Source organism: Podarcis vaucheri, assembly GCF_965113315.1.
Source record: "Podarcis vaucheri genome assembly, chromosome: 14".
In the NCBI taxonomy this organism is placed as follows: Eukaryota; Metazoa; Chordata; class Lepidosauria; order Squamata; family Lacertidae; genus Podarcis; species Podarcis vaucheri.
Genome location: NC_138752.1, coordinates 40,778,593 through 41,061,483, shown reverse-complemented (window position 1 = coordinate 41,061,483; position 282,891 = coordinate 40,778,593). Strand labels below are relative to the sequence as shown.

Below are 282,891 nucleotides of genomic sequence, written 5' to 3'. Positions count from 1 at the left end.
ATTTATCCAGCTGGGAAAACCTGTGGGAACAACTCCCACAATACCCCCCATAAGGGGCCAGTTTGCTTCTACTTGGAAAGGCGCTAAGGAGTCCTTCCCCACCCCCACCCCCCCACTCCGGAATCCCCCTCCAAAAACCCGTTAAACGGTTTCTGCTGCGGGACGTCAAAGGAACAACGCGACGTCTCTCCTCACGCGCCCGAAGTCACGACGAGCAGAAGGAGGGAGCTGATTGGTCCAAATTCAAAGGCGAACGGGCAGAGGGCGCTGGTTAGGGGAGTGAGATGGTCCTTATCCAATGGAAAGCGTCGGGGAGGCGGGATGGGCGGGGCCGCCGAGCTCATAAAAGGGGAAGGAGGGCGAGGCGGCGAAGGGTTCTTGCTCGCGAGGCCGACGGGGAGGCAGAAAGGAGGTGTTGCTTCGGGAGGGGGCGTGGCCTGGAAGGCTAGGCGGAGGAGGCGGGGCTTAAGCCGTGACGGTTTGCGAGGGGTGGGAGAGAAGGAGTCTGCCGAAAGCAGCTGTCTGGGCCACACAAAATGGCGGAGGGCGACAATAGGAGCACCAACCAGCTGGTGGGTGAGCGCTGAGGCGAAGCACATTGGGTGCGGGGGGGGGGGGCGAGTTGAGGCCCTCACTTCCCTCAAGAAGTGGGAAGGAAGGAAGCGGGGGTGCTTCCTTGGGCTGTGTCCTGCGAGGAGCATCTGCGGAGGGGCGCTTGTTTTTACGCAGGAAGAGGGAGGGGCTGACTCTTCTGTCTCCATGCACGTCTTGCGAGGCTGCCATAGCGGCCTCTTCACCCCCACCCCCAGCCCCGCCATTCCTATTCTGCGTTATTTTAAAGTGGGGGTTGGGTGGGTGGGAGGTTTGCGCCATTTGTGCAACTCTTTCTTTGAGGGGTGGAGGTTGCGAACTGCTTCATAGAGTAGAGGGGGCTGCAAGGGGCGAAGTGAGGAAACTTCGAAAGTGTAACAGGCACACCAAAGAATCTTATGGCGCTCTTCAAGACTTAGGTTTACTGCAATGCAGGCGGTTGGGCTGGATGACCCTCGGGCCCCTTCCGACGCCCCAATTCTGCGATTCTAAGACCCGCAGATTTTTGATGGCAGAAGCTTTTGTGGACTGAAGGCTGCTTCGTCGGATGCACGAAGTGGTTGTTTGATGGTGTGTTCTTTCACACACACGTTGTTACCTATCAGTATGTGCATATTTGTATTAACGCTCACCTGTGTGTAAATAGATATGTGTGTGTGTTTATATATATATATACATACACATACGGATGGATAATAACATTTTGTGCGTTTGATTAATGGGGTTTTAGCCTGTGAAGCTTCTGCCACCATAAGCCTTAAAGGTGCCCCAAGGTTGTTTGTGTGTTGGCTGTATGAAACTGTCCTTCTGGAACTTAAATAACACCCCACGGTCTAGTCATGTTTACTCAGATTGAAGGCCTGAGTAAATTGGGTTTATTCCAAGGTAAATATGTCACCTCAAATTTCTCCTTTTGAGAGCTGTGGAAGGATCCAAAATCAGGAGAGAACCCATTATATTTTGCTGATGCACAAGGTTTTAGAAGCTGGCAGAGGCAGCAGTAGTGTTTTGTACGAACGTGGGATCAGAATTGCAGAGCTGAAAGGCAAAATAGCCTTCTTACAAATGGGTAGGGGTGGAGGCTTTTCTTCCCACCAAATAATACATTAAAAAATATTCTAGGCAAGCCATCTTGAAAAAGATCAGGTTTCATTTTCCGGTTTCTCCAGTAGGACTCTGCTATGTCATCTTCCTTTGTAGTATTAGAGACACACCTGGCCAGCCTGCTTATGCTAATAGGAGCAGAAATAAGCAGGGTGCTTTGTTTAGGCTGTCAAAGGAGCTGCAGCGCTTCAGGGATAGGTGGTTGAAAGTCAGGTGCACAGCACTGAGCATTATGGTTGATGAACAGAGGAGCGCAGATACTGTGTGTGCATTTTCTTTGAGTTTGAAATGCAGATCATTTGTATCCACAGTGTTATCTGCTACATTTTTCACTATGCCATATGCTTAGTATACCCTGCTTTTTGAGTTGAAGACACTGCACTTGAGTCTCCCCCTGTTTTATAATGGCCCTATGCAGCCACTGAGGCTGTGTGCGCATAGATGGCCCAATATAACTTGAGTGAACTTGATGGGAAGGAGAGATTTTAACCCAGGCAGAACAACAGTTTAGTTTGTCTTGTGACTGAATCATTTCAAAGACATGAGTTAAGTAAGTGTGTGTGTGTGTGTGTGTGTGTGTGTGTGTGTGTGTGTGATGGAATATTCACAGATCTAAGCTTCAAGGGAAGAAAGAAATGTTTAGAAACAAAATTTATTGGCTAGAACTCCCTATATCTTGCTGATCTAGAAGGCCATGTTAGGAAATGGACAGAAATTGAAGAACAGAAATTAGAATTCAAAATAAGGAAGCATTAAACATGCTAGACTAGGAGGAGTTTTATACAGTGTGTAGACCTCAGTGGCAGGTCTCTCCCGCCCCCCTTCATGGTTCATTATGAAAGTTTCACCTACGTACTATTCACAAATCTTCAGTTTATGGTCCTGGGCTGAGACAGCAACCAGTACAAAACACAGCTGTGTAGGATGTCCAAAGTAACAGTTATTCAGAGTTAATTAAAATTTTGGTAAATCCAATTTTGCACACAGAACCTTGCATAACATTTAACACTGTTAGGATAATAAATAATGTAAAAACAGTTTAATTTCAAATATATATTGCTTGCAAAAAAAAGAAATTAAATATTTTGTTTATATTGAGTTACTTTCTCATGCTGCCCAAGTTCAAGATCACAAGATTTGGGTTCTCCATAAGCCAGATAAATTTTATCCAAATATCCAAGCTGGAATCAGAACAAGTCTCAAAATAAGGTCCTGGAGCACAGTTTTCACAGAATGGTGCCATAACAATAAATGGCAGGTAGAATAGCTCTTTGTTATGAAAAATCCTAACTACTGGATTTAGAGTTATCATTGTGGTTCTAGAAGAGGCTCCCGCTTGAGGAATGTGGGAAAGACAATTTCTGCCAATTTCCCCTTTCCCCTCTGACCTTAAGGAATCCCCAAACCTCTAGAGCAGCTTTTCATTGGCTGCAGGAGGGAGGAAGAATTGGTGTAAATTGCATCCACAACCCTTTTGCTCTAGCCAGAGCGTCCTGTTCTGCTCATGGGAACTCTGGATTGAAGTTTCAGTATGTAGAAATATATCCTAGGAATATGGCACTGTTCTCCTAGTTGGGAGTAACCAGATATTTTGTTGCATGATAGACATAAAGCTTCAAATTAAAAGGACCAGTTAAGAGGATGCAGACATAAAAAACTGAGTTATATTCTGTAAAGCAAAGTAAGGATAAAGCTGTTATATTGTCTAACATAAGATAGCCTACATGTCCAATGAAGCATATGCATTGTGTAAGCATTTTTCTGCCTGGGGCAATTACATATGTTAAAATGCTTTTATTCACAGGCTGCAGAGACAGCTAGCTTGGAAGAGCAGTTGCAAGGATGGGGTGAAGTGATTCTGGTGACAGACAAAATCCTTCGTTGGGAAAAACCATGGTTTCCACCTGCTATGATTGCTGTAGTTTCCTTCATCTTTCTGTAAGTTATTGGAGAGAATGTTACAAAAAATCATAATGCTAAAGACAGTTAAGCTAGTAGTTACTTTCCTGAAATTCTCAGTACTGCTCTGCTGTATAAAAAGTACATGGGAAGTTTTATGCAGCTGGAAAAACAATGCTGCTATAAACAAATCAAATATATGTTCAAATTTGGGGGCATTCCTAGTCATTTTATTTCATAGAAGGGCCTATTAATTGGAAATGATAGGAAAGAGCAACAACTTTTTATTCCTTCCAAACTTCCATTTTCTCTCTCCTTCCAACCTGCTCTCCCATTGGTGATTATGCCATTGCAGAAACTAAATTGAGGCATTATTTCTCAACCACTGGCTATGTTGGCTGGGGCTGATGGGAGTTGGGTACTTCAAAATAAAATTTGGAGGCTGCTTCTTCTCCACACCTCCTTTAATCACATTGTTAAATGTTTTGCCGCTAGATAACAACATTTTTCTTGCCCCAACAGGATGATCTACTACTTGGACCCATCTGTTCTTTCAGGTGTTTCTTGCTTTGTTATGCTGCTTTGTTTGGCTGACTACCTTGTACCTGCTCTTGCTCCTAGAATTTTTGGCTCCAGTAAATGGTATGTTGTTTGACAGTCCCTTAAGTATAACATTTAGCAAGAATAGAATTGAACCAACATATATTCAGTGTTAACTATGTGCATCAGTCCTGAACAAAAATCCTTCTACCTAGTGTTCTGACATAACTAGTGTTGTTCTACTACCTAGAGCAGGCATAGGCAAACTCGGCCCTCCAGATGTTTTGGGACTACAGTTCCCATCATCCCTGACCACTGGTCCTTTTAGCTAGGGATGATGAGAGTTGTAGTCCCAAAACATCTGGAGGACCGTTTGCCTATGCCTGACCTAGAGCAACAATATCTGTGTATACTAAAGGCTCGGTTGTCTCTTTTTTCTGTTTGATACCTTTGCTTGTATAATTATGTTTAGACTGCAAGGTCATTGAGGCAGGAACCTATCTTTTCCTCCTGTTCCCGCCCCCCTTATGTTACTCTCTACAGCACCATGCACATTGATAGTAGACTAAAAACAGAGCTGTAGCCTTTAAACAACTGGCTGTCATGGATTCTTGGGGTGTAAATATATATAAAGATGTTGCCATCTAACTGAAAGTTTTGAGACAGCTGAAGAACCTCTTTGCTGGAAATGGTGATTTGCTGAATAGGACACAGATTTGCAGTTAATGGTAAATTCTTCATAATATCTGGTCATTCAGAACACATGTCAACTGCAAATTAATGCAAGTTTTAGTCCATTAAAATATATATGATCTTCTCATTCTTGGATAGTAGAGAATCAAAGAAATATATATTGTACATATATGAACGGGACATTAAAATGGCATCAAATTTTGAACTGGGTGGCGGGAGGTCGAGATGATAATGGTTGCTCATGTGCAGTTTCTAAAGTGGAGGCAAGACCATAATATCAAGAGTTTTGTTCAAAATAATTTCTTTAAAGGACTACTGAACAACAGCAGCGGTTCCATGAAATTTGTAGCAACCTGGTAAAAACACGGCGTGGAATTGTTGGTTGGTGGAAACGTCTTTTCACATTTAAGGAGGAAAAGCCTAAAATGGTAATATATGTGCTTCTCTGAAAATGTTTCATCCTTATTGCAAATTGGATGTTGCTTTATAAATCCATTCTGCCTTACATATACAAAAACAAATGCTTTTGGTGACTGGCATGTATATTTGTTTTTTAAATGAAAATCCCTTTTTCTTACCTAAAATGCTTTAGTAAGTGCACACACCATCTGATCAGAGCTTTTTATGGTATCTTGATTTGAGTATTTTACTCTCCCCCACTCCCCCACTTTTGTTTCAGGCACTTTTTGGTTGTTGTTTTTTGCTTCATAGTCTCTAGGACAGTTATTGTAGTGGTATGCAAATATATTCCTGTCTGCAATGTATAACATCGTCCTAATGCATCCAGCAAGCCAATAACAATATAAGCTAAGCTCCTAAAACCTACTTGCTTGAAATAAATTTCCACTGAAGTGAATGAGATATACTGCTAAGTGTGTTTGTTTGTTTGTTCACTCATTCACTCATTCAGAATCCATGCTAAATCAATAATGCTGCTTTTAATAGCAGCAGGGAAAGTTCTTAGAGAGGTAACTATCATGCCTTCATAACTTACTTTTAAGGACTGCTACCATTCTTATTTCTCTTCTAGTACTTCATGACAATGCTCTGTTCCTTAGCTGTGATTGCTTGGATAGGACAGCAAGTTCATAACCTCTTCCTTACCTACCTTATTGGTAAGTGGTGCAGAATAATATATTGCTGTGTTTTTCCATAATAGAGAATGGGGGAGATATTTGTAGTTGGGATGCCTGTAATGAAGCGATTGCAACATAAATTTGATGAGTCGGTATGGGGGATGAATTTGCAAATGAACATAGCTGGTGATAACTTCTTCTTTACTCTCCCCTAGTGAGCTGCTTCTTGTTGTTTCCTGGGTTAAACAAGCACGGAATAATTTCAAAATATGCTGGAATGGCAAAAAGGGAGGTCAACAAACTCCTGAAGCAAAAGGAGAAGAAAAACGAATGAAACATTGCTTGCTAATTCACTCTATAGTATAATTGTGTTCTGGGAACAATTCAACGAATTATTGTGTGTTTAATAGTATAGAAGTGCTTATTTCAGTCATCGCTTTTTGATTTTAAATAAGGGCCCTTCTTACGCTGTTTAAACAGGAACTGTATGGTCCCTCAGTCACACACTAATAGTCTTCTAACACGGACAGTTATTCTTACAGTAAGTGTGACTAGCAACTTCAATACTGTAATAAGACTGATCAATAACAACTGGTGGTGGTGAACTGGGTAACATTTTCCATTCCTCTTGAGCATTTTAAGGACCCTCTTGGACTGTCTAGATTTACTTCAAAATGCCCTCTAGATTAAATTGCTAAACGTACAATGTTGTAGGTGACAGGTGATTTGAATAAACAAAGCTCCTAAACTCTGAATCCCAGTTGTAGTTGTAGCTCTGCAATGCAACTTAATTGCACTGAAACTGAATGAAAAACTTAAGTCAGGATGCACAGACAGTCAACTTCATTGCTTCTATTATTTAAATAGCTCTAGTTTTGGTGTTGTGAAACATGTCTGTAGTTTTTTAAAAATATGGTCTTATATAAAATCATGTTGAAAATACGTGATGCGTCTGTCTTGCCAACAAGTCTCTGGAGTTATTTGTGTTTTCTTAATGCTATTTTGTTTTTACTACACATTTCTTAAGTAAAAGTTTGTAACCTGTTAAAATGATAGGCATCTTAAATTTCTGTTTAACAGGCAAATTTCTGTCTTAATTGTAAATTGATGAACAGTGTTATCTTACGTTTGAAAATATAGACTTGAGAAATCTTGAAACTTTGTTTCATTATTATCTTTTTTGACAAAATGAGATCTGCTGCTTACATTACTGCCTTACAGATGGTAGCTGCTTTTCATTCTAAGTTCCCAACCTTTCAGTTTTCTCTGAAACACTGTACGTAATTCAGTAAACATTTTTTGTAAATGTGTCTCAAATGGACAAAGTTTTTAAGTTGCTCTTGTGATATATTGCCTATAGTGAAGCCCGAAAGGCCATAACTGTGTTGGCAGCATTGGCAGCAAGGGATAGAAAGTCTTCTAACTAGAACTAACACAAATATTATTTTTATCATCACTCTCTTACTAATTGGCTCGCAACAATAAAAAGCAGTCTTTCTCTCTTCACGCACATCTAACATTTTTGAATGCTAGGGGTGGGGTGTGGCTCATTTTTTACTACCATACTAGTATGTAACATGGTGCAGATAACTTATCTGCATAAGGACACTAGGGTGGCGTTCAACACTTAAACATGCCTATGTTTGGATCTCTTGTGACAAACGAATGAAAAACCATTTTTGGACTCATTAGAGCAACCTCATAAGATCTCTGCCTTAGGAGAAGAAACAAAGCCTCTTACTAAGGCTAGTGAAAAGAGAAATCCCTGAAGCAGGCTTTCTTCAGCAGGTGAAAGGAGCAACATTACCTATTACTGCTCCTTGGGTTGAAACATTTCGGTATGCCAACTTAGTTATCATTGTAGGAAGGCTGCTGCTGAGGCCTTTAGGTTTCCCTCAAGTTTTCCTCCACTCTGTTGTATAATGTCATCCTTTCGGTGTTGGTAAAACAGTCTGTTTAGGAAATGCCTCATGCCTCAAATTTGTGAGGCCGAAAATATTTCCACATCTGCTTGAGACTTCCTTTTATCCCTTCCTAAGAAATTGGTTTGGCACCTTCTGAGGATTTTCCTTGGTAATATCTATACAACATTATAGGGCCTAGCAAGCTGGGGACTCTCAGGCCAACAGGCTGAATGCTATCTCCCTGGACTTTGAACCCGCCCCCAGCCACACCCTCTCCCCTGGCACTGCTTCATACCCCAATTATTTTTGCCTGTCTCAAATGTGTCACTGAACTTTCATAATGCCTCTTCCTTCTCTAGATGGAAGATGGAGAATTGTGAGTGCATAGAAACTACTGTACAGTACAAAGGTAAACTTTGGTTGTTGATTTTTGCAAGCCCCTCTTAGGAGACTTTATGCCTAAAGGGCTGCATATAGATACTGTTAACATTTACATTTGTTCCTGTGTTCATTTCTGCCTTCAGAAGGTTGCCCAGAAAGGAATACAGCCCTCTGGCCGAAAAAGATTCCCCATGCTAGGCCTAACTGGAGACAGACAGAGGAGCTGTCTGGATGGGGAGCCCTTCGTGCTTCTTAAATAAAGGACTTAGAACATGTCACGTTTTCCATTGCACTCGAATAATTGCAGAGCTCTTGCTGGAACCTGCCCTCACTTCTTGGGTGGCGGCAGTGGGTGGGGCGCTACCCCACGGATTCTGCCACCTGAGGCGGTTGCTTCAGCCTGCTTCTGGGTGGTACCAAAACTCGGGGCACAGCACCAGATCTGCCTCATTGCCCTCAAGAAGGCAACATTAAACATGTAAGAGGCAGGTTCAAATCATTGATGAAACTAACCAGGCAACCTGGTCTGTGTTACCCTAGTCTAGTCCAGTTTTCTTCAACCTTAGGTCTCCAGACGTCCTTGGACTACAACTCCCATCATCCCCAGCCAGCTTATCCAATAGTCAAGGGCGGCGGGCCTTGTACTCCCATCAAAATACAGTGGTACCTTGGGTTACATACGCTTCAGGTTACATATGCTTCAGGTTACAGACTCCGCTAACCCAGAAATAGATGAGAACAGAAATGGTGCTCCTGCGGCGTGGCAGCAGCAGGAGGCCCCATTAGCTAAAGTGGGGCTTCAGGTTAAGAACAGTTTCAGGTTAAGAACGGACCTCCGGAACGAATTAAGTACTTAACCCGAGGTACCACTGTACGGTACCTGAGGAACCCAAGGTTGGGGGACTCTGCCATAGCTGTCAACGTTTCCCTTTTTTAAAGGGAATTTCCCTTATTCCGAATAGGATTCCTCGCAAGAAAAGGGAAAAGTTGACAGCTATGGACTCTGCCCTAGCCTATCTCACTTAAGGGGGCTGTGAGAGTAAAATGGAGGAAAGGGAAAATCCCTATATGGTACCTTGGAGCAACTCGCGTGTGTGTGGCCTGGAGGAAACGGGATAAAACGTGTAGTGTGCATCTACAGTAGAATGAATTCATGCGACGGAGTCCTGCCGCACAGGGACAGAAACAGGCTGAGCACCTACAAAACCGTCGCCTGGCCTCGCCCCTTTTCCGGAAGCGTTCTTGGTTGCTACTGGATACCAAAACCGAAAGGGCGGCTGGGAGTCCGCTCTCTGCCAACTCCTGCCGAGCTGTTTGAAGACGCCTCCTTGCCTTCAGGCCACAGAGATAGGAAAATGTAGTGTCGGCAACTTCCGGGTAGCTGCCGTTGAGAAATCTTGGCGGAAGTCCTCTTTCCGACTCATATAATCACCCATGTAAAATTTATCGAGAGATCAAGCCTGGATCCAGCGGTCCGTTGAACACAGAAGCCTTGCGCCTCATTGACTTGCATGCAGACGTGTTGCACTTTAAAATGTTTTCTGCTTCCAAAATTTTATTTTAAAGAATCCCCTCAAATGTGGCATGCATAGGTTTGCGGATTCTTTCCGTTTCTGAGTGGAGAAGCTGCTGCCAATTTTTTTTAAAAAATCCTGGAAAAACCAGCTCAAAGACATTCTGAACACTGCAGCTATCTACTCAAAGCGACGTCCCAGTGATTTCAACAGGTTTGCTCCCAAAGGAGTACGCAGAAGATCGCATCCTAAAAGATCAGAAAATTGAGCCCATTGTGTCGATTCAGCCTTAATACAAGATATCTCTACATTTTGTTCTCTAGGGTCCACAGCGTAGCCGTTGACGAGCACTGGCTGAGCGTAAATCTCCCCGAGGCATTTTAACCCGGGAACAAGGTGATCTCGCGAGAGAAACCCCCCGCCACTTCCTTGTTATCCTGCCGCCTCGATTTCCCATAACACCCCGCGCTCGCTCGGCCGCCTTCCTTTTTCCGCCATATTGCTGCACTGGTGAGTAGCGGCCGATGGCCGTTCCTGGGTGGCATCCGTCGTATATCGAACCCATCCTGTCTCCTTGGGCCGCTGTCGACCCGGTTCCTGGAAGCTGGGGCTCCGCTCGACCTGCGCAGCTTATTTGGAGATGACCGCGCTTCTCCTGGGCCTCGCGGCAGCCGCCTAAACGGAGCGGGGGGGGGGTAGAGCGGTTGGGAGAGGAATGCCTTGGTCTGGGGCTTTGCGTGGAGGAAGGGCTGGGCTGGCGGGCTGTGCCTGACTGGGGAGGCCTTGACCAGCAGGCAGGCAGAAGGTGCCTTGCTGGACGAAGAACGCCGGGCACAGCTGCGTGTTCACGCGTTCGGGCTGCAACTTACTTTACATGCGTGTAAGCCCCAGGGCACGTAGTGGAGCTTCCATGTGCCCCTCGTGGTTGCATTTTAGGTCCTCGTGAGACATGGGCGCCTGCAGCAGCTTGGGCGGGGGTGGCTTGCAGGCTGCTGCTATATAGCTCGCCGACATGGGTGGCATTAAGCTCCGGGTCGCCCTTTAAAATCCCGGGATCGCTGGATGCTTCACTGGGGCAGCAAAGTTTGGGGCCCTCCGCTTCTCATGCATTCCAGTTCCTGGAGCGGGTAGTTTGGCTTACCAAGTGTTTACAATATAACTCCTTCCTTTTGGGGATTGTTGGCTTCGGGAAAGTATTGCACTCACGAGCTAATGTTAAAACTTGTAAGCGGTGGGGGGGGCACACAGAAGCCCATCTCTTGTGGCATTCTTACTGCAAATACATCAGAGCTGCTTGCTGTGTTAATAATTCAAAGAGTTGCTGTGTAAGTCTTGCTTGATCACACCAAAGTTGTGAAGTCCAGTGCCCTGTTTCTCAGAGATGCTTCTGGGATGGTCTTGAGCAGGTCTTGAGGGCAATGGGCCTCCCTCACTTTGACTCCCCAGCAACTGGCATTCAGTAGTGCCCCTGAACATTGTTGCTCCTTGTCCTTAACATGAATATATGACTTCGTTCAAGGTGTCAAAATATGATAATTGTTTTAACCCAAATTAAGGAATCCTGGCAATGTCTGTGTTTTTCTGGCTAAGGAATATAATTCTTCGGGGCTTTGCTTGGACTTAGAACCCCAGAGGCAGTATAAGACTTCTTTTCTGAAAATACAAAGTATAATATATGTGTCCCTTTGAGTACAAAGGGACTCTCCTCTTCACCCCCATGTAGTCATGGCAACTACATGTTAAAGGTCTTTCTAGGGGGAAATGTGACTTAAAAACGAATAATAACACAGACTTTGAAGATATGTCCAATCTAGTCTCTGTGTCTTGATGCAGGGTAGCTTAATGTAGTCCCAATGAGTGCCTGATAATTGCGCACAAAAAGCTATTACAGTCTCCCAAAACCATCTTGTTTCATGCATAAGCAGCTCTTAAATTTTGAAGTGCTTGTGTGTGCTGCACTGGGGGACATGTGTGTATGAACAGCACTGGGCAAATACTCTCCTGATTGCAACTCCTAAGTAAGAATATCCTTCAGAGCATCCAACCTGGGCAGTTTTTAAGAATTAGAGGCAATTAATCCTTTTTGTGTTTAAACTTCTACTGTACCAGATGTAACTGTGTAAGCATTTGAGCTTAGTACCTTGTGAACTTGTTTGCAAGGCTGCGCTGAATCTACACTTTTTATGATTTTGGGTTGTTAGAGCTCTTTGAAAAGAAGTCAACAGTTAGTTATTTTTTTCTGGAAATACCCACAGTGTAGTGCCCTTGCAATTCAGTACTTGCTACTTATTCACTGTGACAGTCACCCCTTTCTGTAGGCAGTTACTAAGGCTATTATATCAACTTACTACCCTTATCCAAAACTTAAGAGCAGAATTGCTCTTAACTTGCTTTGTCCTAGGAATGAAAGCTTGTAGCTTTAACTGGCTAGTGAACTAAATAATTTATTTGCAGTTGCAGTGCACATCGTAACAGCAGATAATACATGCCATTTGTTTAGAAAGTGTTTTGATTACTCTTTTAATTAGCTCCCTATGTTTTGTGCTGCTTCCAACATCCCGATGCAATCCAGTGAGCCACCATTTGAAGAAAGAAAACTGATACATGTTAGCAATTGGGCTTATCATTTAAATTTGTGTATTTTATCCATGCAGGCATCATGGTGCGCATGAACGTTCTGGCAGATGCTCTGAAAAGCATCAACAATGCTGAGAAACGTGGAAAACGTCAAGTACTCATCAGACCATGCTCGAAAGTTATCGTCCGGTTCTTAACTGTGATGATGAAGCATGGTAAGTCCACAGAATATACGTAAAACAGTCCAGGAAAGATTCAGATTTTTGGCCTTTTAAACTCCAGTGTTACCTTGGCTGGGAAAGATGCCAGTGAATATATTATATTCAAAGTTAGATGTGGGTATAGGTTGAACTGGGCTTAATTACTTAAAAGTTCTGTTTGAAGATGACTGTGGTTGAAGCAGCATACTTGGGGTTGGGGGCAATGAAAATGGTCAGCTCACCATAAGCCAAGTAACTTGCTCCTTCAAACTGTACAGTGCAAGTAGTATTTTAAATTATTTCTCACACCTGTGCTTCGTCCTTCCTCCAGAGGGTTCAGGGACCATCCATTTTTGTTCTCATCGTTAGCTGATTGTTTAGCCAAGAAGGCACTGTCCTTAGATGTACATACTTTGTAAAACAAAACAAGCAGCAATACAGTGGTACCTCGTGTTAACGTACCACCCCCCTTACGAATGCTGCGGGTTATGCACTCCGCTAACCCAGAAATAGATGCCCCTTGTTGTAACCTTTGCTCCGGGATGTGAGCGGAAGTTGTGCTCTGGCAGAAGCGGGAGGTGCCATTAGTTTTGCATTTGCAAATTGAATCACTTTGAATGCCACAGGTTGTGTGAAATAGTAACTTGCCAAATGCAAGCCAAGTCTCCATGGCACAGCAAGGATTTGAATCCCTGCATTCCTAGTTCTAGTCAAATAGTATCTGCTATGCCACACTGGCTCATATATCCCACCCTCATAGTCAAGCAGTTCAGTTAACGGGGAGGAATGGGTTGCTTTAGTTCTATTTCAATGGTCCAAAGGTTTGAATATGCTGAGTGCTTTTCTTTGGTTCACAGGTTACATAGGTGAATTTGAGATCATTGACGATCACAGAGCTGGGAAGATTGTCGTTAATCTCACAGGCAGACTCAACAAGGTAAGACCTGACTTCCATTTAAGCCCCACTGGACTTAATGCCAGAATTACATCTTGGAAGATACACTTGTTAGCTGCATCAAAGTTCACCTCACTTCACAGGAAAATTCACCCTTTGTGGGCTGGAATAAAGGGAAGGTGGGTTATGTATTTAGGCAAAAATTCCTTTAGTCCTAGGGCCAGTTCAGACAATGTGTTTTGTTCCTATAATTGTATGCCTGACCAAATGGGAACTTTTGGTATAAGCAAATGGCTTTAAGAGGTCCTTGATGGGAATGGCTTGAAAAGAAGCAGCTGTGAATCCTGGAGGTTTAAGGAATATCATTTAAAGGTCCTCTGGTCCTTTGAATGTTCTACAACAGCCGCTGTGCTGGTTCACTTGAGTTGACAACATTGTGCCTTAAAACTGGCAAATCGGAAGACATCTACTCTGCTTGTCTTAAAAACCCTTGGAGAACAGCCTTTAGCGTGCCACCTAAGTGGCTGTCATCAATGGATCCCCTTCTTTCTCCTTGACCTCTTTGAAATCAGTCTTGGGAAGCCTCTTCTGATCAACCTATGGTTCCTGGTTCACTTTCTGGCATCTCTGGGTGCAGTTGGCAAGGGCTCCTTGCCTGAAACTATAGAGAGCTGGTTCTAGTCAGTGAAGGGACTTTTGAACTCCTTGAACCCACACATCTGATTAGGCAGATTCTTATTTTACTATTTATATAATTTTGTTTCTAACTTGATTTCTACGTTATTGAATTGAGATGTGCATTTATACATTCACATGATTCTTGGGTTTTTATTTTCTCAGTTTTTAGTTTTTCCTGAGATTGGAGTTTATTTTCTTCTTCTTACCTAGCATTGCTTGGACAAATGTTAATAGGCCCAGAATGAAAATAGCTGGTAAACTGATATATTCAGATCTGTTAGGGCATAGCAGCTTACAGCTGCACCTTTGGAATGGTTTGTATTTATATTTTCTTCTCCATGCCACTTTTAGATACCAAATTTTAAATGTGTGTGTTGTGTTCTGAATGTTGCAAGTTTTAAGAGTATTGTTACAGGGCTGCATATATTGTTATACTCTTAAAAGAGTATTGTGATAGTTTTTCAAACATGTTTTTTCTTTGTGTTCAAAATATTTGACTTGATTGTTAGTTACAGGCTGATATTACAAATTCAGGATGAAACTATATAACTATTCATACCCAAGTTCTGAATCATTTCTTACTGAAAAGTTTAAGTTAGCAGTGCTGGCTCATAGGAGACATTACAAAACCATGGTTAGAACAGAATATCACAAAATTGTGTGTGTGCTTTTGAGGCCTCCAGAGCCGGTCTTCTTTCCTGTTGAAATAAATGATTTCAAATTTCTTATTAGAAGTAATAAGAAAAATGGCGGTAGCTGTTTGGTTTCATTTAGAAAATTCACAAGACCTTCATTGGGACCAACAGAAAAATCACAAAATAAAGCAGAAATGGAGTAGCCATGTGCCAGCAACATTTTCCTCTTCCCACCACCTCCTTTTTTGCTTTCTTTAACATCTTGTCAGAGGAAAAATTTGGTCCCACAGAACTCAAAAGCGCACCATTTTTGTGACTTGTCAGTTGGTCCTAATGCAAGCACAACACTACTTCAATAATCAGGTGGAAAGCTATAGTGGGGCAGGAGAGCTGAAAATAATGACAATATTCACATCTGGCAACCAATGTGCCCCTCTGGTTTCAGATAGTACATGAGTAGACAAGTCGAAAAAGCCTGGGAAACAAATTTTCACAGTCCTCTAGCGGCTATGGTGGCTCATTTACCATAAGTAATGTATTTAGTGTTAACTCTGGAAGTGTATACATGGTACCTCAGGTTATGAACTTAATCCGTTCTGGAAGTCCATTCTTAACCCGAAACTGTTCTTAACCTGAGGTTATGCTAATGGGGCCTTGTGCTGCCGGTGCGCGATTGCCATTTTCATCCTGGGGCAAAGTTCTCAACCCGAGGTACTAATTCCGGGTTAGTGGAGTTTGTAACCCGAAGCGTTTGTAACCTGAGGTACAACTGTACTCTATTCTGACCAAAGTAAGCCTCATAGGATGCGGCTGTCTGGCCCTTGCTGCTAGTACAGCAGCCGAACATCTCCCTTCCATCCTCCCCAAATTGGCAGTGGGGAGGAGGCAAAATCACTTCTTAGCTGCCGGGAGAATCCTCACCCACCTCTGCTGCTTCAAAAGTTGGGAAGAAGGCTAGTTGCTTGTCACACTCCACAGAAGGCAATTTGCATATAATACGCAACCCTAGTGTAGTTGAAGACTGGCATGCACCTCTGCCTCTTGGCAGAAAAGTTGGCATTTCTGTCGGCCCTGTCAAAGCAGCATAATGCCAAGGTTTCTGTTGTGCCCTGCGGCTTGTGACAAAACCAGTGTTTGCATTTGACACGTGCTTGTTCAGCTCCTGTACGTTGGTGTGAGGCAGCGCTTCAATTTATTTATTTTGTTATCTGTATTTATAGCCCACCCTTCGCCAAATGGTCGCTGGGTGGGCTGCAAAATATAACAATTAAGAACAGTGTGTAATTAAAATTGTAAAATAAAACACAGTTATCAGAATAACAAAAGTAGCACAGAACTGCAGCACACAGCAGAGTAGGAGGAGGGAAGATACGCACTCATCCAAAGGCCTAGGTAAAGAAATGTATCTCAGCCTATCATCAAAACGCATTGTTCTGTGAACCGCCCTGAGACCTTCAGCTATAGGGCGGTATATAAATTTAATTGATGATGATGATGGTGATAATATTCAGTGATGGCACAATATGGGCTTCAGAAGGGAGGTCATTTCACTAGCTGGGGGCCACCACAGAGAAGAGCCTCTCTTGCCGCCATCTATGCTGCCTTCCATCATGTAACTTAGATGTGTTCTAGGCAGGGTTCCCAGTTTGTCTCCCATTCAGACCCTGCTTAACTCAAGCAAGATGGTTTCATCCTGTGCCTAACTGACAGTGCCATCTGGATCCTGTTCAGGATTGTATGAACTGGCTATAAATCACAGTCCCTGAACCCACAAACATTTCTTGTTGTTCCCAGGCACTTTTCCATGGTTCCACTTCCTGTTGAATTGGGTAGCACAGCTGTGTTCCATCTATCAAATTTATTGAAAATATTTTAATGCCACATCCTTCAGTTCAATAACTTCTGAACTTTGCAAGTAATACGTTAGAAAGATGGTTAAGTCTTTTCCCCTTTGTTTGGCTTGATAGTGTGGTGTGATCAGCCCCAGATTTGATGTCCAACTGAAGGATTTGGAAAAGTGGCAGAACAACCTGCTACCTTCACGTCAGTTTGGGTAAGTATCAGCTTTGTAGAACTGGGTTGCCAAAGCTTGTGATTAGGGCTGCTTCATTGCTTTGAGTTTTACCTTAGCTATTGCTCCTTGGTGCTAGATTCATACTGCAAGATAAGCGCATGCCGAATAGCATTGAGTCTATTCAACATTTTGGATCAAAAGCCAGAACTACTACTACTAGTACTTAAGCTGCTAACTGGCACATTAGCTTTTGCTTTGGGTAGAATCAGTGGGTTGTATGCAACTAATTGTGCAAGGTTCCCCTCACTCATCTCCCCCATAGCAGCTCTGGGAGTTTCCCCTAACTCTCTGAAGCAGATTTGTTGTTAGGAAAGAGGGAGAAGTTCCTTTGTGCTCATGTAAGTTGTTTTGCATGCACGATGATCTAGCTGGATTCAAACCAGTATGGCAATGGTCACATATGACTCTAATCCGTATACGTGTTAAGCAGTTTTACATTTAGTTTTTGTGGTAGTACATTTTTCTAATGTGCTGCCTGTTAAAGATGAGGTTAAATTCTTCTTTCTGCTTTTGCAAATGGGTAAGAAATCAAGCATAAAGCATAACGGGTATTTTCCTCACCCTTTTAATAGGTACATTGTGCTGACAACTTCAGCTGGCATCATGGACCACGAGGAAGCTAGGCGAAAACACACAGGAGGAAAAATCCTGGGATTCTTTTTCTAAACTTGTAAAAAGAGGCAAACTAATAAATTGTTCAAATAGACTCTTTTCAGCTTGCATGTTAAAGTCAATCCTTGTTCCATCGCCCTAGTGTATAATGCTATTCAGGTAATAGTATATTTTACATTGTTGTGTAAAGTGAGCAACAGCCTCAGGTGTGGGCACCTTTGCTGGCTCAGGTTATCTTCTCAATCTTGCTGTTTTATATTGGATAAACTGAACACATATGTCTATGCACACGTATATCTATGCACCAGAAATTAACAGAAGAGTAGTCTACAATGCAGAAGTAAGTGTGAGACTTGGTTTCTATAAGTTTGGGGCAATTGCTAGTCTTAATCCATCAACAGCAGTTACAAGAGAGCAGGATGTTACTAGTAAGGAGCGGAGAACAAAAGCACATCAGTAGTCAGTATTGTATGCTGAGCAGTTGCTTATGTGCACTGGCAAATGGTTGTCTGTATGGACAGACATTGGCATTAATGCAGTGCTCAAAAGATTAGTGCTTTGACCAGATGTATAAAGGACAGGACAGACAGGCTAAAGTAATGAGAACCACATATCTTGAGAGCATTTCACACAGTGATCTGTTGTGCAGACTGTAGGTTTATGGGATGCATATGTGAATCTTGTGGCTTTTGCATATTTTGCTTCCACCGTCAGATAGTGGGAGAGACGCTTAAAATTCCCTGTTCATGCTTACAGAAGTTTCAAAACGGATAAAAGAATTTAAATAAGGAACTTAATATATTTTAAATAAGAAACCAACTCTTTAAATCTGAAAGTGCAGGAGAGTTTCTCCAGTTTAGTGGCTGCCACAGAGAATGCCTTGCCCCATGTAGGTTGGATGCAGTCTCACTAATCAATAACTTCGGAAGTGCTGTGTTGTGGTGGATAACGAAATTAAGCAAATCTTCCCTTTGTGTTGTATAGAGGCAAATTCATTAAGTCTTAAAAGTAATCCTATAGGGGTTTTCTGAATAGCTGACAGCCATTCAGACAACTAGCCTTTTCTTTGCTTTGGACATTTGCAGCGCCCCGTTTTGCAGGGAGCCTTATTTGTATATTCATGATCAGCAGTGAAGACACTGTGTGCTTGCAGAACGTTGGTAAACTGAAGTCATCCTCCACCCTTTTCCCCATTTGTGCCCATTTTTTAAAAGGGTTGGATTTTGTTGGCCAGCCAAGGACTCCCAGATCTCATTCATTTGATGCATCCATATCACAGGACTTCATGTTTATCCGCCTCTAATGAATATGGAAAGAATTGTGCGGTTGGCCAATTTTACAGTAGAGTTGCCAGTCATGCCTATTATTGTTCCTTATCGCACTCCCTCTGCCTCTCCTATGTTGGAACGCAGCCCGCTACCTTCAGAGTATCTTCTTGCCCTTGAGTCTTCAAGCTTTTGGAAAGCCTCTGGCTGACTGCCCATCCTCCTGGTCCCACTCTCTCTTTCTGACTCCTAAAAACACCCAACTGATTATCCTCCAGAATTTCTTGCTTTGCATCTAGGAGCAAAAAAACGGAGTTCCACCTTAAACAGTGAACAAATGGATTATGGTGCAGTCATTTGGGAACTAAGGCCCAGTCCATCAGATGCACAAAGCCTTTTATGGTTTTAATTCTGCGTTTTGCACTTCCCTGAAGCATTTTATTGTAGTATTTGTGTCACTTAGAAGGCAATTGATATCAGTTTTGTTAGAGATGCTTATTAGTACTGTCTTCATTACTGGGAAGATAGAGAGGCTATCAAAATTGAAATGATGTTAACATAAGAAGAGACCTGCTGGATGAGGGCAATGGCCCATTTAGTCCAGCATCCTGTTGCTGCAATGGCCAACCTGATTTGTGTAGGAAACTCACAAGATGGACCTGAGCAGAAGAATTCTACTGCAGTTTAGAGCAACTGTGGCTCCTAGAAGCTGTCAGTGTGTGACAGCAGCCACGGACCACAAAACAGCTTCAAATGGATGGCTAAACCAGGTGACGGTAGCCGATGGGTCTCAGTCCTTCCATGCGTTAGGGACTTCCCTTGCATGTGAAGGCAGACTGATGGATTGAGCAGATGAGACGAATGGTGGACCCAATGGTCAAAAAGGCAGTTTCTGCACATGCTGTAGAGGGAAGTGAGGGGCAGTTGGGGCTTTGTCAACCTGGGAAGAAGAAGGAGAAGAAAGCACTGTTCCTAAAGCCTTTAAGCTGTACTGATTTTTGAGAAAGCCTTCAGCAGTAAACCCTGAAGAAAAATCTCCATGCTGCCTTGTGGGACATCTTTGGGAGAAGATGCTTGTTGCTTGGTCCCAACCTTCCGTCCGTGACACAAAAGGAAAATGGTTTGGAAGGGAGGAGGGAATAAGCAAAACTCAGCCATATAATATTTAAGTGCACAATTGAACAAAAACATTGTCAGATTAATCTGGAAACGGGAGGAGCTAACCTTTGGGTGCACACATTCAAAAATGACAGACTAATTTGCCTGTCCCTACACTGAATCGCTAATAAATTTCCTTTCTCAAATATATACTTCATGTGAGCTTTTAATTAAATGGCTGTACTCCATTTTGATTAGACTTGTCCAGAGAGATAAATCATTCAACAAAGTACCCTGAAAGAGTTTGCTCATTTGCCCTGGAATTCTGTACCTACTACAGGAAATCCCTGTCTGCCCCCCTCCTCCTTTAAAATAATTCTCTTAATTGAACTCGTGACTGTTAAATTACTGGTGACTGAAGACATATGGCCCATAATTTAAGTTTTCTTCATGCTTGCATCAGTAATAGGACTGGTGTGCCATACTTCATGGAATTCTTGTGTTGAAAATGCATAAAATGGAAAACAAAGGAGTTAATATGTGCCTTCTACTCAGAAGCAAGTCCCATAGAGCGCAACAGGCCTCTCTGTTATGCACCCTTATTTAGGGTTGTGCAGTTTTAAGAACTAAACACGGAACCTTTCCTGGAGTTCAGATGAGGTTTGGCATATCCATTTTGTCTTTGGCACAGTTTAATCTCTGCCTCTGTTCCTCATTTAAGCAAGGCACAGGAACGAGCAAAGGAAAGGCAATATGCAAATATTGCTGGCATCAAAAATGTCTTGAAAATGCTATCTTGCAAATGAGCACGGTTTGGAAATTGACATCAAGTTAGGTGCAGCGAGCCTATGGCTATTTCTGAGTCCTCTTGGATGGAGCTGAGGACTGGCAATAGCAAATACACTTCTTGAAACACAGTACAAAGGGAAAAGGAGATGTGCTATCTCCTATTCCAAATGGCGGAAATGGTAGAGGAATGGATCTAAAACCCAAATGAATTTGCATTTTCCTCCCTTCTACATTTCAACAAGCATGGATATTGAAATTCAGCTCTTTATTTTTCTTCAGTTGTACTGGAACGACCAAAATTCTGATCAGCATCCCCCAAAATGACTGAAAATCAAAGTTGTTTGCAGATGAGGGCTGATCCATGAGTCATTGTCTGCCAGTCCATAGAGACTCCACCACAGCCCAGGTTGGGTGGGATGCTTCAGGGACCAAATATGGCGCCAGTCCCTGGCACATTGGTTTTTTTTTTTTTTTAAATGCCAGTCCACCACATCAAGTAGCTTGAGAAACAATGGCTAAAATATGACACATGGGTCAGGATTTAAAAAATGATTGAAAAATAACGTGCAGGTCAGGATCCTGAAAAATAACTGAAAATGTGGCATGCGAGCTAGGATTCTAGAAAAAAATTTGACCTGTAGGTGAGGATTCCCCAAAACGGCTCAAAACAACAATCACAGGATAGGATCACAGTTACCAAAAAAATGATCAAGAAGACAGGCAAAAACCACCTGAGTGCGTTTTGAGGGAGCTTAAGCCACAGATCATTTTATCAGATCCTGACTTGGAAAAACTTGTGGTTTTTCAACTTTTTGATCTGTGAGTCCTCATGAATTTCAGCGACTCATCTAGCAGGTGGAGGAGGCTGGAGAGAAAACCAGAATTAGTTGGCAGCTCTTCTTACTGGCTTTGGATCCAACTGATTTTGGTCTCCCTGCCTTCTGGACCACCAGCCCGAAAGGGACCAACTATCATTCATCTTAATCTCGTACTTCTGAAGGTGCCACGAGACTTGTGTTGCTTTTTGGATTGGGTACTTTGATTCGAACCTGACGCTCCTCTATACCAGCTCCCTCTTGCACCAGTCAGCCATCAAGTGCGTTAGGTGAGCTGGGTTTCTGGTAAGATGGCAGATATGTAAGAAGTGAGCTCCCTGCTCTAAACTTCTAAGGATCCCCTAGCCAGCAACCACTTGGTCTTTCTTGTGGGGTGGAAAGAGACAAGACTAGGTTGGCTGCCCTAAATGCAGTGGAGAAGAGTAGAAAAAGAATCTATGTTTAAAATCTTCCTCTTGTCAGTGGCGGACCTACATTTTGGGGGCCCTGAATTTCAGAACTGTCACCGGGCCCCTTTGCAACCAGCATCAAGGTCTGGGTAGCCACTGATACCTTTTTCAATGAGGTAGTTCCGTGACAGATCACCACACCTTTACAACATCTGTGTTACTGACTCTCAAGCTTGGGGATGGTTGAAATGTATACAACAAAAAATTAATCACAGGATTCAAATTTGCTCTACTAGACCCAACATTTTACAGCAATGTGGATTAAATTCGTTTGTGGGGCTGCTCTGGGATTAGGGGCCTTGAAGCTTAAGATTCATTAGTTTCATAGTAGATCATCCCCGACTCCCATACATTTTTTAAATTTACAGTTCTATAACAGTGACAATTTGTGGCTGGAGGAGAGGGAGGCTGGCTTAGGATCTTTGACATGAGGCTTCAGAGTGGAGCAGGGAGTTCCCCTATCTCACCTCTACCTCAGTACCCTAATATGGGCTTAACTTTTTGTGGCAGCCACCAGCAGCCCTATTTATTCCCTGCCATTTGAAAATCATGTTCCTGTACTTGGTACTTGAAAGACAGTGATCTCAGCCTCAAAAAGAAGGATGAAATGAAGAGACTTGTCAGTTTGATTGATATGGGAGTAATCTGTGTGGAAGTTTCCATTTCAGCAGAGGGCACTCTTGGCATATATAATACATCCAAGGCAAGCAAAGACATCATCTTCCCTACCAGAGGTGACCTCAGAAGACTTCCCAGCTGCTTCCCTGGATTCAGCAATGTTGTGTCTTTGAATCAAACCCACCATTCAATGGAAAGAGCAACAAAGTAATGCTACTGCAAAATTAGAATTCAAATATTGAAATCTCAGGGTTCCCATGGTCTGCCTGGTGTTGGGTCTCTAGATCACACTCGGTTATCATTCCCTTAATTACACATGTACGAGTGTACTTACATTATTCTTATTATTTTATCAACAGCTTCCTATGAAATATCTCAATTAACAACAACAATACCAGGAATATAAAAATGTTCACATTTTAAAAAATCAATTACACCAATTTCCATCTGCTGGAAAACTCAGACTTGCTCTGAAGCTTGCAAGCTACCTTCAGTCTTTGACAATGTCATGATAGACCAAACAATGAATGTGTGAATCAATGCAGGAGAGATACCTGTCAATGTTGCATGAATGTTGTCATTGTGTATGTATGTATCAATCTTTTGTTGCTTTTGTCAGAAGCAAGGAGTAATTTTCATGGGGGTGTTTTGGGGGGTTCCTGCCCTAAATATTTTTGTGCGTTTCTACAGAACTTTGCTCCCCCCCCCAACACTGCCAATATCTCCATCTTCTTCATGGGTTGTGCCATTTTGGCAACACAAGAAATGGCACTCAGATTGGACATTAGAAATAGAGGGAATATTCGTTTCTGCATCATCTTCCTTGTGTTCCATTTTTGTGCTGTTAGTTGCTTTGAGTTCCCATAGGAGGAGGAGGAGGAGGAGGAGGAGGAGGAGAAGAAGAAGAAGAAGAAGAAGAAGAAGAAGAAGAAGAAGAAGAAGAAGAAGAAGATCTCTCCTCTCCTCCTTTGCAGCACACAAACAGCACACAAACTCGGAGCACCCAGCAACTCCAAACATACCTGGTAGTGCAAAATTGTCTGGCTATGTGTGTTATTGCTTGATATAAACAAGGAGTAGGGACTCTGTGTCCTGCTAGATCAGGCATCCCCAACCTTCGGCCTTCCAGATGTTTTTGACTACAATTCCCACCATCCCTAACCACTAGTCCTGTTAGCTAGCGATCATGGGAGTTGTAGGCCAAAATATCTGGAGAGTCGCAGGTTGGGGGTGCCTGTGCTAGATCTTATTGGACTCCAACTCACAGCCTTGACCATTAGGCATGCTGGCAGGAGTGAGAGCTGGAGTCCGACAACATCTGGAGGGCCACAAACACTAGATACAGAGGGAAGGGAAGGCTTGGCTTATCTTTATCAAGGGAGGACTTGGGCAATCTTTTGTAGTATGGTGCCCTGTGCGAGGCCAAAATTTGGCGCCCCAAAGTGGCTCTTCCCGGTTATGGACCTTCTCAGTTTTGTGCCCCCTTGGCTCAGCTCCCTGTGGGGGGGGGGGAAAGCTCTTTCACCACCCTAAATCTGGCACTGACTCCATCATGGGCCGAGCGAGGCTCATTCTCTTGCCTTGGACGTCCTCAGTCAAAATGGTTCCTTAGTAAATTGAGGGGGGAGGGGATCCAAAGGATGAGGACAGAAAATGTCGCCTGAATAATCCTGGCACCACAGCGACATAGTCAGTGAATGAGGGAGTCTCAGATCCAGCCCTGCCCCATGATATTCTAGTTTTCTAGTGAGGAGGGAGGGTTATTTTCCACACTGGCCCCCTAACCTATAACAATATATAGACATGTTTTTAGTTGCATATATACAGTGGTACCTCGGATTAAGAACTTAATTCATTCCGGAGGTCTGTTCTTAACCCGAAACTGTTCTTAACCTGAAGACCACTTTAGCTAATGGGTCCTCCCACTGCCGCCGCCGCCGCCCGATTTCTGTTCTCATCCTGAAGCAAAGTTCTTAAACTTGAGGTACTTTTTCTGGGTCAGCGGAGTCTGCAACCTGAAGCGTCTGTAACCTGAAGCGTCTAACCCAAGGTACCACTGTATGTATATACAGTGGTACCTTGGGTTACATACGCAGTGTCTTAAAATGGTTTTATATATGTAATTGTTCTGTGTATGTTTCTATTGAACTGTAAATCACCTCAAGATGCCTCATACATTTAATTATACACGCACACCGTCTGTCTCATCTGCCTTTACTCTAACCAGAACTTGGGTAGTAAAGATATTTACTACTAAGCCCTTTAGGAAGATTGGGTTTTATCCAGTGCTATTTTTCTAGAAAAAGAGATGCTGGAACTCAACATGAATGCCTCCCTTGTTCTCTTATACAGTAATGGCAATGGTGCCCACCTGAGAGGTGTCGGAACTGAGTTCCAGCGAGTTCCGGCTGGGGTGGGTGTGGAAAGCCCTGGTTGTATCTGATTTAATTCTACTCAGAGTAGCTCGACTGGAACTTAACTGATCTAAATTAGTCATAATTTAAATGAGTGTATAGTCTTCTAGAATTTAGTTGAATACAATGCCAGTCTGTTTGCCCATATTGAAATGTTCAAGATGGTGGAAACATCCTAAGAGGGACACATTGTGGATTGTGCAGTTAGAAGAGGCAAAGTGACCATTGATGGCAGTAGCTTTCGTCTCTTAGAAAGTAATAATATCACTCCATGCAACAATAATGCCATTTTCATCAAAACACTGGGTTTCCCTTGAAGCATCCCCCCCCAATTCAGTGCCTTGCACCCCCCTCTCCCCCCATCTGCTTCTAATACAGGCTCAATTAATTATCAGTAGCATTGCTGAGATGAAGCAGTCATAACTTCCTAACTCTCTTTTTATTCATGTAGAGGGCTTAACTGCAAGCATTGCACAAATCAAATGCTGCCCAGATTTTTGAACAGCTATAACTCAATGTGAAGCTTTTATAGAACTGCAAATAGTTAAAAGAGAGGGAGTTAAGCAAATTCACATGGCTATAAAGTGGAAAACACTCTGAAAGACAGACAGTCCCCTCCCACTTTTTAGTTCATGCACTCACCACCACGCAGGGTACCTGAATCAACAGATATCCAAAATCAATGCAGGAAAAAAATTCATTCACAATTCACAAATTCATATGTATGATTATATATATACACACACATATAGGGTGGGGTAGTATGTCTGGGGGGGGCATGCTCCTGCTTGGGTAGTTTGCCCTCTTTTGGTCCCTACCCTGCACTCAGCTCTCACCTGGGGCTCCTAGAAGCTGTCAGCGTGTGACACAAGCCACAGTCCAGGAATGGCTTTGATTGGCTGGCTAAACCAGGTGAGGGTAGCTGATGGGTCTCAAACCGTCGCTGAGTTAAGGACTTCACCTGCATGCAAAGACAGACTCCAGCAGATTGAGCGGACAAGATCAATAGTGGATCCAATGGTTTTTGTACATGCTGTGGAAGTGAGGGGCAGATGGGGCTTGTCAGCCTGGGAAGGTAACCCATCTAGGAGGAGCAAAATTATTGTCTGGGCAGCCCAGGACCTCCATACACACTGCCCAAGCTTGAGCCCTGGAGAAGTCATGTTGGTGCTGCTAATGCAACGGTTTGACTTCACTCCTGGAGGTGAACTCCATTGTCACTTGAGACAGATGGATACCAGCAACAATGTGTGTGAGTGTGTGTGATCACTTATGACAAAGCTCAAAACTTACTTCTACTTAATAAAAACTGCTTGGAACAATTTTTTTTTCTGTTCCAGCAGAAAAATAATAGTTAAAAGGCCCTTTTGCCAAAGCACATGGCAAGGAGTCTGATGCTCCGGTCAGGCTTTGATCTCCTGAGCAAGCTCATTTCAAAAGTTCAAAATAATATTTGGAGGGTGGGAGGAGGAGCATGCAACCCTCAGACCACCTCACTGGTACTTTAAAGTGTGTTTCAAACCCTCGGATCACCTCATAACGGACTGCCAGATTGGATCTGGCAAGTCCACTTTGAGATCCAAGTAGGGCAGGCTGCTCTTCCATTCCTCGGGGTGATGGCATGTTTGGCAGGACGGTGAACACACTGAGAGTAGGATGCTTGGCTATGCAGGAGACAGGCCTGGCCACCAGCTTCAAGAGAGGATTAGACACATTCATGGAGGACACAGCTATCAATGGCTACTAGCCACCATAGCTGTGCCCTACCTTTTCTGTCAGAGGCATTATGGCCCTGAAAAGCAGTTTCTGGGAATCACAGGTGGGCAGAGTGCTGAGTCCAGCTTACAGGCTTCTCAGAGGCATCTGCTGGCCGCTGTGAGAATACTATGCTGGACTAGATGGGGCTTTGGCCTGATCCAGGAGGCCCGCCTTATGTCCTTAACTGGCCTCTAGCCAGAGGGTAAATGTTACTAGATCTATATTCTGGTCAGTGCCCTTCAGATGCTGCCAAAGGAAGATCAAGAGCTTGACCTTTGGACTCACTGAAGTAAACGACAAAAGCCCCCATTGATTTTCCCCCCAGCAGCCAAGGCTCCTCATCTTGGAGAACAACATGTCAAGATGAAAAGCATTTATCCTTCTTGCATGTCTAATTTGTTCTTTGGAACATTATGCCTTTCTTCGTATCTTGGGTTTATTTTTACCCTTTTGGTTCAGAAGACACCAATTATATATAAAAAAAATCTTTTGAAAGCCCTTTTTCTTTAGCACGAGTTTCCTTTATTCTTTGCAAACAAGGGAGATGTTACATGCTTCAGATGGGATGAATCCTCTTTGTATCAAAGGCCAGAATGACTTCATTGAAGGAGACAATATGCCAGTGAGCTGGTCTGCAGGGGGCTCCTTGTATCTGGTTGGTGGCCTCTAGCAGTAACACTTTGACAGGGCCAGTTCCAGGTGTGAGAGGGCTCTAGATTAAGCCCCCTCTGCTGGTTACTGTCCTCTCCTGTGGACCCAGAGAAGCTTGCCTGGTGGTGGGAAGTGGCTGCCCCATCCACTAGGGGTGGCTGTGTCTAGGTGTCATTAAATGAGAAGGTCTGTTAGACAAGCTTTGTAGGTTTCCACCATGGAGCATCTGCTGATGCCCACACCAGCAGGGACCGTGCTGTTGATCCCGCAAAACCGTCTGCCCCTCTTCTTACTCCTTTCTCTGCTTTTCCTTTATGTTTTCTTGCCCATGAACAAGGAGCAGAAGTCTATGCTTGCTTCTCTTCGCTGTAATTCCACGACCCCCCAATCTCTGAGCAGCGAGAGACTCCACGGGTCCCAAGCACTTATCCAGGGTTCATTTTCCTTGGAAAGGTCAATGGAGACCAGTGGCACGCAGTGAAATTTTTCATGGGGAACAGTTAGAGCCAGAAGTGCCAGCTTGTAAGGGCAGTGGGAGGGAACGTCACATACAGGAGCATCACGCCTCCCTCCCTAAGCCAGGCAGAAGCTTCCTGGGCTTTGGGAAGGAGGCACCAGGCTTTAATACTTTAATACTCTAATTTAGTGAGCTAGGCTAGTCCCCCTAGTCCACTGACCGCACACCACTGATGTATCTTTAGGATACATGGTTTTATTTACCCATTTATACAACCTGAACACAGGATGGAGGGGCTCACAGCATGAACACCCCAGAACATATTGCTTCTTAGTTATGGACCATTGGTCCACAGTCCCTGAAGGAGGAACTCAAATTGAAATAACACTTTTATTATATATCTACTTAGGGCTGCTGTCCTTTATTGGGATTCTGTAATTTTTGAGAGCATGCGAGTGTAGGTTGGTTGAGGTCTTGATGTGGATCTTGAATGAATTTAAGCATGCTCAGTGAAATGCTGTGTTCTGAAGTTTGATGTGTTACATATATGGATTTTTATGTTTTCCATATGGTATTTAATTGCCTTTTCTTTGTAAACTGCTTTGTGGGTTTTTTGTTTTTAAAAATGAATGAATGGGTGAAGCATCCGTCCACCTGCTTGCTCTCCAGACGTTGTTGACTTCCAGCTCTCATCAGCCCCAATCAGGATATTCAGTGATTAGATTTGCCAGGTCAGGAGCATCCCAAACCCTCAGATTTCAGAGCCCTAACCTGAGACCCAGGGGCAGCCCCTGGTGATGTCATAGGGGCGGGTCCTGGAGATGGAGGTTAATTGGAAGGAGGGGGGAGCAGAGGAGGGCAGACCCTTGTCCCCAGAGTGCCCATGCTACAGTTTGTAGCTGAAGCTTGTCAGCTGCATGCGCACTCTTCATAATATTAAATATATATATATTATTAAAGGCAGTCTTTTCTATCTTGTGATTCTGGTCCTCTACTTGCTCCCTGGAGAGGTCGAAGCAAACTCGAAGGCTTCAGACCTGGAAGAGGTCTGGCAACCTTATCAATGGCAGAGACAATTTTTTTTGGGGGGGACTGGTGGATACACTGATGTCAGACCCTGTTCAAGACTGTGTTCCAGAACCACTTATATTTTCTTCACTTTCCTTTTCAACACTTGTTGCACTTTCTTCTGGAGGGGAGCTTCAAACTTTGGTACCGCCTTTGCTCTTGCTTATTTGCTAGAGCAATCAGTGCGATTATTTCTTTTGCTTCCAGGTCAGCTGATGACCACAGCTCCCCTGTTCATCCCAGTGTGCGGTGACAGGAGAGCCCTGGGTCAAGCAATGAGCCATAAAACATCTCGTTCTAATTCACTGTGGTTGTAATACAGTGATCTGCATGCTGCCAGTCATCCACCATATTGATGAGATTAGCTGGTAATTAAAAACTCAGCCAAGCCACGGAGAAGGGGGAATGACTCAATTAGCAGAATGTCACTGAATCTAATTTACTTTGCTTACCACAGATTTGATTCTCTAACGAATTAGAAGAGAAGTGTGGGACACCTTCAGAGGAAAATCTACAAGATTGCAGGATTTAAAATTAGTTAATGTTCTTTTTCTTTACTACATATAATGGGATTTTGATATCGAATACGTATTAAATCACAGTAGTGTTGTTGTTGTTGCTACTCGTCCTTCAGCAGCAGGTCCAAGGGAGGCTGACAGCAATTTAAAATCCAGCATTCATTCATTTATTTATTTCATAAAATTTATATGCCACATGACTGCAAATAAAAACTCAAAGCAATTTACAAAAAGAACAGAAGAGTTAAAAACAGCAATTTAAAACATTCAAATAATTAAAACCAGCTCTAAACTAAAAATAGATTAAAACACATGTCAGCATTCTGGCTAGGCTGGTCTAAATAAAATTGTATTTAGCAGGCACTGAAAGGAGTACAGTGAAGTTGGTGCCTGGCTGATATCAATATGCAGGAAGTTCCAAAGTATGAGTGCTGCCACATAAAATGTACATTTCTTAAGAGTGCTATGTGGCACGTGTAACAGTGCCAGTTCCATAGATTGGAAACTACCCTCTGTATACCTTCCAAGTGCCTCAGGAAAAATGGAACATCCCATTTTTTTGATGGCGGTCATCTTGGTGGCCATTTTGGGTGCAGCGATCTTGCTCTCTCTTGCGAGGTGTGGGTCGTGTGAGTTGCCCAGGAGCATGTCCTGGAAGGCAGGCCTCCAAGTTTTGTGTAGGAAAAAGTTGGAAAGGAGGCCTCTGCTGATCTTAAACACCTAAGAGGGTCTGTAGGGAAGATGGCAGTATAGACAGAAAAGGTGAAGCGTACAACGCTGTTCCTACAATAACTGTCAATCATGCGCAGTAATGAGAAGGCAGGCATACAGCTGGTTTTTCTCTGTGGTTTCAACCTTTACCATCTGTGTGTCAAATTCCAAAGGTGGGTGGCATCAGAGGCAAATGACAGGGGTTTTCATGGGCCAGGAGTTGGCTTCACATGTTGAGCAGCAGCCTGAAGGAGCAGGAGGCAGAGTGACTCCACCTGCGGGTGATCAGCCTTCTTGCTCCTGATGAGAACCAGCTGGCTCCAGCCTCCTTAAGCAGAGTTCCCAGCCTCAGTCAGTTGCTGGAAACAACATTTGTCGTTCCTGGACAGACCTTGCTGTTTCTTGCGACCTTGGACTCTTGGCTTTCTTGACCTCTGGACCATCTGTCTACGTGAACTGAGATACTCCTGACCTTAGGACTGGACTGAAACTTGCATTTGGACTCTGCCCCCAGGCAAGTACCCCCCTGAGACTTGGCTGGTTAGCTGGCCTCGCCCACCCCTGAGCTCTGCCGTGACTGAGCAGCGTGGGACTACAACAGAGGTGGGTGCCATCTGTCTACAATAGATGGGTGTGAATGGGGTGTGTGGTCGTGTGACTGTGTGTAGAATCCAGCCTACTGCACAAAAGTAGAATTTACATTTGTTTCCACCTACTTTTGCTTATGGTCCCACCTGCCTCTGGCATGTGGCCCCCAGAAGGTTCACCCAGAAGGCAATTTGGCCCTCAGGAAGAAAAAGGGTCCCTCCCCCTGGTGTAAGCTGACAGCCAAGTACATGTATGTCCACACACATCCCTTACACTCCCACACACAGGACCAACGCCACTTTTGCCTCCTCCAACAAATGGCACACTTGCGCAGACAATTTGGGCAGCGTTCGTTATTGCTGGTTACAACAACAGTGTTCTCTCCCAGGCATGTTGCTTGCTTCCATTGCGCTCCGAGTCTTTTGGCTATGCAATGGAAGTTTTGAAAGCATTAAGAAAATTACCATGGTGATTTTTTTCAGAGATAAGAGAGAAGAATGTAGCAAAAATGTTATCGCTGCTCAAGAGTTGTGACAGCAAAGTCAGGCTGAATACAGGCAATTTTCTCGACAAAGTAGGTCGCAAAAAATAATCTGTTATTGCTGAGCCTTTGGCGTGCGAGGGGGTGGCGAAGGAAGCTTGGATAGGCTGGGATGGGGAGTCAGTGCAGGAAGAGAAAGCTGTGCTTGATCGCCAAGCGAGAGACCGTCAAGAGAGACTCTGGTGAGCTGCAAGGAAGCATATTTAATTCCCTGATAGACAATGAGGATTGTTTCCCGAGCGTGATGGATGCACTGCCCCACCAACCTCGGTTTGCCCTTAGCCAGACCTGCCTTCTCGACCTATCAGGAGCATAGCCCCAGCTGTCGGCTTCCTCTACTATAGACTCAGGCTGCCTACAAATGATAAAGCGCATTCAAAGCACACTCTTTCCTTCAAATAACAATGTAAACTCCCCACAGAGTTAGTTTCCAGCAAGCCTTAACAAATTACAGTACCTAGAATTCTTGGAGGGCAGAATGTGCTTCAAGGGTGCTTTAAAGGGGCAGCATGTACAGACCCTTAGTGTTGCTTTCCTAGAACTCAACAGGGAGGAAGATGGGGTCAACATTAGAATGAGTTGGCTTTGTTTGTCATTGGCTCTGGCGCCACCTGCTATTGGCATCCCTGATCTTGCATCTCAGTGGGTACCAGCCACCATTGCTGATCACCCATGGACGACTTCTTTCTTCCATGAGCTCTCATCACTGTAGAATTTAATAGTGTCATTCTGTCTATTGCTTGGTGACACAGGTGCACCTAGCAAACATAAGATATCTTGACAGACAGGAAGCAGGCCACACACTCAAATTTCTGTTGTAGACAGCCTCTTTCTGCGACCCATGCTTTTGGGGTGGTCCTTGGCTAAGGGGCTGGGCAATTTCTACAGCCTTGCACACTTTTGTTCTTGGATCCTCACCTACCTAAAGTGTGTGTGGCTTCTGTTGCAACAAAATAAAAAAAAATCTGTGTAGCTTTCACTGGATCCTGCATCAGTTCATTTTTCTCTGACCAATAATGAATTTGGGGGACTCTGGGAGTTGGGTTGTTAAATTTTATGGTCACAGACACCCTCACTGAAGATGGGTGCTAGGTAACATGGCAGATTGTATGGGTGTCTTAATAGATAATACTCTACCCAATACTAATGCAGGAAAGACCTGGGATTAACCATTTGTGGTAATGTTTGTTTACACAACAACAATGTATTGTAATTCTGTGAAGGCTGTCCAGTGTCCACTCATTCCCCACCCAGAGGGTCACAGTATGCGGATGAATTGCTGAAACCAAACTATATTGTGTTAGGTTTCCTTAATATTGATGTGGTCAATGGTGCTACGCAGAGGTGTGTGTTTGTAATTATAACCTGCATGGCAGCACATCTGTGAGTTCTTAACAATTTGACTAATTAGCAGGGGGGAGTTTACCTGCTGCACCGAATGCAGCGATGTGATAGGGTAATTGATTATTTTGAAAACTGTATTTAAGTTGACTAAATGCTTTGTATGGTACTGGCTGGTGTAGAGTGGTGAGGGGTTGTGAGTTGCAGCTGTTTGATTATTATTTAAAATAAGGATATGCAGAGATATTGTGGGCAAGTTTTTATTCCATCGCCCCAGTCGTTGCACAAACTTGGTTGGCGAAGAAAGTCCAACATATTGTTTATTTATTTACACTCTTTGAGGGTTTAAAGCATGATGGTTTCAGGAGTGAGGCACAACAACTTCGTTTTAAGAAGCACACTCTTTACAGAGAATTTTAAATGACACTCTTTCCCAAACTAAGTCTCAAGAAAGACTTTCCCCACCAAGAATGGCTGTTACTGTTCTTAACCAGCAATACCCATTCAGCCCCTTATCAATTTTCTTTCCCCTCATGGGATCAAACTGCACTGCCTAGCTTATCCCAACAGACCAACTCCCTCTCTTGAGGCCACTTAATCCAAACTCCAACTGCCCACATTGGCAGTTAGACTCTGAGAGTCAAATCCCTATCTGACTGTATGATACCACTTTAAATGGTCATGCTTCCTCCAAAGAATTATGTAGACTTTTTTTTTTTTTAAGGTGCTGAGAATTGTTAGGAGACCCCTATTCTGCTCCAGAGCCACAGCTCCCAGAGTGGTTTAACAATTAGTCCCAGGAAACATTGGGAATTGTATCTCTGAGGAGCAAATAGTGGTCTCCTAACTACACCCAGCGCCTATAATAAACTGCGGCTGGCTCCCATAATTCTTTGGGGGAGGGGAAGGCATGACTGCTTAAAGTGGTATCACAGAGCTTTAACTGTATGGTGTGAATGTGGCCCCACAATCTATCAAAAATGGCAAGTGTGCTTCTTGGCACCATAATCTCAGTCTTACTGGCTTTCTTCATAGCTGTACAGAAGTAGTTAAATCTGTTATTTCATGCTATTCTCTTTCAAGTCCTACTTCAATTTTCATTTTACAAGGCTCTAATGTGCCATTGTCCAGGCATTTAGATATTTTTAGTGGCGCCCAGTGAACGATAAATCTCTGGCTAATGCTGTGCAAAAGCGAGAGTTCTGGCAATGCAAGAGACGGATTCTCAGTTTGCAATGCACCAGCCTCCTTTTAATTTTATTGCTTACCTGATTTTACAACTTGAGCTGGTAAGTTTTATTTTTATGTCCCTCCCAATTAAGTAGTGTCTCTCTCTCTGTGTGTTTTCATCTCTGGAATCAATTAATCTAGAGGGCATGACCTCTTGTGTTTTAATGAACAATTTTGGAATGGCATCTGATAATATTGTATAACATTGAGCTGGTGTTCTTTAAAAGCTGTGGTGAATGTAAAGATCAATGGGAAATCTCCAACTTAGTCATATGCAGAGTAGACCCACTGAAATCAATGGTCCTCTAAACATATGGACCTAAGAAGCCCAGCTGGATCAGACCAAAGGCCCCTCTAGTCTAGTTTCTCAGTGGCAAACCAGACTATCCTTCCTGTGCTGTTGCTCCTAAATGACTAGGCTCCCGTGTGCACTATACATTTAAAGCAGGATTGTAGCACTTTAAGCAGTTGTGACTTCCCCCAAAGAATCCTGGGAACTGTAGCATGACAAGGGGTCCCTGGGGAGAGGGACTGATTGTTAAACCACCCTGGGAATTGTAGCTAAGGGTCTCCCCACAACTCATCACCCTTAACAAACTACATCTCCTAAGATTCCTCTGGGAGAAGCCATGACTGGTATGATCCGTCCCTGCCATATATAGTCATTATGAATAATGGCCATGGAAATAGCTTTCTCCTCCATGAATATGCCTGCTTCTCTTTTGAAGCCATCTGACTGATGGCCAGCAGTGCATCCTGGGACAGACACAAAAGATAGGGCTTTCCGTTGTTAAAACCAATGGAATTTCGCCTCCCTTGTCATTCCTGTTAAAACCACCACAACTTGAAATACAAAATAAAAAAGAGGGAAGCTAGACATATGGTTCACATGTTCCATTTCTTGATTTTGGAATGAGAACATTTGGAATAAGAAAAGGAACTCTGGCTTTTTTTTTGCTGCTGAAATGCTCTGTGGTGTTTTCAGCTGTCACGAAACCAAGGGTATCTTGTTCATTGGATTCAGAGAGGCCTGCTTGCTCCTCAAGGTACATGACTTGGTGAGGTGTCTGGAGGACTCCGTGGTCTGGGCCAGATGTGGCACTTTATAATATGGAACTTCAGATTTACTGACAATCGCAGGAAGCGGTGACAATGGAACTCATTTGAAACTAGTACCAAAATTAAACATGCCTTCCATGCAGCAGTGTCTCTGAAACAGATTAATGTGGAATGACCAGAGGATGCTTCTTATTCATTGATTTAACAAAAAAATCCCAGTAACAATTCTTTTTATTTTGGCGTCTGAGCTCATCAGGCAGTCTATAGTGTTCTCGATTCACTCGGCTGAAATACCAGGTCACCCTTTTGAGTTCTCTTGCCATCCTGTTTCTTGCAAAGGATGTTGTATCTCTGCTTTGTTCGACATGGTTTAAAACTTGAAAGCCTTGTTTGCTAGATTGGCTATTGAACGTAACAATAGTCCGAGAAAGCAATGTTGCCGTTTTGTTTGAACAAGACATGGCGCATGAAAAGGGAGGGGAAACATTTGAGCAATTTTCAGTCACTATATTAAGACAAGAACTTCAACAAAACTCAAGGCTGCATTGTCTTAAACAAATGCTTCTGATAGAATTAATGTTTGTGTTTCTGCGTATCCCTTTCTTGTCTTCGTTATCGTGAGATGCGCTCCCCCCCCCTTGCCGCACATCAATCTACTCTTTTTTCTCTTTCCGATTGTTCTTGTTCTCTGTTTTCAGGGGAAGGGAGAACAATCAGTTTTTGGACTCTGCTTAAAGGATTTCTTTTGTTTCTTCCAACCCACTCCAAAAATACATTAAAATAACTGACTTCAAGGTTATGAACGTATGGATGCAGTGGACGCTGGTCCATTAGGACAAATGGGGCACTGCCCCACCAACCTCAGTCTTGATCCCTCCAAGTCCCGTCCAGAGGGTAGTCCTTGCTGTTCGTTTCCTCCTCCTTTGTATCGGTTTACCCCTTGCAGAACTCATCAGGGAGCAGGATGAGGACCAAACAAGAATTAGCTGGCTCTGCCTCTCATTGGCTCTAGCGCCACCTACTGTGGGTCTCCCTTCCTTCTACCCTACCACGTCTTCATTCAGAACTCCTTATTCCTAGCATCCAAACTCACAACCACATGGAGTATTGCCAAGAAGAACGAAGTTTCCCCATCCCTGTGCTAGATGGCTTGGGACTAGCCTACCTGAAAGATCCCCACCTGTCTTTACATCCCTGCCTGAAGATCCTCTTCAGAGGCCCAGCTGTGAGCACCTCCCAGCGTTTGCTTTTTCTGCGGTGGCATCTGACTGATGGAATAATGTCTCCCCTGGCAGGGTCACATAACATCTTCTTTAGTCCAGGTAAAAATAATTTTATCGTCCCCTCTGCAAATTGTTTTATGCTACCTCTGCTGCCAAGAGGCAATTTGCTTTCTTTTATTGTTTTATTGTTGGAAACGCGTCTTTAAAACAAATTATTGGGCATGCCTAGCTTGTTCTGATTTGCAAGCATTCTTCTGCATTACCACTGGGTCACAAGACCGTTCATGACATTTTGTTTGGCATTGCTGACGTGCCATTTCAATATTTTTTTTTGGGGGGGGGGAGGCAGGCATGCTTATATTCCCATCTATCTATTTGCTGAAATAAATTGAAGTATGGCACAGAATAGAAGGCCCAATTTGTGCTAGAAATAACTGCAATTACTAATTCTGAATTAAACACATCCCTTCATGAATAATGGAGAGGCAGGCCAGAAGAAAAATCAGATAAGATCTTCAATCCATGTATTTTTAATTGCTTCATTATTAAAAGAAAATATGGTGAGGATAGCCATATCCACAGTGTGCTGCTAACACACACACACACACGAATTTTAGGCTAATTCACAAAAGGCTATCAAAAATTAATTTTTGTGTGCTGTGATCAATGAAAACGTAAGTGATTTTGTGACACTGAGACAGAATGTGCCATTTGTATGCTAATAATGAACATGACTTTTTTGTTTCATGTTGATGCCGTTGTTATTTCACTTCTTTGTAATGAATTATGGAAGCGGCTTCCTTTTAATATGCAGGTGAAAGTGAAGGGACCGATAACAGGTTGGCAAAAGAGAGCAGAAGAAGAAAAGAAAGGCTGCATGGAAAGCGATCCTCGTTTTATTTAAGGTTTTGACAGTTTTGCTAGCGGAGGGATCAACGCTTTCACTTCTTTTAAATTCTCAGGTCATTTCATGACACAGCCCTGGAATATCTGTGGTCTGTGAAATAGGTCAGGAATCCTAAGGGGATGGGCTGTAGTGTGCAGAAGGTCCCAGATTCAATCCTCAACTGGGAGAGAGCTCCATCTGAAATTTTGGGGAAGCGCTGCCAAGTCAGTGTAGACAATACTAAGTCACATGGACTTATTGGTCTGACTCAGTCTAAAGTAGGTTCCTAAATTCCACGTCAGAGCATCATGCCGTCTCCATCAGGAGGGCCACTGGTTCCCCATTGCTGATTTATTGGGATAAAATGAAAGTGTCACTGCTATATGAAAGAAGCAAAAACCGCTTATTTTGTCCGTGTTGCTAACAAGATAAATATCGCCTGATACTACTGTTACAAATGCTTTTTGAAAGAAAGGGATTGATGAATCACTCTGGGTTGTATCCAGTGCTAGTCCTATTTAGAGTAGGCCCATTAAATTTTAATGGGCACAACTAACAAGGTTTTTAAAATTTCAGTGGGTCTACTTTGAGTAGCATGGCGTGTGTCACTTTCTCACATTTGCAGGTAAGTACAGGTGGCGACCATTTTGTGCACGTCCAATTGACGCTCAATTGCAGATGTGTGTGGCTTTTTGGAGCCAGAAGAGGACAGAATGGGGGTGTAACAGGAGCAGGACGTAATGGGGGCATAAATAGGACTTAACAGGGCGGAGAGGGCTTATGCGTGCTCCACCAACGCATATGGGCACCAGGAATGGAGCCCTTGCGCAAAATTGTTGCTGCTTGTAGTTAACAAATCTGCCCAAATGTTACATTTAAATACAGATTTTTGCAGCTTTTTTCCTCTCAAAACATACATTATGCTAAGTTTTGTTTTTTTTTAGTTGAAAGCTGAGCATCTGTGGCAAAAATTGTGTGAATAACAAAGTTCTAATTCAGGAGTGAGGGGCCTCAGGCTTCTCAGGGACTTTTCTGAGGCCATGTCCACTCACTACCCAGGCTATGCCCCTGCCCCCTGCTCTTTGAGATCTTTTGCCTGGCCAGAATGTGACCTTGAACTGAGACAATGTTTCTCATGTACCTGGTTGGAGAGAGGTGTTTGTGTCAAAACCTCAGATTTATACTGTCGTATCTATCACCCCACCCACTTTTGCTTCTGGCTCCACCCAACTCAGGAATATGGCCCTCAAAAGGCACCTCATAGTGAAAGGTGGACATCAGGCTGGAAACGTTCCTCACACCTGTTTGAAATAGTTTTCAGTGAAAGTCGTCCTCAATTGGTTAATGAAATAAATGCAACACCGGAAAGAAGACTTTGGGGTATTTTGGGCTCCATCCTGCTGGAGATCTGAGGGTTCTGAAACGTCGCCAGGAAATGATAGAAGCTATTTCAAGTGGTCCTCAGCTCAACCGGATCAAATCAGCTGCTGAGGATGTCCAGCTGCAGGCTGGAGGACCTGAGATGAACTTCAAATAAACATCCAGATGCCTAGAAGCTGTTTTGTCATGCCAGGCAGCCTCCTGGTCTTTTGATACGCCTTTCTCTTGGGGACTGCAGTGTTTCCATAATACAGTAATGAAGTCCGGAAGACTTCTTCAGATGCTGGCCTCTGAAATGGACCTGTTCCTGCTGCAATCTAAATGGACAAAAGTACAGAACATCTCTGGTGTCTCACCCAGGCTAGGAGACAGATGCTGAACCCCAGGAACCACAAGGGGGAGAAGTTGCTGGAAACCCTTCTCCCCTGGTGGGAAAGGGATATTTCAATAAGAACTGCTGGACTTCTCTTGGCAAGGAGTTCCACAGAGCAAAGCCTGCCACACGAAAGGCTTTGGTCCCTAATATCAATAGCTGAAACCAACCCTGAAATCAGTGGCCGAGAGACTGTGATTGGTTTCAAAGCATTTTTAGAGCTGGGATTTTAATGATAATGTTCTAGTGATTCTCTCGCTGCCTTTGGCCGCTTTAAGAGGAAGGGCAGGATGGAAACTGAATGAATTAATAAATCACAGCGGATGCCACAGGACTGATTTACAGATCTATATAAACTAAAACCACTCAGCTTCAAAAGCATCAAGGATGGCTAAAACCTTTAATAACATGCTATGTGCATTAATTTTTTTTAAGCGAGCCCTGAAAATGACAGGCAAAGTATCAACTGTGAAAGGAAAAATCTGATGTCTTCCAACTGTTGGATAACTCTGAGTAAATTGGCTGCATGTTTCCCAAGTTTAAAGCGATGCCCTTGCTTTTAGGTCAGGAGTGGGGAACCTCAGGCCTGGGGTGTGAATGTGCCTCCAGACCCTTTATCTGGTCCCTGAAATACCTCCCTGGCCACCCCACTCCCTCATCCTGCTTTGCAGTGCTGTTGCCCGAATGGGATGTGTCCTTCGGATGTCCAACCATCATCCCCAACCAGCATGGGAGGCCAACATCTGGAAGGCCAGAGGCTCCTCCTCCTTGGATCACAACTTAGAATAGGTCCATTTGTACTGGTAGGCCCAAGCCAGAGGTTTAGGGTCAGCGCCGGATTTAAGGTGGTTCTCCCCCAAAGGATGCCAAGCTGAAGGGGTGCAAATGGAGAAGATCCATAATTGACAAGTTCCCTTTTGGGGCGCAAATTTTGGTCTCTCACGGCGCCATATTATGAAAGATTACCAATGTCCTCCCTTGATAGGGTATATATAAATGTGCTGTATGGCATACCCTCCAACTGCGCAGAAAATACTGAGATTGTCATGAAAATCCTTAAACCATCACGGCATATCATTTGTAGCGGCCCATGGCACTTCAAATGTATTCACATTTCTTCCTGCCCCGCTCTAAAAACTTTGTTATTCTTTATAATTCAGTAATCCTGGCTGAAAATAATTGCTAAGGTGACTCACAAAGGCTTAAGAAACACGCACCAAACAGCAGAGGCCATACGTTGATCTATTGTAACATTTCAAAACCCACAGCTCACTTTATTAGAGGTAAATGAAGTTCCTGCAAATTGTTCAGCAAGTTGTTTTTACATACCACTCTTCAAGGAGCTCAAGGTGGCAGACATGGTTCCCCCTTACCTTATTTTTTTCCTCCGAGAAAATATTTGAACCGAGTGGAGATTTGAACCCTGGTCTTCCAGGTCCTAGTGCAACACTCTTTCACTGGCTCTGCAAGCCGGACAGGAAGAAAAACTGAATATAAAAAAAAAAAACTTTTAAAAGAATCGATGCTTTTTCCTGCTCTAGACTAATTTTATTGGGCTTGTGTTTGTATTTGATACTGTCCTGATTTGCAGCCGAGGGCAGAGAAAATCTGTTAGCTATTTGTTCTGTCCAGTTTATGGATTTTCTTATTAGCTCTCAAAACATATGATTGATTTTTTGGTTAGTCTGAACGCGACGGCTATAGGATTAATAACGTAAGCGTTTACACAGCAATCCAAAGCGGGGAAATCTGCTGGGGGGGGGGGACACACAGATAGGCTGGCAAAACTGGGAGGAGTAGGAGCTTCTACAAGGGCAGAACTTTGGAGGAGGAAGTTGACAGGTAGAGCTGGTTGTAAGGAAGGAGGCAGGCAGGTGGAAGATGACCAAACCCTATTTGTCCCAATAGAGCAGCATCCACTGGAGCCCCACGCTCACCTAGATGGTGATGATGATAATTAATAATAATTTATTATTTGTACCCCGCCCATGTGGCTGCGTTTCCCCAGCCACTCTGGGCGGCTTCCAACAAAGACCAAAAATACACTAAACTGTCACACATTAAAAACTTCCCTGAACAGGGCTGCCTTCTGATGTCTTCTGAATGTCAGGTAGTTGATTACCTCTTTGATATCTGCTGGGAGGGCGTTCCACAGGGCGGGCGCCACTACCGAGAAGGCCCTTTGCCTGGTTCTCTGTAGCTTTGCTTCTCGCAATGAGGGAACCACCAGAAGGCCCTCGGCGCTGGACCTCAGTGTCCGGGCAGAACGATGGGGGTGGAGACGCTCCTTCAGGTATACTGGGTCGAGACTCTGAAGGTGGTGAGCCCTCCTCCGTTGAAGGTTTTAAAGCAGAGGTTGGATGGCCACCTGCCAGGGAATTTTTAGCTGCAATTCCTGCATTGCAGGGGGCTGGACTAGATGTCCCCTGGAGGTCCCTTCCAACTCTACGGTTCTGTGATTCTGTTACTATTTATCACCTCCTTGCATTCTATGAGCAGGTTGGCTCATTCCCCACTGGAATGCCGGCTTCTCTCACGCAGCCAGCTTCCGTGTCCCAGGTTTCAGCTGACAAACTTCCAAGCGTCTCGTTCCCAGACTTTTTCAAGTAATCGGAATGTCTCGAACTGTGTATAACACATTTCAGCTTTCTATCTGCCGAGGCACTTAACAATCTGATAATCCCATGAGCACGTCAGAATAAAAGGAAGCCCGTTCTTCATGCGCTGCCTAATTAACTTACGGAATTCCTTGGTGAGGGCCACTAGCTTAGATGGGTTTAAAAAAGGATTAGACAAATTCGCAGAGGATAAGCCTATCAATGACTATTAGCCGTGACAGCTAAAAATGGAAGATTGATGTGCAGCAGTGGCGCGCTTCTGTTTATCATATTTTAAGGGCAAAGGAGAGGGAATCTCTCTCATAGCAATAGCTCAGGTTGGCGATGGGGGGGCTGTAGTGAGTGGAACTTGGATGTAATCCAGGAAGACTTCTAAGCTTGAGGGCCACATTCCATTGTGAGTGACCTTCCAGGGGCCACATGCCAATGGTGGCAGGGCCAAGTAAAAAGTGGGTGGAACAAAACACACACTTTTATTTTATACCGCCTCTCCCGGTATGCCCCACGGAGAGCCTCAAGGTCCATAAATAGCAACACCCTAGTGGTCCCGGGCCCTAAGGAAGTTAGATTAGCCTCAATCAGAGCCAGGGCCTTTTCAACGCTGGCTCCGGCCTGGTGGAACGCTCTGTCTCATGAGACCAGGGCCCTGCAGGATCGGATTTCTTTCCGCAGGGCCTGTAAGACAGAGTTGTTCCACCTGGCCTTTGGCTTGGAGCCAATTTGATTCCTTCCCTCTCTTTCTTTTTTCTTTTTCCTTTCTCCTCCTGTGATGAGGCTGCATTTTAATATTTTAATGTTTCTATATTTTAATGTTGTATTTTAATCTTGTTTTTAAGTTGTATTCATTCAACTTGTTTTTATTATTGCTTGTTAGCTGCCCTGAGCCCGGCCTTGGCTGGGGAGGGCAGGGTATAAATAAAAAGTATTATTATTATTATTTTATTTACCTTTGTGCACTCTTTCTCCCACCCACCCCATGTGATCCACACACTCTTTCCCACCAGATTGGCACACTGTTCCCCTGCTCAATCTTCGTGCCCCAGCCAACCCTCCCGCTTTACCTGTGCCGGCTCTTTCTCTCCCCCCCCCCAAGCTAGTCCTTAGTTTTCTTGTAGCCTACTCTGCCTTGCCACGGCCACCGGAAGCGCTGTGCCCACTTCCGGGAATATGGTGGTGGCAGAGGTCAGCCATGGCGGCGGTGAAATCTATGGCGGAGGCTGCTGTTCTGTCTGCCCCAGAGGACATGGAGGCGATGGAAGCAGGACACCAGTCTTCAAACATAAGCTGGGGCGGCTTCCATGAATTCATGGAGCCCCACTTAATTTGTGGCATTTGAGGGGTGTGTGAGGAGGGCTCACAGAAGGTGCCTCAGAGCAGGCTTGTTGTTTGGACGCTTCCCAGCTGAATGTGATTCATTGCTTGCTGTGCTGACTTTATCATGCGTATACAATCGCTGTGGTGCAGGCAGGTCTTTGCCACTTCTTTAAGTATAAGTGTCTTTAATGCACTTCTCTAATTGCATTAGGACTTTTCAGAAGCCATTACATGAGTTAGGCCTAAATAGGCTCCCTTCCCACTCACCCCAAAGAGAATTAGTGTCAGATGAGAACTTACTAATGGGAAAGAGGCAGCCATTGATGTGCTAATTAATTCAGTGTTAAGTGCTCGTGCAAGGGACCTGGCTGAGTGCTGAGGATGAGGGGGCTGAGGAGACACGTTCAGCAAAGGAGATTGACTGGCTGTGTAATATGTGTGTGTGTATGTGTGCGTGCGTGTGTGTGTGTGTGTGTACAAAGAATGATGCACTGGGAATCTTGGGCTGGGTTTCTAATAGCAATGTTTGGCTGATTAGGAAAGTTGCATGATTCGGGCAAAGTTCAGCTTCCTTCCTTTTTTTCTTTTTTGCAAAAAAAAAGTGTGGGAAACAATTGTGTTGGCTACAACTGGTGGCTGAAACTCTCAGCTGTGTTAAAGGCCTCCTAGCTGGCCATGGATGCCAGTTCATCTCCGGACCCTATTGCTCATGTGATGCAGATAAACTATCCAGTCAAACTAAAGCAAGCATTCAAATCATAGAATTGTAGAAATGGTACCTACCATGTACAGATGCATAGTAAATCAATCTGCACCCCTCAGAGATTACTTAGGAGTAACACCCCCCTCCACCCCATTGGAGTTTGAGGTACAGTGGGGCCTTGCAAGACGAAATTAATCCGTTCCGCGAGTCTCTTCGTCTAGTGGTTTTTTCGTCTTGCGAAGCAACCCTATTAGCAGATTAGCGCTATTAGCGGTTTAGCGGCTATTAAAGGCTTAGCGGATTAGCGGCTAAAAGGCGCTTAGCGGCTTAGAAAAAGGGGGGGGAGCGGAAAAAAATCGGAACACTTGCAAGACGTTTTCGTCTTGCAAAGCAAGCCCATAGGGAAAATCGTCTTGCGAAGCAGCTCAAAAACGGAAAACCCTTTCGTCTAGCGGGTTTTCCGTCTTGTGAGGCATTCGTCTTGCGGGGCACCACTGTACAGGAGAAATGCATGTGTGCTGTTCCTTGTGAAGTGGGGGAGGAGAAGGGGGAAGTCTGCACCATAAAACTTGCCTTTCTTAGAAATACCTCTTGTTGCTCTCCTTCGTTGGGTTAAATGCTCCGACAAAGCTATTGTGGGAATGTTTAGGGTGGCAGGAGAGGATATATTGTTTATTAATAACCTTCGTAACTTGCGCCAGCAAGTTCCTTTACTTAGCAGAGTGCATTCCCCTTTACACAGTAGAAAACTAGTTGCAAACTCGTGTGAGTTTCTTAAGACAATACACAATTCCATCTGGCTTGTCCAGATTGAAGTGTGTTCTCATATTTTCCTGGTAAGACCCCTTGAATCCCTCCTAAAAGAATAAAGACACCACCATTCATAAGCAATAAAAAGAAAGTTTATTCATGATCAGAGCATGGTGTGATCCCTGAAGGCAGGCTTTAGGCTTAAAGTTAAAAACGTATAAAAACAGGTTTACCCCGTAAGGGAGATGACATGAGGGACTGCTTGACTGGCAGCCAGCAGTTCATTCCAGGAAGTTTGTGGGACGAAAGGAAGATGGAAAAGGAGAGAGAGTGGCAGCATGCCTTGGCCTTTTACCAGGTCTGGAAAGGTCACGCCCACCTACCAGTCACATGCAAGGAAGGATGCTCCAGCCAGGAGGAACAGGAAGTTTCGACTGGCTGAACCAAACATTCCCTTGCATGTCCACTCTAGCAAAACAAGGGATGTTGTATTTGACTGCTCCCAGTGGATTACATCCCACAGCTATCCCTCAGTCTTTATTGAGCCGCATTTCAAGGGGCAATTCAAAAGTGATTTCCCGCTGCTGAGCTATTGTGAGTCTAGTGACCATCAGAAAGAAGAATACAAGCTGGATTAAGCGGGCTTTCTCAGGAGATCGGGGCTATAGAAGTGTCTGGATTTAGCTGTTGACCTGCGATGGTGGAGATGGCATTGGACACTTATGAACCAGAACTTATGAAGAACGCTACATGGCCACCAGGCACACAAAAGGGAGCCAACATCCCTCAGCATCCTTAACGAACAACAGTTCCCAGAATTCCATGGGGGATGTCATGGCTGTGAAATATATGGTGTGGACAGGACCCTCATGTTTTTGCATGTGGTGACAACCCCGGGCCAATTTGTGTGAACTTCTCCCTCAGCCGAAACAAACTAAAACAAAGGGCTAAGTTAGAGAATCTTACAGGGCCTGTGGGCCGCCGCAGCCCACGGAGGAGCGGCGTGGAGAATATCACCATGGCAACCGGAATCGACAACGCTTCCATTTTAGTATTTTGAAGGAGAATAATAATTGCAGAGCTGGGCCCCCAAGAGATTCCCACCCCTCCACCCCCCTCACATTCCCTAGGTACACAGCAGCCATACCAGCCCTGGCTCCAGACACAAAGAGCAGAACTGGATTAGGAAGCCTAAGAATGTTATGTATGAAAAATGTGCCATAAAGGTGATATTCAGAAGAGAGGGAGGGAAAAACCCTCACACTGAGCCACGAATACATACGCTGGGGAGTTTGCCGACGGGCCAAATATAGCTGCATCTTCCTTGAAGAATACTTGCTTTGAGCAATAAACTGGGGGGTGGGGAACCTCAGGCCAAAGGCTCCTTGGGACTCTCTCCTGGCTGCATCCCATCCCACATCACGCTTCTCACCTGTCCCACATCACACCTGCAATGTTTTTGCCTGCCTGGAATTTGTCCTTGAACTCTGACCGTGAGTCTCGCTTGCCTGGGTGTGGGAGAGAAAGCTGTGCCCTCTTCTCTCTGTGTGGAGTCTACTGTACAGAAGACAGGATTTACAACTTGTCGTTCTCCGGCTCCCTCCACTGCTAGCTTGTGGCCCTTGGGAGGTTGCCCCGAAGGACACGCCGCCCTCGGTCTGCAAAAGGTTCCCCTCAGCTGCAGTAAACCAGCTGGTTCAGTGCTGGCTCTCTCCATGTTTTATGGAGGCTGCTCTTTATATAGAGGAAGGCACAGATGCTGCCCCCCCCTCCCCACATGTCAAGCAGGATAATGAGCTCATCGTTTCCATTTGATGCTGAAACCTGGATATTAGAAAACTGGGACATTTTTTAGGTACTTTCTCTGTATGCTTTTGAGACAGACAACTTTTTTTTATTTAAAAAAGGCATTGTAAATGTCAAGTTGCAGGAGGGTGGTTTTTCTTTAAACTTACAATTTTGTTGATTTTACTTTTTTGTGGGGAGGGGGCAGGAAACATGCTTGCAAACAGAGAAGGAGCAGAAAACAAGTGAGGATCTCATTTGCCTAAGGGTGCAGCAGTGAATTAAATTCAAACGCCTGGCATGGTCCTTCCTTCCTAGGAGTTGCATTAACTATGCCCACTAATGTATAAAATGTCAGTTCTTGCCACAAGGAAGAGAGGGAAGATGCTTTTGTGGTCATTGTGTGCAGGAAACGGTCCCTTCCCCCAATTTCTTAAAGAATAACCACACGCAAGCGGTGGACATTTGAGGTGAAGGTTGCAGCTGTTTTGAAAGGATGCGAAGCAGTTCTAGAGCAAGCGTGGCCAACGTGGTGCCCTCCGTATCTTGCAGGACTAGAAATCCCATCCTCCTTTACCATTGAAGCTGAACGATTAGCAGGTTCAGGGCAGACAAAGGAAAGTACTTTGCAGCACATAGTTAAACTATGGAACTCATTTCCACAGGAGGGAGTGAAGACACCCTCCCCCCACCTTGGATGAAGCACCACAGAACAACTGATAAAGCGGAGTAATGTGTGGACAGTCCAGTATGAATCCACCACCAATATTATTCCATCAATGACACTCTGCAGAATATACCTGGAGAGGCACTGGGCAATACCTCAACAGTCAAATCTCAAAAAGCTTTCCATGTTCTATTCAAGAGGACCAGTTGCTCTGATGGTGTTTCCTGCTTGGCAGGGGGTTGGACTCGATGGCCCTTGTGGTCTCTTCCAACTCTATGATTCTATGATTCTATGATTTATTACAAAGCCATCATACATGCAATAAAACTCTTTTATTTTAGATGGAAACTAATGGTGGAGACGTAATCGGACAATAAGGTGGAAGGGGAAGGATGGAGGTTTTTCCTTCCAAAGTCTCCAGCATAGGCATGTTGTTGTTAAATGGGGATTGTGGCAAAGGAGAGGGGAGAGTAGTTACCTCAGCTGCCACAACCTGTGGAGAAGCAGCGGTGGGGTAGCAACAAAGCTGGAAGGGATGAAGGAGGGAAGCAGACCTAGAGAGATGCAGGCAGAAGAAAAGGCTGGGGTGGACCTGAAGCTTCTGTCTGTTGTGTTGTTGTTGATTGGCTCCCTTCCCTCTTCTTCTCTTACTGTTGCCGCTGGAACCAACCCCCCCCCCCAGTTCCAGAGACAGTCGCAGGCAGAAGCTGCAGATTCACCCCAGCCTTTTTCTCTTGCCTGCATTTGTCTGTCTCATGGCTCATGGCTCTGCTCAGAAGAGTGACTAGTGGGGTGCCACAGGGTTCTGTCTTGGGCCCGGTCTTATTCAACATCTTTATCAACGACTTGGATGATGGACTCAAGGGCATCCTGATCAAATTTGCAGATGACACCAAACTGGGAGGGGTGGCTAACACCCCAGAGGACAGGATCACACTTCAAAACGACCTTGACAGATTAGAGAACTGGGCAAAAACAAACAAGATGAATTTTAACAGGGAGAAATGTAAAGTATTGCACTTGGGCAAAAAAAAATGAGAGGCACAAATACAAGATGGGGGACACCTGGCTTGAGAGCAGTACATGTGAAAAGGATCTAGGAGTCTTGGTTGACCACAAACTTGACATGAGCCAACAGTGTGACGCGGCAGCTAAAAAAGCCAATGCAATTCTGGGCTGCATCAATAGGAGTATAGCATCTAGATCAAGGGAAGTAATAGTGCCACTGTATTCTGCTCTGGTCAGACCACACCTGGAGTACTGTGTCCAGTTCTGGGCACCACAATTCAAGAAGGACACTGACAAACTGGAACGTGTCCAGAGGAGGGCAACCAAAATGGTCAAAGGCCTGGAAACGATGCCTTATGAGGAACGGCTAAGGGAGCTGGGCATGTTTAGCCTGCAGAAGAGGAGGTTAAGGGGTGATATGATAGCCATGTTCAAATATATAAAAGGATGTCACATAGAGGAGGGAGAAAGGTTGTTTTCTGCTGCTCCAGAGAAGCGGACACGGAGCAATGGATCCAAACTACAAGAAAGAAGATTCCACCTAAACATTCGGAAGAACTTCCTGACAGTAAGAGCTGTTCGACAGTGGAATTTGCTGCCAAGGAGTGTGGTGGAGTCTCCTACTTTGGAGGTCTTTAAGCAGAGGCTTGACAACCATATGTCAGGAGTGCTCTGATGGTGTTTCCTGCTTGGCAGGGGGTTGGACTCGATGGCCCTTGTGGTCTCTTCCAACTCTATGATTCTATGATTCTATGCTCTGCTCACCACTTTTTATGGAGAGAGATCTGTAGGGATGAGAGGCATCTTTTGTGGCATGCAGGCAAGGAGAAGGAGAAGGAGGACCCCCCCCCCCCGTCCTTCAGGTCCACCTTGCCTCTGGTTAGCTTGGCACAGGTCTTTTTCTCTGCAGGAACAAAATCTTTTTGGGCTTCTTTTCTGCTCTTGTGGTTGTTAACCCCTTTCTTCTTTACACTTTCATTGCCTTTATTTGTTTGTCTTGTCATCCCCCCATCTTCCTTCTCCCTTCATTGACATGGAAAGAAATGAATCTCTCAGCGCGCACCCTCCTGCACAAGTCTATGGCCCCCAGCATTCTCTAGCTTCCGGGTGCCAAGCCCCCTGACGTAGTGGCTGCTTCGCTTCATAAGTAATTGTTTGCCTACCTAGTGCCATGTGCATTCCTTCAGTATCTTCCAAATACCTGGCAGGCTCAGAGTCTTTTCTTTCCCCTAGAAAGAACCTGCTGAAACCACTTGTTGGCACTCATGACTAAAACATAACCGCTACCTTGCTGTTGTAACTCTGCGCGAGTAATGCCGGCAGATGGTTCCTCGGGAGTGCACCCTGTCAGGCCCTTAATAAGTTTATTCATCAGTCAAATGGAGAAGCAGCCAGTCTGGCCTGATCTTCCCCTGGAAAGTTCCTCCTGAGTAATACAGGGAGCGCCTGTCATCCAGCTAGTCATGCCCAGCGCATTGATTTTGTGCGCTTCTCAGAGAAGCTCAGCTGTTGTCAATAGGAGGTAATTATTATCCAAACAGCAAGGCCTCCCGGGCTGCATCAACCATATTGCAACTGTAAAAACCATGTTCTCCGACCTCCAGCTGCACCGACGTGGTGCCAATGCAGGCAGTCTGACAGCTCTGGTTTGCTGTGATCAGACAAGAGTAACTTGCACTGGTGGTGGAGGGAAGCTTTACTGTATATAGGAAGCATTCAACTAGCTGTTTGGTAGCTGACAACTACCTGAGTTCAGCTTAGTCTGGTCTGATTTATATTAGGAAAGACAACAATCTGCTTACACGCAAAGGGATCAGACCTTAGAAGAGGGGTGGGGAATGTTTACAGCCTTAAGGGCCACATTTCCTTCAGGGCAACATTCCAGGGGCCACAGGCCAGGGATGTGCCTTTCGATTCTCCATCCAGACTAGCAAGGTCTGAGGATCCCCACCCACGACTTGTGTTATATCACTTTAAGAGTCATGGCTCCCCCCCAAAAAAACAAAAAAATACTGGGAAGTGTATGTATGTTTAAGGGTGATGAGAGTTGTTAGGAGACCCTATTTCCTCAGAGAGATACAGTGCCCAATATTCCCTGGGAAGGGAATGGGGGAAATAAGCATCTCCTAACAGCTTCAGAAAGGGTGGGCTGCACAATCAGGTCCCCCATTTTGCGGCGACATCTCTACCTGCCGCCCACCTGATGTCACATATGACACCAGCTGTGAGGCAGATGGGTGTGGTTTTGGGGAAGTGGCCTCCTGAGTCAAATTGGGACCAGTGTTGCGCCAAATTTGGTCAATGGGCTGTAAGTTCCTCACCTCTCTTCTAAGTAGGCATGGATAGGGTTGTGTTTTTTCTTAATTTTGATGCTAAACAAGCCGAGAAGTTTGGAATTTGAATGACTTCTGAACAAGAGTTTCAAAGAATTTGGTTGTGGATTTAAAAAACACACACCCAACTAAGAGAGAAACCGCTTTTTACAGCCACTGTGGGACATGGAATGACTTCTGGACCGCAAAAGCAACCCATTGATCATATCTGCTTTGCTCTGTAGGGCCAACTTAGCATGCCATCTTTGCAGAGAAAATATTGGCATTACACAACAAGCTGTGGATGTATGCTAACGGGCAATGGTTCATTCAGTTCCTTAGCAACAAACCACTTTAGTAAGCAGAAAACAAAAAGCTTTTAAGTGTTTCATTTTCCTCTTTAAGGGTGGGTTTGCAGTGTCTTTACTTTTCAAAAGTCATAAATTGTGCCCATCAGTGGGTTGCTGTTTGCACCGCAGCAAATTAACAAATCCACATGGCAAGAGAAGCTTTGGTGGCATCCAAGAACAGCTACTTAGCCCAAAGGTTTAGCTATTTCTGCTTTCCATTTGTGACATTTCTCATCACAAATGGGAACTTTCATGAAAGAAGAACATGGGGATGGGTGGAGGTGTGGTTGTAGACTGAAAAAGTTCCCGTCAGTGCTGTCAGTGTGGGACTTGCCAGGGAGTAGTCCAGGGCCCCACAGAATGAGCAAAGGGGTAGACTGACTCACCATATTCTGAAGAAAGCAATGCGAAAACATATCACTATGGCTTCCCCCAAAGAATTTCAGGCGCTGAAATTAGTTAAGGGTGCTGAGCTACAGGAGACCCCTATTCTTCCAGATGCCAGCTTCCACTTGGATCAAGAACATCTGACCTGAACCCCAACAGCACCAACAGAAAGCATTGTTGTTACACTTCTTAGCAAAAGTGAAATTATCACTATAGGGGAGTTTGGAGGGATCTTATGCTCCATGTCACATGTTCCAATATTCCCGCAACGCTTTCTGTGCTGGGTTGCCAGACTGCACAGAAATATAGGAATTTCTCAGAGCTCAAGCTTTTTCACAAGTGCAAGGCCACTTTCCCCCCTTAAATTTGATATTCTTTTTTTATCCTGAGGTGGCTGCCATTTCAAATGAGGGTACGAAGCTCCATTTCCCATGCTTTTGCCCGTTTTCCCCCACCCACATTCCTGGCCATTGTCTCCCCAAAATACAATACTGTGGTTTGGCAGGGAGGGAAATCCAACCCAGGTGCCATAGCACAAAGTATCAATGCTCCCTGTCATATTAGATCACAGTTGGGGAGCCCTTTTTGCAGCCTGAGGGCCACATTTCCTTCTGGGCAATCTTCCAGGGGCCATATGCCAGTGATGGGTGGGGCCAGAGGTAAAAGTGGGCAGGGAAATTAATGCATTTATTTTTATTTAAAACGTATGTATAGTAGGCTAGTTTCTGCACATTGTTCACCAACTGGAGACATTAGAGTTCAAGGACACATTCCAGCCTGGCAGAAACACTTGGGGATGAGATGCAAGGTCGGTGGTGGGTGTCACTTGAAGGGGTGTTTGGCCTGGCCTGGGTCCTGAGGACCACATTTGGGCCTTGCATCAGAGGTTCCTCATCCCTCTTTTGGAGGAGTTCTCCTAAAAATTCACATTCCTTTAGGAAATGCCCTCCCTCTGCTTCCAGGCCTCCTGACCAGTGCTGATGCAATCTCCTTAGTAAAAAGCTAAAATCATCCTCTCTGGATTAGACAGGGATGTGGTGAGCACAGCATGGGGCAAAGCAAGGAACAGGCTCCCCTGCTGTGCCTAGAGCAGAGTTGCATTTTCTTCTGCTACTTGGAAGAGGAGGAGGAGGGGGAGCTCAATGAAACACCTTTTGGGGGCAGGCATTTGGGAGCATAATTCCACCCCCCTTCTCTGCTGGCCAAGGCTGGGTTATAAACTGCTCCTTCCAGAAGAACAGCCCAAAGCAAGGTTGGGAAACTTGTAGCCTTCCTGATGTTGTTAGGCTGTACTGCATGTCCATAGAACCACAGAATTGTAGAGTTGGGACATCTAGTCCAGCAATGAAGGAATCACAGCTGAAGAATCCTTAATGGCCTGTGCTCCAAATGGTCTTGGGGAGGTTATATGTAATCCTGTTTTCATTCTGTTCACACCTCTAAAAATTTTGGGGCAGACATGCTGCTTCGTTGGCCAATTAGTGCATGTCCTGAAACTTCTTGCTGGAATCCTGTCACTTATACAAGCAATGGCTGGGCTTTTTTTTGTTCCATTTTCTTTGAACTATAATGCCAGGGTGCCCCTCCAGACAGCAATGTGGTAATGGTGGGGAAGAATCACAGAAAAACTAACAAAACAGAATGATGTGTGGAACGGTCTAGTATAAACCCATCACTTATGCACCATTATTGCATTAATGATATGAGACAGAATGAACACCAACAGTCTTGAGGGGTCCCAAGATGTTCCCACCAGGCCATTTTGTGAAAAACAGGAACGAGGTTGGGCAACTGATTGTCTCATGGACACTGAGACAAAGAAGTCAGAAAGCTTTTTTTTGTTTGTTTTAAATCAAATAAAGCGGTTGAGCGGCAAAAAATGGTGTCCCCAATCCCTGAAAATACATTGATTTCCCCCATTTCATTCCTCTGTTCTCCACCATCTCCTGAAGTTCACTAGAAAAGTTTCCTGTGGAAACTTCCAACCCAGCTAGATTGCAAATGAATTGGTACATTTTAATTGCATTATATTTTTAGAGATATAACCTGCCCTGGGTGAAGGGCAGTTACCGAATACAAAATGATGATGGTGGTCACAGCTCCTCCTCCACTAACTGGGTCTGTTGCAGGCTGAACCCCAGGACTCGTGATCCTGCAAATGTTTTGTCCTACGCTTCCTTGTTTGTATTGATGAGCTGCACTGGACTGAACCTTTGGTCAGTGAACCTCCCTGAATAGACTATTGTCTCTACAGCTCTATGATTCTGTTAATCTCCTTTCTTGTAACTTGAATCCATTGGTTCGGGTCCTACCCTCCAGTGCAGCAGAAAACAAGCTTGTTCCATCTTCATGCAACAGCCCTTCAGATATTTGGTGATCATATCACCTCGCAGCCTCCTCTTATCCAGACTAAGCATACCCAACTCCCTCAACCATTCCTCATAAGGCTTGGTGTCCAGACCCTTTATCTTCTTGGTCACCTTTGTCTGCACTCAGATAGGTGTGTGGAACAGATTTTCATGGGTGTAAAAACCCAGGAGTAATTCTTCCAAGGTACATTTCCCATTAGTGAGAGAGATTCATACTGCCTTACCATCAACATGTTGCAAAAGGAAAACTGACGATATTTGCAAAGCCTCCTTTCTTTCTGCAAAAATGGATAATGCTGATCTCTTCTGCAAAAGGATAATGTTGCCCTGTCCCATCCTCCCCCAGGATCTTGCAGTTGTAAACATGTCCTTTCGTGGACTTGCGCAGTGTGTAAAAAGTGACAGTTGTACAGCAGCAGCAGGAGGGTGAGGGGGAAAAAAAAGGCCACAGTCATCTCAAGGTGCTTTTGTTTTTTAATACGTTGACAATAGTCAAGAGAGAAAGAATATACAACAGCTAAAATTTCCACACACACACAGTTTTAAGGCCACATTGAAAAAAAGATGAAAGAACTTAAGGCTTCTCTAAAAGGGGCAACTCATAGGATGCCATGGCATGAACACTGAGTTGGAAACAGTCCAGATAACCTGATTTACCCATAGGGAAATCTCTCAACCAACAGCCTCCCAAGCTTTTTTTAAAAAGGAGCCAGTGCCCCACACTTTTTTGCTGTTGCCATCGCTGTTTGTTAATGGCAACCAACATAAAAAAAAAACCCTACAAAGCACGCTCCATTTCTTCGTCCGGCATATTTCCCCAGCAAATCTGAAGGTGCTGTTCTTTAACAAAGCAACGCCAACCACCTCCTTCCATCAAGGGTGATTCTAATCACAAACGGAACCAAAAGACAACTCATTTTTTTATAATATACAAATACGGCACAATGAACTGTGCCGGGTAGAAGATCGCTCTGCTATCAGAGGCACCTGTACAGTATCTTGCTGTTTATTTGGCAAGTTCTAATACTTATAAGTTTTCTTTCTTTGTCTTTTTTATTTTAAATTACTAAAAGAGAGAGAGAGAGAGAGAGAGAGAGAGAGAAAGAAAGAAAGAATTTGCATAGATTGTACATTCAGCTATTTCCCCCCACTTTCCCCAAACCCTCTTTTCTTGTTTTCATTAGGTAAACACGTTTCAAAGTATTAGTGAGGTAGTACCTTTGGTAGCAAAAGAACGTAACCAAGGCAGAAGCAATTGGGCAGGAAAGTGAGAGAATGAAAACAGGTGTTTTTGGGGAGGAAACTGAAAGGATGGAGGGCCCCCCTTGCAGGATGATGGGAATTGTAGTCCAGCAATATCTGGAGGGCCACAGTTCTCCCCACCATGCCTGATTAACAGCATCTGAACTTGTCAAGAAAAACAGATGACATAAACTGCTACCGTGATACTAAGCTGGAAAATACATACATATACATTTAATGCTTCGGAATGAAGTGCAAAGGGCCACCTCTGAAGCATCAGGAATCAGGGGAGGGGGAGAAGGAGGAGAGTAAAGAATATTTTGCATTACATAAGAACTCTTACAGCTGCCTAAGGAAAGGAACATAGGAAACTGCCTTATATTGAGTTAGACAACTGGTCCATCGAGCTCAGCATTGTCTACACTGACTGGCAGTGGCTGTCCAGGGTTTCAGAGAGGTTTCACTCCCAGCTTTACCCGAAGATGCCAAGGACTGAATCTGGGACCCTCTGCGTGCAAAGCAGAGGATCTACAGCTGAGCTAAGCCCTCCCTACGCTGCTCAGTGGTATCTTGGGGTTTTGTGCTCCCTGGAAGCTCTTGAACAACCACAAAGATTCCTTGCACGAGTTCAAACGTGTTACATTCCACATGGAGGTGTTGTAGCACAAGAGCTGATGGGTAGGTGGAGTGAAAGTGGAGCGCCTGGAATGGTCTAAAGAATTTGGCTCAGATCCCTCACACGGTTACGTGCCCGTTGAGCCGCAGATCTCATTCTTCTGCAAATGTGCAAAGAGTTGCATCCACAGGGTGCTGATGTGCTAAGAATGAGCGGATGTTGCAGGCAAGCAGAACCTGGTGGACTCAGCAGTTACTTTCCCATTGGTTCAGCCTACAGATGAAGCTTTTGGGAATCCCAGTGTGGGGCTTCATCTGTGTGCTAGAAGCTCCAGGCGGTGGATCTGTTTCCACAGTCCACATAACCAGGGAGTCCAGCTCAAGATGCATCAGAGTCTACTGGGAGCAACTGTGGGGAGTGCTGCATGTTGAGTGATCTGCGCCATAGATTTAGGAAGCTGCCTTGACCTGAGACGCTCAAGGAGATTGAGGGACAGAATCCCAGCTTGGGCAGATTTGCATATGCATCGTTCGGCGCTCAGTGAGCACAACCTGAAGCAATGACCCAAGCATGGGAGATGCCTGCCAAACATCAAACGCCATTGGCTCACATCAACTCAGCACAGTCGTTTTCAAGGAAGACCACTTGGGTGCAGCTCAGAGAGTGATGAACACAGATGAATGAATAAGCCCCACAAGGCTGGATGGAAATCTGGGTTTTCCTTGTTTCAGCATGAGAATGTTGGGCTCCTGGTCTTCTGCTAGGACTCGGGACGGTTCTCCAGGAGAGAAGGTCTTCTTACAGAAGCACCTAAGCCATGGACAGGGGAATCCATGGCCCTCCAGATGTTATTGGCCTCAAACTCCCATCAGCCCTTGCCAGCAGGGACAATGGCAGAGATCATGGACCTATAGAACTGTGGTTTTCTAGGATTCTGATAGACATGGATGGGTACACTGATATGAGCAGCTGCTACCTCTGACTGGACGATTTCTGACGGAATGGGTTCCATCCTCTCTCCCCTCTTTTATCAGCAACTGGAACATCTAGGTTTTCTTTTTTTGTAGTCAGAATTCTTATTTGAGTGGAAATCAAGAATGCAGGAAAAGGGAAGGGGGAGAAATGAGATGTCTTTTTGTTTTGTTTTGTTTTTCTTAAAAAAGGCCTTTTCTTAATAAAGGCAGCTTTCGTTAGTAAGATAAGATAATCTCCAAGCTGCATAAGCAGCACCTACTAATTAGTCATTGACTAAAAATACAAATAAATACCTAAAACCGCCCTCCTATGTAGCCTCCTTTGCTGCCAGCTCTAAACATTTAATGCTCTGCCTTCATGCCAGCACAGCTGACACTGCAATTTCAAAGTCCAAAGCGAACGGTAGTAGCTTTAAACCAAACAGGATGGTGAGAGGAAAAACATTAGCAAGCCACTGGAAACTCAGAAGTTGTTTTTTTTTTACGGTCACCATTGCAGTTGTTTTAAAAGGGAATTTAACGGATTCTTGCGGCGTGCTTCTTCTGTCGCCAGGCTCTCCCAACAGGTGAGCTTACAGAACAGTGCAGGTCTGTGCAGGTCTACTCAGAAGGAAGCCCCACTAAACTAATTGGGATTGAGGCTGCTTCCAGGGTACCAGTTTACTGACCATCCAACCTCATTTGTTTGCAAAGAGATGGCTGTTTGAATGGTCATTCGTTCTGCTTTGTTTGTGAGATAGGTTAGGTGATGTGGTCTTAAAAGCCAACACTTTCCAATGCAATTTGCCATCACTTTCCTTATCTCAAGGAAGTTCAGTCTGGGGTGGGACAGGGGAAGCTGGTTTGTCACACAGGACCTTCCCGATCAATTACAACTGCACAACTTGAACTTGCCAGTATGTGACTGAATCCCACAGCAAAACAGTGGCAGCCTGGAAGTGCCCTTACGCCCAGGTATGCATGCACAGGATTGCACTAGAGTAGGCCTGAAAGTTTTACACAGGCGCAAAATGTGGGGGGGGGGGAGAGAAGAGAAAGAAACCTTTTTAGAAAAAATACATTAACTGGCTATTTGTACACAAACACACCCACTTGTATATGTAAATTGCACAACTTATGCCAAAGAGCTTAGCTAGAAATTAATTGGACTAAAATGCTATTTGAATGTTAACAGAATCTATACTTTTTCCTCAGTGTTAGGCTGCCTGGGGACCAAATGATATACTACCAGCTCCCAAAAGTGGAAAAACTGTGCTCAAGACCTGCTAAAATGTCACAGGTAAAACACATAAATGCACTCCAGGGGGCGCTGCTCTCCCTCCTATGGAAGAGCAGCTTTTAACACTAGCCCCAAAGAGTCATTTGTCCCAAACTGACCCACTGGGGTGATTGTCCCACCAGTCTCGGCCTTGATTCCCATAAGCCCATGTGCCTGTCTTCTTGCTGACAACCATTCTTGGGGGGGGGGGGGCACAGTGCTGTCATCTTCCTCCTTCTCCTTGCCCTCAGTAGAAATTTATCAGGGAGGAAGATGGGGACAAGACTAGAAATGAGTTGCCTCTGCCTTGCACTGGCGCCACCTACTGCTGGTCTTCCTGCCTTGAGCCCTACCCAGGATTCCCTCCTGCAACCTTCTAAAATCAGAATATTGGAAACTGCCTTAAACCAAGCCCACGGGTGACTGCTCTGACCGGCAGCAGCTCTTGAGGGCCTGAGGCAGAGAGACTCCTTATCCATCACCAGGTCCCTGTAGCTTCAAGATTAAGCACAGGCTGGTGGGAGTAGTTGAACTCTTTCCCTGTTATCACTATATAATAATACTACTACTACTACTAATAATTTATTATTTATACCCCACCCATCTGGCTGGGTTTCCCCAGCCACTCGGGGAGGCTCCCAACTGAATATTAAAAACACAATACAGCATTAAACATTAAAAACTTCCCTAAACAGCTGCTATTCCCCTGCCTGAAACCACTTCTTAAAAACGCTGGGGTAGAGGAAGGGGTTTCTTCCCATTGGGGCTCTCTGCAAGTGTTTTGTAGTCTGCTATGACAAATATTGAACTCTTGTGAATATCAGAGAGTTGTGGGCGTCTCTGTGTGTGTCAGACTGAAATAAATAAATAAATACATAGTTACATACATAAGAAAAGGGGGATGGGGAGCCCCAAGTCCTTGCCAGTGAAAACACGGCTTGGCATAGTGATAATGTCAACACTTTTGCTAGGCTGCTGTGGGAATGCTTTGGGAAGCGATGGCATGGGGAGTGATGGCAATTTCAGCATCTGCAACCGGCTGCCATTTTGCTACTCATTACCCATCTGTGTGTGTGTGTGTGTGTGTGTGTGTGTGTGTGTGTGTGAGATAAAATAGCCAACACACCTCAGATTGAGGCTTTAAATAATCTGTAATCTTGATACTGCACCCGCGCTAAAAACATAAGGCATGTTTTAAAAACCGGTTTCCTTCTCTCCACACCTTCCCGGGGCTTAAAATGATAGCCATTCGATGAAATTAGCTGGCGACCCTCCATACCACTTCCAGGAACTACGTGAAAACTAAATCGTACGTTTTCTTGAAGGATGCCTGGCAGTTAATCCACTTCGAAACCAGCCCAAATTTAGGAGGGCAGGTGGATAATCCTCCCCCCGTATCACAAGAGCAACCATATTAAATTCCCTTTTAAAAGCCGGTGAAGGGATGTGCATCCTGTGCTACCTCAAACGGCCGTCGGGTTTAACAGGCCCCAGCTCAGATTTTGGGTCTGGGCTGAGTGAACTCCAAGATGTCTGGCTACAGGCCTGCATGACTGGGCAGGAGGTGGGGCCTGTGCTGCAGATATCCACAGCTGACCACATGCCTCCCACCAGTTTGTCCACCCAGTTCTCCAGCTTGCTGCCCGTAAGGGCTGCATTCTTCTTTGCTTGGTCCACCTGCGCAGCATCGATGGGGATATTCAGAACCGGGTTGAGGCCTTGGAAACTCTGCTCCATGTAGGCGTTCTTCGGAGGTCCGCCGTGCAACCTCGTGGCTTCTTCTGTAAAAACAACAACAAACCGAAATCCAAAGTTGAGATGCTTCACCAATCTGACCTTCAGATCAAAACTACCGTTAGCACGCTCTGCGTAGGTCTGCCATTCAAAACCATTTCGTGGTTTAGTGTGGCGGCACCGACCCTTTGGTACTCTCTGCCTCTTGATAACGGGCAGGCACCTTCACTGTGCTCTTTCTAGATAGATAAATAGATATCTTTATTGCCATTGTCCCATACAGAACAATGAAATTGAAAAACTACATTAAACATTCTAAAACCCGTAAAAACTCTGAAACCCCATTTTAAAATACACTATACTATACTATAAAATACACTATACTATAGAGACCCCTTATGCTGCGTTTAGAACCAGAATTGCATTTGCGTAGAAACTGTTTCTCAGGCGGCTAGTCCTGGCCTTTATAACCCTGTACCTTCTTCCAGAAGGCAGAAGCTGAAAGAGATCATTTCCAGGGCGTGTACTATCCTGCACTATCTCTGCCGCTTTCTTATGGCACCTGGCAGCATAGATTTGATCTAAGGTGGGAAGAGTGCACCCAATTATTCTCTCTGCAGTCTTTACAATCCTGGATAGCATTGTTTTTTCCCTGGCCGTGCAGCTCCCAAAACACACACATGCTTTAGTGCATGCTAAAAACATTTTTGTTTAGACAAAGCTACCCAGATGTTTAGAAAGTTGGCGTGAGTTTTTAATCTATTGCTACCTTAATTTTTCGAACGTCTTAAATTACTGTTGTTAACTTTTCTTGGTGATAATTTTACTGCTTTATGTTTTTCTTTGTAAACTGCTTTGAGTTCCCTTTGATAAATCAAGCAGCATATAAATTTTATGAAATAAATAAATAAATAATTCTGTGTAAAAGTACCCATAGACCACACTTCCTAATGAAATACTGGCAGAGTGTGTAGCAATACAAAAATAGGAACGCCCCCTTCATTAAAAGCAGTACAGTGGTACCTCGGGTTAAGTACTTAATTCGTTCCGGAGGTCCGTTCTTAACCTGAAACTGTTCTTGACCCGAAGCACCACTTTAGCTTATGTGGCCTCCTGCTGCTGCCGCGCTGCCGGAGCACGGTTTCTGTTCTCATCCTGAAGCAAAGTTCTTAACCCGAGGTACTATTTCTGGGTTAGCAGAGTCTGTAACCTGAAGCGTATGTAACCCGTGGTACCACTGTACAGAGCAATCACTGGAATGGACATAGCAAGTGCCTGCTGAATCAGGCCAAGGGCATCTAGTCCAGCATCCTGTTCTCATAGTGGTTGAACAATTGCCTGTGGGAAACCAACAAGCAGGATTCAATCATGAGAGCACTCTTCCCTCCTGTGGTTTCCAGCAATTGGGATTCTGAAGCCATCCCATTTGGTGCTGCTCACTGCCTCCTGTGGCAGCAAGCGCCATAGTCTAACTTTGCACTCTGTGAAGAAGTGCTTTCTTTTCATTTGCCCTGAACTTTCTAACAACCAGCTTCATTGAGTGTCCACGGTGCTACATGAAAGGTGCTTAAAACTGCCTGTAGGAAACTAGCTCACAATTCACATATGGAAATTGGGATAGAGGTGGTTGGGGTTAAAGCCAGGAAGGGACTTGCTGAACTCTGCCAAAACATACATACCACCTCCAGGGCAAAATGCCTTCATTCAAGAAGGCCCTCTCAGACTTGGAGAACTATGCTGTGTGTTCCAGTGGGTCTGTGGGCCAGGAATGACATACTAGTGTCTACAATTCCTGCCACGTCGCCTGTGTAATTTGCAACTCGTGCCAATTATCTAAGCTCTTCCTTTTGTGCAAGGAGGCAACGGTTTGATCTTCTGTTGTAAATTGGCTAAGGCCCTTGCTTGGACACTCTTCATGGTTCTCTGAGACTTAAGTTTTATATTTTGAGGTGACCCCCCTCCCTTGCAAGCCCCCCATGGCCAACCCCGATTATTCAGTTATATTAAATACGCTGTTTCTGTCTGGCTTATTATGGCTTTGATCATACAATTCGCTTGCCAAGGCAGTCAAATTCTACCTGATTTATTCAGATGGCATGAGCTCTCACTGTAGGCACCTGCTGGATCAGACCAAGGGCTTATCTAGTCCAGCATCCTGTTCTTGGCCAACCAGATGCCTGTGAGAAGCCCACAAGCTGAATTGTCCTCACTTGCGAATCCCAGCAACTGTCATTCAGAGGCAGGCTGCCTCTGACATGTGCCATGCCCTCCATCACACTGCCCTCACTCTGAATAGGCATTCAGCCCCATTTTGACATGATCCTTGGGTGGGGTGGGGGGTGGGGAAATCACTGTGGCTGAAGAAGTTTACGGAAAATGAGCTACCCTCTCCCCATCCTTTAGTTCTGCCCTATTATTTATCCTTCATAAAAGGCAGGTCTCATTACACCGCTCTTTGAATCTAGAGGTGCGTAGCGATTTTCTGTGTGTGGCAGCCTTAGCATTGTTCACAAAATATCAGAAAAATGGCTCTTAGAGATGTCCTAATTTTTCTGTCAGTTTCACAGCATTTATCTGGCATTAGAAGTAAGTTTAAGTAATGCAAGTGGTAGCAAAGCGAAATAATGCTGAAAAAAGGAAGAAAAAAGAAAGAAAAGAAAGCTAAGAGGCTTTGTAACAATTTTTCCGCGTGCAGCATAATGTTTCTGAACTGTAAGGTCTTGGAGAGGCACACTCAAAAGCTCACACTGCGAATGCTCCTCTAAACTTCTGCTCTAATCTCAGTGTGCCTCTTGAAATCATGTATCCTTCTCCACGATATTCCAACTGTGCAGACTTCAGGTTCCCAAATGTGGCCCTTCAGACCTCTCTGTCTGGCTCTCGGGGCTCTCTCAAGGCCACATATCCTCTTGGGCCACATCTTGAACCACCCTTGCTTTGTCTCGCTCCTTTTTTCTTCTTCCCTGGCTGTGAAATGTGTCCTGAAACCCTGATAATGCCTCTTGCTTGCCTGGATGGTGCTTAGAGAGGGGTGGTGGTGTCAGGGTGCATAGAAACTATCCTAATAAAATTATTTATATGCCACCCATCTGACTGGGTTACCCAAGCTACTCTGGGCTGCTTCCAACAAATGAAAACACAGTAAGACGTAACAAACACTAAAAACCTCCCTACACAGGGCTGCAGAACAAAGGCAAAATATACACACATTGCTCTGCCTCCTTGTGCTTCTGGCCTCATCCATCACTAGCACGTAGCCTTGGGAAGATGGAAATGAAAATGGGGGTGGGACAGGAACGGAGTGTCTTGGAAGAGGGCATGACTGTCTGTTTGAACAGGAACACTTGAAACTGCAACAGGTCCCCCTTCTATACCTGTATTTTAGACGACAGCACTGCATTGGTTCCTTCGTATAATCAGTACCTAAAGCCACCCCTTGCACCTTGAGTTGCACCAGTACAATAAATAATAGAAGGGCAATGTTTCCCCCCAGTAATGAACTCCTTCCTCAAGTCAGTAGAATCTCTGTGGTCATTATCAAAGCGCTTGACTCTAACAGGCTCTTCTGCTGAAATTAAGGAAAGTTAACGGTGCTTTAACTTTGTTTGGACCACATCCTGAGTTGTACTAAGAAGCAGTCATGATGCATCAGATCAAAGGCTCATCTACTCCACCGTCTTTTTGTCCTATGGTGGCCAGCCAGATGCTTCTGGGACGCTGTAATGAGTTGCAGGGGCTCATTCGCCAGGACTTTGCCCTTTAAAGAGGCCCTGATCCCCTACCACCAAGCAGCAAGCAAGGAATGGCTTCTGAGGAATCCTTGCCTGGATTCCTGCTCTGGAAGGAGCTAGGCAGTGTCCTCCCATTTACCTGCCTGATGGGATGGGAGGTACACAGCTGCCTCAGCCCAAAGAGAAAGGACAGGAAACCTCCGCCACATCCGCACCACACATTTAAAGCAGTACAATACCACTTTAGATGGTCATGGCTTCCCCCAAAGAATTATGGGAGCTGCAGGTTGTTAAGGGTACTGAGGGTTCTTCGCAGACCCCTGCTCCCCTCACAGAATGACGATTCTCAGAATGGCTTAACTGTGAGGGGGATTGGGGCCTCCTAACAGCTCTCAGCACCCTTAACAAATTAGCACTCCCAGGATTCTTTGCGGGATGTCTTGATACTTTAAAGTGGTATCATACTCCTTTAAATGTATGGTGTGAATGTGACCCAGGAGGATGCAAACAGTCTCAGAGAAGCAGGACAGCGGAAACAGGCTGGAATAGTTAGGCCTGTGAAGCCACAGACCTGAAATAAATCCATCCTTACAGCTGCCCGGACAGGAGTCAGTGCCTTCTTTGACCCCTTAGGTGTGAGCCTATGGAAGATACGGAACGTGCTTTTGTTGACATGTCTTCCTCCTCTAGGATGCAGCACAGAAACCAACAGGCAGAATGTGTTCATCGTCTGCTATTACTCTCCAGCTGCATGCTTACTTAAACATTTATATATGCAAAATGAAGTGTTAATTGCTGCTTATCAATTTTTTAGTATGTTGCAGTGATATTGTATGTCTTATTATGCATTGTTACCATATCACTGTATTTAGACTTTGTGAACTGCTTTCAGCAGAGATTTGCTTGAGGAAAATGTGGTATGTAAATAAACTGACAATCACAAAACAACGACAATTCAGAGGCAATACGCCCCTGCCTGATCCTGGAGGTACCATGTATCCCTCATGGCTAGCAGCCATAGATAAACCTTACGTTCCATTGTATTTCCTTAATTCCCTTTTGATGCAATCTAAGTTGATGGCCACCATCATGTTACGAGAAAAATAAGAAGAGGCTTTCTGGATCTGACCCAAGCCCCATCTTAGTTAAGCACCTGTGGCCAAGCTGTAATTGCAAATAACAGTTTGGTTCGCAAAAAGGTCTTACCTTGCCTGATGCTTTGCCTGTTGGAAAATGTCAGAGGAGAGACCAGGAATTTGGTTTCCGCTACAGGGACCCAGTGATGCAGGATCTTAACAGTCCAGATTCCGGGGCGGAGAGGCAAATTCAATGGTGGCTTGTAGTGAGTAAACTCCGCGCTGGATTCTATTAGGATATCATACGTGGCGGCGATGGTGTTTGTGGGGTCCACCCAGATGACAGTAACAGTGACGTTGGGGCCCTTCCCCCACTTCTGCATGCCGATTGGCTCGTCCATGGGCCCAATGAGTCCCCCAAAGTTCCGGAATATTCTCTCCTTAGCATCCCAGTCGGTTCCAATCTGAAGGGTAAACAGAAGCACTGCACATCAGGTAACACTGAAAGAAACAACCAACTGCTTTAAAAATCAACGTATTCTGTTCTTTTTTGTAATTGTCGCATTGGATGGCTGCTACAAGGTCCTGGGTCCTGAGCTGCTCTGCTGCTCTCCATCCCACTATTGTTGGTTTTTTGGGGGGAATTATCTTCTAAGGGAGAGATAAATGGAGCTAAATGATTAACGGAGGCAGCCAGTAGCCACCCTTCCTGTGCATCTGTAATGCAATCTCTGTCTCAATGCTAGGGACCAGAGATGGGGTTCTGTGGGGTCGCAGGGAGTCAAAGACCAATTACTATTCCTGCAGCAGGGTCCTCATCTCCAGCACCCTGGGGCCACCTAATCGGCATGAAGGGGGAGCTTTTGCGCAACTGAGAAGAAGTGCTTTCACCTTTTGTGCTCACTGGAGCCAGACTGAAAGGAGGCGAGTCAGTCCCTGAGGGCTGGCTCCTAGGGTCACTCTAGAACAGGCAAGTGGCAATAGCATTGAGGTGGTGGAGCTCTTCTGTTCTGTAGCTCTAATGCTAAGCATTTAGGAATGCCGGAAACACAAGGTGAGTTTCAAGAGAATGGTGTGCAAGTTCTGTGACATACAAGGGAAACACAACTTGATTTTCCCTGAAATACTCAAAATGATTTTGTTGGCATCTGTCTGTCTCAAGAGACAATGGAGTGCACCTCTGGGGATAAAGCCAAACCGCTGCATTAACAGCACAGAAATGACCACTCTGAGGAGCAAGCCAAGACAGCATGTATGGAGGCCCTGGGCTACCCAAACAAGAAGACCCCCTTCTCATTCTTGCTCATGTGGTCCAAAGGAAAGCAGAGCAATACATTTGGCACCAGCCTGGCTGCGGGAGATGCCGGAAGAAGGCGTACAAGGCACCATCCAATTGCCTTAGGGACTCCACTCTGGATTTGTGTAGGGTTCACTCCTTAGCCTGTTCTTCTCCTGAAGATATCCCGTAAGGTGGTGGAAGTTCAGGATCAGAGTGTTGCTTCTCCTAGATGGGATGGGCTACCTTCTCAGGCTGACAAGCCCCATCTGCCCCAGTTATATGTGCATAGAAAATAGTAGATCTAGTAGAGAGCCAGTGCATTATTGCAATGCATCCCTAATTATTATTAATGCAAAATCATAGGATCATTATATAAATATAGAAAGCTGTATGGTCTCAGAAAGGGGTGTGGCTATGAGGGGGTCACAGCTGTGACATATCATGAAGGGGACCTGCACTTCTACATTTGCCACGGCATTACTTCTGAGGACCCTTCATAATTCTTGTTGGAACTAAAGCACCGATGCTTGTAATATGTTACCTGCAGGTTGCCTGCTCAGCCTGACACCACCTGGAACAGCTTCAACTGATTTTTTTTAAACGCCCAGTAGGTGGTGGCAGGAATGAAGGGAAGAATCACAGAACAACAAGTTTCTATATAGAACTACACTGATTTACCACAAACATTTAACAGACTACGTTTTCTTAGCTGTTCTCTCCCCATCACCCCAATGTTTCAGCTATGACTGAGATAGCTGTAATCGTTTGCTACTATCCAAGGGGCAACAGGGACACAAGTAACTGCAATTAAATGTGGCACGCACCAGTTGCTGAAAGTATTTGTAATCAGCAAACTATGAACCCCCCAGGTCACACACACAAGGAGGAAGAAGGTGGAAGAAGGTACAGAAGTCACAAAACCAAAGAGACGGTGCCTCCACTGGTGACAAAAGCAGATTCTTGGGCCTTCAGATCATCACTCAGGTCTCTCTGCAAGCACCACTGAGCCACTGGTTGGTGATCCTTGCAGAGAGCAGCGTGTGGAGATTTGAAGCCCCGACTATCAGCTGATTGTTGGGGCTTCAAAGTGCTGGGGCAAAAATGGGTCACCGGTTGTCATTGTGATGGTGGATGATTGGCAGGTTGGCAGCCTTACCCACCCATTTAATGTGGCCCTCAGGGGGTGGGAAAGATAAGGATCTGGCCTGCTGGTATACAGCATAGAAACAGAAAGCAAAGTTGGAGGTGACAACCCTATTGTGTTTATTTTATCTGAGTATCTCCAAGACCTGGAAGAATTTCCTCCCCTGTCCCAGCCAGAAAGAATAAAAGGAACAGATTCTCAGAATGCTAAATTTAACTTCGGGAAAATCCAGGGGCTCAGGATGATCATGCTTAAGGAATCTGATCTTCGATAATTCCTGTATGAACTGACCTGATTGGCACCTCCTGGAGGAATGTGCAGATTGGGACCCAGTTACTCACTAGCTTTTGACTTCCCCCATGCAGTTCACGTAAGTGCGGCTCTGCTGGATCAGGCCAGTGGTCTACCTAGTCCAGCATCTTGTCCACAAGATACCTATGGGAAGTCTACAAGCAAGACTTGAGCGCAACAGGACTCTGTCCTCCTGCAGCTTCCAGCAAGTGGCATTCAGAAGCATTACTGCCTCCAACTTGGTCTCTCTCCTGCTGAGATGCAAGAGTTGCATTCTCCACCCCAGCTGGTCAGGACTAGGACCTGTCCTATCAAACATGCATTTCCTGCAATAAAGGTAGCTTTCATATTTTTCTAAACTCAGTCTCAGTGTGATTGCAACAGGGATTCTGCATCAAGTTCACTTCTGCTGAGCGTTTAAACTCCCAAATTCACCACTTTCTGTACTTGCAGACAGGCTGATCACCACTGTGTCTCATTCATCCCCTTGTACTTCTGTGCCATCAGAGAATCCACTCAGTTGCAGTTTTCCTTTGAAGAGCTGGGGGGGGAGGGGTGCTCCTTAACTCCCTACTCAGCTTTTGCATCACTTATTCCGGTCCCTGCTTGGGTTTGCACTTAAAATTTGCCCAAGATAAATTATGCCTTGATTACTAGCTTGTGTCTCATTGCTCACCACAAACGGGGACCATTAGGTCCACACAGAAGACACTAATTGCCTGCCGCCCAGTTCACTTTGTTCTCTGTGATGAATTGCAACTGCTAACGAGGCTAGAAACAAACTTTTTTCAAGTTCCGCCGATAAGGCTTAGTGCAGAAGTCCCTGAATGCCTAAATGAAACCCAAGTCCATCTTTCTCCTTCCCTTTGGACGGACGTCATCTTTCTCAAAAAACAAAAAACACAAACACAAATGAAGAGGTGATACCTACGTCATATGGAATTAACCTCCTACTGGGAAACTGCCACTCTGTGGAAGTTGTTGGACTACAACTCCCAACAGCCACAGTCAATGCCAACATGGTTGAGAATGAAGGGTCATGGGAGCTGTAGTCCAGCAACATCTGGAAGACCATAGGCTCCCGATCTCTGTGCCCCAGTGAACAAAATAGGGTTTATCTGGCTCTGTACTGTCACTACCAGGGATGGGAACGCTTTTGGGCTTGGTAGGCTGGAACCTTCTTGATCCTCACCCCTGCAGACCAACTTTGACTGGTGGGTGGGACAATCACCTGGTTGGCCAATCACCTGACATCATGATGGCATCTGATGATTGACAGATGTGTTGCCCCAACCACTAGTTGAAGTGGCTGGGTGCTTTCCAACAGCCAGCTAGTTGTCAAGCACCTGGGAGCTGCTTGCTGAGTACTGAGTATAGGGCTTGCAAAGCTGATTTCTGTAGGGTGATCAAGTTCCCATCAGCTGCAAGGCAGTGACTTCAACCCTGCTTTCTGCAGGAATCGATCATATGATTGACTGTTGCCAAGGACATGTATTGGCCTGGTCCAATTTTTAAGGCTCTGGTGCTAATGGAGGAGTATCAATTCTGACCCCTGAAAAATGAGTCCTGAGGCTACTGATCTTTGGAGAAGGCAGGTGAGCAGGCAGCAATTGTAAGCAGGAGGTGCAGCAGCAGCAGGGCCAAATGGGGGCCCCTGAGAAAGCTGTAGGTATTGGTGGTTGCTGAACAATGTTGACCACTGGTGCCAGCCCCCAATTTGAGTTCAACCAATAGGATTTTTAATAGGTTAGGTTGACGCTTGTGACTATACTGCAAGTAAAACCTAGACATACTGGTTCAGCTGTTATCTTGCATGTGCGTTACTCATTAACTTGCGAGATGCCCTCACACCAGCAAAACAACAGAAGAATTGCCAATCCCAAGAAATACAGTTGGTGCGATCATTTGTCAGGACATGAAAACGGCAATTCAATCCACCGATATCTCAATAAACAGAACAAGACCAGCATCCATCTCCTTAATAGGACATTAATGTTGCCGATTTGCCACACATGCCATTAAAAACACTGAAGCCTACCTAAGCCTCTCTCAATTGCCAAAGAAAATGCAGAATTTATAGGCCAGGACATAATGACTACGAACAAAAATTTGTTCAATTAGCTGTGTGGGCTTTAATTAAAATTTGTGATTTAGCAAGAAAAAATGATGAAATAAATAGCTTTAGGCAGCTGTGCCATTTGCAAAGAATTTGTGGCTCAGGATGAGAGCAGTTTAGCACTTGACAGAGTCGGACTGAAATCAGGGAGACTAAAATCCAACTCAGCCATCGAAGTCATTGGATGCCCTTGGGCCAGTCACTCTCCCTGACTACCTCGCAGGGTTGTTGGAAGGATAAAATGTTGGGGGTGGGAGAGAACTATGTACACAATCCTGAACAACTTGAAGGAAGGGTGGGGATTAAATGGAATCAATAAAAAACAATTTAAAGCAATTATTACAAGGAAACATCCTCTTGAAATTCCTTGGCAGGCTAAGAAAATCTGATCTTACCTGCTGAACTAAAGCTTACAGTCACTGAATTATTGAGTTGCAAGAGATCCTAAGGGTCATCAAGTCTAACCCCCTGCAGTCCAGGTTTTGTTTTTGCCCAATGTGGGCTTTACATCTCTCTTTGAATTTTTTGCACACCTGATAAGAATTTTCCAAGCAAGATTGGATTTTCTCAAGGTACAGCCTCAGAACAGCAAGAAAAGCTCTGGGACCCAGGGGAATGAATTGGTACACAACTCAGTGCAGTCAAAATAGGGGTCAAATGAAAGTGTGGAGAAGTCCATATCTGGCAGATCTGGCCTCAGTTAGGAAGTAGGAGCCATGGTAGTTTCAGAACAAAGAAAAGGAAACCGTGTTCAGTTTAAAAGACGAAGGGAGAAACAAAAGATAACAGCAATGCTTACCTCAGAGAACTGCAGCCTTCCAAAATCACTTGGTGGACTTGCAATTTTGAACACCTTTTTGGGCATCACCCATGTCTCTAAGGTCTCCAGCTTACTGGCAGCCAGATTGGTAGCATGGTGCTTGACAAGGAAACCCTGAAAATGATCAGCAAGGAAGTAGAGTTGGACGGAGAATGGGTGGCCCATTGGGTAATACCTGGAAAACATAAATGCCAATGGAGAAGACTCTGATTAGCTGCGGAACAACAGAGTTAGTGGTTTGGCAGTGGGTGAGGTTCTTACAGCTACAGTGATGTTGAGTTCATTGGAATGAAGATGTGCTGCACTACTTCTTAAACCTCTGTTTTTAAGCCTGGGTGGGGTGGGGGCTTGGCAAAGGGCACCAAGATGGGACCCCAGAGAGCAAGGACTCTCAATCCGCAGCAGTTAATTGAGAGCTATTGAGAGCTGCCATTTACTTTCACCACAACCCCTTGGGGCGATTTGGCATTTGCGGGTCCTGTGGGAAATTTAAATGGCAGCTCCCAGACTCACAAACTTTTAAAAATTGCACTGGCTGCCAGCTGGCTACTGGGCTAAGTTTAAGGTGTGGGTTGTGGTGTATAAACTCCTCTACTGTACAGCTTGGGACCAGGATACCTAAAATATCCATCTTGCCCCTTATATACTTAATCAATCACTGTGCTCTGCAGGACAGGGCCTCTTGCAGAGTCCACGCCTCATGATATACAAATCTGGCTTTTAATGCTATGGCACCCCCCTTCTGGAATTCCATCCCATTAAATATTAGACAAGTGATACCCTTGTTGTCTGGACGCGGGTGGTGCTGTGTGTTAAACCACAGAGCCTAGGACTTGCCGATCAGAAGGTCGGCAGTTCGAATCCCTGCGACGGGGTGAGCTCCCATTGCTCAGTCCCTGCTCCTGCCAACCTAGCAGTTCAAAAGCACAGTTCGAAAGTGCAAGTAGATAAATAGGTACCGCTCTGGCGGGAAGGTAACCGGCGTTTCCGTGCGCTGCTCTGGTTCTCCAGAAGCGGCTCAGTCATGCTGGCCACATGACCCGGAAGCTCTTTGCTGGCTCCCTCAGCCAGTAAAGCGAGATGAGTGCCGCAACCCCAGAGTCGGTCACGACTGGACCTAATGATCAGGAGTCCTTTTACCTTTACCTTAGCCTTGTTGTCTACATAAATAAATAAAGCTAAAACGTGCAGTCGCAATCCGTGAGTGAAAGAGAGTGAAAAGGTATTATTGGAGAGAAAGAGAAATGGAGACTGGAGATTGGCGAGAGAGAAACAGGGAGAAGCCGACTCCCTGCTCATTTTTGACTCTGTCCTGAGCCCACCAGCTTAGCTTCTTGATTCCCATTGGTTTGCAGCTGCTGACAGATTAGCCCAGAGGGAATGTAGACCTCAGCTGCATGGAGGAGAAGAGGTACTTGCCACCTGCTGTAGACTGAAGGAACTCTGAACTTACCGGCAGCTGTTTTCACCATCAGTGTGGAAGGAGGTTTCTGCTCTCCTCAGGCCCAAGCGAGCAAATGAGTGGTACATGGTCAGCATGACGTCACTGATGCTATGGATCCCGTCTGGTTCGTCATAGACATTCTCCCAGTACGATCTCAGGCCTGGAGTGCCCGATGGGTAGTTGCCATACAAGTAGTAATCCAGCTGGCCAATTATTTCTTGATTCACCACCGCTTCAAATTTGCGCGCAAAGAAGGTGGGTCTTGTGGTTTGCTGTGTCAATAAGAACAATTTTTTTACAACGTGGTTTCTGTGGATTTTTTTTGAAGAACACAAGGTTCCCACCTTACACGTCATGCTGATGCAAGAACGGATGTCAGAAAATTCCAGCAAAAAGGGACATAAAAAGTTCAGATGCAGAGAAACGGGGGGTGGGGGTCGGGAGAAAAAGCCACTGGCAAAGTGTCAACACAGTCCTGGCAGGTTGGAAGAATGAGTATCAAAAAGATGAGACCCAGTAACTTAATTGTGAACTTCTGTGTATGGGTGATTTGCTGTTTGAATACAGGGGTTGCCAACCTTTCTGGGCCAATGAGCACATTTAGAATTTTGAGAAAGTGCTGCTGGCATCATTCACAAAATGGCTGCCTTGAGCCTGGCATAACACAAATGGCTGCCATGGGTGGGTGGGTGCCATAACTTAAAATGGCTGCCATGAGGGCATGACATAAAGCTTCAGTGTAAGAGAGGCTGAGTCAGTGCAAACAGGAAATGAGCAGGGAAAGCAAATTGTCTCTTGTGTATTTTTGAGGGGATATTTACTCATACCTTTTGTGAACACCACAGGACGCACTGGTGGGTACACTGGTGTCTGTGGAAGCCATGATATGTTAACAAGTGTTTGGGAAAGTGGATGCTGGTGATAGGGGGCTCTTACATTTTTCTATAACAGGCTGAACTGGGATGCTGCTCACGATTTATGTGTTTCTCTAACACCGCTCTGTTAGACTGTAAAAGCCTTCTTTGTTTTCTGCACATTTTTTTTAATAAAGAGGGATAGAAAGTGTCAAGCTTGAAAGCACCGAGATCAGAAGGTGCAACATGCCTTCTGAAAAGTCAACACCACCCGTCAAATTTGCTTTCGAAGTGGCTCCAATTATGTTTATTCTCTCCATTTGCAGCCAAAATGCCTGGAATGCATGAAGCATTCTCACCAGGAACACAGGTTTACTTTTGGGCAGGGGGTGGGAAATCAGTGACCCTCCAGAGCTTGTTGGGCAACCCAGCTACCTGAGATGCTTAAAACTGAAAATGCCAGTGACTGAACCTGGGACCTCCTTTGTGCAAGTGGGAGCCCTCCAACCAGTGTTTGGAATGAACTAGTTTGGTTTAATGAAGTTTACTGAATGAGTTCAAAAATATCTGGACTATGCCTGAACATATAGCTCCCATAATTGCTGAGAACAGAATGTGAACTAAATTCATTTTGGGGCAGGACTTTGACCAATTTCCAGTTCATTCTCTTACATGTGTGGGGGTTTTTTTATGCTTCAGACACTTTGGGCCTTTAAGCTTCAAGATCATAATTTCTGAGGAAAAATAGAATCATAGAATGAAAAGATGAGCCAAAAAAATAATAGAATTGTAGAGTTGGAAGGGACCACGAGGGTCAGATTTAGTCCAACCCACTGAAATACAGGAATCTTTTGCCCAACCCATGACTCATGCTCTGCTGACCGAGCTATAAGTAAACAATTCACATTCCACTGTGTGCATGAGTTTTTGGATATCTTCTTAGCCTTCTTTAATTATATTTTATACTTCAGCACAGCAGCCAGTAACATTCTGCATGTTGGGGTTGTTTTTTTTTGGGGGGGGAGGGTCATTTGGTTGAATTTGAATTGAACTTGTGAACTGAACTAGCTTGCTATGTAAAGGGATGAAGGCGAACTTGCACTGGTTCCTTTCTGGACATGTTGAGCTTGAACTAGATTCTTTAAAAAAACTAACGTTCAAATCTCTAGATACACCATGGACTGAAACACCAGATGGAGCTTCTGTGGGAGGGAAGGACAACTGGTTCTAGATTCAACCCTTGGCATCATCTTTTAAAAAAGAAATGTAATAGGACCAGGCGACAGTGACCAGAACTCATGGAGAGCTGCTGTCAGGTAGAGCAGACAGTATGGGATAGAGCAGAAGCTGTCAGCCTGCTGTCCTCCAGTTAATGATGGACTCCAACTCTCACACATGAGGACGTAAGAAAAGACCTGCTGGATCCAGCCTTACGACGGTGTGACTAACAAACCTGATAAAATACCAACTTACCTGAAATCGGTGGAAATCGGCCGGCTTGAAATCATTAGGGGAGCAGCCGCACCAGTCCACAATATTCTTGTACTGGCATTTGCAACCCAGCTTGCGGTTCCAGTTTGTGATGTGCAGGTTGTTGTCCACCATTGTGTTGCAATGAGGGCTGTTTTCCAGGACGGTGTGGAAGAAAGACTGTTGGGAGATGGGGGGAAACACAAAACTCAGTGGTGCCGGTATATTAGAGTGAGAGGACACTACGGTCACATCCATCCCGTGCTTTCACGATACGGTTTCCACCAAAGAATCCTGGGAGCCATAGTTTGTTAAGGGTGTCGTCCTCACAGAGCTACCATTCCCAACACCCATAACAAATTATAGTTAAAGTGGGGGTAAAGGTAAAGGTACCCCTGCCCGTACGGGTCAGTCGTGCCCGACTCTAGGGTTGCGCGCTCATCTCGCTCAAGAGGCCGGGAGCCAGCGCCAACCAAAGACACTTCTGGGTCACGTGGCCAGTGTGATGAAGCTGCAACTGGCGAGCCAGCACCAGTGCCATACACGGAAACGCGTTTACCTTCCCACTATAAAGCGGTAGCTATTTATCTACTTGCACTTAGGGGTGTTTTCGAACTGCTAGGTGGGCAGGAGCTGGGACCGAAAGACGGGAGCTCACCCCACCGCGGGGATTCAAACCGCCGACCTTATGATCAGCAAGTCCTAGGCACTGAGGTTTTACCCACAGCGCCACCAGCGTCCTACCCGTGAGGGTAGGAATGCTTAAATGTATGCAGTCAAGCACATTAAGAGATGGTTACAAGCATATGGGCTGAAGAGATCACGTAGTGCGCTGCACTTGTTCTCAAACCATTTTTTTCTGTGGACCGCTGGTGTGTGTGTGTGTTATTACTATTTTATTTATTTGCAGCATTTATACCTCGCCCTTTTGCCAAAAATACTCTCAAGTGGTATACGAAAAGGGTATCAAGCAGTGCCGAATTTACGTATAAGCTAAACAAGCTATAGTTTAGGGCCCCACTCTCTTGGGGCCCCCCAAAAAAATAAAGGGAAAAAACCCCACTGGATGTACATTTCCAAAATATAAGATAAGTTCAACAATTACTTTGATAAAATACATATTTTGCTATGTGCAAAGGGCTTTAGATACCTATTAGGTCCATAAATTACCATATGACATATATTCAACACAAACAAAAACAGCGACAATTTGTTGTTGACAAAGGACAGCTGGGCATATAAAGGGCCCCATTACCTTCAGCAGCTTAGGGCCTCATCAAACCTAAATCCAGCCCTGGTACCAAGATTATGAAGCTCCCTCCCCAAAATAAGTTATGCCGACCCCTTTTCTCTTGAATTTTAGGAAGACAGAGGAGATTTTATTAAGCTGCTGTGTAATGCATTTTAAAATCGAACACATTGTTTTCTGTCTCTCTCTGGCTGCTGTTTTAATAATTTAATTGACGTGTTCGGTATTTTTGATTATTACAAGATCTCTCATTGTGGGTTTTTTTTGGTGTGTGTGTGTTTTGCTGTAGTGGGGAGGGGATTAACCTTGAGGAAAATTTCCCTATTAATTATTTAAAAATGACAATTCTAGAAGATAGCCCGGGAGAGTCATTGCATTTTAGATTTCTGGAACAGGAAAGTGGTTTTATAATACCAACACTGAAAAGCGCCACAGAAAGGAGCACCTGAAGGAGGAGGAGATCATATTTAATTCCGTTGTTTTGCATTTAAAGTTGCATCTCCAGTCAGGTAGGGCCAGGGACCTTTTCCCCTCAGATAAATTTCCCAATGTGGTGGTGGTGATTTCACGGTCAAAATCTCCCACCAATTAACGTGAGGAAATAGTAAAAGTAATAAAAGAAAAGACAACCACCCCAAACCAAGCCAATTCCTCTCTGTCTACTACCGCTGATTTATTTGGAAGTTGCAATGTGCCCATAGGTGAAAATGACCTCGCAGTGAAAGACCCAGTTTGCCCCTAAGGCAACAGAAGGGACGCTCTGTCTCTTGCAATTATTTCTGAAGCTGCTAAGTCTATTTGCCAATTCAAGGCAGTGAGAAATTCCAATGGGTTTCTTCTTCTGCTAATTATACCACTGCAATTTCAGGGTTTACTTAAATCCCATAGTAATGGAGACTGACAGGCCCAGCACCACCACAAGGCGCCTTCAGGCAGTTACTGGGGCCCCAGCATCTCTGTCGGAGTTTTGCCGACATTCATAACTGGGGTGGGGGGCAGAGGATCTGTTTGGTATCCCGGAGACCCCAGATTCAATCTCTGGCGTCTACAGTTAGGGTTGAGAAAAATCCCTGACTGAAGCCTTGGAGAGCCACATTCACGTTATACATTTAAAGCACTATGGCACCACTTTAATGGTTATGGCTTCACCCAAGGAATTCTGGGAGCTGGTTAGTTTTGTCAAGGGTGCTGAGAGTTGTTAGGATCACTCACAGAGTTCCCTGTTAGAAAAGACTTATTGTTATCATACTCTGGGAATTGTAGCTCTGCAGGGGAGGGGGAAGGGGTCTCCTTAAACCTCTCAGCATCTTTAGCAAACTACAGCTCCCACAATTCTTTGGTACAAGCCACAAGTGTTTAAAGCAGTATCCTTGTGGTTTAAATGTATGGAGTGAATGTGGCCTCAATTTAAGGGCAGCTTCCTATCTTCCCATGTCCAGGGAGGCTTTGTTTTTTGGGACAGTGGAGAGGATTTTTCTTCTCCCGGACCTTATGCCCCCCCCATGTTATGAGCTATAACTCCCAATTTCCTTGACAGACTGTGTGGCTGGGGCTGATGGGAGTTATAGTCCAACACATCTTCACATCAGGTTGGACAAGGCTGGGCTAGGTTAACATAAGAGTGGGCTCCCTAGTTATTTATCTTTATTATTATTTTGAAGGAGTTGGACACAAAACCTAGCCGAGGAAATCTAGTGGGTAGAAAAACTGAAACAGGATAAACATTGGGCGGTGAAAAAGCAAAAGGCCTTTACAGAACAGCGAGTTCTTTTGTAAAATATCAACTATAGGGTGATCTACAGACACACGGAATGGCATTAGTATGGTTGACCGCCTATCCCCCTGGACAAGCCCCTTGCCCCCTTTTAAAAAAATGTTAAATGACAGGCCAGTGAATATGGATTTTACGCTTGAATTGTCTAGTTAAACCCATTAAGGCATACATTGTCATTCAGGCAAAAAGCCGGGACTGAGGAGGGGAGGGGAAGAGAAACCTACCCAATTACCCACTGCCCTGTCCTTTTATACTAGCAGAGAAGGCTGTTGCAAAGATAAGCAGAATAAAAGGTTAACAGAGTTGAAAGGGAAGACGATACCTTTCGTTTCCCTTTAGGAGAAGCAGGATTAAAAGGAGAACATTTAATATATGTGTAAGCGAAAAGGAGAAAGGGGATCAGTCGTCTTCTGACTGCATTAAGGTCTAGTGGATAGAAGAAAGATGGATGTCACCTACACGCTTAATATAACTTTTGGTCACCATTACTAATGCGAATGACAGGGGAAGAAAAAAATCCAGTTAATGCAACACATAATTTATGGAATCCGCCGCCACAAGATGGTAGCATTGGACATGGGCTTTGTGACAATTTTGTCCGTCTAGTCCAGCATTCTGTTCTCATGGTAGCCACCCAGATGCCTGTGGGAAACCTGCAGGCAAGACCGGAGAACAAAGGCACTCTCCCCTCCTGTGGCTTCCAATGACTGGCATTCAGAATAATTTCAATGAAAGCAGAGCACAGTCATCATGCCCAATAGCTGTGGATAGCCTTCTCCTCCACAAATTCATCTAAACTTCTTTTAAAGGTAAAGGTAAAGGGACGCCTGACCATTTACCTTCCCGCCGAAGCAGTACCTATCTATCTACTTGCACTTTGACGTGCTTTCAAACTGCTAGGTTGGCAGGAGCAGGGACCGAGCAACGGGAGCTCACCCTGTCGTGGGGGTTCGAACCGCCAACCTTTTGATCGGCAAGTCCTAGGCTCTGTGGTTTAACCCACAGCGCCACCCGCATCCCTAAACCTCTTTTAAAGCCATCCAAATTGGCAGCCGTCCTGTAGGAGGGAGTTCCATAGTTCAACAAAGTGCTGCATGGAGAAGTACTTTCTTTTTTTGGACTCTCCCAAAATTCAGCTTCAGTGGATGTCCACGAGTTCTAGTGTTATGAAAGAGGGAGAAATACTTTCTTCTAGCCATTTCCTTCATGCCACGCATAATTCTGTAAACTGTATCATGTTGCTTCTTATTCACCCTTCCTCTTAACTGAAAACCCCATATGCCACAAGCTTTCTTAATCTCGCAGAGCTTAGGCTACCATTCCCTATCTTGTTGCCCTCTAGATGCTGTTGGGCTCAGCCAGTGTAGCCAATGATCAATCATGGTGGGAGCTGTAGCCTGCAAATATCTGGAGGGCAACAGGTTTGGCTGACTTAGGCTGTTCATTATGATAGCTAAACTGAGTCTCCCTGTTCAGTTGCTGAATGCCAGTTGCTGCGGGTCAAACATTGGCTTTAGACTTATGCAGGGCTTCTTTTCTCCTAGAAAAAGAGGTGCTGGAACTTGTTGAGCTTTTTATAGGGGGGCTGCAGCCGTGTCAAAAAGGCCTCCCGTACTCAGTTCCAACGAATTCCAGCTGAAAAAAAGGCCCTGGGCTTACGTCTGGGGGCTTCTGGTGGAATGCTAAAGGCTGGACTAGGTCATGGGTAGGCAAACTAAGTCCCAGGGGCCGGATCCGGCCCAACTGCCTTCTAAATCCGGCCCACGGATGGTCCAGGAATCAGCATGTTTTTACATGAGTAGAATGTGTCCTTTTATTTAAAATGCATCTCTGGGTTATTTGTGGGGCACAGGAATTCATTCATTTCCTCCCTTCAAAATATAGTCCAGCCCCCCACAAGGTCTGAGGGACAGTGGACTGGCTCCCTGCTGAAAAAGTTTGCTGACCCCTGGGCTAGGTGGACATTGGGTCTGATCAAGCAGGGTGATTGTAACATACTTCTTCCTCATGGAACAAAAAGAGAGCTCTGCTTGATCAGAACAAAGGCCTGTCTAGTCCAGCATCCTTCCTCCCCCCTCCCCACGGTGGCCAACCAGCTGCCTGTGAGAAGTCCAAAGCAGGACAAGAGGGCAACAGCATTCCCCCATCATTTCTCACCAGGGACTTGCGTTCAGGGGAATGCCACCTCTGACCTTGGAAGGCAGTAGACATGATGAGGAGCCACTTTGATAGCCTTGTCCTCCATGAACTCAGGAGGAACAGCCGGCAAGAATTCCGCTCCCTCCACAACATACCAATCAGGTTCCATCACCTGAGGCAGCTTCCTCACCCTGCCTAATGATAGGGCTGGCCTTGATTTTTTGAAAGGTAATGTATGTTAAAGTGGAGCAACTTCAAAGCAAGCAAGCAAGCAACCAATAACCAAAGGAAAAAGCCTTTCATAACACTGAACAGCTATAATTCAGGCATTCAGGAATTACCCCTGTGCTGTTTTTATTTTTCTGTGGTGGGACAGGGCTCTCCGCAAGTTTGCTCACCTCGGCTGGGAGTAACGTGTAGGAGTAGAACCTTTTCATCTTTGTCACCAGGTCATCGTTAGAAAAGGTGATATATTCCACAAACTTCCTGTTCAGGAGGAACCAGTCTGACCCGCCATCCACCGTTATTCCTTCCGGAATCTTCCGGTCACCAAGGCGCCACATGTGGGTATCACATTCCAGGAAAAGCCTGTCCAGCCCTTGTTTTCTAATAAACCTGGAGAGGAGGGAAAGGAAATGTTAAAAATACACGTAACAAGTAAGAAAGATAGAGACTCTTGGAACATATGTGATTATAGCAGGAGATAAAAGGCAGTGGGGGAAAGAGAAAAACAACTAAAGCAGCAGTAGGATACCCTCCACTGTGAACAATTAAAGCACGTGGCTTTGCCCAAAAAATCTTGGGAACTGTAGTTTCTTAAGGGTGCTGGGTGCTGTAACTCGGTGAGGTGTAACTACAGTTCCCAGCATTCTTTGGAGTGGGAAATGTGTTTTAAGTATATGGTGTGTACACTGACTCTCTCTCTCTCTTAAACATTGTACTAAACACCTTTGTGTACCTTCCTGGTCCCCACGAAACCCTGGTGCTTAAGCAGTTAGCATTCTTATCCTTGATTAGAATTTATTTCAAAAAGCAACAGAGCCCAGAGAAAGAAAATGGGCTGTTTTCCAAATCTAATTAATGAAAAACAAAGCCCAGACATACGAGCCTCTCTGTGCGTTTACGGCGCTTAGAGGACAAAAGGGAAGATAAGAAGTTGAGAATTTTTTATTTCATTTTATTTCCATAGATGAGCTCCTAATTCCACATTCTATTATAAAAGGGATAATGGAAATGTCTTGCAATTTTAATGGGGTGTTCTAGAATCTCCAAATACAATATTTATGCAATTCTCTGCGAAATTAAATATGCATGCATGTGAAAGTTCAGTCATTTATTTCTATTATTTGGTGATGGTGGTGGGGACGCCTCTGAAAAAAACTGTGTTTACTTTGAATATGCAATTTACATGAATTATTTTCAGGCCCTCAGAACTCTCCTCAGCCCAAGCCACACTCCTTACAGGACCTATTATTACTATTATTATTTATTAAATTGGTATACCGCCCTATACCTGCAGGTCTCAGGGCAGTTTCAACATAAAATCACAATATAAAGACACAAAATACATAATGAAAACTAAGACAACACAATACATTTTCCCCCTCCCCAACACATTTTAAAAGGACATTGGATGCCAGTCAGCCAAAGGCCTGGTTAAAGAGGGATGTTTTTGCCTAGCATCTAAAGCTGTATAATGAAGTCACACTCTAGAAAATTTTGCCTGCCTGGAATGTGTCCTTGAATTTGGATAATAATGCCTGTTGGTTGCTTGCCTGGCTGGCAGACAAGAAGAAGAGAAGAAGAGTTTGGATTTGATATCCCGCCTTTCACTCCCTTTAAGGAGTCTCAAAGCGGCTAACATTCTCCTTTCCCTTCCTCCCCCACAACAACCACTCTGTGAGGTGAGTGGGGCTGAGAGACTTCAGAGAAGTGTGACTGGCCCAAGGTCACCCAGCAGCTGCATGTGGAGGAGCGGGGAAGCGAACCCGGTTCCCCGGTTCCCCAGATTACGAGACTACCGCTCTTAACCACAAAGGGGCTGAGAATGTGTAAAAACTAGCCTATGAAATTACATTAATTGCTCCACCTACTTTTACTTCTGGCCCTGCTCACCACTGGCATGTGGCCCCTGGAAGGTGAATCAGAAGGGATTGTGGCCCTTGGCTTGGAAAAGGCTTTGCACCCCTGATTTTTTAAAAAAGTGTGTATGTGTATGTGTGTGTGTCCCTGCAGAAGCTTAGAGCCAAGATACTCTTCAGGGATTGTCCGGTTCCCAGTTCAAAGTGAGTAATATCACCCACGAGGCTAATTAATTGCTGATTGCAACTTGGCAACAACTGAAATGAAAACCTGAAATCCCACCTCTGATAAGCCCTTCCAGTGAAAGGTAAGGAACAAAGAAAACTAAATCAGCACTGTCCATTGGAGATTAAATATTCCTCTTCCAGCATTAAACATTCTAATGCTCTGCAATAAAATCTAAATGACTTCTTGAATTAAAAAGGTTGGCAGAGGGTTCGGTGTCCCCCCTCCCCCCGCTTTTCTTCCTAGCAATTAACAACCAACAGATTTGTTGGGAGTATTTACTAACAAACCATTTGTCATTGTTACTTTTTAACATATGGTTCGAATAGTCACATATTTCAACCAGCAGAGAGGCTGTATCTATGCCACAAAATGTATTTGTTTCCAATACTTTAATGGAAAAGTTTGTTGTGGTGAAGTACAAGAACATCAATGGGTTTCTTTAAAAGTAGCCAACAACAGGGGCAAATTAAGATTTTTATCATACGCTGCCTTCCAAAAAACATCTACTAGATATTTTGGAAAGTAATTTTCATCTTTGCTGTGCATTTAAATATCCCTTAAGATATTGCACCAGATTTTGCATGATGGTTCCTGAAATCAATGAGAATGTTTTCATCGATGTTGAGATACAACTGGAAGCCATTTTGAATCAAGGCAATAGACTGAACCTTTTGCAACTGCACTGAGGGGTCTGTTTTCATATAATTCTCAAGCAATTATGTGAATGGGGCTACCGGGGTATGCAAAATGCCTCAATGTCCCCCTGCAGATCTGGGCCACATCCTGGTCCCACTACTGCAATTGCACCCTCGTCTGCAATGGAATTCACACTGCCCCCATGCATTTGCCCCTAACCTTGCAGCCTGAGTTATATTACCCCAGTTTTTCAGCACACCTATTTATTTTAGCACCAATTTCAAAAAAATAAAACAAAAATCTGTTCCTTAAATAGCATAGGATAGAAAGCCAAGTGAGGGTGCTTTGCCAAAAACAAGCAGTAAAGTTTTGTTTTGTTTTGTTTTATGGCAACCCAGGTGATAAAGTGGAGAAACAGAGCAGTCACTGTAAAACATACACATTTCTAAATGCCCCTGCTTTGCACTTTAAAACAAAAACAACAACATCCTGTGCGCTAATAATATTTTATTTTGTATACAGTTCCTGCAATTATTGTTTCCCTGGTACAATAAGAAGGAATTTTGTAGCCAACATATTTCAATGAGTCCTTTGGCTAAAATTTTAAACATGTAACTTGCCTCCCCCACCCCTGGCAAAAAAACAAACAAAAAAAAAAACACCACAGAGCTGCACCCAAAACTAGTGAGACCATTAATGCTACCAGGAGCAAAGAGGTTAAAATACTTGGGCCGCAGGGATAATAAATTCTGCTTTATGTGCAGTACTTAGTAGTGCTGGGTATTAAATGGGTGATTCATTGTTACAGAAATACACAAGCGTTTACTGGATGTGCCATTCAGACCAGCATACTGATTAATTGCTCAGAAACACTCTGCTGATAACACTGAGTGCATCCTCCCTGCTGAGGAACTGCTTTCCAGCAATTGCTTGGGAGCAGAATTGAAATGCCCTGCTGCTGGTGCCATACAGCATTTCACACAGTGCGCTATTAACTCAACTTACTAAAGCACCATGACTGCCCACAATGGGTGTGCTCTACCTGCGCTGTTGGAGGCAGTGCGCTTCTGAAAACCAGTTGCTGCTGGGAAGGTGCAGGTTACACTCAGATTCTGCTTGTGACGGTCTCATAGACATCTGTTTTGGTCCCTGTGAGGACAGGGTGGTGGACCAGAACAGAATTCTTCTTGGGTTCTTAACTACCAATGCTCTTCTCTATGCCATAACTCAGGCTTCCTCAAACTCTTCCCTCCAGATGTTTTTGGCCTACAACTCTCATGATCCCTAGCTAGCAGGGCCAATGGTCAGGGAAGATGGGAAGTGGAGTCGCAAAACATCTGGAGGGCTGAGTTTGAGGAAGTCTGCCATAACTCCTCCTACCCCATCCAATGGAGGCTGCCACTCCACTCCACCACAACAGTGCCCCTGAAACCATGCCACACCATTCTCTTCTGCAAGGGAACAGCAGCTTTGGGGGAGGGGGCTTCAACTTGTGGGAACATTCTCCCTTCGCCCAACCACTTTCTGCCCACAGATGGTTCCAGAACAGCTCACCTGAACTGATGTGTTCCTGAAATCTGACTGTTCTCCATCGCAACCCCTCAAGTTTGTTACTGCTTTCTTTGTAATTAATTTGAAGCTCTTTCAGTTATTTTTTTTAAAGAGATAATTGATTCTGAATAATACATAAACTGATATGTCAGCCCTACCTATATATCACAGCACATCCTAAGATGCAATTAACTGTTTATGTATTCCAAAGGCAGAATCCCCATTAAAGACCCAGCCTATTATTCCCCAGAAGAGAGGCCAAGTGGCACATTAGCACAATTTAATATTAAATTAATGAGAAGATGAGCAGATTTAATTCATCCAAATTGCTCTTGTCCCAGCCGAGGTGAGCATCTTATGGCTTTGTGTGGAACAGTCATAATTCATGCTCTTATTTCTTCTTTTGACAGTGTTTGAGGAGCAATGATCACAAGAGTCAGAAGTGAACGGGAGGCATATCTCCATAACCCTTTCTTATTGCCTTTCTAATTTAACTCCATCGTTTGACAGGAATGCCAGCTAATGCAAAACCTGCCAGTCAAAATGAAGCAATGCGTTCCCAGTTCATTTCTGGGCCCAATTCAAGTTGCCTTCACGTTTGTGTTCAAAGCCCTAAACAACTTAGGCTACATCTGCACCAGACATTTAAAGCAGCATTTTTCACAGTTACAACTTCCCCCAAAGCATCCTGGGAACTGCAGTTTGCTAAGAGTGCTGAGAGTTATTAGGAGACTCCTATTCTCCTTGCATAACTACAATTCCTAGAGTAGTCTAAGAAACAAAACCTTTTTCCTGGGGAACTGTACGTAGCTCTGTGAAAGGAATAGGGGTCCCTCGACAACACCCTGAACTTTCTACACTTCCCAGGGTTCTTTGCAGGAAGCCAAGACTGTAGGCCCCGGTCTATGACTGGTTGCTGGCTTGTTTCTGGACCCAGTTCAAGGTGTGCTCACACAGCCCTAAGTGAGTTGATAGCCAAATGAACACCTCCGCTCCTACAAATTTTGCTGGGTGTTAAGATAGGCAGGGAGGGTCCCTCTTGGTAGTTCCACAACCATCAGATCAAGGAATGGATCTGCCGTAGACATTACACCTGGGACCATGTGGTGCACTATGGGAAAAATCTCAGGAAACCAAGCGGTGTGGGCAGACTTCAAAGCCTGCTCCAGCTTCCCACAGCCCAAACATATCTACCACAGACTGCCATGTAGGAAGGGTTATGGGAGAGAGAGAGGGGTGCAAAAGTCACTGAACATCTTCCCTCAGCTGGACTTTCCTCTGTCCAATCTCTGCAGAGCAGCATCTACCTACCAACTGCTCAGTGTGGAAAGGGTTTAGGTCACACCCACACCATAAACTTAAAGCACATGGCTTCCCTCAAAGAACCACGGGAAGTGTAGTTTACCCCTTACAGAGCTGCAGTTCCCAACACCCATAGGAAACTACAGTTCCCAGAATAATTTGGGTGAAATAATGTACTTCCAATGTATGGTGTGGATATACCCTCTGGCGAATTGTTTTGTTTTCATATAGTTACAGTGATAATATAGTGATTCTACTAATAAGTCTTAATATTACTGGAAACCCTGGAAGGATTTGTACAGTATCCTGAAACACGGAATAAACGACAACAAAATATTTTTGGTGGCCCAGTGTCACTTGCAAAGGGATTGGTACGAGACCATCCAAGTTCAGCACTATTGAGAATGATCAGTCTCTCCTTTAAAAAATATGACACAGTACTGTCCTAAGATATGGTTAAACTGTATTAGCAAGAGAGATAAAATATGTAAGCTGATTTCAGGAAACTCTTTGTAAAAAAAGAGAAACCAGATCAGAGTAGATAAACATATAATAAGCTTTTCATATTTTCGAGCAGATTGATACTCTACAAGAAAATAAAATGACAACACTGTCACTTTAGTGACAGAAAGACAGAGATCTCTCTCTCTCCCCCAGCCCACTTGATATATATGCATGAAGTGGTAAGCCTTCTCAAATCTGCCACCGTTTAACTGGAAGGTGCGAAATGGGCTTAATTTTGTGCCTGGCTTAGCTCTGGAATCTTATTTCAACGGCTTGTCTAAAATTGTAGAATAGGTGGATAATGAATGGTGCCCCTGAGCTGGGTCAGAGTGCATTTTTAAATGTCATCTCTGAGCAACCACAGGCTGTTCTTGCATGGAATGGGCAGATAACTTGGGTTTTGGGAAGATGACATCACCTTCCCACTGTCAGGAGCTACTGGGATCTGTGGTTGTCTGCCCTGCGTGGTCAGCCACTGAATTGCAAATGCCAGCTTCTCAGTGAAGGACCTTCAGGCCCTGGATGGACTCAGGCTGCCCCCTAGGACCGGAAACTCAGGCTGCTCCCCCAGGACAGGAAACAATATAAGAGGACTTCCTGTTGCAGCAGAGCCTTGTTTAAACAATGGCTCCCCGATCTGTCCCTGTATCTTTGTTTGTCCTTTGCTTCTGACTTACTCCTTGGTCCTAAATAATGGGTTGGTCTCTTGGTTTAAGGCCTCATCTCAAACTTCTACCCATGGCCCAGGCTTGACATCTAACTTTGCTCTTTTTAGGAATTAAGGCTGGGATAGACTGAGGTTGGTGGGGTAGTGCCCCATTCACTCTCATGAACCAGCCTCCACTGTGTGCACACAAATAATTTGAATGCCACCCTCAAACTCCGATCCAAGCGTTCTGTCTTGAGAATGCCTGGCTCTGCACTACCCAATACACAGATCTGTACATCTTTCATGGGAAAACTGCAGTTGAAAGTGCAGGTTTTATTGATCACACAAAGTGATCCAACTTTTACCTGGACTGCGAAAAGAAAAGAAAAGAAAAGAAAAGAAATGAGAAGTATCACCACAAATTTTTATTATTATACTGAGAGGCACAGAAAAGTCCACATTACCTTGCATTGTCTCTTCCATGGGACTTCAAGAAGTTCATGTCTCGGTATCTGGAAAGGAAGGCAACGAGCTGGTCGTTTGTCCTGTGAAATGATTGGGACAAAGAATTAAAACAGAGACTAATAGTTAGTCATACACACCAGGAACTTTACCACTGAAATGTAAGTTCAGATTTGCAAGCAGATGTTGCCTAGTCAGTGATATCAAGTGAGGCATATTCCAGCAGAGCCTCTTTGCCTCTTTCTCTTCTTGAAACAAAAATTCAGTGTATTTCCTGTATCAAATCTGAGGGTTCCCTCCTCGTAAAAGAAGATAAAATGTTACATTACTGAAAGACATCACTGACTAAATTGTAGTTTGAAAATTCAATGGCAATTTATGCAAACAGATTTTCACTTCATATTGAAGATGCTTCTCCATTCAGATTATCTATTATTTCGTATTTAAAATGTAGTTCAGTTAACCATACGTATTTTTTAAAAAACTGAATTACACCTGCCCACTCACTTTACCTAGCTCTGAACGGTCCTGACTCCAAAACTACAGCCTTGTGAAAAGCACAAGTACAAAACTGACATCAAGTGTGAAGGAAGCACACCTGTAAAATTATTCACATCCTTTCAAAGTGCTTGGAAGCAGCACCTGGGGAAAGGAGCAGCTCTAAGAAGGTTTTAAAATGAGCAGTCACTCGGGAAGAGTGTTTTGGTGCATTAAGACTGAAGGATTTATTATGGTATCTACAAAAGCTTATGCCAATAAACTTGCTAGTCTTTAAGGAGCCACCAAACACTTTTTGGGGGAGGCTTGCACTGTCGACCTGGAATTTAAAAACAAGAGAGAAAGGAACTTTTTGTGTGAAAAAGAAAAAGAAATAATGATATCTGGATCTGAGGAATGAATATAATGTTTGTTTATAGAAAGAAGCTTTGTTGGGTGTTATGTTGGATTGGACAAAGTGAATATTGTTTTTATATAGCAGGCAGATGAAGAACTGGAAGTTCTTTACTTTCTGAATCTTATTCCTCTTTCTCTTTTAACCTCTTCTATTCTATTCTGTTTATTTACTTTTTTCATTGTTCTCTCTCTTTCTTTCTCCCCCCTTTTTGTGTTTTTATAGTATCTAGATAAAAGTCTTGGTTTGGTTTTTTTTAAAGGGAAAGATATTAAACTCTATATTTTTTCCTATAAATCTTAATAACATTTATTTAAAAAGATAGAGACAGAGCGACATGCTCTTGAGAACCCTGAAGTTTGCAGAAATACAAAAAACCCTATCCCTCTTAAAGAGGCAACTCACCTCCCAACAACTCATTGAGGTTTGAGCATGCTCAGTAGTCACAGAATGTTGATGGTTAATTAGAAAAGATAAAAATGGAAAACTTGCAAAGGAAGAAGCAGAATGTTTTTCTTACAGCCTTTCTCAACCTGTGGGTCCCCAGATGGTGTTGAACTACAACTCCCATCACCCCTAGCTAGCAAGGCCAGAGCTCAGGGATGATGGGCGTTGTAGTCCAACAACATCCGGGGACCCACAGGTTGAGAAGTCTAACAAGACTACAGCATTCTGGAAGGAGGGAATGGTTAGCTAGCTTGAAACTCTTCCAGAAAACAAGGTTCCACTACCAATTAAGAGCATAAGACGAGCCTGATATATCAGGCCAGTGGCTCATTTAGTTCAGCATCCTGTTCTTGAGGTCCAACCAGATGCCTCTGGGAAACCCACAAGCAGGACCTGAGTGCAGCAGAATTTCCAGCAACTAGTATTCAAGAAGCATTATTACCCCTGAACTTGTGGGATTTTGGTTTGCAGGTTCCACTTACACCCAGCTGGACATTAAAAAGGGAAAGAGGCACATTTGCAGCGGTTTATCCACGAAAATGTGCTTTGAGTCACTCTATGCCTGTAGTCGGGAACACGGAACTTCTTTTTCAAATGCTGCAGCAATTCCTTTTGAATACGTTGCCTGTGGAGCAAAATGACTCGTACTCCAAGTTGCACAGGGAGCAAACCCAGCCAGGGAACTCTATCAACACAGTGATCCCCCTAAGTAGCCTGCATTTACAAACTCTCCAACCATCTCAAGGAACAGTTCATTATTGCCCTGATGAATAACGAACAAGTTAACCATTGACTAAGTCCAGACCAATTGGAGTATCTGTCTATCAATCAACCTAAATGGCTAGATTGCAGAAGCCTGAGACCTTCCTTTGATGCTCACTCAAGTGAGCTTTAAAAGTCTCCCGGGGTCAGAATCTGCATTTCAATTTAGCATTTGCAGGGGAAGAAACACACATTCTCTCTCCCTCTCTATCGTAAAGCCCTGCCGATTTTCACATTTGCTGCTTCACTGATTTGCCATCTTATGGGGGATGAATAGACATTTAGGGAATTTACTTAGCGATCTTTCCACATGAAAAGGCCTCAATGGCTGACATCTTAGGGTTCGTTTCTAGGCAAACACCGGCGTGCTTGGATGATCTTTTCAGAGATTATCTTTACTTTCCTACTTTAAGTTTACTCCAAGAATGAATTTAACAAGTTAACAAGTGCAATAATCATTTTTTAAAAAGAAAATGCTGAGCTCTCTTGTTTCTTGCGATCTTTTCATTGAACTGTGTTTCAATACCACAATCCTAAAACACAGCAACTATGCAAAATTCTCAGCCGTTGCCTCTACTGCCAGCGTTCCCCTGATGAAGAGCTAATTATATTTCTTTATTATTGTTATCCGTTCAATGTATTAGGCACTTGCTATGTAAAAGAGTCTTTAACTGTGACTTTTAAAAGTCTGTATCCAACTTCTACTCAAAGTAGACAGGCTCATTAATTTCTCTCCCCCCATTTCACCCCATATATATTTTAAAATAAATTTACAAACCCTTTCCCACAACCCAAAGGCATAGTCAGATGTAAACAATAATATTAAAGGTTCATACAGGAACAGAAGTGGAGAGAAACTGAAAGTTTCATCAATATGGAGGAGAATATTAATGTATTATGGAATGCGGCAAGTACAGTTTGTTCTGTAGAACCTTTGTTCATGGGGTGGACAAATGACCACCAGTCTGCCATAAAAGTCTCTTCAGTTTCCCTCCCTCTACCCACAGAAATTTATTGCATCAGTTTTTCATGAAATGCTATGTCCCAAATTATGTTATACCATTCTCGGACATCTGCTTAGATGTGCTTCTTTCCAGTTTCTAGCTATCCACTGAATATACCCAACAGGCTCATTAATGTCAACTGAAGTTTGTTATGTCCATTAATCTCAATGGGTATATTCCTGAGTTGGACTAGCATTGAATACAACTCAGTGCTAATCCTACTCAGTCCAGAGCCATTGAAATTAATGAACAAGGTCCTCTGGGCCAGTAATTGCGACAGGTCTAACCTGAGCAGGACTGAGTGGAATACAACCCATAAAGCATAATACCAAAATATAAAAAGAGCACTTACAACAAAAAACATCCCAAATCTATAGAATAAGGTAAAGGTAAAGGTACCCCTGCCCGAACGGGCCAGTCTTGACAGACTCTGGGGTTTGTGCGCCCATCTCACATCTATAGGCCGGGGGCCAGCGCTGTCCGGAGACACTTCCGGGTCACGTGGCCAGCGTGACAAAGCTGCATCTGGCGAGCCAGCGCAGCACACGGAACGCCGTTTACCTTCCCGCTGGTAAGCGGTACCTATTTATCTACTTGCACCCGGGGGTGCTTTCGAACTGCTAGGTTGGCAGGCGCTGGGACCGAGCAGCGGGAGTGCACCCCGCCGCGGGGATTCGAACCGCCAACCTTTCGATCTATAGAATAGCCCCAGTGAAAAAAGCAGGAGAAGCTGGCTGCTCCCAGAATCTGAAAGTCCCTCCCTAGAGAAGCTAGACTGGCTCCCTTCTTTGTTCTTCTTCTTCTGACAGGTGACTTCTTGTTCCAACAGGCTTTGGGAAATTGACTCTCAGAGCCTCCAAGTGTCCCTATTTTCCAGGGACAATCCCAGATTTACAGACGCCATCCTAGTTCTGATTTGATCCTGGAATATCCCACTTTTCCTTAGGATGTCCTATGGCAATCCTAGTACATCCTAACTTTCCTCCAAGAAGCTTAAGGCACACTACCAAGTCCCCTGCCCCAAACCATTAGGTAGGTTAGGCTGAAAAACACTGAGTCTGCTTCCATGGTCTTAATGCCAGTTTCTGGGAATCGCATGTAGGTAAAGTGCTGTTGTGCTCAGTCCTGCTTGCCTACTTCCCACTGGGGAATCTAATTGTTCGCTATGAGAAGTCTTCTGGCCCAATACAGCAGAGCTCTTTTTATGTTCTCAGATTATCCTCCACCAGGGCCAGGGCCTTCTCAGTGATGGCTCCAACCTGATGGAATGCTCTGTCCCATGAGACCAGGGCCCTGTAGGATTTAACTTCCTTCCGCAGTGCCTGTAAGACAGAGCAATTCTGCCTCGCTTTCAATTTGAACTTAGCCTGATCTTTTGTTTCCTTTCCTTTCCTCCCCCTCCCCTTTTTATGAAGATTACTCGCTTTGGGATCCCACAGCTAATTCTCCCCTGGTCTCCTAGCTTGCCCAAATAGGACTAATTTAGCCAGCTAGTCTTGGTGACCATCTAATGTTTATTGGATGGATTTCCCCCCAAATTGATTTTTGAATTCTGAATTTATTGTTATTCACGTTTCATACTGTATTTTATGCTGGTTTTTGTTGCATCAATTAAGTGTTTTAAATTTGTTGTTAGCCGCCCTGAGCCCAGTTTTCTGAACCGGGAAGGGCAGGGTATAAATAAAAAAATATTATTATTTTATTATTATGCTATAAACAGCAGGTGGTGGTTTCCCTGTACGAGCAACTTGAGCACAGCAGCACTCTCCCTGTCTCTGACTACCAGCAGCTGCTATTCTGAGACATAATACCTTTGGCAGTAGAGGCAGAAGATAGCCATTGTGGTCAGCAGCCATTGATATCAGGCTGCACTTGCTTGTAAAAAGGTGTACCAGTCTCTTACTACTCCAAGGAACCCACTTTGAAAACCTTGGGGGCTCTTTTTCTAAATGTATCGTTCCTCAGATGGCCAAGTTTAAGCTGAGAAAAGTTTTTGAAGATGACATTAAAAACAAAGCAAAAACCAAACATCAGGTCAAGCTTACATGACAACCCAGGGAGGACTAGGAGAGAATGTGGCAAGGGTAAGAGAAGAAAATGAGTTTAAAATTAAAACTATCTCCCGGACTTCAGCCCCAAAAATGCTGTGATATGTAAATGCTCTGTTGGAAAAAAAGGAAAACAGAGGCTCAGCCACCGATGAAAATCCTCTATTGGGGGTTTCTTCATCTAACTAGGGGTATTAGTTTTATTCAAGCTGAGAGTTCATAAAGACCTTCAATGTCTCATTATCCTTAGAAAGCAGAACTTCATTTGCTTGGAATGTTTTATGATTATATCCTAAGGAACCTTGAAATGTCTTTGGTTAATGGGTTGGGGGCAATCCCGCCTCCTAGTGCCAAGTAAGTATTTCTTAATAGGCCCAGAACCTTTTCTAAACTGAATACCACTAATAATAATGGCCTAAAACGCAAGCTCGTGCACATGCTTTTTTTACTTAGATGTTGAACTACAGCTCCCATCATCCCTGGTGGACACAGTCTGTCCCATGGAGATTGCTTCCATGGCTGGTTGACAGCAGCCTCTAGATAGATGGTGTCACCAATGCACCAGAGTCCTGCTGGATCAAATCCAAACTCTTATATAAAGGCCAAAGTCCAGTTTCCCACAGTGGTTCTTGGCTTATCTTTGTGCTATGTGAAGTATGGCTTCCTTTTACCTGTCCAGAAACTTCCACCTTTCAGCTATTTTAGATGAACCCAGTGAACATCAAGAACATTTATGGTGCCATTTTAATAGCAGCTCCTCTTCAATTCACCTCCAACCTTTGCAGGAGCAACTTGATCACTCTGAGCTCTCCAAGGTGCTGGGCCCATCATCAACTTTGCTGCCTGGAGGGTACCATCTATGGGTGGAACTGAACAGCCCTGTTCCAATTCCCAATAGCTCCGTTAACTAAGACCCCATTTGCGCTACACATTTAAACTACTCTTAGACCACTTTAAACACTTTAAACAACTACCAGACTTTTAGAAGACATCTGAAGGCAGCCCTGTTTAGGGAAGCTTTTAATGTTTAATAGGTTATCGTATTTTAGTGTTCTGTTGGAAGCCGCCCAGAGTGCTGGGAAACCCAGCCAGATGGGCGAGGTATTAATAATAATAATAATAATAATAATAATAATAATAATAATTAATAATAATAATAATGGCTTCCCCAAAAGAATTCTGGGAGCTGCGGTTTGATAAGGGTGCTGAGGAGACTCCTATTCCACTCTTATAACTCCAATTCCCAGAACAGTATAACAGTAAATCTATCATCTCAGTGAACTCTGTACAGGGAAGAGTCGTCTCCGAACAACTCTCAGCACCCTTAACACACTACGGTTCTCAGGATTCCTTGGGGGAAAGCCATGACTGCTTCAAGTGGTATGATACTGCTTTAAACGTATGGTGCGGATGTGGCCTAGAGCTGGCTTCAGTTTTAAGTCCCTGCCCCTCGATCACCTGCAAAGTGTCATTTCCCTCTTGAAATCATTGGCTTCCACACCTCACTTATTGGTGGTGGTGGTGGGCAGCAGCACTCATAGCAGGTAGTTGCAAACTGCCTGTCGTTTCAGTTGCCCTCCATGCCAACATCTATTGGGTGACTTACAGGAAATCTGAAATTGCTGGGCTGCTTCTGAGACCCTGCCACTGCTGCCAAAGAAGTCGGGCCTGTGATCAGAGGACTGGGCCTCATCTGTGTGCACTCCTGGGGTGCTTGGGCCCTGGATGCTGCTCTAGTGATGCCAACCCTGGTTTTGTTTTGTTTTTAAATGGATGACACGATGCCTCATTCCCCATATCCCAGCTTTTCATGAGTTTGAAGTGCAGTAAGAGGCAGCCCATCCTAATTTTGGGAGTGAATTTTGGCTGCAAGCCAGGATTTGCAACCCCAACATCTGTAGAACAAAGATAAGGAATCGGGAAACCCTCTCTTGGTGTGGTTTTGGGGTTTTTTTAACCGGCATGGCAATCATATAGCAAAATATATTTCTCCTTGCCTTCACAGCAGGAAAGAAGCGTCACCTTGGTGCAAAGCTGCAACGCAGGCAGATAAAATGGCATCAGAATCGCTTCTGTGTGTTCCTGCAAGAAGGAGGGGCTGGGATCTTCTGAACAGTTACGTGCTCGGTTGGGAAAGTGATCATGGGGCTGGGCGAAGCGTCGGCTGGGTGGGGAGTGCTGATAGCGACGGCCTAGGATTTTGCTCTGGCTCTTCAGTGATGGAAAGGAAAACATGTGGTGTGTATTCTGGATAAACTTGAAGTCCCAGTGGTTATTCAAAGCTTATCAGTGTTTCACCAGAGTGTTTGGCATCTTTTTAAACAGGGCAGTGAAATCTTACGATGAATGAAAACACGCTGCTTTGCGGCTGGATGTACACATCACTCTGGCACGTGGTGCTTGCTAAGGGACTGTGTGCGGAAGGGTATTGTGCGTGGAAGTCTCACCCAGCGCTACCGGGAGATGCTGGGGATAGAATCTGGAACCTTTGGTATGGAAGGAAGATGCTCTGCCACTGAGCTCCAGCTCTTCCCTGTGTGTCTGGTATAGATGAGGCATCCTGAAGGTCAGAAGCGCTGGATGAATGCTCAGAAATGAACGCCACCTGTTCTGTCTGGACTGCGGTATTAATAAGCCATGGCCTGGCCAACCTTTCCCAATTCCAAAATGAAATGAGAGAGCTGTGGACACAGGCGAGGCACCATCAACATGGTAGGATGTGCTCTGCAACTCTTTGGACTAGCTTCCTAACCTGAATACTTCCCCCTTTCCTTCATTGCTTCCTCTTCATTTCACTGACGGGAAGAAAATGTTTGCTTTAACAATAAAGGCTGGGTTTTGCCTGGGTTTCCACAGATTGTTCAGTTGATACTTTTTTGGGTGGAGGGGTGGAGGGAAGAGTTTGTTTCAATGAGATTCATTCCTGTTCTTGTGGGCCTATAGAGAAAGTGGGACCCCTTTTAATGCAGAGTCTCCCAGGTAGGGATGGAAGGATCCGTCCATTTTGGTTCTCTCACTTTTTCATTTTTAAAAAATTATAATTACTTATTAAATATGTATACAGTCGTACCTTGGAAGACAAACTGAATCCATTCCAGGAGTCCATTCGACTTCCAAAACTTTTGGAAACCAAAGCGCAGCTTCTGATTGGCTGCAGGAAGCTCCTGCAGCTAACTGGAAGCTGCGGAAGTCCCGTTGGATGTTCGGGTTCCAAAGAATGTTCGCAAACTGGAACACTCACTTCTGGGTTTGCAGCGTTCAGGATTCAAAACATCCAAGTACCAAGGTGTTTGGGATCCAAGGTACGACTGTACTGCCCTAATCCTACACGTCTCAGGGCAGTTCACAAAATAAAGTCACAATATAAAAAGACAAAATACATAATAAAAACAAAAACAACCCCAAAATCCCCCCTCCCGAATCTTAAATTCAGTTGTCCACTTTTTGCAGCCATTTATACTTTCTTTTCTTTTCTTTTTAAAAGAATCCTCATGGAAGTTAATCAGCATTTTAGTACAAATAAACACATTTTCAATATGCAGTTTTGACTAATGTACACATTTCTGCAAGCAAGATGCATTCTGCAGTGGGGGGGGGGCAGTTCTCAAGAAAAAACATGTACATGGATGGAGAAGTTGAGATTGGTGTAAGACCACAGTGGAGGCATTGGAAATGAATGGTTCTGTCTGATCTGAGTTGACAAGCATAGATGCCATGGTGAACTCCTGTTTGAGGTTGAGAAAAGCACTTTGAGCTGCAGGGGCCCAGTCGAAGATGGACTGACTTCACAACAAATCTGTCAATGAAATGACTATTGCGGCAAATTTGAGGATAAAGCACCAGTAATAATCTGTGAAGCCAGGTAAATGCTGGGCACCTTCACAACTCTTGGTGTGGACAGCCTGAACTTTTCAGGGATCAATTTTAATGACTTGGGGGTTGCAACAATCCCCCAAATTGAACTTGGGTCAGGCCAAAAGCACACTTCTCCAGCTTTGCGTAAAGTCTGTTTTCTCTGGGGTGTTGATGGACAAATGTACAGGCTGAACATGGAATTCTGGGGCATCAGAATAAATTAGTGAGGGAGGGTTAAATTAAGTGAGGGAGGGTTAAATTAGTGTTGACTAACTCATGTATGCCCAGTAAGCTTCGTGGATGAGTGGGGATTGAACCCAGATTGCCCTGTCCTAGGCTGATCCACCAACAGCTACCTGATGTTCCTTCTTTAAGGTGGTAGGTGAAAATCCATATATCAGCTTGCTAGGAGGTTAGTGAGGGGAGCAGACCAGTTAGAATAGAATTGTAGAGTGAGAAGGGACTCCAAGGGTAATCTAATCCAACTTCCTGCAATGGAGCCATCACAGCTAAACACTCCCTGACTGATGGCCATTCAACCTGTTTAAAAACCTTCAATGAAGGAAGAGTCCATCACCCTCCAAAGTACTCTATTCCACTGCTGAACAGCTCTTACCATCAGAAAGATCTTCCTAACGTTTAGTCGGAATCTCATTTCTTGTCATTTGAATTCACTGGTTTGGGTCCTACCCTCTGGAGCAGCAGAAAACAAGCTTGCTCCATCATCCAGATATCATTTCAGGTATTTGATGGCCATCATTTCACCTCTCAGTCTTCTCTTCTAGAGGCTAAATGTACCAAACTCTCTCAATTGTTCCTCATAAGGCTTGGTTTCCAGACCCTTGACCATCTTGGTTACCCTCCTCTGCACATGTTCCAGCTTGTCCATATCCTTCATAAACTGTGCTGCCCAGGACACAGGACTCCAGGTGGGGTCTGACCAAGGCAGAATAGAGCAGATTCTCATTGGCTTTGTGCCTGCAGGTTAACTCAGTAAAGCACATTCAGTCACTGAATACTGCAAACAAGGAAGAACAGCATTTGAAATGTGCATCTCTAGCCAACTGGATTCATTTCCCATTGCCATTACATTTTTTATTTTATTTTATGACAGCTAGGTTAACTAGGGAACTTTCCCCGCAAGGCATCCAATCATTTCTGAATTTTATAAAATAACTTTTCTCCCCTTCAAGGTTTTGCAAAGCTAGTGTGAAAGCTGAACAGCAGTGCTTCAATGTAAATTACAGCTTTGCTTATCACATTTAGCAAACAACTCAAGTCAACAGAGTGGTGTCAGGCAATCTGTCCACTGTGGTTTCACTGAGACAATAAACACTCATCGTTTAGTCTTGCTTTTTTCTTGTTATCAGGAGGATTAGTCAATACAGCTATTAGACACAATGGTCTTAAATTCTGGACAGAAAGTTCTGAAAAGAAGTTTGAACCAATGTTTTTTGAGAGGCGGGTTGTCAATGCCTCATCTGCCCTTTTTTTGGGGGGGGTCAACATCATGCTTTTGTGGGGACTCTCCTTTGGCAGACATTTTAATTACTCCTGGTGTTCAGAGAAGAGTGCCTTTGTTGTCAAAATATGACTTATCCTTGCACAATGGCCAAATAATGTTGACTGATTGCTGGGGTGATGCAGGACATTTAGGCTGTGCAATTTAAAACAATTGCTCCACCCAGTTTGGATCTGGCCCCACTCACCACTGGCAAGTGGCCCTTGAAGGGTAGCCTAGAAGAGAATGTGGCCCTCAGTCTGAAAAAGGTTTCCCATCTCTTTTTTGAGCAACATGGTCTTCCTGAGCTCAGGTGTGCTCCTGCATCCTTTGTTATTCTGTGGTCCTGCCTCTGTGGACCATCAATCCTGACTCACTTGTCCTTTGGATCTGGCTGCCAGCTTGCCCTACAGCTGTCGGCTCCCAACTAGGGTGAGTGAATCTGCCCATTTTGGTTTCCCATTGTTTCTCAGTCTTAGGTTTTTCACACCAGTTTGCTTTTGTAAAAAAAAAAGCACAACCCCCCCCACAACTCTTAAAAATTCATCAGCATTTTAGTGCAAACCTCTCCTAATATACACATTATTGCAAAACAACTTTCTCCCATGCAATTCATTTGTGTGTGTGTGTGTGTGTGTGTGTGTGTGTGTGTGTGTTATTTTCATTAATAGATGCATTTTTATGCACGCTGTACCCCAGCATATGCATTCTGGTAAACATTTATTTGGCACTGCAAAATTCAGAGAAGTGCAGATTGCGAAGGCTGGCTGTGTTTCTTTTCTCCTATTTGTTCCAGAAAGTGCAAATTCAGTTGACTCACCTTTAAATGCAAACTGAATAGGATTTTCCCTCCACCCCTATTCCCATCTCACCCCAGACTGCTGCCCACAGCCCAACCGTGACACTGTGAAAGAAGTGGCTTTTCTCAAAGCTGCCAGATTTAATGTCTCCCGCCTCCAGCCTCCCCACCTTCCTCCCTTTGAGGGTAGGCAGGAACAGAAAGGACAAACCAGCCTCCTTGATTCCGACCTTAGGGCACCTCTGGGTACAGTTTAAAAACAAACAAGAAGAACATTCCTTCTTACCGGGAAATTCACTACCCAGAACAGAGAGAAGCCTGTACTCTGGATAACAGCTACGAAGCAAATGCATCTTATGACAGCACAAAACAGCTCCCCTGACTTGCATATTATTTGGTTTGACCTTTCCTTAAAGACCAGCCATCAGCTCGTTTGCAGTTAAAGAGTCTATCAAGCCCATCTGGAGTACATAAAGGTGTTTTCTAAACAACCTCACCTAGCATTCTGTTGTTGTTATTATTATTATTATTATTATTATTATTATTATTATTATTATGGATCTGCAATGCAGGGAGTTTGCAATTACAGTACCCCATCAGTATCTGTTTAAATATCTTCATCAAAGAAGAGCACCCAACCTGCCAAGGCGGAATTGTTCCACTTTTGATTAGCTCTTATTTTTAGGAACATAGACCAATGCTCCATAAAGCTCGGTATTTTCTGCACTGAGTGGTAAGGGCTCTCCAGAGTATCAGAGAGGGAGTCTCTCCTAGCCCTACTGGAGTTACCACGGTTTGAATCTGGGGCCCTCTGCATGCAAACAGATGCAAACCTATGGGTCTTTTATAGGACATTTTGGCTTTGTCCCAGACGGTGACCTCAACTGCAGGACAGAATTCTAGCTCAAGTGGGAACTTGCACTAGGCGGAGAGTCAAGGGACACCCGGCCACATACTGCCAGCCCTGTTCCAGAGCCAGGTCAAGGAAAGTTTGGTCAAAGAAAGGTCAAGTCCTAGCAAGGTAATGTCCCACAAAGCAGAGGGTAAAGGCAAGGTCAAGCAAAGTGGAGGTCAAACTCCAACCTTCCCCCACTAAACACACCCAGAGTGGTTCAATAGTTAATCCCAGGGAGTTCTAGGAAAGGTAGCTCGGTGAAGGGGAAACAGGGGGTCTTCAAACAACTCTCACCACCCTTAATGAACTATGGCTCCAAGAATTCTCTGGGGGAAGCCATAATAGTTTAAAGTGGTATCACACTGCTTTAAATGTATAGTGTAGATTTGGCCTTAGTGAGTGGAACATTGAGAGATCGTCTGCTGCAGGCTCTGAGGAAGGGGCTGGCAATCTTTTTGGGCACCAGGGAAGGCTTCGGGAAGCATCTCTGTGCCCACGGGTGCCAGGCTGGCAGCCCTTGTATAAGCAATCTGGATGCCATTTCATGAACTTGGTGCTTTTGATGAATTGGCTCCTGGTTATACCATTTATTAATACCTGTCTGCACTGAAAAGTTACATCTTTTCTTATTCTAGTTTTCTATATTTCAGTACAGAAACATACAAATTCATTTTCATTTTAATGATCATTGCCCGTTCTATAATGAATTTTAAATGTTACAATGTTGTTATTATCCAAATGATTTTAAAAGAAAATTGGATTGTCAAGTTATGTTTTGAAATGAGTTGCTATTAGACTGCTTATTACTGTAATGCTGCATTGAGATGTTTGTTTTTTTTTGCTTTCGTGTTGTAAGCCACTTTGAACATAGCTGGGTAGAAAAGCATCATACATATTGAAATAACAATGCTGATACTTTAAGCTGGCCATGCCTGAACTACTGCCTTGCTTCTTGGAAGGTTGTTGAAACTATTTGGCTGTCCACCGCTGGAAACACATCACTGGGTTAGAAGAACCCTAAGTCAGATCCAGCCAAGGCAATTCTTATAACAAGGAAACCATAACTAGTTCCAAAAGGAGTGAATCACTGTACCTGATTGGGTAGTCCGCAGCACTTAGGTTAATGAAGAAATCCCACTGCCAGTCCTTCATTTCCATTAAATCCTGCATACTCTGCAAGTAGGTCGACAAAAGGCTCGCTCCTCCCCAGATCGTTGCCATGCGCCAAGAAGTAACTTTCACATTTGGATACTGGTTCACAAACTGGAGCACTTGCCGGTACAGGTAATTGGAGCGCTTTATGGTGACAGGGTGGGGTGGGGGAGCAAGAAGGAAGAGAAAATTTAATGAGAAGGCTTCTGACACATTTGAACATGCATAAACCATACAGCCATGTTCCCCATCATTATCTTCCTCCAATGTTCCTTAAATGTAGACGGAACTGGAAGAGGTAGAGAGAAGAGGCTCAGTGGAAATATTCTCCATTTTGTGTGGCAAATCATTTACTGACTCATTGCAAAGAAAAAAACCTATAGAATGCCAGACATGCTTGCTTACAAGTTAAGTCCTCTTCCCAAGGCATGTGTGTACAGGGTTGTAGCCTGAGGTAGACTTCATTTTGGGAAACTCCATCTATTTACAATATTCAGTTTTGCTTTTGTGAATGATGGGCGTCCAAGGCAATCGTCAATTCATCCTAGAATGGGCACAGGGAATCCGGGGCCTTCCACATATTTTTGGGAGTCCAGCTCTCCATCACCCCTGACCAATGGTCCCCATTTGTAGCTAGACATTAGAAATATTGCTTCAGAACATGAGGAGAAATAGGAAAATTAAAGGTATTGAAGTGGGATGTAGAGTCTATAAATTAAGGGCATTTACTGCTGACGTGGTGTCAACATTGGAACAACCATTAGAGAGCGTCCCCAAAGTGCTAGAAGAAATTAAAAGGTTTGGAGAAGTGGCAGGTTTTAAAATAAATTCAGACACAACCAAAATGTTGGTTAAAAACATGGGTGAGCAGTTGAAAAAACGTTTTAGAAATGTCTGGTTTAAAAATAGGTAAAAAAGTCAAATATTTGGGAATTCGGCTGACAGCAAGGAACCTCAACTTATCTGTAAACAATTATATTAAATTGGGGAAAGACTTGGAGACCTGGGGGAGGATGAAACTTCCCCTGCTAGGTAGAATTTCAGTTGTTAAAATGAATGTACTTCTTAAGATGCTGATTTTATTCCAATCAATTCTGATGGTAACTAATGCAAGCTGCTTCAAAGAATGGATTTTCCCTCCTAAGTTTATCCGGCAGGGGGTAAAGCCAAAAATTAAATATAAAATTTTGATAGATACAAAAGGAAAAAGAGGCTTTGCTATGCCAGACTTGCAATTGTACTATGAGACAGCTTGTTTGTGTTGCTTAAAGAAATGGATTGTATTGGATAATGCAGACATTTTAGATGTGGAAGGCCATGACTTAAAATTCAGCTGGCATGCATGTCTTTGGTATGGGAAAGCAAAAAATTATAAGAGTTTTATGAACCACATCCTCAGGAAGAATTTGTATAGAGTCTTGGAGAAATATAAAATCTGCTAGAAAGAAAAACACCTTTATGATTATTCCCTCATTGAAGCAATTGCAATTAAGAGATTTAATATGGATAGACAATGGGTAACTTACAGGGAAGTGCCGCACTTTGTAGGTGGTGAACACAGACTGAAACCTATGGAGAACTTCTAAAAAGATTCATAGATGGTATTTAACTCTGAGTAGCTTGGCTAAGATGTACAAAGCAGAATCAGATACGTGTTGGAAATGGGAGGAACTTTTTTCATATGTGTTGAACATGTAGAAAGGTAAAAAAATATCGGGAAATGACTTATAATGAGTTGAAAAGAAAAGTTTTTATTTAACTTCCCCAAAAAACCAGAGTCCTTTTTGTTGGGAATAACCCAGATAGAAATCCCCAGGTGCCAGAAAAGTTTATTTATTTATGTATGCAACAACAGCGGCCCGTGTTCTGTAAGCCAAACATGGAAAGTGAGTGAGGTTCCATGTACAGAGGATTGGCAATTTAAGATGTTAGAATATGCAGAACTTGCAGGTTTAACCCACAGACTAGGAGAGCAAGAAGAACGTATATTTAAAGAAGAGTGGAAAATATTTATTGAATACTGTACATGGAAAATAATTGTACACAGCTGAAAACGCTGGCAGCATTAAGATAAATTCAACAGAGTAAACCCTATTTGATTGATGTAAAAGTGGAAAATTGATTTGAAAGGTTATAGGAAATTATGCAGGAACGTATGACCATGGAAGGAGAAAGAAGGGAAGTCATTGGATATTTTAAAGTTTGTAAAATGTTTATGTAAAAAATTGAAAACTCTTAAAAACAAACAAAACCCAAGTTCCCTATCCGTGTTCTAGTATAATCTTTCCCATCCTTGGGTCCTTGGACTCCAACTCGCCAGCATAGCCTGTGCTCAGGGATGATGGGAGCTGTTATCAGTTTATTATTTATTAAATTTTTATGCTACCCTTCATCTGAGGATCACAGGGCAGTTTACAATATAAAAACACAAAAATACGTACCATATAACAAACAAAAACAGTACCTCCCTCACACAGTTTCAAATGCCATAGATTGTTTAATTAGCCAAAGCCCTGGGAAAAGAAAAATGTTTTTGCCTGGCACCTAAAGATGTAAGGTGTCTATGACTCTCACCAAACGAACTGTGAAAAGGACGATGAGCTGAAAGTGGAGACAACAGATGCAGCATTCCCTGTTTGTAACACAACCCCCCCCCCAATAAAAACTATTTTTTAAAATAAAAATGAAGGTACCAGGTGAGGCTCCCTGGGGAGAGCATTCCAAAGGTGGGGAGCCACCACAGAAGAGGCCTGTTCTTGTGTGGTCACCCTCCAGACCTCTCATGGAAGAGGCACACAAGGAAGCATCATAACTCAGTGCTTTACACACAGTGGTCCCAGGTTCAATCCTCAGCATCTCCCAAATATGGCAGGAAGAGTACCCTGCCTGAAATTCTGAAGAGCCACTGCCAATCAGTTCAGACAATATAGAGCTGGATGGACCACTGGGCTGACTCAGGATAAGGCAGCTTCTTGTTTTTTTGGTAAACCATGGTTTGCTTCTCCTCGTGGCTCACTGTTATGTGAAAATGGGGACCCTGAATGTTACCTACAGGAGTTTGCTGAAAGGCATCTAATAAATAATAGTAGGAATAATAATAATAATAATTAATAATAATAATAATTTGAAGTTCACACATTTCTCGGAATAGTTTCAATTAAACTGTTTTACACACAGAGAGAATTCTGAGTGGGGGTTTGTACAGAAAATAGTATTCTAACGAAAGCGACAATTGCTGTGCATGTCCAGGCATGTCACCTCAGTCAGAAATAAGCCCCACTGAGTTCAACCAGACTCACTCTCAGGTAAAGGTAAAGGGACCCCTGACCATTAGGTCCAGTCGTGGCCGACTCTGGGGTTGCGGCGCTCATCTCGCTTTATTGGCCGAGAGAGTCAGTGTACAGCTTCCGGGTCATGTAGCCAGCATGACTAAGCTGCTTCTGGTGAACCAGAGCAGCGCATGGAAATGCCGTTTACCTTCCCGCAGGAGCGGTACCTATTTATCTACTTGCACTTTGATGTGTTTTCGAACCGCTAGGTTGGCAGGAGCAGGGACCAAACAAACGGGAGCTCACCCCGTCGCGGGGATTCGAACCACCAACCTTCAGATCAGCAAGTCCTAGGCTTTGTGGTTTAAGCCACAGCGCCACCCTCCCTTTCATTCAACTGGGAGCAAGCCCCAATGAACTCAATGGGGCTTACTTCTGAGTAGACGTGCAAAGGATGCACCATTAATATTTATTTCACCTTCTTCTCCAAGTCTTATCACAGACCAAATCCATTTATTCATTGTAAACTAATGTGGAAGCATCAAGAAGAACACCCCCCCTTTTAATTCTCTTCCACCTGGTCTGGGGAGAACTGAAGCTCTTTTCAATTAGTATCTGAGCCTTTAATGGCAGGGGTGGTGATGAACCCATGGCCCTCCAGATGTTCCTGGACTTCAACTCCCATCTACCCCATCCAGCATGGTTGATGGTGAGGGTTGATGGGAGTTGTAGTCTCCCATCAGTTAGCTCATCAGTTAGCATTGTACACATACTACAGGTAGAAACGGACATGGGATACATAAAAGGGATGGATGGACACAGTGAAAAGGAGGAAAGGCTGGAGATACACATACATAAACCACGATGTATGGGGGAAACACACACAATAAGTGACATTAAAAATGGATGACGAAGGAAAAGGAGGGAGATGGGCAAAAGCAATGGAGAGGGGCAGATTGACAGGTGGCGAGACAGGCAATTTATAACCAGTGATATATTACCTTGTCAACATGAATGTAATAAAAATGGTCTTTATGGTAAATAGCCTTAAACATGCGCGTCAGCTGCCGGGAAGCTCTGCCATGAACAACCAAGACAAATGCGATCCTGACTGGGTTTGCTGGCATGTATTCTACGGAGTCCTCATCCCACTGTACATTGTGGTTGGCTTTGCCTGTTTGGAAACAAAACAGAGTCAGGGCATCTGCAGAGTGCTGTACCAGGGCGGGTGGGCTGAGGGGACGAGTTCGGATCACATTTCAGCAGGCGGAGCTCCCCCCTCCCTTCCGCCTAAGCAATCATCAGTGAGAGACATGGCCTTGGGAGGGAAGGCGCTGGTCTCACTTTCCCCAGGGTAGCAGCACTGACTATTGGCTATGTTGGCAGGAGGGCTGGTTGCAAAGGGCCTTGTCATTGAATGCAGCTTGGGTCCAGGATATGTTGAGGACTATTTGATACCTTCTATCCCTGCCTGAGGTCTTTGGGTGTCATTGTTTGTGGGACCCATGCTTTGGCCTTTATCCACTAGGAGCCACACACTTATCATTGAAGATTGTGTGGCATTCCCTCAAGGTGGAGATCAGAAACTCCCTCCCTGCTGAACTTCCCCATGCTTTGAACTTATTTCGGCAGGCGTTTAAAGTAAGTTTTCCACAGTCATTGCTACTGCTTTTGTGCTGTGGTGTCCCTCCTGCATCCCCGGTTGTGTTTGGCTTAGAAACTGTGGCATTCAGCATTACAGGCATACCTCAGGTTGAATGTGCTTCAGGTTGAGCACTTTCGGGTTGCGATCTGCGGCAACCCGGAAGTAATGAAGTGCGTTACTTCTGGGTTTCGCCGCTCGTGCATGCGCAGACGCTCAAAATGCCACCACGCGCATGCGCGGAAGCGGCAAAACGCGACCCGCAGACAGGCTGTCGCATCTTACGTTCCATTCAGGATGCGAATGGGGCTCCGGAATGGATCCAATTCGCATCCTGAGGTACCACTGTATATACATTTATTAAAATAAAGAAAAACAGGAGCTGGAATCCAACAGCAGAGGCATGTGGCTGGAACGTGTGCAGACCAAGGGTCTGGAAAACAAGCCTTATGAGGAACGGTTGAGGGAGCTGGGTATGTTCAGCCTGAATTGGAGGAGACTGTGAGGAGTCACAAGAGGCACATTGAAACATCTAAAGGTGTGTCACATGGAGGACAGAGCAAGCTTGCTTTCTTCTGATCTGGATGGTAGGACTCGAACCGATGGATTCAAGTTACAAGAAAGGAGATTCCGATCATACCTCAGGAAGAATTTTGAACACTGCTAGGAAGGTTCTTTGCTCCCCTGCTGCTCCCTCTCATGCTGCCTTTAAATGGGAAGTAAGAAAATGGGGCGGCGGGGGGGGAGGACTCCCATGAAGACCTCAGCTGAGGTCATGTAACAGAAATGTCACGGAATGTTCACAGGTATTCCAATTTCTGAGAGGAAACTGTCAGTTACTGAATGCTTAGCAGGGCGGCCGTTACAGGCGAGCAAGATCCATTAGGCTAGATGGCAAACTCCATGCCATACCTAACGGAATGTGAAGCTTTATGTTGCTAGCTGGCTAGGGAGCTGACGAGGTGTGCGCACATGGTTGGGCGAGTCTAAAATTAGGCTTAGGAAAGCAAAGATATCACTACTTCTCTCTCACAAATTCGCCACTCTCTCAGCTGTTGCAAACGGTTGCTGCTTTTGCACCAAAATCCCAGAGCTTTCCTGATATGCACAGAATAAGGATTTGGGTCAATTTTTCTCCTCCGCTGTCATCCATCTCAGGGGAGGAGTGATTTAAAGTGATCTGCAAAATATTTGTGGCTCTGTATTTTTCAAGGACCTGGTGATCTCTTTTCAAATACATATATTTGTTTCCTTTCTCTCCCCCCACCCCCATTTAGCCTTGAATTTTTCAGAGGTGATCCTCAAACCAAATTATTCCAGCATTAGGGCTATCAAAATTGAGAGTGGAATTTTCTATGCACAGATGAAAACAACAGCAACCCACAGCATTATAATTTTATTAGAGTGCCAGAAAAAGATGAATCAGACTTAAGCAGTAGCAAACATTTTCTGAGGGCACACTGGAGAGTTTGGAAATCATTAGTTGATCCCCTATTATTATTATTATTTTTGAGGGGGGAAATGATTCATTTTTAGAAAACAGACAAACTAGACAGGCAAGTAATAAATCTCTATTTATATAGCCTCAATTTCTTCAATTTATCATCCTTAGCAATCTGTTCCCAAGGGCAACACCAATAAAAACAAGAATGACAGAACTTAGTATTTCTGAATTAAGAAGGAAAAACAGTCTTACCCCACTCTGCCTTGCAAAAGAACTCAGAAGGATCGCAAAAGAGAGGAGGAAATCTCTTCATTTGGATTGGGTTTTGCCATGAACTTTGAGCTTTCACACAACGTAAAAGCTACTTCTGGAAATACTACGGAATGCAGTGCAAGTTTAATGCTCCATTTTCTGTGCTATTTGCAAATGATTTTTTTTTCTGGAAACAACACAGAAATTTGCAAAACTTGTGTTATCTTCCGTTCTATTTATGGAAGTGGATTTTAGGTCATGGGAAAGTTCATATTGTAATAAGGGAAACATCAAGAAAAGGGAATAAATTTCCATGTGAATGCAGCCTTGAACTGTATCTTTGTACAAAGTAAATGTATTAAGTAGGCACAATAAATATAAAACGTGTAAATAGATACAATATGTATGTACGTACAAACACACACACACAGAGAGACATTATTAATGAAAAAACAAACTATAAATTCAGGTAGGTAGCCGTGTTGGTCTGATGCAGTAGAAATAAATTTTTTAAAAATAAAAAATGTTCAGTAGCACCTTAGAGACCAACTAAGTTTGTTCTGGGTATAAGCTTTTGTGTGCATGCTAAAGTTTAGTAACTTATTATTAAACTGAAAACTATGGAGAAACCTGGTCTGAATAGAGATATTGGATTCTTGTCTCATTACATATGCTAAAGCTATTTTTGGTCATCTGCATACTGTGGTACCTCAGGTTAAGTACTTAATTCGTTCCAGAGATCCGTTCTTAACCTGAAACTGTTCTTAACAGGACATCAGAGACCCCTGTAATTTCTGTTCTTTCATATGAGGCATTTTAGCTTAGGAAACGTTAGAAAATATTCATGGAATGGAGGAGGATGAACCATTCTCAGAAAGATGGTTTCCGAAAAGGGGTTTTATCATGCTACTAAAATATAATATACACTGGCCAGTGTTAAGACCTTGTCTGGATATGGTGCTAAATGATGGTTTATGAAGCTCTCTTTGTTTTAACAAACCATCGTTTATTGCCCAGACCCACTTGTTTAGTGCTAGATCTGAATGAGTCTTAAAAATGAGTGATTCCATGTGACATTGAGCATGCCGTTTGGAATCACGCTAGCATTTTAAAAAAGAAGTTGGAGCCAATGAGAACTCCCCTTTCTTAGCATGGGGGGGGGGAGAGTTCAACCTCCCCTCCCTGTGTACAATATTCCCAATGAGAATTATCCTGGATTCTGTTTGTGGGCCTGATCCTTATCTTCCCCCATTCCCTGTTGGGCAAGGCTTCCCACCTCTCCATCACCTGATGTTTGCAATGACACCAGGTGACCCATTTGAAATCTACCTGCGTAGGCAAAGCAGCAGCGATCAGCTGAAGTCAGAGTGTGTTGCAAGTGGGCATAGCTTGGCAGAAACAAGTAGAAAACCACCAAGCCAAACGAACCAAAAAGAAACTTGACTACATTACAAAAAGTGGCTGTTTGATCATAAACTTTCAGTGACCAAAATGCCACTGCAGTGGTCAAATCTGGCACCCAGATCTTATGATTTGGCTTCTGTGTGTTTACGGGCAACAACATCGCAACAATAACTAAGGATGGAGGAGAATGTTTGTGTGTGAAAGCACATCTACAATACCAGAGTCAAAATATAGCCATCCTTCAGAAGGCACACCCACCTCTGAAGTTTGCAATGCAGTTCACCAGCCAGGAAAGGGTACAAAATGTGCTCAATAAATGTATATTTTAGTGAAAATAACACGCAAAGATTTTTCAGATTAGAGGAGATTGCTTTGTACACATAAAGTCATGTGTACATCAGGAGACAGTCACACTACAAAGTTGATGAATTTTCATGAGGCTTTTTCTTCTTTTAAATCACAAACTGATGTGGAAATGTGGAGAACTTTAAGGTTGGGGGAAAAATAAGAAATGGAGAGAAACCAAAATTGAGGTGTTCTCCCACCGCTAGAGACAGCATTTGCATGTCATCATGTCTGGGTGAGATTACGCTAGGAGAGTGTTTGATAGGGCTTATTCTTAGCATTTCATTTCCCAGCGCAGTGAGTCTTGGGATCAGCCTGAAAGTTTCCTGCAGTGCACAAAAGCATGTTCCCGAATCTCTCACCCAGCAGACCACTATGGGGCCCCCAACCTCTTCAAAAGATGCCTTCTTTTCACAAGCAGTGAATGTCAGGTTAATTTCAGCTTGATGCTATACAAGGGAAGCAAATCAATTCCTTTTAATGGAACAAGAAAAAGAGATCGATATAAAATTGCATTTTTCTTTCTAAATTGTTTAAAGAACAGGCAGATAATAATAGAGCTAAAACAATTGGTTGTTGAGAATCAGCAGGATGGCAATTACTCTTAATAGTTTTTTATTTATTAATATTTAGAAGCTGAGGTGTACGTTTGGGGATGACATTTAAATGATCAATAACCCCCTATGCAGCATTTACTTGTGCCACATACAATGATAACAGCATGTGCTTGGTTGAGTAAGAAAAGATCTGTACTCCCTATTAGCTCAGTCAGTAGACCATGAGGCTCTTAATCTCAGGGCTGTGGGTTCGAGCCCGATGTTGGGCAAAATATTATTGCATTGCAGGGGATTGGACTAGATCAGGCACGTCCAACTCCCAAGAGACTGTGATCTACTCCCAGTATAAAAAAACTGGCAGTGATCTACCCATTATCATTGGAGGGAAGAGGAGCGTGCGTGGGGTGGGTGGATTGCTAAGAGTTGTTGAGATCACGATCTACTGGTTGGACATGCCTGTACTAGATGATCCTCATGGCCCCTTCCAAATCTACAATTCTATGATTCCTGCCTTTTCTAAAGGCCTCGGTGGCCTTCCATAAACCGCTATGTACTATAATTTGGAATGTTTTCAACCAGCGTGGTGCAGTGGTTAGAGTGTTAGACTCAGACCTGGGAGACCAGGGTTCAAATCCCCACTCAGCTACGAAGCTCACTGGGTGACCTTGAGCCAGTCATTGCCTCTTAGCCTAACCTCCATCGTAGGGTTGTGATGGGGATTAAATGAGGAAGGGGAGAACCATGAATGCCACCTTGAGCTCCTTTGATATCTGTGCTGAAAGTTAAGACATCAAAATAGAAGTTGGTGAGTTTTGCGTTGCAATCAGGAGGCAAGCGGCTTAGCTATGTGCTGTCCCATAAAGTACAGTCATACCTTGAGTTAAATATGCTTAAGGTTGAGCATTTTCAGGTTACACTCCGCGGTGACCCAGAAGTAATGGAACGAATTACTTCCGGGTTTCGCCGCTTGCGCATGCACAGATGCTCAAAATGACATCACATGCATGCGCAGAAGCAGCGAATCGCGACCCACGCAGACGCAGGTTGCGCTCACTTCAGGATGCGAACGGGGCTCCGGAACGGGGCTCCAGAGGTACCACTGTACAACCTAGTTGGTTCTGTCCATCTTCTTCCCCCTGGATTAGCAGAAGTGCTGCAACCGGCCTGTGGGGTTTTTTTTTTAGGACCCTGCCAGGGAGTGCTATAAACCCCTGTTGACATGCTTGCTACATTACCCACACCTGCATGGAGCCTGAATTAGGCAACAGGGTGTCAGAAGTGGGACCAGATCTGCCTATTCAGGACAACATTCTATCCTTTACGTTCAAAGACTCCAGAAGGGAGTGCAGAAGGTCTCAGGTTCAATGCCCGCCATCTCCAGGTAGGGCTGGGAATGCCCCCAGTCTGAAACCCCAAAGAGCTTCTGCCAGCCAGTGTGAACAACACTGAGCTAGATGGACCAAGGGTCTGACCTGGTCTAAAGGCAAGCTTCCTATGCTCTAACATATAATGCATACTAGAATGTTTCTGCCTACTGACACATTACGCAGCTGCATTGTGTACATCACTTATCGAAGATAAATGGGTAGCAGGCATAGCAGAACGCCGTTCCTTTTGCAGATCCACACACTATTTATTTAGATTGTGCCAATAAATGATCATTATAGCTGCATTACTGGAACCACAGGGTAGGGCTAAATTCTGCAACCCTTTGTTATTTTTAATAGCACTTATTCACACAATTAGCATAATTGATTTCAACAGTACAACACAGGCGACAAAATAGCTACTCAGCTTGAGCAACAATTGCAGAAGCCATCTTACCATTATCACACCCTCCCACACACTTGCTTTCAATCACTGTTTTCACCTCTTGGGCTGAATCTTTTTTCAGACTAGCCGATATTCTGCCTCTGGGGGATTTCTAGATGATTTCTTCTGCCACTGCACTACCAGTACTTATGTCTTTTTTTATGCTGTGGTTTTCTTTTTCTTCCAGGATCCTTGCTCACCCCCACCCTCAAAGCATGGTTTTAAAGCATCTTCTAGAGTCATGGATAAGAGACAAGATATCTGCTAATCAAAGCTGAATATCTGGAAAAGACAATATTCCTTATGAACACCACCTCTGCCCTTCCCTTAAAGTTTTCACAATCCTTTATAAAATCTACGTTTGCTACAAATTGTGATTGATAGGGTTGTATTCAAGGCCTATTCAAGGTTGACCCATTAAACAGATTGGAAAAGGCCTAAAAACATTAATTTCAATGGGACTACTTTTGAGGAGGACCAGCATATCAACTTCCATTGGTTACAGCAATAAAGGGTAACACCAGCACTTTGAATTGGGCCTGGGAATGCAATTGGTCCAAATGGGGCAGCATCTGTCCAGCCTGTCTGGTTATGCACTTTGTCTGATTCTCTGCAGCAAAAAAAGGGAAACGGCAGAAATCCAGTCAACTAATGTGGAGGGTGATGTGGCTAGCCCAATTTGTGAATCTCTGATTTTCTTAATCTACACGATCTGGGGGGGCATGGAGAAAGTCTAAAACATGGGTAGGCAAACTAAAGCCTATAAAAGGATGTCACATAGAGGAGGGAGAAAGGTTGTTTTCTGCTGCTCCGGAGAAGCGGACACGGAGCAATGGATCCAAACTACAAGAAAGAAGATTCCACCTAAACATTAGGAAGAACTTCCTGACAGTAAGAGCTGTTCGACAGTGGAATTTGCTGCCAAGGAGTGTGGTGGAGTCTCCTTCTTTGGAGGTCTTTAAGCAGAGGCTTGACAACCATATGTCAGGAGTGCTCTGATGGTGTTTCCTGCTTGGCAGGGGGTTGGACTCGATGGCCCTTGTGGTCTCTTCCAACTCTATGATTCTATGATTCTATGAAAGCCTGGGGGCCGGATCCAGCCCAGTCGCCTTCTAAATCTGGCCCAGGGACGGTCCGAGAATCAGCGTGTTTTTACATGAGTAGAATGTGTGCTTTTATTTAAAATGCATCTCTGGGTTATTTGTGGGGCATAGGAATTCGTTTATATATTTTTTCAAAATATAGTCCGGCCCCCCCAAAAGATCTGAGGGACAGTATACCGGCCCCTTGCTGAAAAAGTTTGCTGACCCCTGGTCTAAATCAAAGGATAGGTAATGTGGTACCTTCCAGTTATTTTGGACCCCAGTTCCCATCACCCCAGACAGGATGGCCAATGGTTAGGGATGATGACCCTTAGGGTCCTTTTCAACACTACAATTTGATGATTCTATGGTCTCTAAACTAACCTCTTCAACCTGCATTTCACAAGTATATGGAATCTGATCAGCATGCCAGTCATTTTTGTTATTTGAATATTCTCCTGGCTACTATCCAGTCATATGCAAACTGCATTCTATATGGAACCAGAATGCACCGGCAAAGTAGCTGTTTATGCATTTTTAAATAAAAAAAAACCCAAAACATCAAAACAAAATATAATTCTCTTCATTTAGGATTTCATAGTCATAAGCAATTGCTGAAATCATTTTTGTGTTTTACAAATCAGCGCCTAATAACCAGGACGCTGGAACGCGACATGTACAAGCGAGATACAGCGATATGGAATCTAATTTACAAGGATAGCTATCTTGCCAGACCAATAATCTTAACAGCAAACTTGCTTTTTTGACATTTCTAATTATGAAGATGCTATCATCCCTCGGAGACAAATCACAATTATTTCCTTGCTTTGTTGGAGCATATGAGCCCACAGTGTTTCCCCCCCCCCTCTCCTCCATCGACTCATATGCATAAACAAATAGCACTTAAAAGTAACAGTACATTCATTACTGTGGAATTAGAATGAATTCCCTATTAAAAATACCTATCACATCACTTAACAGCTAATTAGTTCATCATAATCAACACGATCACAGTGAATACTAAATGGTTATACAAGGATCATCTATTTGGTGGATGCAGAGAGGTGCTTTTTCGATGTACTGCCTGCCCTGCGAGGGCTCCTTGGCTACGAAAAGCTCCAGCTCTGCTGAGAATATGTCTATAAATGACGCAATCTCTTGGGAAGGGCTGGTTACGTTGGCTTTTTCCCACCACCCCTTCCAGGTAGTGGTGGCTAGCACCCATTGGTACTCTTCCCAATAGGTCTTGCCCCGATGAGGCAGTTGTGAGGACTGAAGATCCCCACCTTCCCACTGCTCCTTAAGTCTCCTCCTCCCTTGCTTCCTTCCCCATCAGCCTCACTCTCATTTGTCTTGTCTCTCTTTGTTCCGCCCTCTTCATGCTTCTTCTGGGAGGAAAGCTGGTTGAAGTAAGAGGCTTCTTCAGCAGCTTGCCCCATCTCTGCCTCTTGACCCACCTCAGCTTCTGCCTCTGCTTCTGGACTGCTCTCTGCCACAGCCCTGTCCTGCTCACTAAACCCTGTTGCCTCTCCAACTTCCAACACCACCTCCACTCAAGTCGGTTCCCTCTTCTCTCTCTGACCGCTCATCGTTGTTCCACCACCAGTCCTCTGGCTCAGAGCCGGGTTCCCTTGGAGGTTCCCCAACTGGTGTTTCCCATCTCTCCTTGCATCCAGCCAGTCCATGACACAGAGCCACCACCTGACTGGTTATATAGAGAGGTCAGCAGTGGACCAGCCTCCACTAGGGGAAGAGGGAGGTATTTTTGACCTTCCAGATGCTTTTGGACTCCAATTCCCATCAGCCCCAGTTAGCACGGCCAATGGTCTGGGATGATGGGAGCTGTAGTCCAGCAACATCTGGAGGGCCACAGGTTCTGTATCTTTGCCCTACAGCTAATTATTTGGAGGCCTTCTTATAACAACCTATCCTGAGCTAAGGCCTCAATATCCCATAATTCTGAATTATTTCGATTTCTGTATCATCTAGGGTCTTTCGCAATAGCTTGTAACACACTGTATACATAACAGCAACAATCATTAAAACAATTTGCCCAGTTTAAATGGGTGGTGGTGGGGGAAACACCTGAATAAGTCTATATAAGGCATCTCTCTGCCTATATATTATATATTTATACCAGAAGCAGTTTAAGTTTATGGCCCCAGGGGGAATGGTAGCCTGTATAAGTTGTAATCACCTTTATCATTTTACTATTTCACATCTCTGCGCTGGTGTTTCAAGCTGCAAAGCAATTTTCACTTTCTGTTGGCCATTTTGCTCAAATAAACGTTTTTATACCACATGCTTCTTGCTAATTCCCTTGCACTAGCTAACGTAATATCGGCGTTTACTGGTTATTTCCCCTGCAGTAATAAGCAAGGCAAGATTTCTAAGGTAACCGCAATGCTGTTCATCTTTATTCTTTTTTAAAGTGTTGGTGGGGCACAATTGTTTTTCGGTAAAGATCTCTAAATGAGTACTTCTGTTAGCACATGTAACAGATAAGCATTGGCAGGTATGAGTTCAGAGATGTACAAGGAGATCTGGGGACACTCTGGTTCTTTCTTCTGAGGTACTGATGCAAGCATTGAGCAAGGGCCACAGCTCAGTGGGAGAGAGAATCTGCTTTGTGTGCCGAAGGTCCCAGGTTCGATCCCCAGTTAGGGCTGGGAGGGACTGCTTTCTGTATCCCTACAGAGACACTGCCAGCCAGTGTAGACAAAGCCTCACTCCGTATAAGGCTTCCCATGCCCCGGTTGGATCGAGTTGTCTTTCCTAAACTCTGCACGGATTTCCTCGCCCTTCCAGATAGAAGGAACAAAACTATGCCAACCCTCGCAGGAATGGATGTTCAGGCAGCCTGATTCAAATCTCTTCTCCTCTGCTTTGATCTCACATAATCCATTTTTAGGTTCTAATCCTTCAAAGCGCAGGTAACTGCGGGCAGTTAACCACGGCCTCTAAAGCGTCACAGATGAAATAAATTAACCGAAAAGGCAACAATATTGATGTAATATAACAAACACCATGGATGTCACCAAAAAAAGAAGTGAGAGAAAAGGGGGGGGGAGAGGATTTATCAAGGCAAAAAGCTCAAATTAGACTCAGGGAAATAATCTTTATTGATTCCATCTCTCATTTTGCTCTATTTCAGGCATATTAAAAGCCTGGTTGATCGATAACGTAACTTCCCCTCCTTCTCTTTAGGACAATGAAACAGGACAGAGCAGAATCTTCACTTTCTCGCAGGGGGCAGCAGATCCAAAGGCAAACACGGCAAAGATAGGAAGCTGTTGTTTACTGACTTCAGAGCATTAGCAGCTTAAGATGAACCCTGCAGGATCAGGCCAAAGGCCCATCCAGACCTGCATCCTGTTCTCAGAGTGGCCAACCAGAGGCCGCAATTGGAATCCCCAAAGCAAGAGCTGAGTGCAAGACCACTCCCACCCACTTGTGATTCCACATAATTAGCATTCAAAGGTATACTGCCCCCAACAGGAGAGGTGGAACACAGCAGTTGTGGCCAGTAACCATTGATAGCCCTATCCCCCATTAGTTCACCCAGTTACCAGTGTCGTCTAGGGATGGAGAACTGGATCTGGAGGTTGGGCTGGATGCAGAATAGGTCCACCCTCCTTAGGTCACCTTTGCTAGGTGAGTGGGGCTTCTCACCAGTCAATCACCTGGCACCAGGAGATTTGACTTCAAAGGAAGAATCGGGAGCTCACTCGAAGAGGGCTCAGGACTCTTGCCTTCTTAGATGGGAGCCTTAGAAAAGGTAGAAGGCAGGGACCTTCAGTACTGGCAACTGCTCCACAGGAGCAAGACCTACTGGGAAGGGTTTCTGAGACCACTACGTCGCATTGTATGTTCATTTCCTTGAATACATTTTTCGCTTCGCTGACAACAGAGATCTGCATCCTTCCTCACTGACCTGTTCAGGACTCGAGCCCTGACACTCATGAATAAGCAAGAGTCGTTTCTCTCCCTAGCAAGACTGTCAATCGGCTTTGCTTTGCTTCCCACTGGTGAAAAGGATGGTCTCAGTGCAATTTTAATCCCCCCAAATCTACTAAATTGCACCATCCTGCTTGGACTGTTTGCACCAACCACACTCTGTTGTTGTTGCTGCTGCTGCTGTTGTGCTTATTAACAGCATTCCAGCTATTTTAACATTGATCAGAGGGTTTTTTTTTTTTGCGGGTTTCTTTTTGCAGTTCCAAAAAACAACAGCAACGCAACCCACGACACACGCCGTGGATATCAATTGAAGGATACCGCAAATAAAATTGACATCAGAGCGGAGGGAGAAGAGTGGAAACGGGACCAATTTATTTCGGGTACATTGCTTGTCAGATGGAGAAATGAAACATAATTTATGGTGTGACATTTCCAACAGCAAATAGATTCTAGCATAAGCAATTAACACTGGTTCTGTTTGGCAGGCTTTGGGAGATTACTCATAGGGGGTGCGTGTGTGTGCTGAGTTACAATAGCACACACATAACAAAACAGAGCCTTTCTGTCTTCACCACCTTACATCAAAATCCCTGTAGCTAAAAGTTTATGATAAAAATATATTCCACGTATGTTAACCCTGTACTGACTCAGGACAAATGCCTGTTGCCAAGGTGGGGGTGTAACAATAGTCTGTTGCTAGGAAGGTGGGCAGGAACCAAAAGGTTTGTCCCAACTCCATGGAAAAATCCTCTCCCCAAGACATTCTCACTAACGGGGAGGAAATTTTGGAGGAGCCTTTCCTTCTTAAAGAAGACAGAAACTTGCCTCATACCATATCAGACTATTTGTCCATCCGTTTTGTCTACACTGGCCGGTTCTCCAGGGGCAGGGGAGAAGTACAATTCAGATTGCATTTAAAGGTAATTCTACCTAATCTGCATTTCCTAAAACAATACAAGAAGCAAAACACAGCCATCTCTTCAAATTCGCACTTCTCTCTGAATTTTGTAATGCCCCTCTTCCACCAAGTAAAGGGTACGAAAACACATATGCCAGGGGACAGTGTCTGTAAAAATGCATCTATTTGCAAATTAATTCTATTAAGGAAAATTGCTTTGCAAAAATTGAGTACATCAGGCACAATGCCATATAATTTTTTTTTGTATTTTAGGATAAATTCCCACTAAAACGCTGGTCAATTTTCATGAGGACTTAGGGGGGAAAAAAGTTGCAAACTGATGTGGAAATGTGGGGAAGTGAACTTTAAGACTGGAAACATGAAGAACTGAGAGAGAAACCAAAACTGAGATCTACCCATTCATAGGGGCATCTCATACTCTCATGTGTTCTGCCTAATTTGGCCCCACTTTAACCACCACCTTTGACCACTTCTGCCCTAACCTTGGCAAGTGACTCTAATATCTAAACACATCCCTGAAAGCCTTAAAAAAAGAAAGAAAGAAAAAAGCCTTTCAGGGACAGAGGATTCTTGATATCTCCAGGAGCTTACCGAATTCCTGGAAATGCTCTGATAGTTAAGAAGCGTTTTCTAAAGTTTAAATGACTGGGAAACCATCAGGGTTGACGTGCGCAATCTGGAGTACTTGGTGCAGCACTAAGCGAAAGTGGGGCTTAGCTATAGTGTGGGCATCTTCTGGAAAAGCCACCATGCTTGTTTCCATTTCTGTGAAATTCCATTGCGGTAAGGCAAGAGGCACTTGGGAACAGATGGAAGACCGAAACTTTGGTCTTGCTTGCCTGGTTGCAGTTCACTCTAAAGCAGCTCCCAATCAACAGGATTAGATGATACAAAAAATGAAAAAGAGAAAGGGGCTGAATAATCCTCTAAACATTGCATAGTCACTATATCTTTAATATGATCCCACTAATCCAATTAAGGCCCAAAGGAAACCACATCTCAAATGCCATGCTTCAATGTGATTTGCTCTGTATCTCCTAACCATTCATTAACAAGACATATTTTTAAACCAGGCTTTCCTGCCTTTCAAGCTGGTGCTTGTTGATCTGAAGTGAAGCAGGGGCCCCTCTCCCATCCTCGCCTTTCCCTTCCTTTCAAACAACCCAGTTCTCTCTGATTCTTCCCTGCCAAATATAGCTTTCTCCCAGGTTCACCTCTTTTCCTCTCCTTTCAAATTTGAACAGAGGTTGGATGGCCACATGTCAGGGATTCTTTAGTTGAGATTCCTACATTTGGACTAGATGACTCTCAGGTCCCTTTCCACTCAAAAATTCTATGTTTCTAAGTGTGGGATTATGAATTATTTGAATTATGGTGCTGGAGGAGACTCTTGAGAGTCCCACGGACTGCAAGAAGATCAAACCTCTCCATTCTTAAGGAAGTCAGCCCTGAGTGCTCACTGGAAGGACAGATCATGAAGCTGAGGCTCCAATACTTTGGCCACCTCATGAGAAGAGAAGACTCCCTGGAAAAGACCCTGATGCTGGAAAAGATTGAGGGCACAAGGAGAAGGAGACGACAGAGGACGAGATGGTTGGACAGTGTTCTCGAAGCTACTAACATGAGTCTGACCAAACTGTGGGAGGCAGTGGAGTGCCTGGCGTGCTCTGGTCCATGGGGTCACAAAGAGTTGGACACGACTAAACGACTAAACAACAGCAACAACAAGTGTGGGATGGAGGGAGATGAAAGAAAAGTGTGGAAAGTCAGTTTTTTTGTGAACATTACTCCTACCCCATACATTTTTTTGGTGTGTGCAAAAACTGAACTTCAGCAAAAATCCAGCTTCCCTTTGTGCGTCCATTGCTTTTATTCATTAGGAAAGCACAGCAAGAAATCCTGCGCTAAAAAAACAACCCACCCTTCTATTTTGGAAATAGCATTGCTCCAGGTAAGGATCTTTAAAAAAATAATATTTTCTTTTTGGTGGGGGAGAATCTACCAGAACCCTAGAAGTGTTTAGCAATACCGTAATTACATTCCTCCAGTATGCAAACCCAAAGGAACATACGGCCCTTTTACAGCAGGCAGATCTCAGTGCAACTGTGAACCCGATGTGCGCTCCTTTTTAATTACACATGTGCCTGCTGAGGACATATGATTGAGTCTAGCAAAGCTAATTCACAACCAGCATGAGAGCAGGCATTAATATTAAATATTACACCCCGGCTGGTTCTCCGGACTATCAATTATCCCCAGAGATGGGGACAAAATGGAAATTGGCAGGAGTCGATTCCTGTGCCAATGGGAAGCGATGCCGATACAAGGATAGCGCATCCTGGAAATAAAAAGGAAGTGGCCAGGCTCCTGTCTGCATTTGTTGTAAGCTACACCCCGATTCCCCCACCCTCCAGCGTGGCACCCATGGGTGCTATGACACCTGCAAACATTCAGGTTGGTGCCTCTCAAGACCCCCTGCCCCTCTATATTTTTTTAATGGCTTTAGGGTGGGGTAGGTGCCTTTTTTATAGGGTACTGCCTCCTTTTTTATATATATGTTTAATTCATTTTAAGGTCTGTGCAGATGTTTTATCTGGGTTTTTTTTGGGGGGGTGGCACTTTTAAGCACTGCTGATTTTCCTTCTGTGAAATGGGTATTTTGTGGTCCTCACAACAGATTTCAAAATGTGTTGGGGACCCCAAAGGAGCAAAATGTTCCAGGGGCAATGCTTTGCAAGGGTTTGGCTTCCTTGGAGAGGAGAGATCATAGAAAAACAGAATCACAGAATTGTAGAGTTGGAAAGGACTCCAAGAGCAGGAATCACAGCTAAAGAATCCCTCGCAGATGGCCACCCAATTCTGGTTTAGATCAGCGGTTCTCAACCTGTGGGTCCCCAGATGTTGTTGGACTACAACTCCCATCATCCCTGAGCTCTGGCCTTGCTAGCTAGGGGTGATGGGAGTTGTAGTTCAACAATATCTGGGGACCCACAGGTTGAGAAAGGCTGGTTTAGAAACTTCCAACCAGGGAGAGTCTACCAGCAGTACCAAGGAGCTCATTGCAGACTTAGAGCAATTACTTTCAAATATGCAAGCCGGGCATAGGCCAGGGGTAGGGAACTGCGTCTCTCCAGATGTTATGGGACTGCAGCTCCTATCATCCCTTAACATTGGCTATGCTGAATGGGGTTGATGGGAGCTGGAGTCTAGCAAATAGGAGGGCAATAGATTTTGCACCTCCAGCAACGATGGAGATTAATCGCTTAAGCACTCTTATCAAATCAGCAGACCCATTGCCCCACACCACATCCCCAGAGAGAGCTGCCCCAGGATATTTTCAGCCTTCCAGGGACACAGCTCATTTCTCTCTCCCTATGTCTGTCTCCCAAATTTTAAGTGCAGCTTTTCTCATACACAGACTTCACATATCAACCCCAAACCTTTAGCTAGGAGTGGGTGATGGGGAAGGTGTTCCACTTTCCCCAAATAGCTTTCCACATTCCAGAGAAGATGTGGGACTGGGAAATCACCCTCTAACAATTAGTGCCCTTAAAGAGACATCCATCACTCATCTTGGCTCAATTACCTGCAATCTTTCCAAACAAAGGATGTGGCTGGCACAAATTGCTCACTGACCACTAAGGGACATCAGACAGTCATTCTGGCCCATTAACTCCCTTTCATCCAAACCCAAGACTCATTCGCGGCAATCAGGTAAAAAGCAACATTATTCCAATGATAGTGACAATTCTGTCTCCCTCGCTCTTCACAACAAGGCTGTTGTTTACTGGAGCACCAAGGGTGCTGAGAGTCCTTCGGAGGCCCCTATTCCCCTCACAGAGTTACGATTCTCCGAGTGGCTTAACAATCAATCCCTCTCCACAGGGAACTCTGGGAATTGTAGTTCTGAGAGCAGAACAGAGGGTTTCCTAACAACTCAGCACTCTTAACAAACTACAGCTCCCAGAAGTCTTGGGTGGGATACTATGACTGTTTAAAGTGGTATCATAGTTTGGGGAAGTTTTTAATGTTATCCTAGTTTCAGGAAGCTTTTAATGTTTGGTATTATTATTATTATTATTATTATTATTATTATTATTATTATTATTATTATATCTCTTTGCTGGAGAACCCCTGATTTTGCATATGTCTTTCCTGGTCATAGCTGTCCCTTTTTTGACAGGAAACTCCTTTATCCCAGCACCATGTCCCGCTGCTGTCCCTTATTGATGATGTCCCTTAAATTTTCCGGGTTTCATGCTCGCCCGGCTTGGGAGGGAAGCAGCAGCTCGGGGTCCTCCGCTGCGCGAGAGATCGCGCGCTGGCACCGCCGTCCTGGCGCGAGGAGTTCCATCGGCCCTTCCCTGCCCAAGAGACAGGGGGGAGGGAGAGAGATTCTCATCCAGGTCTCCCGTGAGCCCGGAGGCGGCCTGAGGGAGGAGGAAGAGGAGGGGATGGGGAGGGACGCAGAAGGGTGGAGCTTCAGCGGCTGCCACAGCGCCGTAACCGCCTCATGCCAGATTGACAGCATCTGTCAATCCTACCAATGTATGTAACTCTTTACAATAGTAAAATCCCTTATTTTGGCTACTGGTCCCTTATTTTCAAATCTGTAAGTTGACAGCTATGTTCCTGGTATCTGTGAGTGCAGCATAAACAACTGCAAGTGTCTCCAGAATTTGAAACCAAGATTGATGTCCCAGTGGGTGTCAAGAGGAGAGTTTGCAAATGCCAAGGATTGGGCAGCAAAACGCCCTGCCTTACCTTGTCCCTTATTTCCATGTTGTTCAAAATGGAAGTGAAGCAAGCTCAAAAAGGGCTACCCATTTTTTTTCTTTTCTGGGCAGCAGAAGCATGTTATTAACCAACAAGCAGGCCTGCTGCACAGGGACCTTTAAATGACAGTCACATCCCTGTAGAGGTTATTAAGAATCGTAATTGTGCATTTTCAAGATCCCAGCAATAACTGCTTTAGGACGGGTGTTCAAAATGCTGAACTAATGGTTGCTTGAAGCCTGAACTTCCAGCTATGTTGAAAGTGTATACTGAGTAACAGAATATGTTCCCCATTTGCATTTCATTCCATTTAATTGAAAAAATACAGAGCAATCTATTTTTCCCTTCTGGGTAATTAAAAGAAAATAGGCTTAAAAAACAACAACCAGCAATTTCAGGTATGCAAAACTTGAGAGAGAGCGTCATTGGTTTTACACCAGAAAGTAATTTATATGTGAACTTCTGAGTTCCAGAAGACGCTGTTCTTTAATCAATCAGCTGCTTCAACAAGGAATTTAATACTGTAGTGTAAACGTTTCATAGCTCAGAATACAGATGTCGTGCCGAAAATTATGGAACTGCTGTTTTTTTAATTTAAAAAATAGACATTGTTTGGGATTTGATTGACAGTCTCTTCAGGGACAACAGAATGCAGGTGGGCATATGCACTGATCAAAACTCGCTCCAAAACTCTATGTCTGAGGAGAAGGAACAGAAGGAGGAAATGCCATTTCACACAGTGTGTAGTTTGACATATGGCGTTTCCTTCCTCAGGATGAGGTAATGGCCACCAACCAATGGCAAACGAGAGATATTTATGGAGGTATTAGAATGTATTTCTGTGCGCTGCTCTGGTTCCCCAGAAGCGGCTTAGTCATGGTGGCCACATGACCCGGAAGCTGCATGCGGACAAACGCTGGCTCCCTCGGCCTACAGAGCGAGATGAGGCGCAACCCCAGAGTTATCCGCGACTGGACCTAATGGTCAGGGGTCCCTTTACCTTTATTAGAATGTAAGAACAGTTCAAGAAGACGCTGCATCAGGCCAATGACCCTTCTAGTCCAGCATCTTGTTTTCAAGGTGGCCAGCCAGATGCCTGTGTGAAGCCCAGAAGCAGGACCCACAGTGCAACAGGATTCTCACCTCCTGTGTTTTCAACAACTGGTACTCAGAAGCATTACTGCCACTGAAGGTGGAGGCAGAACACAGCTATCAGGGCTAGCAGCCCCCAGTAATCTTCACCTCCACCAATTTGTCCACCTGTTTTAAAGCCATCCAACATGGCAGCCTCCGGGACAAGAAGTCCCACAGTTTAACTATGCACTGTGTGAAGAAGTACCTTCTTTTGTCTGTCCTGAGGATAAGACTGGCCGTGGCTATTTGCTACCCTGTGCTTCTGAAGACCAGTTGCTGAGGAACAAACTGCTTGTTAGCCAATGCCGGAAAAGGACGCTAGGCCTGGTGGGCTGATCTAGCAGAGCTCTCATCAATGTTTTTCTAGTCTAACCATCTGCCTGTGTGTTTGATTTCCGTGAGCAGAGAGGATTGGTTGAAATGTGACTGAATCCAGCAGTTCTGCCCCCCAGATTACTAGCAAGCAAGATCGACAGTGTCCATCTTGAAACAGGCAAGTAGAGCTGATGAAGAAGGCAGCCAAGCAGTAGAGTGAGCAGTGTGTTAGCATGCACTATCATTAGCATTCAAAGCCCTAAATGGTGGGAGCCCCAAATACCACCTCCTTCCCCACAGACCCTCTCGGGAGCTAAGATCCATGGAGGATGCCCTCCTGAAGCTCAGGTGGTGGTGGCCGGGGAGAGGGCATTCTCTGTGGCAGTCCCTAAGTCGCGAAACTCCCTCCCCATACTTGAAACTTGAGAGCACATTTTTAGGGCTCCCTGTATTATGTTACTTGAAAATCGGGAGTGGCAGCCACATCTCTCCTTTCCTCATGGGCCGACTTACCTTCCAGAGGGCAGAAACGAGTCACTTGCTCTGGCATCAGCTTCCCCTGCTTGTGCTGACAGTACATCTCAGCAATCTCCTGCCGACACTGCTTGGATTTGGCTCGGGAGAGCGCGGAGATGGCCTCCTTGCCCGAGATTTCGCATTTGGGGGGCTGCTCGTAGGCGAGTTCAGGGGAGCTGTTCCCATTCTTCTTCAGATGGTGCTGCCTGGCCTGGGACCTGTGGATGTCTTTCAACTGGCTGCCATTGATGCTGGTCTTTGGGGCTGGGTGGCCGTACTGCAGCACTTCATTGGAGCTTTTCCCCAGGAGCGAGTTCTCTTTCACCTTCTCCTCCTGCTCCAGCTTCCTCCGCAAACGCTCCTTCTGCTTGCTCAGGGGCTTTTTCACCAGCTCCACCTGGTGCTTCTGCTTCTGTGTCCTGGGAGCAAAGTTGCTATTGTCTATGTTTTCCAAGTCCTTGGGGACGGAGTTTTCGTTGTTGCTGTCCGTCCGCATTTTCTCCTTCGGCCGGTGGGAAAAGTAGCCGTCCTGCAGAAGCAAAGGGGGAAAACGATTATTGCTCTGAGAATTCGGGATGGTCACTGGCCTGTGTGGATCTGCAAGGTGCCTGACACTGAATCAGACCGTTGGCCCGTCTTCACATCTGCACCAGACCTTGAAAGCACATTCAATGCACATTTAAAGCACAATAGCTCCTTCCAAAGAATCATGGGAACATGAGTCATTATTTGTGAAGGGTGCTGGGAAATGTAGCAATGTATTGAGGAACATCTGGAGAGACCATGCTAGCCACCCCTGGAATATGGAACTGAATCATTTCTGTCTCTTCCATTCTGTTTTTTTAAAATCTCTTTTAAAAATGGATTTTCTTGCGCTATATAAACTCTTTAAAGTTCCTGTTGAAATATAAAGCTGCATGGAAGTTACAACTGTGTAGAACACAGAAGGGAAGGTTATGGGTTACCCATTCTTGCCTTACTGGCATTGGGAGGCTGGTCCCTACCAACTTCTGCCTTCCATCCTTACAACCAGACAGGTGGTGGTTCTGCCTCCCATTAGCTCTGGCTCCCCCTACTGTTGCTCTCCCTGCCTTCTGCCCAATGGGCACTAGCTCCCACTGCTGTTTGGTCTTCCATTTGGAGAGATGGCTTCGATTCCATCCATTTTATGGTTCCGTTCCACTGTGCTGTTCGCGACATCATTTTAAAATCTGTTTTTGTTGCAATGGTTTACGACTAGGATGGGTTTTTTGTGTGGGTGAGGGGGGATTTTACATTGAGAGCTGCTTTGGCTCCCTTTGGGTCAAAATGCGGCCTAGAACAATTGATATAAATAATAAGTAAATCGAATTCTGCTCTGGGGCACAGAGCCATTCAGCACAGCCGAATTCGGAGGAAGCATTCTGCATGTTTGCCGCCCTACATTCAAACTCTTTGCTCTCGGTAGTTTTGGGTCATTATCGCTTTGAAAAGAAAACATAATTCAAGCAGAGCAAGACAAATGTAAAAAATGTAAAGCTTATTAACATTATACCCAGAACTTCTCTACTGAACTGTCGCTCCCACTGCTGTGACAGACTAAGTATTATTCATTTGCATGATTTGTTGTCCTGTTTTCTTTATCCTCAAGCAATTGCTACAAATTGGGGTTACTTATGCTAATTGAACATGGCGGCTTCTTTCATTTTAATGAGATTATTGGGATGTTCTTGCGTTTTGTGGGGGCTGGGATCCCCCCCCAGCCCCCCGCGGATGAGAACCACAGAATCTATTTGGTAATGATACAATTAATATTAATATTAGTCGCTGTGCATGCGCAGTTGTTCATATGTTTTGGAAAGGAATGACAGAAACACAGTAGTGTTTTACGATGCCTTGCCAACGTCCTCAGCCTGATTTCTTTTCGGTTATGACATGGGTTGGGTACAGATAACATATACAGAAATTATACATATGTTGCTCAAAAAAACATACCTGCATGTACGAAAACAGAAGGGAAAAACTTGAATGATTTAGTTCAGGGGTAGCCAATAAGGCATCCTCTAGTTGTTGCTGGACTTCCACACCCATCGTCCTTGACCATGGAGGAAGATGGGAGTTGGGAGTCCAGTTGTATCTGGAGAGCAGCCACATTGGCCAGCCTTGGTTTACTGGGAACATTTCTAGACAAGTGGATAAAAACAGCTTCCAAGAAAGTAGGAAGAGCCCTGCTGGATTAGGTCACAGGCCCATCTAGCATCCTGAGTCTCTGATAGCTCAGTTGGTTAGAGTGTGGCACTGAAAATGCCAAGGTTGCAGGTTCAATCCCCATATGGGACAGCTGCATATTCTTTTGTTGCAGAGGATTGGACTAGATGATCCTCAGGGTCCCTTCCAACTCTATGATTCTATGATCTTGTTCCCACAGCGGCCAACCAGATGTCTCTTGGTAAATCCACAAGCATAATCTGCACGCAACAGCACTCTCCCCTCCACTAGTTTCTGACAACTGACATTCAGAGGCTTGCTTCCTCTGACAGTGGAGGTCAAACAAAGCCATTGAGGCTAGTGGACATTGATAGCCTTAGCCTTCAAAAAAGAACACCAGGTTTTCAGAAAATTTAACGGTTGGTGCAAGGTGGCGATTTTTATCGGAACCGCAGGATGCTCCCCAAGTTGTGATCTCAATGAAAACCCTCCCTTCCACTCTTGTGATCAGCCTTTGAAAAAACACACAACGCTCTTACTGGTGTCTTTGTTCCCACTGGGACCATTCATTCCCTGCCTACCATATTTCATTTATTGATTTAGAAAATTTAGAGACGTGCACATGCTTTCCAAGCAGTACAAACAAAACCATAGATCAAACGTGGCCGAAACCCACAAACCAATTAAAAACCATCACCATTAACAATGAAGATAAAAACTAATAGAACTTAGGAGACTAGTATACACGTGCCGTGGCTGTGCCCTGTTGAGCTCCAACCTGGCTGTTTCCCAGGCCAATAAAAAGTGGACTGAGAACACTCCATGGTTAAGCCCCCTTGAAAGACTCTTATTAATTTCCCTCTCGGCTCCCAGCTCTCAAGAATCAGCATCTGCTCATCGCTTGCTATCAGTTGCTTTCTCTAAACTGTTCCCGGTTACTCCAAAAGCAGATGTTCCTAACACACTTGACTGAGCTGAGTGAAACCGCTCGATTTAAAAAGCACGAGTGAAAAAAATGGGAAACAAGGTGAACTTAAAAAAAAAATTAAAAACAAAAAACAAAACCTGGAGATGTTTAAAAGCCTCTGCTCCTCCAAACAGATGTTTGCCTTATGCTGAAGGCCTGTTTCCCATGCCATTTGTGGGGCGGAAACGCTGCAAGCAGGTGGCTGATGTGTTAACATGGCTAAGCTCAGCCATGAAGGTCAAGAGCTGGCATTTGGCCCAGTTCCATTTCTCAGCTCAACATTGCCCCCCCCTCCCCAACCCTCCCAAACCCTTTGCTTTCTATAACTGCCCCAAGCTCCTTCAAGAAGAAGTAGGATAATATTCGACAACATAAACAGGCTGAGACTTTTTCTTATCATTATTGTTAGGGTCAATGTGCATTAGGCTTTGAAGGAGGGGTGGGAAGCATCATACTTGGGGGCCCAAATACAGTGCTCAGGACTCCCCCCCCGGCCACCCCACTCCTCAGACACTTCCTTGTCTTCCAGGCAACACACGTCACTGGGTCTGTGGTGCAGCCACTTTCGGTATACTGTGTTCTGGTTGCCTCACCTCAAAAAAGAATATGGTAGAGTTGGAAGAGGTTCAGATAAGCACAAGCAGAATGATCAAGGGGATCAGGGCCGGATTTAGGTTTGATGAGGCCCTAAGCTACTGAAGGTATTGGGGCCCTTTATATGTCCAGCTGTCTTTTGTCAACAACAAATTGTTGCTGTTTTTTTGTGTTGAATATATGTTATATGGTAATTTATGGACCTAATAGGTATCTGAAGCCATTTGCACATGTTGCCCTGCAACCAGTCCATGCAGAGCGTAGGCACCGTATATATAAAAATGAGCAAACCAGTGATATTTTAGGGAGCAGGCTAGCAAACGGGGCCCATTGCTTACATCATAGGAGTCTACACAACACAAAGCAATGTTGCTGTATGTAGGTTTTATTTTATTAGTTTTTTATCTTCTATTTTGGAAATGTACATCCAGGTTTTTTTCCTTTATTCCCCCCCCCCCCCGAGTGTGGGGCTCTAAGCTATAGCTTGTTTAGCTTATACAGCCATACCTCTTGTTACTTCTGCTTCATGCTACGTTCTTTCAGGATACGTCCTGCGGCGACCCGGAAGTACCGGAAACGGTTACTTCCGGGTTTCGCCGCTTGCGCAGACGTGCAAAATGATGTCATGCGCATGTGCAGAATCGGCAAATCACAACTCACGCAGGCACAGACGCGGGTTGTGTTCTGCCCATGTTGTGAATGGAGCTCCGGAATGGATCCCGTTTGCAACCAGAGGTATCACTGTACGTAAATCTGGCACTGAAGGGGATGGAGTGTCTGCCTTATAGGGAAAGGTTGCAGTGTTTGGGACTTTTTAGTTTAGAGGAAAGGCGAGTCAAGGTGTCAGAAGTTTTTTAAATTATGTGTGGCATGGAGAGTGTGGACAGAGTAAAGTTTTCCCCCTCCCTTCCTCTCCCTCTCTCTCCCTCCCTCCCTCCCTCTCTCTCATAATACTAGAAGAGTTTGGATTTGGATTTGATATCCCGCTTTATCACTACCCGAAGGAGTCTCAAAGCGGCTAACATTCTCCTTTCCCTTCCTCCCCCACAACAAACACTCTGTGAGGTGAGTAAGGCTGAGATACTTCAAAGAAGTGTGACTAGCCCAAGGTCACCCAGCAGCTGCATGTGGAGGAGTGGGGAATCGAACCCGGTTCACCAGATTACGAGTCCACCGCTCTTAACCACTACACCACACTGGCTCTCCTCCTTGTCATTTACAGCAACTGTTATTCACAAGCATTGCTTGCCTCTACTTGTGGAGAGCAGAGCCATCCTGGCCTGTAGCCATTGATAGCCTTCTCCCCCCATGATTCGTCCAGTCCTCTTTTAAAGCCATCCACATTAGTGGCCATCACTGCCTCCTGTGGGAAAGAGTTCCATAGTTCAATTCTGCACTACATGAAGAAGTACTGTCCTGAATCTTCCAGTATTCAGCTTCATTGGATGCCCACAAGTTCTAGTATTGAGAGCCAGTGTGGTGTAGTGGTTAAGAGCGGTAGAGTCGTAATCTGGTGAACCGGGTTTGCTTCCCCGCTCCTCCACATGCAGCTGCTGGGTGACCTTGGGCCAGTCACACTTCTCTGAAGTATCTCAGCCTTACTCACCTCACAGAGTGTTTGTTGTGGGGGAGGAAGGGAAAGGAGAATGTTAGCCGCTTTGAGACTCCTTCGGGTAGTGATAAAGTGGGATATCAAATACAAACTCCTCTTCTTCTTCTTCCATTTGGGTCCTGCTCGAGGGTTTCCTACGGCCACTGGTTGGCCACTGTGAGAATGGGATGCTGGACTAGAAGAGCCTTGAATTTCAGAAAGGTGGCACAAGGCTTGAAACGGGAGACAGACTCTGAGATAAACAAAAGATAACAGATCCAGGTGATCTCACAATTGTTTTGGAAAGCATGACATTTTAAAAAACAACAACCCACAACCCAGCCAGATCCATTTTATATTCCACCTGTTCTCTCAACATCCAGCTCTTTTCATTAAGGGGAAAACAACAACAACAAACCTCTCTCAAAAAGCTGTTCCGCATTTGAGAGAGACGTTTTCTCCATTTCAGTCATGATGAAGAAAAAATAATGAACTTTATTGGAAGAAATAGCTCATAAGCAATGAGCCTCCTTGGAAATCTAGCCAGTTGGACAGATCTGGGCAAGAGCAAAGCCAAAGACAGCAGATGGGAGAAAGAACAGATGTTAATGCAGTTTGCTCTTTCCATATGCTTTCCTCTTTTAATTTTTTTTTAAAAATTAAATTGCACTTTAACAATTGTTGGTTTCTGGAAATTCAGAGGCTTCAGACATTAACTGAGGTTTGCAATCAGACTCTTGTGTTGTTTCTTCTGCAGAGAAAAACTGTATTAATTATAAGGGGGAAACATAAGACCAAGAACTGAAGGATCAAGCCAGTAGTCCAGACGTAGCCCAGCATCCTGCTCTCAAGGTGGTCAACCCATGGAAAGCCCAGAAGAAGGACCTGTAGACAATAGCACCCTACCTGCTTATGACTCACAGAAACTGGGTCCTGCTCCCAGATCAGGCAAAAGGGCTTTCTAGTCCAGCATTCTTTTATCCCCTCGGCTAACCAGATGCCCCTGGGAAGCCCACAAGCAGAATCCGACCACAACAGCAACTCTCCCTACCTGCAGACATGTCAGCTGACTCTCAAACGTTGAAAAAAACTGGTGGACAGCAGAATGCTTCGCATCTCACCAGTCCTGCTCAGGTGTGGACTGAGAATGCGAGGCGAGAGGGGCAGAGAGACACTGGCTAGCCCTGTCCACAGCACCCTTGCTCCTGCCAGCTGGGAATTCAGACCACTGTGCATTTCTGAACATTTTAAGTAGTAGTTGTTTTTACCTGATAATTTTATTGTTTTCTTTCTTTTTGAGGTTCTATTGCAACCAAGCAGTATGTAAATCTTGATAAATAAGTAATATTTTCTAACACATTGGAGTGTTATATACATATTTTTTATTTCCCTCTTGCAGTTTATGATTTCTAAGAAACAGTTAAGATTTATGTTTTAAAGCTTTTATTTTTACGAGATACTCATCTCTCTTTTTCTCTTGTCAGCTTATCCATCAACTATAATAGGCCATTATTTCCCCCAGTGTTCTAAAATAAGCAAAGGCAGCTTATAGCCTCTAAATGTATTACTTGTTATATATGTACAATTACTTCCCAAATGAATATATTCAGCCCATTAATCCTATCCTATAGGGTCATTTCCCTAGTTCCAATACATTAATTAACAGTACAATCTGATGCATGTCTACTTAGAAAGTAAGTTTGAGTTGCATGGATACTGGGAATTCCCAGGAAACTGGGAATAGGATTGTAGCATTTCAGTGCAACCCCATGCATGGTTACTCAGAAGTAAATCTGACTGTGTTCAAAGGGACTTACTCCCAAGGAAAGTGTGCACAGGAATACAACCTTAGTCTGATTCACTGCAGCTAATCAGTTCAATTTCTAGTTCCAATAAACTCACTACATTTTATTTATTGTCCAATTCTGATTCAATATAAATCCATATGGCTCTTTTAATTCATTTCATTCCGAGCTCAATTTTAATTCAGTTTTCTAATAGCAACTGCAAGACTTCCAACACTTTTTAACATCCTGGTGTACAACCAATGTTAATTTCAATAAATTCAGTAAATCTAGTTCATTAAACCCAGCCAGTTCATTACATCTAATTCAACACAGATCGATAGAGCTCCTTTCAGTACATTTCATTCTAAAGTCAAAAATTGATTCAGTGTGCTAGGGGCATCCATTAAACTGCCTCACTCTTTGCAACTCTTAAAAGTTCAGTCTTCCTCTAGTCCAGCCTTCCCCAACTTGCTGCCCTCCAGGTATTTTGGACTGCAGCTTCTGTGAGACCCAGTCAGGTTGGCAAAGACAGGTGCAAATTCCCTCCCTTCTTGGCATCACCCATGTCTGAGCACATCAATGGTCCCTTGAGCCCACCGCAGTTTTCCACAGTGGCCAACCATATGAATGCTTGCCTCCCATCAACTGGTATCTTGAGATGCTTTGCCTCTAACCCAACAGCAGGGCTGGGGAACTTGTGGCTCTCCTTATGTGGATGGACTCCAACTCCCATCATCCTCCACCAGCACAGCCAATGGTCAGGGTTAATGAGGGTTGTAGTCTAGCAAGATCTGGAAGACAACGGGTTCCCCCATTACTGCCATGAACAGTGGTCCATACCCATCACCCCACGCATCCCACAAATGACGCTTCTAACAAAGCTGTCCAGGTGGGTTGAGCTACAACGCCTGGTCTGCGTGGTGAAGAAACTGCATGGTTTCATCACATGCAAAATTATGGATGGATCTACTTAAGCCCCAGAGATTGATAAAGACAAGGACCTGCTCCTCCCGTACTCCATTAGAACACAAGAAGACCCTGCAACCTGTTCTCACAGTGACCAGCCAAATGTCTGGGGGGGACATTGAAGAAGGATCTGAGCACAAGCGCACCCTCGCCTCTGGTATTCAGAAACATCGCTGCCTCCAGCCAGGGAGGCAGACCCTAGTCATTGTGGCTGGTAGCCACTGATAGCCTTATCCCCCATGAACTTGTCTCATCCTCTTTCAAAGCCATCCAAGTTAGTGTCCATCACTGGAGGGCCACAAGTTCCCAAGGTTCATTTAAAAACAGAACTTTAGATGAGGAAGGCCCTGATGGGAACCCACAATCTCTGACACCCCCACCCCAGATTTAGTCAAAGCATGGTCCACCAGTGTAAGGGTTGGGAGTTACTCGTGCGTAAACTGTCCCCGTTTGGAAGCTTGGTTGCATGGGTTAAACCGTCTTGACTGCACAGCCCATCTCAGCGTGGCTGCCTCAGTCGCTAGCAGAATCTGTCTGTGGGCGTTTCTTAAACCTTTGCCAGCATAAAAGCTGCTTGACACCCAATCGTCTCCGCCTCTCATTGCGCGGAAGTCTCCTGCGCAGGGAGGGCGTGGGTAGTGGAGGACCAGTGCTCTCCTCACTGACTTCCAAGGAAGAATCCCGGAGCCCTTCCACCTCCTCTGCCATTTGCTCTCCTGGATCCTTGGTGTTACGCTGATTTCCTTCCCCCTCTATCAAGCTACGTCTCCCCCTTGTGCTGGTACCTTCCCCTGCAGAATCGGAGAGCCTCTCCTTCTCCTGTTGCTCTGATGTCAGTTCCCTGACAACCAGTAATTAGCGTGGAGCGGGGAGACCAGGGTTCAAATCGCCACTCAACCATGCAGCTCACGAAGTGACCTTCAAGGCCAGTCACTTCACGCTCAGCCTAACCGACCTCAGAGGGTTGTTGTGGGGATTATATGAGGAGAGGGAGAACCATGTATGCTCACTGGAGAAAAAGGTGGGATACAAAGGCAATCCATAAAATAAAAAGAGCAACTAAGCGGGCCGCTACAGAAGGCGAGAGACAGACCCCCTCTGATGCCTCTCTAATCCAAACATCCCCCTCAACGTCTTTTGCAAACGAAACCATCTCCGCCCTTAACAAGCTAATGTGAGCAGCTGCATTTGTATCCGGTAGTTTCTCCAGACACATTTCCCGACTCCGCACCTCCTCGTGCAACTGCTTTCCACGGGCCTTTCTCTTCCAATCGCAACTGTCAGGCAGCAATTTAGCCTTTATCTAAACTCAGCCCTGGGCTGTTCCCTGAGTTGGGATTGCCAGAGAGATCTATATTGCTGAATTCTTTTGAGGTTTCTCCTCGTGTCTCTTTTCATTAAGAGGCCTGTCCGGAGCCAGGCGCGTCAGCTCTGGTTTTAGAAGCAGCAGGCCTAAAAATAATTGTGTGACAGGTCTCAAGGAGAGCTTAATGTGAAAGCTAAATTTGCTGCTGAACGGGCATTCTGATTTGGAGGCGCCAGCAAAGAGGTTTATTAAACTGAAGGTCGTCAAGGGATGCATGTTTGCTTTTACTGCCTTCCAACCAAGCGTAGATGAGACCATCAGCGCTACTTGCTACTGCACTGCACTGCTTTGTTTTAAATGTTTCTGCGTCCCAATTTTAAGATCCAAAGTCAGCATCCAAAGTCAGTCCGGTTCACCCATTGAAACTGATGGACACAACTGACGTGGATACATTCATTTCAATGGATCTACTTTGAGAACTTGGTTGGGTGCTGTCCACTGGGTAGCAGAGCAATGTGCTGCTTTGTGCTGGACTGGAGGTGCTGGTTCCCTCTGCTGACCTCTGTGGACTTTGCATGGGCTGGTGGTGGCCAGCAAAAAGCCCCCAAAATGGGGCTTTCAAGGGGTGAAGCGAAACTGGCTCAGGATCTCTTGGATCCTGAGGCCCCACAGGTGAGGCCCCATGCCACAAGATTACTGACCCATGTTGTTTCCTCCTGCACCTGTCCTCTCCATGTGAGCAAGCAGATTCACATTTCTGAGCGGTGGTGTTGGCTGGGGCCAGAGGGACAAGGGCAAGTGACTGGCTAGCGGCCGCAGCAATGAGTAAGAGATGGCACTATGGAGCCAACACCGCTCACAAGCCAAGCTACACAGCAGCAAGAAAATGGCCATAATTAGGCATCCTGCAATCCAGCATCTCTCTCCTTGGCCAAGGACACCACCACGAGTAGCTCTGCACTCCCTCTTCCACCCAGGGCAAATGCTGCCACCTCTCTTGTCCCTGTAACTTACAATCTGCTTTGGTTCAAAGGCCCCACCCTGTCAACAGAAGGGCAGGATGCACAAGGACATCTCAGAGCAAGGGATAAGGCCAAGCTTTTTAGCAGATCCCATATACTCTGACTATCCTCATTTGCCAGCAAGAAGTCCCTATTTTATTTTATTTTTAAAAATTGTCCTTGAACAATCATTGTCCCTATCCTTGCCTTAGAGGACTGCTTTGCTATATATGTTAATGTGAGCTACCAGTGTCAATAAAGAAGATTCAACACCTCTTCTCCAGGGGAGGGGATGCAGCTCTGCGGCAGATCATGTACTTGGCAGGCAGAGTTTCCAGCCCTCACCTTCTCCAGTTGTAAAAAAAAAAAGTCATTACGTAGAAAGAGCCGGGAAAAGTCTGCCTGAGACCTTGGGCGCGGCCAGCCAGAATGGACGATACTGTGGTAGATGGACCACTGGCATGACTACACACAAGACAGTTGGAGATTTAGGCTCTATGAAAAGGATAGGAAATTAGGAAGGTGCCTTATGTACCATCAGACCATTGGTCCACCTTGCTGGCTATTGCCTACGCCAACTAGGAGTGGCTCTCCAAGTAGGGATTAATATGGGATACAGAGCACATACACTACCACTGAGCTATACCTCCTTCCCTAAACAGAGGGTGCTGTCTTGCACTAAGGCAGACGTTGGATCATCTAGCCAGCTATCGCCTGCCCTCTGCTTAGCCAGTGTGATCCCTCCAGATCTTTCAGGAGGTAGTGATGGCCACCAACTTGGATGTCTTCAAAAGATGACCGGACAAGTTCATGGAGGGGGTAAAGCTATCAACTAGCCACAGTGACTATGCTTTGCTTCCACGGTTGGAGGCAACACTGCTTCTGAATGCCAATTGCTAGAAACTGCAGGAAGGGAGAGCGCTGTTGAGTTTGAGACCTGCTTGCGGGCTTCCCATTGGCCAGCTGGGTGGCCACTGTGAGAACAGGATGCTGGACTGCACGAGCCATTGGCCTGATCCAGCAGGCTCTTTTGTTCTCACGTTCTTTTCATAGCACAGCTCCCACCATCCCTGGTTGGGACTGATGGGGGCTGTAGGCCAGCAATTTCTCAGCTTGGTTTGCAAATGCCGGGAATAATCCTGGGACGTTCTGCATGCAGAGCATGTGCTTTGCTCCTGAACAGCAACCCTTCCCTGCCTTGAAAAAGGTGACTTCAAGACAGCTCTTACTGCAGGGGGATGGAGCAGGAGAGGAGAGAGAATTTGGTGCCTCACTTAATATACTTCTGATTATTACTCATTTCTCCTCCCTCCCACAGTCTCCTCTCCCTCCCCGTGTCCTTGTCTGGGTGCCATAGGCGAAAGAGGCTTTGCAAAGACGGCGACGGCAGAGAAATGTTTGCTCAAGAGCACGTTGGCTGGAATACCAATGTAACTAAGCAGCGATGCTTAACAATGTGTGCAGGGTGAGAGGAAGGGAGGAGGGTGTGCATGTGTGTGTGTGTGTGTAATAATGCTGTCATGGAAGAAATAAACAGCCAGGGATCAGCTTCTTTGGCAGCCCAGCACATTGCAATTCTGAGCATGGTAATCTCTGTGATCAGCACTTGTGATAATAAAGCTCTCTCACACACAGAGGGAAAACAAGCCATAGGATGCTATCCACTGATTTTGAAAAGAAAGGAAGAGAGGGAGAGAAAGAGGTCAGCCTTGCTTATTATTGTAGGCAGGTCTGAATTGGCTGGCCTTTATTATTTTGTATTAGCATCAAATTAGAATGTTTCTCAAACAGACTGGAACAAATCCGGCCATACCAGCGGTCCCTGATATAAACAAGGGTGGGAGAGGGAGGAAGATATCACAAGGTGAATATGGAAGCTCTAACCCCTAACTACAACCACCACAAACCACAACAATCCCCTTTCCTTGGAATGGTCAACTTCTTAGCATAATGCTGAAAACCAACATTATGGCTGCTCAGTTGCCTAGATCCACCAGCATGCTCTAGAAAAAAAATACATTTGCTATTCCTTCTTTAATGATTTGCTATCCAATTTTTATTGTTATTTTTAGTGCATCCGGGTTGTATCCAAGGCTGGGCCTCTTCAGGTTAGACCCATCAAAGTCATCTAAAAGGCCTAACTTAGATTCATTAATCTCAATGCATCTGTTTTGAGGAGGGCTAGCAACTCTGTGCATTTTTCAGCTATGAGCATTGCTGTTGGTTCTTATGTTTGATGTACATCACCCTGGTTGTTCCTGCCACACGAGGAAGGGCCATTTATAAATAAATAAAACAAGGATAGTCAATATGGTGCGCTGTGGGACTCCAGCTCCCATCACCCTGACCATTGGCCCTGCTGGCTGACAGGGGTGATGGGAGTTGGAATGCAACCAGTTTTGGTGGGGACTACTCCTGCTGTAAAACCATCATGTTGATTTTAATGAGTTTCTGGCACATTTGTAGCAAAAGTTGATGGAAAGATCCTTTTCATGAGCCCGCAGAAGCCCAATCAGCTGGCATGGCAAATCCACAAAACAATGTGGGTGGCTGGCGGGGGGGACGGGACGACATTCAGTAGATTTTGTTAAGGAATCTTTACTCATCTCTGTAAATTTTGGACGTTCTTACATAATGAATGCGCCAATAAGGGTGAGGAAATTAATTCATGTGTACTTGACTTTCTGCCCTGATGCAAAGGGTCAGGAAGCAAAATGATCTCGCGGTAATTGTCTGCAAGCAATTGAAAGGAGAAAGAGCTTCACAATCAAACCTAGAAGGGAATAGAATATTAAAATTTTTAAAAACACTTTGGAAAAGTGTCTTCTTCTTCCCCCTGATCCTTCATCCTTAAATTTCTAACCAGAATGGTGACTTCAATATTCATGGTTCTATTGTGACTGGCAGACAATCGCATAAAACAAGATGGCACCCACAATGAACCTGGTGGCAACACATATTTGCATATCTGAGAAGCCCTTGCTCACTGATCTTAGGAACATAGACAGCAGACCACTGGTCCATTGAGCTTAGTATTGTCTACCCTGGCCAGCAGCAACTCTCCAAGCACTTCTTTATTGCTTTGCCACAATGTTTATACACCATCTGACTGTAAGAAAACCTTTCAAAGTGGTTTAACAAAAAGGGCAGGGAGTCTTTCCCAGCCCTACGTGGAGAAGCCGGGTATTGAACCTGGGACCTTCTGCATGCCACTGAGCTACAGTGCTTCCTATCTTGACCACCTGATAATTGGATTTGATATCCCTGACTGGCAAACATCACACAAACCTCAACAGAGCAGTCATCAGTCACCCATGGACTATTTTAATTGTTACCACCAAGTACTGGGGCTTTTAATTACAGCCTGCAGATTACGGGCAACACAGATGAAGTAAACAAAGCAAAGCTCCTGTTTGGAAGCTTCCCATTCCCTTGTATTTACATTTAGAGAAGAATTATGTCACACACACACACACACACACACACACACACACACACTGAAAAGCATAATCTTAATTTCCCCCTTCAGATACTGATCCAGGGACCAATTATACAAGATTTTTACCAGTAGGTGAAACAACTGTCACTTTTCATTACAAAGGCAGCCGAAACAAAAGGTCCACTGGGACAGCAGAAGCACACTAGATTAAATACATATTAACTGGTGGCCTCTGCTGTCACAACACTGTCTCTCTTAGAGCTCCCTCCTCCTCCTCGGCAAACTGAAGGATGAGGTGGTCTGTAGCTCCGTAATACAGCATCCACTTCGTCCCTGGTCCAACCTCTGGTATCTCCAGGTTAGGGCTATGGAAAAGCCCAGCCTGAAATCCTGGATAGCTGCTGCCCAAACTAGTTTGTCTGATTTGTTATAAGGCCATGCAGTTTGGAAACTGCAAGAGGTGGGGGCTGGAGAAAGGCAGTCCGCACACCTTGACATCAATCCTACAGACTGATCATTGCATGCCGATTCATTTCCATGCTTAGTCAAACATTCTGGTTGTTAATCTTTAGGCACCACAGGACAATGTTACCTCATGGATCACCTCCATCTATATGGATTTACCTGAAGCCTAAGAATGGACCCATTATTAGCAAAGGTCTGGTCTGTGGGTAGCAGGGACAGGCCTTTTCAGTGTTGGCACCACGGCTATGAAATATTTTCCTCTAGAGAAGCCTCACCTCTTCCCATATGTTGATAAGCTCTGGATACTTCTTCTTCTTTAATTCCAGAAGAGCTTTTATGATCAAACCTTCCTGGTGTTATGCTGGTTAATTGGATTACAACACCCCCCCTCCCACACGCTTTTGATGTTTGATCTCTCCTTCTAAATAGCAAAGTCAGATGGGGAGTGCCAACAGATACATAATTAAAAGGGGACAGTGAGAAACAAGAGGGAGGTGTCAGCATGCTCAGGGGACCCCCCCCCCAAGGTTTGCAGAAGTATATATAAAAAAACCTTTTAACATCCCAAGGGGTGTTGGTAGAAACCTCCCCATGACCCCTGATTATTCTTTTTGGGGGAGGTCACTTGAAACCTTGGCTGTTACAACCCACTGCTTGAAATCTAGGAGGAATGTATACAAGGATACATGTATTATGGTGTGTGTGTGGGCGGGGGACTAGGTCATTCCCCTCTCTCTCCATGTCAACAGATATTCAACTTGTTTTTTGGGGTTTTTAAAAAATGCTACCCTCTCTGTATTCTTGAATTTTTAATTCCAAGAACCACAGAAGGCTAATGAAAAAAACCCCCAACAACTTTAATTTGTTTTACACTGTTGCCGAGATGATCTCAAAAACATGATTTCACAATAACCTTATGGGCCGTACCCAAGAGACTCGGAATAAGAACACACACCAGATGCACTCATGGTGCTTAAGAGATTCAGCCGAGAAGTTGGAACTTGGTGACTTTCACTGGGCTCCTTTTTCAATCGACTTGTTTCCTGCATGTGTTAACTTCCAATATCACTTAAATTTGTCGTTCTTATTGCTGAAAGAGAAATAATATAAGGGAAAGCTATACTAAATGTGACCTCAAAGTGGACAGATAATCCTTTTACGGTGTGGTCCTAGCAGTGTGCAAGATTCCCACCCCACATTTACTCATTCCATTTAGTTGCACTATTAGAACTTTCAATGGCTGGTTCATTTGCTTTACAAGTGATTCCACACTAGTTTATTCATTTTGTTATCCACATTAGATTCCCATTGCTTTCAAAGGGAGACCCAGACAGTCTTCTGGTGCCTTTAACTCCTACATTTTCCATCCGAACGGCATGAAACTGCTAAGTTTTCTACTCTTCCTTCAATGCACCAGACCTTTCCCCAGTTCAGGCACATTGGTTGGGAGTATGTCCCTGTTTTAGAGGCAATTAAATAAGACAAAGATCCCATTGGCTTCCCACTGTTTTCAGTATGACTAGTAATGCCCGTGCTTTGATACGGTGTAATACTGAGAGGCATTTTAATTTATGTTTGATTTTACGGTTTAAACTGATTTTTATTTTCTCATATTGTATCTTCATATACCACTTGAAATTTGTAGTTAAGTGATCTGTCTATCTGTCTGTCTATCTATCTATCTATCTATCTATCTCAAATTACAGTTCCCAGGATTCTTTGGAGGAAGCTATGGCTGTTAAAGGGGGTTCATAGTGTATTGTGCAGATGTGCCCTAAGTCCAAACCAGGCTAGGGGAAAAGGGGAGCCTTTACAGTATACTCTCCTAAGCCCTTAGTTCTCTTGAGCCTGCCGACACATCCCTTGTGTGCATGGATGACGCCATGTTGGCTAATTAGGATTCACACTCTGAGAATGAGTTGAGCATTGTATAGGGATTAGCAGAACAACAAAAAAAAGTGCCTAAGATGTACACGCCAAGAGTAACAGGTGAACCACAGAGGTTCGGAGTAACTGAGAACACCAGGCTGCTCTGTGTGCTTGTCAAAAACAGAGATAAGCTGCAGTCACTGCACCTAAGCCCTCCTTTCCCCATTACAAAAGAGCGCAGCCATCAGCAATGAGTTAAGGCTAAGCTAATAGCTGGCTACAGGATGCAGATCAATGTAATCTGAAGCAGAAGCCTGAGCGGTTTCAGAACGCTGGTTAAGGCACACCTGAGAGAACACAACAAGATTTGGAACAGCAGGGTGTATATTATCTAGGCTTCAAAAGACGTGTGTGGAAAACGTTATCAGGTGTGTAATTAGGGTTGCCAGGTGGCAACCCGGATATTCACTGCATCCCTTTGAAGCTACTGGTGAAGGAGGAAACACTGTCACTGCCTCGTTCCCTGCAGGTAGTTTCCTTTCGTTCATGTCCCCACTCTGTTTGCTGTAGTAAGCAGGGCTCCAGGTACATGGGTGTAGTCAGGGGGAACCCCCCCCAATTAATAAAAATCAATAAAAATACTTAACTGAGGTTCTGGCCCCCAGCATAAATCCTGGCTAGCCCGTGTCCAGGTGCGCTGTAAGTATGTTTTAAGGCAACAGGGGGACTCTGGAGCCAAATGCAGACCCACAGGCCTCTTCAGCTGCCCCTCATGACTCTCCTCAGGCCACCCCTCTGCTCATGAGTCACGCCCTTTATCACCAGCCCTGTTTGGCATTCTCATGGAGAGCTTGGTTGGCATGCATCCTTGAACAAATGCCTTTTACTTGTCTGGATGGAGGACAGAAAAGACGCCATGTGAATTTGTGCAGAGCTTAGCCTCCTATGGGACGCGGGTGGCGCTGTGGGTTAAACCACAGAGCCTAGGACTTGCCTATCAGAAGGCTGGTGGTTCCAATCCCCGCAACGCGGTGAGCTCCTGTTGTTCGGTCCCTGCTCCTGCCAACCTAGCAGTTCGAAAGCACGTCAACGTGCAAGTAGATAAATAGGTACCGCTCTGGCGGGAAGATAAACGGCGTTTCCATGCGCTGCTCTGGTTCGCCAGAAGCGGCTTAGTCATGCTGGCCACATGACCCGGAAGCTGTACGCCGGCTCCCTCGGCCAATAAAGCGAAATGAGCACCTTAACCCCAGAGTCAGTCACGACTGGACCTAATGGTCAGGGGTCCCTTTACCCTTAGCCTCCTATACAAAAGGTGAAATTTTGAATTCATTGTCCCTCCCACTTTATGCCCCTGGCCCCACCCACCCAACTTGCATGTTGCCCAGAAAGGAATGTGGGTCTCAGCTGAAAAAGGTCCCCCAACCCTGTTTTAAATCAACTAAGTGAAAATCTGCGGTGCATGGATGTGTGAAGCTCATTGGTGCCAACGGGAGCTTCCTGGGAAACTCAAAGCAACTATGCAGAAGCAGTTGTTGTTAGGACCGTGGCAGGGAGAGGGAAAACTGGACTCTCCTTCCGTACAGTCTCAAAGCTGCTCAGGCTCCCTCATTAAAGCTATTTATTAGGTGTGTGCAGTGGGATCAAGATTCAGTTTGGATCCTACTTCAGGAACAGCCTGCCTCATCCCAGAGTGTTTTGTGCACTGCCCAGTTTGACTCCAGGTCCAGTTCAGAATCTGCTTCATGAAAAACAATCTCTGTTACTTCCCCATCACTACTATGGGGAGTCAAAAGCAGCTCAAACTTCCACCCTCCCTTTTTACAGAAGTGGATGAAATTTGCAGACATTGTAACCCCTACAGAATGGTTCAAGGATGCCAAATTACAGGAAGGGAAGTGCCTCTAAATTTTGATTTTTATATTTAAAGAGGAAATATGCACAACTTGAAGGGTCTCACAGAGATCCCACTTCAGCTTGGACAAGCCCCTAAACACTCCAGGGCACATTAAAACAACTTGCAACTCAGCTTGCAACTCAGGGTTTGTACAAAAACTCCTACAAGACTCAAGTTCCCCACCTTTGCCTGATGATGGTCTTAAGATAAACACCTGGAACCCATTTAGTCTCAGCATGACGTAATGATTATTGGCTAGTGGTGATGCAGAAGCAGGATTTTTCCACTGATGGCACTTGGTATTAGGGAATGTACTCACTGCCGAAAGATGAGAGGCCACATCTGTATTGGTTTCCTGCCAGCTTTTGAAGATTCCCTTATTTTATACAGACCTTCCCTTGGCCTAAGTCTACTGCTTTACTTGCTGCGCTGTTCAAACGGCCATGTTTTATTGCAAATTTTAATTGTGCCTGCTTGTACTTTTAAGACTTGGTGGGTGCTTTTATACTTGTAAACTGCTTTAGAAGCCTATTTTGGGATTAAGCAGTATATAAAAAAACTAATCTGAAACGTGCATGCAAATTGCATTTGTATACCAAGGGTTGCATAGAACGCTTGTCCTACTCAAGAGTAGACCTATTGGAATTAATAAGCATGGCCAACTTAGGGCCATTGATTTCAGTGAGTCTACTCTTGAGTAAAACTCAGCTGGAGACCATGCATACTGTCACATGTAGTTTGGCTCATATATCTATATGAAGATGTTGAGAGCCAAACTGGAAACCTTGCCAACGCAAAGCCTGAGCAAGTATTCCGCCTGAGCTGCTATGAGTTCACTCCAGCTCTACGATTCAGAAGCATTTGCATCTCCTGAAAAGCAGCAAGCAGAGCAGAGGAAAGCGAGAGGTGGGGTGTGTGTGAGAATGGACATTTTAACTAAATAATCCTGAAGTGAAGGCAGCGGAATGCTGACGGCTCCCATTTCCCCTGATTATGTAGGTCAACTAATAGCCATCGTAATGCTCTTCATTCAAGCACATGGTCATTAAATCATACTTTAGAGAATCCAAAAGAGCTTACAATGTATCCATATGGTCCACAGCTGGTTTTATCCAGCACTAAAGCAAATGGGTAGATTGGTTGAGGGAAGGGGGAGGGGGGAGAGGAGGCCAGAGGATGTTCTCTCAGCTGACAGGATTTAATTGAGGGAAGGGAACCTGCCAACCACCGCTCTTTTGAGAGCTCCTCTGGAGGAAGGTAGAATTTGCTCATGGACGAAAGCTCTGTCAGCAGCTCATCCTCATCACTGAAAATGTTGCGATTGCCATACACCACTGATTGGCTTCATTTGGACAAGCTTTTTTTTGTTTTAATTGTGAGAACAGGATGCTGGATTAGATGGGCTCCTGGCCAGATTCTTCAGGGCTCTTCTCTTCTGAAGTGGCAATACTGTACCACTTTCAGCAACCATGGCTGCTCCCAGAGCATCCTGGGAACTGTTAAGGGTGCTGAGAAAAATGTGATTCCTTTTTCAAAAGAACCCTACAATTCCCAGAGTGGTTTAACTATCAATCCCTCTTCCCAGGGAACTCTGGGAATTGTAGCTCTGTGAGGGGAACTGTGGGGATCTCCTAACAATTCTCAGTCCCCATAACAAACTATAGGTCCCAGGATTTGTGGAGAAGCCATAACTGTTTAAAGTAGTATAATAGTGCTTTAGCTGTATATAGCAAACAGGGCTCAAGACTGCTTGAGGAATGAGGGGCTGCCATCTTGTCCTTTCCCTCACGCTGCCATCTTAATCTGGCCCTGGGTTGACTGTCTCGGTGAAAACTAGGCCAGCGTCGTCCTTTCCTTAAAGAGTGGCAGAGCTTTGCTTCCTCACAATGGAGGAAAACACAACATTTATAGACTGGAGGCTGAATGAATCCCTTGTTCCGCAGCTGCAGATTCAATGAGGTTGTGTTGTAACAGCCGGTCTCTGAATAAACCCTGTGCAGAAGGGCGACTGGACTGCCCTTGTCGGAGGTCCAAAATACAATGTGGACAAAAAACAGATTTGTGAAATACTACAGTGCAGCTTTCAGTGCCGTGTGTGTGTGTGTGTGTGTGTGTGGTTTTCCTGGAAGAAGACAGAGCTCTTCTTTATGATCAACAGGAAGTATCTTCTCTTTTTTTTATACATCTACTTGCTCAAAATTAACTAACTGCCAACCTCCAGTGCACAAACACGGCATTGCTGAACGAACGGGGAACAGAAAGAAAAGCACATTTTCCCTCCTGCCTCCAGTAAAATTTTAAAATAAAATTAAAATGAGGTGGTTATCTCAAAACTCATTGTGGTGAAACTGCAGAAAAATGATTATAGGGTAGGGGGAGTTCTTGGGCATAGGAACTGAGGATCATTCGCTGTACCCAACACCTAGTCCCAAAACTCATGAGTCATCGCAAAAGGGTTTTCTGTTGCTCTGATGTTTATATCCATGTGCAAATTTAGCAGGAAGAGAGGGGTGAGGGAGAGCAAGGCCTTTTCTGTCTTGGCCCCTCAACACAGCCAACTCCAGGTTTGAGAGGTCCCTTGTAAAAATGCACTTATTGGGGTAGGAAGAGAAAACAGTGGGCTTATTTAATCATTTATTATGGAGGATTTATACACAGATTGGTGCATAGCCCTCCCTCTGATCTGCCCCATGGCTCCAATACTGGGGGCAACTGGTCGACTTGTCCTCTCAAGAGCAAGCAAGCACCTAAAGGAGCATCACTTATCTGATCATTGTGGTAGCTTGCAGTGGCTACTAAAATTTCTTGTGATACCCTACACCAACACTATGTTTGAGATGCTGAGGAAATGGAGCGGGCTTGTTTTCTGCTGCTCCAGAGGGTTGGACCTGAGCCAATGTGTTCAAATGGAGTTTCAAAAAGCATCCTGGGAACTGTAGTTTGTTAGGGGTTCTGAGAGTTTGTCAGGAGACCACTATTCCCTTCATAGAGTTACAATTCCCACAGTTCTCTAGGGAAAGGAATTCATTGCTAAACTACCCTGGGAGTTGAAGCTCAGTGAGGGGAATTTTGTGTGTGTGTGTCATAACAACCTAAGCACCCTTAACAACCTGCATTTCCCAGGATTCTTTGGGGGAAGCCATGATGGCTAAAGTGGTACAATAGTGCTTTAAATAGATGGTGTGGATATAGGTTCAGACCCCAGCAGCCGTAAACACTCATTCTCTAGCTTCACCAAGAACGGGTGAAATAATGTGAGTAAGTGTCTCTTCCATTAATTTGCTTTGACATATCTGTATGTCATGGTTTTCATGTTAGCTGCCTGGGGAGGTTTTTAAATTTTATTTTTTTAAAATAGAGAGAGAAAAATATATATATAATGGTGACTGCAAAATATCTCACTCCTAACCAATTCCTGGAAAAAAATAAGTCATACTGTAGCTCTAATAAACTAAAACTTTCCTCAAACTATGTGAATTTATTAACTGACGGAGCCACTGTTCTCTGGAATCCCCATGGAATGAATATTGGAGACAATTAATATCCATGACGTTAGTAATGTAACGGTACTGCAGAAAAAGAACTCGAGAGAGAGAGGAGAAAAAATAACTTCTTTTTTTTGGTTTGGCTGAATCAATCTTTCTAGTTACAAACAGCCAAGACTGCCAATTATTGCTTATTACTTGTCCCCAGACATTTGATTAGGCTGCAAGAATTACTCTTAACATGAGAAATAACCTTTTTTTTGAGTTTACCTCATGAACAGAAGCTTTTGTTGGCTCATCCCAGCAAGTTTCTGCTTGAGGGAAGCTAAACTAGGGTGAACAACACTAATTAAAATGCCTCGGTGTAAAATTAGGGGTTTAAAATAAATATCAGAAACCCCTGATATGAAGAGGACTAGGAGGCTGATTTCTTCTACTACTTTTTAATAATGGAAGGCTGATAGATTTATAGGCAATTAACTAGCTGGCACTGAAAGTTTCTCGCTGCTTCACATAGGAGTTACTGCTGCCTCCCTGAGTTCCTTCTTGAAGAAGGGTGGGAGATAAATTATTAATAATAAATTGAAATAACAGCAACAATAATGATGACAGAGATTAGGAACCTGCAGCCCTGTAGATGCTGCTGGACTATGACTCCCAGAATCCCTGGGCAAGCTGGGAGTTGCCCGCAGGAAAGGAACAGAGAGCAAAAATTACGTACTTTGGCAGACCCTCCAAGTGTCCCTATTTTCCAGGGACAGTCCCAGATTTACAGAAGCTGTCCTGGTTTCCGATTTGATCCTGGAATGTCCCTCTTTTCCTTAGGACATCCCTATTTTCTTTGGAGAAATGCTTGAGAGTATGGAATAGGACCTGCTTATTTTCATTGGAGAAATGCTGGAGGGTATGGAGTTATGTGACCCCTGAGCAAAGGAGATTAGTAACTATACAACATTTAGAAGACATCTGCAGGCAGCCAGCCTTGTATAGGGATGTTTTTAAAATGTTTATGTTTTATTTATGTTGGAGGGCGCGCAGAGTGCTCAGGCAACCCAGTCAGACTGGCGGGGTATAAATAATAAAATTATTATTATTATCATTACTGAATAGGACACCCCTATTTTCATCAGAAAAATGTTGGAGGGTCTGCTTCAGGCATCTAATCCAGCATCCTGTTTTCACAGTGGACATCCTGGTGCCTGCAGGAAACCTGAAAGACAAGACTCAAGCCCATGAGCCATCTCCCCATCTGTGTTTTCAAGCAACTGGTATTCAGAAGCATGTTGCCTCTGACTGAAAGCATGGTCATTGTGGCTTGGAGCCATTGATAGCCTTCTCCTCCACGAATTTGTCCAATCCCCTTTTAAAGCCATCCAGATTGGTGGCCTTCTCTGCTTCCTGTGTGAGCAAGTTCCAAAGTTTAACGATGAGTGAAGAAATACCGTATTTACTCAAATCTAATGTTCACCTTTTTTTGCCAAATTATGATGCGAAAATTAAGGTGGGCATTAGATTTGACTACATTCTCCAGCAAATACTGTTTTTGTTGTTGGTTTCAAGGTTCTGAAATTTGAGGTGCACATTAGATTCAATGGCGCATTAGGATCGAGTAAATACGGAACTTTATCTGTGCTGCATCTTCCAACTTTCAGTTTCTCTGGAGTTATAGGGTTAAGAGAGAGGGAGAAAACTTTTTCTTTAGCTGCTTTCTCCATACCATACAATATTTTAGAAACCTCTATCATATCACTTCTTTCTTGCCTTTTCTCTAACCTAAAAAGTCCCAAATGCTATAACCTTTCCTCATAGGGGAGTTGATCCGTCCCCTTGATCGTTTTGGTACTTGACCAGTACAAAGTCACTTCCTATGTTCCTCTACTAGTACTCCTTTATATTTTATAGGCCAGTTTTAAATATATCTGAGCAGCAAGGATGGCGTAAATGGATAGGTGATCCGATAATGGAAAGCAAATGAGTTCCTTGACAGAAGAAACACAAGATATAAATGCACATAAATAAACAAGACAGCTGGGGTTATGCCACCACCATCCCTCTCCCCTTCAGTATATTAGGATAAGGCAGCAGAATACCCAGATCTAAAGTGCATCTCCTTGCTTCATCAGAGCTCTGGATAATTGGTATGCCCAACAGTTCTCTCACCGGCAGCCAGTTTTGTAACAGGTGGCCTTTTCGATCCAAGCAATCTCAGAGTGCTTAGTTTAATCTGGGGATAGGCTTAATATTTCTGTATTTTGCAAGCAATATTATCTGGAAAGGTTAAGCCTGTCAATAAATGTATATTTTAAATACAGCTTACATTTTATCCCATATGTTATAGCTACTGGAGCGAGAGGGCCATTTCAGTGCTATTTCCAAAAAAGAAACAAGCATGGGATGTTACAAATATTACAAATGTTACAAATACACAGTTTACAGTTTTACAAAGTAACAGCAGGCATTGCTACTTGTGGGAAATACAGTGGTACCTCAGGTTACAGACGCTTCAGGTTGCAGACACTTCAGGTTACAGACTCCGCTAACCCAGAAATAGTACCTCGGGTTAAGAAATTTGCTTCAGGATGAGAACAGAAATTGCGCAGCGGCAGCAGGAGGCCCCATTAGCTAAAGTGGGACCTCAGGTTAAGAACAGTTTCAGGTTAAGAACAGACCTCCAGAACTGTAAAAGTTTCTGCCCTATATGAAAACGGCCAGTGGCTCCGGTTATGGATGACTCATGCATATGCAATAATGCCACATATTATTACAGTATCAGACCTTATTGGTTGTTGCTCCTTCCCGTGGTTAGCTTCCTTTGAGCGTCTGCTTAACCAGCAAGGAAAACCATGCCTCTTTAATTCCTCTGGGCTCCCTGCTGCCAGAATGAGGCATAACTGAACTGGGTTTGACCAGATTGTTGGACGTGGAAACCCAATTCTGTCTCTCTCACCCTCCTGCCAGCTTTCCCCCTTTGCAAATGTAGTCAGCCAAAACTGTTATGATAACCCCCAAGGCTGTACTGAGCACTGTAGAAAGAGGGGTTTTTGTGTGTGTGCCTACACACAAACACAAAGCACTGATTCTTGGGAAATACAAAACATTCAACTGGTGTGTCCATGCCAGATTACTAATGCATGCACCTCCTACACACAGTGCAGAAGTCCAGGCCACGGTTGGCACAAGGGAAGCAATGATTTGGCCCCAATGTTTGCAATTATCTCGTTAAAAAGGGGGGGAAGGGTGGAATACAAAATTGTTCCTAAGCCCCACAGCTGGAAATTGCAGGGTCTCTTTTCCCCAGCTGGCACATCCTGAATGCCATTTCACATTAAAGGCACAGGAGAGGCATTCTGGGAAGACAGAGGGTCACAGCCAGAAACTGGATTAATAGACACTGCAAAAAATATGCATAAGGTTGAAGAAACTGAGTATGTTTAGCCTGGAGAAGAGAAGACGGAGTTGGTGGTGGAGGTGGGAATGACAGCATTCAAATACCCAAAGGGCTGTCCCACTCAAGAGAGCAAATACGGTTAAGACAAGTCTAAAAGCATACAAAATAGACACTCATGGCAGAGTCCCATTTAGTCAGCTGGGAACGCCTGTCGAAACAAAAATGTATTCAGCTGTTTCCGAAAAGCTCAGATAGTGGGTGCCTTGTTGTATTTCAGCAGAAATGCTATTCCACACAACAGGGGCAGCCACACTGTTCTGGGTTACTGAGGAGTGGTCTTCTGAGATCTTTGGGACTTGCAGAAGAAAATCCCCTATACAGTGGTACCTCTGGTTACATACTTAATTCGTTCCGGAGGTCCGTTCTTAACCTGAAACTGTTCTTAACCTGAAGCACCACTTTAGCTAATGGGGCCTCCTGCTGCCGCTGCACTGCACTGCCAGAGCACGGTTTCTGTTCTCATCCTGAAGCAAAGTTCTTAACCTGAAGCACTATTTCTGGGTTAGCGGAGTCTGTAACCTGAAGCGTATGTAACCTGAGGTACCACTGTACTTCCTTAATGTGCATAAGAGACAGAAAGGTGGGTTTCAGTTGGAAATTAGGAGAAACATCTCAATGATCAGCTCAGCAAAGGAAGCAATTACCTAGTGGTGTGGTGGGTTCTCCCTTGCAGGAGGTTTCAAACAGAGGCTGGACAGCCATCTGGCAGGGGTGTGCCAGCTCTGGATTTCCGGCACAGAGTAGGACATTGGACTAGCAGCCAGGGAACCTTTGGCAGTACTCTTGGATGCTCAGGTAGCTGCTGTGCCCAGAAATGCCCTCTACACAACCTCAGCTGCAGAAACCAGGTCTAGCCACTGTTGATGTATGCCAGGGATGGAGGACCCCTGGAAAGCTTAGGCTTACTGTTGGCACCAATGACAACAAACCCATTGGGATCAGCTGTGCTACAGACTTCCCCACTGAGAACTACACTGATTTGCTGTAAGCACAAATAACCCTTTGCACTGCCAGTTTCAATTCAAGCCTGCAATGCAAAGGACACTCCTCTGCAGGTGTTTGCAAAGGAAAACCTTTACGATGGGTCACCTGGCATTGCTGTGATGTCAAGTGATTCACAGGTGGGAGTCTCTGCTCACCTGTCAAAATGGCCCACAGGGGTTGGAGGAGGTGTGGCCCCTCTAAGATTACGACAATGCACCCTATGTGGGCCTGACCCCCACATAAAATAAGGCAGCACGGGCAATTTTTGGCAGGGCTCTTAAAGCAGTTGTGCAATGGGGATTCTCTGTTTAAGCCATGGCGAAGGCTGGGTTGTACTTCAGGGGAGCATCAACTGAGCTGGAGTACAGCAAATGCACTACTGCAGAGCAGAGTTGTATTTGTGGTCTGTGTCCCTTTTGTGTGGTAACTGCCCCACCACACATCTCTACAGGACAGGATTCACTGAGAGTGACCCAAAACATAATGCCAAACCATGGTTTCCCAGAATTCTCAACCAACAGGCTCAGACAAGCCATGCTTTGTGAGCATCTGCTCAAAAAGGATCTGAAGCCATGGTTTGAAGTTTGTTTGCAATCCATATTTGGGGAAATCAGTGCCAGCACCCTCAACTGACAAACCCTGGTTTGAGACATTGCTCTACCAGGGGATTATTAATCTTGGGAGATTATGAAGAAAGACAGGGCGAAAGGTAAAGAGCAGAAACTATGGATTGTATGTCTCTGTGGAACACTTGGCATGGTATGGAATCTACTGCTACTGCAAACCATGGTTTGACAATGCATTTGAACCAGCCCATTAGTGAAATTATGCCCTTCTAATGAGGCATGTAGGTGTCCCCTTCAGGCTGTTTAAATTGACAGAGAATCATAGAATTCACAGAATCATAGAGCTGGAAGGGACCCTGAGGATCATTTAGTCCAACCCCCTGCAATGCAGGAATATGCAGTTGTCCCAAGGGGGGATCGAACCTGCAACCTTGGCATTATCAGCACCATGCTCCAACCGAGTTATTTGCAAGACCTGGCTGACATGGCCAGCAGTTCCCTCCTTTGTTACCAGAATGTTGTGCAAAGCCAGATTCTGTTGCTGCATTGGATTGGTGCTGAAAGCTTCTGCTGCTCCTACATGAATTTGGATGGTGGTAAGGATGATTGGGAAGACAGGAGTGCCTGGCGTGCTCTGGTCCAGGGGGTCATGAAGAGTCGGACACGACTAAACAACAAGGATGATTGGATTTTGGGCATCCAGTTGACATTTTCTGAGCATTTCTGTTGAAAGGGGGGCAGAATGTGGGGAATTAATGCAACATGCCAATAACTTTTCACAGTTGTGTGCTATCCCTTTTGCCGGGAGAACTGACCCACTGCTTTTGCATTAGCTTTTGAGCTTTATGTATTGTTTGATAAACGGTTTAACGTTCTCCCCTTTCTGCCCTGCACAAATATGAGTAATCGTGTGCATTGGACGAGACATGAAAGCATATATTTGGGAAAGCAATTTACAGCCTTTTTACATCAATATCTTTTATATTGCACCGTTGTTTATGCATGTTAAGCGTTGCTGCCGTCCCTGGGAATTCCAAGGTGAGCTAGGTTTGTAAATCTAGCCGTCCCATTTTATGAGAGGATGTGTGCTCAAATACTTTCAAGCAATGTTAAGTGCGGCACCTTGTGCCACACACACACACAAGCATGTAAATATTGTTCATGCAACATTAGTAATATCTATTTTAAACTCTGATCCCCCAAAATGCAGTACTGTATTGCACTTGAGAGAATCATAGGATTGGAGGAAGTGTTACAGATCACCACACATTCAGATGTGGGTAATACTATATTAGTTTTCCCGATTATAATGCTAGTGCTTCTGACCCATTTTCTTATGTTCCATCCTCACTGCAGCAGCTGTCTATGGAACTGTGGCTTTTTAACCGATATACTGGAACGGCATACATGTCCTATAAACCAATAGACAGAGTGTGACACAACAATCGGTGTCATTGGACAATGTCACTTGTTGTTGTTTAGTCGTGTCCGACTCTTCGTAACCCCATGGACCAGAGCACGCCAGGCACTCCTTCCACTGCCTCCCGCAGGTTGGTCAAACTCATGCTGGTAGCTTCACGAACACTATCCAACCACCTCGTCCTCTGTCGTCCCCTTCTCCTTGTGCCCTCCATCTTTCCCAACATCAGGGTCTTTTCCAAGGAGTCTTCTCTTCTCATGAGGTGGCCAAAGTATTGGAGCCTCAGCTTCAGGATCTGTCCTTCGAGTGAGCACTCAGGGCTGATTTCCTTAAGAATGGAGAGGTTTGATCTTCTTGCAGTCCATGGGACTCTCAAGAGTCTCCTCCAGCACCATAATTCAAAAGCATCAATTCTTCGGCGATCAGCCTTCTTTATGGTCCAGCTCTCACTTCCATACATCACTACTGGGAAAACCATAGCTTTAACTATACGGACCTTTGTTGGCAAGGCGATATCTCTACTTTTTAAGATGCTGTACTACTCCATTTTTTTCTGCACATGTCTACTTCTGTTCCCCCCTGATTCCTTCAAGAAAACAGCAGGGAAGAATTCATATGCCAGTATAACACCCCAAATTTTGTCCCTCTGTTCCAGCAATTTTCTGGGTTAAGCAGCTGCAAATATGTTTTTTTCCTGGAATCAAATAACATGGAAATAAACTCCAACCATGCGCTATATTCCATTAGTTCTCCAGAAGTGGCTTTGATGTCATGTGGAAGTTCACATGCCACGCACAAATGGAGAAACTGAATAAACTGCCTTGTGAAGCAGTCCAAATCCAGCCTTCTGCTTACTTCATGAAATCCAGAACTAAAAATGCCCTTGTCCCCAGCCTCCTCTTGAAGAACTCCTGCAAGTCCTTGATTCCATCACCTAACTGAAGGGATGCCAAACTTTATGGACCAGTGGGAAGATTTCAAATTTTGAGAGAGTCCTGTGGATGCCAATCAGAAAGCAGCTGCGATGGGAGTGCGGCCTAACACAACATGGCCGCCATGGAGGGCATGTTTTCACTCAAAATTAGAGAGCAGCTTTCCCCATAATTGCATTTCCATATTAGAAAATGCTTAACCTGTGGAATTTGCCTGCCATGCAGCTGTTAAAGGCACAAGAATCAGGGCTTTTTAAAGCTGGAACTCGCCGGAACTCAGTCCCGGCATCTCTCAGGTGGGTGCCATTGCCATAATAAGAGAACAAGGGAGGTGTTCGTGGTGAATTCTGGCATCTCTTTCTCTAGAAAAATAGCACTGACAAGAACACAGTTTTCCTCCCACACCAACCCATTGCCATCCTGTATCCACTAACCTGGGAGGAAGCCCCATTAAACACAGAGACTCATTTATGAGCAGACATGTACACCATTGTACTATAAATTAACTGTACAGTACGGTGAATTCTTAATGAGTGTCTGGCTTTCAACTGCTGTTTAAGCCTCTCGGCAAAGTTTTCAAATTTGCCTTTTGGGAGGAATGGGATTCTCCACCCACCCTCACTTATCGCAAAGCAGCAATTGCAGGAAACAACTTCTAGGGACTACCTGATCTCAGTCAAAGCCACCACAGAAAAGCTGCATCCTAAGTGCGAGGGGAAAAGGAAGGGCAACCAGAAAGAGGAAAAGTGCACAAAAGAAGAGGGGGGAAAAGCAGACCTTTGGGACACCAGGGATTCCTATTGTCTGGCATCCAAACAACTCATTGGAAGTAGCTTTCCTTAGCCGAATGATCTTTGCAGTTTTTGGGGGGGCTGGGAGCAGGAGAGGAACTACACATGCAGCTCATAACAGGACTGAATAAACTTAATACCAGCCACATGTAAAATTGGCACAGCCTGAATTGAGCCTGATCCATCCATCCCTAGTGGCACGTGCAGCCAAAAGGCTCATTCCCCTCTTGGCTTATTAAGCTGATTGTCCAGACACGGTCAGTAGCAGCGCCAACGATTTTGAGTGCTCCACGAGGCTCTATTGCTCGCAATACTCAGCGTTTGGCATTTAAAAGGGTGAGGGAGAGTCACAATCCATCTTCATAGCTTAGTCACCTAATTGGCTGCTGAGAGTTGGCTGTCTCCCTGCCTTTTCTTCTCCCTTTCTACTTTCCTGCTTATGAATTGTCCAAAAGGCCCTTTAAGTGAAATTGGATAGGCTGCAAAGTGTTGGTTTCATCTGTTTTTGCGTGTGCGTTTGTTTTGTTTGCAGTTTAATCAGTATGATCCAGATGCCCGTGCGAGGAAACCGGAGCTCGATTTTTAATTATCTCTACTTTGCCTGAGTTAGGAATTCCCGGTAGTGCTGTCTGCAAAAAAGATGCCAAAACCCGCATTGTTCTTTAATTAGCTGTTGTAATTGTTTCAGCCTAATCTCCGTGATTAGCAGCAGCATTAAATACAGCAGTAAGAATAGACCTGCTCTCTTTGTGCTGCCCTGGTAAGCACACGCCTTCTCCCTTCTGGTAAGGGACATAATATAAAATCAATTAGGATGCCAACCGGCCTTTGATTGGAAAAATGATTAAGACCAGCTACCATGAAGTGCAGATGGCTTTGTGGAGTTGCTTTATGGGCACCCCTCCACCACCGGGGTGGCTTTATAGCCTTGGGATTTGTGGGCTGGAACAAGAAGGAAGCATGCAGAGGTCTCTTATGATATTTCCTTCCTCCATACAGGTTGGAGCAAAAGGCAGGGGAAGCCCACCACTGTCGAAGGCAGTCCACCTGTGAATGTGAGTAGTTGGAAACCACAGGAGAGGAGAGGGCTGTTGCATTCAGGTGCTGCTTGTGGGCTTCCCAAAGGCATCTGGTTGGTCACAGTGAGAATGGGATGCTAGACTAGATGGGATACTGACCTGACGCAAGGGACTCTTCTTAGGTTCTTAAGGTTGATGGGGAAGGGAGAGCTGGGTCACATCACTGGCCCAGCCTTTTGACTTCAGCACCACTGGAAGAGGCAACTCCATGTGATCTGGAGCCCTGATTGCACAGAGGAGGCTGCACAAATACAATTCAGACCTTCACCAAAGGATGGACCTCCAGCCAGGCATGGAGCTGGTGGATCGGATGGAGTGGTGGATACAGTCATTTGAAAAAGATGACACTAACCGATGGCTAAATATTGCACTGCACGTATGTAAAAATCTATCACACCCCCCCATCTCCTTCTTAGTCCAATATCTGCAAGTGATGAAGCAGAAGCTTGCTTACAAGAGCTTCCATTATAATAAACCAATTAGCTAAAGCCCTCGTTGACCTGAAGCGTGTGTGTTGACCCCAGAACGCCCACACTGGTGCCATCTCGTTGGAAGCTGCCAATATCCCCTTCTGAAGCTTAGGGCAGAGGTGGGTAGGCATTAGGCTTGCAGGATTCACCTTGCTACTTGCTAGAAACTGCAGATTAGGGATGGGTGGATCTGTCTATTTTCATTTCTCATTTCCCCAAACTTAATTTCAGTTCTGCACACTTCCACACCAGCTTGTGATATTTTTTTTTAAAGTTCTCATGAAATTTCATCAATATTGCCATAAGAATTTCTTCCAGAATATACAGTTGTATGCAATTTTGTCTAAAATACACATTTTAATTTTTTTTGACACAGCAATTTCCCCTAATGTAACGTATTTCCAAGCTCAGGCGCCCTATATCTGCACTTTCTGGAAACAAGCGAAGACACTTCACATTGTCTCCATATGCAGATAAAAATATATGGACAGCGGCATTAATGGAAAAGTTCACTAAACACCTGAAAGCCCTGAGGGGTAAACAAAATGCGGATGACTTTATAAAAACTTGGTATCCCTTCACTATTTTTCAATGGACAATTCTGCAGTGCGGCATCCTCAACACACAGACCTGCAGCTCTGGAACAACATCTTCCATTAAAAACACCGCTCCGTTCCCGCGTCAGGGAGAGAGATGGAGGGATTACAGGGAAATGCTATTGTAACTTGTTACGTGTATCTTCTTAGCTGTATAATTTCAAAAAAACGAAATAAAAATATTTATAGTAAAAAAGGACATTTTGTTCTAACAGGCTTTTATCAAGCTAGATAAATGGGACTTAGTCGAAAGGGTCTGCTTTGTATGGATTTAATATTATGTTAGATGTTGTTGTTTAATCTCAAGACTTCATTATGAAGTTTAAACAGCCCTCCAGTAATAAAATGAAAAGGAAAAGGAAAAGTATAAAACAACAAAACCAGAGTTCACAGCCCCAACTGCATCTTCTGCCAATTTCTGACGAGTGAAATACAGACTTCCTATGCAAACATCTTGTCATTTTTCTATCAGTAGCTGCCCCTTTGACCATATCACAGGGAGTCCTAGGGTTTGTCTTTAAATATCTGGTTCCACAAAGTAATGTTTATTCTAATTCCTAGAAAAAAGCCCTGACTTATAAAATTAAGAGTATCTCTGGATGCAGCTGAACCTATGGAGTTTGCCTCCATTTGTCGGCCATTTGTTACCTTTATGAAAGGTCTATTATGGAGATGGAAAGTCCCAATGAAATACGGCTTTATTTTTGTATTCATAGCATTTATTTTGTTCTTTTTCTGTATCGGGTCAGTTTTTGTTGTTAACATTCAATTCAGCATGTAGTCTCTTGAGAATGTACTTTATTTTATGAGGTAATGGCTGTTTTTGTGTTTTTTTAACCGCTTCTAATAATCTAATGTGTAAATTGCCTCATGACTGTTGCTTGGAAGGCAATTAAGGAAACGACAATAATCGTCGTAACAAGAGCTTAACCCCACAGCTCCTTGGGTGGAAACGGTGACTTCCACCCTCTCCAACGGCTGCAGAGAGGATGCCAGTTCTGAGGCTTTGCCTCCAATACAACAACCCCAAGCCACATGTCCTTGTGAGGCTGCGACACAAGCAACTTGCCAAAGGTCACATTAAAAAGTCGCCATTCGAAGCAGGATTTAGACGGCACCCTGGCTGGCAAGTCGAAATAAGATGATAATGCTCCCAGTTTAATATCATTCTGACAGTTTTAAAAGGTCAAACTGTGAAGAATGCTGTATGTGCTCAAACTCTTTGATTGGGATAAATGAATTTTTTTTATTTAAAAAAATGTGGTGGGCGGCCGGCGGGGGGGGGGGAGGGGGAGAAGACTTCTGCCAGTCATCAGTTTGATGCCAAAAATAAAAGGTGGCGACCTCCATTTCTTCCAGCTCTCAAGTGACACGTTTCTGGGTTTTCAAAGTCAAAAGAAAAAGGCAGCTTTGAAAGGTTACCATGAAGCCGATCTGGAGCTTACTGATAAAACTTAATTGATTTGTTGCCGCTTTATTATCAAGATTTGAGGTATCAGCTTTCTATAAAGTTATTTTCAGGTTCTACAGAAGCAGGGGCTACGTAACTTTGAAAGTTTACACGACCCACAGCTGTCCTATTAGGCTGCGTACAAACTATTCATTTGAAAAGCATGACTTCTGCCAAAGAATCCTGGGAACTGTGGTTAATCTCCCACAGAGCTATAACTCACAGTACCCTGAATAAACTACAATTCCCATGGTTCTTTGGGGCAAGTCCTGCATGCAGCCTTCTTGAGCTTTGGCCATGGTTCAAATGTTTCCTTGGCTATAAAGATTTTGCGTGGCCAGGAGGAGTCTCCCCAACCCCAGGCAACCCCCGAGTGGAATAATGACTCAAGACAACATGCTATGGGATTAAAATTGGCCACAACTTTATTAAGGTTCAGATGTAGGGAGAACTTGGCTCAGGCATTGGGCGTTTATCTTTCCCAGTCCCCAGCCGGGACTCTGGGAGACATCAGGGTTATCCAGAAGGTGTGGGGATTGGGCTGGCTCTGGAGAACATATGTTCAAGCAGAGAGCCCACCCCCCGTTTTGCCACCATCACAGGGGAGAGCAATGACAACCTCTTGGCCAATGCCTCCCCTCAAGACCCCTTTAACAGGGAACCCTGGGATCACTGCCACAAGGGGGGGTCACCGCTTTATGTCCCCCCCCTTTAGGAAGATAGTCTAAAGCAGGGGTCTGCAACCTTTAAGACAAAAAGAGCCACTTGGACCCGTTTCCGAAGAAAAAAATCCTGGGAGCCGCAAAACTCGTCATTATAAAAATAACCTTTTTGTCACTTTTTTATTATTTCTTTGTTTGACCCCTCAGAATTACTCCTCCTCATAGAAATAAACGTTAAATTAACAAGTTACCTTTTTGTGTGTGTGTGTGTGTTCTTCACTCCCCTTCAAAACAGTGACCAGCTTACATGCCCCCTTTCAATGCAGTGACCAGCGTACATGCCGCTTACAATGTAGCGGGCAGGCGGGCGGGAAGGTGACGTCGGGACAGTGCGTGACTAACACACACACCGCCCCCATGCGACGTCACAGCCAGTACAGCGCCTACCACAGTGGGGAGTGTCGGGGCGCACAATGCGCCTCCTCCCCTCGCTAGTATCCGCCCCGGAGCCGCGGCAAAGGTGTAAAAGAGCCACATGCGGCTCCGGAGCCGCGGGTTGCTGACCCCTGGTCTAAAGGATTCCGCCCAAGGCCTGAAACTGCCAAAGTTGTGATGTTTTGCTACGGGAAAGGCAATAATAATAATAATAATAATAATAATAATAATAATAATTTATTATTTGACCCCGTCCATCTGGCTGGGTTTCCCCAGCCACTCTGGGCGGCTTCCACAGAAACCAAAAAAACACTAAAATATCATACATTAAAAACTTCCCTTTTTCCTGCCAATGCAGGAAAATTCCTTTCTGACCCTTCAACAGCAACCATGATGTAGCAGCGCCTGCGTACCTGTGGAGAAGAGGCTAACCTAAGCCATGGATGGGGAACTGTGGCCCTCCAGATGTTATAACTTCTGTCATCCCTGATCCACACAGCCCACCTGTGAGTCAACTGTTGTTGGGGGTCTGCCTATGGCGCAAACTGATTCTGGTAGACTCCACCACCTGACTCCTGACAGAGGGTGCTGTGGCCCATCAGCCCCTGAACTGGATTTCTGATCCAAGATCCCTTAAGAGATCAGGAAGGGCACTCCTCCTCACTAACGTTGCAGCCTAATGCCTCTTCTGGCAATAGAACGTTGTGAAGATTGCTATAACATACCCAGCGTGCACACTGATTGGCTCCTAAGTTCCCGCACAAATTCTCAGTCTCACATGCAAATGCAAAGCATTTCCTCCCATATGGGAGACTGAGACGCTGGCTGCTCTCTCCCTCCACTGCTGGGTGGCAAAGGCCAATCCCTGGGAACATGGAATTATAAACTGATTGATGTGGTTGACTTTACTGATTATTATACTGAGTAATATTTCAAAATATAATTTATTTTACCAGATATCAGTGTCTTGATATTTATGTCTACTGTCTTATTATTATGAACAGTTTCAGTTCATTCCATTGTTCTGTGTATATTGTGGTGTAATTGTTTCACAGGCTGATGTGTTCATTGCTGTTACACGTTTGTCAGTTTTGATGAAAATTGCCTTGAGCATAATAATAAAAATGGAAAGGGAGAATATTTATGAAACTGACGTTAATAAGACTTCTGGAAGCATCAACGAGTTGGGAGTTAATACTATATCATTGTAAAATTTTCCAGTAAATCCAATTTATTAGTCTAATAGTACAAACTGCATGGTTAACTGCTGCCTTTCACTCATCCACCCACACTCCTTGCTGGCAACATATTCTAGATCAGCAATGGCTTGATAATCACTAACTCATCTGGAGAGTAGATAATGGAAGACCTAAAGGAAAGCCATCAACTGATTTGATTTTTTCTTGCATTTACTTTGAAGAACATGGGAAGCTGCCATATACATACAAACCCAGACTACTGTTCTATCTACCTCCGTACAATCTATACCTGTGTTTCCCAAACTTGGGTCTCCAGGTTTTTTTGGATTACAACTCCCATCATCCCTAGCTAGCAGGACCAGTGGTCAGGGATGATGGGAACTATAGTCCAAAATCGGCTGGATACCCAAGTTTGGGAAATCCTGGTCTACACTGATTGACAGTGGCTCTGCAGGGTTACAGACAGAGATTTTCCCAGCCCTACCAGGAGATGCTGGGACTGAACCAGGGACCTTCTGTATGCAAGTAAGATGCACCACCACTGTGCAACAACCCTTTGCCCCAAACATGGCCAACAGCAAACTAAAGCTGGTGGACAACTAGCAATGTCCCATGATGTTCTTATCCTGAAATTGCTGCTCACAAGTATTGGACATACGGATTATAAGAGGAGTTATGAAATCAGATTTCTTTTTATCCACCCTTCCTTTCCAGTCCTTTAGCACAGGGGCAGCCAGTGCCCTTCAAGTGCTGTTGGACTGCGACACCCATCATGGCATCACAGAATTGTAGAGTTGGAAGGGACCCAAACGGTCATCTTTGTGCAATGCCCTGCAATGCAGCAAAACAGCTAAACAATCCCTGTCAACCTCTGCTTAAAAACCTCCAAGGAAGGAGAGCCCACCACCTTCCAAGATAGTCCATTCCACTGTCAACAGCTCTTACCATCAGAAAGCTCTTCCTGATGTTTAGTCAGAATCACCTTTCTTGTGATTTGAATCCAGTGGTTTGGGTTCTACCCTCTGGAACAGCAGAAAACAAGCTTGCTCCATCTCCATGTGACAGCCCTTTAGGTATCTGAAGATGGCTTTCATATCACCTCTTGGTCTCCTCTTATCCAGGCTAAACATACCTAGCTCCCTCAACTGTTCCTGATAAGGTTTGGTTTCCAGACCCTTGATCTTCTTGGTTGACCTCATCTACATACATTCCAGCTTGTCAACACCCTTCTTAAAACTCTGGTGCCCAGAACTGGACTCAGGACTCCAAGTGATACTATTACTTCCCTTGATCTGGTACACAAAACCATTAGCTTTTTTTCACTGTTGCATCACTGTTGACTCATGTCAAACACTAAGACCCCGAGGTCCTTTTCACCTGAACTCCTGCCACACCAGGTGTCCCCCATCCTATATTTATGCATCGCAGCCGACCACTGCTGATGCTGCCTGGGGATGATGGGAGTTGGAGTCCAACAATATCTAGAAGGCATCATGTTTACTATTCCTGGCTTAGTACCACCATTATTCCTCAAACTTCTGCTGCCAGAGGTAATAGGGCTTTACAACCTTTCAAGAATCAGGTGCATTCAGAGCATGGACAATAGCCCTGGCTGAAAAGCTGACGTGCCAGATTCGTGAGACCAAAGGGAATTCTAACCCCCATCTTTGCTATAATGTGTGGCAAACATTTTTGGATTATATGCATCAAGAACATTGTGTTTATAACCTCCTGAGATCTCATGGCAATATGCAGGGGGGGGGGACTGGAGTGAACTGTAAGAATTTGATACAATATTTTAAAGCAAAGTGGTTGATGTGTTGTGCAATATGGTGTTTTGTGTGTGATGTGGAAAATTAATAGATTTACATTAGATAGTGCTACACGCACACAAACACACAAAAAATCAGCTGCATCGAACATTTCAAACCTGCTATGTGCTCTTCTTTTCAAAACATACACACATGGGAGTAAGTGCAATAGTTTAAGTCAGAACCTAATGCAGAGTTTGCTTGACAGACATGGGAGATTTCCTCCTCCGTACTTTCTGCTGCCAGCTTTGAACATGAGAAATATGGCTTCAGAAAAGAAGAAGAAAATGCAGCAAAAACCAAATCTTTTTGCCTCCGATGATCATCTCTCTTGATGCTCAAACTCTGGCCCTTTCACAACATGCAAAACACGATCATTTGAGTTTTGTCTCCCCGGTAAGCCCTCCTTGATCTCAGTTCCTGCTTTTGAACTGCTTTGACTCGGTCTCAGCACCGCAAGGTACAAAGACGGCGCACATGAAAAGCTGTTTCCCGGCCCCCGTAATAGATCTCAAATAAAAGAGACTAGCAAAACAGTTGGCTGAGAAGTCCCAGCTCTGAAACACACCCAGCAATTCCCCCATTTGCTCTTATCCATATGTAGAACCACACACTTAATCTCTATCTTAATTATTTAAGAACAGGTGTGCATGTGTGAGTGTATAAGCACAGTTTCTTCTGCCTGCTGGAAATATTTATGTCCTCCTGGAAAAAAAGTGTGGGGGGGGGACCACAGAGTCTTTGAAAGCCAGCTGGCATTCGCCTTGGCACTCACTTAGCAAGGAATTAATACGCATGAAGGCTGAACTACATTCGGGTTGGGGAAGGCAAATTAGAAGGGCAGATGCCAAAGACATTTTATACACGCTCTGTGGCTAAATGGAAAACCACAGGCCTCAGGCTTGGCAATTCCTGACTTTTAAAATGCTCGATGTCTACTGTGGTCAACTGTATGCATGCACACATACATGCGCACACTACCTAGCTGTGTTCAGGGAGGAACTGAGGCAGGAAAGATTTACCAGTCTTGGTGAGATTGGGTGCCATTTTGGCTCCCTTTCCCCAAACCACCACCATTAGCAATCATGTGACCAATTGGATAACTGGCATTTTTTACAGTTGCCACATGACTTTTGTTCCACGCTTCCAAGGAATCCAAGCTACAGTGTGGCAGCAGGACCTACTCTCTGGAATTCCCTGCCCATTGATCTCACTACACGCATTTTTGAACACATTTATTGGGCTGGAGAACAGCATTGGAAAATGCAAATAATTTCCTGTTTTGAAGGATGCTTGCATTGTACTGTTCCAGAAAGTGTGAATTATTAGGCAGGTTCACTGATATATTCAAATTATATTGAATTTGTCCCCCATTCCTAAGAGGCATGCTGCTCTTAAACCCCCCCTTTTTTTGGTTTCTAAAGTAGGTTTACACTGCCTTGAATCATGTTCTCAGGGTGGTTAAAAAAATATGAATAAAATGATTAACAACAACACACACACTACACCCACTGATGACAAAATAAACTGAGGTCACAAAATCACAAAAGTAGCATCGGCAGAATCACTTGGCAGAACTGAAATCACATCTAAAAAGCTTTGGAAAGGTCTTTGCCCGGTAGTAGCGCTGGTTGTTTTTACTCAATGATGAGGTAAAGTTGTGGTAGACACCACTCCCACCAGTACACTTTTAAAAAGCCATTCTATGCACAAGCTGCGACCATCCTCTTCCCTCTTCAACAGGCGGCTATGAAATAGCCACAGAAAACCACACAAGCCAAGTTCCTTTTAACAACCTCTAAAACCTACTGCCCATGGGCAAAAGGTGAAGCAGTTTAACAGCAGCTTCATTGTGGACTGTAGCTAGCACTCAGCTTCCATGAGCTGCTGCTGTGACATCACAGCAGCTAAGCCAATGGCATAAAAAGAAGATCTGTCAATAAGAGTTAAAGGTTGTAGGCAACTCAGAGAAGATCTGCTGAAATTAAGTTTGTGAAGGCCACTAATTTCAGTGGGTCTACTCTCAGTTGGATACCACCCTAAGAGATCAGGAGGCAAGGGCAGAAATACTTATTCTAGCTGCCAACGATATCAGACACACTTGAGGCAAACGGATTAAATCTGTGCCATCTCGCTGCATCCCTGTCACCAAGATAATTGTCACACACACCCCAATCAAAGAAATGAAGAAGGGAATTTAATGACACCATCACACAAAGGGCTGCAAATATATGACTCAGTCATTTATGGAAGCCTGATGAAATTGTTTTGTTGTTTATAGAGTTTGTATGGATGGTTTTATTGTTTCAGAGTTTGCTAAACTGATTTTATTATGCCTAGAGCTTGCGTGTCTGTCTTGTACTCTGTTCTCCCCACTCTTACCCACTTCAATGGCTTTATGGTGCAAAGTGGTCCAAAATTTTGTTTAATAAATAATAAATAAACTGAACATGTCTCTCACTGAATATGTGAAAGACTTCCCATCGTGGTGACCTTAAAAGCAAAGTCTGACACACGATGCATTTTTTTACACTGAAGGTGAAAATCTGAAAAGAGACACCATTGTCTTTCTTCCCAACGTGCCATCTGTCTGGGAGGATGAGCAAAGAAATAAAGAGACGATACAGAAAGTGCAGTACAAATAGGTTGCTTCACCTCCAAGGTGGGAATGACATCCTTAGAACTGACAAAATGTACACTTTTCAACAAGGCACAGTCGAGATGTAATGACAGGCGACATCCTGGCTTTGCTGGCTTTCAAAGGAAGGGCATGCCAGAACAACCCAGAATTTGAATAAAGACTTTAAGAAGAGGACATGATAATAAAGAACTAACCTGGGTTTCCAAGCCTTTGTAAGGATTGAGAGGCTGATCCTGCAAGAAGAACACAGAAGAATAAATGGATTATTTCAAAGAGGCCAATTGCAAGTAGACATACCTATTATTATTATTATTATTATTATTATTATTATTATTATTATTATTATTATTTATTAATATTCACAGTATTGGGGGGTTTTTTTTAGTCCACAAACATTACATAAGCCAATACATTATTTTTCTGCTTTGTTTTTGACATTTCCCTTTCATTGAAATTCACTAAAATTAATTATCTAATTAACTGTGTAAGTTTCGGTTGCAGCAAATAGCAAGACAAAAAAAAAGAAGGGGGAAAAAAGATTTCATTGGAAGCCGAACTGTAGCAGAATAGAAACAGTGCTGATTGCCATGAATCCAGAACAGGATGGAAATCGCTGCATCCTTACATTCCTGAGGATAAGCTGGAGCTCCTTCGGTCCCAGAACTGGGATCAAGAGCAGCTCTAAATCCCTGTCCTCTGGCTCAAGAGGAGGCTGAAAATGTTCTGGTGGTCTCCTCACTGCATAGCGTAAGGCAGTTTCCATTCAATGGTGTGATGCGGAAGGGGAGCAAGTGCCTGCCCCACCCCTTAATGTCCTCAGACATAATTTCCAGCAGGACTGAAATGTTCAGTTCCAAGTTTTTATCTCAGTCAATGTATGTCAGAAATAATCCAAGAACAAAGGGTTGTATCCAATGCTAGTAAAGTGGTACCTTGGGTTAAGTACTTAATTTGTTCCTGAGGTCTGTTCTTAACCTGAAACTGTTTTCTTAAACTGAAGCACTACTTTAGCTAATGGGGCCTCCTGCTGCCACCGCGCCACCGGAGCACGATTTCTGTTCTCATCCTGAAGCAAAGTTCTTAACCCGAGGTACTATTTCTGGGTTAGCGGAGTCTGTAACCTGAAGCGTCTGTAACCTGAAGTGTATGTAACCCGAGGTACCACTGTACTACTCTGCGTACTAGCCACTATGACCATGTTTTCCAGAACTCAAATTCTGGGAAGAAGATGGGAATTTAAGAACCCTGCCCCCTCCCCAAGTTCAATGAGATTTTTCTTTTTTAAGGAAAATAGTTGTGTGGTTTGTTTGTTTGTTTGTTTGTTAAGTACAAAAGAAACATGCACACTTCTGCAAAACATCTGTGCTTGATGGCTGCAGATATTCCTGCAGACTCGTTTTCTATTCGCACCCCTGCTTAATTGGAAAGCTTAACGAAGTGAAACCAGGTCAATGATGCTCTCTCTTTCATCCATCACGCCTGTCGGAATTAGAAGGCTTCTGTTTACAGTTGGTTCCTGCTTGTCACTTCATGGGGGGTGTGGGCTCACCCCCACTCCCTCCGAGATGAAGAATTCTAACCATCTTGGTTATTGCAACTACCTGCAAATCTACTCCTGAAGAGCCGCCGGGCAAAATAGCAACAGGTAACTGTCATGCTCCTCTTCCTCTTTACGAACCTGATGAGGCATGGCTTTATAGCTGCACGATTCCATGCTAAAAGAAACATTAATAATTCTGGGAAGCAACTTCTCTATTCATCTAGTGAGGACAGGAAGCTGATCTATCTGGGTCCTTGGTATTGTCTATGCCTATTGGCAGCAATTTTCAGACAGGAGTCTCCCCCAGCTATACAGTGGTACCTCGGGTTAAGTACTTAATTCGTTCCGGAGGTCCGTTCTTAACCTGAAACTGTTATTAACCTGAAGCACCACTTTAGCTAATGGGGCCTCCTACTGCCGCTGCACTGCCGGAGCACGATTTCTGTTCTCATCCTGAAGCAAAGTTCTTAACCTGAAGCACTATTTCTCGGTTAGCGGAGTCTGTAACCTGAAGCGTATGTAACCTGAGGTACCACTGTACTTCTTGGAGGCTGAACATGGGACATTCTGCATACAAAATCTGCGTTCTACCACTGAGCTGTGTCCTGTCCTCCAATGACCAGTGGCTGCATTCGGTACTCGGGAAGTTGCATCATACCAAGTGAGACCACTGGGCCATCTAGCTGGGAGCTGCCTAAACTGACTGTCAGCTCTGCCATGACAAGGGTTGGACAACACGCCCCCAGCAGCCCATTCTAGCTCTTTATGATTCTTTGATTGATGCATCTTGCTTAGGAAAGCTACAGGGATGCAGTGACAAAGCTGAACAGGGACATCTGCACTGCCAGGTAAGACCCAGAAGGTTAGCAGCTCAATGGCAGAACATCTGTTTTGCATGTAGAAGGTCCCAGGTTCCGTCTCTGGCGTCTCCAGGTAGGGCTGGAAGACAACCTTGCCTGAATTCCTATTAAGTCCTTGCCAGTCAAGCTACATGGAACTGAGATAAACAGGTCTGACTCAGTCTGAGGCAGCTTCTGATGCCCTCTTCTAAGGTCACTGTAATGGTTCTAGGGGTTGCTCGTGCGTAAGCTTGTCCCAACCTCTGGCTGGGTTGCCTGAGTGAACCTTTCCTGTCTGGGCAGCCACTCGCCCGTGGCTGTCTCAATCGCTGGCAGAATCCGTCAGTGGGCATTTCTTAAACTTCTTCCAGCAAAAAAGCTCTTTGACGCCAAGTCTCCTCCTACTCTCCCTGCGCGGAAGCCTTCTGCGCAAGGAGGGCGTAGGCAGCGAAGGACCCTTCCTCTCCCCACTGGTCCCCGACAAGGAGTCATGGGACCACCTCACCGATTCCCCCGTCTGCCCCCCTTCTCCACTGGAGCTATGCTGATTCTCTTCCCCAGAAGATGGGCTGCCTCTCCCACTCCCGGGACGCTCTCTGGGATCCCTTTGGAGCTTGCTCTCTCCCTCGGACACTGATGGCAGTTCCCTGACAGTCACTTTCCTGGAAGAGGGCATTGAAAGAGTTTTCGGAAGAAGCCATATCAGTATAGAGAAGGGTGGTCCTCGAGATAAGCTGGGTAGAAGGAGAAGGGGAGAAGTGAGCATCTTCCAAGCACTTCCATGCAGTGCTCTGGGAAGGCAAGAGGGTTCCCATCTCCAAGACTGCTGGTTGAATGCCAGTTGAAGTCCCAACATAAATACGGCAGTGGCCCTTACATGTTACAAGAAAAGCTACTTCAAAGAAATCACTCACATTTTGGTTACTGCCATTACCAGGACTAGTGTCGGAGCTGGCACTGCTGGCTACCTGCAGAGGGCCCATTATTGTCCCTGGATGTCTTGCCACTCAACTCCTCCATCATCTCTTAGCATGTTCCTCTCTCCAGACAAATGTGAAGAGCAGGAGTGGGGAACCTCAAGCTCTCAAAACTCCCGTCAGGCCACACCGCCTCTCCCCAAACCACTGCCCTCACAAGTCCTCCTTCACACCCTCCTTGAGTGTTTTTGCCTGGCTGGAATATGAATGTTGCTCTCTCTGGCTGGTGGTATGGACTTGGACCAGAGGGAAGGGGGGCAATAAAATGGGTAGTGAGGAGGAAATGAGCCCACTCAGGTAGGGGCTTCCAGTTTGGGCATCTTGCCCAAGGGTCCCCAAAACCTGGGTCCTGGCAATGGGCATTATGACTACTGGCCAACCATTCCATTGTCTGGCAGATGGTTGGTTAAGCTGTCCAGAATGACTTTGTTCAGGCCCTGTTAACAGCTAAGGAAGGCAACATGAAAGGAAGAGGAGGGCAAGCTCCAGGTGCACCCAAACTGTATTCCAGAGAGACAGAAAACAATTATATACTTAGTTCCTGGCACCAAACTCGTCTGTCAAAAGGAGGAATAATTAAACTATTCACTGCACTGGGTATCACCGTTACATTATTATGATAAAGTTGTCAGAAACTATTCATCGCTAATTTGATTTTGAACTCGGAGCCAAGGAAGACTTATGCTATAAGCTACACGGAACTCTGCATGGCTTCCAAAAGCAATCAAAAGCTCAACTCATGAAACAGAATTGCTGCTACTTTCTCAACACAGCCTGTCAATGAGAAAATTCTGGGCCCCTCTGAATGCTTGACATTTCTTACCCAGTTTGGGGGCCTGCTTATGGACCTGTAAATGGACTTTGACTAGGTTACCTGAAGAGCTGCCTGCATACATGGACAGCAGCTTGGGCCCCAATGCCCTCGAAGGGCCCATGGGTGGCCCCTGCCCTGGACCCTTAAAAAAGGATAATGGGAGTTGTAGTTCAACAACAGCTGGAGGGCCAAAGGTTCCTCACACCCGCTGCAGAGGTTTTTCCAGTAACATTTCCGGTTAGAAACTGATAACCTTCGCATCAAACACCAGCCCTGGACCACAGAGCTTAAGAGAATAGACCACAACAGCTTCTATTCTACAATTAAGGGTGCTATCCAATTAACAAAAGTGAAGATTTACACACACACACACACACACACACACACACACACACCAAACAGAATTTAAGCTGCTAAGAAGGAGGGAGAAAGAAAAGTCAAACATCATGGTGCCTGTAGACCATATTGTGTGGTCTCGCTCCCCAGGGTTCCACCATTACGACCTTGGCATGCAATAATGTTTCTTAAGTGTTAGCTTAACATGCTGTGAGATAATGGAATTCTAGGAGAGAGCAATGAAAATAGGTGGAAGCTAAGCTTGGGTTTGCTGCCAGAAAGTTTTGCTGTCCCGGGGAGCCTTGGAGCCTGTCCAAAACAGAACAGAGATGCAGAACTGCTGACTGAACAGAAGATATATGAGTGTGTGTGTGTGTGTGTGTGTGTGTGTGCATGCACAAATACCCTCATGCATGTGCAAATACACAGAATAACTGAAAAGATTAAACTGAAACAAAAGCAAAACACACACACCTCATATTTGAGACTCAGGTTCAAATCTCCATTCAGCCATGAAGTTCTTGGGCTGACCTTGGACCAGTTACCATACCACACTTGGCAAAAACAGTCAGCGGTGGGTCGGGATGCGATCTTGAAGACTGAGAAAAGAGCCCATGTGAAGTTGTCACCTGATATCATGGTGATATCAGGTGGGCAACCCTGCCCACCTAAGAAAAATGGCTGGTGGAGGGTGGGACAGATCTTCACCAGGTTCAATAATGTTCCCCACCCCTGATATACCTGCCTGGGGTCTCAGGCAGAGGACTTTCCTTCCCAGAACCTGCCACTTAATTCTTTCAACTGGAGATGCCATGGATTGAACCTGGAATCTTCTGCATCTGCTCTACCACTGAGCTTTGGGGGACTTTTTAATCATATAAAAGGTGAGTAAGAGAGGACACAATAAGAGTGTATGAAGACGGTAAGCGTGTGGATAAATGATGAAGAGTGTGGATAAAGTGAGCTGAGAAATATTCTTCTCTCTCTCACACAAAACTAGAACGTGAGGCCATCCAACAAAGATGAAGAACAAACAAGAATAACTACTTCACACAGCCCACAGTTAAACTGAACGGAACCCAACTCCAACAAGATGGAGTGACAGCCACCAATCTGGATGGCTTTAAAAGGGGACCAGGCAAATTCATGGGGGGACAAGGCTATGTTCTTCTACTGTTGCTGAGAATCATAAGTGAGTAGAGTGCTGCTGTGCTCAGGTGCTGTTTGTGGACTTTTCCTAGGCATCTCGTTCACCATGGTGAGAACAAGATGCTGGACTAGATTGGCCTTTGGCCTGATCCAGCAGCAGGGGTCTTCTTCTGTTACAAGCACAAGACTTGCAACGAGTCCCTGGGAAGACCGTCTCACCGCAACCACAAGATGTATAGAGTATAGACTGCAGTTATTCAGCGGTTGATAAACCACACACTGCACCTTTCTTTAGATCAGGCTTTCCCAAACTTGGGTCTCCGGCGGTTGGACTACAACTCCCATCATCTCAAGCTAGTAGGACCAGTAGTCAGGGATGATGGGAATTGTAGTCCAAAAACAGCTGGAGACCCAAGTTTGCCTCCTTCCTCCCAAATGAGACACCGGGTAAGGAAAAATACCCCCTTTTTCTCGGTAACCAAGGAATCTGAATAGAACCCTGGTCCTTCTCCTATTTGCTTCTCGCAGGAGGGCCAGGATGGGGGTTGGGAATGAAGCAGGATTTGCCAAATCCTCTGCAAAGAGGGTCTTACACGGAGACCCTCTTTTCATCCTCTCCAACCTCCCAGCACCCTCCCTCATGAATGGCAGCTGGGATATTGTTAGCAGGAGTTGCAAGAGAGGGAGAAGAAGAATGAAAGAGCTCGTTTACGTAAGCAGCCCCTTCCGCTCTCTGCTTCGGGGGTTAAACCCTGGGCAATGCCTGACTCACGTAAAGCATTCCTATTTGCCAAGCTGGCAACAGATACCACGCCTGAATATCCCATATATATATGTGCACAAACTCTCTTTTTAAGCGCACACACACACCTCTCTCCAATACACAACACCCTGACAAGAATAGCTTCTTTCTCTCCTCAGCTGGACCTGCTCCTACACAACTGAGAGCTATTTTGCGGCTGGGGAACCTGCAAATAGCCTTGGCACCCAGCGCCACACTTCCTGTCTAATGGGCAAAGAAACACCGTGTGCCGTAAGCTGATGTGTCGCCGTTTGTGCAGCTGTCAAAGCGGAAGTTATCGCATCTAGTGGGCCAAATGAGAGAGGCTGAGGTTCGGCCTGACACCCTCTTGCTTCCACCGCCGCTAAGAAACGTCCTGTTTAATCAAAGCATGGGGTTCAGAGGGGGGAAGTGGGGGCTTATTCTCACAGGCAGGAAGGCCAAACTCACAGCATTTCAAAGTACTGGGGCACCTTCCAGCACTATTGCAAAAGGAACAGCTGGTGGAAACGCACATTTGACAGGCACAATGGATGCCTTTCAAGAATGGGAAGCAATGGTGTGGGCTCCCCCTCCATCCCTTCTTCCTTTCCTTCCCTCAAAAACTTCCACTTCAACAGCTTTGTTTCCAGCAGCTTTGTTTCCAAGAGGTACTCTGTGTCAAAGACAGCCAAGCTCAGAAAAAAACAAACCTGTAGCCCGAGGCCTGTGAGACAGTCTGGGAGCAGCTGTCATAACTGCAACAGCAGGACATGTGAGAAAGCAAAGCCAAAGCTCCGGGGGGTGTCATGACACAAGGGGGCAATTCCTGGTTGAGGCCTAAGGGCCCCTTCAGACAACCTGTTGATTGAACTTTCATCCAGATCTGCTTGCAAGAAGCTTTATGCAGAGGTTAGGCCACAGCCACACCACAGGCCCTTGTGTCCCTATTTTCCAGAAACAGTCCCGGATTTACAGAAGCCATCCCGGTTTCCCGTTTGATCCCAGAATGTCCCACTTTTCCTTAGGACGCCCCTGTTTTCATTGGAGAAATGTTGCAGGGTATGGAGTTATGAGAACCCCGATCCAAGGAGATAAGTAACTATACAACCTTTAGAAGACATCTGAAGGCAGCCCTGCAGAGGATTTTTTTTTAAAAAAATGTTTAATGTTTTGTTATGTTTTTATATATGTTGGAAGCTGCCCCGACTGGCTGGGACAACCCAGTTAGATAGTAGTAATAGTAGTAGTAGTAATAATAGTAATAGTAGTTGTCGTCGTCGTAATAATAATAATAATAATAATAATTTATTTATACCCTGCCCATCTGGCTGAGTTTCCACAGCCACTCTGGGTGGCTCCCAATCGAGTGTTAAAAACGATACAGCATTAAATATTAAAGACCTCGCTAAACAGGGCTGCCTTCAGATGTCTTTTAAAAATAGGAGGATAGCTGCCTTTTCCTTGACATCTGATGGGAGGGTGTTCCACAGGGTGGGCGCCACTACAAAGAAGGCCCTTTGTCTGGTTCCCTGTAACCTCACTTCTCAGAATGAGGGAACTGCCAGAAGGCCCTCGGCGCTGGATCTCAGTGTCCAGGCTGAACTAAGGGGGTGGAGACACTCCTTCAGGTATACTGGGCCAAGGCCGTTTGGGGCTTTAAAGGTTAGCACCAACACTTTGAATTGTGCTTGGAAACGTACTGGGAGCCAATGCAGATCTCTCAGGACCGGTGTTCTATGGTCCTGGTGGCCACTCCCGTTAGATGAGTGGGATGTATGTGATTGAATCCCTCCGGCAAAATGCTGATAGTTTGGAGACAACCCAGGACAATGTTTTACAGGGAGATATCAGGTGACAACCTCTTACATAGAAATATTAAAGAAAGGGAACTCTCAAAAGCAAGCGCCGCCAGCCCCAATATGAAAACCTATGAGTAGCTCTGAGGCACGTAGGGTCCTGCTCACAGCTAGGTGCTGACTGAAACCTGTGTTTCCACTTTAAGAGGCTGCCTTACACCGAGTAGGACTAATCTATACCAGATCTTAAACTTTGCAATTGGGTTTCCACATCTGTATTTTTGAAAAGCCACATTAACAGCGCCCTGTATACGCATTCTCTCCCTCCCCACCCCCGATCTCCTCATGATTTTAAAACTGCATTACAATTCATCCCATTTAAATATCTGGAGGGCAGAGAAATTACCAATCAGATCCTGAAATAATCATCTCATCAAATAAAATAAAGGTCAAACGTCCCATTGCCCAGATGATGTAAATCATTAATCTCTAGCAGCAGTTGGGGACTGCTTTATTTCCTTCAAAGAAAGGAAGATAATGAACACTGAAGTCAATTGGAATTTCAGTGATAAAACATTAGCCCAACAATGTGGTTTCACTGAATGTGGTTTGTTGCATACATGCAAACAAAAGACGTGCTCATGTTTCCGTTGCTTGATTCCTGCTGGAGAGTCCTATGTTATATGGCTTACCCACCAAATGGCCCCTCAGTGCAGCAGAAGGAAGGCAGGTCTAGTCCTAGAAAAGGTTAGCTGATGTTTGGCAACAGCCAGGTTATCCAAATGATCAGCAGGACCCTCCGAAAACTCAAAAGACACACCAAGATGAGTCACAGAGCAGATTTTATGAGCAGTTAACATGGAATGTTGTTGTGCATGGATGTCCTTAAACCGGAGGTTATGTGGGAAAGGGCTATGGCTCAGAGACGCAGCATCTATTTTGTATGCAGAAGGTCCCAGGTTCAATCCCCAGCATCTCCAGTCAGGGCTGGGAACGTCCTCTGCCTGAAACTCTGGTGAGAGGCTGCCAGTCAGTGTAGACAGTATGGAGCTAAGTGGACTGATAGTTTAACTCGGTACAAGGCAGCCTTGTATGTCCTCTAAATTTTGCCTGGCAACACCCTTGCACATCAATAACGTTTATGGAAAGACCTAACTGATGTGGCTTATTACTAAAAGATTTGGACCATCAGCTAACGTAAACATCCTTTTGAAGAAGGTACAAATATCATGAGAATGTGTTAGCACAGGGTGGCCCTCACATGCAGCCCTCGCAGCCTTTTTGGGTGGCTCTCAGCAACATTACACACACACACACACACACACACACACACACACACACACACACACACAGCCCCCATACCTCCTTCCCATTGCCTGGTTTTGGGAAGGCAGCATGAGGGTGTGTGTGTGGGTGTGTGTCAAATTTTGGCCTCGCTCCCCACTCCTGCGTCACAAGGCAGTGGGCAGCCTGCAGGTTCCATGTTGAAGTACTATTGCAGTCCACGTCACATGAGAAGTTGGGCAACCCCGTCCATAAACAGTCTTCAACTAAAATCTGAAGGCTCGAGATCAAGCCCAACATTCAGAGGAAGACAAGCCAGCTTCCAGCCAAAAAACTGCTGCTGATAAACACATTTTAAAAGGGAATGCAAGAAATCTGAGGCGGCACATTCCATGTAATAATTAAAACATTATCCCTGGCCCCTCACCACACTTGCTGGGGCTGATGGGAGTTGTAGTTCAGCAACCTCCAGAGGGTCAAATGTTCCCCACTGCTGCCACATAGCATCTGGAACAAGCAAACTGGAGTCTGTAGACACACACAAACGGGAAAACCTAGACCTTGCAGGAAAGAAGGAGCAAAAATACCATTTTTCTATTTTACAAGATGCATTCATGGGGGCTCCAAGAGTACTCAAATCCATCAACTTCCACGGAAAGCTATACTAATACTGTTCTATGAGACAATTCTCCCAGGTCCTCTTTGCTCCCTGCTTGCCTGAGATGGCAGCATCACACAGCTGTCCACTGGAGATATTTGAACCTGTCAGTTACACAAGTCAGCTATGTTGTATAACATGTTACAGGGAGAGCGATCACCAGTGTTTTAATTTATTAACGAGCAGGTTTATCTTTCCTTTCAGGAGCTGACACACAATAGGGCTGCGGTGATACTCGGTTTGGCATTTGCAAAGCCATCTTTCCCCCGACAATGGCACAAATGATACCGTTTAATAAAGAGAACTTGGAGAAGCCTGCAGAGAAGGAAAGCGAGCTGGGGTGATTTTCAGCTTGGGCAAATGGGGACGTGCCATCACTCACACAAAAGACACCAAAACCAGAGCCCGCCCCCCATCCCATCTAACAATCAATAAGATCAGTCTCTAAGGTCTCCTTCTGGCATCCTTTCTATTGGGCATTTGTGGCTTAGGGTGGTACTGGGGCAGTTATTTGTGATCGTTCTTTCGTTACCGTTTGCGCTGACAAAACTTTCAGGGCAGACATGCTGTTTCGTTTCCCATCAATCCATGTCCCCTAACTTCCTGCCGAAATGTTCCAGTTTGGGGTTTTTTTTTTTATATCTCTTGTTTTTGTTGCACCATGGTGCTAAAAATGACAATAATGTTGTAATATCGAGGAATCACCCTGGAACTAACAAAGCGGAATGATGTATATAGATGGTCCAGTATGAATCCACCACTAATGCAATATTATCGCATCAACGACCACCAAGACAAGAACGCTAGGCAGCAACCCATGCCAGTATCTTGAGAGGGAATTTCTGGATGTATATTGGAGGTCAACTTTTTGTCTCCAACAAATACAGCTCACAGAAAATCAGTGGAGGATTTCATAGCTCTGACTGAACATCAGCTTGCCCACTCAGAAACAAAAGCTCGTTGCAAAATTACAGCCAGGGCTGGGAGAATCTGCCAATTTCAATTTCTCTGTTTCTCATTTCCCCAACCTATAGTTCAGTTCTACACATTTCCAAGTGTACTTATTCTTCCTTTTAAAAAAGGTTCAAATGAAAACACACCAGCATTTTAGTGCAAATTTCTCCCATTGTACACATTTTCATACACAACTATAATTTATTTTATATGTTATTTCCCTTATATATGCATTTCAATACACATTTGACCCTAGCAAATGCTCTTTTTCTACACGTTGCTTGGCTGGAGAACTGCATTGTGAAATACAGAGAATTCCAAAGGATGGCTGTACAGTGGTACCTTGGTTTACGAATTTAATCCATTCCAGAAGACTGATCTTAAACCAAAGCGTTCTTAAACCGAGGAGTGCTTTTCCTTAACAGTGGGGGACTCAGATTACAAATGGAACACACTTAACAGGAAGCGAAACATATTCTGCTTCCAAGGCAAAGTTCACAAATCAAAACACCTACTTCCGGGTTTGCAGTGTTCTTAATCCAAGTTGTTCATAAATTAAGTTGTTCTTAAACCAAGGTACCACTGTATTTTGGTTTGCATATTGCTCTGGAAAGGGGGAAAAGGTGATTTTGAGGCATCTGATCAAGGCCTGTATTTTAAAATGAGCTTAAAGATATATTTGCAAATGTTTGTATGTTTCATGCCATACATAAAGCAGCTGGCTGAGTACTCTGGCAGTTGTTTATCTTCCTGCTCAAGGCCCCCCTGATTTATAGCAGTAGCAGGAGACACGTTCCTCAAAGTTGTAAAAGGGAATTACAGGCTGGGAGCAAAGGTCATACTGACCATACATATTACAGAATACAATCAAGCTGCAAAAACACTAATTAAGAGTTGGTAAATAGTAAGATTTATTGTTTAACAGAAAATAATACCATGTGCCTCCTATCAGACTCTAGCCATATCTTCCTAAGGTTAAAGGGCAAGAGCTAATAGGAAAAGCAGCTGGCTGGGAAAGGGAGTTGTAAATTGAAGAGGTTGCTTTTGAAACTGTTTTTACTAAGTTCCTTTTCTTCTAAAAATCTATCTATGTTATGTATGAAATATATTGGCTTAATGTAATTATGCAAAGGATTTAGAAAGTAAGAAATGTTAGATTCTTATGTTAGATTCTTATTTCATTGATGGTGTGTGAGAAGGTGAACCCAAGATCTCTGTTACCATGAGCCATCTGTTTTAGCCATCTGTTTTGGAGTGAAGGGGCAATAGGGCAAAAGGTGATCTGGTAATTAAGGTGCCTTGTCGAGGCAAATGTAAGATATATGGCTACTACTTTACATTTATGGATAGAAGGAAATATAACTCTTTGTCTCCCATAAAAGGTAATAGGAAGTGGGTGTATCTTTTATGATTGGTTCTAGCAAACAGCCAATATGAATTTCAACCAGGCTGATTGGACAGAGGCAGCCAAAGGAGGAGCAAGGGGGCTAGGTTGAGGAAATATAAGTGCTGGCCATCAGGGCTAGAGTGGGCAGAGCTTTGGTAACCATATACCACTGTGTCTCTCATTTATTTGTCTGACAAATAAATTATTATTTTAATTTCTCTATTGCTGCGTTGAATATTTCATTCCAGCTAAGCGTTAACCACAAGCAGGGTGCTACAATTTCACCTTTAAATGTGAACTGAATCAAATTTCTGCCCTATCGTTTTCGGTGGCTGAGTCACAGTTCATGTCAGAGGCTAAAGGGAACAAGAAAACAGAATGCCATAGTGGTATAAAGGCTTCCCTTCCTGCAATACTTCCTCCAGAAAGAGAACTAACTCGAAGCCTGGTTGTTTCATTATCCTTTCCCCCAAGGGACTATTACAGAAGTACTACTTCTTGTTTTAAGCCTCCCACAGAGAAAGAGAGAGAGGGAGCTAACTCACAGCTGGGCTCTGCTCTCGGTTCACACTGGCCTAAATCCAAATCCTAACATGAGGCATGCTGGTTTGTAACACAGTGCAATCAGTTCAAACATTCAAGAGTGGGATTGTGTGTGTGCACGCGTGAGAGAGAATTATTATATTTACAGGACAAGAAAAACAAAACAAAACACAGACTCACAAGTGTTGGTGCTGACTTTTAAAACCCTAAACGGCCCTGTATACTTCCAAGGAGCGGCTCCACCCCCGTTGTTTAGCCTGGACTTGGAGGTCCAGCTCCGAGGACCTTCCTTCACTATGAGAAGTGAAGTCACCCAGGCAGAGAGCTTTCTTGGTAGCGGCACCCACCTGGTGGAACGCCCTCCCATCAGATGTCAAGGACATAAGTAACTATGCAACCTTTAGAATACATCTGAAGGCAGCCTTGTATAGGGAAGTTTTTTAATGTTTCATGTTGTATTGTTGGAAGCCGCTCAGAATGGCTGGGCAACCCAGTCAGATGGGCAGCATGCAGATTGTTGTTGCAAAAATATGCAGCTGCCCTTACAGGGATCAGATTTGCAACCTTGGCATTATCAGCACCACACTCTAACCAACTGACCTAATATTCCTTCTGCCTCTGACTGTGGAGACAGAGCATCTTATTTACAGTATGTCAACTCCACCAAGCCATCCTGCAGGCTTGCTAAAATGTGCAATTGTTCTTCACCTACTTTGTTTTTGGGGGTTGGGGAAGTGGGGTGTCAACTAACAGCTGTGGTGTGTTTGTGTGCACTAGTGTCTGGAGGCGGTTGGAGGATGGATGGCGGCTAACAGATTGAGACTGAATCCTGACAAGACAGAAGTACTGTTTTTGGGGGACAGGGGGCGGGTGGGGGCAGAGGATTCCCTGGTCCTGAATGGGGTAGCTGTGTCCCTGAAGGACCAGGTGCGCAGCCTGGGAGTCATTTTGGACTCACAGCTGTCCATGGAAGCACAGGTCAATTCTGTGTCCAGGGCAGCTGTGTACCAGCTCCATCTGGTACGTAGGCTGAGACCCTATCTGCCTGCGGACTGTCTCGCCAGAGTGGTGCATGCTCTGGTTATCTCCCGCTTGGACTATTGCAATGCGCTCTACGTGGGGCTACCTTTGAAGGTGACCCGGAAACTGCAATTAATCCAGAATGCGGCAGCTAGACTGGTGACTGGGAGTGGCCGCCGAGACCATAACACTGGTCTTGAAAGACCTACATTGGCTCCCAGTATGTTTCCGAGCACAATTCAAAGTGTTGGTGCTGACCTTTAAAGCCCTAAACGGCCTCGGTCCAGTATATCTGAAGGAGCGTCTCCACCCCCATCGTTCTGCCCGGATGCTGAGGTCCAGCTCCGAGGGCCTTCTGGCGGTTCCCTCACTGCGAGAGGCCAAGTTACAGGGAACCAGGCAGAGGGCCTTCTCGGTAGTGGCGCCCGCCCTGTGGAACGCCCTCCCATCAGATGTCAAAGCGATAAACAACTACCTGACATTCAGAAGACATCTGAAGGCAGTCCTGTTCAGGGAAGTTTTTAATATGTGACATTTTAGTGTATTTTTCATCTTTGTTGGAAGCCGCCCAGAGTGGCTGGGGAAACCCAGCCAGATGGGCGGGGTACAAATAATAAATTATTATTATTATTATTATTATTATTATTATTATTATTATTATTATTATTATTATGTATTGGGACTGGCTTCTCTCCCACTTCCCAAGCTGATGTTCTCAGCAGAAGAGAAGCTGCTCTTGAGTCCTCAGGGCCAGAAAAGCTATTCTGGGGGAGGCTGTTTGTGTTGGGACCACGAAGCAAGAGGAAAGCACCAACGAAGCACCAACACCACTGCAAGCAAATGTGTTTTGGGTCTACTCTGAGTTGCTGGATACAACCCAAGAGCTTTCCCCTTCATTAGTATAAACTTAGGTTGTTTGTGGAAAGACCAAACAAGGACAACCCAAGTTGTTTACATCATTTGTAAGAGCACAATTCAGGAACATAGTGGATTCAACAACACTAAGCACTAAAGAACTGGATACATGGCAATTCAAACACATCCATTCCACAATATACAAAAAAAAAAAGTCTGTTAATCTGCTGCAGCTTGGCTGGATGGTACATTATCTTCCCATTCTGCTTTAAAATTCCTGCCTGCAGGATGAGAACGCTGCCTCATGGAGATATGAATCTGCAATGTTATAGAAGGTCATCTTCAGATTCAGCTTCGCATAAAAAAGCGACACTGGGGGGTTGTATCCAGTTCAGGGTAGACCCACTGAAACGAATGGCTCTAAGTTAGTCATTTCCTTTGAAAACGTGTTCAATATATGCACATTACCTGTGGTGTGTTACCGAGCAGAGAACAGGACCATGACCCAGAGAAACATCAACAGCTTGTGAACAATACAACATGCAATGTTAGGAACAGCATTAAAAGACAGAAAAACTAATAACTGGATACAACCATGATCAAGTCACAGATGTAGTGGAAATGCCGCAAAGTTAAAATCAACATATACAGGACATGTGGCAAGAGATGACTTTTATTAATTATAGTTTAGAAATTATTAACTGTAATTGTTAAGAGTGAATTTCTGTTTAATTGTTATTTGTTGATATTTGATTTTACGGTGTGCTGTTATATTCAAATGTATTATTGAATATTACTTTATTTAATATAAGTTGTTTAAAGTTACGTTTCTATTAGGATATTTTTGTACTGGATCAGTTTGTTACAAGGTGTGCGATCTTTGTTGTTGCTTGTTTCTTCAGCTTGTAAACTGCCTTGCGTATAGCAATACAGAGAGGCAGTACAGTATACAAATTAAAAGCAGTGTTAGTATGAAGACCCTACAATTTTTAAAGACCAAGGGGATGACCACCAATGTGATGGGTGGACAATCTAAAACTAACAACAGGGTTAATGCGGATGCAGGAAGTAAACAATAAGAGAACGATGGAGAGAACTTGAAGCAGCACATATCCAGATATGAATGTGAGATTCTGTAGACGTAGTTTGTCAATTTCATTAACTTGAATGGGTCCACTGACTAGGTCTGGCACTGGATACAACCTTAGATCCCACATTTTGAACTTGGACTTTATATTCTGCCCTGACGTAACCTAAAACTGAGATGGTGAGCAAGGTGGGGGACTCCAACTCCCACCTGCCCCAGTAAGTACAGCCAATGGTCAGGGATGATGGGTGTTGGAGTCCAAGGGCATCCAGAGGGCCGACGGTTCCCCATCCCTGATCTAAAAGCTTTGAAAAGAAACCTACTGTCTCATATCTTAGCCACAGCAACTTCTAGCTGTGCTGTGTGCCATAAGGTAATGAAGAGGAGAAGGTATGTCAGCAGAAAACATGCCAATTAATCATTAACTGGACACATTACAAGCTTCCTAATTACATAAAATAGACACATGGACATTTATAATGTATTTTTCCTTTTCCTTTTTTTTGCAAGCCTTAACCTATTAATTGCACCGATTTTGGCTGAATCCATCACTGAGTACACTCCTTATCTCTTGCAGTCCTTAGGAAGGTCTAAAGGCCAAATAACGAGTTGCTGTTAGATACGGCATCATGCCTTATAAGTGAAGGGCTGTTTTTGGTTTTTTAAAACACCCACAACAGTAGTTGCCCATGTAGGGGGCTCTAATCCAGATCAGGACTGTATATCCAGAAAGATCCCATCAGTCTGCCCCCTCTGTGCTCTACTGTTTAACAATTTACAGGCAAGACCGGCTGCTCAGCAAGACGCATCTTGTTACACTGGGACAAGACAGGTGGGCTGCTGGTTCAACGGCAGTCCTGATGGAGAAGCTACTTTGTTTGAAGAAGATCCCTGGTTCAATCCCTGGCATCTCCAAGTAGGTCTGGGCAAGATCCTTGCCTGAAACCTTGGAGAGACACTGCCTATCAGTGCAGGCCAGCCCTTGCCAACCCAAAGCCTTGCATAGGTTTTGGACTCTCAGCTCCCATCAGCCCCAGCTAGGATGGCCAATAGGAATGATGGCTGTTGTGGTCCAAAACATATACCGGGTACTCAAGGACTCCAACGTCCATCAGCCTCAGTTGGTATGGATGATGGGAGTTGTAGTCCAAAACATATTCAGGGCCACCAGCTCCTCATCCCTGATCTAGTTCATTAGACTGTCAGCATTTGGGGAGGAGGACGGTGAAGCTATGAATTGTAGCATTTCCATTTAACATAGGTAGGCATGGGACTTTGGCCAGAAATGTGTTAGTAGTGCAAAAGCATCTTTGTAAGTGACATTACATTGTACATTGGATGTACAAAACCTTCTTAAGTAAAAACACTCCTCTTGCAAAAACTCCAAACGTCAAGAGAATATATATAGGCTTTTCTCACCAAATACCCTGCAACTGAAGGAATAACTTGTTTATAGATACGTCAAATCAGCTTTTCTTTCTGGTGAACTACTTGAGAATATAAAACATCATTCTCAGAGCAAATCAACACTGCTCAATCCTTCCTCAAGGGGGAAAAATTATTTTTAAGCCTATTAGCATAGCACGTTCTCTTGCTATGGGTTTCCTCAAGCCTTTTAACTGCTTTGTATTAGACGGTGGGAGAAGAGAGTCAACTCATAGTGGACTTGGGAGCAAATCCACATTAATTTTTTCATACCAGATCTATCTAAACCCTTTTGGGCCAGTGGGCATGTTTGGAATTTTGAGGAAGCGCTGCAGGTGCCAGTCACAAAATGGCTGCTTTGGTTTTAGCGTAAAACAAAATGGCTGCTACATCTAAAAAAGGAGGAAATAGTAACAGGATACATTCTGGTCAGGCAAAAATGCTCGGGAGGCAAAGCAGGGTCTCAGAGGGGTGTGGCCTAGAGAGAGTCTAAAGGTCCAGGCAAAGAAGCTTGGAGGGCCACATTGGCCCTTGGATCTGAGACTCTGCCCCCTGCCCTATGGACTCTTTACTTAAAAGGCAACTTTCTTATAAATTGCAAAAGCAACAGAAATATGCCGCAATATATTGCTTCCTGCACATCTGTCCAGTTTCGTTTCTTCCACACTTCTGTTTGTATGTACCAAGTTGTAAAAAAAAGCGCACACTCTTATGTAATTGGGGAATGGGAAAAGGGAAACTTCCAAGAACTCCCAAGATTTGAAAGAAAAGATCTCATCCTATTATGGGGGGTTCTGAAGCAGAAGAACAGGCCTTCCCTCAAAAGACTGCATTCCAAAATTTTCGTAACACAAACCAGCGGTGCTGCTGTAGAAATGAAGGAGACTCGCACGGTCAGATTGAGTATCCAATCAAAAGCCCACTTACTAGGCTTTTCAAGCACTATCATCCAATGTCCTCCAGAGCCTTACTTTTAAACATTCAATTTTCTTATTTACCACTTGAAAAAACATAAACTGCAGGGAGGTGTAGGCAAAGAGAACAATTCACGCAGGCCTCTGGAATGGTGGGATGGTGATGACTGCTTCCGGACATGCATAATTTTAGTTATGGGCCTTCCCTGGGAAGAGGCAGTGGCGGATTTATGTATAGGCTAAACAAGCTACAGCTTAGGGCCCCACTCTCTTGCCCCCCCCAAATAAAATAACAAATAAACAAATAAAATAAAACGTACATACAACAGCAGTGGCAAATGGCTTTAGATACCTATTAGGTCCATAAATTACCATATTGCATATATTCAACACAAAAAACAGAGACAATTTGTTGTTGACAAAGGACGGCTGGACATATAAAGGGCCCCATTACCTTCAGTAGCTTAGGGCCTCATCAAACCTAAATCCGGCCCTGGGAAGAGGGGTTGACTGTCAAACCACTGTAACTCAGTGGGAGAACTAGAGGTCTCCTAACAACTCGCAGCACCATTAACAAACTACAGCTCTCAGAATTCTTTGGGTGAAACCATGAGTGTTTCACGTGGCATCACAGTGCTTTTAACATATGAAGTGACTGTAGCTGCTGACTGCTTTTTGGTTCTTGCATGGATACAATAGGGGTAGAGACTTATGGAACCTCCTTTCTTCCTCCTTTCCCCGCTTCCTGTGGGCACATGACGTAGCTGAGCTTGCCACCGCTTTTTCCCCATGAAAACCTCCAGCAGTATAGTCAAAACCCTTCCCGAGAAAGGAAATGACTTTATAAGCAGTCTACTACAAATTGCTTCCTTCCATGCTGAGGGAACGCAGCATATTAAGACAGTTGCTTCTGAAGAAGTGCGGAGCAACTGTGATTCAGTCGCAGATGACCTTGGCTGACGTAGGAGACTCCCTGCCACACAATCGGCTCCTTGTCAGGGGCAGACCACTCTGAAATGGCTGCTTTTCTCAAAAGACAGAAAGCGCATTGCATCTGGCTCCGTGGCTCTCTGAAGAACCACCGTTCTGTGTGCAATGGCAGGGCAGAGTGCCTGTCCAAACTTGACATGAAGCCAGTCTTTACACTTCTTATGAAAGAAGCCATTAATACACCAGCCAGACTTAGCAAACCCCTCTCATGTGGCCTTCAAGGGAGGCCCAATGCAGACAGATTCTTCTAAGCCCTAAAGTTAACTCGTGGTGTCCAGGATGACATGGGAGTGCCGAGACCAAGGAAAAACAAATTAGGTGGCCAACCAAATGAAAGAGACCTAAAATACCTGTGTGTGTGTGTGTGTGTGTGTGTGCGCGCACACACACACACACACACACACTGAACTAAGGTCCTTTCCTCATTGCCTGTTCCTTTCGAGGTGGTGATGCTCCCCAACTTGTATGGGTTTGAAAGAGGGTTAGACAAATTCACAGAGGATAAGGCTTCTTCCACAGTCAAAGACAGTAATGCTTCTGAATACAGTTGACAGAAACCACTGAAGGGGAGAGTTTACTTAGAGTTATTAAAGGTAAAGGTACCCCTGACCATTAGGTTCAGTCGCGGACGACTCTGGAGTTGCGGCGTTCATCTCACTTTATTGGCTGAGGGAGCCGGCGTACAGTCACGTGGCCAGCATGACTAAGCCGCTTCTGACGAACCAGAACAGCGCACAGAAACGCCATTTACCTTCCCGCCAGAGCTGTACATAATTTATCTACTTGCACTTGACATGCTTTCGAACTGCTAGGTGGGCAGGAGCTGGGACCGAACAATGGGAGCTGACCCCATCGTGGGAATTTGAAGCGCCGACCTTCTGATCAGAAAGCCCTAGGCTTTGTGGTTTAGACCACAGCGCCAGGACACCCCAAGTTCCCTCCCAGGACTACAATTCCAGGAGTGATTTAAAAATTGATCCCTCTCCACAAGGGAACTTTGGCACTGTTAGGGGAACAGGGGCCTCCTAACACTTTGCAGCCTCCTAACCTTAGGGATGTGGGTAGTGCTGTGGGCTAAACCACAGAGCCTGGGGCTTGCTGATCAGAAGGTTGGTGGTTCAAATCCCCACAACGGAGTGAGCTCCCGTTGCTCAGTCCCAGCTCCTGCCAACCTAGCAGTTCGAAAGCATGTCAAAGTGCAAGTAGATAAATAGGTACTGCTCTGGCAGGAAGGTAAACAGTGTTTCTGTGCACTGCTCTGGTTCGCCAGAAGCAGCTTTGTCATGCTGGCCACATGACCCGGAAGCTGTACACCGGCTCCCTCGGCCAATAAAGCGAGATGAGCGCCGCAACCCCAGAGTCAGTCACAACTGGACCTAATTGGTCAGGGGTCCCTTTACCTTTTAACCTTAGCAAACTATAGTCCCCAAGATTCTTGGGCGAAAGCCATGATTATTTAAAGTCTTTAATGATATACTGTAGCTTTAAAAGTAGCCCCCCCCCAGGAGCCAACTCCTAGGGCCAAGGTCCCTTCAGCCTTCCCCCAATAATATATTCAAGGGGCCTGCCCCTCCCCAAAGTTAACGGTGTGTTCAAATGGTGTGTGTGTGTTGTCTTGTGATTGATTATGTAGGGCGGGGCTTACCTGCCTCCCCCCAATATTTCAATATTTGGCACCCCTGAGCCCCCCTACTTACTGCTGAAAGGCAGTGAGTCAACACCCCCTTGCCATCACCCAAGATTATGGGGAAAGGGTGTGAATTCTAGACAACCTTTCCATCTAGGCAGCCTTTTTGAGGTTTTTTTAATACAAAAATTATTCGCAACAGACACAGAAAGAAACGCCGCCCAATTTCGCTGAACGAATGTGCTGTTTACACCCAAGTGTAACTACAAAATGAAGAATGGTTTCTTTAACTCCCTTCCACCGCTGCCATTTCTTTCAGAGTCCTTGAATATGCACTCAGCACAGCGAAGACTAATGGAATCAGGCAGACTAGAGCTATGTTTATATTGGTTTTTAAACTGTATTCCTTGAGGGCAGAGCCGTGTGTCGTGTGTTTAGAAAAGGATGATAAATGCCCGCTTCCAAGATCATTACTGCATAAATAACTTGCATCAGCTCGGTTGTCTTTAAGTACAACTGTACAGCTCGCACTGGGCTGGTGGGGGAGAAGATGGAACTGACCAGAGATGTACAAAGGGCTCCACTTAAGGCTGGCTGCAGCAGCACTCCTAACCTGTGAATTAGCCAACGGAGAATCTGGCAAGCAAAGATTACATTAGTAAATCTTGCAGCGTAGAAGCCGTCTTAGCCTGTTGCAGCAGATACACCAAAAGAGAGAGACAGGGTTACAAGAAGCTTCGAGGATTAACAGATTCACTTCAGCATAAGCTTTCCTGGACCAGAATCCACTTCAACAGATCCTATCACCTCCCTTTGGAACATTTCAACAAAATAGATAGGCTTGCATCCAATGTAACACTAGGTAATCATCCTGTCTTCACAGGGGTACGTGCTTGCAAAATGGGACTTTCCCCCCGTTCCTCCCTCTACCCGAAATCTGTTTTGTAGAGTAACCCCCAGATTTAGGGGGCATGTAGGGGGAAGAGAGGGGGAGAAAGACCCACTGCACAAGTGTATACCTTGATGGGGTTCATTTCTAATTGTGGTTTGTAATTCAATCATTTATAACCATCATCATCATCATCATTCAGAAAATCATTATAATCTTGTAATTCTGCCAAATGTGTCTAAATACCTCTTGATCTTGGCTGCAACTCTAAGCTAAAAATGATAGGTAATTCGTGTGTGTGTTGCATGTGATTTGTGCGAATTCAAGTACCACACATCATCTAGAAGTTTTCCTTTACCACAACATCAGTAAAGTCTTGTGACCATCACGATATGTAACGAACCAGTCTCTGTCAGTACTGAAACATGGGAACAGTATTTGAAACCTTTTTATCCTGACTACTGAAGTTTTAACTTCAGGGCTGCCATTTTGTATACCTGATAGCATGTTCCATGCTTCTGATAATAGTTCCTTTGGAGACACTAAACTAGATAATAGCATTTGAAATTTTATAAGTTGTCGAGGAGCATCCACTAATATTTGTAAAGGACTACCATCTTCTTTTCTCTTTTCTGTTGCCTTACATGTTATTCTGGGGGCTTTATGCATTGTTGTATGAAATACTTATTCACATTCTGTAATCCTTTTAATCATAATGGTTGGGACTGGTAGAGCAGGGTGATATGTATCCATTGACCACCATCAGAAGGATTTCTGGGAGCCTAATTAGTACAGCAATTGCCAAAGGTTTGCAAAAAATCATAGGCCTTAGCTAAAATAAAATAAAATAAAATAATGCATGCTAACAATCCCTTCCTTCTCAGACTGAATAGCTGCCAGGTAGTGGCACCTATTAAGAATTATGAATTCAACTTGTCAGTCCTCTTGTAAAAGTACAATGTCAAAATGATTCAGAAAATCCAGAATTTGTTTAGAGGACCAATCTGCTATATTCCAGGAGCTGCACTGGCACACTGAAATTTCTGGTTAATATCCGGTGTGCAGTTTGATATATCATGTCCTTGGGGGGGGGGGGGGGGAAATCCAATAGAAGGAATATGGATTGATGTGATTCTGTCCTGCATCTTTATTTTTAGGAACTAGAATCTGCCTTCTGAATCCATTTTTTATTAACAATTATCTATGCCTGCAGTCTTGAGCTCTAGCATAACTCACCCCCTTTTTTATTATGCAGCAGCATGGTAAATAATTCCCTCAAAAATTATTTCAGGAATTGTTTATCTTTCTTTGAAATATGTCTCTTGAACAGACAGAATATCTGGATTGTCATAAAATATAATTTTCTTTAAGCCTCATCTTTGAATTGGCCTATTCAGGCCATTCCATTCCCATTTATAGTCATAAATTAACTTTTTATCTGTAATTCCTCCCTCAATTTTTAAAGTAACAGATCAGTGCAATACAATCGCAGAACAGTGCTTTATCATAAAAACTGCTCAAAAGTTCATTTTTTCCTTTTCTTGAATATTATTGGGCAGAGATCAGTCAATATAAACACTTCTCCATTTTCTTCAACTTTAGGTTGCTCCTGGTTGTTTAGGTTGTTTTTCTTCTTCTCATAAACAGAATTAGTATGTCTCTAGGGCACTTTCTGGGTACATATGTTCTTATTCCTAGATCCTGTATCACTAATGGTGGTGGTGGTGGTAATAATAATAATAATAATAATAATAATAATAATAATAATAATAATTTGTACCCTGCCCACCTGACAGAGTTGCCCCAGCCACTCTGAGCAGCTAGGCTTTCTACCTAGCATCTCCTATCTTACATTCAGCAAAGAGAAAGAGAGAGAAGCTTTTATATAATTCCCCCCGAGGTTCTTGTTAAAGCCCCTGTGTCTAATATTCTGCTATCTGACTTTATTTTCTACTGCTTCAGTTGTGGCATATGCAAAGTCTACTTCTCGCTGGCTAAAGTCTTGCTCCAATAGTTTGAATGCCTTAGTTATGTTTGTTTGTTTCTTATTATTTTCATGCTCCATCAGCCTTTGTTTTTAACAAGGTCAATCTATTTGCTAATCCACTTTCTGCATCATTCATAGTATTTATTATATTGGTTCTGAATGTTTTAATTTCACTTTCAAAACTTTGGAACTAGCCAGAAGCAAATTTCTCAAAACTATTATCAAATTTGGTTTATCTGAATCTACATTTTCCCATTGTTGTTGATGATGATGCTGTCAGCCTTGTAGTCATTTTATTTTGGGGGGAAACATTTACTAAGTTCATGTTTTCCTTTCCACTCCTTCCTTCCATCCCACTGAAGCCCACCCTTTCTCTCTTCTTAGACATCTCCTTTTAAAATCCTACTGGTTAGTTCTCAAATTGTCCAAATATGAGTAACCTCCTCCACAGAAAAAAGAGAAAATAGAAAAGAATCAATCAATCAATAGGCAATTGATTAGTTTCCCTAAAAGTAATCAAGTCGGTTAACCAATTGTCTGCAGGTATTCAAATCAAATCAATTGGACAACCCATTTCTATACAATCCACTTCTGTGGCCCCTGTGGTACATGCTGGTGGCGTGGCCTAAGGCAAAGGGTGATAGGCAAGTGGAGAGACAACAGGGCTGTTTTGTGGCCAACTAATAAGGGCATGAAATGCAGAAGGACAGTGCCATGGGACCTTCTGCATGCAAGCAAGATGCTCTACCACTCACCTATGGCCCTTCTGCAAGGGCCCTCTAGATGTTATTGGACTCCAGCACCCATCAGCTGTAGCAAAGCATGGCCAAATGGTAAGGAATTATGACAGTTGTAGTCCAGCAACATCTAAGAGGGTCAAACAATGTCCCCATCCCTGGCCTATCTATTTATCAACCCACCTTACTGTGTTGTATTCTATATGACATTTCTGATTCAGTCCAGTAATTTAGAACAGGCATTTTATTAAGAAGCAAATGCGTATATAAGCACAACCACAATCAACTGAACTCGACCTTTGATAACTGGCAACAGTAACTGTACTGATTTGCTCTTAAGATTGCATTTATCTTAGAGGTTTTATTTTGCATTTCTCTCAGAGCATTTATCTTAGAGATAAGAGATAAAAGTGGCATATATCATCACACTACCCAGCCCCTCACCCAAAAAACCCCTGACCTTTAGATTTCAAAATATTGTAGGAAGTCTGGTCAAGGCTAATGCAAATGAACAAGGAGTTCATGTATGTGTACAAGTTGTGAAAACAATCACTCAAACGAAAACAGATCAGGAAAATCTAGAAGACAAGTGCGGTAATATTGGCTTACTGCCTTTCCCTACCACCTAGTTAATGATCTTGTAAGCCCACTTTTGATCTTCAGAACTTCATTTCTGTACATCTTGTGCTGGAAATCCCAGGTCACTCAGAATCCCTGAATAGTCCTCCATTGATATATGGGACCTTGCCATATATCCAAATAACCTCCAGGGTTATTTATGTCAAATCTCAAGCAACCCATTGCCCAGTTTTGGGGGAAGATTGCAACTCAGGAAAAGGAATGTCACAGCTGATAAATTTTCGATGCAATGGGCCAAAGCTCACTGCTTCCTTAATATGAATAGCAAAATGTAGCTTTTAAAGCAAAGAAGGACCGTCCCCAGGCCATTGGGCAGGTGTCTGGGGTAACAATCCAAATAATGAGCAGTAAGTTTCTCAAATGCAACAGTGCTGGATCATCACCTTTTGAAACAATACATATTAACATCCAAAGAGCCTCCCGTCCTGGTGAGAACATTAAGTCCAACATCTGAATTGCACCACACAAGCCTGCAAAGGAGTGCAGAGAGGACTGTTGAAATACCAATATAATTTTTAGCTGTGACTGCATTCAGATGACCCTCCCAGCCATGGTTTGGAGAACTGGATATGAACCCAACGCTTGCGTGCTCCCTCCCCCACCTCCCTTTGCCTTGCGTGTGATGCTTCTTGGTTTAATCAAACCACGGGGTTTGCTCAGAAAACAGGCTTTTGACCCTAGTTCACAAGTGAACAGCAAGTCGATGGAAACAGAGAGCAGATCTGCACCACACACTTAACGTTAAATCTGGTGCACATTAAAAGCATGAAGAATCCTGGAGGCATCACACAGGTTCTGGGAAATGGTTCCAAGCATATGGGATAGGCAGTGCAGAAGAGCAGAGGCATTAGAGGGAGATAGAGAGGTTCTGGGGGGAGGGCTAGCAGTGCCCAAGGAATGAAGATCTCCGCTATGCTCAAAACCAGCTACTTAACGGTTCAGCATGTAGAGTCAGAACACACACACACACACACACACACACACACACACACTCTTTTGGTCCCTTTTTTTGTCCCTAGCTGCAGCTCCAAGCCCAGCACTGCAGACAGACACCATTTAATCGCCCTCTTCCCCTCATTGCGCGTTTCCTGGGAATGCCGCCCCAGCCTCAGCAGGCCCCCTCTGTGTTGCCGCTCTTGATTGATGTCATGCTAAGCTGCCTCCTGACCCTGATCTAGCACAGCATTCGGCAGGCACTGCCATAACTCAGGGATTGCAGCCTTTTGGCATCCAACAATGGCTGGCGGTTGGGGCTCATTCAGAGCCCATTAAGATGGTTTTCTTTGCCTCCGGCCCCCGGCCCATTCCCAAAGTGAATCGATGTGGCAGTGCTAAGCAGGGTGCCAACACAATGACGATCTCTGTCTGTTGCCTTCTTAGCCACTGGGGCAATGACCATGTTGGAGAAAGTGTGTGTGTGTGTGTGTGTGTGTGTGTGTGTGTGTATGCAGGCACCAATGGGAAAGAGTAAACATTTATCCCATATAGTAATGCTGCAGTCATTTTTCCCAAGTGCAGATCCTTCCTCCAGCCACAATACCATTGTTGCTGTAGTAGCAGCAGCATAACAACAAGCCCTCCTGCATTGCAGGGGCTGGACTAGATGACCCGTGAGTTCCCTTTCACTGTCTCTCAAGAGACAATGAGGTGTGTCTCCAGGGGTTGAAGTCAATCTGCTGCGTAAGCAGCACCTAAGTGACCTCCCACAGTGTACAAGATGGTGTATGGAGTTCCTGGGTTGCCCAGATGACAAGACTCCCCTCTCAGACTTCCCTGATGTGGTCCAAAGGAAAACAGAAAAATACATTCAGCACCAGCTTGGCTGCAGGAGGGACTTAGGGACTCCAGATTTGTGTAGGGTTTACACCTGAGCCTTATCTTCTCCCGAAGATATCTCGCAAGACAGTGGAGGAATAGGATCAGAGTTTTCCTTCTCCTAGATGGGTTACCTTCCTTGGTTGTCCAGCCCCATCTGCCCCTCACTTTCTTCCTCAGCATGTGCAGAATCTGCTTTCTTGATGGTTGGATCCACTATTGGTCTCATCCACTCAATTCACTGGAACCTGTTTTCATTTGCTGGGGAAGTCCCAAATTCACTGAGGATTTGAGACCCACCAGTTACCCTCACCTGGTTTAGCCAGCCAGTTGAAGCCGTTTCCCGGGCTGTGGCTGCTGTCACATGCTGACAGCTTCTAGGAGCCACAGGAGCTCAGTGCAGGATGGGGACTAAAGGTGGGCAAAATGCCCCAGAAGGAGAAGGAAACATCCCCCACCAGAGGCATTACCTCTTCCCTAACATATCATACATATACAGTGGTACCTTGGGTCACATACGCTTCAGGTTACAGACTCCACTAACCCAGATAGTACCTCGGGATAAGAACTTTGCTTCAGGATGAGAACAGAAATCGTGTTCCGGTGGTGCGGCAGCAGCGGGAGGCCCCATTAGCTAAAGTGGTGCTTCAGGTTAAGAACAGTTTCAGGTTAAGAACGGACCTCCGGAATGAATTAACCTGAGGTACCACTGTACATAATGATAATATTTATCACACACACTTCACAAGCAAGTCCCAGGGCAGGTTGCAACAATTTAAAATTCAGAATTACAGCTAAAACAAATTACACTCACAGGGTTAGGGGTGGGTCCTGAAAATAATAATAAATAATAATAATAATAATAATAATAATAATAATAATAATTTATTATTTATACCCCACCCATCTGGCTGGGTTTCCCCAGCCACTCTGGGCAGCTTCCAAAAGAATATTAAAATGCTGTGATACATCAAACATTAAAAGCTTCCCTAAACAGGGCTGCCTTCAGATGTCTTCTAAAAGTCTGGTAGTAGTTGTTCTCTTTGACATCTGGTGGGAGGGCGTTCCACAGGGAGGGCGCCACTGCCGAGAAGGCCCTCTGCCTGGTTCCCTGTAACTTGGCTTCTCGCAGCGAGGGAACCGCCAGAAGGCCCTCGGTGCTGGACCTCAGTGTCCGGGTAGAACGATGGAGGTGGAGACGCTCCTTCAGGTATACTGGACCGAGGCCGTTTAGGGCTTTAAAGGTCAGCACCAACACACATCCCAGGTGTAAAGGTTAAGTGGTGCATGTTCATTATTCACCAAAAGAAGTATATTGAAGGTGGCAGATGTACCTCTGTGGAGAGGTAGTTCCACAACACAGGGTTTATCACAAAGAATGTGCTCTATTTGTGTCATCAGGCCTGGGAACTTCCTATGTTCCACTCATACTTGGGAAGGGAGCTTAGCTTGATGGTAGGATGTATGATTTGTCATACAGACAGTCCCAGGTTCACATCCCTGGCATCATCATCATCATCATCATCATTATTATTATTTCAATTTATATAATGCCCTTTGTCCATGGAGTTTTAAACAACATCTTAAAAAGCAGAGACATCACCTTGCCAACAAAGGTCCGTATAGTAAAAGCCATGGTTTTCCCAGTAGTGATGTATGGAAGTGAGAGCTGGACCATAAAGATGGCTGATCGCCGAAGAATTGATGCTTTTGAATTATGGTGCTGGAGGAGACTCTTGAGAGTCCCATGGACTGCAAGAAGATCAAACCTCTCCATTCTGAAGGAAATCAGCCCTGAGTGCTCACTGGAAGGACAGATCGTGAAGCTGAGGCTCCAATACTTTGGCCACCTCATGAGAAGAGAAGACTCCCTGGAAAAGACCCTGATGTTGGGAAAGATGGAGGGCACAAGGAGAAGGGGACGACAGAGAATGAGATGGTTGGATGGTGTTCTTGAAGCTACTAGCATGAGTTTGATCAAACTGCGGGAGGCAGTGGAGGACAGAAGTGCCTGGCGTGCTCTGGTCCATGGGGTCACGAAGAGTCGGACACGACTAAACGACTAAACAACAACAACAACAATAATGCCCTTTATCAGTGTGCAACATTAAAAACATATTTTACGGTGCATAATAATAAAGACATAAAGCAAAGCATAGTAATAAAAATAATTATAATAACAGTCCCCCCCTCCACACCTTTAACAGGCCAGAGTTTACTTAATTGCCAAAGGCCTGGGTACAGAGGAATGTTTTTGCCTGGCGCTGAAAGACCTGTAATGATGGTGCCAAGCGAGCCTCACCGGGAAGAGCATTCCTCAGATGGGGAGCCACCACAGAAAAGGCCTCTCCTTGTGCTGCCACCCTGCGAACTTCTCGGGGAGTGGGGACAAAGAGAAGAGCCTTGGATGACAAGCACAGGGTCTGGGTCAGTTCATATGGGGAGAAGCGGTCCTTCAGGTATTGAAGTCCTGAGCCACATAAGTCTTCATAGGTAAACACCAGCCTATGAAGCTATTTGGGCCTAGAAGCTATTTGGCAGCCAATGCAGTCAGGCCAGAATCGGTGTAAGCCAGGGGTGAAGAAACTTTTTCAGCCCAAGCGTTGCATTCCCTTCTGAACAACCCTGTGAGTGTAATCTAGAGGACAGCCCACTGCCCGAAAGCAAAATTTACTTTTGCTGCTCTGCCCACCAATGGCATGCAGTCCTCAGAAGGGGAACCCCAAGGAAATGTGGCCCTTGGTCAAAAAATGTTTCCCCGGCCCTCTCCTAATTTGCCATCAATCCTAACTGCTTTTTGTTGCCTGGGCGGATTTGTTTTAAGTAACAAAACACTTGCAGCGCGAGCTTTTTCAGCTTCCTCAGTTTCTGGGGAAAAAATGGAGTCATAAATATCTCAAAACTGCCCAAAGGTTAGGGAGTGGTAATAATCCGGCTTTGGCATCTGCCCATAAAGGAGATATTTAAGACAATGATTAAATGTTGGGCAAGCCAAAATTCCAGGATGACCTCTTTGGCACCCGGACGGCAAGGCATTTAGAGAGAAGAGGCGGCTTATCTAAATCTTCCAGTTTTACCCCAAAGGCTGCTCAGCTTGTCATGTGGGATTCCTTTTACTTTATCTCCATTCTTCCTTTCAAGGGGCTACTTTGAGCCAACAGGATTGGCAATATTTGCTCAAGTTATCCAAAAATAGTTTTAAGCTTTTGAGGACACCACTGATTAACCTAAGAAGGGTTGAAAACTCAATTTTGGTGGTGGTTGGGGGGTGGAGTCAACAGCGATCAGTAAGCTATACAGTGGTACCTCGGGTTACATACACATCAGGTTACATACGCTTTAGGTTACAGACTCCACTAACCCAGAAATAGTACCTCGGGTTAAGAACTTTGCTTCAGGATGAGAACAGAAATCGTGCGGCGGCAGCGCAGTGGAAGCAGGAGGCCCCATTAGCTAAAGTGGTGCTTCAGGTTAAGAATAGTTTCAGGTTAAGAACAGACCTCTAGAACGAATTAAATTCTTAACCTGAGGTACCACTGTATTCCAATGTCTCAGAGGAATCTGGCTGGAGAGAGGATGCTGCAGCAAATTGGCCCCCTTGCCCTAATCCAGCAGGTCTGCCCCTGCATCAAATGTTAGATTTTGTTGTTTGTTCAATTCCATTTTTGCATTATGCTGGTTGTGACTAGGTGGAAGAGCGCATGCTTTGCATAGAATCACAGAACTGGAAGGGACCATGAGGGTCATCTAGTCCAATCCTGGAGAGATGCTACCCAGAGAGCCAGTGTGGTATAGTGGGTAGAGTTTTGCCCCTTCGCTATACCCACCCCCTGACCTAACTCTGAACTTTCAAAAGCTGCAGGGCACATAGAAGTTCAGCAACATCAAACCACAGTTTCGAATTCTGGTTTGCCAGCTGATTGCAAACCATAGTGAAGTTTCCCTTAGCAATGGCTCGAATCAGACGTCTGAGCTGAGATAGAGAATAGCAAACAGCAAAAAGGTTGATTCAATGCTGTGAAGAAAAGCAGGAACCACTTTTTCCTTTTCTTAAGATAATAGAAGGAACAGCAGTTTGGCCACAATTTAAAGCAGCACCAGAGAAACTGGAAGAGACAGTCAAAGATGATAGAAGCTGTAAAAACATGCAGTAAAAGAAAGGATAAAAGAACAGAGTTTTCTCAGCCTTTAATACTGAGGAGTTTTTGGTGACCTTCCACCTTTTGAAAAACAGCCTCAAACAAGGAGAAGGACATCTGTAATCTCAACAGCAAAGGTAATCTAACACCACAAAGGATGACAAAGGGTGATAAGTTCAAACTGCAACCTCTGATTAGCAGACCAGTTGCAGAACGGAACAAATTGCTTGTAGAATCAACTTGAGAGATTCTAAAGAAAAGGATGGATATGGGCATACCTTCCATTAAAAATAATGTAAGGTATGGGAAATTAGTAAGTTCTGACTTGGTTCTGCATAATGGCTACAAGGAAGAAGCAGATAAAAATAACTCAAAAGTAGTGAAATAGCATTGGCACTGTTTAGATGTCACATCAAACCATATGAGAATGAGCTACTGCGAGTGGCTTGTCATGCCACTTAAAACCATTAATCTTAACTATGGTTTGTATGATTCATCTTAACTATGGTTTGTTTGGGGGGTGGGGAAGGCAACTTCAGACCATGGGCCAAGAAGCTGCCTGGTTTCAACAAGCCACAGTGAAGGTTGGCAAGCATGGTCTGCAATCCAACATTTCGAGGGCTGAAGGTGCCCCACCCCTTGTCTGAAGCAGTGACCCTGTGTTATATTGCATAATGTTGTTTTCACTTTTAAAAAATGACAGCAGCAACACACACTTTTATGGAATGGCCAAGCAGTGAGTTGTTATCAAAATAGAAACTCAGCTGCTTGTAGCAATTCCAAAAGAGAGAGAAAAAAATCACACAGCTAAGCATAAATATATGTATAGAGAGCTCAACGCACCTACAAGCCGCAATTAAGCTTCACCACAATCCATCACACTGCAAAATTCAATGCTAATTACCTTCCGCATGAGCATCTTTAGCAAGGCAATGTGTTGAGCCCCATAAAAACAATGTAATTTAGAAGGAGCTTAACGAAGTCAGCGGGGGGGGGGGATACATAAAGGATGCTCAGGTGCATACAGATAAATAGAACAGTCCATCTTACAAAGTAAGCAATTTTCAGAAAAACAGCAATATCCGTTTTAGAAAGGCACTGCGCTCCAGAAGTCCCACCACCCGCTAGAGTTATATAAGTAGACTTAAAGGGGAGACTAAATATGAACATGGAGGAAGGCATTAGGGTTGTGCATACATCCAACATGTAGAGGGGACAATGCACAAACTCGCTTGTCCTGCTCTTAAAGTCTGTGCATTCAAGTGTTTGAGGGTGGGGGTCTTGTTATTGGCAACAAATGGGAGGGGGAGTTGTTTACATGCCTATAATTGGTCAGAGAGCAAGGTCATAGGGCTTCTATTATACCCTTCATGTGTTGGATGGGTATGAACTCCTAGCTGAAACACTATAGCTCTCAATACCAAGCAAGGGTTTGTTTCGCTACACTGTGGTTTGTTCAGAACCAGCCCCAGCCCAGCGGACTAACCATGGTTTGATTTCTGGCAGCAAACCACAACAGCCTCATTCACACATAGCACTGGGTCAAACCATAGTTTAGCAGCATTGCACAAACACAATGGCTTCCAAGGAAGAGACTGCAACCACTTTGCTCCACTCCAACCAAGGTTCGGGCTTAGCACACTGATCTTCAGCTGGTGGTTTGGGAACCATTACTGTGTCATGGCTGGATCCAAGGTGGGTCACAACCTACCGTACAAATATATGGTAAAATATCAATAAATTGGTCTCCAAATGTATGTTTGGATAAGGTGGATCCTGGGTGTGAAAAAGATGAACACTACTGGTTTAAGCACATTGTCCAAACCCTGGATTATGATGTCTCCTCTTCCTGAACCATGCTCTGCAACAAAAAGTTTTCCTAAATAATCCAGGAACAAAACATTCCTACATTCTTGGGAGCCAGCATGTTCACACTGTCATGGCCAGAGTGAAGCCACTTTTGTTGGTGGCTTGCAAACATGGCTCATTTTTGACCACCTATGGGTTTAAGACATAAAATTTGGAACCAGTTTCAGCTTTAGCTTTGACTGGACTTTACAAAGCAGCCATACCAGACTCTACGAAGTGAACATGACAGCGTATAGGATTGCAGCCTAAATGTGACCCACCAATATGGAAGGAGATCCCACTGAACTCAATGAGCAGACTCGTCTACGATCACCCTATTCACTGGGAGAGAAAGACCCAGCTGTGTGTTGGAAATGGAATACACAGAAACATTTCGAGGTCTGAATGAAACAAATTGTTTCCTTTTTCAGAGAGGGCAGCCCACAGAACAAAGCTTGTGTGATATCAGCGTGAGAAGGGGAGAAAATACATCCCTTGAGCTGGGAGCGGTCTCCACAACAATTTGGTGGAGTCTTAGCTTTTGCCACAAAATTATTAAGCATCTCCCTCATTTTTCTTCCCAATTCTGCACGCTCCAGAAATAGATCAAACGGAACATATCTATGGGATGTTATCTGGCTGATGATACTCATTATGGAATTGTACTGACACTTCAAAAGCAGCCATGACATTCCATCAGTGGTGAATCTCACAGCTCCTCTTTGCTTGTGGGTGTGCATATGCATATGGCTTGCCCTTCAACAGGCGTTTTTGCTGTTAAGATTCCTGAGCTCCCCTCACCAGAGCACATCCTTAGCAGTCTTCAGCCCAGAGGTGAGGACCCTGTGGGCCTCCTGGCACTGCTGGGCACCCAACTTCCTCAGGCTTAACCAACATGGCCAATGGTCAGGGATGGCCTTCTGCAATATACCCAACCCCAAACTCAGCAGAATAACACTGTGGATTAGATGGTGGACATTCCTGTATCTGACCAAGCAGTGGAGATCTCAGGCCTATTACTGGTCACAGCCAACAGGGCCATCCATCAGATAGGATGGGGCTTGTTGCCCTGGCTGGGCTACATAATTATGGTTCACATGTTCTCAGCGTTAGAAACTCAGATATGTAAGTTAATTGCCAAATGGCGCCTTAAACCTAGGTTACAGTTGCCACAACGGAATGTCTAGGCACTTTTTATTCTTCTTCAATGAGCCTTATTTTATAAATTTCATTTCAATATCACTTTAGACCAGGCAAAGGCAAACTCAGCCCCCCAGATGTTTTGAGACTACAATTCCCATCATCCCTGATCACTGGTCCTGTTAGCTAGGGATGATGGGAGTTGTAGTCCCAAAACATCTGGAGGGCCGAGTTTGCCTATGCCTGCTTTAGACTTTAAAGAAAAAAATCTCAAAGCGGTTGACAATACATTAAAACTGCAAATAAAACAAGCCTGAATAAAACAAATGCAAGCTTCAAGGAAAATATCACAGATCCTTCTCTAAGTGACATTTTGTTTCTCCCATATTTATTTACCTGCTTAATTTATATAGCTGCCCCATAGCAGAAGTGCTCTAGGAAGCCAAGGTCATGGTTAGAGTGTTGGACCAGCACCTGGGAGATCAGGGTTCAAATCCCTACCCATAAAGCTCACTGGGTAACCTTGGGCCAATCGCAGTCTCTTAATTTACCTAACATGGTCATTGTAAGCATTAAGTGTGAAGGGGAGGGTGAACTATATACTCCTTGGAGGAAAAGGTGTAATATACATGCAGTACGCAGGCTCTTCTGCTTACCTGCTTAAGAAAGCTGGAGGGGCCAGCCAGGTGGAGATGTCAGTTGCCAACCCAGCCACTAAATCCAGAGATCTCACATGGTCTCAATTGGACCCATGCCAGTCACAAAATGCACAGGGTGCCTGGCTAATTTTGAACATTTCATGTTCTGAATATTTTTTTTCCAGATATGTGTGTGTGTGTATTTACTCTTTTAATCAAAAATGTTAAAAGTGGCTGGCTAACTCTTGCTCTTCAATAAGTACAGCAGGCTTATGGCCAGCACCAGACTTCTCAAAGGGGGCAGCCCCACAGCTGAAGCCTTTGCCCCCTTTTCCTGAAACCATCTCTTAAGGTGTGTGCACACACAACAGGCAGGCATACAAGAGCAAAGAAAAGCTCAGACAAAAGCAAGTAGTGTACAAAACATAAAAAAACCAAAATACACACTGCAACAGTAACAGCTGAGAACATTTTCAAGCAAAAGGAAAGTTTCAAAACAAAACAGAAAGATAATTTGATCATAAGATTGAAGTCCGCTTCACGGCATGCATGAAGGCTTTACTTCACCCTGGGTGTGTGACTCCAAAACACAAAAACTGATGCAATAAACCGATCCGTTAGCCTTTCAATACCATACAACCACTATTTCTTTCTGCTGAAAGAGGTCTAAAGCATGATCCTATGCCTGCTTCCTCAGAAGTATATCCCACTGCACAGGTCTTCAAGCAGTGGGTTGGGACCAGTGTTTGAAATTCAGGTGCCAGGAACATTTTGCACCTGGCTATCGGCCACTTGTGACCAAGTGAAGATGCCCAGGCGCCAGGATGGCAACTGACTTCTCCACCATCCGGAGCTGCATGCCTGGGGATCCTTGGATCTTGACAGTTTTCACACATTAGCGACACATCCTATAGAATTCTATCCATTATTTTTTATCTGCACAATCAGAACGAATTTCCGGAACCAAAAAGTTGTATTGAAAAATACAATTTTCGAGCTGTCTGGCCCCAAAATGGCAACTAGGCATTTTTGGCGACCACAACCCTAGTTTAAGGGGCCATTTGGCGCCTAGCTTATATGTCTGAGTTTCTAACACTGGTCAGAACCCACAGGTAGATCGGGAGGCCATACCAGGTGGGCTGCAGCAAAGCTGGGGCCACCATGCTGGATTCCAGCTTAGGCTGACTAGACCAGAGCAGAACTATACGTGTGCCAGGACTAGGGCATGATATTGTGATTAGAAGCTCATTTTATCAATTTCCACGAGTGCTGAATGGGATGAACCATTCTTTTAAATAAGATACGTATTTCTGGTTAACCACAGGCTCACAGCTTTCTCTTGCCACTTTGCAGAACTAGTTTTCATTTAGTAGTAACCCTGAGGTAAAGGTAAAAGGATCCCTGACAGTTAAGTCCAGTTGCGAACAACTCTGGGATTGCGGCGCTCATCTCGCTTTATTGGCTGAGGGAGCCGGCGTTTGTCCGCAGACAGCTTCCAGGTCATGTGGCCAGCATGACTAAGTCGCTTCTGGAGAACCAGAGCAGCGCATGGAAACGCCGTTTACCTTCCTGCCGGAGCAGTACCTATTTATCTACTTGCACTCTGACATGCTTTCGAACTCCTAGGTTGGCAGGAGCAGGGACCAAGCAACAGGAGCTCACCCCGTCATGGGGATTCGAACCGCTGACCTTCTGATTGGCAAGTCCTAGGCTCTGTGGTTTAACCCACAGCGCCACCCGCGTAACATACTCCCTATTGTCTGCCCTTTTAAGATCAAATAACGAGTGTTATTAACCCTATTAAGCAGAATTCAAATGCAAAAATGTAAAAGTGGGTCCCATGTCACAGCTTGGAAGTAAGAGGGGAATCTTGGATCTGGACCAGTTGAAAGCCACTGCCCCACTGAAACCTGTGGGGCTTACTCCCAAGAAAAGGGTGTGTAGAAGTAAGTTGTTAACACCCCGCCCCCGCAAAAAACTGACAAAACAAAAGTGCTTTTGAGTCTTCCTGGTTGAGGTAAAGAGGATTTCCCTCCCCTACCACATCCGTAGAATTTTTATTATTACAGTATTATTCTGAAAAGAAAAGAGAAGTAAAATCAGCCTTGCTTCTTGCCTGACAGCAACAGATTGCATCAGAAACCACATCCACCAACACCTATGTGATCACTTGCACCATACTGGGGGGATGGGTCAGACTGGCATTTCAACTTTTGTTTCAACAGAAACATGTCAACTGGGTTAAGAGGATCTATAGCATTCCTCTGTAGCACAGCATGAATGAGGAAGCTGTTACCCTCCAGATGATGAGGATGATATTTTTACCCCACCCATCCAACTGGGCCGCCCTGGCCACTCTGGGTGGCTCCAGATGTTGGTGGAACCTCCCAACTCCTATCAGGCCCAGCCAACGTGGCCCATGGGATGATGGGAGATGCCGTCCAGCAGTAGCTAGAGGACCACATTCCTCCTCCTCCATGCTAGCAGTTGCCAGAATCTGTGGCTTACTAGCTGTACAAGGGGAAAGGATCTAAAGGCTTAGTGGGCCACAAGCTTAACATGAGTCAACAGTGTGATGCAGCAGCAGCAGCAAAAAAAGGCTAATGCTATTCTAGGCTGCATCAACAGAAGTATAGGCTGGGGAAAGGCACCATCGCTCCCTGGCCCTCAAATCGAGGGAGGAATGAGACGCGAAGCGCCAGAGCCAATGCAGCTTGTTCCTCCTTCAGGGCGCTGGGCCCTGGCGGTGGCCTGACCCCGCGAGATGTCAGGGTGAAACCTCCCCTCACTACCTCATGTCCTCAGAGACAGCTGAGTGGAGAGGCTCAGAGGCCTCATGGGTGCCAGGGGAAGGCCTCAAGAGCCCCATTGTGCTCACGGCCACCACTTTGCCTTGATGGATAGGCCTTCGCACCAGAGTTATATATGGGTTGTGTTCACTCTTGAAGGTTCTGTTTGACCTGTGACCATCCCTGCCTGCCCAATCCATTTGCTAAGCTGATCCCACATCCCAGAATTAATGGAGTCTCAGCTTTTGGTTTGGTTGCTCCAATGTCAAAGTCGACCTGTGGGAGAGGACGAGTGGTGGAGTATGTGCTGTGCACGTCAAAAGTCCCATCAAGTGATGAGAACAACATCTGCAAGACATTGGCTGGAGACCACAGGTTAGCTACTGCCAGTTAGAGTAGCAAGTTGGGTCAGATCTAACATGATCAAAGGTAGCTCATAAGCTTCTATGACCTGGGCAACCCTTAGCCATGCATCCACATGCTAAAGGGAGCCTGAGGAGATCTGAGAACCAGGATACCAAAACATCTGTTAAAAATCACACTTTAGCTGAAGAACTGACTGGCTTCTTTGATCCTTCACACAAACAGCTTGAGGTCAAGCGGCTCCAGACAGACATATTCTGGTATGACACAACAGAGCCTTGTCAGCACCTTGAAGACTTAGCAGAACTATTGTGCCTGTGTTCAGCACAATATGCAGCAGTATAGTTTGATTTTGGGCTATTGTTCTAGAATAGCTTCAACACCTCAAAGGCCACACCCACATGGCACAATAGGCCATAAACCAGAGCTTATCACACGTGAGCTCATTGCCCCTGCTTCCCTCAACCCTGCTAGCCTGGGGAGGGAAAAAACCACCATCTCTGAACTCAAACAAACCACGGTTGATGAGCCAAGGACAAGCCCTAGCTTATCACCATGGTTTGTTCCATTACAAAAACCTGATTCCTTGTTCAGCCACAATGCTAGAGCAGGGGTTGTGGGTAGTTTCTTCCCAGTGCTAGCAGGAATGAGTGAAGTGAAAGCAATTAAGAAGAACTCAGCAAAGCTCTGTTGGATCAATCCCAAAGGCCCATCAAGTCTAGCACAGTACATTTTTCAGAATTCCTGAGATGTAGGTAAAGGTAAAGGGACCCCTGACCATTAGGTCCAGTCGTGGCCGACTCTGGGGTTGGGGCGCTCATCTTGCTTTATTGGCCGAGGGAGCCGGTGTACAGCTTCCAAGTCATGTGGCCAGCATGACTAAGCCGCTTCTGGTGAACCAGAGCAGCGCACGGAAACGCCGTTTACCTTCCCGCTAGAGCAGTACCTATTTATCTACTTGCACTTTGACGTGTTTTCGAACTGCTAGGTTAGCAGGAGCAGGGACCGAGCGACGGGAGCTCACCCCGTCGTGGGGATTCGAACCACCAACCTTCTGATTGGCAAGTCCTTGGCTCTGTGGTTTAACCCACAGTGCCACCTGAGTCCCTAGGCCTGACATGCAGAATGGGCTTTAAATCAGTGGTGCGGTATTTGGAGGAAGTGAGTGCCTAAAATTGTGGACTTCAGTAGGTCTGTTAGGCTGCATTACTACACATGGACCTCCTTGAGAGTAAGACCTGTTAAACATAAGTCAGTGGTGCTTAAGCAAGGCTCCATATTTGTAAAAAGCTTTTTTGGATACAGGCACTGCAACTCATGGGAAGTGTAGTTTCTCTCTCACAGAGTTACAATTTCCAACACCCTATAGCTCCTGGGATTCCTTGAGAGGGAAACCTTGGGCCAGACACACACAGAGTCAACCTAACCTGCCTCTACTGAGTTGCTGAGCAGTTAAAGAGGGTGAGTGGAGAACCAGGTCCTCTGCTTTGAACTATTCCAATGAAAGGCAGTGTATAAAGTAAAATTAATTTTAAAAATTGAGCACCGGAATTATATTAAAAATATTGCAAAAATGTATCAAAGTTGTTTATAACAGTAAAAAGAAGACAAACCACACAATAAGAACATGAAAAATTAAAAACAACACAGTTCTTAGAAGTGGAGTGGAGGCTGATAACATCATTGTTGGTTGCATAGTAAAGGGAGAGAACAGCTCCAGAACAGGGGTTTTTTTTTGGGGGGGGGGCAGGAGTGATGGCATCGTCTGCCATTCTTAGCCGGGCAAGCAAAGGTGATGACAAGACTTTCTGATTTTGCTATTGCTTATGGCAGACGGGACGCGGGTGGCGCTGTGGGTAAAAGCCTCAGCGCCTAGGGCTTGCCGATCGAATCCCCGCGGCGGGGTGCGCTCCCACTGCTCGGTCCCAGCGCCTGCCAACCTAGCAGTTCGAAAGCACCCCCGGGTGCAAGTAGATAAATAGGTACCGCTTACCAGCGGGAAGGTAAACGGCGTTCCGTGTGCTGCGCTGGCTCGCCAGATGCAGCTTTGTCACGCTGGCCACGTGACCCGGAAGTGTCTCCGGACAGCGCTGGCCCCCGGCCTATAGATGTGAGATGGGCGCACAAACCCCAGAGTCTGTCAAGACTGGCCCGTTCGGGCAGGGGTACCTTTACCTTTACCTTTATGGCAGACTACCACAGAGGAAGTCAGAGAATGGGGGCAAGGAATCAAATAGAGGCTGGGTACTTCTTTCTCTTTTTTTGGATGGTGTTCCTACACTTCCCTGCAAGGTTGCTTGCACCTCTTATTAAATACTAAAAGTTGCGTTTCAGCTGGCTGAATCTCTTTTGTTAAACCTCAGTGTTACAAGCTGAACCTATGCAGTCAGAATTAAACACCACTTGAGCTCAAGGGAGTTTACTCCTGGGCAACTTTGCATAGGACTGGAGTCATAGCATTGGAGTAAACTATGCATAGGGTTTGGGCATTGCGCTAGGGACTGTTGCTGCTACATACTGCTGTGTGTGTGTTGTGTGTGTGATACATATACAGTGGTACCTCGGGTTACATACGCTTCAGGTTACAGACTCCGCTAACCCAGAAATAGTGCTTCAGGTTAAGAACTTTGCTTCAGGATGAGAACAGAAATCGTGCTCCAGCGGTGCAGCAGCAGCAGGAGGCCCCATTAGCTAAAGTGGTGCTTCAGGTTAAGAACAGTTTTAGGTTAAGTACGGACCTCCGTAACGAACTAAGTACTTAACCTGAGGTACCACTGTATGTGAATGAGTTCAGGAAAACTGCCTGCATTTTTCGACGCTCTTTGGAAGCGTGGCTCTAAGGGCTGTCACAGTGAGCTCCTGCACTTCAACATTACCAACCACATGCCTGGAGAACCTTGTTGATCCTCTCAAAATTTACAGCCTGCCTCCCCCTTTTCCCCCTGTTGCTCCTTCCAAGTTGTTGGTTGCCAAATGTCTGGATGTGGTACACACCTTGCTAATGGGACTCTCGTGCTGAAGTGGGTCTCAGCTACTGTTGTAATAACAGGCCCTCAACCATGTTGCTTTTCTGCTTCAAGGAGCTGCCTCCTGATAGCAGCTGGATGCTTGTTCGGGAAGTTCTTGTGTAAATGAAGCCAGCAAAGCTGTTAGTGTGGGCAGCAGGAGAATAATACCTTGTAGCCATGCAGTACTTCAGATTGCAAACATCTTGGCATTTTGCCTCAATTGAGCTTAGCGCCAGGGCTGCAGGACATGGAAGTTTTGTGATGTGCCAATGTGCGGACAGCAAAAACTATTGTACAGCGGTGAGCAGCCAAGGGCCCCTGAGACCGAATGTGGCCCTCCATGTCTCTCTGAGTGGCTCTCGGAACTCTCCCCAGGCCACACCCCTCACTGGCCCTCCTTCGCGCTCTGTGTTTCCCTGGTTGGAATGTGCCCCTGAATTCTGATGGAGGACACAAGTGGGTTTGAGCTTGTAGAAACTGTGCACAGATGAGAATGTGCATCCTCTGTTCCATCCACTTTTTCATCTGGCCCCACCCACCACTGCCATGCGGCCCCCGAAGGGAAGTTAGCCCTGGGGCTGTAAAAGCTTTCCCATCCTTGCTGTGGTACCTTTACGCCAAAGGTAGTCAACGAAAGGCCCTCTGTATGTTGTTGAACTGCAACTCCCATCAGCCCCAGACAGCACAACCATGGTAAGGGATTATGGGAATTATAGTCTTGCAATATCTGAAGGGCAACATGTTGGCTGCCTCTGCATGACACTGAAGTATCTTTTGCTGCTACTCCTAGCAGTCTTGGCAAGGTGGAAATTCTAGTGTGGGTTTTTTGGTTTTTTTAAGGCTCATTAAGAGTGAAAAATATAGTGTCTAATAATTGTAATGGCATACTTGAGATTATACTAAGTGCCCAGAGCATAGGTGAGATATCCTTCTGTTTGTCTGATGAAAGAACTTATAGTGTCCTAGAATTGTTGCAAGGGATCCCAAGAGTCATCTAGTCCAGCTACAATTCCCAGCACCCTTAACAAACTACAGTTCCCATGATTCTTGGGGTGAGGGGAGGGCATGCTTCAAAGGTGTGCTGTGTATGCAGCCTAAATGGGGATACGAACCCATGTTTTCCCAGTCTAACCACCACGCCAGAACGGCTCTTACTATGCCATTGAGGGCCATGGCATTGTTGCATTAGGGTGGTTTGAAAGTCAGCTCCGAATACCACAAAAGAAAAAAGGCATGGAAATCCAAGTGGTCAAGGATATTTTAAATGAACGTTAGCGAGAAACCTCTTGATGGTAAGAACAATTCAACAACGGAGTCAATTACCTACAGAAGTGGTTGGGCTTGCCCTTGCCAAGGGATGAACATGAGAAGAGCCTTTCTGAATCAGAGAAAATGCCTTATCCAGACCAGCATCCTGTTCTCTGCAGTGGCCAGCCAGATGTCTCTGGGAAGTGGTGTGGTGCGGTGCTTGCGGAGTCGGACCTGGAGAGCCAAGGTTCCAATCCTCACTCAACCGCAAAGCTCCACTGGTTGACTTTGGGCCAGCGGCAGTCTCTCAGCCTAACCTACCTCACAGGGTTGTTGTGATGATAAAATGAAAGGGAGAGAACTGTGTATGCCACCTTGAGCTCCTTGGAGAAAAGGTGGGATGTAAATGGAAGAATGAATAAACAAATGAAGACCCCTCTCCCATTGTCTCCCCCATGATAGGTATTCAGAGGTAAGGATGGAGGAGAAATTATCTATTCCCATGGGTGCTGAACCTACCTAGTACAAACTGAAATTCAACCACCCTCTGAAATTCAGCTGAATTTTGCAGCTCAGTTCTCCAGCCAGGTAAAGGGCACATTAAGTGCATATATTAGGGTAAAGTGTGCATTAAAACACATACATCAGTACATAAAAAAAATACAAAACCCCCTACATACATCAGTGAAAATAACACTCCAACATGTGTTCCATTGGGGGAAATCCCTTTGCAAAAATGTGTATATTAGGAGAAAACAGCAGTAAAATGCAGGTGAGTTTTCATTTTTAAAAATATTCACAGATTGATGCAGAAATGAACTGGAGAATTTAAGTTAAAGAGTGAGGAAATGAGAAAAAGAAAGAAACTGAAATTGGCAGATTTCACTCATCGAGAGGCGGGGGGACCCAGATAATGGAAGCAGCATATGGGCATCATGACCCACAACTATGCTGTCTTCAAAACAGAGGCTTGTTGGAGATCTTCTAACCCTGGATTTCCTGCGCTGATCAGCGGATTGGATTATATCAAGGATAGGGCACCTTTAGCCCTCCAGATGTTACTGAACTACAGCTCCCATCTACCCCAGCCATTGGCCATGCTTGCTGGGGCTGATGGAAATTGCCATCCCAATCCTGGCAGACAACAGCCTCCTCTTTGATGAGTGTGGTAGGGAAAATGTTGGGAGATGCTTGAACTTGGTGTCTGGTTCCCAAAGATAAAAGGCAGCCCACTCCTCCAGAGACCGGGAGTAGCTAAACCTTTGCCTCTGCTCCAAGCTAGGTTTTTGAGAACCCATTCTGCATGAAAAATACCAGTGAGTCCCTTGGTGGGCAGTTCTTAGCTCAGTCATAGAGCATCTGCTTTGAATGCAGAAGGTCCTAGGTTCAATCCTCAGGATCTCCAGGTAGGACTGGGGAAAACTACCTGTCTGAAACCCTAGAGAACCAGTGCCCATCACATCAGTTAGTGAGCTAGATAAACCAATAGCCTGTTCCTTGGTATAAGGCAGTTTCCTCCACCAAGGATGATCTCAAAATGCTCTGGAGATCTCAACCCTTTGGGACAAGGTCAAGGATGCTCACTGATCCCTACCCAAAATTAAATTCTGGCATCAGGGGTAATGTCCACCCCGTCACATACAGACACACTTAAATGATTCTTCTGAAGATCAGGCTATTTATACCAAGTGTATAATTAGCCTTTATCAAAAGAATAATAGTAGTAGGAAGACACAGCTGAAATGAGCTCTATCTTATGAGAAAAGAGTAGATGCAATTTGACATTTAACAACTATTCACAACCCAGGGATCACAGGACTCTGCAGTGTCATCCCTCCACTCCTTTCACCCAATTTATAAAGGCCCCATTCACCAGAACACAACCCGAACATAATAGACCACAGATACAACAATAATGTGAAAACAGCTAAACCTGCCCCACTCCAAAACCTGAAGGAGAAAACCTCAGCCAGGCTGTTGTAAATAGTCAATGAAGCCTTCTGCTCTTTGCCAAGTCATTTTATTAAAGTCTCCCCAAATAACTGACTATAGCATTTCAACCCATTATTACTCCCACCAAAAAAATAAAAGAATAAAAAACAGGGAAAGAAAGAAAAAGAGGCCAATTGTATGTATGGTATAATCAGTTCAGACCTCTGAAGAATTCCCAAATCGCCTCTCAAAATAAGAGGGCAGATGACAAGTGTCCCACAGTAACCTTCCGTTTTTGCTCAGCACGAGAAACAACAGCTATGCGGTGCAGAAATCGGGAACACGACTCCTTGAGCCTCACCATTTATGGTGGTAAGCAAAGAGACTACTCTCCTAGTTATGGAGTGAATATAAACATGCTTGCAGCACTCATGAGTTATGGCTACAGTCCGTGAGGAAACTTTAAGCCGAATCTCTCTTCGGTAAACAGTGCATGACCAGAAAGCTATGCAGGTATAAACACTTGTTAAGTTCAGAGCAGGGATGGAGAATCTATTTCATCCCAAGGGTCGGATTAGAACTTGGGTCAACCTTCCAAGGGCTGCGTGTTCTCTAGGCATCAGTGGGATTCTGGACCTTCCAGACCGTTTCAGTAGGAGGCCCTTTTGGTTTAGGAGGCAACTGACATGCTTAAATCCAGATGCACGTGATGTACCTGGAATGGTAGGGTTGAAACTAGCAATGAGAATATTCTTCCAGTTCCATCTTGTTATTACTCCGCCATTTTGTTACCCCAGGTGTTGCCAATGAGTTTCCTCCAGTGTGTCCTATGGCACCCACAAAAGATCTCACGAAATATCCATTCTGTGTTTTTGCCATGCCCCACCATGTTCTACAAATCCAGTTTGTGAAGCACCATGCACCATGGCAGCCACTTTGTGAATGGCACCCACAAAACTCTCTCAGAATTCTGAATGTTCCCACCAGCCTAAAAAAGTTGGTAATCCTCCATGGTACACTCTGGATTCTGCATGCTACACCTCGAGATTTGCTTGCCTCCCAGCAAGAAAAGAGAATTTTGGAACATATAAAGTGATACTATATGCGGAAAAGAGTTCCAAGGCCTAGGCCAAGAGTTGGGGACATTGGCCACACTTGTCCTATCCACGGTCATGTGTCAGTGGTGGGCGGAACCATCCTTCCTCCTCTCTGTCACTCCCCACCCAGTAAGCTGCTGCAGGAAGAGCAAATCACTCTTGCCAGCGCTCCATATTTATCACAGGAAGCTGCCTTTTACTAAGATAGACCATTGGTTCATTTGGCGCAGTTTTTGACTGGCAGGAAAACAAACAGAAGGTGACATCACAGCTCATGACCAGTGTTCGAAACTCCCATTGTTCTAGGCGTGTTTTGCGACAGGGAATTTCATTAGCGCGAGAAGTTACTGAGCTCTGGGCGCAGTCCTGCACCTAAGATTTCAGAGTGGAACTGCAGAGTGGAAGGAAAGGGGGACCTTTTTCTGCCTTCCCACTTCCAGCTACTTTCTGGAGTAGACTGGAGAAGATACCCTCTTAAGAATATCAGGGGGGTGGGTAGGGGAAGGACTGAAAAAGATAAAGGACCCCTGACAGTTAAGTGCAGTCGTGAACAACTCTGGGGTTGCGGCGCTCATCTCGCTTTACAGGCCGAGGGAGCCGGCGTTTGTCCGCAGACAGTTTTTCCGGGTCATGGAGCTGGGCATGTTTAGCCTGGAGAAGAGGAGGTTAAGGGGTGATATGATAGCCATGTTCAAATATATAAAAGGATGTCACATAGAGGAGGGAGAAAGGTTGTTTTCTACTGCTCCAGAGAAGCGGACACGGAGCAATGGATCCAAACTACAAGAAAGAAGATTCCACCTAAACATTAGGAAGAACTTCCTGACAGTAAGAGCTGTTCGACAGTGGAATTTGCTGCCAAGGAGTGTGGTGGAGTCTCCTACTTTGGAGGTCTTTAAGCAGAGGCTTGACAACCATATGTCAGGAGTGCTCTGATGGTGTTTCCTGCTTGGCAGGGGGTTGGACTCGATGGCCCTTGTGGTCTCTTCCAACTCTACGATTCTATGATTCTATGATTCTATGATTCTATGTGGCCAGCATGATGAAGCCACTTCTGGTGAAACCAGAGCAGTGCATGGAAACACTGTTTACCTTCCCGCCAGAGCGGTACCTATTTATCTACTTGCACTTTTTGGGGTGCATTTGAACTGCTAGGTTGAAAGGAGCTGGGACCGAGCAACGGAAGCTCACCCCATCGCGGGGATTCGAACTGCCAACCTCCTGATCAGCAAGCCCGAGAGGCTCAGTGGTTTAGACCACAGTGCTGCCCGCGTCCCGGGGGAAGGACTAGACCATATGAAAAATGAACATAATATTTTAGGTGCCTTCATTCATTTTCAGCTTTGAATTCTTGTTTTAAGAAAAGCACGCCTAGACATTCCATTGTTGTGCCCATAACCTAGGTTTAAGGTGCCGTTTAGCTCCTAGCTTTCAAACCTCAGCTTCTAACACTACTTATGACAGTCTTAGCCAGCCGGCCCCAGTTTTCTCCCCATCCTTCTCCATGCTGGGGAAAAAGGGAAACCCTTCCATTCCTATGTGCAGGTCTTTTGAGTATCATTGACACTGGATAGGCTTTTTCTAATTCGGCGTGGCAACTCCTTGGGGGCAGCAACCCGTTATTCTAACACCAAGAAATGGCACAGCCAGATGACAAATGTGAATAAATTTTCTGTGTTGTTATTGGCCTATTGTGGAGCACAACGTATAAAAATGTTTGCACTGATCCAAGGAGGAAATTGTGCTCTGCAATGCAAAATTTAAAACACACACAAAAAAATAATTGCTTGTTTGATGCCATTATTACAGCAACAGTAATTATGCTTTTTAAAGCCAGAATCCTCAGCTGGTGTTAACAACAACAACAACCCACCAAACAGAACAGCCCCACAGTCTATAACAGAGACATGCACACTTACAGCCACTAAAAGATCTGGTTTACAGCCTTTGACATCGTCATGGGCAGTCTTCCCCAAACCTGGTGGCCTCCAGATGGTCTGGACTACAATTCCCATCATCCCTGACCATTGTCTATGGGGAACAGTACTCCCAAACATCTGGATGGTACCAGGTTGTTGGGGGGGGGCAGAGAGCTACTTTTCTTTTTCTCTGCCTTCTGCCCTGTCTCAATGGACACCAGGCACTACTGTGCTTAATGCCAGCAGCATCCGTTGTTTCGGGAGGGGAGTTAATTACTGGGATTGCAGCAAGCCTGGAGAAGGAATTTCTCTGATGCTTTCCTCCCTTGCTACAGTCCAGTGGAAAGTCCCTCTTCAGAAGATTTAAATTTGCTTTGGGGAAAATCCCGTGTAAGTACCAACAGGGGATTTCTCCCCGATGCCAATGGAAGCATCAGAAAAGCACCAAAATGGGAAAGGGAAAAGTTCCTCCTCCCTGTCTGCAGCGATTCTAATAATTGTCACCCGCCACATACACAGTTGGTGCTACCTGCGTTTTTTTGTTTGTTTGCTTGTTTTGTAAAGGACAAGTTAAATGAGAAGGTGCAGTTAATGTCACCTCAAGCCTGGCTGCAAGCTAATGAAACATGGGACAATTGAATTAAAGCGCAGAAGGTCAACCCCAAGGAAAACCTTAGCTGTGCAGTTGTAGCTGGGTAAAAAGTGGGAGGCCTGTAGCTCAGAGGTAGGGTATCTGATTTGCATGCAGGAGGTCCGGGTGCAACCCCCGGCATCTCCAGGTCCTGCTAGAAATGTCCCTGGTGTAGACAAGATAGAACTAGGTGGACCAATGGTTTGACTCAGTACAAGGCAGCTTCCTATGTTCTGGATAGCAACAGGCCCTACTGACTCTGCCAGGAGCAAAATTTACTCCAGCTTTGCAGAGAAGAATCAGGAGAATTGCAAGCCGCACGCTCTGAACAACATTTGCGAATTATACCCCAGCTCATGCTCCCCTCCCCTCGAGTCATCCAGCATCAACATGAGGTTTTTGGAAATATCTACACGGAACGTTGCATCTTCGGAACACACACAGAATTAAGGACGAGAAAAGTATTTTCAGGAAAAGACACAAACCAGGTAACCGTATGGCTTATTTCATACTGTTAATTTCAACACTTGGTGGGATATGCACAGCAGGCGTAGATTTCTTGTGTACAACAGCTGGTCCTCTCTTGTTACAGCAGAAAAATGAATAGGCTTTAATTTCAAATAAGAACAACTGCAGAGTGATATGGGAAATTTGGGGGGGGGGAGAGAATGGACCAATTTTTTGGGGGGTAGACCAATGAAACTTTAATATTAAAAAGGGGGGAGTGAGAACAAGGCACCTACCAGGATCCAAAGCCTCTGGTTGTTCCACAGTGCAGTTTCAGGGTGCTGAGTAAACAAGTGTGGTGTGTAGTGGTTAGTGTGTTGGACTAGGACCTGGGAGTAAAGGGACCCCTGACCATTAGGTCCAGTCATGGCCGACTCTGGGGTTGTGGCGCTCATCTCGCTTTATTGGCCGAGGGAGCCGGCATACAGCTTCCGGGTCATGTGGCCAGCATGACTAAGCCGCTTCTGGCGAACCAGAGCAGCGCACGGAAATGCCGTTTACCTTCCCGCCGGAGTGGTACCTATTTATCTACTTGCACTTTGACGTGCTTTCGAACTGCTAGGTTGGCAGGAGCAGGGACCGAGCAACGGGAGCTCACCCCGTCGCGGGGATTCGAACCGCCGACCTTCTGATTGGCAAGTCCTAGGCTCTGTGGTTTAACCCACAGCGCCACCCGCATCCCCAGGACCTGGGAGACTAGGGTTCAAATCCCCACTTGGTCATGAAGGCCCGTCATTGCCTCTCAGCCTAACCTACCTCACAGGGTTGTTGTGGGGATTAAACAAGGAGGAGAACTATGTGTACCATCTTGTGCTCCTTGGAGAAAATAAATAGAATGATCCCAGGTTCAATCCCCATCATCTCCCGGTAGGGCTGGGAATGTCCCCTGCCAGAAACTCCAGAGCTGCTGCCAGTCAGTGTAGACCATATTGAGCTAGATGGCCCAATGGTTTGACTCAGGACCGGGCAGTTTCCTATGTTCCTTTGCATTCTGTTAACTTGCCAAAGCTCACAGCAGAGTGCTTCTGAAAGATCCGGCATTCGGGAATAGCGCACGACTTGCCCACCAATCAGAGATGCTGTGAATATGAACCAAGTGGTTTATAATCTGTCTCAAATCTTAGGTGGGCCGTAAAAAGCCAAATTAAAAAAGAGAAAGCCTAAGAGAGAGAGACTTAATGAGACAACTGACACAGTAGCCCATCCATTTAGGCTGCCGCCTTTTAACAGTGTTCTTAAATAATGCATACATTAGCTCAGAGGCTGAAGAGATTTGTTTGTTTTATTAAGCAGAGCCTGGTTAACGGAAAGCTTTGTAATAAGATTTCTCTCAGTGCTAGGGGGGGGGGGCAGGCAGAAACGTTTCCTTTTCTTTTGACCCCCAGATCCAAAATATCCCATTGTCAAATGATTTTGTTGCCTCCACTGCCTTTTGTCATTCTTATTACAGCCACTTGTGTGCTAACAGTGATGTCATGAATGGCAAAGTCCAGTTTCCGGTTTCATGACAGACCTTCAGTCTCAAAAAGCCAGGAAGGTGCAATAGCGAAGTCATACCAGGCCAGACGTCCTGGCTTCAAATGACTTCTCAGCCATAAATAGCTCACTGGGTTTTCAAGGGTCTCTCTCTCTCTCTCTCTCTCTCTCTCTCTCTCTCTCTCTGTGTGTGTGTGTGTGTACACAATCTACCTCATAGGGCTGTGAAAGTGAGGAAAATTGGGAAAGGGGAAGATCAACATGTGGTGTCTTGAACAGGGTTTGCCAGTTTGGCACCCTCCAGACGCTGCTGGACTACAACTCTAGTCAATCCCAGCCATTGGTTGCACTAGTTGAGGCTGATGGGAGTTGCAAGTCCACCTGCATCTGGAGGGACCTTGTTGGCTACTCTTGCCTTGGAGGTAAAAGGCTGAACATAAAGCATCAAGTCTAATTCAGCCTGTCAGGGCTCCCCGTTTGGCCTGCAAGGTCGCTGAGGCTAAGCCATACCCACCAGGCCTATGCCTGTTGCCATAGGGCATTAGGTCAGGGAAAGAAGTGGCTGGGCCAATGGGACTTTGCAGGCACCCAACGATCAGCTGGTTGGCCGTCCTATGCCCATCACTTCACAAGTCCTGGCAATCAGCTGATCATAGCAGAAGGCCCAGTGATCAGCTGACTGTGCCTTCCATTTACAGCCCTATGCAAAAAATGGGTTGATGGCATCACAGTGGCATCAGGTGACTGACAGGGCTGTGGCCCCAACCAACTGTCAAACTAGGCCTGTGAGGGGTGGGGGAAGATAAAGACCTGGCCCACCATCCCCCAAATAAAGAACCCCCCGTGTGTGGCACCACAGCCTGCTCTGACCCACCTGGCACCAACCAAGAGTAGGGTGTTTCTCTGTAGGGGTACCTGTTTCGTGGAACAGTCTCCCCTCAGAAATCCAGCGGACACCTTCACTGGTGGTTTTTTGTTGGCAACTGGACTGCAAACGCTTGAGTGAATTAAAGACCATTGATCACCAGCTCACTCGTTCGTGCCTACCGTATGAGGACTGTATGCTTATTTTTACTTTTCTTTATTTATTTTATGAATCACTTCCCATAAAAGCATCTCAGAGCAATTAAGGATAAAAACCATCAACAATAAAAGCAATTTCAAATCCGATACAAGAGACTGACAAGGATAAAAACCTCTGCTTGAAAAGGCTTCCTGAAAAAGGAATGTCGTCAAGAGACATGCCCCTTGTTTGATATATCATTTGATGTAGTTTTAATTATATTTCATTGTTTAAATCTTGCTGTACACAACTTTGATACCCTGAATGAAAAGTGGCATATGAATCCTTTTAGTAAACAGGTAATATCAACCTGGGGGTGTATGGGGGCGTTACGGGAGGGGGAGTACCGCTGGTGAGGGGACACATCGTGCTCCTTTGAGGGTGGTTTGCCCACCTTTGGTCCCCACCCTGCACTCAGCTCTCACCTGCGGCTCCCAGAAGCTGTCAGCATGTGACAGCAGCCGCTTTGATTGGCCGGCTAAACCAGGTGAGGGCAGCCGATGGGTCTCAAACCCTTGGTGAGTTAGGGACTCCCCCTGCATGTGAAGACAGGCTATGGCAGATTGAGCGAATGAGACCAATAGTGGGTCCAATGGTCAAGAAGGTGTTTTCTGCATGAGCTGTAGAGGGACGTAAAGGGCAGGTGGGGCTTATCAACGACTTGGGAAGGTAGCCCATTTAGAAGAAGGAAAACCCTGATCTAATCCTTGGCTGCCTTGCAGGGTATCTTCAGGAGAAGATAAAGCTAAGGTTTACTTACCTTAAGAGGTAAGTAAAACAAACATCTCCCGGCCTGTTCTAGCAGGAAAGATATAAAGTTGTTTTCCATGCTAGTCCTACTCAGAGTATACCCACTGGAATTAATGGGCAGGACTAACTTGCGTCCCTTCATTTCAGTGGGTGTGCTCTGGAAAGAACTCGCCTGAAATCAACCCGTAATGTTCATTTTTAAAAATATGTGTGAGGGGGCAATATTTTCAACACCACATGCATTCCTTGCAACTTTGCTGCCCATTTCATCAGCATCGCAAGTCCTTCCTGATCTACCTGTTCAGGGACCGCTCAGCACCATGCTTTGCTTTGGAATATTATACACAGAGAGAAGAATGTGTATATATATATATATATATATATATATATATATATATATATATAAAATATTATATATATATAATATTATATTATATATATTATATACATATATATATATATGTATAAAATCCCCAATGCAAATATCCTAGCAGCGAAGGAAAATGCCCCTCAACTTTGGGGGGAGATTTCGATGACTCAGCAAGCGATGCATTTCAAAATAATTGAGTCCCCTAAGAGGGCTTCTAATAATAGAGAACCCAGTTAAAGCACTAAAGCACTTTCCCCTCTGCTGTTTCATAACTAGGTCCCCTGTGGATAGTTTGGTTGCTTCAGGGAATGAAATTCCTCAGGTGGGTATAGCACAGCAAACCCTCCAAAAGGAAAACAAAGGTCACTTAGGGCTTCTGTTCTCCTCTTCCCCCTGGGCTCAAAAGAGTGGGAAAAAGTTGAGCTCCAAGGCTAAAGGGGTCCAGTGAGATGAGGCAGGGCGGGGTCGCAAACGCAAGAAGGGAGATGGAAGAGAAATGCAGTGGATATCCGGGAGGCGCCTGTGCCTTTAAGGTAGTTGGGGAAACTGCTGATGTGCTGAAGGCCTCTGGGACATTTCTCCTCTTGCTCCCCTTCCCCTTATCAGTCGATAGCCAAAGGGAAGAATTGTGGGTGATAGCCAGGGGCTCCCACACCCGAAACAGCTGAGCAAACCGCCAAAGGGCACAAGGAAAAGAGTGTGTTTTAAAAAGTGAGATTAATGCTCAGTAGGGAAGTTAACTCGGCACTGGTGTGACACGGCTCACAGCAGCTTTGAAAGTTAAAAAACGACCTTCTGAGAGATCCAAAACTAGGATGCTTTTGCTACAGCTCAGCTGTTAAACCCCAAAGCCAGGACAGAGGGCAACTTCAAATGATTTAAGACAGCTACCCTTAAAATAAAAGATGCACCAAAATTTTTATCCAGCTACAAAAATATTTGCGTTCCAAAATATGGCTGTTCTGTCCTTCCTTGGGGAACCATTGGGGTAATTTTAAGGAGAGGAGCAATGTGCTGTTGTTGATCTAAACCCGGCACGCCAGGTAGAGTTAATTCATTGGATCTACAGGATTTCCTTCAGGGAAATATTGTGATCCCAAGACACAGTGGGGGATTTTTAATGGGTTTTTTGGGGATACTGTAGATATTTCTGGACCTATTTAACAACGTCCCATGGAACATGTGAAAAAGGATGCCTCAGAATGTGCTGAATGCCTTTCTTAACCCAATGAACACCTCAGCACTGCCCCCCTCCAAGAAAAGGTTGACTTGGAGGGAGTTTCCCCAGTCAGAGAATCCAAACAGACTGAGCTAGAATTAAGGTGGGTTGCTTAGAATTTAAGTCATAAAAGTGCCACCACAGTGAGGCAGATGGGATCTTCTAGAAGCTAGAATGGGAAGGGTCTTTAGTGGTCACCTCCTAGCTCAACTCACTGACTAAACGCAGGATGAAACTGCAGCATCCTCGTGAGGCAGACATGCAGTCTCCGCCAACAAAGGAGTTGTGCTGGCTACCTTTCTTGAATATGAAGGCAGACACTTTTTAAAATTACAGCTGTATTAAGCGTTGGTGGAGGAGGTTCAAACCTCAGGACTGAGGAGTTCTTTATAAAGCAGCGCTGTGGAAACGTCGACTCAGGTAGGCTTGTCGAAAGCAAGGCCAGCCTGGCGAAGGAAAATGCCGCTGAAGCCCTAGGTCACTTTCAAGAGGGGCAAAGACCAACCCTATGGTTTCGAAAGATTCTGTCTCAAAATTTTATTGGTTTGCTCGACAAGCTCTTGCCCTAGCTGCACAAGAAGTGGCAGTGTTACTTGCAGAGGTAAGACAATGGAACTCACTCAGCACAGGGTCAGAGGCATCCAATTTAGGATTTCAGCGTGCTCCAAGACTCAGCCCAAGCCTTCAAAGGGAGGTTTTCGACCCAAGCCTTGGCTCAACACTTCCGGAAATCCAGACAGCATATATTTAAAACATATGGGGAACTGAACAACTCTTTTGATTAAAAGGTTGCTTGCACTTGCCACCCAAGGCCTGGGGTATTGAAGAAAATATTGGGGAAGGAGCCAAGTAAGCCTCGCCCCACATAATCGATCATATGACACGGCACACGCACACCACAAGAATGGCAATGCCCTTCAACTTGGAGGGGGGGGTCCAGGACCTCAAATATTGGGGCGGGGGGCAAAGGGACCTTGGCCTCTAGGAGTTGACTCCTACGCCAGGGGTGGTGAGCCTGGGCAAGGCACATAGCAGGGGACTCAAAGAGGAGTCGTGCCCATCAAACATTGTTGCATACGCACACATGCACAGAGCTGCCTCCTTCGGCCAGCCCTCCCTGCTCATCAAATGATTGATCCGATGTCTGGGGTGGCAGGCAGTCATCCATCTCTGGGCTCTGCAGAGAGGTTTAAATCTCTCCACTGACCCCAACTCTGCCAAAATCAGTGGGGTCCCAGAAAAGTTTGCTCTATGGCCAGGGTGAGCCACCCCGGCTCGAGAAAATGCCACAGGGTGTAGGAGTACATGCACCACACCAGCACATCGCAAGCTGGAAGAGACTTCCAAATTGTGTGCTTTCAGTCCTTTCTTCTTTTTCTTCCCTTTAGCACCCAGATCCAACTTTCAGAAACTCCTCCGTGTCTAGAAGAAAACCCTGGCTACCTGCCCTTGGATAAGGACTGGAGAGCAATTCAATTCAGTTCACACTCAAAGGCAAACTTACCGATCCTTCACTTTCTGAAGCAATAAGCAAAATCAAGACACTGCCGAACTTCGAAATTTGCACTTCTCTGAATTTGGCAGTGCAGCTCTCCAGCCAACCTATATGTACAAAGATCCATATACTAGTCTGCATATAAACACACATAGCAGGTGAAAGTAACGTAAAGGAATGCATTATAGTTAGGGGGAACTGCTTTGCAAAAATGTATACATTAGGTAAAATTGCATACAACCATGTGTATATTGGAGAAATTCGAACTAAAATGCTGATGAACTCTGTCACAAGTTGTGGGAATGTGGAGAATCAAGCTTAAGACAGGGAAAAACGATAAACTGAAATTGACTGGTTCACGCATCCTCACCTATGATGCAGATTTAAAACCAGGATACACTCAAGTTAATAAAAGAGAGACACATATTTCTACAGGTTCTCAGGGTACTTTCCCTAAGCCCAAATGACATGGTTCTCATAAATAGAGCCTTCCAGCCCATATTTAATCCAGAGTTATAATTTCAACAGAAAATCCAGAAAGCTTTTTTTCTTAAACCCCCCCCCCAAACCCAGAAACAGCAAATCTGGATATAATAGGGGGGAGATTATATGTGATGGCATTTTCCTGAGAACAACGTAATCCTGTGGATGATGTGGTACACCTGCATGTGTGAGCTGCACCAAGTGCAAAGCAAGCTGGCATGTGGAAGCCTCCTGGGTCGCCATCCATCCCTTGCCTGATGCTCAACCCTAAGACACCTCTACAACCACGGCACACACTGCAAGAAGGTGTGGATCCAGAATTGGACTCTGCAGTCACTTATGGACACATCGTTAAGACTGTGTTCATAGAAGGCAGTCTTACTTGGCAAAGATGAAGAAGAAGACATTGCGTGACAACCCGTTCCATCTAAGAACTGTAGAGTGCAAAGAGGACTCCCAGGACTTCTCCAGACTATTCTTTGAGCAAGACACCAAACATCATGATTGAGAATGGAAAGGGGGGAAATACCACACATACCTTGTCGTGAATCATCTTACTACTTTTTCTCTGTGCTGGCCATCTTAAAGTCTTTTTTTTTTTAAGGACTTCATCTCCACTCACCATCAGTACCCCATCCATCTTCCACCTAAAGGTAAACCCCAAAAGGCGCCAGAGGTCTCAGAATGACAGCCCCAAATCTTAAGAATGTTTCCTCCCAAGTCCCACCAAGCGCATAGAGGCATGCTCCTCCAGCAAGCCCTGCCACGGTGGAAATCCCTATTTACTCTTGAGCAAGCCCATATATTGCATGGTACGGATCTGCCCTCAGCGGGACTCACTTCGGAGCCAAAACGCATTGGATCAGGCTTGGGCTGTATGTCGCGCGTGCTTGTTTGTTTTTAAAGTCCACTCTGTGCAAAATTCCCAAGGAGCCCAATTCAACAACACTGTTTCCCCCCAAGGGACATCCATCACAGAAACCCAACACAGTCCGATAGACGAGATCACCACGCGAGGAGTAAGAGAGAGGAGGCGGGGAGAGGGAGATAAGAGAAGGAAAGACGCAGCTGGCAGGCGGGAAGGGGTTAACCCACCACCCTGCGCCCCCTAACCCCGCAGTAAGTCCCTTCGAAGCGGAGGCTGCCTTCCGAAGAAGTGCGCCGCCAGACGGGTAAGACGCGCGCCAAGGCGTCTTGGGCGCATAGGCGCGCAAAGGCGGCCACGGCGTCTTCTCCAGGGCCACCGGCGGCGCCCTCCAGGGCTTGCCCTTCAGAGCATCTTTGGAGGGAAGGGGGGGTGGGGGAAGCCGCTGCCTTTCCTAGCCTCACTCTCCCCGCTCCTCACCTCCTCTCCCGCGAGCTGAGGGAAGGCGCCCCTTACCATCGCCGCCTTGGCGCGGAAGGCGCCGGGTCCCTTGCGGTGCTGGTGCGCGCGGTGCCCGTCGTGGCCAGGGTTGCTGCTCTCCAGGTCGCGCTTCTCTCGGCGGCGGCTGGCGCTGCGGCTGCTGCTGCCCTGCGGCGGGCGCTGCTGCTCCTCCTCGCCGGAGTCCAGGCTGCTGAAATTCCACACGACCAGCGTCTGCACGAGCAGCACGGTGAGCGCCAAGACCAGCGCCGAGCGCGAGCGGCGGGCCAGGCGGCGGGCGCACGACGCGGCCGCGGACGAAGACGGCGAAGGCGACGCGGCCACCACCACCATCTTCGCGGCGGAGGCAGCGGCGGCTGCTGCTGCTGCTGCTGCTCGGGATTGCTGCTGCTGCTGCTGCTCGCTGAGCCACTCAGAAGCGCCGCATCCGCCGCCGCCGCCTGGAGTTTTTCAGACGGACGAGACGTCAGCAGCAGGAGGAGGAGGCGGAGGCGGCCGAGGAGGCGGAGAGCAGGCAGGCAGGCGAGAGGAGCCGAAGAGGCCCGGCCCTCCGGCAGCCAGGCAGGCGAGGCAGCCCCGCGCTCGCTCGCTCGCTCCAGACGAGCCGAGGGGAGGAGAGGGGCTTGGCCGGCGAGGGGCGTGCGCGCAAAGGAGACGGTGGGGAGGAGCCGGCGGCGGCGCAGCCGAGCGAGCGAGCGGCGCCTTGTTTCAGGAGGAGGAGAAGCTGGTCTGGGAGCTTTGGACAGGCAGGGGGTGGAGGCGTCTCTCTCCGGATGCGCCTTGGCACGGCTCGCAACCGAGAGGGGCGCCCGGCTTAGCTGCCGTGCGCCCGCGTCCCCGGCCACCCCTTTCCAGCTGTGCCTTTAAGGGCGGCTCGATCCGCGAGTATTATAGCAGGTGCGATTCCCAGTTTTGGGAGCCTCTGGGCCGAGCGAGAGCTGCTTCGCGTGCCGAGCTATTGCCTGAGAGCACGCCGCGCTTTTAAAGGCACGCGAGTCGGCGTGTGAAGGGGGGAGCGCGCCCGCGCGTTGTTCTGGCCTCGCAGCAATTGCTGCGTGCACAGACGTCGCTCAGCCCAAGCGCATCCCCGCCCTCCCGCGGAATCCCGGGGGTTGCAGTTCGTTCAGGGTGCTGGGAATTGTTGCTCCGTGGAGGGGGAACTACAGTTCCCAGATTTTTGCAGGGATGTATGGATGGTGTGTGTACGCAGCCACAGTCTGAAGGAACGCTGCGCCTAAGATTGCGGGCTTCAGCGGGTCTGTAAGGCTGCATTCCTATGCATGCACCTGCACTGGCGGAGGAAGAGGGGGCGGGGGGAGCACACCGCCCCCGGCAGCGCGATCCCGGTGGGGTTCCATCGCGGCTGCCCCCCCGCCCGCGCTGGGCGCCCCGCCCCCGCCTGCTCTTCTCCCCCGGTGCCGGAGCATGGAGCTCCGCCACTGTGCACCTGCTGGCGAGTAAGTCCTGCTGAAAACAAGTCGATTGCATTTAAGCGGAGCTTTGGGGGAAAAGCCCTTTTGATAAGGATGTTGCAACTCACACACACATACAAGGCGGTGTGCAACATGACAACATAATACTACAATAACATCGATAAAAACAAATCACATTCCAAAGGCCTATTTGAACAGTAGCCATTTAAAAAGACCTAACAGAAAGCATAAAGCACACCGTCTGAACTTCTGTTGACGGAGTTCCACAGTGCAAGGGCTGCCATATTAAAGGCTGGCCAAACCTCAAGGGCAGGCATAGGTAAAATCGGGCCTTCCAGATGTTTTGGGACTACACCTCCCATCATCCCTGACCACTGGTCCTGTTAGCTAGGGGTGGTGGGAGTTGTAGTCCCAAAACATCTGGAGGACCAAGTTTGCCTATGCCTGCTCAAGGGCAATCAAAGGTGTTCCATCCGAAGATCTCAGTGACTGATGTGGAGTATCAGGAAGCAGACAGTCCTTAAGGTGCTGTGGGCCTAAGTTGTTTAGGGCTAATCCTCACTGAAGTTAGCTGAATCTGTAAATGAGCGCTAGCACTTATTTTACTATAAATAGCAGGCTCAGGTTGCGCAATTAGAGTTGATTCAGAGCTCTTGTGCAATGAAACCCGCTTCCTTCCCAAAATCAAGACTTTTGTGATAAAGAAAGTGGGAGGGAAATGCACTGGAAAGTGTGGGATAATGCCTGGTGCATCACCATCATCTAACCTCCCTGCAAACAAATCAGAATGAATGCTCAATATATAGCCGCCACCAACCAAGCTCCGTGCAGCTTTGTTCAGAAACATCATGGGGAGTGCTCAACAGAGGGGACACCCAGAAGCCACCACACAACTCATTAGCTGACTAAGTATTTCAAATGTCAGTATACCTGCCATCCCCTACCTGTTATTAGGTGTTATTCCTGCAATGCAGGGGATTGGACTAGATGACACCACTGGGGATCCCTTCCAACTCTACAGCTCTGTGATCCTAAGATTCTATAACTGGAGCAAAATATTATTACTGCTACTGATCATACTTAAATTATTCAGCAAAACCTGAACAACTTTTTCTTGTTAGTTTCCTGCAAATGCGCAGCCTTTTGTCTGTTAGAGCTTGTGCTGATAAAAGCTGTCAGGTGGGTTATTACTAACAAATGGATATAAAGATTTCAGTTTTTAAAATAATAATAATAACATGCCGCTTGGAATGCCACACAGAAAGGTTTGTGATAGGTAAAAATAATTCCCTGCTTAAAAGCAGCCTTACAATTGCAGCCGCAGCTCTAGAAACCTGCAAAAATCTACTCAAGACAATTAGCTTTTTTGTCCTTTATTATTTCCTCAAGCGCTGAGGTTTTGTGACACTTCTTTTCAGCTGAACCAAATAAATATTATCTTACGTGTTTTTCATTGCACAGTCAAAGTGCCCCCCTTATCTGCTCTCCTTTCTTGTGATGTGGCACCCGCATAGCAACAGCCTCACAATTAATTGGTACTTTGCTTCTTAATTAAGAAGTTAGTGGGCCAGATTCTCAACTGCATTTTTGGAGTAAAGGTCTGGGAGAGATAAACTGTGCTGAGCTGATACCATCCTGTTCTCTGGTAGTACAGAGTGTGCCTTCTCAGCCACTTGCTGCATTTAAGAACCTAGAACACTCCCTAATACTGAGGGAGGTCATTGGTCCATCTACTATTGTCTATGCTGGTTGGCATCAACTCTCCAGGGTTTCATCTCTCTATTGGCCCTGAGGTTCTCCACCCCCTTTTAAGAGCAGATTCTGGCTCATCATTATTGTGATGAAATAGAATGGATGACTTGTGCAAACAGAGGAAGCTTCCTTAAACAGAGTTTGGCCATTGAACCATTTAGCTTAGTACTGGCCACATTCACACCACACCCTGAAAGCCCTATGATACCACTTCCAAGTGCTCGTGGCTTCCCCCAAATAATTCTGGGAGCTGTAGTTTGTAAAGGGTGCTAAGGGTCTCCTAAGGAGACCCCTATTCCCCTCAGGGAGCTAAGATTCTCTGTGTTCCCTGTGAAAAGAGATTGACTATGAAACTATTCTAAGAATTGTAACTCTGTGAGGGGCATGAAAACTCTCTGCACCCTTGACAAACTACAGTTCCTGGGATTCTTTCGGGGGAATACCAGACTGCTTAAAGTAGTATCATAGAGTTACAGCCCTTCACTTTACTGAATCAAACTATGGTCCATCTAGCTTTGTACTGTCTGCCGTGATGATTCTCTGGGAGTGGCTATCTCCCGGCCCTACCTAGAGATACCTGGGACCATCACGACACAAAAAAGATGTTCTCCCACTGAGCCATGGGCCTTCGCTACTGTGGCGTTTTTCTCCAGCAGCTCGAGCGAAGGTTGAAGCCCCTGAGCAGGGAAGCTGTGAAGCAACAGTGCAGGCACGCCTATGGAAGGAGGTTATTTTTAGGAGACGCCACTCATATCACGGGCTGTCTTGGGGCTGCTTCTGAGAAATGTGCCAATGGGTCCTCAAATATTGAGCTTTCTGTCGAAGTTTGCTCTCCCTGAAGGAAACGCTGAGGCCTACGTGGGCCGAAGGGGGACGAGTTGCTGCCTGCATTACAAATCAAGGTCATTTGTCAGAAAAGTAGATGAGGGAAGGAAAAAGGAGCAGGGGGGAGGGGGCAGAGAGACCACAGCCAACAACGGGGGCGGGGGGGGGAGCATTTGAAAAGGCAGCACTGTGTGCAGTGAATGATAATATATTTATACTGCACACTTTTATCGACCTAACAAAAAAGTCACAACCCAAAGGGTAGATTGCACAGGCCCGCTGGTGAAGGCCGAGGATGCTCCCAGACAACAAAAACAAGCAAGTGCTTGCTAGCATTCAACTATCTTATTTTTTAAAGTAATTTATAGCCAGATCTCCTTTGTGCCCTTTGGGGGAAAGGGCTATAGAGCACTGGCAGAGCATCTGTTTTGCACACAGAAGGTCCCAGGTTCAGTCCTCGGCGTTTCCAGGTACGGCTACAAGAGGCCCCTGCCTGAAATGCTGCTGTCATGGCCTGGCTGAGTGCTGAGGAGTGGCGAGAAGAACCAGCTAGATCTAATAGCCCTGAGCATGTCTCCATACCAGGAAAAATACAAGGTAGCTACACCACTCTCATTTCACAGAAATTGCTCTAAAGGTAAAGGGACCCCTGACCATTAGGTCCAGTCGTGGCCGACTCTGGGGTTGCGGCGCTCATCTCGCTTTATTGGCCGAGGGAGCCGGCGTACAGCTTCCGGGTCATGTGGCCAGCATGACTAAGCTGCTTCTGGTGAATCAGAGCAGCGCACGGAAACGCCATTTGCCTTCCCGCCGGAGTGGTACCTATTTATCTACTTGCACTTTGGCGTGCTTTTGAACTGCTAGGTTGGCAGGAGCAGGGACTGAACAACGGGAGCTCGACCTGTTGCGGGGATTCGAACCACCGACCTTCTGATCAGCAAGTCCTAGGCTCTGTGGTTTAACCCACAGCGCCACCCAATACCAGGAAAAATACAAGGTAGCTACACCACTCTCATTTCACAGAAATTGCTCACAAGGTAGTTCATTTTGCCCCGTGAGGTTCTATCTAGGAGGGCTAGAAACTTTTTTTAAAAAGAAAGAAAGCTCAGAGTCATAGGTGCCACTAGAAGTCTTCAGGGGTGCCATAGATCCTGTGGGTGTTAGCTTGGTTGCCATTGGTTTAGTCAGCTGAGCTAGATGTGCCAATGGTCTAATCCAGTATAAGGCAGCTTCCTCTGTTCCCACAAGCCAGGCCATCCTTATGCTTCAATCTTGATTTTGTCCGCACAGAACTGAGCAAAATAACGTTTTGGGAGGCGGGTTATAGCTGTGCTTCTGTAACTTTTGTTTTGCACATAAAACAAGCCGCCTTATGTGTAAAACACCGATTTCAGGTTGAAAAGTGTTGTTAATTGCTTGGGGCACAAAGCTTAACATGTTAAATTGTAGTACCTCTTGGTTTCAGCTGGCTACTTCTTAGAAGAACAGAACAAGCATATTACACATCTGTTGTGCTTAGAAGATTTGCTTGTTGCAGAAACTCTCTTTCAGAAACTAAGGGTCTATGAAACAAGTGCTAGATGTTGTTTCTCCAGACTTGCTTTAATTTATTTGCTGTAATTTTTTTTATCCTGCCTTTCCTCTTATGAGCAAAAGGCAGCACACCTGGTTCTCTCTCCCAATACCAAATTTATCCTGACAACAACTCTGCAAGGTAGCTTAAACCAAGACAGAATCCTAGAATCATGGAGTTGGGAGGGACACCAAGGGTCATCTAGTCCCACCCCTGCAATGCACTGACCACAGCTAAAGAATCCCTGATAGATGGCCATGCAACTTCTGTTTTGAAACCTCCAATAAAGGAGATTCCACCACCTTCCAAGGCAGCCCATCCTGCTGTCAAAAAGCTCTTACTACCAGAAAGTTCTTCCTAATGTTTTGTTGGAATCTGTTGTCTTACTCATGGTTTCAGGGTCTACCTTGTGTTTTCATTTTGTATTTTTATGTTGTGAACTGCCCAGTGATCTGCGGATGAAGGGCGGTATACAAATTTTAATAATAATAATAATAATAATAATAATAATAATAATAATAATACCACCACCCTCTGGAGCAACAGAAAACAAGCTTGCTCCATCTGCCTTGTGACAGCCCTTCAGATATTTGAAGATGGACTCTGATCATGCTTATCTGGATGGAGGATAGACAGAGGTACGTGTAAAAATTAGACTATGTAGAAAGACAACATTCGTATTAATTGCTATGCCAACTTTTGCCTGTGGCCCCAGCCATCCATGGCATGTGGACCCCAGAAGATTAACCAGAAAGGAATGTGGCCCCCAGACGGAACAAGTTCTCTAGCCCGAGGGCCAGATAAAGAGGTCAGGATAGCCCGAGGCTCCCTTCCCCCTGCTGTGAGCCATTGTTAGAAAACTGCCTCTAGATTCTTTAATCCTGCCTCTCTCTCAACCGTTTTTTGAAACCTTCAATGCCAAGTAGGAACATTTGAGAGCTCTATGGGGCTTCTTACTCCTCCTTGAGATATTTTGGATCGCACCATCTTGGAGTAGTTATGTGGCGTCATAAATCACAAGTAGGGCATGGATTTTCTATAGGAATTCAGCCTTGTGAAGCCAGCTCACTTTGGAGGTTAGAAATAAAGAACCCAAAGCCAGATGTGCATATAAATCCACATATGTGCTCCTTTCATTTTTCACATTTGTTGTTTAAAGGCAAGGGTGTTTAGCTTAGGGATCTACAGCAGAGCTTAACAGTTCTGTTGTTGTTTTTTAAACACACACACACTTTTTTGTTTGACCTTAAAGGGAGCATTATGATGTTCAGTAAATAGCTTGTTTGCTTTGTACAGGAATGATTTGTAACATCCATGGTTTTCTCCAAACAATTTGTTTTTACACCATGAGATTTAGTGTCAGGGACTTAGAAAATGGAATTGTTTTATGAGCACAGAGCAATCACTCTAGGGCATGCTTATTTCACAAAATAATACCCCCTCCCTGCTCTTTTCTTTCAAATCTTACCTTCCTGGAGAAATGATATATTCATCACACATGCAGTGCTGGCTGGTCCTATTATGGCCAGTGGGGCACTGCCCCACCAACCTCAGTCTGCTTCCACCACCTCCCACCCACCCATAGGCCTACCTCCTTACCTAACCAGTCCAGAGGTCAGCACCGCCTGTGAGCTTCCCTCCTCCTTGGTCTTAGTTTTCTTCTTCTAGAACTCCACAGGGAGGAGAATGGGGATGCCTGAGAGGAGTGTTCCAGGGAGACTTGCCTAACATCTTGTGGCCAGCTGTGGGTCAATTGAACTTCTGTTCTCAGACAGGTCAGTATCATATCTGAGAAACAAAGAAGGGCTTTTTACACAGGAAGGTGTGGGGAATCCAGAAAAAGGCAAGAGTGTGCCTCAGAACACATGTAAGCTCTTAGTGTGTACTGTAGTGCAGTGGTTAGAGCAGCATCCCCACCAACGTGGTTTTCTCCAGATGTTTTGAGTGACAACTTCTACCATCCCTGTCATGATCCAGGGGCCAGAGGTTCAGTCCAAAGAGGGTAAAGTCTTTTACAAAAACACTTACCCAAAAAAGTAGGGTTCAAGGTGAAGATCAGTCTAGAGAATCAGCATAGAGAATCTGTCCAAGTCTAAAACATAATCCAAAAACAAGGTTATGGAACAGTCCAAGATCAATCTCACAAGGAGTTCATGAAGCAAGACAGGAAAACTATTTTTATTCTGTTTATTCGTTTACTTTATTGCATTCATATCCTACTTTTTTCTTCAGGAAGATCATGGTGACATACATGGTTTCCACCCTATTCCTCATTTAATCCACACAACAATCATTGAGGTAGATTAGACTAGCCCAAGGTCACTCAAGGAGCTTCATGCCCAAGTGAGGATTTGAACCCACGTCTCCCAGGGCCAACACTCGAACCCAGCCTGTTGTTGGATTCCAATTCCCATCATATCCAACTACTGGCCATGCTGCCTAGAAATGATAGGAGTTGTAGTCCAACAACATTTAGGGACCCGAAGTTGAGAAAGGGTGCTCTAACCACTGCACCACATTCGAACAAGGTGCGACAGACCTGCATTGCCTCCAGGTACTAGGAGACTAGGTGACCTTATATACTCTGGCCTATTGGAACACTCTCTAAATTCAGCGATGGGCTCTTCACACACACTTTTTGCCACGGGGGGGGGGGGGGTCTCTCCCAGCCCTACTTGCTGGAGAGTGAACCTGGAAACTTCTTCATGCAAGGCACATGTTCCACCACTGCCTTTTCCAATCTCAGGGTTGTGGGGTTGAGCCCCATGTTGGGCGAAAGATGGTTTGAACGTATTTCACCGATCCTGGCCAGAGCACACTGACTGCCAATTAGGGCCCAATTCAAAGTACGAGTTTTGACCTCTAAAGCCTTAAATGTCTCAGGACAGTACTTCAACGACTGCCTCTCTCCATACGAACCTACCCAGACCCTGAGATCATCCTCTGAGGCCCTTCTTCATGTCCCTCCTCCACGAGAGGTCCAGAGGGTGGCAACATGAGAACAGGCCTTTTCTGTGGTGGGTCCCCATTTGTGGAATGCTTTCCCCAAGGAAGTTCTGCTGGTACATTCATTATACACCTTTAGGCACTAGGCAAAAACATTACTTTTTAACCAGGCCTTTGGCTGATTGACATCTGATGCCCTTTTAAAATGTATTTTGGAAAGGGGGGTTATTGGGTTGTCTTTGTTTTTATTTGATTACGTATTTTGTGATTTTTATATTATAGTTTTATGTTGTAATCCACCGTGAGATAAGGGAGGCATACAAACAAACAAATATTGCAAGTGGTTGGACTAGGTGATCCTCACAGTCCTTTCCAACTCTACAAATCTGTGTTTCTCCAATCTTTGCTGTGAGATTAAGAAAAACTGGGCCTGATTGGTGTAAGAACCATGCCCTACCTTAGCTCCAGTGAATAGAACTGCTGGGCTATGGAACATGCAAGCAACATTCTGCTTGCGGCTCTGTATTTCTTCGTTGTTACCCAGGATCACAACCACTTCCCAGCAATAAAAACTGGGTGGCCTGATTTTTATACCGTCCTGCAGCACAGCAATTGGATTTAAATTAATCTATATTAAGAAGCAGAATGTGAGCTGGCTTCCCCACCCGACCCCCTTCAGATGAGAAATGCATTGAGAAGGTGAAATCCTCTTTGGGTTTTTTTTTTAAATTCTGTTCCTTACTGCTGGGGTCCATTCTCAAGGGATTTCTTGCAGAGGGAAGGCAGAGAGTTATCTGCAATGAGGTTTGAAAATCAGATATAATGATAGTTCTGCTGATGGGTGAACACACATTAGATGCCGTGAGTCCCCCAACACTCTCAGGATCAGGTTTGGGTTGGCAGGATCCAATGGAAGAGGAGGCAGAAATATGGGGAGGGGAAACCTGGGTTGGAGGAGGAGGAAACTCCCCTCTTTGCCCTGTGGAAGGGGGAGCAAGGATCTTCCCCAGGGAAGCCTGGGGAGTGCTTTGATCAGCCAAGATGTGGAGCTGAACAGCAAGTGGCCTGATCAGGAGGGTGCAGCCTTGTCACCTAGAACCAGACAATGCCTTTGCAGATGGGAGCAGACCCACCAATGGGAGTGCCCACCTGCAGCCAACACCTGTGAATACCAGCTGCTGGGAATTGCAGGTGGGCAGACAGCTGTTGTACTCTGGTCCTGCTTGCTTGTTTCCCACAGGTGTCTGCTTGGCCACTGTGAGAACTGGATGCTGAACTTTGGAGAACTAGCGAGGTCCCAGCTAAAGAAGAATGGCAACTGAAGCTGATGGAATATGTGCAGTTTGCGGACTTAACATATAGAATAAGAGAACAAGAAGAACATACGTTTAGAGAAGATTGGAAAATGTTTATTGAATACAGTGGTACCTCTGGTTGCGAACGGGATCCGTTCCGAAGGCCCCTTCGCAACATGAAAAGAGCGAAACCCGCAGTGGCGTGTCTGCGCATGCGCGGGTTGTGATTTGCCGCTTCTGAGCATGCACGCGATGTCATTTTGTGCTTCTGCGCATGAGCAAGCGGCAAAACCCGGAAGTAACCCTTTCTGGTACTCCTGGGTCGCCGTGGGACATAACCTGAAAGAATGTAACATGAAGCAAACGTAACATGAGGTATGACTGTATATGGGGGGAAATTGTGTACACTTGAAAACGTTGGCAGCATTAAGATAAATTCAACAGTTTTGATGGATGTAATAATGGAATAAAATGTGTAAAATATGCAGGGTTTTATGATTGGCAAAATGAACCACGGAAAGAGAAGAAGGGAAGTAACTGATATTTTAAGGATGTTTAAATGAGTATTCTAAATTGTAAAATACAAAATTTAATAAAAATTATATATATATAAGTGAATAGGATGCTGAACTAGTTCTGGTATTCCCACAGCACAAGAAACGTGCCACAAGTGAGCATGCCACGCCTCATCTTCAAAAGCATGCCAGGAGGGGAAACCTGTGAGAGCCTCTCTGCTCCTTCTGTCCAGTTCTGAGCTCCTCGCTTTGCTCCTGAGTCGTGACTCCTGAGCATGGCACCTGCTGCCGATGCTCTACGGTTACTTGCGCAAATAAAGACCCCTTTTCTGCTTCCAAGTATCAGAGTCTAGCTCTGCATGTGCTAGGTAGGAGCCCGGACATGAGAGCTCAGAGGCAAGATGTGAAGAAGCATTTAAAATCTTGTTATTGTGCTGCAGGCTTAAGGATCTTACCAGGTTTGCCTTGGTGGCTGTCGAAAGGTGCGGTCCTGAGAACAAATCCCAGGCAGCTGTTTAAGAACCTCCAGGCGTGTGAGGACCGTGTTCCGATTTAGAGAGATGTCAAAGGACAGCCTTCCAAGGAGTTAGGCCAGATTAAACATGAGTAGCAAACAGCATCAGAATCCATCCTGGTGGTCTGCGGCAATGCCAGTAATCGTGTCTGACTCAGCGAGCGCCCATCCTTTCAGAAACTGACATACTGCTTCTGCCACAGATCCCCAAGTACACACTGTCTCTTCTTCCTACTTATTAGCACATGTTTCTCAAGAGCTGCTCCAACAAAATTCCAGGTGCTCTGTCTCATTCATGTCTGTTTTTCCTCCTAGACCAAACCCAGTGTTCCAGCCACACATTCTGCAGGAGGTGCTGAGTGATGGATGAATTTATTTCCAGGTTGTTGTTGTTGTTTTTAGTTTTGCCTTTTTCCAGTGCTAAGTTCAGTTCTCCACACTTCCACATCAGTTTGCAATTTTAAAAAATCATCGTGGAAACTCACCAACATTTCTGCATGACAGAACTGACGCAGGGACACAGACCTGATGGGCTTGTGGCTGTCTTCATTTAGATTTGGTTCTGTGATGTCATCACAGAGCCAAATCTGACTGATGATGCTATGACAATGCTATGACATCACTTCCACAATGGCGATCATGTAATTTGCAAGAAGAGAATATGAAACTTATCTGAACTGAGGACTGCCATGCATCACTCCAATTTGATTTTCTTGGGTCTCGAGAAACCACTTTTTTCATACACACGTAATTGTTTCTGCTTACAACTCATTTGCACAGGAGAGTTCCTTGTTTCTCTTTTTCCTACAGTGATGTTTAACTGGTTGCAGTCTGGTAAAAGAGCATGTAGCACATCTCACTTTAAAGGGGAGGTTTTAAACAGCCAACTTTTAAAGCGGCTAACTTAAAAATTATGACACCTGAGAACATGTTTACTGTATAGACAGAGTAGTATTTTATCTCAGTCAAAAAACAAAAAACAAAAAACAACAACAAGTGGACTACAAATCTGGCACTGAAATAAATTCAATTTAGCCTCATGTAATTGCTTATTCAATTCTCAGATATGACATGCTGTTAGACCACAAATTGACATTCTGTTGCTTCTGTTTCAATAAGCTTAACTTGAACAAGTTGCCCTCTAGGTACATCCCGAATGGAAAGCTACTTGATCTTCACCCCAAGAAAATTAGTGTGTTAAATTTTGTTTGAAAAATTGTTATCCAAAACATGACACTTTCTCAGCCAGTGGTGAGACTGCACAATTAATATATGTGTATTTTAAATACAATATTTCTTTTAAACCCAGCACAAAGACCGTAAAGGAGATTTATACATTATATCAGCTTCTTCACTGGATAATGATGATGATGATGATGAATCTCAGTGCTTTTTTTCTGGGGGTATTCAAGGGTAAGCAGTACCGGTACCTCCCCCCTCCATTAAAAGTGTGGTACTTACTCTAACAACTTCAGGGTGAGTACTAGCACCTTTTTCTGTATAAAAAAAGCACTGATGATGATGATGATTGTACCCCACCCATCTACTTTTGCCTCTGGCCCCATCTAATACTGGCCAGTGGCCCCCAGAAGGTTGTTCAGAAGGGAATGTGGCCCTCTGCAAAAAGGTCTCCCACCCCAGTTTTAGAGGATCCTCTAGAGACATTCTCAAAAGTTGCAATGCCTTCTCTAATCCTCAAGCTCTTCCACTGAAATGGATTTGAAGGTTGCTACGAAAGGACCCTGTGATTATCCAAAACAATTTCAAGCCTATGGTCTCATCCAACTCAGAATAGGCTTAGTCATAACATGGGCTATTAAATGCACGGTCCATTTCCTCGTGAAAGCATCACTGTAATACATAGCTAGCTTTCATTCCCACTCTCTCATTTTGGCCATTCTGTTAAGTCACCAAATTGCCCTCACCTTCTATCGCCAGAACTCTTTAACAAGGATGCATTGCCTCCTCATAAGTGACTAGAGCTTCCACAGTGCCCAGAATCATTGAGTGAGAAGCGGCATCTCTAAACACAGAGCCCTGAAGGCACTTTTGCTCTATGTGGTCAACTTTGAAATGTCCTTGGCCCAGTCACAGCCAAAGGGCATTATTTAGATAAGTTGAAGTTTTGGGTTTTAAGCTGATTAGTGACCCAATCCTACAACTTGGTACCTCTTCATAGTATTCTCTTGGAAAGCGGCATTATGCCAGCACTATAACAGCTTCCGGACCCAGTTCAATGTTCTCATTTTGATCTTTGGAAGGAGACTTTTGTAGACACAGGACCACATTCCCAAAGGGGTCCTCCATGACTGACATGCCTCCCTTTTAGTCAGAAGGAGAGATTTACGATGGCTTTACACAGTGGGGTGGGGTGGGGAAATCTAATGCTATTCAAGGCTATATCATTAGAAGTATATACAGTGTCCAGATCAAGGGAAGTAATAGTACTACTCTATTCTGCCTTGGTCAACCCTACTTGGAGTCCTGAGTCCAGTTCTGGGCACCACAGTTTAAGAAGGATGTTGACAAGCTGGAATGTGTACAGAGGAGGGCAAGCAAGATGATCAAGGGTCTGTCAACCAAGCCTTATGAGGAATGGTTGGAGGACCTGGCTTTGTTTACCCTAGAAAAGAGGAGAGTAAGAGGAGATATGATAACCATCTTCAAATATCTCAAGGGCTGTCACATGGAAGATGGAGCAAGCCTGTTTTCTCTTGCTCCGGAGGGTAGGACTTGAACCAATGGATTCAAGTTACAAGAAAGGAGATTTTGACTAAACATCAGGAAGAACTTTCTGACAGTAAAAGCTGTTTGACAGTGGAATGGTCTCCCTCAGGAGGTTCTGGGCTCTCCATCACTGGAGGTTTTTAAGCAGAGGTTGGGTGGTCATCTGTCATGGATCCCTTAGTTGAGATTACTGCATTGCAGGGGGTTGGACTAGATGACCCTTGGGTTCCCTTCCAACTCTACAATTCTATTATTCTAGGGATAAATAACTATAAGCACAACCTCAGAGAGGAAAACGAATGCTTTTTAATTCCCTGCCATCACCTTTGATAGTGGCACAAAAGCCCCTGAGCCCCTTTGACTGCAATTTGACAGGGTTTCTTACCCAGGGATGCTTCTCTCACACCCGGGATTTCCTGGCACACTGCCTACAAGAGACCCTGCTTGCCCCTCAAGATCTCCTTGACCTGTGGAATGTTTGGTTCATCCCCTGATGACTCAGTGTTTGGCATCAGGTCAGGGTTAGGTATGACTCTGCCTGATGGTTGGACAGGCTTTGGGTATGCTTGTTTGGGCTGATGAGAGTTGGAGATCAAGAACATCTGGATGTCCACAGGTTCCCCTTTTCTTTCCTAGGAAGTTAATCAGCCTGTGGGCTCATAGGCCAGAATGTTCCTCCATACAAAAAGTCCCCTGTACACAGGGAGAAGGTTTTAGCTATGCAATGCAAAATTGGCTTGAGAAATGTTATTTATAATCCCCAAAGCAAGTGATGTACTGACTTGAAAAGTGTTATCAAGGAGTCCCTAAAGCAAGCAATGAACTTTTATCTTAACACTTTCAGATTCCCCGTAACAACTGAGCAATGACTGCAATTTATTTTGTGTGGGTGTGTTGAAAATAATCGTGTAGATTATTTTGTGTTTGCAAATCCTATAATGACCTGGCCTAATCCACACCTCGCAACTCTAAATGTGCAAATCAGAACTTAGCTGCCCACCGAATGTGTCACTTTCTCTGAATTTAGCAAAGTAGTGCTCCAACGCTTAACTTGTCAGAGTAGTTTCGAATTGCTCTGGCATTTGGAAAGATGCATTTTGTAGGGGAAATATGCTTTAAAATTTCAGTCCAGACTTTATTATTTCTTAAATGGAAGTTAATGCGAAAATCAGATGGAACAGACTTATAGGCGAACATGTGTGAAAATGACACCGATGAGAAATAGACAGATTTTGTCATCCCAAATGTGAATAGAGAGCTGCAGGCAGAACAGGAGGTAAGTGACTGCTGCAGCTGGCTTCTGTGGGCTGACTAAGGAGAGAAAGAGTCTGAGAAGGGTCTCAGTAGCCATCAATGTGTCATCCTTGCAGGCCACCCAACCCAGAATGAGACCACTGTGGCGTCAGTGGGTCTTGGAGGATGCTCCAGGACCACAAGGATAAATTCTGGCAGATTTATGCTGCAGGAGAAAGGGCTAGTTTGGAGTGTGAATGCAAACTGGATGGAACTAAAGGAAAATATGAGACTGGAAGAGACTGAGATGGAAGGAAAGGACAAGTGAGTGAGAGAATGCAAGAAAGGGGAGAAGAAGATAGAGCAACATAACTGCAAACAAAAGTTATTGTAAATTGGGAACCGAGGGGTCAGATGCAGCCAGGGACGCGGACTTATAAAAAATATTGGGGGGGGCCCGGGAAAGCTCATGAATAATAAATAAGCTCATGAATATGCAAATAAAGTGGCGCCGCCTCCTCGTGAGCGAATAGGGGAGAGTGTGCTGCGCCTATTAATCAGCTCCGAAGGAAATTGGGTGGAGCTTTTGCTCGGGAGGGAGGGCAGGAGGCATGCAGCCCGACCCTGTGCATTTTGGGCTGGGGGAGGGGCGGCGATGGTGCTCTGCTGGAGGGGCGCCGGAGATTATTGGGGGGGCGGAGCCCCCCCAAACGAATTTTTGAGGGTCTCGGGCCCCCTCAAGCCCCATGGAGTCGGCGCCTATGGATGCAGCAGCCCAGACAGAACATGCATTTGCATGCGTGGTAGTATCATAAGTCAGTGAGAGTCTGTGAGCTTGCCCTGCCTCACATCTAAAAGCTTGGTGGGAGCAGCATGACAAATTGTTGGGACATCTTCATTGCATCCTTTCAGTTCTGCATGTTTCACCTTACTCGTGTACCTAGGCATCATGACTTTTAGACACTGTGCTTGCTGCTGAGCCCATACTTTTATTAGTCTGAATAAAGATCTCTTCCTTACGTTAGAACTGCTGTTCTTATGTTTTGGGATAGGAGAGTGACAGGCAATCTGCTGGGTCACTTCTCACTGGGTTCTCTGCTTTCTCATTCGTCCTGATTAGACTTTCCATCCCGGGAGAGCCTTGGCATGAAAGATTCCTGGCAGCTAAAAGAATGTTCCTACACAAACTCTGAGCTTCCCGCTAGGTTCTCTACTGCTTTTGCTCTTGAGGTCCAGGGGGTAATGGAGTAGAATTAGGGGCCAACACAGAGCATTGCAAGTGAAATTCATGAAGACTAGCTACTTTGAACAGCCTTAAAACTACAGCAAGTTACTCCAGGTGTCCAGCTGAACTGGGGTTCTCTCGTGGCTCCCCCACCACTTCAGAAAAAGTCTTCTCATGAGATCTTGCCATACATTGGAGCTGATGTCAGTCACCCCTGGATTAAGGAGTAGGAAGCTGAGGTAGTGCTCGTTCTTGGACCCTAGTTGGAAGTAAGAAGGCACGCAGGTTGGGGGGTGGCTGAGGTTGATGGGGCAGTGCCCCATTTCCCCATATGGATTGGCCTCTGGTAGAAGAGAAGGTGCATTGTCAAGCAGCAAAGTCTTGGAATGTGTCTGTATAAATGGCCTTCTGTCAAGCTTCCCATATTGAGGTTGGGGAGGGGGGAGAGTTAATGACAATAAAGCAGTTTATTGTGTCTAGCCAATTTTTGCAACCAATGGTCTCCTCTCTGACTGCAAAGCGGCATCAGTTAGACATATCAGAAACTGAAAGAAGAGGGTATAAACAAAGTCTTCTAGCCGTTGGCTTGGAAACCTGTGTTACTAAAGTTCAATTTTCAGTCCTGATGCACATTCACCCTGCTGGGTCTGAAGTCAAATACACATCAGTCCATCATCAGCTGGTTTGCTGGGTGTGGGCACTGCTGAATTTCCAGCGCACAGTATCAAGGCCAGAGCTAGCAAGCTTGAGCATCAGGGCATGTCAGAAAATGATATGTGACATTAAATGCACGGAAGCATTTAGTGCTCAGGTACAATATTATATTCTTCAAATAGCCACTGTAGGGGGAGGGAGTGGTGAATAGGGTTGTGATGGGGCATCCGTTCCCTATGCATCATTATCTTGCTGAAAATCACTCCCTCCATGAAGTTGCTATTGGTCTGATGGGAGGCTTCCACTGGTGCCAATGGGAACTTAAAGGGCACTCCTGGTGATTCCTTGGCAAGGGAGACTTGCTATCACTGCTCATCAGCTGATCAGCAGTGGCAGCAAGTCCACTGGGATCGGCCGTGCTTTGGCGTTCCCAGTGGGAAACTCTGTAGTGCAGCTGACCCCTGCCCAGGGCTTGCAGTCAGTGCTGATGGGCAGTGACCTCAAGCCTGCTGGGATCAGTTACACTAAAGAGGGACTGCTGAGTGCAAGCAGGGCTTGCAGTCCTGAAAGCAGGGCTTGCAGTCTGTGCCAATCAGCTGATGGACAGTGACTTCAAGCCCTGCTCAGATTGCCTTGGATCTTCCTTTGAGCTCACCTGCTGCCATGGTTATGTAAGGCAATGGACAAGTGGGCACCCCAACCCACTGGCCAGAGTGGCCTGGTGGAGGTGGGGAAAACCAGCATCTGGCCCACCAGGTGGAAAAAGCTCCCCACCCTGTGCTATGCGATGCAGCACATTCCCAGGCCTTCTTCCAGCCCAGCCGCCAGGAAACATTGGGAAGGATGTTGCTCACCAGCTCCAGCTGCATGTTGCAAGTCACAGATCTGATGGATGAGCCTTTACCACTGCTGCCTTTGGGAAATTCCTCCCCCCCCCCACCTCCAAATGCCAGAATGGAGCTGTGTCGGGAAGTTTTTAATGGTTGACATTTTATTATGTTTTTATATGTGCTGGAAGCCACCCAGAGTTGTTGGGGAAACCCAGCCAGATGGGTGGGGTATAAATAAAACAACAACAGCAGGTTTAGCAAAAACCTAGAAGGCAGCCCTTGGTGGATATAGGAGCTCAGGATCCAGCCTGCCAGATCTCTTCCCCACCCCTGTTGTAGGTTGGGGGGGGGGTCCTCCCAATTGGTTGCTGCTATGAATAGAAAAGTGGGTTGTAAACATATCAAAAAAGGGATGCGGGGGCCCTGTGGGTTAAACCACAGAGCCTAGGATTTCCCGATCAGAAGGTCGGCGGTTTGAATCCCCGCGACAGGGTGCGCAGTTTGAGAGCACGTCAAAGTGCAAGTAGATAAATAGGTACCACTCCGGCGGCAGCAGCAGGGGGGGGGGAGAATGGAGATAAATCTATAGTCAGCTCTGGTGGTCAACAGCTCTGGCTCCATCTACTGTTTGGGCTCCCTGCCTTCTCCCTCTGCAGGTCGAATGGGCACCAGCCATTATTGAGTATTGAATGCTTTAAGTTTATTACAGAGCCTAGTGATTCACATGGAGGTTGATTTGAGCACCATAATGCACATACGGTCCCTAAACCTGGAAATCTGAAGAACAGGATGGCTCCCAAGAATATAGTAACTGCTCGTAGCTGCATTGAAAGCTGCCATTTACTTTCCTATGATGGCCTAGTAGAAGAACCCTCTGATTGACAGTGTAGTCTTATAGATGTGAACACAGAGGTAAGCCCATTGAATGCAATGGAATATTCCCAGGTAAGTGCATACAGCAGCTGTTACCACCTGGTGGATTGCGGACCCCAAAGGGCCCATGGCACATACCCATCAACTGTCCAGACCATCCCATTTTTCGGGTCATGTGAATCAAGTGAGACTGTGGCCCAGAAAATGCACGTCCTGATTTTGTGCTGGGACGTGTTGGAGGGTATATGGTGGCACCATTCACACAACATAAACTACTACAGAGATATCATCATTTTCAAAAGAAGGGGGTCCATGGCTTGGCTTTTGAAAAACAGGGGATCCACAGAACTTAGCTAATTGGGAACCACTGGTGTACAGGATTGCAGCCTCAGGGGATGAGTCTTTGGCAGCTATGATTAAAAGCTTTTAAAAAGAAGGGGCTCGAGTTTTGGAAAATCACATCTGAGAGTTTACTGAATTCAAAGCCTGGCAAGGAGGAAATTGCATGTGGAAATACAGAGGAAAGGAGGGTGCAGCATTTTGAAACAATTTCTTTTTTTATCTCTAGGACATGTTTACGAAGATCAGGAATCTTCGCCTTATTGCCCAGGGTTGCCTTGCAGAACAAACAGGCAAGAAATGAGGTAACTTAATGGAAGTTCTTGAAAACTCAGATGCCTCAAAGTAATTTGGGTTAGCCATCCATCACGAGTATTGAGGAGACATCTCTATCTGGCGCAGCGCATATTTTGAAGGGGGGGGGGACAACTGCACAGATGATGGGAAATAAACACACAAAAAGTATTCTGCTCTCCGAAGTATTATCTAGCCAGCAACTAAACCTTAATGGAAGCGAGGGCTCAACCCTGAGAGTTCAGTTCAGAAGGCCAGGGTTCAGTTGGGAGGTACACAAAGTTTTTAAAAAAGCGAACAATGCCCCACAGCATGTTCTTTATTAACTGCTTTGAGGTTTTATTGCAACCAAACAGTATACAAATTTGGTTAAATACATATATGAAATGTTTTGAGTACCGTTCCCTCACCACAGGGACCCACACATATGTGGACTTTTATTTTTGGGAGCTGGGGATTTGTTCTTCATGAATTCCATTTGAACTGACCTGGTCCGCACCTCTCAGACTAATGTGGGGGTTTCATAACATCCGTCCTTCAGATTTTGCACTTGTCTGAATCTTGCGGTGCAGCTCTCAGTTAAAAAAAAAAAGGATACAAAAATTACATTAAAAAATGTAAGTCTGGGAGCTGTTCTCCTGGAAACAGTTTCCCCCAGGGAACCTGCTCTCTTGAACGTCAGTTCCATTAATCATATTATAGATATCAGGGGGGAATATATAGATTTCTGTTGGGAACAATTTTTGAAGTACCCTTAAGACAAAAGCAAAAACCTCTGGCATATATTCCTGCTACCACAAGTGACTATCGGGGATTGATCTGAGCCACAGTTTGCTAATGAGCTACATTTTTAGGATCAAGGTTCAGCCTTGGAATGTTGTATTGATATAACACAAGTGCCTCTGAGGATATGCAGAGTGATTTCCCATCAATACCAAGGCATTCAATATCTCCAATAAAGCAGGGGCTTGGGGTATATACAGATCTCTAGGTCAGAAGGCATGGCTTTGGGGGCAGGGGGAATGAATCCCAGCACTTTGCATTTTGTAAATGAGAAACAGGTTCCTGTCAAAAAGAAGAAACCCCAGCTTCCATTGCAGGTCTCTGCCTTCTCCAAACTAGAGATGGGGGAGAAGTTTAGCTCACTTCACATTTAAAGGTAAACCTACCTAATTCACACCACCTGAAACTTTATGAGGACCAAAACACATTCATTCTTTGAAATTTGCACTTCTTTGAATTTTGCCAACAATGCGTTTGCTACAATAAAATGTAAATTAAATGTAAATGTGCATTAAAATGCATATACTGGTGAAAAGAGCACACACACACACAATGCATTATATTAGGAGAATTTGCTTATAAAAATGTGTATGTTGGGCAAATTGTATTAAAAATGTGGATATTAGAAAAAATTCACACTTAAATTGCTGATGAACTTCCACGAGGACTTAAAAAAAATATATAGTTTTTGTGAACTCAAGTGGAAACGGGGAGAACCAAGCTTAAAAATGGAAAAACAAGAATATGAAAGAATCAGAAATTGACAGATTCACCCATCCCTCTCTCAAATGTTATTATTTTTTCCCTTCTGTTGTCAGCTTTTGAAAACTGCGGGAGCCAGTTCTGCAAAACACATTTCAACTTATCACTGCTGGAGCTGGCTGCTCTTTTCCATGCTACACTTTTAAGTTGAGTTTTATGCCATCATCACATGCCATTCAAAACTGTTATGAACAGCTGAAATCAGTTAGGCAAGAAGAGTGCAGTAAAAGCCTGGTATTCTGTCAAGGATTTCCAAACTGCATGTCATAATCAAGGATACAGATTTACATTGCAAGGTTTATGTCCAAAGGCAACCTCTTTTCTGAGCCCTGATTTTGCACGGTGGAAGATGGTCATGGTGACCTAATCAGCCAAAGTCCAGACAAATGCGCTTGAAATTCCCCAAACTCTTTCCCACACTAATCAAAGGCTGCCCCCCCCCATATAATTGTTGGCTATATCTACAATACTAATCCCATAGCACCAGTGTGATATCATACATGCCCTTCATATAATACAGCAGGAGTGAGGAACCTGTGGCTGCTGAGATCATAGAGTTATAGAGTTCATAGAGACCCCAAGGTTCATCTAGACCAACCCCTGCAGTGCAGGTTATCACAGCTAATGGCTCCCTGACAGATGGCCGTCCAACCTCCATGACAAGGCCGGTTCTCCTGTCAAACAGCTCTTACCATCAGAAAGTTATTTCTAATGTTTAGTCAGAATCTCCTTTCTTGTAATTTGAATCCATTGGAGCGAGAGAAAACAAGCTTGTTCCATGTGACAGCCCTTCAGATATTTGAAGATGGCTATCCGAAGAATTGATGCTTTTGGAGGAGACTCTTGAGAGTCCCCTGGACTGCAAGAAGATCAAACCTCTCCATTCTGAAGGAAATCAGCCCTGAGTGCTCACTGGAAGGACAGATCGTGAAGCTGAGGCTCCAATACTTTGGCCACCTCATGAGAAGAGAACACTCCCTGGAAAAGACCCTGATGCTGGGAAAGATGGAGGGCACAAGGAGAAGGGAACGACAGAGGACGAGATGGTTGGACAGTGTTCTTGAAGCTACCAGCATGAGTTTGACCAAACTGCGGGAGGCAGTGGAAGACAGAAGTGCCTGGCGTGCTCTGGTCCAGGGGGTCACGAAGAGTCGGACACAACTAAACGACTAAACAACAACAACAGATCATATCACCTCTCAGTCATCTCTTCTGCAGGTTAAACATACTAAATGTTTCTGGGCTACAACTCCCATAATCCCTGATCATTGACCCTGCTGGCTGGGGCTGGTGGGAATTGGAGTCCAACATCATCACGTTCACCACCACTGGAAGACAGAGTCATAGAATCATAGAATTGTAGAGTTGGAAGGGACCACAAGGGTCATCTAATCCAATCCTGCAATGCAGGAATATCAACTAGAACATACAAGACAGGTGCCCATCCAACCTCTGCTTAAAAACCTCCAAGGAAGGAGAATCCATGACCACTCATGAAAATTGAACAGCTTTTGCTGTCAGAAAGTTCTTTCTGATGCTTAGATGGAATCTCCTTTCTTTTAATTTGAGGGTCCTACCCTCCGGAGCAGGAGGAAACAAGTTTGCCCCATCTTTCAAGTGGCAGCCCTTTAGATATTTAAAAGTGGCTACCATAGCTCCTCCCAGTAAAATAGCAGATACAATGGTAAATTCAGAAGAAACGTGCCCTAAAATGCTGGTGAATTTTCATCAGAACCCCTTTCTTAAAGCAGGCATACGCAAACACCAGCCCTCCAGATGTTTGGGACTACAATTCCCATCACCCCTAGCTAACAGGACCAGTGGTTAGGGAAGATATACCTGGCTGTGTCTGCATGGTTCAATTGCAGAATTAAGAATTTTAAACTTTTATTTATTGCTGTCATTTATTTCATTTATGAATCGTCTAGAAGTCATTTCATATTACAGAAAAAAACTAAATACAAAACAACTGAATATATTAAAAACCACTGGATAAATAAAACGATAACTGTTTTATTTGTTATGCTTTTTAACTGGCTTGTTTTGTTGTATATTTTAATTAAGGCTGTTTTAATGCTTTGATGGAACAGTTTTATTGTGTATTTTAATTATGCATGGATTTTGCAATTTATTTTATAGTTGTAGACCGCTTAAGGGCCATTTTGGTATGTAAACAGTGTATACATCAATAAAATAAGAATAATAATTTTGAAATATGAGTTTATGCATAAATTGTGACATTTCCCTCTGTAGCTTTTGTGCAATGAGATGCCTACATTTTAATTGAGCATTCCATGTATTAGCAGCAATATCTTGTTGCAACCAGTGGCCCTCCAGTTGTTGTTCAACTCCCATCAGCCCCAGCAAGCATGGCCAATAGCCAGGGATGATGGGTGTTGTAGTTCAGGAACATCTGGAGAACCGGATTAAAGCTTCCCTACACCTGGCTTATTGTCGGGTCATGGTCAGCATTTGGTGCTGACCTTTCTGAGGCACTAAAAAATAAATAGAAAGGACTAGGGACTAGGGAAAGTTGGGTATCTGGCTGGCATCAGATTGGCTGTGGGATCAGGCCAATGGACCATCTAGTCCAACAAGATTGACCAACCAGATGGGAAGCCTCAAAACAGGACATGAGTGCTAAATTCCAAGATGGTGGTGTTTCATATGGACCAGAAAGCAACTCACGTCGAAGCTTCTGTTCCATGCAAGGCAGCGCAGGCGAATGAATAATCAATCATTTTCAAATGTGACACGTCCCTGAGGATCAGCTGCCAAAGGACCAGCTACAAGGGGAGCATTCTGTAAGGATTCTTTCCGTGCATTGTTCCACCAAAAGATCATCTTGGCCACATCCATCAAAGTAGTGGAGTTCTTAAATCAAGGCTGCGTGCCAAAAGGATAGAATGCTTTCATAAGGAAGAACAGAGAGGCTGAGAGAAGTTCACCTGGCTACTCGAAAGTGAAGACAAATTAGTGAGGTGATAATTGGGGCTGCCTTCAGACAAGGCCTTAGTGGTTGCCAACGCTGGTGCCCCGTCCCAATTTCAGACGTTCCTTTTACACTGCATTACCAGTTGTGTTACGGAACTATGCCCTTTTGATCCACAAACCACCACGTTGTGATGAATTTTAAATAGTGGGAAAGGATGCATGCTGGGATACCACCCAAAATCTTGTCAAGTGACATTGCAATGCAGTTTTTTCAAGTCGACAGCATTACTCATCCCACTAGATTCTACCCGTTTTCTAAAAGTGGCTTTTACACTTTTAAACACTTACAACATCACACAAAACACAAAAAATAGCAGGTAAGGAAATGTCGGGGAAATAGAATCAAGTGCTGTCTGAATGCACCCTGGACCTCAAGATCAACAACGTGTTGCAAAACAGAGCTCTTCTTATTCATGAGTTTTCTGACACTGCATTCTGTTCTTCCCCTTCTCACACAGTAAACATTTTGTGGACACTGACCATGCTCATTCCTCACTGAACTGTCACTGACGTTCCCCAGCCTAGTAGCATTTTTTACCCCCTCAAATTTCTGTAGCTTTGCTAACCTTGGATTCCTTGAAGCCTGCTGCTTGTCACTTAGGTATTATTATTATTATTAATAAAATTTCTATACTGCCTTTCATCTGAGATCACAGGGTCGTTTACAATATAAAAACACAAAAATGCATAACATAGTAACAAACAAAAACAATAGCCCTCCCTGCCACACAGTTTAGAAAGCCATAGTAAACATAAAGGGACCCCTGACTGTCATAGATAGCTTAATTAGCCAAAGGCCTAGGAGAAGAGGAATGTTTTTTGCCTGGTGCCTAAAGATATGTAATGAAGGTGCCTGCCGAGATTCCCTGGGGAGAGCCTCCCACAAATGGGGAGCCACCACAGAAAAGGCCCTTTCTCATGCTGCTGCCTTCCAGGACTCTCATGGAAGGGACACACAAGGAAAGGCCTCAGATGATGATCGCAGGGTCCGGGGTTGGTTCATATGGGAAGAGGCGGCATTACATGGCTGTCATGGCTAGTAGCCACTGGTTGCCTTCTGCTCCATGAATTAGTCTCATTCCCCTTTAATGCCATCCAAGTCGGTCTCCCTTGCTACATCTTGGAACAACACATCCTATGGTTTAACTGCATGCTGTGTGAAAGAGTACTTCCGTTTTGTCTGCCCATCTACATCGCAGGGTTGCTGTGAAGATAAAGCAGAAAGGGCGGGAAAGAATGTGTGCCACTTTGAGCCCCTTGGAGGAAAGATGGGTTATAAACGCGACAGTAAATATAATAACCATTTAATTGAGATGCTGCTTTGCATGCCAAAATGGCTTCCAAGTCATTTTACAAGGGTAAAATCAACTATGAAATCCTTCCATCATTAAAATGTGGAACAATTCCATAAAAAGCATTAAAATACCTGCAATGAAATAACAGCAAAATACCTACAGAAATGCAGCAAAAGCTTAACAATTAATAATTAAAAAACTGATTTAAACAATTAGATTACAAGTTCAAGGGAATGCTTACGTATACAGGTGTGTCTTCAAGAGCCATGGAATGCCAGTTACTGTCCTTGGCTTATCCCGGGTCCTAGCAATAAGAAAAGGAAACAAAAGATCCTCTTATTATCCACTTTCTTCATTCCACACATTATCTTTTGCACCTCTATCATGTCCCTCCCTCCACCCCATCCACCCTTTAAAAGAAAAAGCATGTCTAGATTAAGCGTTTTTCATAACTGGTTGTTTCCATCAGGTAAATTTAGTGGAGGTGAACTGCAGTAATAATAAAAAGCCGCCTCGTCTTTTTGTACTTGACTCATTCTTAAACCTCGTCATGATAGTTTCTCACAGAGCAGAATACAGCAGTGAGATTTCTTCATCATGCATGAAATTATTTTATTTTGACATTGTAACCAAGAAGGAAGTGACATGTAATGTTTTGTAGTGGAAATATTGAAGTTTGGATTCTGACAGGGAAGAAATATGATCCTGTTTTGAACAAAAGCGATTTATGCTAAGTCCAGACACATTATTCTTCTCTTACCCACTGACTGTGGAGAAACTCATGCTTTTGTTTGGTGAATTACTTAGTCAAAAGACATCACATTTCTGTCCATATGATTTAGGTTGGATTTCTTCTGTTCCCTCACCCCAAACATTCTCCATCAATTAAGGAGGCATCCAGGAAATGCCCTTTGAAAACTGGTAGGCACATCTGAATTTTTTCGAAAAGCGCCAATGGTGCCAGTCACAAAATGGCTGCTGCAGGGTGTGGGGCACAACACAAAATGGTGACTGGTGATGGGTAAGTGTGTGGAAGCAGGTTCATGCAGATGGAGGGGGCAGCTGAGTACATTTGCCCTGGGCCTTGGTGGGCTAAGCTCTGGATGGGCCTGTTTGGAAGTACACAAAATGGCTGACACTGGTGAGTGGCTGAACACAAAATGGCAGCCACATCGAAAAGAACAGAAAAAGAGGGATGGAAAATGAAAAAGACACCTATAGCAGTTGCCACCATGCTCAGTCACCGAGAGACACTCTTGGCACTTTCCCTCTTTTCGTGCCCAACCCTGTCATGCAATGAAATGTGGACATGATTAAGGGGCACGTTCAGTGGACAAGAGGCTGAGCAAACAGGAACTGAGCAGGAAATGCAAACTGTCTCTTGTGCACTGTGAATTTTTGAGGGGATTTTTTAAAAACCAAGATCTTTAGGGGGCACCTTAGGAAGTACTGCCAGACACATTGGTGCCTCCTGAGGGCAGTGTGTTGGTGACCTCTAAGCCAGCCTCCTTGGCTTCCTGTGCTTCAGTTAAAATGTGAGGGAAGGTTTCATGAGGTAATGCCTTCCCTTGGGAGCTACCTCGCAATGATAAGACAAGCTCAACCTTGTACTCACTTAAGCAGTAAAATGAACGAGACAGAAAAAACTGAAACCTCTTTCATGGGGGAAGATCTCTTTTTGAGAAATTGGCCGGCAGGTTCAACAGAGAAGTAAAGCCATTAGTCTGATCACAGGACATTACAGATTCTGAGTTTTTCCATGCCTCAAATTAGGGCTGGGCTTCTTGGACTGAACAGCACCCCTGGAGTCAAGTACTTAAGAACTCTCCAGTGAAGCCAAGGAGAATTTGGAACAAGCTTCTGTATCGGTGTATGGCATTAGTTTGCTAACAATCTGGACAGAGAAGCTGACCCAAATGAGAACCAGATGCTATGGACGAAATGCAGTTGGTGATAAGAAGAGAGATCTCAGTCCAGAGTGCTCTTCCTATGACAAGAAGATTTATATATTTATACCTCAACTTCCTTCACTCATAGTTAAGGTGATGGAGGTAACTTAAGCAACCATCATATCCCTTAATTCTCAGTTCTGCTGGGTGGCTTCTCCTGCAACTTCCAAAGATCCCAGAAGCCGTCTCTGCAGAAACTCAGGGCAGGGCTTTAACTCACCTCCTTGGGGGTTTTTAAGCAGAGGTTGGATGGCCATCTGTCATGGATGCTTTAGCTGAGATTCCTGCATTGCAGGGGGTTGGACTAGATGACCTTTGGGTCCCTTCCAGCTCTAAGATTCTAGGATTCGATGAATACCCCTCTAAACATATACAATGTAAAGGTAAAGGTAAAGGGACCCCTGACCATTAGGTCCAGTCATGGCCGACTCTGGGGTTGCAGCGCTCATCTCGCCATATTGGCCGAGAGAGTCAGTGTACAGCTTCTGGGTCATGTGGCCAGCATGACTAAGCCACTTCTGGCGAACCAGAGCAGCGCACGGAAACGCCGTTTACCTTCCCGCCAGAGTGGTACCTATTTATCTACTTGCACTTTGATGTGTTTCGAACTGCTAGATGGGCAGGAATATACTATTTAGAAGACCAAATATTGTTTAATTAGCCAAAGGCCTGGGAGGAAAGGAATGTTTTGTTAATGAAGGTGCGCCAGGCAAGCCTCCCTGGGGAGATGACTCCAAAAGTGGGTTGCTAGTGCAGAGAGGTCCATAGTTAAAGCTATGGTTTTCCCAGTAATGATGTATGGAAGTGAAAGCTGGACCATAAAGAAAGCTGATCACCGAAGAATTGATGCTTTTGAATTATGGTGTTGGAGGAGACTCTTGAGAGTCCCATGGACTGCAAGAAGATCAAACCTTTCAATTCTGAAGGAAATCAGCCCTGAGTGCTCACTGGAAGGACAGATCCTGAAGCTGAGGCTCCAATACTTTGGCCACCTCATGAGAAGAGAAGACTCCCTGGAAAAGACCCTGATGTTGGGAAAGATTGAGGGCACAAGGAGAAGGGGACGACAGAGGACGAGATGGTTGGACAGTGTTCTCGAAGCTACCAACATGAGTTTCACCCAACTGCAGGAGGCATGGAAGACAGGAGTACCTGGCGTGCTCTGGTCCATGGGGTCACGAAGAGTCGGACACGACTAAATGACTAAACAACAAAGTGCAGAGAAAGGCCTGTTCTTGTGTTGCCACCCTCCAGACCTCTTGAGGAAGAGGCACATGAAGAAGGGTATCAGATGATGATTGCAGAGTTTGAATTGGTTCATATTGGGAGAGGTGGTATTTGAGATATTGCAGACTTCAGGGATCTCATTGTGTACCTTCTCTCTTCTTCTTGCATGTCTCAGACTCTCCAAGTGACCCCGTTTTCCAGGGACAGTCCTGGATTTACAGAAGCTGTCCTGGTTTCTTATTTGATCCCAGAATGTCCCGGTTTCCCTTAGGACAGCCCTATTTTCCTGGAGAAATGTTGGAGGGTATGGAGTTATCTGACCCTCAAGCCATCTGAAGGCAGCCCTGTATAGGGAAGTTTTTTTTTTTAAACGTGAGAGTTAGGACTGCAGTACATCTGGTGCGTTGTCCTGGATCTTTGGCAAGTCAATCAAAAAATTGAGGTCTTCTTCCTTCAAAAAAAACTTTTGGGTTTTCCTGAAAAAAGAGGAGTGTGCTCACACGTACGTGTCTGTGTGAGGTCCAAAATATTGCCCACCTCTGCACTGCATAAATAATTATTAAACTACCCAGTTAAACATCACACACAACAAAGTAGTATTTATTTATCCACTGTGGGTAATGCACAACCACAGGCTTTCCAAGGAATTTGGGGTTATTTCCTTTGCTTGCGCAAGCAGCAAGATTGCAGCCTATCAAGCATACTGGCAAAACAAGTCCTATTATCTGCTAATTTTCCATCTCGGTTTAAGAGTCAAGTAGTAGAGATGCAGGGGTTTAAAAGCCTTTACTTTATCAGTGAATTTTCCTTTAAAAAAAGAAAAATCAATGTCCTTAAAAGAAAAAAAATCTGGATTGTTCTTTTTAATTCCCTGTCCACATTTAAAACCCAAGTACTTCAGGTAAATCTAAAAAGCAAATGCTGTTTAAGATCCTAGGTGACCTCTGAGGAGCAGATAAGCGGAGCAGGGATGATTTCAAGTATTTAGCTGAGAGCCCTTAAGGGAGATGGGTCTATCTTGAAACTTCTCTTCTCCCTTTAAGTACTTCTAGAGTTTTACAAGGGCATCTGTTTTCAGTCTTCGTAAAGGACATGCAAAGCATCTGAACAGTGGAGGTTGGTGAAATTGCCTCAGCAGTAAAAATCTGGGAGATTTCTCCACATTGCTAAATGAGGGGAAAACTGGATTTGATGTGAAATGGATGATTGCTGGGCTGGACACTTAGATATTGGGAAGGAAGGAAGGAAGGAAGGAAGGAAGGAGTGTTATAAGAATTCTAAGGTCTCAAATATAGAATAAATATTCATAAATGCACACATATCTAAATATATACATAAACCATGTGTCTGAAATAGTACAGGAGAGCAATCCTGGAGCCATTTTGACTCTCCCAAATATTCCTCTGCAGTAAGGGAGACAAATGGGGAAAGCATTCCCACTGTCTTTTAGGTTACGAATCTTGTATTAAGGGTGTATTCTTGTATGAATATGGTGGGCCTGTGACCTGGATTCAGGAACCATCACAAAATAATGGCCAGGCTGCCCAGGTAATGCAATCGGTGACCATTATCAGGTATCCTGGCAGACAGGATTTCTGCTGTAGACCATCTCCTGTGATGTATGTATGATGATGATTGGGGGGCGGTCTTTGGCTAAGGGGGTTGGGCAATATCAAAAGCATTTAAAGGTTCCTGCACACTTTTGTTCAGGCTCTCTTCCTCCTTGGAAGGAGGGTAGCGAACTCTGTTGCAACAGAAAAATAAATATCTGCCTTGCTTTCCACTGGATCCAGCCTCCATCCATTTTTCTCTGATCATGGAGTTAGGGGACTCAGAGTCCCATGGGGAGTTGGGCAGCAAAAGCAAAACCCCAATTTTTACATCAGAAGGAAGGAATTGCACCACTAAAAAAAAAGGACAAAGATTTACAAAAATATATGTGCACATCCTAAATTCATAGGTGTAGATTCTCATATAATTATATATAAATACAGTAAGTCACACCACCTTGGAGAAGACTATGGTCATGTCACCCATGCATTTGCAGTCTGCTGCCGAGGTGCCAAGGGCTGGGATGAGCGCAGGAAGCCCTCCAGCTCAGTATTGTCTACACTGACTGGCAGCTGCTCTCCGGGGTTTCAGGTATGGTATGTTCCCAACTCTACCTGGAGAAGCCGGGGAACACACCTGGAACCTTCAACATGCAAGGGAGAATTTCTTCCACTGAGCTACATCTCTTCAAGATCCCAGTTGCTTTCCTTTTTTATGGCTCTTTATCTGAAAGGCAGACTTGCCCTTCCAACAGAGGATTCCTACAGACAGTGGGCACTTGGCCACTCCAGCCATTGCATGGGATGTTTCTAGTTATTTTATTCCAAATAACAGCTCTGAGGCAGAGATCAGGGTTGGAGTCAGGGCACATGGAAAAGGAGGAACGGTTAAACCTGCACCCCATCAGCCCAATGAAAGTCATCTCCCCCATATGAACTTTAGGACAGAAAATCCAACGGAGGCTGGGACACAAGGGTGGCACTGCCCCACCAACCTTAGCCGGTCCCCACCAGCCTGCCTTCTAACTTTATGAGTCCAGGGGATGACACTGTTTGTCACCTTCTTCTCCTATAGTCTCAGTGCTTCCCTGGCAGAACTCAGAGAGGAGAAGGATGGGAACAAAACAAGAATGAGTAGGCTCTGCCTATCGTTGGCTCTGGCGCCACCTACTGTTCGTCTCCCTGCCTTCCACCCAACCAGTCCCAATAGACACCAGCCAATAGACAACCTTCCATTTGCACCAGGGGAAACTTTGGCCTCACAGCTTTGGTGGGGTTCACTTAGTATGTTACTTCCTGTGGGGAGCATTAAACCATGAGAGCTCCTCCTTGGCACAGTCAGGAAACACACACTGCATGATTCGGCTGCACGTTTTGGAATCTCCAGGCAGTTTGATTGCTGCACCAAGGGATCTTTAGGCTCAACTGGCATTATCAGCAGCAAGAAGAAGAAGAGGAAGAAGAGTTTGGATTTGATATCCCGCTTTATCACTACCCGAAGGAGTCTCAAAGCGGCTAACATTCTCCTTTCCTTTCCTCCCCCACAACAAACACTCTGTGAGGTGAGTGGGGCTGAGAGACTTCAGAGAAGTGTGACTAGCCCAAGGTCACCCAGCAGCTGCATATGGAGAAGCGGAGACGCGAACCCGGTTCCCCAGATTACGAGTCTACCACTCTTAACCACTACACCACACTGGCTCTGGCACATCATGTCTGGAAAAAGGAGAGAGAGAACAGAATAATAGCGGACTCCTGTTTACCCTTTTATTTACATTATAAAACAAAACAAAAAATACACATAAAAATATCAAAACCCTCACATGTATTTATTCCTATGCCAAAGACGACACCAATAAAAATGTTACAGCCCTCTCCCACAACGACAAAGGGAGAGAGTGCGTTAATAAAGATTAACATTAGGCAGGGACCCTACTAAATACTTTTTCAGATGCCTGCTAAAAACTTTTTATTTCTGCAAGCCTATCCAGCCATATAATTTGCAATATATAATTGATTTCAGCCCTCTTCCTCTGTAATTTGCATTGCATTTCTTTTGCATTGAAATGAAAGCGGTGGAATAATGTAACGACAATGTAGCTTTTGCAATTTATGCAGTTAAATATGTAAATCGCATAAGTTATGTAATCTTGCCACAGTGGATGGCGAGATGAATATGCAGTGGGAGACGAAATGCAGCAGAACGGAAACGAGGCTGCGTATGACAAATACTTAGCGGAATGGAAAATGGTGCCTTTGGACATCTCTATCTGGCACAGTGGTGAGTTTTCGCCTGCCAAACAGCTGAGTTGCCATGTCCTGACTGCCCCTTGGAAGAGCAGAGGGGACAGACACTGTTGCAGTTAGTGCTACAAGTGAACAAGGCAGCATGGTCTACCCTTCTCGGGGCTCCCAAGGTGGAAGGGAAAAATAAACCAGGCCCTGGAAATTTTGCATTTCAGAAAATGTTTTGCTATCCACCTATAATGTTTGGCAGCCAGCTGTGTTCTCGTTGGAACAATATTTTAATGTGATGTAGATGCTTGCATGCAAGGGGAAACATCTCTTCCTTAAGGACAGCTGTACGCCATCTAATCCAAGACTGACCAGGGCCATAATAGGCAAACTTGTCTTTACATATTGTAGCATTACAGGAGAAGAGCCCTTCTGAATCCAGCAACCTATGCATGAAGCAATAGCCCACCTCCTAGGATAGTTTCCCATCAAGGGATGTCCAAGGTACACTGCCCCTAAGCCTGGAGGCTCTACTTAGCCATAAAAACCTAGCAAGTGGCCTCATGAACCAAATCAAAGGTCCATTTAAACTTGTTGCCCAATCCCCTGCTGGGTGCCTAGTAGGCACAGGTGAGGCATTCCCTCTGACTCTTCCCATACATCTCCAATACATTGGATCATGGTTGGATTTGAAAACCTGAAATAAAATCCTGCATGGTACTAAATGTTCTCATTGACCTAACAAAACAAACCCAGAAGATGCAGTACAAGTGGAGAAATCCCTTGAAGCCCAACGTAGCAAAACCTTTGGGGAGAAAATGTGCAGTACCTATCCAAATGCCAGAATCATTAATCAAATGTTTAACTTGTTCAAAATTAGCAATTCCTTATCCTTTCTTTCCCAAATTTGGCATTGACCACCCTTCACACTCCCTCTCCTTTGTTGCAAAGTTTCAAATTATGTTGTTGAGCCATTTTCTAAGTATAAGCTACAGCACCCGTGGCCCCATCATTTCTCACTATAATGGCAGAATGAGGTTTTATAAACACCCTTTATAGAGGCAGAGGCTGTGGCTCCATAATACTAATAAATGAAGTAAATCAGCAAGCAAAATACTCATTTGGGAGATAATCTCAGTAAAGGGAAGCTTAAAGCTGCCATCCTATACCCATTTACCTGGAAATAAGCCCAAATGAACTCAATGGACTTCTGAGTAGACAGGCACAGAATTGCACCAGAAGCCGTGCTTCTTTGTATGGGTCGAGCACATAATTACATCTCTCCTATTGAAACCAGCAGCATTTAATGGTGTTTAAATTGAGCTGGATCGTATCCTCAGAATGTAAGATTTACGCTCTTTTGAACATGTGTGTTCCACCGCCATGGAGAACCCAAACTAGAATCAGTTCACGAAAGCTGCGATTAAGGATCAAGGTTTTTCAGGGAAGGAGAAAGTAGCTTCCAAGCTAAATTGAGTATTTGGCATTTCCCCCCTCTCATTTGAAAAGCAAAGCCGTGGATGATGCAATTCAGCGAAATGTAATTATACAGGGCGTGCCTCAGGAAACAAATTGGTCTGCAAGTAATTTTTAGTGAATAGTAGGAGTATTAATCATGTGGGATTTGTATTGTGAGCGGTTAGTGGCTTCACCACTATAGGGGCTGCGCTTTATATGTACCCAGACTGGCTCTAAGGGTAGAATTATACCTTATGATAGAAAAGTGAAGTTCCCAATTGCACCTTGTAAAACAAATGGGCACTCTGGGAAGGAAAACTGCTCAGAAGATAATGTGTGTGTGTGTGTGTGTGTGTGTGTGTGTGTGTGTGTGTGTGTGCGCTTAGCCTTTTGCTGCCTGCTGAGATCTACCTGCAGTTGTACACCCACCTCAAGGCCAATTAGGGTTGCCACCCGTCCTATACAATACAGGCAGCTTCAAAGCTCTTGCTGCTCTCCCATCTTGTGATTCTTTCCCTTGAAACCAGACCTGGACAGGACAGCCCTTTGGGTAAGGGACTGTCCTCTGTAAAGTAGGAAAGATGGGTGTCCTCCCATGAGCTGCAAAGAAGCCTTTAACTGTTCTTATACAACTGAATTCTTCCACATCCCTTCTTCCCCTTGCTCAGCCTGCACCCACAGCCTGGTTGCACAGGTTCCAATGCACACAAACGGGGTTTCCACAGAGTTATTTGCACAGCCCTGCCTCCTTCACTAAAGCCTTTGCAAGCTCCCTATGGCTGCATTTTCTCTTCTTCCATATGCAACCCTTGGGTCAGCCTTCAAGCCAGCTCTGCTTACTGCTCCCATTTCTTATTGTTCACATAGCCATTTACACCCGGGCTGTACAGTTGGCTATTTTCCACATGCACTCAGACACCCCTCTGGTCAGTGTGGACCAGGGGTGAAGAAACAGCAGAATTTGCAGACAGTGAAGGATGTTGCCTGGGGAAAGTTTTGAGGGTCAGATAGAGAGGACTGGAGGGCTGCTTTTGGCCCCTGGGGGATCCAGAGTCATCCCCCCAGCTTTAAACAGATGACACCTTCAAACAGAGGACTGTCCTCTGTATAGTAGGACACATGGCACCCTATTATAGCATGTGAAATACCTGTGAGTCAGCATGGCCTAGTGGTTAGAGTGTTGTACTAGGTCCTGGGTGACCAGAGTTCAAATCCTCACTCAGCCGTAGAATTCATTCAGTGCCCTTGGGCCACTCACTGTCTCTCTGTCTAACCAACCTCTCAGGGTTGTTGTGATACTAAAATGGGGAGGAAAAGAACCATGTATGCCACCTTGATATCCTTGGAAGATATAAGTGTAATAAATAAATAAAAGTATTTCCCAACTATTCTCTCAGTAACTGTTTTTGTGGTTTCTCGTTTACGCTGCAAGAGAGAAACAGCCATAAAAAACCTCTCTGAGACTTCCAAAATTTGTTTCAATGCAAGCTGTCAAATTGAGCAGAGACTCATGCCATTTCCCATCTCACATGAAAGATCTCCGCCCTGCCATTGCTCCTCTAATATCCAAAGATACTCTCCGGCCATCCCCAAAATGACACAGGAGGACGTGTCTAATTATGGTCCCCTACCTGTTCTCTGAGCCACAAGTGATGTTCTCGAAACATTTCAAAGCTTGACAGAATGGATTGCCTCAGCACATTCTGTTTTTGCCAGAGAACTAAGAAATGGAATGAGTCACTTGGCTTGTCCGTTTCTAGCTTTTCTTTCAGGACTAGCAGTACTTTATGATTTCTTTTCTGGCATCGTACGCTGGTGCTGAGATGTTCTGTCAAGGAGTTGTGCTTTCTCCTCTTGGACCCCAGTGAAAGACATCACTAAAAGTTGGACAATCCCTGGCATGTCAAGGTGGAGATGAGAAGGTCTGAAATCCTGAAGTCATTGATAGTCAGTGTGTCTGTGGAGGCCAATTCTGGATCTACACGTCCTTCCACAGTGGGGACATAGGTTTCCAGGCGGGAGTTGATCACAGTGAGGGTTTACCAAGTGTGCCTGCCTCTTAACACAGGGGTGTCCAAACTTTTTTCAAAGAGGGCCAGATTTGATGAAATGAACGTGTGTGAGGGCCGGCCAAAGTTGCTGAGCTTTTTAAAGGATTGAACTTGTTGAGTTTTTTTTAAGGATTTGACCCCAGTAAATGAACTGCCACAGGGGCCGGATAAAACCAGCCTGGGGGCCGTATTAGGAACCCCCAAATGGACTTTGGACATGCCTGTCTTAGCACGTTTCTCCCTTGCGTCCTGAGTTCTAGCCTCGTCAAAGCCCATGAAACCTTTGGTAAAGGCTGTTCTCTAACTGGAACACTCACACGCCAGTGTTTCCCAGTTGTCAATGTTTATACTACATTTTTATTTATTTGTCTTGAGAGAGTCTTTGAACCTCTTTTGTTGACCACCAGCATTACGCTTACCATTTTAAAGTTAGCAATAGAGTAGTTGCTTTGGAAGACGATAATCAGGTATCCGCACAACATGACCAGTCCAACAAAGTTGATGTTGAAGAATCATTGCTTTGACACTGGTGATCTTTGCTTCTTCCAGTACACTGGCATTAGTTCGCCTGTCTTCCCAGGTGATGTGTAATTTTTTTCCAGAGACACAGTTGATGGAATCTTTTGAGGAGTTGGAGATGGCGTTTATAAGTTTCACAAGCATAGAGTAAAGGTTGGTAGTACAATAGCTTTGTAAACAAATGGCTTCGCTCACAAGGGTTATAGGAACATGCAAGACCACTCACCATGACAAGGTGATAATCCAGCGAGAGAGATAGACAATACAGAGCTAGATGAACTAACGGTCTGATTTGTTGTTGTTGTTTAGTCGTTTAGTCGTGTCCGACTCTTTGTGACCCCATGGACCAGAGCACGCCAGGGACTTCTGTCTTCCACTGCCTCCCGCAGTTTGGTCAAACTCATGCTGGTATCTTCGAGAACACTATCCAACCATCTCGTCCTCTGTCGTCCCCTTCTCCTTGTGCCCTCCATCTTTCCCAACATCAGGGTCTTTTCCAGGGAGTCTTCTCTTCTCATGAGGTGGCCAAAGTATTGGAGCCTCAGCTTCATGATCTGTCCTTCCAGTGAGCACTCAGGGCTGATTTCCTTAAGAATGGTCTGATTTGGCTTAAGACAATTTCTGGTGTCCTTATGGAGCCTTCATCTTATGAAATCTTCCCCTTGTTCTATTCCTTTAGAGTTCCGTTCCTGGATCCAGTTTTCCCCACCCACCCTTCCCTTCTGAATTAACAATTCAAATAGGAAGATTCCTAAATTAATTCCAGAATCAGCATATGTGCAGTTTGTCACAGCTTGCAGTAATCACTCTTCATTTTCATCTCCTGCTTCCTTTAAAGTTTTTATACAGGTATCAGGAATTGAAGAGAGTTTCCTTTGGTCTCTGTTTGTTAAGCAAACTGACCGTAATTGGCACCTCCTGAACTGGAACAAAATTATCCTTTGGGATTTCGCACTCCTTTGAATCTTGCAATACAATTCAATGGCTCAAAAAATGTACCAAAATGCATTTTTTTAAAAAATGACAGATTTTAGGGTAAAATACATTGGGAAGTGCATGCCCTAAAATAAAAGGCAAATTTAAATATGTGCTTTATGATAAAATAGGAGTTTAATTTTTTTAATGCAGATTTTAAAAAAAACAATAACAACAACAGATTGGGCTGGGAATAGGGTGGAATTACGACTACTATTATTATGAGTATTAGCATTGTTTTGATTTCTATACAACCATTCACTAAAACCCCAAGGTAGATAACAGCAATAAAAAATACAATATCATTTATTTATTTCAAAAAAACCCCATATATATATATATATATATATATATATATATATATTGCTTGAGTGTAGGAAAAACCCTCAAACATCAAAACCTAAAATCAGTTTAAAACAAATTTACCGTCAGAAGAATAGGGCAGGCCCTAAAAGTATGTGTCGAATGCCAGGGTAAAGACTTTATGAATGAAGGAATGAATACACACAGCTACACAGACGTATGAAATTGACTTGCTGTTACTGCATTAGTGGGGATCAGGATCCCAGTTATGTCACCCCTTGCCTGCAGAGCTCGCTGACTCTTCCCTTTTTCGAACACCTTCCCTTCTGGAGTGATTCCTCAGCCTCCTCTCCTCTCCCTGCTCCTTGGGAGTCCTTTGAGCAGCTGCTGCCACCGCCCCTGGTCTCTGAGCTGCCCCCCTCACCGCCCCAAAGACAGGTACCTCCCAGAGGCACCATTCACCTGTGGAGCTTGTAGCCAGGGCTGCTGCAACAAACAGGTGTGCAAGCCTTTGGGAGGCAGAGATGTGAGAGGGCATCAGAGGAGGGAAGGAAGGAAGGAAGGAAGGAAGGAAGGAAGGAAGGAAGGAAGGAAGGAAGGAAGGAAGGAGGGACAGAGGCCAGTGTTGCCCAAGGCACCCCTGACCATCATTCAAGATACCCCAGGGTTTTACGACACACTGGTTGAAAACCACTGGAAGGCTTTCCCCCATGTTATCAACTCCCACTCTGAGATGATTTGTGTCATGCTCCACGTCCTATTAATCTCACTTTGCTGCAGCTGACAGTATCCCTTCTTGTTGATTCTTTCTGCAGACACGCCTGCCACTTTCCACCCCAGCAGCTTCTTCTGGCGACATTCATGACGAAGGTGCCCACCCTCCCTTCTGTACCAAACTTATTCCTAGGATGCGGAGTTTGCTGTTATTAGCACATTTTTGCTTAGCCAATAATTATGCATGGGAATAATGAAGCTTTCTTCTTTTTGATATTCTAGAAGATTATTATTTTTTAAATGACAAACCTATGAATTAATAATCTTGTTGGTGTAATATACCATTCTGTCGCAAGACAATATTCCAGTCATAGCACAATCTTCTCATTTATATTTCCGCTGACTTTAATTATGCTTTTTCCATTAGAATGCTTGCACATTTTATGGACATACCTGAAAATTAAATTGGATTATTTTTTCAACAACAGGAAAAAAAAAGGAACAGAACGCCCCCTCCCCCCCGCAGCCCCACAGGTGTCAAAACTGCATGCATACAAACTGAGCGATTTAGGTTCATTTGAAATTGTTGTTCTGTTGAGCTCCCGGGCTCATTTATCATTTTCCTTGTTCAAAAATACTGATGAATGGAAAGCAATTAAAAATTAGGCATGGAGAAAAACAGAAGATGATCAAACAAAACTTCTCTGCAGCGCAGCCCCCCACCCCCACTGATTCCCCACAGCTCCCCACAAGCCTATTGTGGGACTGAAGCATATAATGGGTTGTACGCTGAGAGCGGATCCATTGAAATTATTGGTCCCAAGTTAGTAATGCCCATTAATTTCAATGGATATACATACCTTGAGTAAGACCAGCTTTGGTGATAACCCAATGTTCTCTGGTGCCCAACTAATCCCACATCACCACTTTAGTGACAGGGAACAGTGACACATAGGTCATGTGAGAAGATAGCTCATAGTCGAATATGCAATGACTCTGGGTGGTCGCCATTCATTTCATTCATTCTTACATTTTTATCTCACCTCTCCTTCAGGAAGCTCAAGATGATTTACATTGTTCTCCTCCAATTTATACTTGCAACAACCCTGTGAGGTAGGTTAGGTTATGAGCTTCATGGTCAAGTGGAGATGAGAACCCCCGATCTTCAGGTCTTAGTCCAACACTCTAACCACTACACCACACTGGTTCTCAAAGAAGACCCAATGAAGTTAATGAACCTAAATTAGTCTTACCTGTTAATCTCACTGGGTTTACTATGAGTAGGACTAATATGATAATGTAATAATAATAATAATTTATTATTTATACACCATCCATCTGGCTGGGTTTCCTCAGCCACTCTGGGCGGCTCCCAACAGAATATTAAAAACACGATAAAACATCAAACATTAAAAACTTCCCTAAACAGGGTTGCCTTCAGATGTCTTCTAAAAGTCAGATAGTTTCTTATTTCCTTGACATCTGATGGGAGGGGGTTCAACAGGGCGGTCGCTACTACCAAGAAGGCCCTCTGCCTGGTTCCCTGTAACCTCACTTCTCGCAGTGAGGGAACCACCAGAAGGCCCTCGGAGCTGGACCTCAGTGTCTGGGCTGAACGATGGGGGTGGAGATGCTCCTTCAGGTATATTGGATGCAAGTCTATGTGTGTAGTCTAGAGAGAACTGTGAGTGTTCAAAGCTCTTTACATACATTTATCTCAGTATGAGGGCTAGGTTGTGGGGACAGCCTTAGTTGAACCAGGAACTGTGAGGCAAGCCACTGGTCAGGACCACTTATGCACTGGTAAAGAAGAAAACTCTCAAAGTTGAAGGCCACTCAGTGTCTCAGTTTCATGGCTAGGCTGGGAATTGAACTTAGCTATGATTAGCTGTAGCCCACTACTCTAACCATTATGCCACAACAGGTGTCTGGAATTCAAGAACTCATATATCACTGCTAGGGATGGGTGGATGACAACTTCTTTCAGGTTCTCATTTTTGCAGTCATAGGTTCAGTTCTCCATATATCTACGTTAATTTGCTTTTTTTTTTTAAAAAAAAAAAGTCCCTGTGAAAATTCATCAGCATCTCAGCATTTCTCCTGATTCACACATTTTTGTATGCAACTTTGCCCAACATACACAATTTTCCAAACAATGTCCCGTTGTTCCTACTTGCAACAGACCTATGCAAATGGACAAGTATCCTAGTTTAAAAGGACCCACCCAGAGTAAGAGTACAGTTGGCCCATCACTAATGTGAGGGATTGATTCGGGGCATCTGTGCACAAAGGCAAAATCATTCAAAGTCACCTCCCCAGGGCCCAGTAAATAAGGACAACCCTCTGGATGCCTGGGTGGTGGTGGAATATATAGCTGTAGAGTAGGGTACGGCAGGTTTCCCCTACTCTCTGTTTGTTTGTTTGTTTGTTTGTTTCCCCTCCACATCTGCATACGGTTGTGATCACGTGTTTAAAGTGAGCATAAGTTGCGGGCCCGCTTTATAACAAAATCCATGATCAATTATGAATGGCTAAAAATATTGGTGATTTTTACTCACCTCCCCTTTAATAATTGTGGCCTAGTTTTCATGGCTACAGCGAGGTACTCGGCTATATTTTCTGGAATCTTAGGGCCATTAAAATTGAAATGCAGAATTCACCCAAGTCTCCCAAGAGAAAGCACCGGGGAGATAAATTGGAATCTTACATCCCTATAAAAATTACAGCTTAGGAGAGCATGGGCTAACATTTTGGATGTGACGCTTTTGCAAGCGCAGCCTCTCAAGTGCCAAGGCAGCCTTGTAAATCCCGCTTCTGTAACTGCTGATGGCGACACATCAAACCCAGCCGCTGAAATCGCTCTCCTATATCTGGGAATATTTAACGCAACTAAATACCTAAATGAATGGTCTCCAGAGTTCCCCCAACTCCCCATGGACCACTTGAAAGCTGCCAGTGGTGCTGGTGGACCACTTAATGATTTTCCCTGCCTATTGTAGCAATTGCAATGCACTGTGCTGGAGGCTGTCTAATTTTAACAGGCGACTTTCCACTTATGCTCATTTGACTCACATGCAACCATATATATATGGAAATAAACAAATAACTTGATTTGAGCTGCCAAGATGGCCCCAAAAGAGCACAAAAACTGCAAAAACTGTGCGAAAAGAGTGAGGAAAATGGCTAGCAATCCCACAAACCTTTGCAACCTCAGTCTGACCCACAGCCCATCACTTTGGGATACTGGCGCACCCCCCCTTGTCATTGCTTACACGTTGTCCTCCGCTGCTGAGGAAGACTGAGAGTCACGATTGCCACCATTCCTGCCAGTCAGGTAAGTGCTGCTGTTTTTTCCAAGGGTTTCTACAGGTTGAGAGGGTGCTTATAAGCTTTTGAGATGGTGCTCCCCACTATATGTGAATTCACATATACGTGCAGTACCTGGGAGCCTAACCCCCACATAAGTGGGGAGTCACATGTAATTGTATTTTTACACACAGTATAGGAACCCTGACCTATACGATATCTTAGCGATAGGCAAAGATCTGCCAACACATTTGGAGATTTGGGAAGCAGCCACCACAGGGCCTGCAAAATGCAGGTTCCTAGCTTCAATCCCTGGCATGAGACTCCCAGCTTGAAACCCTGGCCAGCCCCTGCCAGTCAGCAGAGACAATGCTGAATCAGATAGGCGAAGGGTCTGACTCAGTATGAGGCAGCTTCTGTGTCTTGGGAGAAGAGCCAGAGCTCAACGGTGGAGAATCCACTTTGCACAAGGTCTCAGGTTCGATCACTGGCATCTCCAGGAAGGGCTGAGAAAGATGCCCAACCAAATCCCCAATCGGCAGAGACGATGCTGAGCTAGATGGATCAAGGGTCTGATCCAGCATAAAGCAGCATCCTATGTTTTCAGGAAGGACTGTAGCTGAGCAATATAGCACCCACTTTCCATCTACAGCAGCCTTTCTCAACCTGTGGGTCCCCAGATGTTGTTGAACTACAACTCCCATCACCCCTAGCTAGCAAGACCAGAGCTCAGGGATGATGGGAGTTGTAGTCCAACAACATTTGGGGACCCACAGGTTGAGAACCACTGATCTAGATGGTCCCAGGCCACGGGCACAGACAGGATTTATGTTGGGGGTGGAGTGGGCGGCAGAAGGACCAAGCTACCTGCGACGCGATTGGTCAGTTTGTGGAAGCAGTGGCGTAGCGTTGGGGATGTCAGCGGGGCCGGCCGCACCGGGCGCAACATCTGGGGGGCGCGCTCGCTGCCTCCGGAGTCGCCGAAGAGCCTCCGGCGCAGGCTGTAGCAGAGCCCCATGTCTCGTGGAACCGACGAGCTGTGCGCGCGCCCGGGCTGAAGGCGTCCGGCAGGCAGCGGCTCTCAGCCCCGCGCGTCAGGGCCGCGGAGGACGCGCCAGGCAGCCCCTCCTCACAGCCCCACCTCCGCCGCGCCAGCGGCAACTCGCCTCAGATCGGCAGGTTAGGGGTTAGGGAGGGCGCAAATTACTTGCCTTGCCCCGGGTTAGGGGGCGCAAATTACTTGCCTTGCCCCGGGTGCTGACAACTCATGCTACGCCGCTGTGTGGAAGCCACAGCTATCGTTCAGTCGGGTTGCCAGTTGTGTTGCTAGAGCACCACAACTTCACCCAAGTGACCTCAGCGAGCATTTCAATTTCAAATATTCTGATTATTTATACTTTTAGCGAAGTATTTTTATTTATTAACTTGATTTACGGGGAGGGCAGCTGCTCCCGCCCCCATCCCTAGCTACACCTATGCCCAGGGCTCAATAGACAGCACCTCTGAGGTGTGGGGGGGTTGAGGGGGTGACCCCATCTGAATCCCTGGGGAGCCCCTGCCAGTCAGCCGAGACAATGCTGAGCTCAATGGACCAGCCGTCTGAGTCAGTGTAAGGCAGTTTCCCATGTTCCTGTGGTTAGTTAAAAGGACCGATGAATCACCAAATGCTTTTCAGCCTTCCTATGAAATCTGCAGCAGGGGAAGGGGGCGGGGGGAGAAGCCGTTGTGGTGGTGGGGGGAGGGGAAACTCAACTAAACTGAAAAGGTTTTAAGTAGAAGTGACAGTTCAAAAGCGAGAGTGGCGGGGAGGGGCCGGCGAGTGGGAGGAAGGAAGGAAAAAAACACAAAACGGGTTTAATAAAACTTCACAGCTAGAAAATGTACAGCTCTCCAGACTTTTTTTTTTTTTTAATATGGTGGAATTGTTTGTCATATTATGTGCTGACCGTGACAGCTATTGCTTTGTCAGCTTTCAAAGAAATTATGCGTGGGCTGCTCTTTTTGGTCAGGTTTGATTTCTCTTAATAACACTTAGCACTTTTCTATTTTCAAAGGGCTCTTCACATGTTCATTCATCTTCACACCGTCTTGGGAAGCTGAGCTGAGCCACTGCCCCCCCCCAATCCGGCTACCCCTCCTCACCCTGCCTGGCTGTATCGGTTACAGACACCAGCTGTGCTGGGCTCCTCTGGATTTATTGTGGGTTGCCTCTAAGCAGATGGGCAACACAACATATGGTTAGCCAGCCTGATTTGTGCTAATCTGGGCTCAAGGGTGTGCTGGGGGGGGGGGCACATTTGTAAGGTAGAAAGGTAGGATGGGCCTATGGCTGGATTGGCCTCCAACAGAAGGAAGGAGAGATAGGAACCTGCTTTATACAGTGACAGACCACAGGTCATCCTAACTCAATATTGTCTACAGCACAGATGGGGTGTGAGGTCATCTCAGGTGGGCCAGTCAGTGGTGGAGCTTCATGCTCCAGCACTGGGGGGCGGAGAGCAGGCGGGGTGGGGCTGGCAAGCGTCCCGGGGCGTGGCGTGCCGCCCGCAGGGGTGTGACATGCGCCCTGGGGGCATGGTGTGCCACCTGAGGGGGCGTGACACCAAGTACAGGTGGGGGGCAGCAGCGATAGCACCCCACTGGGATCACGCTGCCGGGGGCGGTGCGCTCCCCCCGCACTCCTCTTCCTCCGCTAGTGGGGCCAGTGCAAAGCTGTTTTGGCTGCTATGCCGTACTCCAGCTAAAGGCTGACCAAACCAAAGGAGCACAGTCTTCTGACAAGAGAGTGCTTCAAAATGGCAGGAGAAAGGCAGGAGCCTTTTACAAGAATGGAATCTACACACATTTAAAAAAGGCTGTGAAAATGCTTTTTTTCAGGAAACGTTTTGAAAAATACATTGAATTCGGCATGGCTCACTGTTGCCATCTAGTGTCACATATGTGCATTGCACTTTACAACACTTTTAAAACATTTTATTTGCAGCTGTATACTGCGGGAGGCAGTGGAAGACAGGAGTGCCTGGTGTGCTCTGGTCCATGGGGTCACAAAGAGTCGGACACGACTAAACGACTAAACAACAACAACATAGCTGAGTCCAAGGAGAAATGTATTTCTGACCCTCCTTTCTAAGGCAGTGCAGGGACACTTTCTAAGGGAGCAGGGATACTTTCTATCTAGTCTGGCTCCCTCTGCCTATAGAGTGAGATGAGCGCCACAACCCCAGAGTCGTCCGCGACTGGACCTAATGGTCAGGGGTCCCTTTACCTTTACCTTTAACTAATCTCAGCACTCTTAACAAACTATAGTTGCAGGATTGTTTGGACAAAGCCATGTCTGTTTAAAGTGGAATTATCCCGCCGTAATGATATGGTGCAGATGGAGCCTGAGCAAACATTTAGTTGGAGACAACCCGCTGATGCTGATGCAACCCAGCTCAGGTCAGGATGCGACCCACCTGTGGGTCCAGACCCACCAGCCAAAGACCAATGCCACAGACTACAACCTTTAGCTAACCGTACAGCACGAGACCAATCCACACGCCGTTAAGTTCAATGTGGCTTCCCTCATCAATCTTCCCCTCGTCTCTCCTGTTGTTCTTCTCCTTCACAGCTGGTGCACTCCGTAATGTTGTTTTGTGTTTCATTTTACTCCCCCCCACCCCACCCGATGCAATACTGTTATTTGGGCTTTCTCTTGCCCCCTCCCCCGGCCTGCCGCAGAACTGCCAGATTGATCAGAATGAGAGAAGTGTGAATGTGACTGAGCATAAAGGCGGGTGACAGCTCCTGCCTCCTCCCCGTCTTCCTTGCCTCTCTTCACATGGAAACAAAAACAAGTTATTTGGAACAAGGCGCCAGTGGAGAGAGAGAGAGAGAGAGAGAGAGAGAGAGAGAGAGAGAGAATTAAACTTTTCCAAGTTGGTTGCTTGAGGTTGTGCCTGAAATCCCAAGCGAACCACTGAGAATGTATGGAAATTATTATTTCTATTTATTTATTTATTGGTATGCCCCCTAATGTCCGAGTGCCTTTGCTGTTGACGTAGTTAAACATTAAAACAGTACGAAAAAGAAAAAGATAGACACTGAGAACCAGAAAATAAGCCTTGTTCCAGGCACACTACACAGAAGCTTACTTTGCTCAGGGGCCCCTATTTTTCAGGGACAGTCCTGGATTTACTGAAGCTGTCCTGGTTTCTGATTTGATCCCAGAATGTCCTGCTTTTCCTTAGGACGTTCCTATTTCATTAGAGAAATGTTGGAGGGTATGATAGGACGTACTTATTTTCAACAGAGAAATGTTGGAGGGTATGGAGTTATGATGCAAAGGAGGAGGAGGAGGAGGAGGAGGAGGAGGAGGAGGAGGAGGAGGAGAAGAGGAGTAGTAGTAGTAGTTTGGATTTGATATCCCGCTTTATCACTACCCTAAGAAGTCTCAAAGCGGCTAACATTCTCCTTTCCCTTCCTCCCCCACAACAAACACTCTGTGATGTGAGTGAGGTTGAGAGACGTCAGAGAAATGTGACTAGCCCAAGGTCACCCAGCAGCTGCATGTGGAGGAGCGGAGACATGAACCCGGTTCACCAGATTACGAGTCTACCGCTCTTAACCACTACACCACACTGCCCCCTTCCCCGAGCCAAGGAGATAACTAACTATGCAACCTTTACAAGACATTTGAAGACAGCATTGGATAGGGAAGTTTATAATGCTTGGATATATGTTGGAAGCTGCCCAGAGTGGCGGGGGCAACCCAATTAGATGGGCAGGGTATAGTGATAATACAGTGGTACCTCGGGTTACGAACTTAATTTGTTCCGGAGGTCCGTTCTTAACCTGAAACTGTTCTTAACCTGAGGTGTGCTTTCACTAACGGGGCCTTCCGCTGCTGCCGTGCCGCCAGAGAATGATTTCCATTCTCATTCTGGGGCAAAGTTTGCAACCCAGAGCAACTACTTCCGGGTTAGCAGAGTTTGTAACCCAAAGTGTTTGTAACCCGAGGTACCACTGTAATAATAATAATAATAATAATAATAATAATAATAATAATAATAATGGAATAGGACATCCCTATTTTCATAAGAGAAATATTGGAGGGTGTGGGCATGTTGCGCAAAGAGCAGTGAGGAGGGAAGAGTTCTGCTTCCCTGTTAGGCTATCATGAGATCTCATGAGACCGAATCATTTTGCAGGATCTGGCAAGAGGGATGAAGGGTTGAGGCCTCACCCAAAATGGTCTGGGGCCTTTTGCTTTGCAAGATACATGTGACTGTAGAAACCTTTGGCTTTTGTGTGGCACAGAGGTAAGCAAGCCATCCATTGCTTCACCAACCTTTGCCTCTGGCCCTGCCGAACCCTGGAGCCCTTGGGTTAATAAAGGTTCCCCACTTCCTGCTTTCTTTTCATCCATCTTTCTCTTCATCCATTTGATGTTTCTTCACCTCTTTCTTATGGATAGTCCCCTACCCTCCAACATCCCCCTGATGAAAATCGGGACGCGAGAACACGGCACCAAAAGATGAGTCCCTGGGACATTCCAGGATCAAATCAGAAGCCGGGATGAGTTCTGAAATTCCGGGAATGTCCCATTGAAACAGGGACAGCTGGAGGGTGTTCCTCACCTTTAACTACTTAGTTATTTTTCATTCATTCAGCCACACACACCATTATTACAGGCAATGTTTTCTTTTTTCTTGATAAAGCCCATTATACTCCCCCCACTTTGATCCTTTACCCAATTATTTCCTATATTCTGGAGCTCTTGCTGTTTTTTCTCTACACTTCCTACATTTTTCAACCTTTCTCCTTCTTTCTGGTACTCCCACTTCTAATTTTAAGCAAACTGTGATCTCACCCATTCTTAAGAAGCCAACTCTTGGCCCTTCTGTTCTTGCTAATTGATTGTCCTTCAGCATTTCTGTTTTTCCTCTAAACTTCTTGAACTTTGCAGAGTCTTTCATTTCTGTAATGAAACTCTTTGTTTAGCTCCTTATACCCCCTGAAACGGCCTTTGGCAAGATTTCTAAGGTTCTTCTTGTAAAATCATTATCTTTCCTGTTTTTGACCTAGTTGATTTCTCTCTTATCCCCTATTTATCTTCACACTTTGGTTGTTTTTTAAAAAAATAGTACTGTCCTGTTCTTGTTTCATTCTTAACTTGTGTTAACTCTTTAAAAATTTACGTTAATGGATGTTGACATTCCTAGTTTTCCTTATCAGCTGCCATTGCACTGTGTTTCAGCCCCCTTTAAAGTCTTATAATCGTGTTCAGATTCTGTTCCTTCACTTTATCTTCAACATCACTGCTATGTACATGACATCCAGATTTATCTTACTGCCTCCTCTCTTTCATCCTTTGTTCTTTTTATTCTAATTGTACTTCTGCTGTTTCAACATGGATGCCTGTTCTTTTATTGAGTTGAATGCCCAAAAGATGGAGTTTTGCCCTAAATAATCCTGGGGACTGTAGCTTGCTGCTCTGCGAGAGGGAATCTACAATTCCCAGGATTCTTTTGAGAAGTCATGTGCTTTAAAGGTGTGTTGAATGTGCTTTAAAAGTATCGTGTTCCATCTTCTTCTAGTCCTTGTCTTGGAAATTAATCACAACTCCATGAAAAACACCAAGAACTCTCATGGCTGAATCTAAGGCGCTAAGACAGGGACAGGGAAGCTGTGGCCTTCCAGATGTGGCTGGACTCCAACTCCCATCAGCCACAGCCAGCATGGTCAATGGTCAGTGAGAAAGTCCAATAACATCAGGGAGGGCCTGTCAGGGAATTGGAGGCAGAGAAGGGGGAGAGAATGGGGACCTACAGAGATAAACCTCCGATACTTAGCAGTTGTACTTCCTCAGATGAGGAGGGGTACGAAGGGCTGTCAGGAAGCAATGAATCAGAGAGGGGGGAGCAGCTTCCGGGGCCCAGCCACTCTCGTAACAGAGGAAGGAAAGGGAGAGGGTTCCGGAAATGGTTATGCTGGAAGAAAGCGAAAGCTTTGTCAGTCTCTGCAACTGACACTCCATGATGCAGATGCACTCTCAGAGCTCCATGTAAATAGCAGCAAGAAACCAATAAATCTTGTAAATATGGCTGGATTCCCGGACTCTTATCTCTTCTAGCACTCACCAATCATCCCCTGACAGGGCCACAGGTTCTCCACCCCTGTTTTAAGGAATTGTGAGCTAGCCTTTCTGTAACATCATCAAATGGTGCAACAGTGAAGGACACCAGCAGTAGGAACGAACACGTCCGCTGGGGCAACTGCAGAACAGCTGTGCCTGTTTTACTCTAGCTGGGCCCTGCTTCTGCATTTCCTACTGCTGAGGAGAACACCAGCAGATATACCCACCTGACTGCCACAATTCACTTCAAGAAGTCCGCTCATCTTCCTCTGTGGGTGGTGTTGTGGTCAGGCCTCGGACCATGCAAGTGACCCAACAAATGGCAGGCCAAACTGGCCAATACTGGGAGACTTTGGCCGGGCATTGCTCAGATAGCAGGCCCAACCAACTAACCAACCAATAGGGATGCTTGGGCCCACTTCCACGGATGATTAAATTGCGTCCTGCCTGGCACCCTTCCTGTGCCTTTTTCGTCAGATCTCCCACCCTCCCTCCCTTAATTTTGACTGCTTTTACTTGTGCTATGACCTTGCTATGGACGAAGTCGGCCGCCATATTTGGGGCTGGGCAGGATTTTTCTCCATTTGGCCAACTGGCGCTGGCCATCTGGTTTTCGCCTACCTTGTAGCAATCCTCGCAATTTTGTAAGGCGGTTAGGCATTGGGTAAGCCTAGATCTTGACTGGAGGGGAGGTTGTAGCCAAGAAAGCCAGAGCTTCTGAGAGGGTGTTCAACTTCCAAGAGAGTTGAGGCAACTGCATTTGTTTCTAAAGGAGATGGCACCAAAGGGAAGCTGCTCATTTGAAGAAAGCCACTTGTGGGGAGATGGCAGCACAATGGCAAGGGCCACTCCCTCAGATGTCTTTTCTAGGAGGCAGTATTATTGGCATACTTGGGTTATTAATTTTTGTTTTGAGCTGCTTGGGCCTAAAATTGAAGAGGCATATTTTTTGAGGGGGTGGTTCTTGTTTTCTGGGTGTTTTGACAGGATGGAAGACTTGGGACCATCTGAGGGGAACAGAGGGGCTTCCGATCAACATGGTCTTGGATATGGCGTCCTGCCTCAGTTACTTCACTGCTCTTGTGAGCCACAAAATGCCCCTGTCTGGGCAATATACCTCAGTCAAGTCCTCTTTTACCCCCTTTTTTTTCTAAACCAAAAAGCCCCAAATGTTTCTTTCCTCATGGTAAAGGTTCCCCTCATTTCTTCACTCTTTGTATTCTCTTTTAATCGTGTTGCTCACCAAGCTTCTCCTCAAGCACATCGCTTTGCTCTTTCCCTTTGATTCATCCCTTTTCATGTTTCCGTTGTATTAATTCTTCAGTGAAGTCTTGTCATGTTCATCTCTCCAACACGGCACAGATCCATCCGTTTCTTCCTATCAAGTCTGCAAAAACTTTGGCTTGGGTTTTCATTTTATCCCTTATTGATTTCTGTGATATTTTCTTGCTGTTTCTCATCTCGCTCCACTTGTTTCTGTCTTGAGCACATTGACCCTTTGATTTATCTCGCATGAGATTCTGACCATATTGCTCCTCTTTGTCTTCCTTGCCTTTGCCTGCCTTTATCCTTCTGAAGTCAAGGGAAGACTCTGCTTCTTCACAAAACCTCATAATTCTCACCATGGTCCTTTGTCTTCCTTATTATCCTCTATAGTTTGGGATAGATATATAATTTCACTGTTGTTGTTTTTTATAAATGAATGGATTGAGTAACATCAAGTTGGGCATATTGCAGATTTTTTTAATCTGAAGATTCCAGCAGCAAAGTTAACTCAACATAAACTACCATTTTGCATAACTTGTACCTAAATCAAGAAGAAGAAAAAGTAACAAAAAGAAAGAAAGGAAAAAGAGGGGAAGAATAGCATGTTTAAGCTTCCCCTTCTGCTCATAGTATTTCGTTTAACAGAAAGAGAGAACTCACATAAAAATTAACATTTACAGCCAGGCAAATAAAAAAATTATTAAATAGACTTGGTCCTCTTCATTTCACTGCCTCATCTAAAGTTGTTTGAACCCAGTCGGATTGAAGATTATTGAAAATATACGTATTTGAAATGCTTTGAAATTGTGATTATAAAGTTATAATATTAAGAATACAGTGGTACCTCTGGTTAAGAACTTAATTCATTCCGGAGGTCCGTTCTTAACCTGAAACTCTTCTTAACCTGAGGTACCACTTTAGCTAATGGGGCCTCCCGCTGCCGCTGTGCAATTTCTGTTCTCATCCTGAAGCAAAGTTCTTAACCCGAGGTACTACTTCCGGGTTAGCAGAGTCTGTAACCTGAAGCATATGTAACCTGAAGCGTATGTAACCCAAGGTACCACTGTAAAGATAATAGTGATGGGTTGTTGCTGTTGTTGGGGTTGAAAATTAACCTTCCTCTGGTTCCCTTACAGTTGATGTCTCAAAATCTCCAATCCTTCTTCAATTCAGCCATAGACAGGTGTATGCCGATGGAGGAAATTGGGCTACTTGGTGCTCTGTGCAAATGATAAAATCATTCCCGAGAGGCGCGGAATATGTCCGTTTTCTTTTGTGTGTTTACTAATCTAAGGTTCGCTGTCAACTTTTCTACGAGAACCACCTTCCACATCTGAGCAGGCCACATATCCTTGCCTTCCTTATTTTCCTCAGTGTTTGGGGATAGATTTCTAATTTTACTGTTTAATTGTTATTTTAAACTGCCCCGTGGACTCTGAAGGAAGCGTGGCATGTAGACATCTTCCCCCCCAAAATGGGTAAGCTCCCCCAAGCTTGTTCCCTGCTATCCTCAGAGGGTTCACAACTCCTCTTACACTAGAAGATAATGTAGAAGTCCCAGCTCTTGGATCCAAGAGCCCCTTCATCGGGTTAAACATGGGGTGGGATAGACAACTGCTTCCTCCCCCTCTCACTCTCTCCTACAAACCATGAACCATGCTCAAAATCTTCTCCTGGGGTACTGTGTGGCATTGTCCTCCATCCTTTCTCCATCGTTCTCTGTGGCTTATAAAACACAAACAGCTCCTCCCCATCTTCTGTTTTTCTCCCACCTTCCCTCAACCTGGGCTTGATTCCCAACAGCTGGTGTGGGTGGGAAGGCAAACAGCCTCAGCATCGCCTCCTGCCTTGTCATAAAAATAAAGTATTCTCCTCACATTCCTCATTCTGCTAATACTGCAGCCCCCGTCTGAGGCACTGAGCATTCATTTTAAATAAACTTGCAAGGGGATGTGTTAGTTCTGCTCCTGGCGCCATTCTGATTGCTCTCCAAGCATTGGAAGGTGATCTTCTGAAGTGGGAGCTGCTTGTCTCTGTGGATAAAAATAAAGGTAAAGGGACCCCTGACCATTAGGTCCAGTCGTGGCCGACTCTGGGGTTGCGGCACTTATCTCGCTTTATTGGCCGAGGGAGCCGGTGTACAGCTTCTGGGTCATGTGGCCAGCATGACTAAGCCGCTTCTGGTGAACCAGAGCAGCACACGGAAACGCTGTTTACCTTCCCACAGGTAAACAGGAGTGGTACCTATTTATCTACTTGCACTTTGATGTGCTTTCGAACTGCTAGGTTGGCAGGAGCAGGGACCGAGCAACAGGAGCTCATCCCGTCACGGGGATTCGAACCGCCAACCTTCTGATCGGCAAGTCCTAGGCTCTGTGGTTTAACCCACAGCGCCGCCCGCGTCCCTGTGGATACTTCCTGTTTTAAAAGAAAAGAAAAGAATTGAGTTCAAAAATCGGTGGGGAGTTTCTGGAAGCCCAGGAAAAGGCCAGAGCTCAGTAGTCAGAGTATTACATGCAGAAGGTTTTAGGTTCAATCCTGGACATCTCCAGGTAGGTTGGGGAATGTTCCCAGTCTGAAATGTAGGAGAACCACTCCCAGTCATAGAATCATAGAATCATAGAATCATAGAGTTGGAAGAGACCACAAGGGCCATCGAGTCCAACCCCCTGCCAAGCAGGAAACACCATCAGAGCACTCCTGACATATGGTTGTCAAGCCTCTGCTTAAAGACCTCTAAAGTAGGAGACTCCACCACACTCCTTGGCAGCAAATTCCACTGTCGAACAGCTCTTACTGTCAGGAAGTTCTTCCTAATGTTTAGGTGGAATCTTCTTTCTTGTAGTTTGGATCCATTGCTCCGTGTCCGCTTCTCTGGAGCAGCAGAAAACAACCTTTCTCCCTCCTCTATGTGACATCCTTTTATATATTTGAACATGGCTATCATATCACCCCTTAACCTCCTCTTCTGCAGGCTAAACATGCCCAGCTCCCTTAGCCATTCCTCATAAGGCATCGTTTCCAGGCCTTTGACCATTTTGGTTGCCCTCCTCTGGACACGTTCCAGTTTGTCAGTGTCCCTCTTGAATTGTGGTGCCCAGAACTGGACACAGTACTCCAGGTGTGGTCTGACCAGAGCAGAATACAGTGGCACTATTACTTCCCTTGATCTAGATGCTATACTCCTATTGATGCAGCCCAGAATTGCATTGGCTTTTTTAGCTGCCGCGTCACACTGTTGGCTCATGTCAAGTTTGTGGTCAACCAAGACTCCTAGATCCTTTTCACATGTACTGCTCTCAAGCCAGGTGTCACCCATCTTGTATTTGTGCCTCTCATTTTTTTTGCCCAAGTGCAATACTTTACATTTCTCCCTGTTAAAATTCATCTTGTTTGTTTTTGCCCAGTTCTCTAATCTGTCAAGGTCGTTTTGAAGTGTGATCCTGTCCTCTGGGGTGTTAGCCACCCCTCCCAGTTTGGTGTCATCTGCAAATTTGATCAGGATGCCCTTGAGTCCATCATCCAAGTCGTTGATAAAGATGTTGAATAAGACCGGGCCCAAGACAGAACCCTGTGGCACCCCACTAGTCACTCTTCTCCAGGATGAAGAGGAACCATTGATGAGTACCCTTTGGGTTCGGTCAGTCAGCCAGTTACAAATCCACTGAGTGGTAGCATAGTCAAGACCGCATTTTACCAGCTTCTTTACAAGAATATCATGGGGCACCTTGTCAAATGCCTTGCTGAAATCAAGGTAGGCTACATCCACTGCGTTCCCTTCATCTACCAGGCTTGTAATTCTGTCAAAAAACGAGATCAGGTTAGTCTGACATGACTTATTTTTCAGAAATCCATGCTGACTATTGGTGATCACAGCATTCCTTTCTAGGTGCTCACAGACTGTTTGCTTAATGATCTGCTCCAGAATCTTCCCTGGTATTGATGTCAGACTGACTGGGCGGTAATTATTTGGGTCCTCTCTTTTCCCCTTTTTGAAAATAGGGACAACATTTGCCCTCCTCCAGTCTGCCGGGACTTCGCCTGTTCTCCAGGAATTCTCAAAGATGACTGCCAGTGGTTCTGAGATCACATCTGCCAGTTCTTTTAATACTCTTGGATGCAGTTCATCTGGCCCTGGAGACTTGAATACATCTAAACTAGCCAAATATTCTTGTACTATCTCCTTAGTTATTCTGGGCTGTGTTTCCTTTGCTGAATCATTTGCTCCAAATTCTTCAGGTCGGGCATTGTTTTCTTTATCGGAGAAGACTGAGGCAAAGAAGGCATTGAGTAGTTCAGCCCTTTCTGTGTGCCCTGTTTGCATTTCACCATCTTCTCCTCTGAGTGACCCCACAGTTTCTTTGTTCTTCCTTTTGCTACGAACATACCCATAAAAGCCTTTTTTGTTGCTTTTAACCTCTCTAGCAAGCCTGAGTTCATTCTGTGCTTTAGCTTTTCTGACTTTGTGTCTACACGTGCTGGCTATTTGTTTGAATTCCTCTTTGGTGGTTTCCCCCCTTTTCCATTTTTTGTACACATCCTTTTTTAATCTTAATTCAGTTAAAAGTTCTTTAGATAGCCACCCTGGCTTCTTTAGGCACCTTCCATGTTTCCGTCTCATTGGTATTGCCTGTCGTTGTGCTTTTACTATCTCCCTCTTAACAAACTCCCAGCCATCATGAACTCCCTTTCCTTTAAGTATTGCTGTCCATGGGATCTCACCCAGCACTTCCCTAAGTTTTATGAAGTCGGCTTTCTTAAAGTCAAGAAATTGAGTCCTAGTATGCTTGGCTGCTCCTTTCCGCTGTATAGTAAACTTCAGAAGAGCATGATCACTCGCGCCTAATGATCCTTCCACATCTACCCCACTAACCAGGTCATCAACATTGGTTAGGACCAGATCTAAAATGGCTGTTCCTCTTGTTGCTTCTCCCACTTTCTGGACAATGAAGTTGTCTGCAAGGCCAGTGAGGAATCTGTTTGACCTTATGCTCTTGGCTGAGTTTGACGTCCAACAAATATCCGGGTAATTGAAGTCCCCCATTACTACTATCTCCCTTCCTTTTGCATGCTTGGCCATCTGTTCCAGGAAGGCATCATCTATGTCCTCCGTTTGGCTTGGGGATCTATAGTAAACTCCCACAATGAGGTCTCTGTTATTCTTCTCTCCCTTAATTTTGACCCAAATGCTCTCACTTTGGCTTTGAGGTTCTAAATCTTGGATCTCTTCACAGGTATACACATCCCTGACATATAACGCCACTCCTCCTCCTTTCTTGTCTGGTCTGTTTCTCTGAAATAGATTGTATCCCCCCATTATTACATTCCAATCGTGGGACTTATCCCACCAGGTTTCAGTGATGCCTATTATGTCATATGTAGTTTGCTGTACCAAGAGCTCAAGCTCATCTTGTTTATTTCCCATGCTTTGCGCATTAGTGTACAGACATTGAAGTCCATTAATCATTCCCCCGTGTCTCTTATTTAAGGATTTTTTCCTCCCACCACTAGGTCCGCGTGCTGTTTGCTCCATTTGGTCTATGACATTTGGATGATCATCTTCATTAATTGATAGACTCCTACCTTCAGGAGCATTGTCTCCCTCCCCCACATTAGTCAGTTTAAAGCCCTCCTGATGAGGTTTCTGAGATTTTTGGCAAAAACATTTCTCCCAACCGTTGTGAGGTGCAGCCCATCGCTTGCCAGAAGTCCATCTTCAAGAAACTGCAGTCCGTGATCTAAGAATCCAAACCGTTCCTGTTTACACCATTTGCGAAGCCAGCTGTTCACTTCCACTATTTTCCCCTCTCTCCCTGGGCCACGTCGTTCAACTGGGAGGACAGACGAGATGACAATTTGTGCATTTAGTTGCTTCAATTTCCTGCCGAGAGCCTCGTAGTCTCTTTTGATCTTCTGGAGGCTATTGCTTGCAGTGTCATTGGTTCCCACATGAACCAAGAGGAAGGGGTATTCGTCAGTGGGTTTTATGATTCCTTGCAGTCGTTCAGTTACATCTTGGATCTTAGCCCCGGGGAGACAGCACACTTCCCGAGACATCTTGTCAGGCCCACAGATCACTGCTTCTGTTCCCCTCAGTAGGGAATCCCCTATCACCACTACACGCCTCCTCTTGGGTTTGGTCGGGGTTCTTCCGTGAGCTGTCCGTTCCAAGGTCACCTGCACATTCCCTGAGGACTGACTTTGCTGCTCGTCTTCATATACCTGATCGACTGTAATGGGGGAGAGATCCTCAAATGGAGTCTGCTCTTCGTCTTCCATGCTAGGGGAGAGGACCTCAAAGCGATTGTGTATTTCTAGACAATCAGAGTGGACCCTGGGCCTCCTACTTCTTTGAGTCACGTTTCTCCATATATCTGGCTCCTGTGTTGGTGAACAAGCCTCCTTCTCAGGGGAGTCCCCTGTCTCCTCCTTGGTGGGGACGGTGTGCTCTGTTGCTTCCAAGAAGAGCTCCAGCTCTCTAATTCTTTGGAGCGTAGCTACACGTTCTTCCAGTCAGTGTAGTTAATGTTAAACAAGGTGGGCAAGTGTTGTGATGGAGGATAAGGCAGCTTCCTATGTTTTCAGGATGGGCAACAATTCTTCATGCAGAAGGTCCCTTGAGTTGAGGCAGGCTGAACTTTCTTGTTACAATTCCGCGATGGATTCCTGCAGGCATCTATTATCAGAGCAAGTTGTCTAAAACAGGGAATTGCCTGCGTGAGAATTTTGCTCGCAAGGTTACACTCTTGCCCGCGGTTGCTCCTTGCACAAGTTCTGGTCTATACGTTGACCAACTCTTATTTACTGTTCTGATGGACTGATCATTCTTACACCAGAGGAACACCAATGGCTATGCCAGCATGTGGCTGAACACGACATTGCACCAGCACAGCAAGGACATTACAGCTAAATTGCAAATATTGATTTTTAATTGTATTTTAATTGCTTCCTTGGCGCCTTATTACATTTTATTGTGTTAAACTTGAATCTCATATACTTTTTAAAGAAGATACTTTAGCATCTAGCACAGCGCATCACAACTGCTAAGCAACAGGCAGCAATTTTCAAGTAGTCTGTAGGGTGGGAAAGTTTGGAAACCATTGAACTAGAACCCTGTAATAATAATAATAATAATAATAATAATAATAATAATAATAATAATATAATAAAAATAAATAATAAAAATAATAAATTTTTTATTTATACCCCGCCCTCCCCAGCCAAGGCCGGGCTCAGAGCGGCTTACAAGCAATAATAAAAACAAGATGAATGATTACAACTTAAAAACAAAAATAAAATGCAACATTAAAATAATGGAACATTAAAAAAGAAAGAGAGGGAGGGAGGGAATCAAATTGGCTCCAAGCCAAAGGCCAGGCGGAACAACTCTGTCTTACAGGCCCTGCGGAAAGAAATCAGATCCTGCAGGGCCCTGGTCTCATGAAGCAGAGCGTTCCACCAGGCCGGAGCCAGAGTTGAAAAGGCCCTGGCTCTGGTTGAAGCCAATCTAACTTCCTTAGGGCCTGGGACCACTAGGGTGTTGTTATTTATGGACCTTGAGGCTCTCCGTGGGGCATACCGGGAGAGGCGGTCCCGTAGGTACGAGGGTCCTAGGCCGTGAAGGGCTTTAAAGGTCAAAAGCAGCACCTTAAATCTGACCCTGTATTCCACCGGGAGCCAGTGCAGCTTGAAAAGCACTGGGTGACTATGCTCCCATGGCAGAGACCCCGTGAGGAGCCTCGCTGCAGCATTCTGCACCCGCTGGAGTTTCTGGGACAGCTTCAAGGGCAGTCCCGTGTAGAGCAAATTACAGTAGTCAAGCCTGGAGATGACCGTCACATGGATCACTGTGGCCAGGTCAGGGCGGGAAAGGTAAGGGACCAACTGCTTGATGCGGCGAACGTGGAAAAATGTCGCCTTGGCTGTTGCTGTAACTTGCGCCTCCATGGAAAGGGAGGCGTCAAGGATTACACCCAAACTCTTAACGGAAGGCAATGGCACTAATTGGGCCCCCGCAAGAGAAGGGAGTTGGTCCCTCATCCCCATGCCATCCCGACCCAGCCATAGGACCTCTGTCTTCGAAGGATTTAGTTTCAATCGGCTCCCACAAAACCATCCAGCCACAGCTTCCAAGCATCTGGTCAGTGTGTTCGGGGCCGAGTCGGCGTGGCCATCCATCAGCAGATAGAGCTGTAAGTGGTCAGGGTTCCAGCCTCTGATACTCCACAGGGCACCTGGGGTTTTGTATAGGTTTATTTATTTCAACAAAGGAAAAAGCAGTAGGAATGACAAGCTGAAAGAAATAAGGACAAGAAGGGGTAAAAAGGCACAAAAGCTAACAAAACAACCACAACAAGAGTGGCCAAGAAGACAAAACAGGGTACAGTGGTACCTTGGGTTAAGAACTTAATTCGTTCTGGAGGTTCGTTCTTAACCTGAAGCTGTTCTTAACCTGAGGTACCACTTTAGCTAATGGGGCCCCCTGCTGCTGCCGCGCGATTTCTGTTCTCATCCTGAAGCAAAGTTCTTAACCCGAGGTACTATTGTGGGTTAGTGGAGTCTGTAACCTGAAGTGTATGTAACCTGAAGCATCTGTAACCCGAGGTACCACTGTATCTTTTTCCTGTACAGTAGAAGACCCACGCCAAGCTGACCAGAGGCAGGGCAGATCTGGAGGGCAGAGGGCAGGATGGCTCTTCCTTGCTTGCATGCCACAAAAGCACCTCCTCACCCCTATAGATCTTGCTCTACAAAAGGTGGTAAGCAGAGCTCAAATTGAGACAGAGCTGTAAGACAGAAATAGATGAAGGCAGAAAAAAAAGGTTGGAATGGATCCGCAGCTTCTGTGTGAAGCAAATGAGCTTCTGCTCCCCGCTTACTGCTGCTGCTTGAGCCAATCACCCCGCCATTGCTTCCAGAGACAGACTCAGGCAGAATTCCTTCCAGATCCCTTCCAGCTTTTTAATTCTGCCTGCATCTCTTTCTGTCGTTCTATTTCCCTTGATCCCCCTTTTAAGAAAGAAACATTTAGGCGTGTCTGGGCACATCCAGTGCCCACCCTTGTGCCCACCTATGCTGCCCTGTCACCATCCGACCTAGCTAAGAACAGGACATATTGCAGCATTCAGTTTCCACCAGACAACTCCTTTCTTTCTCCCACCTTTCTCCCTCTGAAATGATAGGCAGCCTTAGAAAAGAATGGACCGCTGGCCTACCTATATTGACCGGGCATCTATAATTGAAGAGCGCAGAAATGCAAATTGAAATGAATCAATGCCGGCAGGAATGCCTAGAAGTCATAAGTGAGAAGTACTGCAATTAGGAATGTTGTCTCAAAGGAAATTAGAACAGTCCATTAATTATAATGTCTCAACGGAAAAATGAATCTCAATCAATAATACAAAACTTTGCAGTCTGCAGTGCTCCTGTATGGGACATTCCACTCCATCTCCCCCTTCCCTGATAGTTTGCCATCCCTTGTGCTTTCATCACTGTGTGTGTGTGTGTTTTTTTAAGTGCAGTTTATAAATATTTATATAAATAACTACAACTCCTTCCTGCAGAAATGCTAAAGAAATCTCAACATGCCCTGAAAATAGGGAGGAAATTCTTTTTTTAAAAAAACCAAAACAACAACAACAATGCAGATAAACCAGCAACACAAAACCGCAACTGGAGCACAGATTTTGGCTCAGCGCTGGTGTCGATTTGCTAAACCAGCCTCACCTGTGCCAAATTGAGAATTGGATTCTGTTGTTTGATTCCTTTGTGCAAACTTTGCTTTCTTCATCCATTTGTGGAAGCGTGCAAGGAACAAGCCGCACCTGCAACCAGGATGAATCATCTCCGTCTGAGCCACAAAATGGGATCTTATAGACTCCCTAGCGCTCCGGTTTAAATGGATGTCGTGTAAGCTTCCAGTTCCAATCTTGTTGCCAGCACTAATCAGCATCTCTTTAAAATGATTACTGTGTTCGGAAAGGCCATAAACCTACCAGGTGGGCTATATTTCCTACCATTTCCCCCCTTTTTGGGATTGTTGTTGTTATAGTCTTCCCTATGGGAATGGATTTATTGGTACCATTAATCCCACTTACAATCTTTAGCACGGGGAAGAGATGTCACAGGGCTTTAATGGCTCATATATTTTGTGAATTACATGATCGTTATATCCATCATGGAAAAAAGCGTCCCATTTTCATCAATTCATTATTTAAGGCAGCAAAACACAGTGCTTTATATATCCTACGTAAACAGACCCAAGTCTATTTTTTACAAACACACTTCAAATACTTAGCATATACTCCCAATTCCCCCTTATTGCTCTTTTCTGTTGCTTACCTCTGGTTTCACATCATAGGACAGGCTTCCTCAACCTCAGCCCTCCAGGTGTTTTGAGACTACAATTCCCATCACCCCTGACCTCTGACTAGCCAGGGATCATGGGAGTTGTAGGCCAAAAACATCTGGAGGCCCAAGGTTGAGGAAGCCTGTCAAAGAAATACAGGAAACTTCCTTATACTGAACCAGGCCACTGCTCCATCTAATTCAGTATTGTCCACACTGACTGGCAGCAGCTCTCCAGGATTTCAGATGGAGGGCTTTCCCAGCCGTATCTGGAGATTTAGGGGATTAAATCTGGGACTTTCTGCATGCAAAGTAGATCTTAGAATCATAGAATTGTAGAGTTGGAAGGGACCACAAGGGTCATCAAGTCCAACCCCTTGCAATGCAGGAATCTTTTGCCCAACTTGGGGCTCAAACCCTTGACTCTGAGATTAAGAGGCGCATGCTCTACCAACTGAGCTATCTCAGCAATGATGCTCTACCACTAAGCAGATGGGGCTTGTCAACATGGCAAGGTAGCCCATCTAGGAGAAGGAAAAATCTCTTTTGTCATTTGTGTGTTGGCTGCTGGGATTCCTTTTGGAGGAATGGCAGGATAGAAATCTAGTTAATTAATTCATGGTAATTATAAATTCATAGTAACAATAGAACCAGGTTGGTGGCATCCTACTTCTGCACTTATGAGAATACTCAAACCTTATCTTTGGAACACAATGTTAAGGAAACTATCTTTGAATATATGGTTCTTCATCCATTATCTTGGAGTCATGTCTTCTTTCCCCCACTGTGCTCGTTTTCTGTATGAGAAACCCATGGCTCAAAAGAACGGTGGGTTAAAATAACCCATTTCATGACTTGGATTCACAAATTGGCATGCATTTGTCATCATTATAAATCTGGAAGTGTCTTTTGTATTTTGGTGTCCCGGTCTTATGTACATCAGGGGCAGAAGGCCAGCTTCCCTAATGAGAAGATTTCTGTGCTATTAGTGTTGCTGATATGGAGGTAGAAGATCATTTGGTGGCTGAAGAGAAAGGAAGCTTTTGTGAAAGCTCTAGATTAAGAAGTGAGGGTCCAACTGAAGTCAACACGGAAAGGCTTTTAAGCTTCTAAAACATGAAAATGGAACCATCCTTTGAACTAATTTGCTTGCTGATGAAATGAAGAGACCACCTAGAGTTTTGCCTCTTATATTTCTTATGAGCGTCCAATGGCAGTGTGATGGGACAAAAATAACCTCCTAAGGTGTTGCCCTGCCAGGAGAGCCTTAAATGTCTGCCTCTAATAAAGGTTGTTGTTAAGCAAATAAGTTCGACATGTTGTTATTTTATGAGGGCCACTATTAATTAGTAAAGGATCATGTTAAAGGTGGGGGTGTCAGTCTTCCTTGAGATTTGGGTGCTGGGTGCCATTTCAAATCAAGATGGTGGAGCAAAATGTGACTTATCCCATTTTTGGTGTGACAAAAACTAGCACAAATTGCACTATCCATTTAAAAATTACAATAGTTTTTGGTTTCTGCACTAGTTGTTCAGGACATATAAAGCCCCGAACAATTTGGAACCAGGTGATCTGAAAGACCACCTGCACCTTTATGTAGATCATTTACATTGTATGGGGAAAGTTTACTCTTGGCATCACATCCTGCAAAACATCGTATGGCAGTGACTTGAAAATGGATATTTTTTGGTACTGCCCCAACTCCCTTGAATGCCTTCCCCTCTGCTACTAATTATTTGCTTCAGACATATGTATCTCACAAGTTCCCCCTGATCAATAAGACTGTGGCCTGGACCACTAGTATATTGACATGTATCTTTACTTACTTTTTATTATTTCAGTGTTACAGTTTGGACTGTCATTACTCCGCTTAGAAAATGTTAAAGTAATGGTTTGCAATTTATTTATAAATAAATAAATAAATAAATAAATAAATAAATAAATAAATGAATGAATGAATGAATGAATGAATGAATGAATGAATGTGAAAGACAGAAGACAGAGGAAAAAATCAGCAAAAGTTTTAGTAGGAGCACATCTTCACAGATGTGCCTGAGAGAGACTCACAAATACAGTGGTACCTCAGGTTACATACACTTCAGGTTACATATGCTTCAGGTTACAGACTCCGCTAACCCAGAAATAGTGCTTCAGGTTAAGAACTTTGCTTCAGGATGAGAACAGAAATCGGGCTCTGGCGGCGCAGCAACAGCAGCAGGCCCCATTAGCTAAAGTGGTGCTTCAGGTTAAGAACAGTTTCAGGTTAAGTATGGACCTCCGGAATGAATTAAGTACTTAACCTGAGGTACCACTGTACATCTGACGTATAGCAGAGAGGAGGCAGAGACAAGCGTCTAAACACACAAGAGACATTTGCTGACTATTTTGAGATTTCTAGGGCTTTAGGAACTCTTCCTTCATACGTTCTGGGCAGTTTATAGTCTACAGAGTTAGTCTACAGCATCAATGTTGCAGCAAATATGCGCAAAGAAATGTGCAGCTGTGGCCAGCCTGCAAATATGTGTCAGTCAGCTCTGAAGTCAGGTTGGGGCTCTAGGCCAGAGACAGTGGTAGATGGGCTGGGGGAAACCTATCCACTACCACTCATGGGTTGATTTATTTATTTTTATCCACTACCTCTGCCTGATCTGTTGTTGAGATATGGCCAGCCCACCCATTAGGTAAAGTGAATACCTTGCCTAATGGGTGGTCTGGCGACATCTCAACAACACAACAGGATTCTAAATGCAGTCATGCCATATATTTATTTCCTGACATCAATTTCCAGCTGTTATATTTCCAATGCATTCTCCTAGGGAGATCAGGTATAAAGCAAACTGTTAGTACAGCAGGAAAGGGTTAAAAGCATGGTGTGGGATGTAAGCCCTCAGTGCACTCCAGTATAACAACAGAACAACGCATACTTTGCCCACTTATAGGTCTGTTGGTACAACAATGCCAAAAACATGTTAGAAATTAAATCTTTTTATACATTTGTGCTAATTGTTTTTGTTATCAGTAGAGGGCAGTGGTAGATACATACTCAAAGATCTATGGTCTCCGTGCTTTTATTTCAACTGCAAATCTTAAGTCCTTCTTCATCTTGGTTTAGAACAGTTACCTAGGAATTCAAGGACAGGCTGTACTCTTGATTTGTTTTTTGTTACTGACATTCATTAGCAATGCAAGATTTTGTATGTCATTCTAAGAGCTATGAGTGTTCTGCACACACCAAGTTCTTGATTCTTTTTTAAAAACCAAGAATCCAAATCTCAGGAGCAAATGACGCAGACTGAATCCATAAATGTATAGTTTGCCCAATTCATTCTGTTCCCTTATTTAGTTTTCAAAGGAAGGTTGTTGGTTTTTTGCAATCCCTGGGGAAAGAGAAGCAGACAATGATGACTGAGGACAAATAAGAGGTGGGACACTTTTGTCATGCATTAATCCCACTCAGGTTACCTTCCGAACCCCAGAGGGAACTGAGACATACAATTTTAAAATAAAAAAAATTCCTTCCAGTAGCACCTTAAAGACCAACTAAGTTAGTTCTTGGTATGAGCTTTCGTGTGCATGCACACTTCTTCAGATACACTGAAACAGAAGTTGCCAGATCCTTCTATATAGAGAGAAGGTGGGGAGGGGTATTACTCAGAAGGGCTCATCTCAGCTATCTGCCAATCTCCCATTCCCACCACCCTTCTGAGTAATACCCCTCCCCACCTTCTCACTATATTGAAGGATCTGGCAACTTCTGTTTCAGTGTATCTGAAGAAGTGTGCATGCACACGAAAGCTCATACCAAGTACTAACTTAGTTGGTCTTTAAGGTGCTACTGGAAGGAATTTTTTTATTTTGACTATGGCAGACCAACACGGCTACCTATCTGTAACTGATACAATTTTAAGAAGTGGTTAAGTTCCAGAAGGTGGTGGTGGGAGACTGTTAGCCCAAGCCACAGGGATGTGCAGTGGGTGAAGGACCATAGCTCAGGGCCTTGTGTGCAGAAGGTTCAGTCCCTGGAATCTCCAGTTTAAATGATCAGACAGTCCTTTAAGAAGGATGTAAACCAAGGATGCGGAGCCTCAAGCCTAATGCGGCTCTCCAGAACACGTTTCTGGCCCTCTGGGCTCTTGCTAGGTCACAGATCTTCCCCAGATACACTGTTCAGCAGC

General features: G+C 44.9%; 3 protein-coding genes and 1 long non-coding RNA gene across 5 annotated transcripts; 3 read left to right on the top strand and 1 right to left on the bottom strand.

The window, feature by feature from the left end:
- Positions 1-306: 306 nt before the first annotated feature.
- ARL6IP1 (ARL6 interacting reticulophagy regulator 1) lies at positions 307-7,061 on the top strand. 2 transcript variants are annotated; one of them, XM_082198981.1, is made up of 6 exons: positions 307-576; positions 3,500-3,633; positions 4,117-4,236; positions 5,138-5,255; positions 5,858-5,942; positions 6,119-7,061. In XM_082198981.1, the coding sequence occupies exons 1-6, from the start codon at positions 322-324 to the stop codon at positions 6,235-6,237; spliced, it is 831 nt and encodes a 276-aa protein (XP_082055107.1). In that variant the 5' UTR covers positions 307-321; the 3' UTR covers positions 6,238-7,061. The 2 variants fall into 2 exon arrangements, with proteins under 2 accessions (XP_082055107.1, XP_082055108.1); XM_082198982.1 differs by having other exon boundaries at positions 413-572.
- Positions 7,062-12,335: 5,274 nt separating this feature from the next.
- RPS15A (ribosomal protein S15a) lies at positions 12,336-17,467 on the top strand. The gene is made up of 4 exons (XM_082200169.1): positions 12,336-12,494; positions 13,337-13,416; positions 16,655-16,740; positions 17,334-17,467. Exons 1-4 carry the CDS (start codon positions 12,362-12,364, stop codon positions 17,425-17,427), a joined length of 393 nt encoding a protein of 130 aa, XP_082056295.1. The 5' UTR covers positions 12,336-12,361; the 3' UTR covers positions 17,428-17,467.
- A 35,878-nt stretch (positions 17,468-53,345) lies between these two features.
- On the bottom strand, positions 53,346-219,283 carry XYLT1 (xylosyltransferase 1). Its single transcript, XM_082200075.1, has 12 exons — positions 218,856-219,283; positions 162,529-162,567; positions 122,294-122,825; positions 103,140-103,312; positions 98,811-99,013; positions 85,517-85,597; positions 78,499-78,715; positions 72,942-73,118; positions 70,624-70,886; positions 69,150-69,345; positions 63,651-63,984; positions 53,346-58,760 (listed from the first exon to the last, which is right to left on the bottom strand). The coding sequence occupies exons 1-12, from the start codon at positions 219,171-219,173 to the stop codon at positions 58,438-58,440; spliced, it is 2,856 nt and encodes a 951-aa protein (XP_082056201.1). The 5' UTR covers positions 219,174-219,283; the 3' UTR covers positions 53,346-58,437.
- Positions 219,284-229,315: 10,032 nt separating this feature from the next.
- On the top strand, positions 229,316-240,239 carry LOC309519329. The gene is made up of 3 exons (XR_014213804.1): positions 229,316-230,075; positions 237,804-237,879; positions 239,470-240,239. It is a non-coding gene; the product is annotated as an uncharacterized lncRNA (long non-coding RNA).
- Positions 240,240-282,891: the final 42,652 nt, after the last annotated feature.

Bases quoted from the DNA above. Each gene is read 5' to 3' on its own strand.
- XYLT1 (XM_082200075.1), bottom strand. From the start codon at position 219,173: ATGGTGGTGGTGGCCGCGTCGCCTTCGCCGTCTTCGTCCGCGGCCGCG. The intron at 162,568-218,855 runs GTAAGGGGCGCC...TTCTTCTTGCAG, and splicing joins TCCGCGCCAAGGCGGCGATG to GATCAGCCTCTCAATCCTTA. The intron at 78,716-85,516 runs GTAATGTGGACT...CCTCCTCTCCAG, and splicing joins CATGGAAGAGACAATGCAAG to GTTTATTAGAAAACAAGGGC.
- ARL6IP1 (XM_082198981.1), top strand. From the start codon at position 322: ATGGGCGGGGCCGCCGAGCTCATAAAAGGGGAAGGAGGGCGAGGCGGC. The intron at 3,634-4,116 runs GTAAGTTATTGG...TTGCCCCAACAG, and splicing joins GTAGTTTCCTTCATCTTTCT to GATGATCTACTACTTGGACC. The intron at 5,943-6,118 runs GTAAGTGGTGCA...ACTCTCCCCTAG, and splicing joins CTTCCTTACCTACCTTATTG to TGAGCTGCTTCTTGTTGTTT.
- RPS15A (XM_082200169.1), top strand. From the start codon at position 12,362: ATGGTGCGCATGAACGTTCTGGCAGATGCTCTGAAAAGCATCAACAAT. The intron at 12,495-13,336 runs GTAAGTCCACAG...TTTGGTTCACAG, and splicing joins AACTGTGATGATGAAGCATG to GTTACATAGGTGAATTTGAG. The intron at 16,741-17,333 runs GTAAGTATCAGC...CCCTTTTAATAG, and splicing joins CTACCTTCACGTCAGTTTGG to GTACATTGTGCTGACAACTT.